At 39.3% G+C, this 288,358-nt stretch overlaps 3 protein-coding genes and 2 long non-coding RNA genes across 12 annotated transcripts; 3 read left to right on the forward strand and 2 right to left on the reverse strand.

Moving 5' to 3' along the window:
- Window positions 1-11,229: 11,229 nt before the first annotated feature.
- On the reverse strand, window positions 11,230-21,393 carry LOC143157797 (uncharacterized). 4 transcript variants are annotated; one of them, XR_012994850.1, is made up of 5 exons: window positions 21,146-21,393; window positions 18,960-19,028; window positions 17,389-17,479; window positions 16,658-16,722; window positions 11,230-14,004 (listed from the first exon to the last, which is right to left on the reverse strand). It is a non-coding gene; the product is annotated as an uncharacterized LOC143157797 (long non-coding RNA). The 4 variants fall into 4 exon arrangements; XR_012994852.1 differs by having other exon boundaries at window positions 17,284-17,479; XR_012994853.1 differs by lacking the exon at window positions 18,960-19,028.
- A 678-nt stretch (window positions 21,394-22,071) lies between these two features.
- MBOAT2 (membrane bound glycerophospholipid O-acyltransferase 2) lies at window positions 22,072-117,868 on the forward strand. Of its 3 annotated transcripts, XM_076332814.1 has the most exons (13): window positions 22,072-22,217; window positions 39,597-39,742; window positions 43,361-43,438; window positions 84,203-84,298; window positions 88,097-88,152; window positions 97,933-97,987; window positions 98,798-98,981; window positions 105,231-105,423; window positions 108,419-108,522; window positions 108,868-108,932; window positions 113,749-113,881; window positions 115,542-115,693; window positions 116,261-117,868. In XM_076332814.1, exons 1-13 carry the CDS (start codon window positions 22,146-22,148, stop codon window positions 116,481-116,483), a joined length of 1,557 nt encoding a protein of 518 aa, XP_076188929.1. In that variant the 5' UTR covers window positions 22,072-22,145; the 3' UTR covers window positions 116,484-117,868. The 3 variants fall into 3 exon arrangements, with proteins under 3 accessions (XP_076188929.1, XP_076188931.1, XP_076188930.1); XM_076332816.1 differs by lacking the exon at window positions 39,597-39,742 and having other exon boundaries at window positions 22,157-22,217; XM_076332815.1 differs by lacking the exons at window positions 22,072-22,217; window positions 39,597-39,742 and adding an exon at window positions 42,205-42,273.
- Window positions 117,869-129,713: 11,845 nt separating this feature from the next.
- Window positions 129,714-216,190, forward strand: KIDINS220 (kinase D interacting substrate 220). Of its 3 annotated transcripts, XM_076332817.1 has the most exons (30): window positions 129,714-129,828; window positions 137,662-137,809; window positions 143,742-143,840; window positions 145,257-145,355; window positions 148,060-148,158; window positions 149,128-149,229; window positions 149,698-149,796; window positions 150,733-150,930; window positions 153,028-153,126; window positions 155,665-155,763; window positions 156,476-156,574; window positions 157,530-157,707; window positions 158,328-158,492; window positions 159,910-160,089; window positions 160,507-160,672; window positions 162,396-162,547; window positions 164,758-165,047; window positions 166,451-166,591; window positions 167,245-167,488; window positions 167,649-167,737; window positions 168,744-168,888; window positions 173,161-173,323; window positions 193,472-193,650; window positions 195,027-195,253; window positions 199,909-200,019; window positions 200,896-200,952; window positions 207,527-207,673; window positions 209,464-209,562; window positions 210,732-210,980; window positions 213,773-216,190. In XM_076332817.1, the coding sequence occupies exons 2-30, from the start codon at window positions 137,702-137,704 to the stop codon at window positions 215,042-215,044; spliced, it is 5,355 nt and encodes a 1,784-aa protein (XP_076188932.1). In that variant the 5' UTR covers window positions 129,714-129,828; window positions 137,662-137,701; the 3' UTR covers window positions 215,045-216,190. The 3 variants fall into 3 exon arrangements, with proteins under 3 accessions (XP_076188932.1, XP_076188933.1, XP_076188934.1); XM_076332818.1 differs by lacking the exon at window positions 200,896-200,952; XM_076332819.1 differs by lacking the exons at window positions 199,909-200,019; window positions 200,896-200,952.
- Window positions 216,191-238,052: 21,862 nt separating this feature from the next.
- ID2 (inhibitor of DNA binding 2) lies at window positions 238,053-240,115 on the reverse strand. The gene is made up of 3 exons (XM_076332821.1): window positions 239,689-240,115; window positions 239,363-239,427; window positions 238,053-238,689 (listed from the first exon to the last, which is right to left on the reverse strand). The coding sequence occupies exons 1-2, from the start codon at window positions 240,034-240,036 to the stop codon at window positions 239,371-239,373; spliced, it is 405 nt and encodes a 134-aa protein (XP_076188936.1). The 5' UTR covers window positions 240,037-240,115; the 3' UTR covers window positions 238,053-238,689; window positions 239,363-239,370.
- Window positions 240,116-242,363: 2,248 nt separating this feature from the next.
- On the forward strand, window positions 242,364-270,028 carry LOC143157802 (uncharacterized). The gene is made up of 4 exons (XR_012994854.1): window positions 242,364-242,669; window positions 245,955-246,096; window positions 269,024-269,241; window positions 269,784-270,028. It is a non-coding gene; the product is annotated as an uncharacterized LOC143157802 (long non-coding RNA).
- Window positions 270,029-288,358: the final 18,330 nt, after the last annotated feature.

Consider the following 288,358-nt stretch of genomic DNA (forward strand, 5'->3'; position numbering starts at 1 on the left):
GGGCCCATGTTTCCACGCAACTTGTTACCAGGGATCTTTATATATCATTCCCACCTGAGTATTGGTTCTGTCTTCCATCACAGCCAATCATGAGCACCCTGCCCTGGATTTCCCAGTTCGGTGACAGGCAAACTGTCCTGCAAACCTCTACTGTACCTCCCTGGCAGTTGATTTACCACGACCGAACTTAAGTGCTAGCAGAAGCAGTCAACAGCGATGGGTGTGAGTGCTTGGGTCATGCTGTCAGTATGCCTTTCCACACAGGGTTGGTCTGTCACTGCATTTCTTTACTTATTTCTGGGATAATGGCTTTTAGCATCTAAACTTCCTGGTTGTCTCTTTACTGCCTCATTCATTGCCTTCGCTCACTGACCACTGCAGGCTGGCTAGCATTAAGGACTGATAATCAACAAGATAAAGATGCTCCAGGTATACTCTTTCCAGAAGCAACTCCTTCGTTACCTTTTTCAGTTCCTTGTAGAAGCTGCAGGGACAAATCGGTTTGTGTGCAGGGGACAAAATAAGGGCTTTTAATCCATAACCAATCACATTAACAAAGGTTAATGACTTTAAAAGCTACTAAGTCAAACAGGTTTCAAAAAGAATATGTACTTTTCTTTGTATGAAAACAGTAGTCATTTCCCAGCACCTGTGTGCCATGCTAGGACGTAAAATCATACAACATTTCTCTATTATTTTTCACTGAAATTTGTTATTTTCTGAAATTAGAAAATGGTAATACGTTTTGACATCATAATGGAGGTTCACACTAGTTCTGCTGAAGAATCTAATTTTTGTGACAATCAAGCTCACAAGCAATACAAAGAAGTAACATTCAAACATAGGATGACTCAGTAGCCATAGTCTTAACTCACAGCTGGAGGCTTCCTCGTTCAGTCCATGGTTTAGTTGTCCTTTTACCTGACATGAAGGGGAACTTATTATGCTGATCAGGAAAAATATCTGCCAGATGCCTGTGGGTATTTTATTAAAGTGGGGAAAGGTGGTGCAGCACTACTTTACCGGCCACGAAGAGCTCAGCTTTCTGGGTCAAACATCAGCACAACTGTTCACCTTGGAGCACTTCCAGAAAATGTCAGAACAGTGGCAAAACTGGCCTGAAATACATGTTTCTTCAGAAAGGCAGAATTTCTTCAGAACCTCAAAACGGAACCTCAGAGCTTCAATTGTCACAGTGGTGCAAGGCTCTACCGATCATGGGAGAAAACACGTTGCCAATATGAGCTTTTTGCAGCTGAGGTTCTCACCTGCCCGGCGGTGCTCCCCGAACCGTAGTTCACCTCTCCCTGACGAAAGGTGATGGTGACAAGGCTGCTGACACGTCACGGTCCAAGGCAGCACTGCAAAGCAAGGATAAGCAATGTTTTGTAAGACATTGAATGGACACTTGGAAGTGGGATGGCTCACAGTACTTATAGTGCACAAAGCAAATGTCATTGAAAATGCAGAAGGCTCTAGACCAGACATGAAAGGAGCACACTGGCAGCTTCTGGAAAGCCTGCTGCCTGTGCTAAAACCAGTCCAAGTTATCAGTGAGTATTTGTCAACTGAAGCTACGACAGTGTCATTCAATGTCTATCTCAATAGGGTTTCTCAGTAGACATTTGATCGCAAAAGACGATGATATCCCAGCAGTATGTAAGTTTAAACCAAATTTATCTACAGAATGACTTTTGACTCAACATGAATGCCACAGGCTGCCAACTTCATGTGCTCATTAAAGCTATTATGTTGGCCCTACTCCACAAACATAACCTTGTTTTCTAATAAGCTCAAGAAAAAAAGTTGTACAGCCTCATCCTCAATATGTTCAAAGATGAGATTCAGCAGCTGGTCAGTTAGGAGAGAATGTGCTGGAAAACAGCAGTCAGTGAAAGAATAAAAACATAAGAACTTGGAGGCGTTAGCTTTTACTCTATAGCAAAGAGCTCTGGAGATTTTGACCTATACTTCACGCAAGAGATTATTAAAGTGCCCTGCAGTGGTGGGCTGAAAATAAAGTGGCCAAACTGGTGGCTAGTGTCTTGCCATTCTGGGGAGAAATGTTGCATATGACAGAGTGTTCTCCACTGCTGTAATAAACCTATAAACAAACTATATTATTTGCTATAACAAACCTCTTTTGCTTGAAATGATTCATTTTTAATTGCACTTAGGAAGAAAATCTTGATAAAACCACAACTGACTTACCGTTCTGCATTTTCAGTATTTTTCAAGTACAAATTCTTGAGTATTTTGGCTAATTCTTTCTAGCAACTTTTCTTATTTTTCCACAACAAAATTTAGTGACTGCAGCTAAAAGCAATTTGTTACTAGATTAATTACTGACCCGCAGTGCATTTTATTCAGAACAATTTGTCATAACTATATCAATAGCCTAAGAAGGGGCCATTTAGCTGCATGGCAAAAACTGTCTACCACACAACATGCATTCCTGTTTAATAAATACTAGAATAAAATCATTCTAGTATTGGAATTATATTGGAAGATGTTAATAGTGGAAGATGTTAAAAAACATTTGAATTGCATGAGGCATGCATTGGAATCTGTTAAGCATAGGACTTGACTTACCTGCCTAGTGGGATGGAGTCGGTCACTGGCTGGTGACAGGTTGTGAGTTATGTCAGGTAGCACTAGAAACTCTTGGCTTGTTTTTCAATCACATTTTATATTTGATTTTTAGCTGTACTTAGAAAGCAAAATTAATAAGCTACTCCAAATGCAAGTGCAACATTTTCTTCTTAAGTATAGCAGAGCTCAGCAGTAGATTCCCCTGGCTGCCTGACGGTGGTTTAAAAATGGCTTAAAATGGATTGAATGGCTGAAATGACTTGAAATGTACAGCATTTATTTAATGCCAGCAAAGGAAGTGTACAGCTTTGTTAATTTGATCTCCATTCCTTCTGCTAAGAATCCATAAACATTGCCAATGGAAAAGAAAAGAATCCCGTAATGCAGGGCAGGACAAGTGAACACTGAATTCTGGGCTGTCGATCCAATCCAGCATGCTGAGTGGCTAATTCAAAATAACGCGGAAATGTATGAATGGAGTAATTGAGGAAAACACACATAGCAAAGTGAGAGCAAATGCAATTCATTGTAGTAAAATTGTTGCACTTAGAGCAAATTACTTATACTGATTACTTTAGGGCACTGGCAATGAGTGAAGAAAACAACACACGGATGACTTAAAATACTGGAAACTGCAACAATGCCAGGTGCTCCATAAGGTCAGCTCCCAGTGCAGGACCATCAGTGGGAATGGGACTTTAAAGTAGATTTCGAGTTAAAGCAGCACATAAAAGGAAGTGTGCTCTTCAAATTAAAGCACACAGTGGGTTTCAAGGTACCCAAGTTGATTTTTACTGACATTAGAACAAACTAGTGAGTTTCTGAAAAAACTTTCCAATGGGAATAATAAGGGCAAACAACGTAACAGTGCTTATAAATTGATTTGATTCATTTATAAAAAGAAATATGTAAGGTGGTTGTCAGATAAAGCCTGAAACTGGCTTTGCTGAGGCGATACTTGCTGCTCCAGTGTTCCTCTTATGCTCTATTCTTCTAATTTCCCATCTCAAAGCAGATGCAGTTCTAATGCACAGAGATCATAGGATCATAGAATAGTTTGGGTTGGAATGTTGAGCCCAACCTGCTCGATGACACATTCAATGTAACTCATCCCTTCTGGAATTTAACAGCCATAAAAAAGAAATAAAGTGAGGAAATAAATATCAATTCAAGCTTGCTGCCTTGTGTTTACAGTGTCCCGCCCTAGCAAACCCTTCCAGGCTATACAGTCCTTGCCCCTTGTCCTACACAGCCACTCCCCAGTTCCTTTAACCGGGTTTTAGTTACACAGTGATTCAACAGGCTGAGTAAATCAGCATAAACCATTACATGCTTTCATTACACACACGTATTACCAGATTTGTTTCATGCTGAGTGCCCAAATTCATGCTTACTTACATTTTCTTGGCACTACAGGACTGACTCCATCACTATTTGTAAAGTGCCATGCACTTGCTGGGTAAGAAGAACTGTACTCATGCAATTAGTAGCAATTACTATTGTTTATCTTTAAACAAAAATCAGCGTTTAAATCTGAACTCTCGAGTAATCGTGTGTTCAATCTAGAAATTTACTTCAGAACACTGAAAAGAAGAGAAAAAGTAAGGACAATGGTTTTATGGTAGTGTCAAAAGTACATAATTAGATCATATGTTAAATTAAGAAATCTCAAGCTTAAAATCTGTGGGAAACAAGGGTGTAGTCACGTACTGAAAACATGTGCTGGATGAATCAAGATGACGTAGGTATTTGATTCCATTCTGCCATGCATTTGCTGAGTTGCCCTCTCAGCCATACCTTGGGAAGGTACCCGGGCTGCTCCACAAACAGCCCACTGAGGATAGTGCCTCTCTTCCTGGGACACTGCAAGAGCTCTACAAATAAAGAAAATGTGTGTTCAGTTTTGTTACGCTCAAAATCTTGCTTATGGGCAAAAAAGCAGCATTCCTTATACATATAAGTAAAGGCAGGAATGCATTGTTAGTATAATGCAAATCTTCACAGTCTAATTGAGGAATCATCATTAGTCTAGATCTAATTATTACAGAAAAACAAAGAATAATAATGCAGGATATTTATATATGGAAAAAGTTACAGTAATAGCAATCTTCCTTCTACTTAGGGTCATATATGTATGTTTGCTAACACACATTTACACCTTTGTCTTTCTTAATTGGTCTGCAGGTCCAGGTAATATCCGTATTTACTATATATGGTCCCATTTACGTATATTAGATACCATTTCTTTGTTTTCTTTGTTAATCCTAAACCAGCTTTGTCAAGCTCCAGGTCTGCAGGTTCTTTTAGCTGACCATTACGGAGCTGTTTATGGCTGTGGGGTCTCCAGTGCCAGCCTGTGCCCCAGCTCTTACCACCCACCCCACCCTGCATGCCTCTACGCCGCATCCCATGTCTCCACTTCTCAACGCCTCTGCCACCGCACCAGCCCTGTATTGCTCTACACGACATCGTCGTGTTAGAGTTGTAAACTTCTCTTCCTACCCAGAATAACTGCTTGTTGCTGCTGCCTGTATAAAACTATTGGCCCACCACACAAAGATAAACTAAAGTAAAACATTAGATACAGACATCTGGTCGATAAAAGAAATTGCTGCCACGGCTAAACCAAGTAAAACAAAGCTGCAGGCAGGTCAAGAAAAGTTCAGGCAGAGCCTGAGGCCTTGCGAACTCAGGACAAAGGTTATGGCCTGTTACTGGCCATGGTGATGCCATCTTGCAGGGCAGCACGGTCACAAATCTGCCTGACGGTGCTCCAGCAGCTCCACAGACGCCCCCGTGGCTGCGCCTCCACGAGCGCACGCTGGTAACTGCGTGCCTGGCTGGGCTTGGGTGTGAGCTCCTGCTCACACTTCTGTCCAGGCCTCCCAAGCAGCAGCCCTCCGCGCTCCTATATTTGCTCTGTGGCGTAAGGGCAGCCTGACTCGGGGAGCTCAGATTTCACTCCTACACCTGCTTCAGCTGCTGTCCCCACTTTATCCTGCTCATTTGCACTGTGGCTCCAGCCGAACCACAAGCTGCTGGGATTTAAGCCAGTCCATCCTTCACTCGCCATCCCCAGATCTCCTGCTCTTCTGCCTTTTGGACAAACTTTCCCATCCCACCGCTTTACTGAGGCAATATTGTACAACTCTCCGTTTGGCCTTCAGCCTCTCATTACCACAGGCTGCTCTGGGCTGCCAGCATTCCTGACATACAGCTGGTTGGTAGGAAGAGTGCAGTCAAATCCTGGTCAGATCCTGGCAGGGACACAACAGGCCTCATGACTTCAGCTGATATATTAGGCAGATTGCGGCAATGCCATTTTGAGGGAGGTTGCACATAGCAATCCGAGGAGAGCATCAGACATACGATGCTAACTTCCTGAAAGGCAACGGGTCTGAACTGTGGCCAGACACGCCCTGGTTTCAAGCCTTTGCTGCGTAGAGCCCAGTAAAGTGCTTATATTGCCTTCAAGCACTTAACTTTCCGCAATCCTATTTTTTTTCACAAGTCCCTTTTTCAGAGGAGAAAAAAGGGAGGAGAGCCGACAGGCATGCCATGAAGTGTTACCACAACACAAACGTGGTCAGGTGTCCCAACACACGATCTGGAGCAACGTCCTTAACCAACGGTTCCTCCAGGCACTAGAATTATTGTAGGACCTGGTGCACCGGGAGACATCCTTCTATGCTCTGAATGAGACAGCCAAAACAGCAAGCACTGATTTGCACCTTTGCTATTGCTTGAGGAAAATTTCTGTACAATTGGGAGGAGATTTCCAGATAGCCAGCTACAGGGAGCCTTGTTGTTAGAAAGGACCCTGTCCTCCTCACAGATTGGCTGGGTTTGATCTATGGAGGAAACCAAGTAACAGGTTTATGCCTACTGCTTGCATCGATGACTGCCAACTAGAGGTATTTTTATATACATAAACTGAGCAATTCTATCACTTTGAATTGCCATAGTGTTTTTTTTTTTAATTATGTAATAAAACACATCTCAGCAATTGCCACACAAAGGTTAAAATATTTTAAAATATGCAATTATGTGCATAAATATTCAAATAGCAAAACAAGGCTGGTTTTGTCTTGGCCACAGCACTTGCAGACAAGTATGGTCAACTCACATGGAAAATAACTTTCAGAAGCAGCTGATGGCTTGTGCTACATTACTTGGTTTGACTGCTGCCTCCAGCCAGACGTGGCATGATGATCCGCAAAGCAAACTATCTAGCCTGATATTTTTCCCCTAAAACAAATTGCCTTGGATACTTGGCCAATTTCTTCACAGTGAGGCATCTTTAATGGATCTGCTGTTTCAGAACCCATGAGAATGGCAGAGCAGCTTCTCCAACACTGTCTCAATGACCCAACCCAAAGTCATGTAACAGCACCAATGCTGCAGAGCTGTTAAGTCAACCATTTTCTTAAACTTCTTTCTCTTGGGTTCATTTACGCTAACGGTATCTGTTTTCATAGAGAGTTGCCCCCCAAGCGAAGGTGATTTGTGGTGTGTGGGAAATGCTGCAACCTGTACATCACTAATCATCATCATTATCGTCATCATTTGCATAAGCATAGTGCTTGTGAATTAGTCTATGGAAAAGTTTTAGCAAAGTTAAGTTGTGATTTAGCTTTTCAATTGTGGGTCTGCTTTAGTGGGTGACATTTGTTAATGTTAAAAGTCACCAGAGGTCCATACTGCTGGTCTGTGGTGGAAGCCGTCCCAGGCAGTGCAGCAGCCAATGCTTTTTAGCAAGGGTTCCTTTGAGCATTCACAATTGTAGAGTTTTATCATGGGAGATCCTGGTGATAAACTGCAAACCACTCATTTCTTCTCCCTCTGCTGTGGCAGGTAAGCTGTCCTTGTGGGAAGGATGGTTGGCAGGTATCATTCAAAAAAGTAGTTACTTCAGATCAGCACTATCCCAGGTCCAGATATTGGCAATATTTAAGGGAGAAAACATTTTAGGCAATGGGTTTGGTCAATTAATAGTGCAATTTGTGTTCAAGCTGAGAATATTTCTCATTTTGTTTATACAGTGTGTGTTCATAAGGGTTTTAAAAAACTTTGCACAGCCTGAAGAGAATGCTCAGGCCATGCTGGCCTTGGAGATTTCCTCTCTTCTCCATTCAGGGATCTCTCAAGATATTAATATCCCCAGTGGGTTGCCCAGGCTGTGAGAAAGTCAAACAGGCCCAAGGCTGAGGCTCTAACTATCTATTTAGCCACATGAATGCTGAGAGGCAAATCACTTTCCCTTGGAAGTCAGTAAGTTTGTAAAAGTGATTTAACAAAGCAACAAATAAAACCCACTCGCAATATGGTCTGTGTTGCCTTAATACATTTCACCAGAAGCCTCTGAGGATGGCCGAGTTCAAAGGTGAAATGGCACAAAATAAAATTAAATCTGCAAACTGTGATCCTGTAATGTAGAAGTAATTAATTCTCACATTGAAAATCTGTCTTGCTGTCTGAGAAAGAATACCGAAGGGACTGTTTTTTCCCATTGTAGACACTGTAAAAACAGAGGAGCAGGAGCACATGGTCACCGTAGTGTCAGGCCAGGAGAAAATGCACCTCTATATCCAAATTAGGAGGCAAAAAATTGCAGAAGTTATTGCAGACATGTGGGAATCGCAAACCCTGGCAGGGTTCTTGAAAGAGAAATCCTCTGGTGGAGGTAGACCAGAAACACTTTGATCACTTCAGTGATGAAGGTCCATACACACTCATGCAGGAACTCATGCTGAGTATGTGCAAGTCCCAGCATTGGCACTTTTGCCAGGGCTCTGAGAAACAGCTCCGACAGACACAAGGGCACATGGTCCTTGTCTCACAAGTTGCCCTCCAAGTTCGGAGGCAGGCATCCCAAAGTCCTCTGAATCTTTGGTCTATTGCTTCCCAAAGAATGAAAAAGGCAAAGACGAGCATTTTATGAGATGCTTGTGTGACCTCATAGTGGTCAGGCAACCTCTTCAGTCCATGCCAAATAAAAAAGAGGTGTCAGGGAAAAGAAGACCCTCAAATGAAAGGGAAGTCACAACTCATGCCCCAGTCCTAGCATTTCAGAAGTTTGAATTTTGGCTTGTTTGCATGCATTCCCACAGTTAAAAAGTACATTTACTTTTCCTTAGCAATCTGACAGGGCTCCTTAAATATTTTCTTGTATGCTTTGTGAATTTAGTACAGTTCTCTGTTTAAACATGTCATATTGTTCCCCACAGTAATTAAATGCTTGCCTAATAAAGTCCAAAAATTAATCTGTGACAAAACACCCCAGGCAGAAGAACAGCCCCAGACACTAGAAGCTTAAGCAAATATAGACCACACGGCCTGCAAGAAATGAGGAAAACATGTTGCAAGGTATTTTGCAACTTAACACTGTACATGGTTGCAGGCAATTACTTTTTAAAGTACCTGTAAAGAGCAGGGAAGTAAACATGTTCAACATTAATTTCACTAGCCTCTCTTGGCGTAGGTCAACATTGCTTATGTGACTGCTTTATGACCGTGGAACTCTGTTACCTTTGAGCAACTAAGAACAACCTGTTCTGCATGTCCCATATTGTGTGAGGTTGCTTTCAGGTCGTGTCGGAAGATGACACGCTCAGTTCCCCCTAAACTGTGACAGAGAGCTACACGTGTGGCAGTAGGTTTCAGCTGTCCGAGGAGGCGAGTGCTCACCTGTTTCAGAACATGTTGAAGTGGAGCCTTCATCCAAATGGGTGTTTATGAATGTTCCCCAACAGTCTCCTAATCCTGCAGGACAAAGTAATACTACTTTTTGAGGTTAACTTGGCTCTTTCAAATGGTGCACTCAAGTGGACATCTGTATCCTATAACTAGGATACTTCTATAGTATTTCAGATGTGTTCCTGATAACATGGTTTATCTATTGAGTCTCATAGTTGACTTGCCAACACCAGTCCAGGGTAGCCAGTCTCTACCATTTTATTGACTGAGACACTGGAGATTTGAGGCAGGTTCCTCAGGCAGAGGTTCTGCGATCATTGGAATTGTTCTGTCTTCTGCAGGGAGAGGTATGAACAATGTAGGCAATGATACTTATCCTGCACTGAAAAGTACACTATGTAGCCATGAGATCCTGCACATCTGTACTGCTTCCTTCCTTCCTGCTTTATCTCCTCCTTAGCGCTGTAATGTCTCTGTACAATGTGTCTGTGTGTTGTTCCCCAAAAAGAATACATGACTTCCAGACGTAAAGAAGATCCATGCTTTTTTTTTTTTCTCCACAGCAGTAGGCATGAAAGTCTGAGTCTAGATCAGTGAAGTGCAGACTTTGGAGGATTAAAATAGCCTCTAGCTTTGGGCTAATAAAGAAACACAAATCACTTTCCCAAAGGGAAAAGGCTGTTTTAGTGGGTCCTGTAGGGAACCTGCAATGCTCCTCCCAGGATAATACAGCCAAAAGTTCCAAGCAGCACAGCATGTACATGGGTATTACAACCTTGCATAAGTTTCAGAAAGCAGCGTGGGATTAAAAAAAAAAAAAAAAAAAAGAGCTTTGCACTTCCCAAATTGCAGGACAAACCCAAGTATATACATGAGCAAGTGGGAGAATGATGCAATTAAGCAGCATAGACCTTGTAATCCCTTCAACACAAGCACATCTGTCAACAGGCTTTTTCATGTCAGGTACAAAACATACATATCCTTCTATTCTATAGTGCTGCAAAATTTAATATACGAGATTTTGGCAGGTTTTTTAGGATCTATGGGTGGAACTGTATACATGAGATAAATAATTATGTATTGCAAAGATTGAATTGATTAATATTTCCTATCTTACGTGATGAAGCTTTATCCCTGTTAAACTTACGTACCTGTGTCAAGCCTCAATGATTTATCTGATTTTCAAGGCATTTCTCTCTTTTCACTGTAAAATTTTACAGCACGAACCATGCCTTTTTATTTGTTTACGTAGGACCATCATGCTGGAGACGCTGCTAGTCCTCTTCCATAACACAATTTAAAGAAAGAGGTCATCAAGGAAGCAGATGGCCGAGAAATACAGGTCCAGCCTTTATCTTCTTCCCCAAACATGCAAGCACCCATCTGTTACTGAAGAGAAAAGGGAAAGCCGTTGCAGTTGCTCTGGACAGACTAACTGCATGTTGGCCAAAAAGAGACTATTGGAGCCTGTCATGAAAGAAAAGGGAAGTTGCTGAATCTCTGGTAAGGCTCGCACAGCTGACGACATGGATCCAAGAGAAATGTCAGAATTGTTGGACAACGGCTGTAGAATCTCTCATCAAAGGGAGAACCTGAAGCTTGAGTGTGGCGTGTCTTCAGGTACATGTCGTGCCATGCCCCACAAGGAGATGGGAGGGGAAATAAAGGACACAAAAAAGAGAAAAAAAGGGAAGAGAACTTAATCCAGAGTAGGTATAACCATGGCTAGGAATAAACTGCAGGAAAAGGAGTGATTTACCCGAGTACTACCCCTAGCACTATTCAAAACATGGCATCAGCCCAGACAATTCCAAAAGCCGGAAAGTGTATGTGAGCTACTAAACAAAGATTCAGTAAAAGGGTGGAGAGAAGCATCTTTATGCTATTTCCCCTTTATTTAGTGACATCGTTGCACATATACATAAAAGCCACAACTTGCAATTTCTTGGAGTTGGAAGTTTAATCGAGTCCTTCAAACACACATTAAAAATACAAGTCTGTGCATGGTTGAATCATAGGGTTTCCCAGCGGGTTCCTTGAATTCACAGATTTCGACAGAAATTGAAAAGGATTTTAAATGACTTTTTCAGTCAAAGGTCTCTCTACAATTGGAAATTCCAATCTGGAGGACATCCATTAGCAACTTAGCATAGAGTGCCAAACGGAACTGTTGAAGCCTGTTCTGCAAGCATATGTCAATTTATATGTATTTCACTCCTGATATGCACAAATCCTGTATTCTTGAATGGAAACTCCTGGCCAACAATGTAACTTGAGGCTGTACCTGGATCCTTATGCTCTTATGCTCCATTTGTAAATGATGGAATTTATCTCAAACCTTTCTGGCTACCCTAATTTGATAGAATCACAGAATAGTAATAGTTGAGACATGAAGGGACCTCATCAGATTGTCTAGTTCAGGCCCCACTGTGCTCAAAGGTAGGTCAACTACAGCAGGTTGCTCAGGACCTTATCCAGTTGGGTTTCGAGGACCTCCAAGGCTGAAGACTCCAGAACCCCTCTGGGAAACCTGTTTCAGTGTTTTACCACCCTCACTGTAAAGAAGTTATTTCTTATATTTAAGTGGAATTTCCTGTCTTTCAATTTGTGCCCATTGCTACTTGTCCTTTCTGGGCAGCAGTGACAAGATGCTGGTTCTGTTGTCTCTTACTACCTCCCTTTTGGTATTTACACATGTTGATAAGATCTCCCGAGCCCTTCCTCCTCCATGCTAAACAATTCCAGCATGCTCAGCCTCTCCTTGTATGACACATGCTCCAATCTCTTAATTATCTTTGTGACTCTTCACTGAACTTGCTCCACTACGTGCATGTCTCTCTTGTGCTGGGGAGCCCAGAACTGGACACAGCACTCGGGGTGTGGTCTCACCAATGCCTCACTAGAGAGGAAGAATCACTTCCCTTGATCTGCTGGCAATGTCCAGGATGTCGTTGGCCTTCTTTGCTGTAAGCACACATTGCTGGCTCATGGTCAACTTTTTGTCCACTGGGAGCCCTGCGTCCTTTTCTGCAAAGCTGCTTTCCAGCCTTCCATGTGTACTAGTGCATGGGGTTAATCCTCACCCGCTGCAGGACTTGGCATTTCCCTTTGTTGAACTTCATGAGTTCATGAACAGGAGTTGGCCCATTTCTCCAGCCTGTCGAGGTCTCTCTGAATGGCAGCACATCCATCTGGTCTATCAACCACTCCTCTCAACTTCATATTGTCTGCAGACTTGCTGAGGGTGCACTCTGTCCCCACCATCCAGGTCCTTAATTAAGAGGTTAAACAGTACTGGCCCCAGTATCAACCCCCATGGTACTGCACTAGTGACTAGGCTCCAGCTGGACTTCGTGCCCAGCCCAACCCTTTGAGTCCAACAGTTCAGCCCGTTTTCAGTCCACCTCGCTGTTCATTTATCTAGCCTGTACTTCATTAGTTTGTCTGTGTGGATGTTGCGGGAGACAATGTTGAAAGTCTTGCTAAAGTCAAGATAAACAACATGCACTGCTCTCGCCTCATCGGCAAAGCCAGTTGTTTCATCACAGAAGGCTATCAGATTGGTCAGGCATGATTTCCCCCGCATATATCTATGCTGACAACTCCTAATCATCTTGTCCATGATATATTTGAAAATAGCTTCCATGAGGATTTGCTGTGTTACCCTCCCAGGGATTGAGGTGAGGCTGACAGGCTTGTAGTTCCCTGGATTCTCCTTCTGGAAGACAGGTGTGATATTTGCTTTCTTACAGTCCCCAGGAATCTCCTCTGATTGCCATGACCTTCCAGATAAAATTGAGAGCAGCCCTGCATGCATGGATGAGTCCCACCAAATCCTCCGGACTTGTGTATGCTCTATTTGTTTAAATGTTTCCTAACTCGATCCTCCTTGACTGAGCTTAAGTCTTCAGAGCTCCAGACTTTTCCACTGATCTCTATGGCCTGGGATCCCCAAAAGCAAATCTTACCAGTAAAAATCACAGCAAATAATTTAGTTCTGCAGTATAAATCATTCAGTTTTATTTAGCTGTAATATTTCTTGTATCTGTATTAGAAGTAGCAAATGAATACAGGCAGTGACTGAGGGTTGCCTCTTGAGCAACCTGCACCTGAACAGTATCTGTCTAAATCTATCTAAAACAGATACTACTACTACTACTGTTCTTACTGGTGATATTAAAAGATGAAAAACTGTTAGAAGTAGCTGAGGACATTTTCCTGCAGAATTATACTGTGATATTGGCAACATAAATCTAGTCTAGGGCAAGAAAGAAGAATGACAAATCTCTCACAAAACTGGAACAATATTTTAACAATCATAAAAAAACCAGACTCCTCCTTGTGAAAAGAATATGAGGAAAGCATTTTTTTCCAAACAAAAAGCATAACTTTTATACCTAAATACTGGAGATAATGCCAGAATGAAAGCAATCTTCTTCATGCCTTCGAGAACTGAATTTTGAAGTTTCTGATCAAATTCCTGTTATTGTATTGTTAAGGAAGTGGCCTTGTTCGCTGAACTGAAGCGATACTGGAAGAGCTTCCTGTTTAAAACAGCAGGGAGTGCAACCCCGAGAACATCAATCATACGGTTCACGATATTAACTCGACTGGAGCGTTGCAGGAACAAGGCTCTGTTCAGCTTCAAGGGTCCCCTGCAACGTTATATACTGCAGGATCCTGAAGTTAGTATTTCTTTACTGTGACACAATAACTCTGTAATAGAAACAGGTATAGTTAGGAAGAGATGGAACAACTTTACAGTGCCATGGAATCAGATCAGTGGTCTAGCATCCTCTCTCTCTCTCTAGCATCTTTCAAAAAAGGTGCAAAAAATCTGAGAAGTCAATTACATAATAACGCACATAAAAGTTTCTTGCACAGAACAGATAACAATTGCTTAGCTTAATAACTAGAAGTCCAAGGCTTAAAGATTTGTATCCCTTGTAATTTTAAACTATGTCTACCATTGCTGGTATTTTTTAAAACACCTTTAAAATGGCTTTTATTTTCTGGTAGTGATTTCTACAGAATAACTACGTATTTTTAGATTTGTTGTCTGTTCTACATTCTTTCATGGAATTTCACTTTAATATGGTACTTTTAGAAGAAAAACCGGAGCAGTTTAGCTGTTCATTGTTCTCTCCATTTTGCAATAATTGTACTTCACATTTAAACAAGACAAGGAAATATAGCCAGTGCTCCTATGAAATCTTTACTACTCACAATTCCTTATTAAAAGTAAATTTAATCATAATTTGTCAATAAAAATGTCAAAACTAAGAGCAGGATGAAACAAAACAAGCAGCAACATGTCAGACAGATTTGCTCTCTACAAGAAAGCTATGTGGACAAAATGTTATGAAATGGACTATTCCAATCTTTGTAACAGAGTATAGCAAGTTGATGTTATGAACAGTTTTTGTTATACGCAGACAAGTATCTTAATCTTCATGGAACTGATGAAGGTGCTACCAACTTAAAGCAAGAGAGGGAACACTACTTATTCATTCAGGCTGTTTAATCTTTCACGGCCCTAAATTTCCCCCCCAATGAAAGTACAGTTTAGAAGCATGTTAAATTTACTATCATCATAAATATCAATTTAAAAAATCATGGAGGACATAATAGCAAACTCTGCTCTTACATACAGGTTAGGGGGTCAAAAGAATGAAGCACTCTGTAAAACACAGCAGGATAAATATATCTAATGTGATGATAACTGAACTGACAAGAAAAAGATTTGAATTTATATATATAGATTAGTATACTCAATTTACTAAAATGCTTCTTCAGTTTCCTAGATAGGTTTTCTGAAAAAGAAATTTATATCCTAGAGTGTTTCGGGTTCACACACTGGAATTTTAGAGAGACTGCTGTTTGACTGAATGGTTGAAAAAACTCATGGCTTTACTTATGCAAATAACACCACTTATATAAATGGAACATATGTCTGAGCTTGTATATGACTTGAAGTAACTCTCAGAAACTTGAATATTAACATGCATCTTTGGCTACTGTTCCCAGAATGTTATTCATTAAAGCTTTGGGTGTGTTGTGGGGAGGACTACATTATTATGACCTGTATCTCACAAATTTGTGTTTGGACAAGGCTCACATGCTTGCAGAGGGACATTTAGCAGATGGGACATCAAGCTAAGATGCAAATAACAAAATTCAATCTCAATGAAGTATTTTTACGCTCAGTGGCTGACCAGTGTGAGGCTCTAGGTCCATTTCCTCTCAGGTCTCTAGATCTCTGAGTTGAGCAAAGCTTCCCCTATCCTGCTGCTCTGAAAAGCAAAGGCTTACCCACCAGAACAGACGGCAACAGTTTCTTGCTTCTTGTACACAGCAAGAGAAAGGCATTGGGGAAGCAGGTGGGTCCTGGAACAATTGCAGAAACACTCAGGCTCTGACTCAGTGACAAGTTCAATTGCACTGGGCTGCTCCAGGCTGTGGCTGACAGGTCTAACACCCCGAGTACCTACTTCCCATTCATTACCTGACACTCACCCCGATTCCGACACATACCACCAGTTTTGGCCACTAAACAGTCTGGCATGACTTACTGGCTGGCAAAGAGGAGGTACCTCAAGCTGTGCTGACTGATGCTGTTGGAGTCGGAAGTAGCAAGGGAGGAGTTTTAAGAGCAGGAGCCTCAAAACTGTGTGTGGACAAGGAGATAGTGGGAATGATGAGAGGGGTGGGAATGAAGTGTCGTACGACCAACCCTATCCTTCCTGGTGTTGATATGTGCAATTTTTATGAAGAACTTAAAATGAATGGCAGACAATAAAGCTGATAAGATGCATAGACACTGAAGACGTCTTATGACAAAAACTTACAAAATGTTCCAAAAATAGGAGGGTAATTTAAGCTCAGATGAATGCACAAGGACTAACCCCAGAAACCCCTCAAGGAAAAATTCCTACTTCTTACTGAATAGAAATACGATCAGGATTGAACATGATAATTCATACGAACAGGGATAACCATCCTAAACTAAGTAGCATTGACCATATGGACTGAGAAAGCTATTTAGGGCAAGCCAGTCCAGGGGACAGAAAAAGAAAATTCCACAGTCCTCCCTTTCTCTCCCTTAAGTTAACTGTGAACCTGAAGCAACTGAAAGGAAAACTTACTTGGTAAGCTTACAATAGCTTACAAAAATTGCATTTTTGTTATTTACTTTGCACCCCCTCCTACACTTCAACCTTTGCTCTTAGAATAAACTCACTTTACTCTGGAAGCTTATCTTGGCATTAAAAGCAACTCTCAAGCAACTCTGGGATGAATAAGGTATTATTATTTCAGAAACAATTAAACCAAATAAAGAAGGGTCTTAGTCCTATCTTGCTGCACTCACCTAGGGGAAGTGGGAGGAACCTTGGGAACTGAGCTCTCTTAAGTGGCAAGGATCACTCTGAGAACCTGTAACATCAGATATTGAGAAAAGCCAGGTCTCCCCTTTCAGCCAAGGAGACACAATACAAAGACAGCCCAGAAACCTGAGAAACTTGCTAAAAGCAGTTATTTCCATGCCCTGCTGTTACAGTATGACAGGAAATTAAACTAAATGATTTATTCACTGTATACTTATTCATATGCATTTAACATGAATGTGCTTTTTTATAGTTAAATCAATAAAATAGGTAGACTTGTCAGTTCTTTACTACTGTTTTATAGTAGTACGTTCCTTGCAAGGTTATCACCAGCCTCTCCCATACACCGTATTTCTCATAGTCTGGTAAATACCTAATTAAGCTCAAAACAACTGTTCTTAAATTCATAACTTAGCTTTGAAGTTCATTGCTTTTACTTCAGTTCTGAAAAAAGGGCTTCTATTCCCCAAACTTTTCAGTCATCAGAATGACAATACCCCAATTGCACGTGGCCCCCGTTATTACACTTTGAAATGCTGTACGCTGTCAGTTTGTACTGTTTCCCCATAAAGAATTTTAGAGTAGAACTTGCTTTGCAAAGGCAACTCACTCATTTATAAGAGTAACAAATTCTTGTTGAAGTCAGTTGGTTTGTCCTTGTCATGAAAGCAGGAAGTTCCTTTAGTGAGGAAACTATAATTTCTAAGATCTGTACCTGAGAGTTGATATTTACAGCTGAACAGGAAAGTGAACTTTCACTCATCCTTCTTCACAAGCTCTGCCCGATTTTGTTAACAGACTTAGTGCTATAATTGAAAAACAAAAAGGTGTGAGCTGAACGTGAGTCTATGTTTTCGAGACACCCCGATGCATTTCCCCATCACAGAATTTACAAAACTTAAGCACTTAGAGGAAAGTTGGTCCAAATCAGTTTTACGATAGAAACTGATTGCTGCCTTAAAAACAGAGAAGCTTGCTCACTCTTAGAGCAGCTCTAAGACCGAAAAAAAAGAACAAGTCAAAAATCTAAAGCCAAAGTGTTCTGCTAAAAGAGCCAAAGGGAGATTTTAGCTATCCTTGTAGCTAGACTGTAGAAAGTCTAGCTTCCTAATAAGTAGAGAGCCAAACAAATGTTATTTGAGCTAGCAATCAACAGTATCGTCATGAAGAATTCCTACTAATATTAACAGGAATCACACTGGGCACTAAATCACTAATATAGCAAACTGGCTAATTAAAGATTGTATTAGTTCAGAAAACAGCTGATGCATGTGAGGCTTATTGTGCTGTACAGAATATTTGAAGGGATGGCAAAAGACTGCTTTGGAGAAAGGGTGAGACAAAGATACAAACAAATGCCAAAATTTCAATAGTAGATTTTTTATGAACAGTAATTCAGTTTGACTGGTATCAGCTTTTGTAGAAATATTCTTCTCTTCAGAATGAAGTCTCAAGTATTTTAGGCTAAGGAAAGCCAGATAGGTAAGGCTAAAATAAGACTTTACTGTGGAAAAGTGATTGCCTCTCTATAGCTAATACTGAAACCCATTTTCCTTTTCATCTATTTTGCTAAAAGGAGTTTCAGTAATTGTTTCTATTTTCTGATTGTGAATGTGTTCCCAGAACGACCTTATCAAACAAATAGAAGAACAAGAACGGTACACAATGGTGCATCTAGTAACTCTGTCCCATTGTCCCTTCCTGTCCTCTGCCACAGCTCTTCTCTTTTTATTCTTTATTGTATAATGTCATATGAGAAGGCCGGTATTGTAAACATCTGAATATCTTAAATTGCCATTCAACTAAAAAAAGCTTACAGGAAACCTCTAGTGTTTGTTACATCAATATCACATCATTCTGACAGATTAAGTAATCTCTGTAGGGCTGAGAGATGCCTTTGTGATTATTTTTATACCTAAGAACTATGAGCACTTATGGGACCATAAAAACTTAATCACAGAACATCAGAAGAAGTTCATGCTATGCCAAGCCACTCTCCAGGGATTATTTAAATCAACACATCCTCCTGCATTTTGACTGACAGCCTCTGGTGGAATTTCCTTGTGGAAGTACCGCTTCTTGTTCACTTATGTGCAAATCTTCAAAACACTAGCAAAGTAAGTAATGTTTATTGAAAACTGGCTGACTTAACGTGAACTTTTACAGATCCACTACTCTGGGTACATTAGCTTCTTTGTATCACTCGCCAGCCTTCTTTTTCATAGCATCATTTAACTTTGAGGACTAATTGCACTGTTACTGTGTCAATGGGATGCCGAACACTACCTGTCACCAGCCAATGCTTCATCTTCCCACACCATGCAACATCGCATTCTCACACAGGCAGGAAGTTCTCTGAAAACATATGTAATGAAATCTTCTTTCAAAAAAAAAAAAAAGGAAAAGCAGATCACCTAGTTTTACTGCAGTGCCCGTGAAAGCCCTTACCATACATTTTACGTTTTCTCTGGCAGAAATTGCTTATTTTCCTGTTACTTTTTTCTCAACCAACATTTGTATGCTTCACTTTTAATCGCAAACATAGATTTTAAGCTCTGTGGGGCAGGACCCCTTTTGTTCTTTCATGTAACCAATCTCCCCTGTCACTACAAAGGGACTATTACTTTGTGACTATTTTCAAGATGTAATTCTCTGATGTTGTCTTCCCCAATGCACACCTTCCTAAATAAGAGCGCAAAAACATCTTCCATTTCTCCAGTGGAAACTTGTGAAAGATGTAATTATGTAACTTAATGCCATAGCTGCAAACTATTTATAATGCTACTGTGATTTATAGTATAGAAAAATGTATCTTTCAAATATGAACTCCTAAGATCCTAGAAGTCATGTGGGGAAACATATTTTTGTATTTTCTGAGCACTGCATGAACATATACATTGAAAAAAGAATAAAAATTACCAGAAAATCAAGGGCTGTGTTTTAAAACCAACTGACATTTATGCTGTGATATCATGAGCTTGTTCACAGGCATTTTGTTAATTGAGAGTAAGGAGTTCATCCAGTAGGTCAATTATTTGCTGCGAATATTTCATGAAAGTCTCAGTAACGCCACCTCCCTGGATTTATATAGATGCACGAGAATCATTTCTTGTGACTAGCCTATGATTCAGAATTAGCTATCAGCCTTTTCTAAAGCAGCTCTTTTGTGGCTTCATTTGAGAATGTTTTGGTTAAGATTTCCAAAGATTTGTGCGTAGGTATATGTCTCCTTACTACAAGAAAATCAGATAAAATGAGCTTAGTCTTTCTATACATACATACATATGTATAGTGTAATGCAGACTGTACTGAGCCTAGTGGCACTGCACTCCTATGAAGTTACTCACATGTACATATAATTTGCAGGTTTAGATTTAAGGGACTGATTCAGAATTAATTGGGAAAAGGGTGCTTTTATTTTTCCCCTTTCTGAAAGCAGTTCTCTTCGCTTTACTGCAAAAACATCATGCTATTGCTTCTGAAGCTGCAGATGCTACCACAATTGTAATTGCCTGTCATGGAGTGAAGAAATCTAATTAAAACCACTTACTTGTACCTATTAACCAGTCTCTTTAAATGCAGACAAAAGACCTTTACCACAAGCTAAAACATAAGTACAGTGTGTGGTCTGCAATTCAGTAAAAGAAACAACGGATTTTCAGATAATTCCACTTACATCAATTTTCCTGCTACTACCAATTAGCATTAACTGTGAACTTAAATGGCTATGTAAATCACTATACCTAGCCGCTACTCCAGACACGGTTCAGACTCTTAGCACGACATTGGACAAGGCATTTCATCTTTCACATACTTGAAATGGTGACATTTTTGTGTCGAGGGTAAATTACTGATCGCAGCACGGTTTAGAGGTATAATGTACAATAATTATAGAAAATGTTTAATACAGTGCAAGGAATAACCTGCAGTCTTCTCTCAAGAGACCCAGGATTCTTGAGCAGTTTTATAGATAAGAGCAGTGTATTCCTTTGGAGGCTCCTTCACCACATCATTTAGAACCATTAGGGTTACAGTTATGTCATAAGAAAAAACTCGACACTAACACAACAGAAAGCTCCAATGTAAAAGAGGCAGGCAGGGCACTAAACCAGAATGATTTAATAAATAGCCTACTGCACAACCTCATCTGGTAGAGTTTGCTGCACTTCCTAACGTGAAGTCTTCACTCAAGACTTCACTCTTTGTTTCACATTGGATAGTGTTGACTGGGCAGGTGGAAGAGCTGTGCTGCGTACCAATTTATTACCATCAGCATCACCATGTCACTTCTTGCTTTCTTTAAGGAAACTGCACTGCTAGGCTGAACCTACTGAAAAAGTACTCACGCTTGTACCATTTCAGGTTTCTGTATGTAAGAAACAGGCCATTAATAAACTAAAAGCTGTGGTTTATAGCCATGATGGACAGACCTCCTTAAGCCAATGGGTGGTTGTAAGAACAGGGTTTTTTACCCATCTTTTGCGACTTCTTCAGGGTGCCAGGCCACCCTCACGCCCTGTGTGTATCCACCTCTCATCCACCGTTGCGTACGCAGCTCCTGAGCACTGAGCTGCCTCTGTGTCCGTTCTGGCGAAGGGGAGATGGTTAGGAGCAGACGGGGGCTGATCTCTTCCGTTACCTCAACACACGCCTGCGCCACATGGTTTTGCGCTACCCTCAGCGACAGATACCTCCACAGCTTGCCACCTGGGCCGACCACCGCCCGACACCGACCCCGCCAGCGCTGCCAGCACCTCGCTTCCTCGGGGAGCTCCCCTGTCAGGCTGTCCCTGCTTCCCCACCCCGCGCAGGAAGATGCCATTCCCCCTCAGGTGCCTCCACCCGTCCCCCCCCCCGCGCCCTCGGCGAGGTCGCGCACACCTCGGCGCAGGTCAGAGCTCCGTACGACGCGGAGAGCCGAGGCACGGCCGGGCCCCTGCCCCGCGCAGTCCCGCAGCGCCGCCGGGCACAGGGTGAGGCCGCGCCGGGCCCTGCGCGGTACCTGCGCGCCGCGCGCAGCTTCTGCCCGCCCTCAGCACGGAGCGGCCGCCGCCGGGCCCCCTCCTTCCTCCTTCCTCCTTTCCCCTTTTGCCCCCGTCCGCCCCCGTCCCGTGATTTACCTCACCGTCCCCCGCCCGCCCGGGCACCATCTTCCCCCTCCCGCCCCCCGCGCCGGGCCGCGGACGCTGGCGGCCGCCTGAGGGGAGCCGCCTCGTCCCGCCTACCCCGCCGAGGGGCGGGGATTGGGCGAGCCCGCCTGTCACTCCGCGGCGGCGCCGCGCGCGGGTTGGCCGCTAGCGCTGTCAGTCAACGGCGGGGCCGCGCCGGCCCCTTGTTGTCACGGCGCCGTGCAGGGCTGAGGCTCTTCGCGCCGCCGCCGTTGTTGCCGCCGCCGCCGCGGGAGCCCGGGAGGGGAGCGGTTCCGCCGGCCTCGTCGCCCGCTCTCCCGGCGCGGGAGGAGGCGCCCTCGCCATGGCCACCAGCACCACGGGCTCCACGCTGCTACAGCCCCTCAGCAACGCCGTGCGGCTGCCCGTCGACCAGGTGAGGATGGGGAGGCGCCTGCCCCGCCGCTGCCTCCCGAAGGCTCGCCGGGGAGGGGTGGCGCCGCGCCGGGCGAGCGCCCCCGCTCCGCTCCGCGCCGTCCCGCCCCATCCCCCCGCGGCCCCTCCATCCTCCCCGCCTCCGCCGGGCGGGGGGCCGAGGGGAGGGCCGGCAGCGCCCGGCGGGGCGGCGGCGGTTCCCCTCACGTACCCGCGGGCGAGGGGAGAGTGGGGCGCGGAGGCGGCCCGCGGGGGCACGCTGGGGCGGGGAGCTCCGGCCGCGCTCCGCGTGCAGGTGCGTTCGCGGCGCCGCCGCCCGCCCCGCGCCCGCCGGTCCGGCGGCGCGGCCGCATCCCGGGCACGGCCCGCCTCGCCCCGCCGGTGCGCGTCTTCGGGCGTGCCGGGGTCGGGCCGCGGGGGCTGCGATCGCGGCCGGGCTGCCGCGTCGCCGGGCTGGCCAACTTGTTGGCATCCCCCTTTGGCCAGATGTGGCTCCGCAGCTGGGAGCGGGGCCGGTATCGGCTCAGCAATGCAAAGGTTGGGTAATAATTGCAGACGCGAAGCGGTGTGCCGTGCCTAGGCGTGTCTGCCAGTGATTTTTAAATGCGGCTTTAAATAATAATGTGTGCTGCGCATAATGCCGTTGGGAATGCATATGTACTTTGTAGGCAGAGCGTTTCTGTGGTGTCTTTTGTCTGAGCGATATAAAAATTCCTCAAGGTTGTTAATCCTGTCGTCTGCACAAAACATCAGAAGATTACAAAATAAGGTTGGGAAACTGAAGTTTGCAGAGTTTAATGACTGAAGTTGTACAGAATGTTTGTTTATTGGGGAAGTGGTCTAGACCTCCTAAATCTACAGAATATTTAAGCTTATGAATACATAAGTAAAGTAACCTTAAGTAACTCCTCCTATAAATTTTGAGCACAAGGAAATTTCATGTGAGCAATTCTTATTAAAAAAAGCAACTACTCCATTAATGTGTGAATGAATTAAACACATCAAGGAAAACAGTCTGTGCTCGTGTAGAGGGAGATTTTGATGGTTTGGTTTTACAAAATACACCTACTAAGTGAGAAAAGTAACTGGAAACGAAATACAGAGGAAGGAGCATGTCTAGTGAGAGAGTTTTGGAAGTAACTGAACTACACGCTCTTTCTCTTTTTTTCTTCCCCCTGCCCCCCAGCCATTTGTTTGAATGGAGGTGAAAGAACCTTAGGGTAAGGATACACATGAAAAAGTATCTTCTATAAAACTGAGAAAAGCGGGTGGGTTTAAATTAAGCTTGCTGTGATGGAATAGATAGTGCGCACAACTTGGAATGATACCTGCATCCGGGATCAATGGCACCACAATGCCTCATACTGTAAGCTGCTCTTGGCAGGTGCCGTGTATTTATTTCCATAAAGTGTGTAGCTTCTACAGGGTACTGTAAAACAAATAAGAGATGACCATCTTTTTATGGCACGGTGCTGGCATAATTATCTATTCATGATAGTAGTTATAAATTTAATTGCTTCATGATGTAGTGCAGCTTCTACCGAATTTATTTTAGATGTTGCGGCTTATGGCATTTTGATGATAATAGTTACTTTTTAGATGACCTTTAAAGGTCCCTTCCAACCCAAACTATTCTATGATTCTATGATCAAAGCCTGGAAAACTTCCCTGTATCGAATGTTTTGCAACAGATGCTCCTGTAAAGCCAAGATGTTTTTGTAAAATACTGTTTGAGCTCTGTTGAAGCTTTTGGGGTTAATCACAATGGAGGGTGGCTAAACACATGGTTTAAAAGATTTGTTATAAGCAGTTGAAAATCATACATACTTTGGTTTTAGATATCAGTGGACCGTATAGAATATAGGTCCAGTTGTGTATGAAGAGCACTGATTGTAATTCTTCAATTCATACTCCAGTCATAAAATTATGCTGCACTGAGGAGAATACATCTATAACTGATTTAAAAAAAAAAAAAGGCAAAGTTAGATTTTTGTAACCTCTCAGCTTAAGAGTCTCTCTTGATAGTAAGTTTGTAATACAGAAAGAATGTGAAATGTGTTCAGTGTAATCAAATCAAAGGTAGTAAAGGAGAGAATGAGGGCAGAGAAGAAAAAGGAAGTGCTGATACTCTTTGGTGTGTGTGCTCAAAGATTATGCCTGACATTCAGTGATACTATACGCATACTAGGTATGAAAATGTAGCAGTGCTTTAAAAAAAAAAAAAAAGGTTTTCTGATTAGTAGGTTGTTTCTACTACTTGATTGAAATCTGTACTGTGACCACAGTCATACCACTACAGCAGGTGCTTGAAATGGGCACTCCAGAATAATACCGGCGCTCGGAACTGATGGAGATGAATGGATTTTGTTTCTCCACTTCTATGTTTCAGTTTTGACCACAAGTAGATACTAATCTTTATATCCAAAATGTTGTGGTTGTGATTTAATGTTTAAGCCATTACTGTCTAATTATCCTGCTATAAAGTTTTAGTGAAGGCAAAGGCATATACCTCTGCGAGGACAAATCCAGGTAGCGTGTGTCAATGTTACTCTACTGTCTGGGTGCTCAAACAAATGGATGGAAGAACCTTGCCTGTTTTGCAATGAATGGAAGTAGAAATTTCAGTTAAAGGTGAAGCTGCTATCTCTAAGATTGAACTAATCAGATCCACATCTGTGTGTGGATTGAGTGCAAGAAGTTGATTATTTTTTGACTTAATGCTTGGTAGAACTAGAGGCAGATTTATTTGAGAATGGTGTTGGTTATGTGCTAGTTGGAGATCAGTGTAAAAGATGGAGGATGACAGCTCCTCCAGAGCCATTTGACATGCATGTAAGAAGAACGCTCTCCTCTATGTGCCCAACTGTGTTACAGGAGAAAAGCTTTGTTGCTTTAACAGATTGCTGTTCCTAGACCTTTCTTCTTCGTACTAGAGTACTAGTTAGCTATAGGAATGGAGAAGAACTTGTTTTCTGCTTCTGTGTATATCCCCCAACAAGGTATTATGTGATAACTTGTCGCTATGTTAACCCTTCCTTTGGCTCTTATTTTGTCTGGCACCAAGTTAACTGAAATGGCTACTTGGAAAAGCTAATGTGTATTTGACAGGCTTCTTGTTCCAATTTTTCTATTGTTATTTTCAGTTGTTTGGTGCAAGGGAAGATGCTTGGTGTGAACAAGAACCTACGATGATCTCTGTAGATTTGGGAAGGCAAACTTGCACACCTTTCTTTTGTATTTTGTTATAGAGGGGGGAAAAAAAAATTCCCTCCTTGGGGGTGAAAAGCCTTATAAGAACTATATCTCTTCACTTCTTGCCGGACTTAAGTTTGCTACTCAGCAAAGGAAGCATCCTGCTGACAACTGTGTCACCTTGCGTCCTTAATGAATGAGTGAATGGATGTTAATGTACCACAGTACTCCTTCTGTCTTGTTAGGGGAGAGAGGGAATAAAAGTAGTTATGTCCTTCCTGCCCCTGACAGCTAAAGAGAAGTATGGGATGGATTATCATAAAAACGGCTGCTAGAGAATCATGTGTGACGTAATGCATCGACGTTGCAACTTGAATGGTTTTATTATAGTTACATCTCTCACCTAGCCTTCTGTTTTTCCTGTCTGTACTCACGTCATATTTGTGTCTCTGCTGCTTGCTTCTTTCTCGGAGGTGAAGCCTGACAAATAGCACGTTGGACCTTGGTTCATTTCTAGTTCTTGCACTATCTTGCTGATTGTCTATTGACAAATGACTTCTCTTGATGACTTGTCAGCTTACCTGTCATTAAATTGGAGATATTTAAATTTGCTGTGAGATGAGAATGGTTCTAGGAGAGCAAAGCTTTCTTCTTGGCTTTAGGTCTCTGTGGGGTATGGTGAGGTCAGAGGATAATCTTTGCTTTCACTGCTTCCACCAGAGGGAGCAAAATTTTTTTATCTGAAAATGCGCAAAAATTATATGGGTTATTACTGCCCTTCATTTGCCATAGAAACAGATAACCATAATAGAGGAATAGCTGAGCAGGGGAGACAGGAGATTGACTACGAGAGTATGGGAGCGTCAACTTTTTGCATGGGTTGTCTAAGAGGTTGATCTTGAGATCCTGAAATATGGTCTGAACAACTGGATCAACTAAGCTGACTTCAGTGATTATCTTCTAAATAAGAAGAGAAAGAGTATGGCTCCAACTGCTAACAGTATAGCTATGTGAAGATGTATGGACTGAATAAAATGTCATGCTTGTGATTATACTTAAAATCCAGGATGTAAAGATAAGCAGTGTTTTTTCAACACAGGTACCAAAAATTCCTTGCTATTTCCACACTTTTCTTGTTTTTTTTCCACAGTCTAATTTTAGCTTTCATTTGGATAAATTTGCTCATTTGTGTAGAATAAATACAATTTTCTGCACGAGTGCCATCAGCCTTCGAAGACTCTAAACCTACCTTTTTTTTTAAATAAGAATAGGCATAAAAATCCAAGTCCTCCTAAATGTGAACTGTATAAACCGTGTGAACTTCCTTAATTTAGTGATCACATTCCAGTCATCTGCACGTACATCTTTGCATAACTTTCAGAATATGCTTCCTTGTGCAGAGGGTTACCTGAGTTGCTTTCAACATGCCCTTAATGCGCTCAGTTCCACATAAAAGCAATGGTCATTGATGTATGTTGAGCCTTTGTGTTTCACCTTGTTGCCTTCAAGGAGAGTGGGCAGGATTTTTTTCCCCTCATATATGTGTATGAAATGTTTATTTCTTACATGCGTGTGATTGGCAAGATGTATCTGCAAATTTTTTTACTTTATTTTGATGCTTTGGAGATGAGCCACAGCTGGAGTTTAGGTAAAAGACCAGGCTTGGAGGTGGCATAGGGAATCATTTTGCTGAGAAGCAGTATGCACCTGATCTGCCTGCAGGGAACATCTGGATGAGTCTACTAGTTAGCTTTCTGTTCTTTCACAAAACTTTGGGCATTACTGATGCCTTTGCCTCCCTTGTTTTCTGCCAAAGCAACCTAACGTAGCCTCTTGAGGACTGAAATGTTTTAGTCTGATAAACTTTTTGTCTAAACATGGGGTGGAAACCAAAAAGTTTGTCCTGTATAGCTGTCCAGAGTTTAGATGGCCTAATACTTGTCTTAACCATTATAAAACTATAAGAAAGAATAAAGTGAAGAGTGTCCCAAGTTTTATTCACCATTGATTCTTAGATTCTTGTGTGCAGCTGTGAAATACAGAGCAGCACATTATTGATTTTTCTGATGTGACCCAGGAAACTTATGAGTAATGGGGTAAAAGTAGCATTCATGGGTGTGTGAAATCCAAACACTGAAGGTAAGGGAGTGGTAGGATAAGAAAATTGTGCCCCTACTTTGCCCTGTACTTTCCTTATCTGCTGCTAGCAGCAGTCAGAAGAACGAAGGGTGGATAGCAAAGCATGATCTCCCGTGACTATAGATGGAGACTGTAGTGGGTGAAAAGAAGGTGGAAAAAAAAGTCCTGCTCTCCATTCTGCATGTGCTGTTCTCAGTGATTGGATGTTCTGAATTGTTTGGATTCGCTAGCAAAGTCCAGGGATAGTGTTTTTACTGGTTTCTTAACTTCCCTTTGAACTAGTGGAAGGGAGGGAATATATCATCAGAAAGGTCTTAGTCTCTTTGCAGTGACACCTTTCCCAGATTTTAGTATTACTGTTTAGGTGTTGACTTAACTCTCCAGGTATTGTTGGTTGAAATTACTCTGTAATGAAAAATGTGTAAAGAAGGGTGAAACTGTTGGGATAAGAGAAAAAATTGGCAAAAGAACACGACTATCTTGAAGGAAGGAGTGGAAGCTGCAACGAACAGAATTGGAAAAGAAAGCAGATACTGGTTACAGTGTTGGAAAAGATGAACCATCTATTAAGTGACAGAAAGATTTAGTGCAAGAAGAATACCTCTATTTAATTCAGGTTCATGAACATTGTTGTGAGGACACAAAATACAGAACTACTTTAATTCTTCAATTTTTAGGGAGGCACCACTGGATTTTCATTCTGATACTCTGACTCACTTTCATACTGGGTATGTTTTCTCCAGGTTTTTGTGAAGCAGTAGAAAAACTCAAATATAATTACAGCCCAAGGTTTCTGCAGTAAACATCTAAAATAAACAGTCTTTACCTGAAGAGCCTATAGTCACCTGCTTTGTTCTGTCAAATTGTTTTTCCCATTCTTAGGCAATTCATTTAGGTGGTAAAAGCGTGAACACTTACTGACCTGTGTTTATCACAGTACAAGCCATTTCTGAATTCAAAATGCAGTTCAGAAATTGCTACAAAAATACTGCAGTCCTGGGATGTTGAAAAGAAATACTGAAGTGCCCAAAGAACAGGCTAATAAAGGAAAAACAGTAAGGCATAAGGAAGATCTCAAGAGTCATGTATTTACTGAGTACATGGTTACCACTGTGTTGCTTTCTGTTTGTTTTTGAAGTGTTACTGTTGTAAATCTGTTGTACCACAGCTATGTAGCTCTTTTCCCTCTGTGGGCTTTCTTGGGTACAGTGCTGACTTAAAACAAGAGTTCTGAAAACCGATAAAACTGAAATAAATGATTCATTTTTATAATTCATTAGTCTTGACATTTGTTGACTTTTAACTCCTGTTTACCTGTTCCTTTGTTGACCTAATGAAGCACTGTGATACATCTTTTGCAGCCTTGATTACGGCATGTCGTCTTCATATTTATTGTTTTGACTAATGCGCACTTTTCAGAGTACCAGTTGCCCATTTTTTTTTCTTGTTTTCCAAGCCTTTGAAGAGGGCTCTAGACTGGGGTTTTATTTGCTCCCAGAAGGTGAGAAAAACGACGCATACCCAGGTGAAAACCTGTTTACTTAATGTGTGCATCTTTACAGTATTTATTTTACAAAGAATGTTGATGGAGTTCTTCAGTATGGATATTTCATTTTCCTTTTCTTTGGAAAGTACTTTAAATTCAACATTAGTTATCATTATTAGTCTTTTAGTACTCGTTCAACTGAACAGAGCTGTTTGGTAATTTCAATTTGTCTGCAAATTTAGATAAATGCTAGTTATGCCTGCATGTTTTAAGTGATGTTTTTGGCAGCTAAGCCATCTTTTGCAAAGGAAAACATCCATAGCTCTGCCTTTTATTCTGGAATAATATACCCAAAGGTGAAGAAGCTATTTTGTTTTGCTGTAATGGTGTAATTTGCTGTAGTTGGGATTTTGGTGTTTCCTTTTACTTCTAGTTAAAGTGGCCTAAGCTGAAAAAGGTACTCCTATTCTGAAACATGGCTTGTGAGCACGCTGGTTGTATAACTACAGTGGTATATTCTAAATTGGTAATGCTGCCTGTACAGATCATTCTTAATCTTTCTGACCTGCCTTCTGGCTGAGCAATGCTCTTGATTCTACTGCTTCATGTCAATCATTCATATACATATATACCTATTAAAAAATACAAAATAATTCAGCAAAGACTAAGCATGTCACTCAAAGTGGACTGACAGTCCAGAGTATAATGAATGGGGTTTTATTCTTCACGGTGGAAAAGCTAGAAAGAAGTTGAGGCCACCATGAATCTGCAGGAATTTATCAGAAGCCCAGTGATGGCGACCAGATCTGTAGAAGGCCTAGCCTTAGAATTTGTTAACAAATGATTGTCTGTAATGGGATTGAATGTTAAGAAGTTAGATATAATATTTTTAATATGGAAGCATAATTCGAAATGTTACTAAAATATTCTAAAAGAAAACAGAATTAATTTGAAAAGCTGTAAGAGCTCAAAGTAGTGTCCATTACTTCTGCAGGTTGCTGGGTACTGCAAATGTTTAGAGGGCTGTTGTGGTGCTTGGAGACTTTGTAAGTGGCTGATTTCACGCAGGTGATTCGTGAATTGGGAAGAGCAGGAGGATGATAGACATGGAGGAGTAGAGACTGTCTGAGTTGAACAGTAGTTCATTCAATGGGGAGCAGGGTGAACTTCTCTTTCTTTTCTTTTTTTTTTTTTTCCCCCATGGAGAGAAGTTGACTGTTTTAAAGATGGGGAACATTCTTTTTACTTGCTAATTAAATTGACTGCTGCCGTTACTGGATTTCTGCAGGCTATATGGACAAGAGAGTGTTACTTTCTATGTTTTGTTGCTTATTTTAAGATGGATTTCAGTTTCTCACATATCAGCAGAATATAATAGTGCTGAGGTAGATCTTAATGGAGAAAGTATCTGTTTCTGGTTGCATTTGAGAAGGATACCTCCATAGATGTTAGTTATTTTGCTTTATTTTTAAATGGCTAGGAAAGTGGGTAACTTGTAAAGGTTTTACAAAATTTCAGGCACTGTAGTGGTTCTCTGTACATTAAAATAAAAACTTGTCACTCAAATATGCCTTTGAATGTCTTGTATACTGCTGATACTCATGTGATGAAGAGTAGAGATTTTGAGGTTAATTACTATGTGCATGTGCACCACCCGTGTGTGATAAAAAGCCACACTTCTGAAAACTCCATAGCTGAGTTAGTCTTTGGAACTGTGTTTTGCCAACATAATGCCAGGCTGTTGTGTTTTGATGTTGTAAACCCTTTTTCCCTGATAGTCTGAGTTCTGCAACCCTTAACCAGCCAAACCAGTTTTTGCTCAACAGAAGCAAGTGTTTTAGATCATTATTGTTTCTGAGGAGAGAAGAAAACAAAACAAAACACACAAACAAAAACCCCAAGCCAGCATTCTTAGTCCAATTTCACCTTTGAACCAAACTTGCTTCCTCGATTTTGGCTATTCCTGTGAATATATAGCTGTTACGTGTGACCGCTCAGTATCTATAATGCTGAATCCTTAAGAGCTGATCAGAGAGAACAACTTTCAGCTGACATCTTCCTATCCTTAATGAATTAGTTTTGGTTGTTTTCACTATAAAATGTGTACATTGATGTTTCATTTTACATCTTCAGTCATACAGTTTTTCTTAGAGTAATTCTGAGTAATGCTTTAGTAAGCCCTGTTTGGAAAAGCTTATTGGATTTGATGCTCATTTCTTGCACAAACCAGATTACTAGGGCCTAAGTCATGTTCTTCATGATGTTCTTCACTCTCTCCAGTATACTTAAGAATTACAAGCTAGAAATTGGAAGTTAATACTGGAAATAGAAATACTATTATAAATGTATGTCATGACTGTCTTCGATGTTTTGGACAGAAATCAGCTTGGAAAGAAAGCATTCAGAATCTGATGAGTAAGTCCTTACAGCTGCCAATAAATTCATATGAAGTACATTCGTGCAACATTAAAAAGCTTTTGCCAGTGTTGTTAAAGTTGACTAACACAAATGGTTAGAGTACGGACTTCAAGGAAGTGGCTGCTATTAGGGGGGCTGTGCTTGGAAGTCTAGTCTGAAAACAAGTGTCCCTTCACATTGGGTACTGTATAAACATGCAGTAACACAGTCTTTGCTACAAAGAACACACTGCCTTAACATAAATATCTCCCATACTGATACTACCTCAAAATACCACTGCTGCTTATCCTCTGTTTCTTCATGTTTCACCCATGAAGTGAGGTTGAGACTTCAGGCCAGGACTGTTAATTAGTTACGTTTTCATCATGGAAGACGCCTTTTATTATTTGAACCAAAAATGCATTTGAAAGCATTGCCACAAGATTTATGATCTTTGACTTGAAAGAGGAATACCTGTTTTTTTCTATCAGTTAGAGAAGAAACGTTCTCTGAATTAATCTCTCAAGTGTCCTTCGACTTTATCAGATACCTGTGTCTATCAGAGACGCTGTGCCAGTGTCTCTGGACTCCTCTTTCTGACATTTCCTAATAAATTGAAGAAAATTACCAAACACTTTGACTTTGATTCTTGTCATGGAATTGCTTTTTTCAGCTTTACTGTGGAAATTGTTTTTTGGTTTTTTTTAATATCAGTGCAGCAATTTTCAGGAAATAGTTGGAAAATTGATCGTTGGTTTCAAATAATAGTTATTCTCACTCTTCAGTTCTTAGTCGTTTGGCAGTAGGCAATTATTGGATAATTGTACACGCTGTTTGTTCCTTTTCTTTTATACTGGATGAAGGTTAGAAATTGGACAGAAGAAGATCCATCTGTACTGCTATCTGGTTGCTGTGGAGAAGCATCAGCTCCCCTGTGTTATAAGTAGCTTTTTGTGAACATCTGTAGATGTTTTTAATTCCTCAACTGACTGTTTTGGTGGAAAAGGGAAATGGTTTTGACCTAACTAGCAGCAAGAACAAGAAAATACTGACATTTGAGAAACAAGGCACAACTGATGCTTCATTAATTGTGATAAGGTTTGGCAATTTTTGACAAGTATGTGTCAACATATACAATGCTTGGAGGGGTTTGTGTTTTTATGGTGTTACTGCTAGTAAAATAGCCGTATAGATTTAGAAAAAAAAAATCAAAGCCCCAGCTTTAAGATCAGTGCTTCTTTTTAAAGAAAACATGCATTTTTCTGTCTTGATCTTCTAGCTCTTGCAAGAGCTCTTTTCAAAGTGTTTTTGCAGTTCATATTCTAAAATGTTTTTTAAAATGTCTTTTCTCTTTAATAACTATGGTTGTTGAAAATAGGGCCATAAGATGGGAGAATAGGAAAGCTGCTCAAAGCACCTTGCTCACTAGCCCTGTCAGACAAAACAGGAAGCGTGTGCGATAACTGAGGGTGGTGGACCAAAAATGGCGATAGACAGGGAGACAAGTAATGCTGGCATCTTGCAGCTCAGAAATAGTGAATTCCATGGAGGAAGCATACCACAGTGTGGCATAATGGGGAAAAACCCCTAAATCTCTGGCTGCAGAATCATTGTCTCCACAGGTTCTTGACTGTTACCTATGAAGCATCTTGCATCTTAAAACTGTTTTTTTAGGCTCTGTGCATCAGGTAGGCTTCAGTGCTTCTGCTTATATTTTGGTGACCTTTTTCCAAAGCCTATTTCATCAGCAATAAGAACTAAAATTCCTTCTTTTTTTTTTTTTAAATGAACAACTTAGAAAAACCAAAATAAAAAAAACCAACAAAAACCCCACACAAAGCCAACCAGACAAGCCAAAACAAAACAAACCCACACTGGCTTTCATTCATCAAGCGCATGTTATCGAGGCCACAAGCGTTCATTGCAGTTAACAGGTTTGAATACTTTTTTTTGTCTTCTGATCAGAGAAGATTTGTTAAAATGAGAAAATAAAGATGCACAAAGAGGAGGTAACTTCGAAAGAGTTTGTGTGGGTCACTGGCAGAAGAGATAGTAAAATGCTGTTTTCCTGAATCTTAAATTGATGCTCCACCTGCCAGATCACTGTTTCTTTTGTAAGGTAATTTATTGTCCCTGTTGTACTTCTAAGTGCCTCTCAGTGCCTTGCTAGAGCTAGTAAGCAAAATTTTATACAATAATATTGTTACTTCTCAGTGGATTGTAGGCTGTGTGGGCCACTGTGATTAATTTTTGCCATCTAGTTAGGAATTATCTATATCAGTAAAATTCCCTCGCTGCTTTGGCTGCTTTTCTGAATGAGGCAAATACCTTCTGTGCTGTGAAGTAGCAGGATTCTGGAGGGCTTGGCTGCAATAATTGGCTTTTGATATTAAGATATAGCTGATATGAAGAGGAAGCTTAGCCTAAAATCTGAATTAGTGGATTAAAATTGCACATCAGTTTATTAAAAATTAATTTCATAGGAGAAATAGTCTTTTCTTCTATATTTCTTTTTAACATGGACTTAAAAATCTTCAATTGTTATTAAAGATGCTGCCTGTGTCAGAAGGTTGGAGATTTCTAGCTGTTCAAATGAAATGTTTTGCCAAAACTTCCTCTTGATGATGAAAATCCTTGTAGCGGTCAGTGACCTTTTTTGCCTTTTCTTTTGCTTTATGTAAAGTCTTGAGCTCTCAAACACTTTTTTCCAAAAAAGCAACTTTGTTTTTACAAATGTATGATATAAATTACATTTAAATTTTTAAGACTAAAATAAATGTATTTTTAAAAGTTTTACTATAAACTTTCCATTGACTTTTACACAGGTCATGCAAATGGGGAATTTGTTATGTAGATAGTTTAATGCAGTTAATGGTATAATGGATTTGCATTTTATGTAGCTACTCCAAACATTGAAACTGTGAATTCATGCTCATGTTTTACTGTTAATTTGGCACAAAGTGTGCCTGTAAACTGCGCTGGCTGTATGACTGGTCTTGCACCAAAATAGTGGATTTAATTTTTTAATTGCTACAATACATGCAGCAGGTTTTGTAATAGCTTAGTATGTCTAAGTGGTATTTAACACACACCTACGTTAATCATTGCTGAATAACCAGTGCTGATAATTTGCATTATTATTGTAAGTTTGTTTTATTCTTATGTGCACATAACTTTCTATTACACGTTGCTCTCTATATCGGACTTTGAGGCGTTACTGTCATTATAAGCTGGGCTGTTGGTATGACCTGTACCTTAGGAGATAAAGAAGTCTGTATTTGTTTTCTTATACATGTGCTAAATTATAACTGTTCAGGGTGAAACTTGCTGTTCCATGTGTCTGCATCAGAACATTTTTTCCCCCTAGGAAGTCTCAGCTTTAAGTGGATCAGGGTTTTTCCATTTCTTCTATAAAACTGGAGCTGCTTATTGGAACAAGTTTTATGACTTCGGGGAGGCAAGTTAGAATTTGGTTTGAGGGATGAATCATGCTGGTTTTGGGAATGTGTTGTCTTTGTTCTTTGTGGGTGTTCTGCTCACATCTGACCAAGTCATGAGGTATTTAAAAGTTGCGTTTTGCCCATACTGACAATGTTATAAGAGCTTGACATAAGTTTTCAAAAGGTATGCAAGTATACCACTCCCAGATGTTGAAGTTACTGTATATAACATTTGCCAACAAAATAACTGCTTGGTTAAGCGCCTGGTTTTTGTGGAAGCTTTCATGATGGTGATGTCCAGCTCTGTCCTTGTTCCTGCCTGCTTGCTATCTGAATGGCTGTTCCGTTTGTCTTCTAGGAAGCTGGATAATTTTTGTGCTCTATTTCAAGGCAAGTTGTTTATCTTCAGTTCTTCATGTATCGCAGTGTGTGGATACAGTGGTCAATGTGGGTAAAGATGGGAGATGTAATTAGGAAAAGGCTGACTCTTAGATTTTGGCTTTGTTTACTTCAGCAAGTAGTACAATACAGGAGGAGTGTTTCTGTGGAACAAAGTGTTGTCAGTCAGGATCCAACATTGATGCTGTACTGATTTTGGGAAATACTGCTTTTGCCTAGGTCAGTCCATGGGCTAAATATCTGCTTTCCTTTGGAGCAGATCTTCTAGTTCAGTTTAGCTTAAAAGAAGTCAGGTATGTGCATTCAGACACCACTGTCCAATGCATGCCAAAGCATCTGAAGTGAGGATGACTGGGAGACTTGCTTCAGAAGCCCTCTCCTGATCCGAACTAAAACGCTGTGTAGATGCACACATTGTCTCGCTGCTGGAATTGGAAGTGAATGGGATGGAATTTGGGAGCCAGACAGTCAGTTTCTCTTTCTACCCCCTGTAGTATTGGCAAGGGATTAATCTTATTTCTGTGTGGAAATGAGTACATATTTCTGGTAGCTGAAGTGGTAGAAGTCTGTGCTGTGGACTGAAGCAGCCACAGGTAATCACAAACGGATAAGCTTTGACTTTGTGGTAGAAATGCTGTGGATTTGGTTTCTTTTTAAAATGTAAGAAATCAGATGCTCAAAATGTTTACCAGGTGAATACATAGCCTGTGATAGCAGACACTCAAAAGTCAGAAAAAGTGTCAGATGAAGATTACCTACGTGACTGTAACACAGCCCAGTAGTGATCACAAACTCTTCCATATGAGCTCCTTCCCTTCTTCGGAATACAAATCACTAGTAAACCACAGTTTTAGTGACCTGGAGAAACAATGTAATGAAAATATGTCGTAGTGACGGTTTTCAATTTTGCTTGCATTTTGAGATACTTTGGGCCTCATTTATAGGCATGTTGGATATTCAAAATAGCAGCTGGTTATATTTTTCAAAGCACAGCTCCAGTTAAAGTTCTGTTAAAAGTACTGACTGAAAAACTAGGCACTGAGTGTCTGAAATTGGGCGACCAAAGTTACTGGGCGTTTATTTTATCCTTCGGACTTTCATCATTGCGTGCCAGTCACCCACCTTTAGAACAGGAATAGGAATACTAATCTCACAAAGTTATTGCAAAGTTTACATTTATTTTATGTAGTCTTCCCATGTTATGGACAGATCTGCATAAACATGTCTATGGGGAAATGTAAGGTTTTTTTGTATTCAGTGTAGGATGCAGATGGTAAGCATTTAATGGGTCATACGATGAGGGTGAAAACGGGGCAATTGTCCGTTTGCTGAATGAAGCAGAAATCCTGCTGGGGAAAGTGGAATAAAGCAGCAGAAAGAATATTGTCAGAAGTAGTATGTATAAAGGCTAAGCTGAAGTTGGCTTTCAAATCTTAACTGCTGCCTAGCTTGATCTTACAAATATGTTTTTAAAGCTTTGGGAGGATTTGATGTAATACAAGTCTGCAAAACTGTTGGTGCTTTGTAATGTGCATTTCGGTGCACTGCGAGGCAAGTGTCAGGATTGGATTGGTAAGAGTAGAGAAGGAATGCAGGGTGGTGTGTGAACACCGTGGTGATGTCTTTTATGTATCCAAGTATGCATACGTTTGTACTTTTTGGGAAGAGCAGTTTAAAAATACCCGTTGGTAGTTTTGGAGTCACTTGTGAGGAAGGCTTTCGGGACAAGATTGTGTTGCTTGAGTCATTTAGTTGTGTGTTCAAAACACCAACATCATGAATTGGCACCCCTGGAAGTTTTGCTTGTGGGGTTGGTCTAAAGGTATGATATCCTGCATTTTATTGCTGTTCTCAAAATATTCTTATTGGGGAAGGTGTTTTGGTTTTTTGGTGGTTGGTTTTTTGGTTTTGTTTTTGTTTCATGGGATACTGTTTTTGAGATATGGATTTGGTCATTTGAGTAAATAGATGAAGCAAGAGCAAGTGCCCAGGAAAGGAGTCAGCAGGTAGGGAGTGAAGAGGGGGCACCTTTCTCAGATTCTCTTTGCATGTTTTGTATGAGGATTTTCCACATTGCTAAACCTGCACACTCACCCTGAATTGTGAAATTCAAGGTTTGTTGTTTTGCTTGTCTGCTCCTATAGAGATGATGATACAGGTCAGAGATGCCAAGCACTTCTGACCTTTTCCATGGTAATAGTAGAAGCCAGGTGATGACTTTTCTTCCCTGGGTCTTGCTAGCTTGCTTTGAGGGGTAATCTGAAAAAGAAGAGCATCATGAGACACCAATTGGCAAATCATCTGTAATGCAGCCAAGGCAGTGATGTCTGGACATTCAGTAAAACCAGCAGTGCTAACTTGTCCACTGGGCTATCACTTATGGACAGGTATTCACGACCATTTCTTCCCTCTGTCTCTTCACCTCAGCTGCACTGCATGTTGTCTCAATTTTCTCCCCTGTCTCTTTCCCCCTTCTAGTCTGTCTAGGGTGCAAGTTGCTTGGATCAGAAACATGCTCTGTGGTATACATAGCATGATTTCTGTAATAAATATCTAAACCAAATGCCGATACTGAATTCATAGTTAATTACTTTGGCTTTAATTTTTCTTTCTTGCCCTCTTTTTTAAAACATTGTCAGATTGTTTCCCTTTCAGTGGTTCATTAAACTTGACTGTTTTGTATGAAACTTTTCCACTAAATCCACAGACTCATCCTGAGTTATAAACCTCGCTCTGTTTCATTTGCATCATTGCTTATAAAGGAGAGAAAACAGGTCAAGTTATGCCCTGAAAGAATATCTCCTCATTCATTTAGGATTTTTCAAATACTGTTAAAAGCATAATGTAAATGTGGGAGTAAGAGAATGGATGGCAAAGTGTACGTGACGGTTTAGTTCAGGGAACTGCTCCTGTTAAAAAGAGCAGCCCTGCCTTCTGAGCCTCTTTCCCTGCTAACACTTAACACTTGTGTAACTTGGTATTACAGAAGGTTTTAGAGTGGTTCAGAGAAAGGGGAATTATCCTTGGATTTGCAAACGGGGAATCTATGCAATTGTTACAAAGATGAGAGTTCTGTAGGAGTTGGTGTTATTTAGCATCTACTTTAAATATAACCATGTTTGCACACTCTCACACTCTTACCTGTTATTGCCTGAAGCTTGGCTGAAAAACGATGAAGGAATGGGCTAGATGAATTGTAGTACTAGAGGCGTACACTGTGTTGCTGCAAACATCAATATTAGGTCTGCTGTCATGAACATGAAAATAGTGTTGTCATTGTACCCTGTGGTATTAAGGTTAAGTATATATTTCAGCTAAGTGACATCAAACAGGCTAAAACATCGTTGTACTAAGGACTGGTCAAGCATGTGGTATGTGCAAGTTTTTTGTGTTGAAGTGATTATGGCCTGAAGGAGTGGTCCCCAAGCTGTTGCTTGTGATGACTTGGGATGCTGCTATTAGACACAGACAATTGTTAGGCAGTTTTCTATGGAAGAAAAGAATCCACGGAGTGGGAAATGTTCTTTTCTAAATAAAGGAATTCATCTGGCTTTTTGTAGCTTAAGCCAGTCTTGGTAGCGGTTGCTGTATTTGAGGAAATTATTTCTTTATCTTGCCCTTACTGTTAAATTTATTTCAGGCCACAGTCAGAATGATTCTTTTTACTCACTGGTTTGGTTTTTTTAATTCCACTTTTCCTTTCAGTGCCCTAATGTCTTTAAATATTTAATATACAAGAGATTTTCTATCTTCTAGAATAAATGGCCTGAAGGGAGGAGGAATTTCTGAAACTATCCTACTTGACTGTAGAAGAAGAAAATCCAGTGTGCAACCAAGCTGTTTATCTGATTACACACAACTGAAGTGCACGTCATTGAGCCCTGCTTCTGCACAGGCCACTGAAGTGATCTGCCAGTGATTGTGTAGCTGATATGTATTTCGAAGTCACACTCACTTAAACAAATAAAAACCCAACCCAGATCTTCACATTACTGGGAGAGTAGAAATGATTCCATGGTTGATAGAGTGGTTTGGTATATAGAAAATTTACAGGAAAATATGCCAGCTTTTTTTTCCTTGATTCATGCACAGATTGCCTCTACAGGTTTAATGTATATTTTCTTCTCGGTTGCTCAGGGGAGCACTGGTTTGTGCTTTAGGAGGGGAGGGGTGCTTGGGAGAAGGAAGCTGTTTGAGGCAGACATGCTGTGGTTAAGAGCCATGGCAGAGCCAAAGGTTCTGCAAATTGCTAATAATGTGTGGATATTCATGTTAATTTTTAATACACAAGTGTGTGAGAAGTTTTTTCTTTTCTTTTTTTATGCAGGTCAACTTTGTAGTGTGCCAACTGTTTGCCTTGCTTGCGGCTATTTGGTTTCGAACATACCTTCATTCAAGCAAAACTAGCCCATTTATAAGACATGTTGTTGCAACCCTCTTGGGCCTTTATCTTGCACTTTTTTGTTTTGGATGGTAAGTTGCACTTAAATTCACTTTTCAGGGATTTGTAGATTTTCATTTCTTGTTTGCAGGGAAGCAAAGCTTTGTTATGAGGAACCTTATTACCTAATTCAGTGGTTTCTAGCTGCTGCAAATGTACAGAAATTGGCTTAAATTTTCTGATGCGGTGCACAAATTTTGAAAGATCTTCCATTTGCAAACTGATAACTAACATACTGTCTGCCTGTGGTTTTGGGAGGATGGAGCAGATGCAGTTGGTTTAACTTGTACCAGTTTTTCTGTAAACTTGCTTGAGACGTATTCTCTTGAGGCGCAGCACAGGTGCGATGACTAAGATAATTTCTCATATATTCACTGCATGAGATAACTCACTGTGTCTCTTTCTGAATATTGAATATAATCTGACTTTTTGTAGGAAGAGTGGCCGGAACTGCAGTACTGATGATGCTCTTAGTAGTATAAAACACCTGGAAAGGAGCCAGCCTTGATTTGAGTGTTTTGTGTGGGTTTTTTTTTTCTTCTATGTTTTGGAGGGAGGGTGTGGTTTGTGTGGTTGTGGTTTTTGGTTTGTTTTTTTGTTTGTTTGGTTTTTTTTAAAAAAAACAAATTTTCTGTGACTGCTGTTTTCACATCTTGATCTTTTCACAGTTTAGCAAGCCAGAATGTTAGTAGGGCTAATAAAGGGTATGCATTTAGTTTGGTGAAAATTTTTTTCCTTCAAAATTAGCTTACTAAATGGCTTTCATCTTCCCAAGCTGGCTTAAGATTAATTAAGTGCCAGTTCTGTTTTATTGCACAGTAAACAAAGTGCCTGCTCAGCTTTAAGTGTATAGAAGACTTATTTATAGACTATTGTAGAGTGTTACTGAATTAGGGGGCATTAATCAAGCTGTGTACAGGTGGGAAGATGCACACAGTGTGTGCATGCATGTGTCTGCACACACAGAGTGTGTATAGAATTCTTGGAATTTCACACCACAGATTTGGCCTCTACATTGGCATGTTGCAGAGGCTTCTCAACATCAGTTGGTATGTATTACTTTTAAATTTAGGAAAAGAAAAATCAGTAAGTTTTATTCTTTGGATTTACATGTATAGTTTACTTGTGTATATAATTCCATAACTCCCATGCGTTTCTTAAACTTTTGGCCATGGTATTCTGCTTTGAGAGAATGATCTGATGCCAAAGACTTCCAGTCTTAGCACCAAATGAGGAGGATGATATGGGGCATAGGTGCTACTGTGTGTGGTTTTTGAGAGAGCTGTGTGAGCTTTAGAAGCACATTCTGTATCCATTGCTTTGGAAACAGAAATCATGAATTGTAGTTCGTAATTAAAAAACGTTAACAGTATAGTCATATCTGAAATTTGGGGATGGGAGGCCTTAGAAAGAAACAACCTCCACTCCCAACAGACATAAATAAAGATTTGTGAAGTCTCTCTTTGGCAATATGCCCTGGAAAAAAACTCAGAGAGAAATCTTATGCCATAGTAGAAATCCAGATTATTCTAGTTTGCTTTGGATCATACTTAAAGCAGTTATTTTAGCAATGAATTTTTATTTTATGAAAAGGGTTTTTTTCTTACAATCATGAAACTAAAAGCTTTTTAAAAATGCCGAAAAGAAAGAACATAATTTGAGATGGTAAAAGTACATATTCTTTAAAAAGCTGATACTTCTGTTGCACTTGTGCCAACTCTTTTTCCTATTGCTTAAGTATGTATTATACAAGCATGTTTTCTGAGTGTTTTGTTTGGTTTTCCTCACCCCTCCCCAAGGAATCAAGTATAAATACAGGTTACAATCCTGTCGTACACCTTCAGCGACTCTTCAATTATGTTATGTGTGTACAAGAGGGAAACTCTTCCTGTTTTCTTATATAGTGGTTATATTAAATGTAAATTTGCAGAAAATCTCATGCAAACCTAAATGTGGGAAATAGTTTGGAATCTGTGCCCTTTTAAGAATATTTATTAGTCATTATGTCGTCCTGTTCAATTTCAGGTGTGTTAGTTTTCAGTCACCTTTGTAGTGCTTGTGATGGTGATGTGGGACAGGAAGAGAAGGGATAATTCCCTTGGGATAATAGCAAATTGCATAAAAGACCTAGAATACCCTTTGTATGTAGCTAAAATGTACTACTTCATGTTGTATTTAAATGCTTCCCTTTTAATTTTTGAATTGGAGATCAATCATGTTGCTACTGTTAACAACTCTGAAAGAGAAATATCATCTTGATATGATACTCTATGTCAACCCAAACTTTTTCAGGCTTTCGTATCTTATGTCCCTTTCTCTGTTTAAGAAGCAAATCTCTTAAACTTAAATTTTTGTCATTTCACTGATGCCTGTCTTTACTACACAGTGTTGATAATACGTGGCTGATATGAAAAGAAAAAGTGATTTTTATTTTAATTGGCAATTGCTTATATTAAATGTGCATTTGAATTTTAGGTAGTCATATCTTAGATGAGACTAGCTAGTAGTGAAGCATGGGAGTGTGTGCAGATTGGATCTTCCATAAAAAGTCACGATTTTCAAGGTCAGTTAATATCCAAGTGAATTGTTTTCCCTCAGTTCATCGTGTGTAAACTTTGTAGGATTTTAGCTGGATAGAACTGGGTTTCTTGTTGAAAGTCTTTTGAATATATTTCCTTATGAATAGATGAGGAGTGAAATTAGGAAATTGCTGATGATAAGCTGAAAGAAAACAGTATCAGCAGTATAACAAAACAGTAGCAGCTTTTTATGGGAAAAATTCCGAAACTAGATCAGTGTGTCACTTGAGCGTGTGTAAGTATGCTACTGAGGCACTAAAAGTACCAGAGTGAAAGAGAATCAACTTACTGAAGATCAGGTGCTTTTCCCCAATCACTGGCAATGGTTTGCCACCAGTGCTCTACTAGCTTACTGAAATGTAACTCTTTTAAAAAACAAAACAACCCCTCCAAAACCCAAAACAATGGTGGTGTGGTAGCTATGGTGGTAAGCTGTGGAAAACAAGTAAGGATAAGAGGTTAGAGCTCCTTTGTGAAATAAATCTGTGGGTTGTTGGTGTGTAGGGTTTTTTTGTTTGTGTTTTTGAGACCATCATCACCAATATCCCTTTATCAGTTATTGATGACCCGGGGCAAGGAGACTGGCTGGACAGAGCTATTTCTATTGACTGGGGGAAATCTTCCCGTGTACTGATATTGTGGATACTAAGATATTGTTTGCCTTATCTGAGATACCTATTGTTGCAAACAGGTAAAAAGATGAGTATGAAAATTGAACCACAAAACATTCATGTTATTTACACATGAAATAATGCCAAGTGGAAGTATTATGAGACATATTCTTTGTATTTTAAGGATTATCATCCTTTACTATATTCTTGTTTGAGCTGGAGAATTCTAGCTAGGTCTGTAGTTTTTGTTCATTACTTCTGTCTGTGCTATGCTAAAGGGGGAAGCTCTCAACAGAAGGGAGGGCTGCAGAAAACCTAAACAGAACAAAAGGGTTTTTTGGAAGCAGTGATGGAGTTAAAATTTGACAAATCTCTTTAAATTAATGTTAAATAAATGCATGCAGTTTATTGTCATTAATGAAAATGCCGTGAGTGTTTACTATTTTTTTTTTCCCCCTAGGTATGCCTTACATTTTGTCATACAAAGTGGAATTTCCTACTATATCATGATCATAATAGGAGTGGAAAATATGCACAAGTAAGTTTCCATTCTAAAATATTTTTTTTTGCTTTTACAAGAATGCTACTGTTCAGGGTTTTTTGGTAACTGTGCACATATGCCATACTTCTGGTTGTATCATAGTATTTCAGTATTTGAATTCTGCTAACCATGGTTTTATTTCCAGGAGAGAAAATGGCTTATTTGGGTATTTTTGCCAGCTTTTTTGAATATCTAAAGCTTGTTGCAATTGGTAATATTCCACTGAGACTTCTTTTGTGTTCTCAGCATTCTGATTTTTTTTATTACTTATTTGTGAGACACCTAGCATTATTTATAATTGAGTTAACTATACAAATGTAATTTGGTAACAGCTAGTGCTAGTAGAAGCAAGATGTCTGAAGGGAACAGAATTTGTGTGAGAAAATGTTTTAAGTACTAAGTGTTTGTCATTTCCTTTTTTTTGTTTTGTTTTGTAAGAATAATGCAGTGTGAATGCTGTCTTAGGTTAAGAGTACTATCATAAAGTTACATACATAGGGCATTATTTTAGGTTTGCTTGAACACACGATTAGACTACAGCAGTATCTGAATCCGTATAGAATGGCACTTCTTTCTCTTTTTCAATCATTCTTAAAAGCAGGAAAGACACTTATTTTATTACTGTATGCATATGTTTTACTATTCCACTAGTCTAGAGATCAGAACCAAATTAGGTTCCCACTGTGTTAATTCCTGCATAAATGTTTAGTAAAATAGCAAATCCTTGCTTGAATAGGTTCCTGAAGTATGTGAGGCTGTCAGGAAAGATGCTGGTAAAAGAACCAAAAAGGAAGATTGCTTTACACAGAAAGTGCAAAGCCAGGGTGGTCTTAGTTCATGATCCTGCCTGTTGGAACACTCTGCTTCTCTATAGTCTGCTATTGAATATCATTTTATTGTCTCTGGAAATATGCCATATTAGGCTCTTATTTTTCAGGATTTTCTACAAAGCCTGATACATTCAAACTGCTGCAAATGTGAGAGAACTTCTTTTGGTTGGATGGCTGGTTTATATTCTAATGGTTTATTTGATTAGAAGTTGTTTTAAAGCAACTTGTTCATATCAATTTCTCTTTAGACGTGTAACAGTGTAATTTATAACTTACGTAGCTTAATATTTTAAAAGAAATTATTAATGCGGTTAAGTGCTGCAAAGGGAGGTACCAGGCAGGAATACTTTGGTCTTTATCATAACAAATTACATAGGTTTCTTGTAAAAGGAATCTAGCAGTGGTTTACTTCCCTAATAGTGAGAGGCAAGTAGGCGTGTGTGTATTTAACATTCCTGCATTGGAGCAAGGGAACTCGCTAGTTCCCAATTCTCCCAATTCATACCAGCTGGTTTAACAACTGCATGGCCTGATCTGCTGACATGTTTGCTGTGCTATACACAACTGTGTATGTATGTTCTCTGTCACTCCTAGTTACTGCACAGGTGGGAGGGTAAAACCTAGATTTGACTACCGGGCTTACGTTGCTCTATCGTAGTAGAATTAACATACTGTTGGATAAAACTAGAAAGCTCCTCTTTCAGTGGAGGGAAAAAATGTAACAAGTGGAGTAACTTGTTACTTCAAGTTGTGGACAATGCTTGGATGCTGTATGGGAAGCTCCAGGAGCCACTTCTACTAGGTGATACTGGCAAAACTGTACAAGGTTTGCTCCCTCCGTTGCCACAGTATTCCAGAAGGGGTGATGCCTCTTGGTGTCCCTATATGTCTGTACCTTTCACTGAAGGAATGCACCACATACTCTAAATTTTCTGCTATGAAAATGCCACTTACAGCTTTCTGTTTCACAGTCTGAACAGAAACTAATGTGAATGACTCCCCTCCCCACCTAAATATTTGTCTTCAGGCTACAAACATGTCTCTCAGAGCCCAGGGGAGATTTAAAATTAAGTGCTGTATAGTAGGATGCAGCTGGTACCACCTGGCCTCAGGATTGGAGAAGGACCGGGTCAATGTTTCACTGGTGTGTGTGAGTGTATATATACAGCTAATCAGAGTACTTATACCTGCATAGCCCAAGTTTTGGGATTTACTTTGTATGTTGTAGAGGGACCCATTGGCGGGCAGTCCCAGTTAGAGGTTACCTGCATTGTTTATAAGCTTCTTAAACTTGGAGACTATAGAACATCAAATATCCATACATGATGTAAATATGGATTCAAGTGACTTTTGTATTGGAAAAGCACTTGTGTATTGTACAAAATATTTTTGTCTATTTTCTGAATTCATTCACTGAAGTAAGCTTCCCTCTTCTTTTTCCTGCCCTGCTTGCTCTCCTGCAGATTTCTTGAGTGTATGGACTGGGAAAACCATTATCCCTCTCCTTCCTGCTTCCTCCACCTCCTAACGTAGTTCCTCAGTCTCTCCAGCCTCTCTAAAAGTTGTTTAAACAAATAAGAGACAACTGAAGTTCTTAGACTGCTTATCAGTTCAGCTGCTATGCGCTGGGTATACTGGCTTTCCTTACCATCTGAAGCAAGGAGAGGTTTCTGGTAAACTTCTACATTCTCCAAAGCAGACTTTCAGGTCTGATACTGATACTCTTTTAAACCTCTACTTTCTTAATGTGCTTCCATTGGGTCCTAAAAGTCTCTGCTCTATAAGGTTCCGACCTTTGTGATTTTCCTGAGGTAACTGAACCTTGTGCAGCTATTGCTTCTAGGTTGGTCTTGACAATACATGATATGTTAAAGATGAAAGCCTTACTTGAACAACAGAAAGGGGAAGGGGAAAAAAGAAAGAAAAAGGTAAATGCCCTGAGGGAAAAAAAAAAGAACTAATCATGTTAAAAAATAAGGAAACCTTACTACTTATTTTTTAGCAACTTCTGGAATAAAGTTAATTAGCAGAAAACGAGTTACCTGAGACTTGAATTTAACTAAAATTGATCAATTATTTTTATATTTAAGTCTTATTTAAATGATGGTACTTTAAATGAAAGATGGAGTGGTAACACCGCTCCTGAATGGTTCAAAGCTTTTATTTTTTAATTTGTGACTAAGCTATCTTAATATTTATTTGGTGCTTTCATGGCTCAGTTAATTGTGAAACTGAAAAATGTATTTAAACAAGTTCTCAATTCCAATAAATTTGCATTTGGTAACTGATGTCGTGCTAATATTTATTATATTGTTTCTTTCTCAGAAATTCTTCTGTTTCTTCTATGGTTGTGAAATTGCTACTTGTCTTAAAAGACAAAACCCCAAATGCCACAAGGCTTTTCCTTAAAGCATTTGGCTACTGTTAGCTAAGAGCTATGTAAGCAGTGCTTGCACAGGTGATTTGATGACAAGGTTTTTAATGTTTCTAGGTAACTCTTTCTCTTTTGCCTTGATTGTTCATTTTATGGTTGGTAAATAACATCCCTCAACCTGTGGGGAAAGGAAAGTTAATTATGGGGCTCACAGTTGCTTCACTGAAGTCAGTATTTTCTCAGTTACTTCACTGACAAAATATAGAAGTCCCAGCTCTGTCAGTGTAGAAAATAAATCTGTTTATTTAAAATCATTCCTGTTAAACTGTTCACTTAAACTTCTTAAATGTGCTAATGTAAAATCAAGCGACAGACATGTTATTTGCATCTGATATCTTCTGTGTTATGCTTAAAGTTGCAGGATGATACTTTTCTTGTTCCAGATGTCTAGAGTTGAACTACTAAGGCTTAAGGAGGTTATTTCTGGCTTTAGAAAAGAAAAAAATCATTTAACTTTTCTGGGACATTTAAGTTATGAAAAGTAAATTAATGAAGGACCCAGAGACCTGAGATAACTAATAGCAGTAAATAAATAATGAGCTGGGGGGGGGGTGTGTGTGTGTGGGCCACAAAGATGATGAAGGGACTGGAGCATCTCTCCTATGAGGAGAGGCTGAGGGAGCTGGGACTGTTCAGCCTGGAGATGAGAAGGCTCAGGGGCATCTCATCAATGTGTATAAATACCTGGAAGGAGGGAGCCAGGCTCTCAGTGGTGCCCAGTGACAGGATCAGAGGCAATGCGCACAAACTGAAACACAGAAGGTGCCGTCTGAACAGCAGAAAACACTTTTATACTGTGAGGGAGGTTGTGGAGTCTCCATCCTTGGAGATATTCAGAAGCCCTCTGGACATGGTCCTGGGCAGCTGGCTCTGGGTGGCCCTGCTTGAGCAGGGGGGTTGGGCCAGATGACCTGCGGCGGTCCCTCCCAACCTCAACCATTCTGTGGTTCTATTTTATTTTGATGCACATACAATTCTTTGTACTGTACCTACGCTCATGTATGTGAGCTGTTTGAACATGGTAATGTGAAGAGGTTTGAATTTGAGTAAACAAACTTCGGTCGTAACTGGTCTGGCCCCTGTGGAGGTGCTTCCTAGTCATCCCTTTCCTGCGGGTTTAGGAATGTTAGTCCTCATTAAGTTCTTTTCCCCCTCCTAGCCAGAGCCAGGACAGAGCAATGCCTTGCTCCCCTTTTCCTTCACTCCTTGGTGTGGCTTTGACAAACAGTGGGAGATTTGGCAAAGGAGGGGTGGAGGATACTTGATGGTTTGATCTTAAAAATCTGAGATTAAGAGACAAAGAAGTCTTGTTCATCTGAGTGAATTAATTCACTCAGCATGTTAATTGAGGCACTTTATTAAACACCTGACTGACAAATTATGCTGAATGTCATGACTTGTTGATAGACAAGTTTGAGTGCTAGTTAGCCTACAATTTAGATTGCTGTGAAAATTAAGCTAGGTGTTTTTTAAAAGTTATGGTTTCAGTAAAATACAAAATGGATCAAGCAAACTACTCGCATCCGGTGAGTTATTGGCAAGGTTTTCATAAGCATCTTTGTATCTTCAGAAGTGAGAGCATTCATAAGCTGAAATGATTTTTTAAAATGGGAGTTAGGCTGTTTTTTGAACTTCTGTCTTTTCCAAAAGCCCTTGATCAAGGTAAACGTAAGTTTGTTGGTTTGTTTTTTTATTGCTGTCTGCTTTTGATTTGATCACAGGTGTCTTAGTCTATGAAGAACATACATGATGTCCATAAAGTTTTTTTATCTGCAAAAGAGGATCTGAAGCAACATCTAAAATTAGTCATCACCAAATCAACAGACTGAAATAACAATATCTAACAATTGTTAAGGATTTGACTAAGAAATGTTATCAATTTCTAATAATGATTTTTAGCAAATCTAGGATTGGAAGCCTGCCAATATGATTACAGTTCCTTGAAGGCGCAAGGGCATCCAGACAACTGTAAGCTATCTGGCATAACTTCTCGGTTACAAATTTGTAATTTATTTATGTAACTTGAATAAAAAAGTCTGGTACATAGGTAGCTGCCAAAGGACAGTGGGCACAGCACTGAGAATACCTGGATTCAGAACTTGGAAGTATTAGGAGCTGTAAACTGTTCTGCCTATGCAAACACAATTTTCTGCATTTCTGCTTCTACAGTTAGTGCAAATAAGATAAACTTATTTGAAGTTAAGAAACTAATTGAGAGCTGAAAAATATTAAGTATGTTGTTATCATTCAGCTAAGGATAAATGCAAGATGGAGGAAGATGAGATTTACTGGTTCTGTAGCCTTAAATAACGCAAAGTCTGAAAAAACAAATACTGTCCTGTCACTGCAAGCAATTTTTGGTGTCTTATCACATCTGTTAAATGCAAAAAAAAAAAACCTGTTAAAATTTTATAATTATAAAATTTGTATTTGACTAAAAAGTAATTAAAAAGTATTTTTGTATAGATAAGAATCAAATACATATTAAACAGTATAATTTCTACAGTATGCATAGAAATATTATCCTCCCCTATTAGAAATAAACACCAAGGCTAATGAATGGCTGTATTTAGGAGCATATTTCAATAGTTATCAGCTAAAGAGAATGAGTTTTCCATTTTGAAGTGGTATGTCTTTTCCCAAAGAAAAGGGATTGCACTTGTTTATTTCCCTCTAAGAAAGGGTAGATGGTGATTATGTGTATCTGTCTCAGCATGAGCAGTGTTGTAGCTAAAATAGCTAATGCAAATCTTCACTGTATAAAAAGATCATCAGGGTTTTTTTATTTCCAAAAGCAGCAGTGAGATTGCAGAATTTTGTCCCATTCTAGTAGCCAGGATTAAGGAATGATTTGGAAATACTGAATCTCATGTGAAGTGTCATAGCAATGATTTGGGGAACTGAAAAGTAGTATTTGATAAGAACCTGATAAGGTTCTTATCAAGGAACTACAAGACAGTAAAGTATTTATACTAGAGATAAAAATGCAGAGAACTTCTATTTTAGCAGACAAAGCATTACTAAAAGTTGAGTTAAGGGTTTTGAAAGCAAGATTGCTGGTTTTCTTTAGATGGAAACTTCTGCTCTCAGAAATACTATTATGGCTCTGTGCAGAAGGATGCTTCACCTCTCTGCTTGAATTGGTTAGTACTTTTTTTTTTTGAAGAGGAGAGTATATGGTCTGGCTGCTAGATGGTTTTCCTAGTTAGATAAAATCTTTGAGGTTTTGCTTGTGTAATGGCAAAGACTTTTTGTGTGTGTTTGCAGAGGTGAACGCTAATTCTTTTTTCTTCAAGAATGTAGTTTATCATGTACATATATATTAAAAAGGTAAAACCAGAGTTAAAATAGAACTATCACAGGTAACCGAAGCTTGTGATCTGAAATAGGCTTCATGTTTTCATTAAAATTTCTCATGGCTGTTAATTTTGTTCCTTAACTGCTGAGTTTCTTCTTTATATGGTTAAATCAGATGATCTACTTGAGAATGTCTTGACTTGAGTTAGCTGTGCAGATGAGAGCTCTGCACAACTCAAATTCTTGTATCCTGCTGCTGCTACCTTGGTAATGTGTGGGGATAGGATTTGCATGGGGCATATCCTATAGGTCTTTGAAGTTTAATAGCTGCCTCCCACATGCGCTTTGCATCACTTCTGCAACAAATTGCTCATCAAAACCACTTACTGTTTAAAATTGACCTACCAAATTTAAAAAATGAAACCATAACAACAAACCCCCCTATATCCCTGTTTACTTTTGTGGAGCTTGGAAATTGAGATTAATAGTGCTAGAGGTTTTGTTTTTTCTTGAGTGTGCTTTATTGACTTACTTACCTTCGTAATTTGTTATATGTTTGATTTTTCTGATGCTTACCTAGAGATCAGACTTTTGTATTCTGAAGAGTGTCAGTGGAAACACTGACTAGCACCAGGCAGTGATTCTCTGTATGCTGAAGATTTGGCCATTACAAAAATAGCAGTGTAAATGGATGGCTGTCTTCAATGACTTGAAAAGTGAGCACTTGAAGTCAACAGCTGTGAAGGAATTTCCTAGTAATCCTTATGAATTTCTTTTGAAAGTATTTGTTTTAAATAGCTATTAAAAGTTCATCCACTTTGATAACTTCCTGTAACTTTCCTGGCTGTATTTGCATAAAAGTCAATGTGTTACTTAAAACAATAAGTTGAAAAAGAACTTATCTTACCCTTCTTAAAATTGGAATGTTTGAATGGAAAGGCCTTTATTGGTCACATTTTTTGTAATTACAGAACTGGAGTGAAAATAGAACTGGAATTATCTTTAGTGCCTGTCACTTTTGCTTTATTTTAAAATAAAGATTAAATGCATTTATTTAATCTTTGTGTCGTTCTCCTCCCCCACGTATATATAGGGAGAAAGGAAGGACAGGAATCATGTAGTGTCTGCAGCTTTGTGAAGGTTGACGCTGAAGTAGAGAGGCTGATAAAGACAATAAACAACAATGCAAAATAAGGCATTTTTTAAGTGTTGTAGCCACTTCAGTTGTTTTGGTACAAAAGGGGCATATGCTGTCTTAATGCAACTAGAAAAAATTCTGATTGTATACTTTGTATTTCCAGGGAGAAGAGTCTACCTTAGTCTGTTTTTCAATTTCCTCCCTCCTTTTTTTTTTTTTTTAATTTTATTTGTGACTTGGTTGCTGATGTTATTCAAAGAACGGAGTTTTCAGAGGAACAGGCATTTTAACAATGTTGTTGGCATATAAAACCTCTATCATCACACTTGAGAACTCAGGTGAAAAAAATTTCTGGACTTCTGTTTTATGAAGTAGCTATATAATATTGAGTATTGATGTTTACCTGAAAGAGGGTTTTCTTACTTCCCTAAACTTTAAATTGATAGGTAGGTTTTTTCCACACTGTGTACTTGGTTTCTATAAGCATATAGAGGACAACCTTTTCTTAGAAAGAAGCAGTAGCGTAAAATGGCTGGGTGTGTTAGAAATCTGTTGGGACTGAGTAGCTATTGCTTTTTGGCTTGCATAGATCTCAATTTTTTTTAATCTTTGTGCTCAAAATGAAGCTGAGCACAATCAATCAAGCAAAAGAAAATTGATAGCGAGTGTGAAGTCATGTTTTCTGGGCTCTGTATTTGTTTGGTAATCTCTGGAAGCTGTAGCATCTATATAGATACTTCTTCAACACACATTAGTCTGCCTGTCATGCTGCCAAGCAACTTCAATGCTAGCAAATGAGCTCTGAGTCATGGTATCATTGCTGCATGGTTTATTACCTCAACTAACTATTGATGTCAAATAAATCAGGCTCCCTACAAAATGAAGTGGCAGAATAAATTGTACCTAGAACAGTTCAGTGAAAGCTGTGTTCTTCAGCTCCTGGCAAAGACTGCTGCTAATAAGAGTTGATTAAAAATTCTGGTTGCATGGCATTTACTGAATTGAACCAGTGGTGTTTGTGAGAGAGATTAGATGCAAGGATTCTGTATATTATAGTCAACTTTCTTCTCTAAGTGCATGCTTCTGCGTAGTTTTTTTTTATTCTTTGGTGAAATATCTTATATTTGAGACAAATTTCACTTGAGTAATTATGACAAGCTCAGCAAACAATCATTGCATTGTCCTTAATGGAACTGTTGGCTGTAAATTATGCAAGTCAGTTTTGCCTGCAGAACTGCAGGTGGTGGTGTACAAAATGTCTGGGTTGGAGCTAAAAGATGTTTGAAGAAGTGAAAGATGATGACCCTTTTTGTTACAGATGCACAACAAAACACAAAAAAATCTGTTTGTGTTTTGTTTCCTTTAAGGGAAGGTGGGTGTAAATAAGAAGCATTGATATTTAAAAAATACAAACTTCTTCATTTTAAAATCCAGTGTCTCAATTAAACATGTTAATAAATTTCATATAGCTTTTAAAGGTGATCAGTTCTGCAGGTCAAATGCCTCTACTGGAAGTCAAAGATGAGATCATAGAGTAGCTGAGGAGGGAAGCGTTTCTGAGTCCAACCCCCCTTGTTCAAAGGAGGATCAGCTAGAGCAGGTTGCTCTGAAACCCAAGTCTTCGTTAACACGAACATGATCCTGGATAACTCCAGTTGTCATAAGCATGCTAGCCATTTCCTTTTGGTGTCTTGCTTCAATGTCTATTACAGTTTAAAATTTATTTGAGGTGACTTCATGCAGCTTAGTTACCTGATCTGGACTTGCTACAAAAGCTTTTTTATTCTTTAATTTCCCCCCACCCAAAAATTGCACAGTATTGTCAAATTTCAAGGAAATTGCACAGGTATAGCATTGTTAACCTAAATCTATTAGGCTCGCTTCAATTGAAAGTGAAATAAAACAACTGCAATTGAGACAATTATTTTGGTAGGAGATGACCACGTTAGGCAACAAGTAGTAGTAGTCTGTCTTCCTATCCTTTTTTTATAAGTATCAATAATAAAAAGGGGGGGGTAGGGGCGAAACACACAACACAGACACTATGCCAAGAGAAAGTACATAACTCTTGTGTCTTAAAGTCAGTAGAAACAGGTGGATGCCAGGCTGATTAAGAAAGAAATATCAGAGGGAGTATTTGAAACTTCAAGTTTGCTTTTACTTTCAATTCACTTTTCAGTTGTGTTTGAAGACAAATGTGTTTCCAGTATTCAAACAAGAAATCCATTCTTTTCTTCTACTCCATGAGAAGATAGGCAAGGGATTTACTTATACTCTTTTCAGTATGGATGAATTGCCTGGAAGTTTTAAGAGGGCTATGTGCAAAAAGTCCTATTTCCTTGTATATCAGTTGGCATAGTTTTTAGCTGGGAAGCTTACTGTTTTATGACAGTAAATTTCAAACTCTGCTGTTTAAAAGTTGCACTTGATTATGTTGAAAGAGAAGTGGGTAAATAAAAAGATATTGTAAATGACTGATTCCCATCTTACGTCTGACTTAAGTGGTAGTGGAGCTTTTGGTGTTCTGTTTTCCGGGAAATTTTGGCTATGTTGTACTGAAGCATGTTTGCTGTGTGTCTACATCTGGTAAGAAGATGCAAGTACCTTGGACAATGTAGCATGGTGTTAATCTTCAAAACTGTGGATGAAATAAAAAATACTCAGCACTTGGCTATACTAAGCAGTTTGCACAGTCATTACTAATCACAGGCACAACAGGAACTGTGAAGTCAGTAGGCTTGCAAAAGGAGGCTCTGGGTATTTCAGTGTATGATTACTTAGAGAGTGAATAATCTGTTTTATTAATAGATCATATCACATGGAAATGCATGATGCATACAAGTAATGCAAATAATTTTAAACAACAGTCATGTAACTGGCTTCCTTTTTCTTGGTATTCTGCCCTTTCTAGGAGTGTCTGTGATGTTTTAAATCCCATATCCTGGAAACTCCCTAGGAAGTCTCAGGCTTTTTGGTTCATCAGGTGTTCCTCTTCTCCTTCCCTCCACTATGGTATCCATTTGTGATACCACGTTTAATGTATGCTGTGGCATCATCCATGTGTCTAATCACTGTCTTCTGGCTTTGATGTCAAGTGCTGATTTTTTGTGATTGGTATTACTGCTTCTGTAGAAAGCTTTTCGTCTTCAAAGCAGCTCACAATCTATTTGAATGCTTTAAGGACATCTTGTGAGGTATGAATAAGGTGGTATGCATATAGTGAGAACTAATAAGATTCTGTCATTTCCCTATGTAAGGTATACAGGTGCCAGCTGAAACTTGGTACATGTATTTCAGTAAGTCAAAAGAAAAACTTGTAAAGCCATCTCCCCCCCCAAGATGGAGGTAGGTCTCATTGATCAGCAGTATTCACTTTTTGTCTCCAAGTCCGGGTTCCTCTGGCTTGCTTTCTCTACGTGACCCTGGTGCTCTGTAAGGCTGACCAGTACATGCTGTAGGCACATTCTTCTGCAGGCAGAGGACATTCATGTAAAACTGTGGTCTTGAGGGCATTGTTTTTCAGTTGTCTTGACTGCAGTAGTTTCACTGGAAGTTTGCTTCAGAAATTCATGTAAGCAGTGTGATTGCGATTTCTTAAGAATTGTCCCCATGCTAACTTCTTACCACTTTATATGGTAACAAAATTAGAATCTGTCTATGTGAATGTGATGTGGTATGTTACATTACTGGGCCTGAGGGAGCTTTCCAGAAGAATGGGGGGGCCTTGCTATCGAGCTGCCATCAGAGCTGCAGTCAGAAGCCAGTGGCTTCTTTATTGTTCGTAGCTGCTGGAGAGCAGAATAGCAGATTTTGCTGTGTTTTATATAAATGTCTGAAGTAACAACATCCATATCCAGGCAGGATAGCTTCAAACTGAAATAGCTAAGGCTTTCTAAACCTTTCAAAAGGGTGTGAAAGCAAAAGTGGTTCATAGGTGGCTTCTGAAAAGTGGGTTGCAATAAAGCTTTATTCTGATGTTGGTTTGATATGTGGCTTTGGAAGCTGGTTAGTTTCTCTGGCATTTTTCCACACTTCATGTTTGAGTAATTAGTGTATGTGACACAATCTGTATAAACAGTAGAAGGGTCTAAATAAAGGAGCCTGAGGCACCTATAAGCACACTGACTTTAGTCTGTTGTGCCAGCTATGCTTTGCTATTCATATAACTACTTAGTCCCTTTTTCAAAGATCCTGCAAAGGTATTCCCTTTGCAGTGTAGAAGTGCAAGTACCTCAAGACTGAAATGATTTCTGCTCCTCAATGCTATCCTCTTATGAATGAGGATTGAGATACAAAGTACAACATCAATCATCTAAAACACACACAAAAATCAGAACTTCTGAAGGGCTGGAAGGAACGTCCTATGAGGAGCGGCTCAGGACCCTGCGTTTGTCTAGTTTGGAGAAAAGGAGGCTGAGGGGCAACTTCATTTCTCTCTACAGCTTCCTGAGGAGGGGAAGTGGAGGGGGAGGTGCTGATCTCTTCTCCCTGGTATCCAGTGATAGGACACGTGGGAATGGTTCAAAGCTGTGCCAGGGGAGGTTTAGACTGGACGTTAGGAAGCATTTCTTTACTGAGAGGGTGGTCAAACACTGGAACAGGCTTCCTAGAGAGGTGGTCGATGCCCCAGGCCTGTCAGTGTTTAAGAGGCATTTGGACAAGGCCCTTAATAATATGCTTTAACTTTTGGTCAACCCTGAATTGGTCAGGCAGTTGGACTAGATGATTGTTGTTACAACTGAAATATTGTATTCTAGAAGAGAATTCTAGATGCAGTCCATGTCCAGTTCTTATGGTAGAAGAGATCCTTTTGCTGGAAGTATTAAACCCCATATATTTTAGCAGTTAATAATAATGCATTTGGTTATGAGGAAAGTGTTGCTTTCTAAAGTTGGTGAAATGGGCAATGGTAAAAGTAATGCCAGTGTTGGCTAATACATCCATTCCTCACAAGCATCACCTTCTTGTGTTTATGAGCAGAATCAATGAAGAAGTAAAATCATTCTTAATTTTTGGATTCTTCTGCTATAGTTGTTAACTAGATGTAGGAACATCTGTTACTCAAGATATTTCTTGGAAACTTATTCTTCAGATCAGCACTGGGAGCCAGTTCTTTAAAGTATCTTTTATCAGAACTACCTGCTCTGTACTTGTGTTCACTGTGAAATGAAACTATTATCTGATTATCCATAGTGTATTTCTCCAGTGTTGCATAATCACATATTTTATTTTCTTCCCTTATTTTATCATAGTAAGAGTGAAAATATGTGAGCAATCAGCAGGTAGTTTCTGTGTCTTAATTGTGCTTTTTCTCCTTCACCATCTGCAAACACACAGAAACATTGTGGCAGACTGAGTGGTGCGGCCGAGGTGCCTGAGGGACGGGATGCCATCCAGAGGGACTTGGACAAGCTGGAGAAGTGGGCCTGTGTGAAACTCATGAGGTGCAAGAAGGCCAAGTGCAAGGTCCTGCACCTGGGTCGGGGCAACCCCCGGTATCAATACAGGCTGGGGGATGAAGGGATTGAGAGCAGCCCTGCCGAGAAGGACTTGGGGGTACTGGTGGATGAAAAGCTGGACATGAGCCAGCAATGTGCGCTCGCAGCCCAGAAGGCCAATCGTATCCTGGGCTGCATCCAAAGAAGCGTGGCCAGCAGGTCGAGGGAGGTGATTCTGCCCCTCTGCTCTGCCCTGGTGAGACCCCACCTGGAGTCCTGCGTCCAGCTCTGGAGCCCTCAGCATAAGAAAGACACAGACCTGTTGGAGTGGGTCCAGAAGAGGGCCACGAAAATGATCATGGGGGTGGAACACCTCTGCTATGAAGAAAGGCTGAGAGAGTTGGGGTTTTTCAGCCTAGAGAAGAGAAGGCTTTGGGGAGACCTTATTGCAGCCTTTCAGTACTTAAAGGGGGCTTATAAGAAAGATGGGAACAAACTTTTTAGCAGGGCCTGTTGCGACAGGACAAGGGTGAACGGCTTTAAACTAAAGGGGGGTAGATTTAGACTAGATATAAGGAAGAAATTTTTTACGCTGAGGGTGGTGAAGCACTGGCACAGGTTGCCCCGAGAGGTGGTGGCTGCCCCATCCCTGGAAACATTCCAGGTCAGTTTGGACGGGGCTCTGAGCAACTTGATCTAGTGGAAGATGTCCCTGCTTGTTGCAGGGGGGTTGGACTAGATGACCTTTAGAGGTCCCTTCCAACCCAAACTATCCTATGATTCTATTCTATGATTCTCTGGTTTGTTCTGGATACACTGCCTCAGTTTCCAAGTCACAGGACATTGAGTGATGACATATGTTTGAAATGGCATTTGATCAAGTCACTGAGCAGATACCCGACCAACCTGTATAGGTCTGTTTCCGTTGTTCTTCTTGACAGTGAGAATTCTTGCAGTGTTCCTGTCCCTGTGTGCAGGTATGCTTAAGAATTGTAGTAGGTAGTGGTTAACAGGTAACTCTTGCAACTTGTTGTTCATTTGGCAATTGAATGAAGATGGGATGGGAAAGAGGAGACCAAACAACCCAAACAGAATAATTAGTACTTGAATTATGGACTTTGTGTATTTATTGTTGTCCTGACCTGTTGGTCTCTTATCTTTGAGTAATCAGGCTTTGTCATTGGGTAACTTCAGCAGGCAATCCTTGAACTATCAATGTGGTCAGTTAAGGATTCTCCGTCAAAGGGAATCTTTTGCAAATCGAAATATTGATTAGTGTTGCCAGAGAAGTTCAGAATACCCATCTCTTAAAGGGAGCCTGAAGGATTCCAGAATGGGACTCCTGCTAGATGGATGCTGTTTGCTGGATGCTTTAGATGCCAAGAGGTCTGAGGAAGCAGAGGGAGAAGATGGATGGTAGCCTCAACATAAGCCAGGCAGTTCTCGTTAAAGGCTCAACAGTGAATCTTCCCCTGCAGCAACTGGTTGCTTTGACTGTTCTGTCAGCATCTTATTTTCTAACGGCAAAATTCTGGTCATGGTGTTCCAAGATTGACTCATACAGGAGCAAGTCCTAGTTTTCTGACACTTACCTGAAATAATCTGTTTTATTGATTGTAATAGGCTGAAAAGTCTTTGCAGAATCAGAGAATGGTTGAGGTTGGAAGGAACCTCCAGAGGTCACCCCCCTGCTTAAGCAGGGCCACCTAGAGCCGGTTGTCCAGGACCATGTCCAGACGGCTTTTGAGTATCTCTAAGGAGGAAGACTCCACAACCTCTCTGGACAACCTGTGCCAGGGCTTGGTGACCCTCATGGTAACGAAGTGTTTCCTGCTGTTCAGACAGCACCTCCTGAGTTTCAGTTTGTGCCCATTGCCTCCAGTCCTGTCACTGGGCACCACTGCAAAGAGCCTGGCTCTGTTCTCTTTGCACCCTCCCTTCAGGTATTTACATACATTGATGAGATCCCCCTGAGCCTTCTCTAGGCTGAACAGTCCCAACACTCTCAGCCTTTCCTCATAAGAAGGATGCTCCAGTCCCTTATCTTAGCAGCCATTTGTTGGACTCTATCCAGTATGTCCATATCTCCCTTGTACTGGAAAACCCAGGACTGGTCCCAGCACTCCAGGTGTGGCCTCACTAGTGCTGAGTAGAGGGGACAGGTCGCCTCCCTTGACCTGTTGGCAGTACTTTGCCTAATGCAGCCCAGGATGCCAGTAGCCTTCTTTGTGTTAAGGGCACACTACTGGCTTATGTCTGAAGGAGGCTGTTATCTAAGCAGAAAGAACTTTTCTTTTGGAAAACAAACACTTGAGTGTTTTCCCTTAAGAATACCTATGAAGATATTTAAGTCTACCAGCTTTGAAACCATCCCAATTTGCTTTTGTACAAATCTTTATAGCCATGCTATTTATTTGCCTATTTGCTATATCCGAAGCCATACTGGTTTATTTTATGGCATGTTAAATTTTGCTTTTTAATGTTTTGGTTCTAAAGCGATACCTTAAGACACTTGCAGACTTCCAAAGATCAGGTCCTCATTTTAGTATTAATGGGGTTAATTGTTCCTCCACAGTTCAATCTGTTTCTGGTCCCCTTTTGTAAAAATGGAAGTGCGTGATGGGCTTTGTGTGATTGGTTTCTTTTTTTTTTCCCTTCAGTTTCTTAGTGAAAGGAAGCTAATGCTACGCTTGTGCATTTGAAATTGGCCAACTGGTTCAATCAGCTTGCGCATAAATTTGACGTTCTTCAAGATAATTTCCTTTGCATGTTGTGAAAATTGGGTGCTGAGTGGAGAAGAGAGTACTGACCGTCCTAGGTCCATGACGCTTTCAAAACCTTCACCCATCTCTTGTGGACTTGCTTTGTCCTGCAGGTTGGACTTAGCCATCCTCTCGTACAGACGCGTTCCCCTTCACTAGCTTGACCTTCTGTTTCCATTCTGAGAATCTGCTAATGGTTGTGTTCCTGTGAACCTATGCAACTCCTTGCTGTTTTCCTTCCTCCTGCCTGCCTCTCCTGTCTTTCTGTAGAACACTGTGTGGTGCCTCAACCTTTTTGTCTGTTGAACTACTGTGCCTTTCCATGCTCTCCAGTTCATGAGTGGCAAGTTTGTTTTTCTTGAATTTGAACTGGTGATATTTATCTGACTGTTATATACTTAGTGCTCTCGTGTTTTCCTGTATCCATTTTCTGCAGGTCAATCTCTGACCTAAATTTGGGCAGAGGAAGAGCCTTTTGGCTTCAGGCAGGAAAGAAGTTGTTGCAAGTCTTTTCCAGGCTTTTGTGGTAATAAGTGTAGGATGGTATTAGTTAGAGAGCCAACTAGTTCCAAATTACTTTAATGATCCGGTTCTTCTTTTTGAAGGGATTAACTACTCCCAAATACATGGTGCTATCAGAGCATGTACCAGAATCTCATTTACTTTAGGGTTCTTTTAAAAGATCATTTTGAGATCATCTTCCTTGCTAGGGTGTCTTAGCTGTAAAAAACCCAGGCAAACAAAAAAACCCCAACCCCCCAAAAACCAAACCAAAAAATCCCAACAAAAAAAAAAAAACCACTACCCAAAACCAAACCAAAAACCTCCTGAAACAAACAACAACAAAATAAAACCCCACAAATCCTTGGGCGTTTGTCATTTTATAGTCTGCCATGTTTCAGTATAGCAAAAGCTAAGAAGGGGGAAGTACAACATGAAAGGCGAGAGAGTTGGGAGAAGGTCCTCTGGCTTAGTTAGTTCATGTATGGACTTCAGTAGCTGTTACTTTTTTCTACAAATATAGCTTGTGGTTTTTTTAAAAAAAATAATTTCTGCACCATGCTTTCTAGCTAAACCTTGGGGAGGGGGTGACTTAACTTCTAAAAAGAGACAAGTAGCTTTACCCTTTAAATGTCATAGGCTATTTTGGAGATTATTTGGCTGCAGTAATGAAAGATATTATATCATTCATGAATCTTCAGATCTCCCTGCTACTTGAACTAGATAAATACAATGAAAAGTGATTTCCAGAGATTGCATAAATAGAGCTCCAAATCCATAGGAAACATTTCTAGATAGTAAGAAAGCATTTCTGGACTTCCTTGATGAACTAGAAATTATTTCAGACATCTGGCTGTCCTATTCCCACGTATTTCACTGGGACACAAAGCTGTCTAAAATACAGCGTGCAGAAAGTCTACTGACCAACTACTAATGTGGAGGTCACCATTTAAATGAAGCAAGTATAAACCTTCCTTCTAGATGAGCTTAGACTTCTAGAAAGAGACTGATTCTTGATGATTTGTCATTATTAAAATGTTAATTGGAAATGGAAGGCTTTTTCTGAGCTGAAGAATATTACAAATACTTTCAATTTAGTTTTTGGTTTTTTTCTTAAAAGCAAAGAAAGCCTCTGTATTTAAGTGTATTACTTTGGTTTTGATTTTTATTCCCTTTGGCAGACTAGGTAGACTATGAAGAGAACAACAGGAATAGGCCGGAGCAGACCAAAAACCAATATTCCATCTTCCTATGCTGTCTTCTCCCAGTTGCTGAAAAGGAGAAAACAGTAAGACTTATGTCAACAAATTAACACTCCTGGAAGTGCCTTTTTGAAGAAAGAAGCCTTCATCTTTCTTCATGCTTCTCCACCTGCTTCTTTCTTACCGTGCTGATCAGGGCATGTCTTGAGAATCAGTGTGGGTGCAGTTCTGCTGCAGAGTCCAAGATCACTGCTCAAGGAGGACGAGCAAAACTTTTCATGTACTGTAACTTTCAGGTTTTTAATCCGCAGCTTCTTTACATCTGTTCCTGAGGTAAATATATGCATACTTGGTTTTTTTATGAAAGTTTTAGGAATAACTTGCCTCATGGAGGACTGCTGTCAATGTTGCTTTGGCCACAAGCTTTATATCCTCATTTATGATGGTGCTGACTTGAATGCCATAGTTCTTGCATCTTGCTCAATATTTTCTCCTCTGTTTACGGAAATTAAGGAATCCAGTATTCTAAGCACAGAATTTGGATTTCTGAATTTTGTCAGAGAATCTGCCCTCTTTCTTGAAGTCCCTGCTTTCCCAAAGGTATTAATAAGAAATGTTTCATCTGGCTTTTCCAGGAGAAAAGCATGTAGAGTACATGAGAGATACATGTAGAAGGAGAAAAGTGTGTGTGAGAACTTCAGCTCAGTTCAATTTTCTACATTGCTTGCATCTTATTTTTGCATTTTATGATCTGTTCTGTGGCTTATTGCAAAGAAATTTGATACACAAAATATTTGAACAATCTGTAAATTAGAAGATAGAAAAAAGGTTGTGGGTTACCTCCCTCTTACCAAACAAATGTTTCTGAAATTATCGGTGCTAAAGCCTCATTCTGACTCGAAAATAGTTGTTTGCATTGATCAGGAGGTAAGAGAGGTGTAGACTGCTTGCCCTCACAGCATAGCTGAACTCCTTAATCAATGTTTAGCATATGGAATACGTGTTCAAAAAAAGGTATGTAACTGTATAATGCAAAATGTGAACTCTTTGCAGCAAACATAATCTTGCTTTGACAATGTTGGAAACATTTAAAAGAAATCTGAGTAGTACTAAAATGTTACAATACAAAAACAACTCCCGTGTCTCTCTCTCACTCCTATTCTTATGTTGGTCTTTCCAAATCATCAGCATCTTGACTGGCTCCCACAGCTGTTTTTCCTCTTTATTGCATCTGAGCTCTTAACAGACTCTAAATTATAAATACGTATTTTCATCTACATACTGGATCATTTTTTAGGCAGACTCCTTTTCTCTCATTTCTAAAAATGTTTATTTGGGAAAAAAAGCTTGATAATAGAATTCTGGAAAAGGAGGCCAGAAGGGTTCTGAGAGTTTATCTGGACCTCTAATTAAAGGCAGTTTGAGATCTTTTAAAATAATAATAAAAAAAAAAACCACAAAGAGTTTCCAGTCTTGTTAGGCAATCTGTATAGGTGCTTAACTATGCTTGCAATTAGGTTCTCCTAGAAATTAGCCTAAGTTTAGCCTAAATCTTCTGTAGTTTGAGCCTCTTCAACTGTGTAGGGAAGTGTATTTCCTTGTTTTTTGCAGCAGTCTTCTATTTATATTGTCTCCTTTCGGTCCAGTAAAGCCTGAACAAATCTCTCCCCAGGTTGTATTTTAAAGGCCTCTTTCCATTTTTTGTATAGCTGCTTTTGGACTTCTTTCAGTTGTTCTATGTCATTTGGAGATGTGCTTTTCAAAACAGGTTGAGGTATTTGTAATGCTAAGCAGAGTAAAAAGCTTATTCTGTCTGTTTTGCAATGCTGTGACTTTCCACAGATCCTTTTCTGCTCTAATGCTACCTAATAGTTGGTTTCCATTACAGATTGGTGTGGTTGATTATTTACAGCCAAAATTGTGCTTTGCACACAATTTAATTCAATTCCACCTGATGCTTTTAAGCCTTTCTTCTTTTTTTTTTTTTTTCCCCCAAGGTAACTTGGTTTTCTGATCAACGAAGTGTTTGCAGTTTTTATAATTTGATGTCCACCTGCAGATTTAATTAGTGTACTGTTACCAAAATACTTAATAAATGTTTCTTGTTGTTTGATATGTTTGAGTTAGTAGTACTATATCTGATACATCCTTGATTTGATGGTGTTTCATCAGTACCTTTTTTCTTTTTCTTTTTCTTTTTTTTTTTTTAATGATTTGGATATTGGCAGGTAGTCTCCAGCAGCTCAAACATTAGGATTAAGACAGGGTAACGGGCTGTATGCATACCTGTACCTCATACTGGCTGTGCTAATAGGGTAGGTTTGATCATGGCAGTCATTAGGCTTTGGGTGTGCGGGGTGTGGCTCAGATGGCAGACCATGTCTGTTAGTTGCAGTCATCTAACCAAGTCATTAGAAATAGGCTATTTTGATAGTACTTGTTCTGGACAAGCCTTTGACTCAGTTGTCTTGCACAGTTTACCTTCTAGGTTTTTATAAATATATACTGGGTATAAAAAAAAAAAAAAAACAACCAAACAAAAAAAACCCAAAAACCAAAGAAACCCAAACAAAAACCTTTATAGTGTTTGGTATCAAGTTTACAGGTCTATGATTTTCTGAGTTCCCCCTCCTACTTTTAAAGATAAAGTTCTAAAGAACCTTAACCCTTTTTTTCCAGTTTCGAGGAAATCTTACCCATGCTAAATTTTTCTCAGTGGATAATTATTAAATATGACTAAGCTGCTTTTAACTTAATATCTTTTAGACTTTACTTGCATTTTGATTTGTCAACTCTTATCTCTCCACATTGTCTCTGAACCTTATCTTTGAATTTGTTTTCTGAAATTGGCAATGCCTTTATGATTTACAGGCTATTTGAATTGCATGTTTTCGAATATGTTGTAACTGTTAGAAGGAAAGATGGATCAAAAGCAGCTTCTTGTGCGTTGCTCTTAAGCATTAAGCGTTTGTTAGAGGAAAAGGGCTGCTGTCTATTAGTATCATCTACTAATAGGAAGCCAGTAGAAATAGACTTTTTCTGGGTAAAAGTTCAGCAACCCCACAACTCGGAATTAGATGTATTAATGATCTGAAAAAGACATTAAGAATCACAGAATGGTTGCGGTTGGAAGGGACCTCTGGAGGTAATCTGGTCCAACACCCCTGCTCAAGGAGGGCCACCCGGAGCATGTTGCCCAGGCCCATGTCCAGATGGCTTTTGAGTATCTCAAAAGAGGGATATTCCACAGCCTCTCTGGGCAACCTGTGCCAGTGCTCAGTTCCTGTCAAAGTAACAGTGTTTCATGGTGTTCAGAGGGAAGGAACCTCCTGTGTTTCAGTTCGTGCCTGTTGCCTCTGGTCCTGTCACTGGGCACCACTGAAAAGAGCCTGGCTCCATCTTGTTTGTACCTTCCCTTCAGGTATTTACATACATTGATGAGATCCCCCTGAACCTGCTCTTCTCCAGGCTGAACAGTTCCAGCTCTCTCAGCCTTTCCTCATATGAGAAATGCTCCAGTCCCTTCATCATCCTTGTGGCCCTTCATTGGACTCTCTCCAGTATGTCCATGTCTCCCTTGTGCTGAGGAGCCCAGAACTAGATGCAGTACTCCAGGTGTGGCCTCACCAGTGCTGAGCAGAGGAGAAGGATCACCTCCTTCAACCTGCTAGCAACACTACCTAATTCAGCAAACAATTGCAGGTAATAGTGTTTTCTTCAGACAGAGGAAGACTTTGAGGAACTTCAGCACTAATAGAAGACAATAAATGGACAAAAAAATCACAGGCTTAGTTCAACACTGCAAAAGCAAACAATACTTATTTGAGTTGAGGCTGTTCAACTTTGCATACAACACAGTTGTCTTAAATTAGGAATGGGATCTGTATATCATGGAGGACCTCCAAGATAAGCTTCATAAAACAAGCTATGTGAAATGGAAAATAATAGGGAAGACATACTGTTCTTACATGGATAGGGGATGTGGTGTCATACAGAGCCCAGTGTCGAGGACTTTATTTCATGTGGAGTACTGCATAATTACTGAGGATTTGGAGAAGGTTAGCAAAAAAACCAAGAGGCGTGGAAAACTCGGATGAGAAATTGAGGACATTGGAGTTGGTTATCCTGAAAAGGAAGTTAATTAGAAGGGATGTAGGATCAGAACCTGCCCAAAGCTGTTTGTCTGCATAGGACTTAAGATAAAGCCTTCATGAGGATAAGGTAAACTTTTAAAGGGAGATTAAGTTCATCTTACCTGGCTTCTTATATAGCACAGACATAGTATTTCCCATGGTTATTACAACCAATAACTTGTTTAATTAAATGTATTTCACAATCAAGATTGGATGCTTTTGTGGAAGATTCCGAGAGTCAGAAAATGTTTTCCATTAGAAGTTGATTCCCGTAATCATTTTTATTGATTCTAATCTGAATGTTTTTGAGCTATATTCCTGGCATTATTCCTTGTTATGCCTGCCTGTTTTTCACCTTTTTAATAGGTCTCCTAATGGACCTCCCATTCTTTCACTATGAAAGGAACATTTGTCTTCTAACCAGGTATTTTCTAGTCTGAGCTACTCTGCCATCTGGTTCTTGCAGCTGCTTCTGATTTATCTGCTCCTGACAAGGAGACTGAGTTAAGTGAGCCATTGGTTTGATCCATTATGTAAAATAAAAATTGCCTAAGAAGTACCAAGATAAGTTGCAGTGAAAAAAGTGCATCGTGACTCGTTTCTTCCTTTTAAGACAAGGATAGGTGGATCTCTTGTATGGAGGGGGAAATTGCTTCTTCCTTTGAGAACTTGCTTAGGGATTAAGGGACTGAGAAATTCCTGAAATGTGGCAAAAGGAGAATCGCAGAGGGAGCTGCTGATGCCCATGGCTCATCTAGAGGCTGTGAGGCTTCAGTGAGGGGCCAGGAGCAGGCAGCCAGGCCTTGGAGGGGACAGGGAGAGTTTCCGAGGGACTGGGGGTAATTGAGCAGAATCTGCCACTGTTGAGAAAATAGTAGAATTGGCTGGAAGTACAGGCCTGTCTGCCAAGGACACAATGAACAGAGGGAGGGATGTGCTTTTTGTTCTGTTTGCCCTACTTGCTTTCAGATTTTTCTGTTTAAAATTTAAGCTTCTAGTTCTTGTTCTGGTAATGCTTGTGTGTGTGTGTGTGTGCTTGTTTTGTTTTGTTGTGTGTTGTGTTCCCCCCACCCCAAATAAAAAGCCTTTATAACACTTCTGGAAAGCTTTTTTAAAGGGGAGGGATCCAGACGTAATTCTAGAACTGTGGCTAACTCTGGGTGCTTTGCATAACTACTGTCCTTCTCTAAGTGGTTTGGGGCATGCACATGTGGAGATTTTTTTTAATGATGGTTTCCCACAGCAAATCGTAGTGACTGGTGGAGCATATGGTTGTTGAGTAAAAAAGATGATTTACTTTCTTTCCTCTCAGATGCTCCCCTGTCATTTTCCCAGTTATTTCTTTCGAAGTATCTGTACAAATTTTTGGCATCTTTAATAAAAATGTGGATTTTTCTACAGCTCTGCCACCTATACTAAAAGTTGAGATGACACATTTGCTCTCATAGTTACAGGCTTCTGCAACTTAAAAATGGGTATTTGGGAGTAAATAGTTTTGTAGCTAGAGCAGTAAGAGAAATCTGAGATTTAGCTGTGATGCTTACAGTGCAATAGAATCTTCTATTTAAATTTACGTTTTAGTAATTTCCAAGTTTGTATAGGAGGTACATGTTTCTACTATTACATAAATTAAAGTACTGGGATTTTAAAGCTTGGTCCTTTAATACAGCTAATCTATTCCATAGATATAGCAAAATTTTGTAACTTACTATATGGTGATGTATACATACTATACAGATAAAACTATGTGCAAAAGTATCATTGTTGCATTTGTCCCACGTGGCAACATCTCAGTTGTGCTCCGGCATTGATCACTGCAGTGTAACTTCTTTCAGTAAGGTCTTGCTTCACCCTGCATCCTGTGGTACTCTTCTCGTGCAACTCTCATCTTTCAAAAGTGCTAGGAAGGATTTTGATTATTTGAGGAAAATTAACTTGTCTTGGGACAAAAAGCTGTTAGACACTGCTATTTTATGTTTGGAACGCAGCTATGTTGTTATTTGATGGCAAACTTCAGTAGAAAAAAGCTGCTTATTTTCTTTACCACATTTTATCTTAGAAAATTAACAGTTAAATAAACTGAATAAATTCATAGAATGAGAGGTTTCAGGTGGAAGGTACCTCAAGAGGTCTCCGATCCAGCTTCTTGCTCAAAGCAGGGTCAGTGATGGGGTCAGACAAGGTTACTCAGGACTTCATTCTGTTGGGTCTGGATAACCATCACCATCCTATGTTGTTCTCCTTCAAGCTGATAATCAGCTAGGAGTAGATCTATAAAAGATCAAAGTGGACCTTGAGAACGAAAACCTGCCTTACGCTTCATTGTCCACATTGAATTAAAATTGACCGCAGTTAATGTATTTTATTACCACTTCATAAAACATACCTTAGGCTAACAAAACAAAGTGCAAAGCTGTGGGCTTCTTAACAGCAGTTCTGATAGTCTGAGGTTTCCCTCTCTTCTTGCAAGTCTGGTCTCATGTTTTTTGCAGTGGTCCAGTATGGTTTGGGCAGTGATGAATAACTACTCCTCTGGATTAAAATCTTTGTCCCTTTACTCTTGCAGTCATAGACTTCATAAGAGACTTATCTTTGTACTTCATTCTATGTCATTACATTCACAGGCGTTATTGCTTCACTGTTGAAATAATTTGAGAAATAAATGGAGTCATTGCAGAGGTGTAGCACATCTGTACCTAGAGGCAATAATGAGTTCAGGCCTGAGGTGTGCTAATATGTTCATGATCTCCTAAAAGTGCCTTCTCTGGCAAAGGTACAAATAACTTAAGGGAACACTGACTTTTTGGCTGTGTCACTGATTTTAATTTACTAGTAGCTGAAGGCTAACCTATGTGCTGCTTTCAGTTATAATAAAAATATCTGATCCACATGGTAGAGCCTTCATATAGAGTGTTCACGAAGGCATGGTAGAACCTTCATATAGACTGAAAATACTTCAATAAACCAACAACTGAAAAGTTTAAGACTATTGTCTCTAGCTGTTAAGTAATTAATTCACTATGAATTGTGACATGGCTGAAGCTTCCTCTTGTAAGTGTTGTTTACAGTTTGATGCTGCTTGAAGTAGAATGCTTTTTCTCATGACTACTTCTGTTGATTCTTTTTTCCCCATCCTTTTTCACTCTTCACTGTTCTTGTTATCTTTGCATCTCCAGAGACGAAGTATGACAAGGTTCTGGCATTCGGCTGAACTCACCAAAGCAAAATATGAATCTTACAATCTGTTTGCTTGTTTTTAATTCTGTGCTCTTCTCACAAGACTGCCACCAACTTTTTTCTTCTTGCCTCTTTCTAGTTTGAATGTGTGTGCTGGCGTAAAACTCTATGTGAAGTGGTGTTACAGCAAACAGTATTTGTCCCTAACACCTAGCAGAAGTTCAAAAGCATTCCATTTTGACATTTTTTTCAAACTAATGCCATTTAAATTTTCTCTTCTAAGTAATGTTTTCAGACTAGTACTGTCTTTACAGAATGCTTTCTCAACTATTCCAACAACTAAAGGTGGGAGGAGAGTGATTATAGTAGACGAAGAGCATTACAAACGGTTGCAAAGCTAGGACTCTGAGTATTGAATAGGAATTTAAATTTAGCCCTTGCTGCAGGGATACCTGGTGGTCTTAAGATCAAGCAGAGAGATTTATTCACATTTTGAAACATAACTGATAATCAAATAACTAAGACAAAAAATAGGAATATAAACACAATGTGTTTTGTTTCAGATGAATAGAATATAGATGATTCAAACCCCTCATGGGGGAGTTCTCATTACTTGGGTCTGTGACTATATAAATACCTATGGATTTCAGTGGCCAAAACAGTACAAAATTCTGTTTGCTTAAAAGATACAGTCCACTTCCCCTCACATTCTTGAGTCACTAATAAGTGTCATAAACCTCAAACATGTTAAACTGTTTTTTAAGGCATGTAGAACAGGGCATGCACATTTAGCTGAAACTTTTCTTTAAATGTGGTTTATAATGAAAACACAGAAGGAAGCTTAACTGCAGTGACATTGCCAGGCTTCACAGTAATGAGTAATCAGAGAGTGCGCACTATGTGCTTGTGTTACAGATTAGTTTGTCTTGACTGTTATATGTGATTTTTCAAAGTCTTGACATTCCTGGCAAGTGCAGCGTAGGAGCTTCTGGATGCATGCTAAATTTCTGGCTGACTGGCAGTCACACTATTTTTAGGCTTGAAGGGTTACAGTGTGGATAACATGCTTAGAATGAAATTGAAAGTTCTCTTCTATCTGAAAATTAGTAATTTTAATTAACTTGAACACAATTTATACATATGTGGGATGCTTTCTAACAAAACTTGTTTTGGAGAGTAGACAAGTTCAGTGTTTAGGTGTTCCTATAATAGTGACGATAAAGCAGTTCAGTGAATCGTAATCTGTAACACACTTACTCATAGAATGCTCTTGTGAACTAGGTAAGTGTTTCTATTTGTGTTTTATAGATGGGGCAGTCAGAGGGATTGAAATAGCTCTGTAAATATAGCTCCTAAATATCAAGGTTCTGTTTTACACAAGGGGAATTTGAATGCCTAAAGAACAACTATATAAATAGGAACACTTGCATTTGTGGATCTTGGTTTAAGTCACCTGTTTGTAATCATATGATGAGTCTGTGGTGGGTCTCCCAGGCTGCTGGAGTTCAGTTCTCTTCCTTGATTGTTCTGCCTGTCTGTGTAGCTGTTGAGCGATGTTATGGTCAACTATCTAAAGTGCAGTGGGACCTTTGCCACTGTAATAACAGAAATCTGCTTCTCTATGTATGCAACGTGTATTTCTTGCTGTGAATAAATAGGTATAAACTATTTCATGTAAATTATTTTTTTGACTGTTGCTCTAAGTCTAACAAACTTGATTCTAAGTGAGAATATTTGGCTTTTAATAGTCTAAATGCAGAGTTTTTTTCACTGCATACTGTCTAGAATTATGATTAAAAAGAAATTTGAGCATATTTCTTAATTCAGACTAATACCAGTCATGAAAAATACAAATCAAGACAAACTCTTCTCAGTCTCTTTTTTGTAGTTCAGGTTTAAAATTCATAAATGTCTCTTTAGAATTCTCTCGTGACTTTTGTGTTACCTGTAGATAAAGGAGTTTAATGAAATTTTCACAAAGGAAGCTTTGAGCTGGCAAAATGATTGCAGATACCTTCCTTGTGCCTAACTTGCAGCATCCAGGCAGTCCTGCTAGCAGCAAAAGATTTTGTTTATCAGTAAGTCAGCGTTACAAAAGATTTGGGAGCGAGTTCATTTACTTGGACACCCTGTTCATGACGCAAAAAATAACTGGTCTTAGCTTGCATAAAGAATGGCTCATTGTGTTTGGTCATATCCACACTTGTACAAAACAGAGTAAACCAGTAGTAAGAGGAAATTTCCAGATATTCAGTGAGTATGAAAAGTGTTTGAATGCTGGGAGAAAGAAATTGATGAAGTAAGATTGATTATTATTTATTTCCTTGAGAGAATTTTAAGTTACTTTTCTCAACTATATAAATTCACTGAACTGAAATCTGAGGTCTGTAGTGAGTTTCAGGAAATATGAGAGAGAGAATAATTCAGGAAGGTAATCATAGAATCATTAAGGTTGGAAGAGACCTCTAAGATCATCGAGTCCAACCGTCAACCCAACACCACCAGGCCCACTAAACCATGTCCCTAAGCACCTCATCTACACGTCTTTTAAATACTTCCAAGGATGGTGACTCAACCACTTCCCTGGGCAGCCTGTTCCAATGTTTAACCACTCTTTCAGTAAAGAAATTTTTCCTCACGTCCAATCTAAACCTCCCCTGGTGCAACTTGAGGCCATTTCCTCTCATCCTATCGCTAGTTACTTGGGAGAAGAGACCGACACCTTGATGAGGAGTGATAGGCAAATGGCACTAATATGGGTGTACATATAGGTGAATAATTCATGATTTTTGATTCATATCTCAAAGGATAATTGTTGAACAACCTGACATTCTTTATCCTTCTTAGCATTGACATGAAAACTGCATTTATACAGAAACGTAGCCTCTTCCACTAGCTTATATTGTGATTAAATCTACCCAAAAGTTTCTGCTGGTTGACTTTATACAATATGTTGTTTGGGACAGGTCATATGATTCTTTTGGCTGGAATAAATGATTTTTTTTTAATTATTATTTTTATTTTTAGTTAATTGTGAGATAATTTGATTGCTCTAGGCATTTAGAGGGAAAATTTTGAAGGGCATTAGAAGATCACAAACACAAGTGGTTTTGCATGTCTTTACTGAAGAGCAGGGAGATTACAAAGCAGAGTGCAAGCAGTTCAGCGGCTAGTGTAGGCTGAAAGTGCAGCTAAGTTCAAATGTGTATGGTGGTAGGATCAAGACAGTATTCAAGTAAATTGAAACTAAAAAAAGATATAGTTTATATAATTATAATATGTGTAATATAGAAATATATACTCTGAGAATACAGTTACTTCTGAACTTAGAGATCATAAATGTGGCTTTGAATAATTATTGTTTGCCTGGGGTTAACATATGACACTTCCATGAGTGATTGTGCATGACTAAGACTGTCATTGAGTAGTTAATTTTCTTTTTTTTGGTTTCCCATTGTTAACTAGAAGAAGGAAAAATGTTCCAAAAAATAAATATAAGGCTTTTTTCATATTGGGTTCCTTGTGTACTTGCACACAACGATCTACAAGTACTGGTACTTCAGCTTGATGGTTGGGAGGAATCTCCTTGTGAGTGTACAGTAGGACTACTGTATGCCACAAATAACCATTATGCATAGAGCTCACTTTTGCTGAGGATTGGTTTCTTGCCATGCCATTTCTATTGCATATCACTTTTTGTGGAGTATCTCAAATTCACCCCTGGAAATAGTCAATAGTGTTTCTGTCATGTGTGAGGAAAGAAATCTGCATGAAAATAGAAGTTGCCATCCTGTATTCAGGAGTAACCTGTGTCAGGCTTCACCATGGAGCAAAGAAAACGGAGCTACCAGCAGGTTTTCTCCAGGCTGGGAGCAGGAGACAGCTGACTTGGATCTCTACATGTGATTCTGCAGGAGGATATGACAAATACTGTGACAGTGGTGAAGTTGATGCGTCGTGTGAATGTTATATACATTGCCATGCATTGATTAAAGGATTTAGAACATACTAAACTGTTGTGTGATTGTGGTGCTTTAACTTAGCTTGGGTGGGGGGGGTGGGAGAGAAAATTGGACAGAAATGAAACAAGTCATCTGAAGGGATAGTCTTTCCAGGTTAAAGGAATGTTTAAGCATCAAAGTAAAGCAGGCATTTCATTTAAGCTGTATTTTAAGTAAATCAGATTTTTCAGAAAAGCTTTTATTCCAAATGTTGTGCTGCTTGAGATGCGTGTCTGATTGCAAGATGATGTAAATAGTTTGGGAAGGAATAGGGCTGCAGGTTTGGTGCAGGTCAGACCAGCTGTGGGGCTTACAGTTGACTCGGTGGCCAGTTGAAAGCAAAGAACTGTTTGATTCCTTCCTGAAGGCAAAGCAAGAAATAGGGGTGGAAAATAGAGTACCGTCATCCCTTCTAGTAAGTACCTCTGTAAAAGAGGGCATTTTGTTTTGAGAAATAGTTTAAAAGGAAATGCACCTGTCTTCCGGATGTGTTAGGCTGTTAACACAAACTCCTGGCTTTCCTTTGATATTGGAATCATTCAAATATTCCACTCCTGTAACTACATTTGATTCCTGTGGCCTTTCACTTTGCATACCCCACCTTGCAGGGATTTGGGTTGTTTATTAATCTCCTAGCTGCCCTGTGTACTGATTCTGGCTGCACAACCACCTTCTCAGCAAATCGCATCCCATATGTTTCCCAGCTGCTGCCATCCTTAACACATGCAGAAAATGTCTCCTGGCTGGCTGAACACAAATTCCAGCTGGCATCACCTCATGACTGAGCAAAACTGCCCCCACTCTCCTGGCGGTGTTACAGTTGTGCTGTTTCTCTGTCTCAGGTGTTGTGTGTCCAGGCAAGGATGGGGGGTTGCAGCAGAGCTTGGGGGGCTGAGACAGCTGGGAATCTGTTCTGCTCTGCAGCCAGGAAGAAGCAACAGCTGTGGCACATGGGGATGTGCATGGGGTACGATGGGGGTGTGTAGCTAGTGCAGGATAGTGAGTGGGTGAATGAAAATAACAGCTCACTCTTATCTTTATCCAAGATGATACTTGTCTAGTACCGAGTTTACGTCAGTAACGGGTTTAATGATTGACCTCACCATGGTTTTGCCAGCAGAGAACTTGTTCTGTTTTACTGGCTGTGAGTTCTTGTATGAGGCTTTATGGTTCACTGAAACAAAAATATTTAGTCTTGCACAGTATTTTGTATTTAGCAGTTCTAGTTTATAGTTGCTAAACCATTATGGCTAGTAGGGCTGTACTTCAAAGTAGTACTTTTAATAGTCCTATTATTGTCAATATTCTGTAATAACATCTCTGTTTCCTTAAAAATACTCTACAGAAGTTGTTTTGCTGCCTAGCTCCTAAAAGGAGACTGTTTTCTGGCTATGTGCTCTATGGGTTTCTGCTGGTTTGCAAAAGTGAAGGTACTGGGCATGGTTCTGATGTTTGAAAGAAGGTTACTTATGTATCACATGGGAGAAAGAGGAAGGATAAGATCACTTGCATGCTGTGATGCTGAAACATCATATAACTGGGCAAATATTATACAGAAAAATGCATAGAAAAATGGGTGAACAGATGAAAATTCACAGCGCCAACATAGAAGTGTTTGTGGAACTTAGCAGCTATTTTATTTCTGAATTATGAGTCCTCATCTTTGTCAGAAGGTATGTCAAGAATCTCCTTGCTTCATGTGAACTTTATAAGGCGGATTCCAGCATCAGGGAGTTCTGCCTTTACGTATTTCGTGTTGTGAAGCTGTTAGACTTTCTTCTTTGTGTGTGTTTTTAAGTGCTATGTACTTTTGTCAACTTGTTAAAATATAAAGGTCAGATCTGGTTCTCTTATCTACATTGTTTACTGTTACACTTTCAAGCAATTGCAGAAATAGGGGTTGATATGACATGCTGTGGTTTTTCAGGTGAGAGAGAACTTAAGAGACCTCTCATGTCTCATCTCAGTTTAACATTAAGATTTTGGACAGGGTCAACTTCAGCTCTCAGCTCTGAGTCTAAGGGATAAAATCAGTTTTTCTATTCCCACCCTTCCTGGTTCCATGTTCCTTTGGAGACTTAAGGGAAGAACGAAGCGCACAACATGTTTCTTCCATCCCAGGGAAGAAATGAAAGCACCCTCCCCCCTGCATCCCCTTTAGTTGTAGATGATGTTTCTCCCTTGTACAAGAGCCTGAAGCTGATCTCCTTGTCCTTGAGATGTTCCAGATTTGGAGGGAGCAAGGTGAGAGGTCAGAGAGAGAAAGTAAACTTAGGGAGCATGTGGAAAATACCAAGTTTTTAGTATGCATTTTGACAAGAATATCTGTGTTGTATTTGGAATATGGCCTGTAGCTATAAATGGAATGATCATTTAACTTAGCTTGGTTCAAGATTTAGTTTACTAAGCCATTGTGTTGCCATTATGTAGCAAAAAGTCAAAATACCTTAGACTGTGATAATGTCTACAGTGAATCTGTAGTAAACAAAACTAGCAAAACCATCGCAAATGGTTCTGGGTGCCGTTGTGCTAACAAAGCCTTGTGTCCCATGGCTTTGTGTGTCTAGTTGTATGCAGGAAACCGATGGGCCTGGATAGCTTTTTCTCTACTGGCTGAGCAAACCCCAGCACAGACACTAGCCGGTCCGGAGGTGTGGGCCAGACGCGTGGCCAGCACCTGCTGACCAGCTCAGCAAGCCACTGCGCCCTAGTGGCAGGCAGGCCAAGCAAGTGGCATGGGAGGCCGCGTGCAGCCATTGTGCCATGTGTTGTATAGGACTGTTGTTGCATCTAAATGTTGGAGAACTCTGTCCACTTGTTAAATTTGCTTTAAAATGGCTAAAAAATCTTCAGCTGAGGGTTGAAGAGGGATGGGATAGCTGAATTGCTTGCTACCAAAGCATGGTGGTTTGAACGCTTCTTTCTCTCAGTCTGGTTTTGTCTTCTCTCCCCCCCCCCCCCCCCCCCCCCCCCCCCCCCATGCATTTTGGATCTCTGCTTGAAGTAATCAGAAGGGACAGACTAGTGTGTGGATCAGGAGGCTTCCAACTGGCTCAAAAGGATTAACACTGCTCACATTTTAGGGAGTGGTGTCTTGAAATAGAGAGGATTGGGACTTGGTTAAGGCCACGTGCTCTGAGTCTGTTACTGATTAACGTCATAACTGATCCATGGTCTAAGTAATACCGATGATGTGTGTCAATAGTGCATCCATAGTTTGAACAGGAATTGTGTAAATAGGAATCTCTTCTTGGTGTAACAACAGCAGGTTGTGGCAGGCTAGCTTACCTTGTGACTGTTAGACAGTCAAAACTAAGCTAATTCTAATCAGTATTTTTATTGGCTTGTACTTGATGATTACAGAATTAGATGTTTAGCTTTGGCTCTTTGGACCTTTTTGCTTGACACATTTTTCCCCCTGAAGCTTTGCGAACAAATATTGTATGTTCTAACTGCATAGAGTTGAATTTCTCCATGTGAACAATGAAAACTAATTATGCTCGTTTAGAATTAAAACAATTAATATAGCTGCATTTTGATAAAAATTCAGTTCTGACCCTCGAGACAGGAATTTTTTTTTTTAGGTTTTTTATGTTGGCACAAGCAGTAGGAAAAACAAACAAACCAACCCAGGTGGCAGCAGCTTTCAGCGCAGGGCATGGGAGAACTTGGAGGCTATTCTGTCACCTTTTCTAAAAATCAAGGCAGTATAATGTTACATGGTGGTCAGGTTTGCCTTTTGAAACTGAATAATTACACGTGTAAAAAAAAAAAAAAAAAAAAAAAACCAAAACTGTCTTATTTCCCAACATAATGGAAGGAGTGGATCTTGACTGGACATGAAACCTTTATTTCAAGACTAAATCCATAGTATGTGCCGACTAGCTGGTGAAAAAGTGCCCTGCGTTGATTGGTTTATTTAACTTTCTTCCAGCAAAATAGCATACTGTGCTGTTGTCCTTCCACTGCATGGGAAGAGCCTAAAATAACAAGCTGTTACGACATCTCCCAAAGCGTGCCTTTGTCAAGGTCTCAGTTCTATTTTTGCTGCATTTTGTGCAAACAGAGATAGGTACGGTAGGTACTTGACCAAATATTCTATAACTAAGATGCTGAGTCTCCCAGAAGTGTAAAATCAAACAAAAATGCAACTCTCACCCCTGGTTATGCAAATACAATCAGCTAATGTGTGTTACGGTTAGCCTGGGCCTCTGTGCAGCCTGGCTTGCCTGTCAGCGGATACAAAGCTCTGCAATTAACCTATGGATGTTCTTGCTCTTTCTTAGCCAGCAACCCAAAATTTCTGAGGGACACAGATAAAAGCTGAGGGTTCTGCTGTTAAACCACAGAATATTAAAGCTATGGAAGCTTTATATAAGCAGGTTCTCCTGGCTCATTCTGTGCTATCAAATTTGTACATAGTTATGATGAAAATGTAGAAATTAACAGATCTTTCTCAAGTGTATTTGGAGCAACAGAGGGTGGTAAAGATGGGGGTGTGCTTTGGAGCAAAAAGTTGATAGAGGAGTAGCATGCTGAGGGTTATTAAATGCATGGATGCCATGTTTGAATCCAGGTCTTCAAGGTGCTGATGGTTTGAGTCTGGGAGAGAGTTGGGAAGTAGTTTCAGTGCTCGTTTCGCTCATCTGCTTTCCTGGGCATTTGTGTTTTACCTGCTGTTCTGGGGAGGACACAGTCCTGGATCCCGGGCTATAGATGGAGACTTTGCCTGACCTAGTGCTGCCACTCGTGTGGGGTCTTTATGTCCTTGTCTGTTATAGGTGATGTGGTGGGCAGGATAGTAGGTGTATCACGTGGAATTAATTTATAAGGCAACACTGGATAAAAAGGCTTTGCCTGTAGGAAAAAAATCAGCTGCTTGAACAAAATCAGACCACTTGGCACTGAAGTAGATGAGCAGCACTGGTATGAATGTTCTGTTGGCTCCGCTAAGCTTGTGAGGACAATAAAAAGAGCGGTGTACAGGGATGAGATTGAGGTTTTCTGTATTAGCAGAAATGGTCCTTCAGAAGTCTGTTCAATGTAGCTACTCCAGTTTAACAGTAGAAAGTGTAATAGAAAATGTGTATCGAATTACATCGATATGTTTGGAAACTAAAAGAAGGTTCATGTAATGTGAAAGAACTGAAGCCTGTATGTCTGTCTGTGTGTATGTATACATACAGATATAAGGAAGCTTTTTGGATTTCTATATATGCAGGTAAAAAACCCTAACATTTATGTTGATTAATGTTACTTGAAAAAAAATGACTAGACAAGAAATAATGATATAGGGCAATGTATTTTGTTTGCTAATAAGAGATTCTTTTCCTTTTTTTTTAAAAATAGAATTAAACAGAAGTTCTCTTGATGAGCACCTTCTGTAGAATACTACTTGGAGAGGCCGCTTCCTTACTATTTTCTATATATTGTAATATATATGTGTATAGTATGTTATATTTTATGCATAATATGTTAGGATATACTTTTTAAAAGTTCTTTGATTAGTTTACTTGATACATTTCTTTTTAAAGGAATGATAGAATTTTATGGATAGAACATATTAAATATTAAATATTATTTTTAGTGCTCTGGGAAGTTCAGAATAGTAAGGAATTAAAACATAATATGGCAGAGTTGTACAAGAAAAGCCCTCCTGTATAATGGGTTATCCAGTATTGTTTGCTTAAAATCTATTTTAAAAAAAAAAAACACCTTTAAACTAGAAGTTAGACATACCAAACAATCTGTTATGCTTTCTGCTACTTTGTTACTGCAGTGTCTCGCAGACCTGTTTGACTTTGTATCTGTTGATAGATAAAGTAAGGTTATTTTGATAAAGATCTGTGAATGAGTCTCAAACATATTCTAAATTAATGTCTTTGTGTCTTTTTTGTTATATGTAGTACAATATTCATTATGGGTCAGTTTGTCTTAAAGTTATTTGTAATAATAACAATACCGTGACTTGCTTCTAGTTGTTCATGTCCAGTGTGAATTACTTCTGTCATTCTGCTTACAAGAACGTTATTCACCGAGAAGCAGGTATAGAGTAACATTGACTTTTAAGACCAATTGCTTTTCTGCTGGAGGAGAAAATTTAGCCTTGGGTAAAACAGTTGCATTCATGTACAGCCTGTAATTAATTTTGTTGTAGTTGGAAAAAACTTCATGTGGTTGAGCTCTGCAAAACTTTACTCAATTTTCTGATCTAAGGGGTGTTTTTGGTGAATGAGCCTTTGAAGAGGGTAGGAAACATGCAGTAAGAGTACTTTAGGAAGTTTTCAAAGCATTTTCAGATCTGTTTCAAATTTAAGTAAAGCTGGATTTGTACAAGAGTTAAGATGATCAGCAAGTTGCACCACAAATATGCAGGAGAAACAACAGGAATGACACAAGCTGTCATAAACCTTTTAGATCTCCTTTGGGAAGAACATGTTGCTGTACTTTCCCTGGTTAAATGACATTTCTCATCAACAAGGGATGTGATGTGGCATGGCTAATGTGCAGAGATGCACTTTGAAGGTGAAAAGCATTGTATGGGTTGCAAGTTCCTGTGTTTTCCACATCAGTTAAAAGTTTGAAGTCTTCCAAGTCTTCTGTGTGTAACTTGGAGCTGGTGGCTGACATAGTTGGAAGATAGTTAAAATTCATAGTTGTGTTTGAACGCAACATAGTAGCAAGTTTCACTGCTTTGTGGGAGGACAGCTTTTGTTTTAGATTGTAAAATGGAATCTGGAATCTTAGAAGTTTTAAGTTTTGGTTGTTCGTCCTCCCCTTCCCTCCCCTTCCCTTTCTGCAGTATAACTTCAGTGTGGATATTAACCACCATGTTGGTCATGATGGCTAACATCTGTTTCAAAGGATATCTGGAAGTACCCAGGTGGCTGACATTTTGGTCAGCAGATACCAAAACCAGAGAAATGCTGTATAAACATGAAGGCAAGAAAGGATGCACTCATTTGATTGCTGTTCTTTCTAACCGGACTTTTCATAGTAAAGTTAGGTTTTGGTTTGGAAGAGGATATTGGGAAGGATAGCAGATGCTGGATTTGATAGATATTTCTTGCTTTCCTCAAGGGAAGGTGCCAGTTGGGGTCCTGCTCAAGTGTCACAGCAAATGACATTTTCTGCTTTAAAGGTTTTGGGAAAGCTCTGTCCCTCCCCCTTGCCTTCTTTACTGCAAGGGCACATTGCTGGCTCATGTTCAACTAGGTGTCCACCAGGACCCCCAGGTCCTTTTCTAGCAAGCTGCTTTCCAGCTGGGTGGCCACCAGCATATATTGGTGCCTGGGATTGTTCTTTCCCAAGAGCAGGACTTTGCACTTCCCCTTGTTGACTGTCGTGAGGTTCCTGTCACTCCATTTCTCCAACCTCTCAAGGTTCCTCTGGACGGTAGCAAGATCTTCTGGTGTATCAGCCTGTATCTTCCCAGTTTAGGGTCATCAGCAAAGCTGATGAGGCTACACTCTGCCCCATCATCCAGATCATTAATGATGATGTTAAAGAGGATCGGACCCAGTATTGACCCCTGGGGTACACAGCTAGTTATTGGCCTCCAACTCAACTTTGTGCCACTGATCACCACCTTCTGGGCCTGGCTGTTCAGCCTGTTTTCATAGGATAGAATCATAGAATAGTTTGGGTTGGAAGGGACCTCTAAAGGTCATCTAGTCCAACCCCCCTACCGTGGGCAGGGACATCTTCAACTAGATCAGGTTGCTCAGAGCCCCGTCCAAACTGACCTGGAAGGTTTCCAGGGATGGGGTATCCACCACCTCTCTGGGCAACCTGTGCCAGTGCTTCATCACCCTCAGCGTAAAAAATTTCTTCCTTATATGTAGTCTCAATCTACCCTCTTTCAGTTTAAAGCCATTCCCCCTGGTCCTGTCGCAGCAGACCCTGCTAAAAAGTTTGCTGCCATCTTTCTTATAAGCCCCCTTTAAGTACTGAAAGGCTGCAATAAGGTCTCCCCAAAGCCTTCTCTTCTCTAGGCTGAACAACCCCAACTCTCTCAGCCTTTCTTCATAGCAGAGGTGTTCCACCCCCCTGATCATTTTCGTGGCCCTCTTCTGGACCCGCTCCAACAGGTTCATGTCTGTCTTATGCTGAGGGCTCCAGAGCTGGACGCAGGACTCCAGGTGGGGTCTCACCAGAGCAGAGCAGAGGGGCAGAATCGCCTCCCTCGACCTGCTGGCCACGCTGCTTTGGATGCAGCCCAGGATATGGTTGGCCTTCTGGGCTGCGAGCGCACATTGCTGGCTCGTGTCCAGCTTTTCATCCACCAGTACCCCCAAGTCCTTCTCGGCAGGGCTGCTCTCAATCCCTTCATCCCCCAGCCTGGATTGATACCGGAGGTTGCCCCGACCCAGGTGCAGGACCTTGCACTTGGCCTTCTTGCACCTCATGAGTTTCACACAGGCCCACTTCTCCAGCTTGTCCAAGTCCCTCTGGATGGCATCCCATCCCTCTGGTGTGTCAACAGCACCACTCAGTTTGGTGTTGTCTGCAAACTTGCTGAGGGTGCACTCGATCCCACTGTCTGTGTCATTGATGAAGATATTAAACAGTACTGGTCCCAATACAGACCCCTGAGGGACACCCCTCGTCACCAGTCTCCATCTGGACATTGAGCCGTTGACCACTACCCTCTGGATGTGACCATCTAACTAATTCCTCACCCACAAGACAGTCCACCCATCAAATCCATACCTCTCCACTTTAGAGAGAAAGATGTTGTAGGAGACCGTGTCAAAGGCCTTACAGAATATCCAGATAGACAACATCTGTAGCTCTTCCCTTGTCCACTGATGTAGTCACTCCATTTCAGTCCACTTCGCTGTCTGCTCATCCAGCCCATACATCATGAGCTTGTCTATGAGGATCTTATGGGAGACAGTGTCAAAAGCTTTTCTGAAGTCCAGGTAGACAATATCCACTGCTCTCCCCTCATCTACCAGGCCAGTCATTTCATTGTAGAAAGTTAACTTGCTGTAGGAGTTGGAAGGCATTTAAGCCACAGGAACCTGCAAGTGAAGAAGTAACCTTTAAACTGCCCTACACATTTCACTGTTCCATAATTGGGTAACATTGCTGCCTCAGTTTGTGTTCCTAAGTGCAGGACACTACAATGTGTTTTAAACTGCTTGTGTTGGCTACAAATATAAACTTTCACGGAACACCTGTGGTTAGATTTGTAGAAGTACAGAGCACTTGTGTGTGCGTGTGCGACTGAAATGTACTGCTGGCATCCTTTCTGCCATCCTTTAAAAAAAGATAAGTTCACCCAAGAATTGACCTTGCATCTCCCCAGTTTTGTGTTCAGACCCATGTATCACTAAAATTCATCTTAAAGAGGAATGCAGTTTTTATGAAACACTTGAATACATGGAGAATAACTGAGGAAGTGCTCATGGGGAAATCCCAAACTCCTTGAGTTCAGCATGTGGAAAGTATGCAATAAGTAAAATCACTGGATGTGTCTTGAACTTGAATGCAAAGCCTTTGAAAAATATCCAGGATAATGACCTGTTTCTGCAATGAGACAGGAATTTGCAGTTGCATGTTCACATAATGCTGCAAGATAGTATCATAATGACTACATAGAAAAGAACCTAAGGTTTCCTGACTTCTCAGTGCTTTTCTTCTTTTAGGATATTTGTTAGTTTATCTTCAGTTGTACTTAGCCTAGTTTTTCTGCTTGCAAAAGGGAGTCTTCATAATGTCTTGTTTAAAAACAGCATAAATATTTTATGACAAACTGTATGATGTAGAAACTGGTGTCTGTTTTCTTCTATCTGAGAGTGTGTACCTAATCCACTAAACCCAATCCACTAATTTTTTAAGTGAGTTTCTTGTCCCAACAAAGTATGTATTGCTGCTATGGATAGCATGTTAAGTTATGAAAGCTGTAGTTTAGCATCACTTTTGTAATTCTGTTTATGCTGGACCTATTGCAATATACTGTGAATAGGCTGTTAATAAATACATGATCTTGCCAGTGAGGACGAAATAAGAGTCTTGTAAAGAAAACTACAGCATTTTAATTTTTCTTTGCTTTTTAGTGTGGTATCTATGGGTCGGTATGTAGGTATCTCTACACATAACAAGTTACTTGTAATCTAGGATTGTTTAGTATGTAAATCAAGAGGCTGGTAAAGCTGAAAATCATACTGACTTTTTAGTGAATGGAAGAGCTGGGACTGATCTCAGCGTGGGCAAACTAAACCCACATACTCCTCATTCATGTGAAACCTGGGTGACTTTTTTTTTGGGGGGGGTAGTTTTTCTTAAAATATCTCAGGAAAATTTTAATTCCAAACTTTTTAAAAAGGGTTTTACCTTATATCATACTCCTGATAGCTGCAGTCCACTACATACTACTTAATTGTGTTAAATTGTTTTTCTTGCTGAAATAATTTGGTATAATTTTGAGCCAAATATTGTGTAATTTTGTTGGATTCTTATTATAAACACTTCTGTACCAATTAGCCACTCAATATAATACTGTTTCTGGATTATTAATGTTCATGAAAACAGAAAATAAACTATTGCTAAAACAGGCACCCTAAACTTTTTTTTTTAAAGTAACAAGTGTGGTTTAATGTAGCTACTGAGATATAAGGTAATCTGTAATTTGAAAGTTGGATGTTTTAAAATATTAAATGGCTTATATCTAACACAATTCTTAATTAAATGTTAAACTGCAAGTGTTCTGTGTGGCAAAAACAGGTATCACTTTCAGATTGAAGAATAATTTCTAAGACTGTAGAATTTATTATGTTAACACTTTTTTTGCAAAAACAGTTATTTGGAAAAGAAAGGAAAAGCATGTTCCAAGCTCTTCCTGTAGTGTCCCTCACTGTTTCACCTAAATCCAGCTCTAGTTATGATTTCCCATTTGGTGTATGAATATTTTCCTTCTAACTGGATTTTGAATGTATAATATGGTCTGCTGTAGGGATTGCACATTAGTCTTGTGAACATTACACAAGTGTTTGATTTCATTACCATGAATGTTTCCTAAGTTATATGGAAAAGTTCAAGACTGTGAAGTTCATACATAAAGTCTTAGAGGATTAATTAAGTTCCTGCTGCCATTCACCATCCTTTTTGACTGTAAAGAATATCTGGCAGATTTTGAGGTGTATTGGCAAATCAGTTCTCATTAGTATACTGTTGTACATCTTACAAAGGGGGGGTAAAAAAAAAGTCCCAACCCTGACCTGAAAAAAATATGTGAAATTAAAGTTAATACTTATATAAGGTGGTTCTTATCTGTGTTTTTCTTACATTTGCTGAGGATCAGCTTTAACAGGAGGCATCCTGTTCCTTTTTCACTCAGATATGTTTTAATGTGTGTATTTGAAAATTAATTGCCTTTTCCAGTTCCTTTGAAAACAGCAGCAGTGGGATTTGTGGTGCTGAATTTTGAATGTATAGAAATACATTCAATGGAAATGATGTTTGATGTATAATTTGCCAAATTTCTATGCTTATGTAGACAAAAATTAACTTTGAACTAAAAGCTTCACAGATTCATTTTCTTTTTATAGGACTTAGTTTTTTACAGTGGTGCTTGAAATTATAAATCCTATGCTTTCTTTATGTGAATAAATAATTTGGCTAGTGACAGTAGTATTTCTAAAATAAAAGTCTTAGTCTGTGCCTGCATAGAACAAATATTACCAAAAAACCAGTCAGAATGAAGGTGTAATTACATAGTCCAATTATGTAATATTCACTAGAAATAGTTGGAGACTAAACTCTACTTAAAAGGTAGCTTAGTCAATGGAGAAATGTTTATGGTTTTTAATTGAAAAGCTTTTTTTTTCCATTTTCCTTCCAGGTATTGCTTTGTTTTTGCTTTGGGATACCTCACTGTGTGCCAAATTACTAGAGTCTATATCTTTGATTATGGACAGTATTCTGCTGATTTTTCTGGGTAAGGAGAAAAATAATCTTTCCATCTTGTTCTCCTAAGTGATACTGTATCTGTTACTGGGTTTTTTCCAAGTTAAGTGTGTCAACCTTTTAAACTTTGGGAGAAAGCTGGGCATGTGTGTGCATATTGGCACACATACAAATATATATGTACCTATGCTTTAATCATGCAAACTGAGAATTTTGGGAACAGTTGTGTCTGTTAGAACCGTGAATGCGTTTATCTGCTGCCTCCTGTTCCTGTCTGAAGGGCATAAAGGATTTGGTGGCTGTGGGATTCTTTTGCTTTTGCTTTTTCCCCTAAAATCTCTGTTACCACCCATGATGAAGCTTGAATTGTATCTGATGTACTTGCATGCCTGGCACAGTCTGATACCACTTTGTGAGGAAAATCTGAATGTTTTATGGAATTTAGCTTTTAGCTGCTTTGTTTTTTGGTTTTGTTAGATGTTCCAGAAGGAAAAGCTAAGGAGAGAGGCACCTATATGGTGGAGTAGTCACACAGCCCTTGGAAATGGAAAGTTTTGTCTATATGTGTTCTCATTTTATATAATGAACTCAAACCTATATTTGACTTGAGCTGTATAGGAGCAAAACAGAATTAAATAGGCAAAGTAAAAATAAACCATATTGGTGATTCTTCTTTGTACCTCAGGCGCAGAGAAGTGAAGCACAGCATTTCCTATAAATAAGTTTGCTACTGTGATGGTGCTTTTGTTGATTTAAAGGAGAGTATGTATTTTGGAAAAAAGAGAAGGGGAGTGTTTGCTAGTCATCTTAAAAAAAAAAAAAACAAAAACAAAAACAAAAAAAAACCCAAACAAACCAAAAAAACCCCAAAACATTAAATACTTTTCAGGAATACTATGAATGGCAGTGGTCTTTGTAGTTCAGTATTACCTGTGTTGTGTAGTAGAGTTGTGCTTGTTAGCCTTGTTGCTTCTCAGTCTTCCTTGGTAACAGGCATGTAGTCCAGAAGCTTAACTTCTGGGCTGAAGCCAAAAGCTTTTATGGTTAAGTTAATCTTTTCTGTCATTTTTAGCTGGGTCTTACCTTCTTGAAACATCTTTCTGCATTTATGCCTACATCAAAGTGCCTGCCTTCAAGCCAGATATCCGATTGTAGTCAGTGGAGATCTGATCAATGTAGACAGAGCCTGGAGAGCATTTCAGCTGACCCACTGCTAAGTATCTACCTTAACGTGAACTGGGTCACTTATCAGATGTCCCTGACTCTATTGACTAGATCTCCGCTGGCTATAATGGGAGCTTGCAACATAGACGTGTGCCTAAAGACACTTTAAAACTAGGTTTACAGATGTTGAATTAAATTTCACCATTACAAGTGGAACTATAATCCAAATGCTATCTATTCCAGTTCACTGTAGGGCCAAAGCCTACAATCCTGGCAGTGACCAAAGCTCTGAGCTGACTCTGGAAGCAGTGTAACTGCACTTGTTTGTTGCTGCTCTCAAACCGTTAATAGAGCTTGAGTACACCATTGCTCAAATGAGACTGTACCGCTTTCAGATAGCGGCTGTCTTTGTGGCTCTGTTAGTTTGGTGTTAGCTCAGAGATTTCTGCTAGGTCTTAAACACATCCAAAGGTTTGAGATCTGTGCTCTGGATAGAATTGTTCTGAAGCCTAGATCCAACTCTGATTGTATGTTTGAGCTGCCTGATTTAAACCATCCTTTCATGTGCCAGTTGGGGAGCTTGATTTATGCATATCATGTTAAATCTCTGGCATATACTGCATCTGCTCCCTTGAGGCCTGAGACAGAGGTTACTTACCAAAACAGGAGGAAAAAGAAAATGAACCGAAGGGGGCTATTTTCTGTCAATTTTCTCTAGTTCCAGGGGAAGAGTTAAGCTCAAGAAAATAACAGAAGTTGCCTAACCAGCTGTTGAACACCAGCACCAGCAAGTTCTTACAAAGATATTGGTGTGGATTCATATAGTGGTTAGCCCCAAAAGAGCTTTGAATGTCTGTTTACCTAGACATTTCTCCTAGCATGCCATGCCCATCTGAGGTGTCCAAGCCCAGAGAATCTGCAAAAAGTTTGAAGGAAAGTATCAATGCATTGACAGTGGAGAAAGCTGAGGAGACCTCATGCTGGAGGTGCAATTCCTTGTGCAGAGCTGTGTGGTCCTGGCTTCAGTGCTAACAGATCCCAGCTGCCAGTGAGCATTCCCCTGCCTCCTTTGCCTTTCTGCCAGCACTTAAAAGGGATTTTGTTAAAATCCTGGTTCACAGCCTCACTGTTCCAGGAAGGACTCTTCCTCTTTTAGTCTCTAGATTGTTGCTCCTTAGCCAAATCTCTGAAGATACTGGAATAGCCACTTGAGAAGAAAAAAAAAATGCCGGGGTCTGCGATGATAACAATGACGGATGTATCAGCTAGAATTAATGTAAGGTCTGACTGAGCTCCTCCTGGGCTCCATCCTTCCATCAGGCAGGATCCATGCTGTCACATGCCCACTTACAGAAGGAAAACCCATTATGTTCAGAATCAACTGGGGATTTCTGCCAGCACCAGACAGGTCTACAGCTTAAATGCTAGAAAGAGATATGAGGGATTTCCCAGACTGTCTGTTCTTGTTCAGTTTTCTTCCTTGCTGACCCTTGCCTGTCACTCTAGTCTTGATATCAGGATTTTGGGGCGCTGATAATACAGTAGAAAAAACTTTCTCCCTGATTGCATTTTGAGGACTGGAAATCTTGTGTGCTTTGAAATAACCATAACCTAAAAAAAAAATTGGTTTGACAGACTGAGCCATCTGGCAAAATACTGGCATAGCCCTGTCAATGAAGGAAGACTTGATGGCTCTTGGATTTGTTTTTCTGTGCCAACTTAAATGTAAAAAGGCCAAGTGCAGTCAAAACACTTGAACAAAACTATGTGCCCATCCTACAGTATGATTATTTTGTTGTGGGGTGTTTTTTTTTGTCTCCAGCTCAGATACTACTGGGTAAATACAGTCCCTGATATATTTCTGAGATCTGATTTCAAAGTTAAATTTCTAAATTCTGGTAGCCTACTTTATGCTTTCCCCTATCCCCTCCTTCCCACCAGATAGGGGGTTAGCAATGCTGGGATTTACATCAGTCAAAAACTCTTAGATACTACAAAGATGGTACAATTTCTCAGTGTAAAGCTGACTTGCTTAGCCAGGGAAGAATATCTCTTTGACAGTTTAAGATCCACTCAAGGGTACCAAATTCAAAACTAACTAAACTCTGTTAGTTGGAGCCAGCATAATTATGTTGGGTTTTTGTTTTGCCAGATATATTTACTTGAAGCATATAATAATTGTAGATGGAAAAATTAAGCATAGGACCAGGTGTTAGTAGAAACAGTGGAAGTGGTCTGCATATCTAAATAAATTATAGTACTGTTCAACTTTGGTATATTTTTATTGTCCTTTGCTTACTGCTGCTGTAATTAACAATGCATATAATTGCTCTTACTGCCCTTTTTTCTTTACTCTTCCCACTGTAAAAAAAATAAACTCTGTTAGTAGAAAATGAATGTGAAACACTTTGGTTGTCTTTGTGGAGCCTAATGCAGCAATAAAAGGCATGGGTTATCAAATACTGTATCTAAGGATTAAATTCTTTTCATTACGTTGAATGAATGGTTTGAGCTCCAAAAACTAATCACTTTGTCCTTGCATTGAAAATCTTCCAGCTGAGAGTAATTAACCTGGACTATTAGTATAAACTTTCCCTGGTATTTACATGTGAAAGAAAATGCTGAACTTTTTTCTAAATTATTCTTTCTTCCTTTTTTGTAACAGTCCAATGATGATAATTACACAGAAGATCACTAGTTTGGCATTTGAGATTCATGATGGTAAGATTTCTTTAAACTGTGTTTAATTTTCCATACAAAGTAAATTTAAGGAAAGCTAGTCATGAGTCAATGAGTTACTTTAGTAGTCCAGTTTGTGTTTTAGGACAAAATACATTTTTGTGTCTCAATTGATTCTTTTGATGCTTACTAATGGAAGTACCAAGAAATGTTGCTCAGACACTACAAAAGCTCTGAAAATGCTTCCATTGTGCAGAATATACTACTTATCGGAAAACCAATGACACTTCTGGGGCCAGTGACCACTGACGTTTTTCTGGGCTGGGGTATTGATTGTGAGAGTTAGCTAAATTTCCAAATTCACAGATCACTATTGCTGACAGATTGGTAGAACTAGTACATGTAATTTCAGTCATTGATTGCCTCTTGTTTTAAAATGCTCGCTGTTAATCTCCCCCTAATTTGTACCGTGTATACTGATTTTTATAAAACCTTTGTATACATTTCATTTTATTATCATAATTGCACTCGCTGCTAACATATCGGTGTGAACAGGGAGATGATCTAATTATTATGTTTCTGTCTTTTTTCCTGTCAGATTTATCCATCAGTTAAGTGGGCCCTAGTTGTGACAAAAATGAATCCTAATGTTGGCTTTCGTGTGTAGGGTATCTAGATTTTTAGTTACCTTTAAATTCAAAGGAGTAATTTTCATTTTAAAGTTTGAAAATATCATCCAATAAACCTAGCCAATTAGCTTGACTCAGTTGGAGCTACAGCTGACAGTTGAAGATTTGGGAGTGTAGCCGCAGACACCTGGATCAAGCCACCTGTTTTTCTGAAATTTCTTTAGTAACATTATGTGCGGAGTTTAGTATGGTTTTGTCTCATATGTGTCCTAGCTTTAGTGCTGTTGGTGTTTCATTTTTTTCCATTCTTGTTAGAGGTACACTGTCTAGAGAAGCCTGTAGGCAGCAACACTCATGAATATGAAAAGTCAGGAAAACACCTTTTTGTAAGAATTCTTGTATGAATAAAAATAAATAAATAATGCTGGGCATATCTAGTCGGTCAAAGAAGTTGATGTCTAACTTCCAGAGAAAATATATTCAGAAGTATTATCTTGCAAGCTATAATCAATTAGAGTACAGAATAGAGAAGTTAGAGGAAACAGCTTATAAGGAAGTAATAATTCCAGTATCAAAGATAAATGCTTCCTCTTACTATTATTTTGCTAGGGGAAGGAGCTATTTTCGATTTGCTGACATCATGCACAAATAGTGGAGTTGTGGTATGGGACAAGCATGTGAGTGTTCCTGGTAATCTTGAAACAAATGTTCCATTTAGTCAGCTCTATTCTTAACTTTCATCACAAACTAAATTAGATTTTTTTCTACTTAAATTAATTTAGATAATTTGTATTTTCCTCATAAGCCCAGCTTATTTTCTGTCAGAATTTCTTGTAGATATCATTGAATTCTGAGTATTAACCTTGAAATTTTGTTCCTTGTTGACCTCATATCAGAGATCCTCTAGAGTCTTTGTCAGCTGGTGGGGAATAGCTGATAATATATTGGAAGACTTTCCCTCTGGCTGCATTTGCAGTTTAGCAGAGTCCTTGACTTGAGTTGGATGATCACCGTTGCTGGGAGCCCAGTGTGAACATGATTTTCAAAAGTTGATGTGACCAATGTGAATTCAGGAGCATCTGCTAGTCCAGTGTCAGGAGGTGCCAAGAAAAGATGTACAGGGGAAACAGAGATTGTATTAAAGCAATGATTTTTAACCACAGACAACTTAAAAGGGGTCCATCACGAGAAAATAATGAAAACAAGCCTGCTGTCAATGGGCTTTTGTTCAGTGTACAAAGGTCCATGCTGCCACTGGGAAATACTTTAAGAGATATACTGACGGGGGAGGAGATAATGTTGGAAATCATTACACTGATTAATGGCACTCTGAGCCTCTAGTCACATCAGCTTGGCTGTATTAATCACCAATTACTTTATTTTCCCCCCTCATTTTTTACCAGTACGTCCAAGGAGAGGTAATGAAATTAAACAGCTGAAAGAAAGGTGTTGGTGTGTTGGAAGATCTTCGTAAGCTTCAAGACACTAGTTGTAGTTAGGTTGCTTTGGTGGTGAAGGCAAGTCTTCTGGACTTGATCTTTCCCTAGCAGCCTGTTCGTTGTGTTCAGCTGGTTTCAGTGTTACATTTGAAGGTCCTGGAGAGAACTGGATGTAATCATGAAGGCCGCTCACTCATGCTGCATATTAAAGAGTCTGTCTAGCTAAGTGGATATGCTTGATTCAAAGTTGAACACTAGTATGGAATCCCATAAATAAATAACAACTACCCCTGTAACTGTTACAACCCTGTGCACTTACTGTGGGCTTTTTTTAAAGCAGGAAAATTCTATGCAAGTTGCATAGGATTAATTTAAAGTTGCTGTATAATTCTGACTTTTCAGAAGGTTGCATGGATCACAAATTTACACCTGAGTAAATTTGGAGTATGCCTTTGGCGTACTCTGATTTACGTTTTTGAACTTAAGCCCTTAGTAGTTCTTGCCTTATTAGTTTCTTGTTACTTAAATAAGCACTACCAAAAATGAGTAGTCAGTATATTAAGATTTACTTTTGTATTTCTTGCGGATTATCTTTGGCGACACATATGTATACTCTAAAGGCAGAAATGTTTTTTACATTATTTTGAGACTACTTGTGCTCATATTCATTCTTTATGGCAAGAATTAGATTTAGTTGTGCAACACTTCAGGCTAATGACAGAGTTAAGGGAGAAAAGGAATTTTTTGTACTTCAGATCCTATATTTTTCATCAAATTTAAAACCAGCAGATTTTGGAGAAGGAAAGGTGCATTGCAGTTATTCTAGACGCAGGGGGCTTGTCTACAGGTGCAGTTTAGAAGGGCTATAAAATGGAGGATTGTACTTGCACGAGAAATTTCTAGCTAAGAGATGGTGGCAAGTAGAGAAGCTTTTGCAAGTATAGTTATAGGGTACTAAAAGTTAAGCAGGGGAGAGGAGGGAGATACTGTCACTGCTTAACTCTGTATCTTGCAATGAGTTCATACGGCACTCTCCCCTTTTTTGCTTATAACCCACTCATCCCCACCGAGCCTCACTCATTTTACTGCAATTCTGTATGAGATTAGGGATCTTTAAAGGAAAGACCCACATCCAAATCTAACCTCACTGATCTGTATGCGCTTTGGCAGCTTGTTTTTAATTCTAGTGCTTAATGAATCTTAAACAGAGAGTCTCTTCAAATGTTTATGTTCATAACCCATTGAAGTTCTGGAGCTCACAGTGTATTGATTTTTAAATCTCCAAGAGATTCAGCCAGCAAAACTAGGGAATGTTAGACTAGATATTTGGTATTTTAAAAGGAAAAAAAATTCTCACAGCTTCTTACAACCTTGTTCTTATTTCTTTAATTTAAACTAAATAATGCATAAAACTTTACAGAAAAAAAAGTCATTTTTTAAATGTAATATCCATCTACTAAACATGAAAACTAATTCTTCCAAATTATTTCTTCATATTACTATGTTGCACTTGTCCATAAAAATGCGTGGCTAGATACATGTAAGAAACCAGAACCATAACACTCTTCTGTCAGCTGCTTCTTGGTTCCTAGGGGCTTATCTCGCATGCTTTCTGACCACAAAAAAATATAAACTCTTTGTTCCTGTGTGTACCCTTCTCCAATCCCTTATGCCTTGGTGTCCTGGTTTCGGCAGGGATAGAGTTAATTTCCTTCCTAGTAGCTGGTACAGTGCTGTGGTTTGGATTTAGGATGAGAACAAAGTTGATAACACACTGATGGTTTAGTTGTTGCTAAGCAGTGCTTACACTAGCCAAGGACTTTTCAGCTTCCCATGCTCTACTGACTGAGAAGGCTGGAGGTGCCCAAGAAGCTGGGAGGGGGCACAGCCAAACTGGCCAAAGGGACATTCCATACCATGGGACGTCATGCTCAGTACATAAACTGGGGAAAGCTGGCCGGGGGGGCCGCTGCTCGGGGACTGGCTGGGCATCGGTCGGCGGGTGGTGAGCAATTGTACTGTGCATCACTTGTTTTGTGTATTATTATTATTATTATTATTATTATTATTATTATTATTATTATTATTATTATATCATTTTATTTCAATTATTAAACTGTTTTTATCTCAACCCACAGGTTTTTCTCACTTGTGCTCTTCCAATTCTCTCCCCCATCCCACCGGGTGGGGGGGAGTGAGCGAGTGGCTGTGTGGTGCTCAGTTGCCAACTGAGGTTAAACCATGACACTTGGGTTTCAACTCTGTAGTTGCTAATTTTTAAATGAGCTTTTCCTGGAATGCTGCTTGCTTTTTTTTCTAATTAATTATTTCTTCCTATGTACCTGGCACTCTCCATTTTTAAAAGCAATAGAGTAGACATTGATGCTGATCTGGTAAGGCACTGCATTTACTGTGAGAACTAAAAGGAGATACAGAGTACAGTGAATATGCAACTCGATGGATTTTTTTTTTTTTTTTTTTTTACCTCTGCCTTTTAGTTTGAATGATATATTGGTGAAATATAGTTAAAGGCTAGTCTTACACCAGTATTTTAGGTCTCATTTACTTTGCTCCAACAGCAGGCTATTAGGAGAATGGGTGGACTATTTTATGCTGTTTTTTCCTCATGTTGCTATTGTACTATTAGAAAGTTGTAAGATTTCTAAATAGGCTATTAGAGCCTATTTTCCCCCTGCAAAAGAATGAAAGTATAGTTTCTGTCCAGTATGGCCCCTGAGAGGAGAGATATTTCAATGGATAGATGAAACACATGGAAAATGGGAAGGAGATGAGGAAAACGAAGAAAAGGTGATGGAGAAACTTATACGCAAATGCTGTATTAGTTGCCATGGTCTTAATTATCTATTGCTACCTGCCTCATCAGGTTGTGGTACTACACCATACACTTGGGAGGTTTTTCACACAATGCTTTTTTCTTTTTTCTTTTTTTTTTCTTAATTAGAAAGTAAATTTCTTGTTGGTTTGCAGCTAATGAGCAGTCCCATCCAAACTGCAGTACTTGCTATTATGTTAGTAGTAATGGTTTTGTTAGCTGTTCTTGAACAATGTAATAGTGTCAGAAGTATCAAAGAATGTTTCTTGATTTAGTTGATATAAACATTTCTTTTTTATTTTCAATTAACTAGATTCTTTGCCTTTTGCTTTTCTCAAAGGCAAGTAATTACCGTATTCAGCAGAAAGACACTACATCTTTCTAAAGGCTTGCAGACAACTTTAGTATTGGTCTGCTCTGGCTTAAAGGGTGGAAATGTGGATGTACTGAAGCGTTGAACAGCTTATGTATTTCTGTACGTTAGATGTGATATTTCAAATTTATTTAAAATAAATACCTACAAAACCAGAACAGGATTACTAGGCTGAATTGCTGATTGTCACAATGTGACCCCATGGTAAAAGGGAACATACTGTGTTTTGGCCAACTTACTTTTGCAATTAAGTGGGTTTTTTTTGTTTTAGTGAGAGGTGGTCAGTTAAGAATGTTATGTTTATGAAAGTAAAGGTCTCATAAACTATCAATGTGCTTTTCTGATTTCAAATAGGTCTTATTATTGTTGTTATGTCTTTTAAAAAGTGTATTTGGATGGTTGCTGTTGTGAAAGTATAAGCAAGAGAAAATTGAACAACTCTCGAGACAGAGAAATGTGTGCTTATGTATGTAGAACTAAATACTCCTAAGGATTTTTGATAGGTCATCATGACCCAGTTCCACTTTACAAATGCTGGTACTACAGCAAAAAAGTTGCAGCTGTTTAACCAAGAATGTTGTTTTCTAATTCATCTGTTAATTATGTCAGTGAAACTGCCATGGTGTGGTGGTGTGTGGGTGTGTATTTATTTTTCTGGTAACTTGATGCTTTCTTCTTATGTCTAGAAGTTTCTCTTAATGCTCTCTCTCCAATTGTCTCTTGATCTATATTTATTTTTTTTTTAAGTGCTCCCTCTTGCGTTAGTGACAGCATGGTCATTATTGTTTCAGCATCAGTTACCAAATCACTTTGATTACAGTACATGTCATTTAGTGTTTAAAGGAATTGTCATTTAGTGTTTAAAGGAATTATATCGTATTTCTCCCCTCCTAAGTCTTCAAGTGTTGTTCTGGGCTTATGTTTGCTTGCACAGCTCTCTGGATATCAAGACTTCTGATTTTTCCTGCTTTTTGTAGTTTCTTTGCAATTTTACTCAGCTGGCATCTGTGTCTGTTTGCTTTTGTTGCTGCCAATGTGCTAGTAACAGCTAAAACTGTTATTGTCTGTCTGTCTTCTTCAGGTCTTAAAATATTTTAATAACAGCATGCATTTGGGCTCAGCTGGTAATCCATTTCAGAACCTCAAATTAAAATTTACTGTAATTACAACAGAGCCTGCGATATGATCTCCATGTTTAAGTATTATTAATGTAATATAATCTTATGTCTAAGTATTATTAATGAGTTACTGATTAGACAGATTTCATGCAAATACAGAGGTGGTTATGTTCAAGCAGATTAACCACAAAGCTGGGGTGGTGCTATGATATGATTGTAAACATTGTATTATCGTAGTGAGAGCATGGTAGTAGTCATAATATGCCTTAATAAAGCCTATATGGCAGGATATTGGTGTGTATCTAAAGATGTTGATTTTGCTACCATTAGGATGTAGTCTGAGGAGGAGTGAAAAGCTGCAACTTCCTCATGATCTAGACCGCTGGGGATAAATTGTTACTGATAATTTACAAAATTCTTTTACCAAGGAAGGAACATAGGAGTATTTCCTACTTTACAGATGAGAAAACTGAGTTACAGTTGCTGAGTGACCAAATGATTTAATTTCACATCTCTAACAGATGTTCGAAAAAACCCATTTTCTCTAATCCCCACTGTGTGATTTGGTAGCAACTAAAAGCTGCAGCCATTGCAGTAGTCTCCCGCTGTAGGACAGGAGAAAACAATTCTCATAACCCCCAGAGAAAGGTTACAAAACTGCATGAGTTCCCTAGCAGTGGTGTGCTGCTGAAGTGGGGTTTCTTCACCTCCAATGTGTAGTAGGTAGGGAACAGCTATGATTTATGAGGCTTTTGTTCCCATGGGCAGATATACTGCCTGGTAAATATTGAATGTATATATATTAATTCATCTCATATTAGATAAGCATCAATGTGAGAACACCTTTTCCATATGTATTTTTTGTGAATTAAAAAATGTTAACGGTAGCTTCCTGAAAGCTTTCAAGAGTATGGCAGAGGCAGAGATCAATGGTTTCCTTGTTCTTGCATGCTATGCAAAGATGATAAATGGGCCTTTGAGGCACTGAGAAGACATTTAAAAAATACAGGGACAGCCACTGAACTGACCTCAAAGAAGCTGCTGGCTATCTCTTAGTGAGATAGGGAAATGAAAAATTAATGGAGGCTTACTTGTATACAGTATGTTTAAGACAGCAAGTGTATTGCTCACCAGGTTATTTAGGCCTTAAGTGACTTCTCATGTATATATGTACATAACTTGAACCTGTTTTAAATATGCCAATTCTTTCTTCCTCACCCCTCCAAAAGTATAGGTCATATATCAGTGGTTAGATTCTTCTATTTCAGGTTTGAGGGTTTTTTCCTCTTTTTTTTCATACCACATAAATGATGTGAAATCTTTCGTTTGACTAATTACCTTTATTTAGTGGTTAGTCTGGCTTTATGCAAGTTCATTCGGACACACTTGGTGACTGCTTCCTCTTTCTGACTTAAGGGTAAAATACTCATATGGAATATAACAGTGAAGGAGGCTCCTGTTCCAGTCACTTTGCATTGTGCACACTGTGAGAGACTGAAGACTCTGTATGGGCTACTTCCCTGCACTAGTCATGTCATGTGATCTACGTCTATCTATAGGAGTCTTTGTGTTAAAATTCTGTTTAAGTTTGTGTTAAATTCAAAGATTCACTACCTGAGAACTGTAATCTTATGGCCTTAAAGGTTAAAGGACCTTTCAAAATGCTTCTCCCGCATTTTTTATTCGGTACAGTTATCAGCGTAGAAATCTTTGGTGTAGCACCAAGGACAATATGTGAGAATGTAATCATGGGGAAGAGAAAGTGCCTGCATGAAGTTTGGGGGTGATGCTTTGTCTTTCAGTTTCTTGCCTTGAGTGGGTATGAATGGGAGTGACTTTCCACTGTGAAGGATCAGGACCAAGGAAGGTATTTTTCCAGGTCATATTGGAAGAGAGGAGATGGCAAGTTACTAACCCCTCTGTATTCTCAGCTCTGTTAAAGACTAAAAGTGCAGTTTTGAAGTCATAAGTGTGTATAGGTCACGGTTCCTGGGGTTGCACGAAGACAACAGAGTTATCTTCTCTTTAGATAACAAGTATTTCCATGAGTCATAGAATTAAATGAGGTTTGACTTCCCCCCCGCCCCCCAATCTTTTTTTGTCTTAAGCCTGACTGATTTTGATATCTATAAAAAAAAAATTGGCTCTAGTTAAAACTTTCCTTATGCTTGGATCAAATATAAGGGCTCCCCTCTGTGGATTTACTGGCATCAAGGGGTAGTGTTGAAGGCAACCTTTCTGTGAGTGGAGGAGGATCTTCTGTGGAATAACCTATTTTCATAAAGCACATTGGGATTTTGTATCTATGTTACCTCTACTCTTTCATCAAACTTGGTTAGAAATTGGCTGTTGGGTTTAGGCACTGCTAGGGAGGAAGATAATTAAAGTGCAATTCTATAAACTTCCTTTCCTTTAGGAAGCTATGCTCATAAAAATAAATTTTTTAGTGCTTGCGATGGCAAAGAAAACTTGCAAATGTGAATAGCAGGGAATGGATGTGTGCGCTAATGTCTGAACAAGTGGAGAGGCTGCAGAAGGAGCTGAAGCAGTCATTTTGGCAAGCAGTGCTGGCTGGTATAAACCAGGGCTGTCTGAAGGAAGGAGCTCTGCTTCTTCTGTGCCCCTGAATTAGTGTATTTCATAATAATTTAAAGTGTTGAAGGTCATATTTTTACTTTTCTCTTTTATGCGAGTACAAATTTTGAAGCCTATTTTTCAGGGGTAGGCCACCAGCATTTCAGAAAGTGCCATGTATGGCAAGAAGGTAAATTCAGTCTTGCTGCTGAATTTAGACTTGGCCTGCCCCCTTCTGCTAGCAGGGATTAGGGCTTCTCCTTAGTGCTCATGAAAAAGACTTGAGCACCCTTTACTGTTGTGCCTGCTTCCCTGGACCTTGTTTACAATCTTTACTTGCAGCATGAAGGTGCTTTTGGGGTCTGCCTTAAGTTTTGAATTGCTTAAATCTGTCTTGGACTGTGTTCATACTATACATCAAAAGTGCAATGACTAGTGTAATGTCCCTGGGTTACTGCAATGTTGAAAGGGGTTTGGGGCTTGTCCAATTTCCAGGACCGGGAATAAAGGGTTTTAAAACCTGCAGACTTTGAAATCTTAATCAGTGTAGGGGAATTGTATTTGTCAACACTTATTACAACCCTTCTTAATGCTTTTCTGAAATCCATGTGATTTCAGGTTTAGGCACTGTTGGATATAACTGAGGATATGAGAGTTTGTAATTTTGTCAACAGTAAGAATTGTTTGATCCAACTCCAGCAAAAATGTTTTGTGACATAATGCCTCTGAAATTACTTGAGGACTTCAGAAATTATATTGCAGCATGAGGCTTGCTCTACTGAGTAAAGAAACTGCTAATTAATGTGGGGTGGTTTAGCTTTTCTTTATTTTTCCTTTTTCCTGTCCTCTTCCCTAGGAATGTTTCGGAAAAATGAAGATTTGACTCCATCACAGAGGTGCTTGGCTGTAAGGTAGGCTTTCAGACATCTCTGAGAGTCTAGTTTTGGGGGTGGGGAGAAGCTAGTGTTTTATGTGCTTTATTAATGCTCTGTGGAATTGCTACAATTCACATCCAAGGTAAAGTTTACAAACTCATGTAAAACAGACCCATGCGTTTTATATTGTAGCTTTATTCATACATCTGTTCTCCTGGAAAATATACTTATTTAGGAAAAACATTCTAAGTTCTATGCAGTCTATGCAAATTAATGCCATATCAGACAGGAGACTAGTTAACATTTAGTATACATATAAAGTAGCTGGTGAAGAAACACGCTTGTTTAATTTTGGTTTTCAGTATTTAACTTGCCTTTTTGCCTTTCTTTATTCAGGAGACTTGAAAATAGTATGTTGTCCTGGGCAAAACAGTCTTGACTTGAGGCGTTTTCCTTATTTGAAATTATTGCCAGTTAACACAAACCTTTGTTTACTGGTTCAGTTATTGAGGAGAAAAAGAAAACATAAACAGTTGAACAAACACTTAGGGAAACACCCTTCCTTCTCCTTCCCCAGGCTCAGCTTCAGTCAAACACCTCTACTGGGCAAGGAGGGAGTCACCAGAGTTCAGGAGATCTTGTCTGAAAATGCTCAGTATGGATTGGAAAGAAATACTATGTGTAGAATGTTTTAAGCTGTGATTACAAAAGACACAAACTGCTTTTCTACATGTGGTTTTTACTGCAGTTAGAGTAAGCAATAACATGGAATATGACTTTTCCTACTGTGGAAATTCTGTAGAACTACACATTCCATCTCACGAGTTGCTTGTCTTTGAATTACAGACGCATGCCAAGTCTACTGGAGTATTTAAGTTACAACTGTAATTTCATGGGTATCCTGGCAGGCCCGTTATGCTCTTACAAAGACTATATTACTTTCATTGAAGGCAGATCATACCAACTGCAACAGTCTGAAGCAAATGGGAAGGAAGATACAAAATATGAACAAACGGATCCTTCTCCAAATGTAAGATGTATGACTCTTGCAGTGCTGATGCTTACGTAATCATTGCATGAAAAGCTTGGTTTGCACTGTTCATTTACAGGCATAACTTCTGAGCTGTATCTGGAGTTCATTCATCGACAGTATAGTTCCCTGTTCAAAAAGTTAAATACTTATTTTTTTAAGGCAGGTTTTCTCCATGGTTTCCAGTCTGGATCTTGTGGGTAAAAGCGGATTAAATTGGAGCTTCCCAACTAGCCTATATGGTAAAAAGCCGTCTTTAAATTAAAACAGTTCATGCATGTTTCCTTCAAAGCATATACTGTGCATTAAAAAAAAAAAAAAGTCCTGGCAAGGACAAAGTGCACATTTTGTCATTTGAAAGCTGATGAGACTTAAAAGTTCCAGCAAGGTTTCATGAACGTTCTCAAAGTCTACTGGTTTTTTTAAATGTCGTCTTGCAGCAAGTAGAAAACATTCATATGTAACAAGTTGAAAAACGCTCACAGAAATAGTTTCATTTTTCTTGCTTTCATTCATGTAGAGAGGTATTAAAGATGGACTTTGATCTGAAGGTGTAGTAAAAGATGTACTAGCCATAACTCTATGGCTAGTAATCCATACAGCATATTTCTTTTTCCTCTTTGTTCCATTATTGGAAAAGAGACCAAATACATACAGAAGAAAGTCCAGCTGAATCATACCTTACAAGAGATATTGTATGGCCTAAATTAAAATCAAAAGCTCCCGAAGCTTGTTACTTTTTAAATTTAATCCTTAATTTTTTAAGTTTAATGCTCAGGGTACTGAATGTTATCTTTTCACTCTTTTCATATTCTCTTAAATAGGAGTGTATCAGACTTCTAAATTTGTGTGTGCCTAAGATAATTATTACCACACATAAAAAGCAGAATTATCATGGACTGGAACACTTCAGATGAATGGCTTTTGCTAATTCCAGTGCTAATCACCTGTTTTCCGCTTATCTTGCGGACCAACTGTTGCTGGAGCAGATGAAGTCATTCCCACGTGTAGCTGCTTGTCTTGTCCTACCATCCCCACAGCTGGGCTAACAGGGAGTACTTCCCAGTCAGTTGTGTCATCTCCAACCACTTCCATCCTTTGAACGTGGATGAGGACTCTTTGCATGTTCTGTTCTACCCATCTTGTGTGGTTGTAGTAACTTGCACCACAGGAATGTAAACTAGTGCCCGGTGGATGGTAACACTTTAAACTGCTCCACATGTTGACAAAGGATGTAAGCTCACAGAAGTGTGCTGTGGAGCAAGTAGTTAGGAAGGGCAAAAGACACAGGAGAATTCCTTGCATAGATTGGCACCTCATAGTCTGTAGTCTGCATTGATGTGTTCTATTGGCAAAGTTGCAGACACTTCTTTTTGTTTTTAAACATTGTTTGGGCGTAGTAAAGGCGTCACATCTTAGTACTAAAATCCTATTTCTGCAGAAGAATATTATGTAGTAAAATTATTGCAAATAAATGGAACTAACCAAATCTGCCAGCATCGGTACTTCTGGACATGCATCTACTGATTGCCTGGTAGGACTTCCTAGCTTTTTACCACATAATCTTGCTAGTAATCTGAACAAAGTCAATAGAAATAAATATAAACCTATGATGGATTCTTCTTTCAGGTAAGTGGTTTTCCTTAAAATGAGTTGCTTTTAAGATGCTTGAAACTTTTTGCGATTTATGCTACTTTTGACATAAAAATAAAGAGAAGCTGTCTATGCTGTTGATACTTCATCTCCCAACTGGTGTTAGAGAAATCTGGCTACATTTTATAACACCAGTGAGTATTGTGTGCTTTTGGAGAAATATGGATGATATAATTTTACTGCATTTGCTGCATCAATTAAAATATTCATTGTCTTGTTTTAGAAGAATGTTTAAATACCATTAACATTATATTAATACTTTAAATTTGTTCCATGATTCTCATGTTATTATTTCAAGAAGAATAAATTGTTAGGTAACTCAAAAAAATGAAATGTGATGGGGATCAGCAAATGTTAATGTAGTAAAGGGGGGGGGGGGAAATCCTTCAGCTGAGTTACAGTAAGTTTCATTTCTTGTTAAATATAATTACATAACCGAAGTACTTCATGCCAGCCTCCTCCTCTATACTGTGTGTTGACTGCATGATGTTAACTTGGTTTAGTATTTTTGCTGTGTTCATTGCATGTTAAATGAATCAACATATTAAAACTTATTTCTTATATCCCTCCTATTGTGCCTTTTTGCAAGCTATCAATTGTTGGTGCTCAAAGTGGTGTCAACTCTCAGAAATTAATATCTGTCTTTGTAAGTTTCTTTTTATTATGGCTACCCTTAAAATACAAGCTTCCTATCAGCAGATATCTGCTTTCTTGCTTATTATGCAGACTTTTCCTACAGGTTATAAAGTTCTTGCTTAATTACCTATAATTTTTACCTGAGGTGCTAGCCTCCCCAAAATAATATGCTTTAATATAGTTCAGTATTATGTTGAGCTCCTTATTGATTATCAACCAAGAACAAGTTCATTCAAATAAAAGTTTCAAAGATACTTTTCTACTTTTTTGTATATATTTTTATATATTATCCATGTTTATACAGTAATATATTTATAAAATTCCTGAGCTCAGTGTTTTACCTTTGTTGCTTCAATTAGAAAGCTGTTCCTGAACTCCTTTCTCTGATTAGGTAGCTTTCAACCTAATTATATTCCCATCTAATTTATGCACGTTTGGTTTTGTCCTGGCACTGTCTCTTAGCTTTAGTACCTTTTTCCCTTCCCAGTGTTGACCACATTTGATATTTTTATACAGGTATGCCCAGTTTTTGTTCATCAAAACTAATTGAGACAGGCCTTTCTACCTTTTTGTTGTAAAATAATTGTATAGCCTACTTCATATGAGGTCAAAGTTATCCTGCAGCTTATGGTCTTTTAATTCCTTAACAGAACAGTTATTTGGATATGTTGAAAAGTTAGAGTGAATGAAATTAAACTTCAAACTTCTAAATTAGTTACTTCATCCTTGTAAAAACTGACCAACCCCCCTGTGAATGTGCAGTCCGGTCATTACCCATTTATGCCTTGGCAAAGAAGCTTATATCAATAACCTAGTTAATTAAGCAATAGGAAGTGAATTCATGTTTTACCAAATGCATTTCTATAGGTAATTGAACTATGGATTATTTTGGTGTCATGTGAGGACTTTTATTTCTGTGTAAATGTGTTCAAAACTTGAGTGCTATAAACAAGCCTCAGGCTGTAGTTTAATAATCTATTTAGGCCAATCGAAGTATAAACTCTTGCTGAATACGGTAGGGTCCTGGCTGTGGGTTCTGGGTCCTTTGCTTATCCTAGCAGTGCTAACATGCATTGCGCTGCGTTGTGGTCTGATTCAGATCATTTGATCCAGCCTAAAACTAACTTGTCATTTTAAAAAAAAAAACCAAAAAACAAACCCACAACCAAAAAAAAACCACAAAAAAAAGCCCAAACAACACACCTGCCCCCCCCCCCCCCCCCCAAACCAAAAAAAGTCTAGTTTTTCACCTGATTTGTTTCTCTAATCTGACGCAGTAGAAGGAAAAAGAGCAAAAACTTGCAGCCAAGGCGAGGAGGCAGGGCAGGACTGCTTCTTTGCATTGCAGCCTGTGTTTGGATTGTCCTTCAGAAACTCTGCTTAAACCAGTCCTGAAACTGCAGCTCCCAGTCTTTGTAGAGGCAGGAGATTACTTCATCACTGTTTGCTTACGACACTAATATTCCTGATACTGATCCCTGTAAGTGGTATCAGCATGCTTGACTGGGATTTTGGGATTTATAATTGAGTGAAGTAGTGTAATTTAAAAAAAAAAAGTCATGCTGTTTCTGGATGTAGTTATGCTTGTCCCTACACCTAAATGTTGCTGCTAAAAAAAAGTTGTAGAAATACATCATTTAAGTACTTACTAAATAACTTAAACCACCTTCATCCTACAGTATTTTTTCTACAACTACAAATTGAAAACTGCAGAGTTTACTTTTTAAAGGTACAATTTATGGCAGAGCCCTGTATGAGTTCATTAATTTTTCTTAACATAAATTTTGTTGAAACTCTGCTTTTCCTTAAAAGAAGGGTTTTCACCTCCACAATTTAGTTAAAAACCTTCAAAGAGGTACTAAGCATATTTTGGGTTGAATAGGCAGATTAATGATTTGTATTTACCAATAGAAAAACTGGTTAATGGTGGCAGTGGCAAAAAGCAGGCCTTTAAACAGAGAACATTACTTATAAATTGCCAAAACATATTTTGAGACTTTGTAGAGATCTTCAGATGGAAAACACCTATTTTACATGTTTATGCTTATATTTTAAGTTGCATGTTAATGTTACCAGCCTATAAATACTGTTTCTCATGCTAAATCGAACATGACTCTTAATTTTGGCTTAGACTCTGAAGTTAAATCCTTGCAACTGTCTTCAGAACTTTGGGGTGATGCCTTTTGGTATTTACAAATATCTAACTTTTGCATGTATCAGATATTGCATACCAAAATTAAAGATTCATTAGCTTTAATAATAACTGATTTTATGAACGTTAATTTCTATTTAAATTCAGGAAGAAGTTAAGCCAACTGAACATTCCCTCTGCTGTGGCAAAGAGAGAGATGGATTAATAGTTGCTAGAAAAACAAAGGAACACTTTTGGAAAGTTAATGCCCTTTACTTTGAACTCTTGTAATAGAGTAAAATATTAAAATGAAGTTTATTAGAAAGCAAGTAGGAACAAATAATTAAACACTAGCCTTAGCTGTTAATAGGTAGTTGCCTCGTGAATTATCCAGCTGGTTTGTTTAATTAGCTGTGTTTTCTGATCCTCTCTGAAATATCTTCTGAGGTCAGCCACATGAAATATATGCAATATCCAAAGTTACCCTCGTGGTTTTACAGCTTTTCCAAGTCTATTTTTTTTTTATCAGGTTGTACCACCTCTTACATCTGTGTGACTGGGTGAATCTTTGATACTGTGTGTCTTGCAGAAATCTGTGTTTTCAGTTGGGCACTTAATGCTCCATTCTGTATTATGGAACAGAATTACTCTTTGTTTTGGAACTAGATATGTGAAATTGCACTCTAATTGAAGCAGGACGCTATCTTTAAAAGTTCGGGCAGATATACTGGAAGCAGGATAGACAGAAAAAGGATTCTGGTTATCTTTTTGTTCTGATGCTTCAAAGAAAAATAGCTAGATTGACTGTTTACTTGCTAAGTTTACTGTTTGTAGAATGGTAATGTAAATTAAAATTGTAATGTTTAAATTTAAATATCGAGATTACTTACAATCAAAACTTGAAAATTACATTTACATGAACTAGCTCTCAAACGTCTCTTTTGTAGGTGTTTGGTTAGTGTGTTACTTTAGGAACTTGCACAGAACGTGGTATCTGCCCTTGGCATGTGGATCAGACTAGCTCAGCTACTTAAAGCAGCCAATGTCATGCATTATTGCTCTGTGCGTTTTATAATAGAACCTTAGAAATATTTTCCTAAAAATACATACTCTTCAGTGTGGTGGTTATAGCAAAACTGAATTTTGAGAAAATCTGAGTCTAGGTCCTACCTGAACAACGTATTTTTACATGTCTGTGAGTATATCATTTGACCCCTTGTAGCTTGATCACTCTAGTTGGGAAAACAGGTCTATATAGAACTGAGGTATTTGGGCTGTAAACTCATAAATTATTACAGTATTTTAGTTGGTTTAGAATTTAGATATAGTAATAATCTAACAGATGATTGATGTATTGAGTTGGGCAGCAATTGAACACCTGCATTATGCCAAAGATTACCAAAAATGAACTGAAGCTTTGCCATTGGTTTTGGAATCTCTGCAATAATTGTACTCATCTTGTCCTAGATTACATGCTTTGTGTTATGATGTCTTAACAACTTAATTGCTTCAGTAATTTGACAAGGAAAGAAGAAAAAACTGGAGTTGCAAAAGATGTTCCCATTATTGAAAGGGTTTTTAGAGGCTCCCTGTAGTCAGATTGGATTTGCTGTGTTTGCCAGAAGTGGTGCTCACAACTTAATCAAGATAACGATGTTCCTTGAGCCTCTATAAAATGTTACCAACTATTTTAAAGTTGGTAGTATATATTACTGAAAACTTGACATATATACACATCTGTTTAGGGAAGGAAGATTATAACTTGCATTTGTTTCCAGAAGATTAACAAAAAATGAAGCTTACAAAGTCTCCCATCTTAAACTTTTCAGATAGCCGTGGCACAGAAACTCTTAATCTGTGGACTGTCCTTACTCTTCCACATGACTATTACAAAAACTTTGCCTGTGGAATACAACATTGATGATAACTTCAGAGCTACAGCATCCTGGCCTGTAAGGTTTTTCTACCTATACGTGTCTCTTATGGCTGCCAGACCCAAGTATTATTTTGCATGGACTTTAGGTAAGTACATCTATTAAAAAAAAAAAAAAAAAAAAAAAAGAAAGTGTATGTATTGAGTTTCATTTGAGATGCTGCACACTTAGCATGTGTTAAAAAGTGACAGTGCCCTCTTGAGGCCTTAGGAAAACATTATTACATTTAAGTATTATGAGTTATTGTGAAAGTGTATTGAATGGTGTCTCTTTGAGAAACAAAACTTACCGTAAAACTAAGCACAGTGTTGTGACAGTGCTGCAAACAAGATCGTGGTCTCCTGAACAAATCTGAGTCAAACATAAGGTTTTTTGGAGAGTGATAGTGTTTTAATGAGCAATGACTTTTTTGGTTTTAAAAATTGTAGTAAATCTAGTCTGATGTACAATCCCTGGTTTAGGGGGGTTTTTTTGATACCTTGATTTTGGCATATCTGAAAAGTTCTTCCAAGCCTCTTTCTGTGGTTAGTTGTCAGTAATTTGCCTGCTGTTATTCAAGCATGAAGGAAAAATGAATATATTGAAATTCAGATATATCATAGTGTTGTTAATAGTAGATGGCATTCGCAGTAGTATTTTCAGAATTTGATGGGTGATACTTCCATTTTAGTCTTTGTTTACTAAAAGTTCTAATTAACCAATGGGATTACACCCATAGTCGCTGATTTAAGACACTGAATAGATGATATAGTTTAAAGAAAGTTTTGCTTTTCGCTTCACATATTTGAAAACAACAACACATACAACAGCAAAATCCTGTATTTATGTCAGCTGACATCTTGGAAGTGGCTCACAAAACAGATTTCATCAGCTTCCTCCTCCTCTCCAGTTTTACATATTTGTTTCATAATTCTTTTGAGAGAGAATCTGTGGGAAACAATGCAATAAAGAAAGCCTTAGTGTAGCAGAGCAGCATGACTCATTTACAGCTGCTGGTTTCATTCCTGATCAATGAATAAAGTGCTTTCAGCTTGTCTGGATATAGTAATTCTGGGGCTTGTTGTAGAATGAAATAATTTTGAATATTGTGCTCTTATGCACCAGTATCGTCGGCTGTAAAGAGTAGGAGCCATCTGAAAAATGAGTAATCTCTGGGATTTTTCCGCTGTAATACTTCAGATGGATTTCTCCTTACGCGCTTGCTAGCAGTGTAGAGCTAGCATTCCTTTGGTGAAATACTAAAGAAAATAAGCTATATCAACTCTGTACTTTTAGTTTGTTAAATAACTTTTTTTTTTTACCTTCTTCCTTCCATTTTACCTCATCTAAACTTCTAATGGTATGAGAGAGGGGGCCTTAACAGTTTTACTGAATGTTATGCTTTTGAGTTGTACGTTGCTATTCTTTGCACTTAAGAGAAAAAAAAAAATCTGTTAATAAAAGGAATACCTACTAAAATGCTAGTTAATAAAATGAGTACTTACTCTAGCTGTAGTCTTTGTACTCTAGCTAGCAAGAGATTATGGAGTTCATGTCTTCAGCTGTTTCTAATTGAGCATAAAATCATTGTCTAATGTTTGAAGTTGACATCAGTGATATCAGATGTATAGCAGCAAATTTTGATGCTTTCAAAGATGTTTTTTAAAATTGTTATTGATGAGGAAATAAAAATATTATTAAATATTATAAATTACCCTATATTAAATCAAATGTCACAAAGCCCTCTTCCAGACTGGTAGATAACTGGAGAAACTGAACTTCAGGAAAGGAACTGTTTGAGTCAATTGTTTCTTTTACTTTCCAAGTACACTGGAAAATACCTTGAAAAAGTTGTTAAGAAGACAGGAAAATGCAAAAGATATGAATTTCTCTTACATGTCACTATTGTATAAAGTAAATTCTTTTTAATATGGTAGTACAAACTGAGCAATTTCTCTTGCCTTGCTAGTTGTAATTTAAAAGGTGACAATTTAATTACAGTGCTTTAGATGAATTCTGAACTAACAGAGAGGGCTCATGTCCTGTAACTAGAGGACTAGATCTGTATTGCTTCTGTAGAGCCTTTTGCCTACCTTGCTTCCAGTTCCTCAGGTCTCCTCTGAACTGGGAGAGGAGCTGACGTTCTTCTCCTCGTGGTCGCTTATTTATCCACATAAGTGGATACATGGCTGGCTTCATGCCTCATGGATGTGTGTCCATGTTTGGGTGCATGCAACCAAGCACCTGGCTCAACAGAGGCAATACTTGGGGAAAAAAAACTCGTTTCCTTGTAAGTGGCCATCCTAATTTGAGAAGCACAGCTGGGGAAATTTTAGTGTCTGAGCTAACAAACCTGAGGCAAAGGTGATGACTGAAGGTGACAGGCGGTATTCAGACTTAGATCCCTTGTATTTTCCTACATAGTCCAGGTGACGGTAGCAGCTTTTTCTCCTAGGGAAAAATATTGTTTGCTTTGAACTATTTGACCTTTGACATGCATGTAAATACTTCGCATTCAGAAGCCTTGTTAACAGTGGCCTTGTGCCATTAGTGGAAATCTGACAAACTCTGCATTGCTTAGTAAATTACTGTTTTCTTCTGAGGTTTGCAGTGCTCTGTGTGGTGCTGTAAATGTGCACCTGCTTGAAGTGAGTTGTGCAATTTTATCTTTATGCTTTAAACATCACTGTTACTGCATAATGACGATCAGACACGCATCTGAGTGTTGAGCTGCTATCTCAAATCATTACGACCAGCCACTGTTTCATAGTCTTGATGCATCTCACTGACTTTGTTTTCTGTCAAATTGCTCAAGCAAGTCTAAGTAGGTGGTATGAGAGAGGTGGGACATCTGTACTGTGAAGTCGATAGTGCTACCTTTCGTTCTTTTGCTTTTGTACAAGTTTTTTAATTGAAAGCCAGTGTGTTGCTTGGATTATTTTCTGTTTGTTCAAGTGTCTAATACAGTGATCCTCAGTATTTTAAAAAAATAAATATGTAGCCTTTAAAATGTGATAAATACTTTGAACAAACTATGTTGTGTGATGCATAATGTGTAATACAGGTAGTTTATAATTCACTTGTTTCTTTTTGTTTCATTGCAGCAGATGCAATTAATAATGCAGCAGGTTTTGGTTTTAGAGGCTATGATAAAAATGGAGTTACACGTTGGGATCTAATATCAAATCTGAGAATCCAACAAATAGAGGTTTGTTCATGGCTCTTTCAAATAAAATACATGCTCATGTAGGTAGCTGCTTGTAATTTCAGTAACTTTTCCTACGCATTTTGTTCCTCAAGATAGTGAATATGTTCTAAGTCAGAAATGACATGTTCACACCCTTAGGAAAGGATGGAAAATAGAGTCTGTTTTGAATATGTTCTACTTGTCAGTTGACTTCCAAAATATTTTGTGGTTATAAGTAGTTGAGTAAATACCTTATTCAACTCGTCACAAAGTAGGGGGGGGGTTTATAATTTATATGTCAGAATTCTTAAGTATTTCGTAATATTTTACAATTACGGAAATAATTAATCTGTTTTTACTTTACAGTTTTCCACAAGTTTCAAGATGTTTCTTGATAACTGGAATATCCAAACAGCTCTTTGGCTTAAAAGGTATTTATTTCTTAAAGGAAAGCTTTTCTTCAATGAAGTTTCTTAGATAAATATGTCTTTGAAGATAATTTAACATTTAAAGCTAAACCTCACAAAGGAGTATGGTTATTTAGCAACTGCACGGGACATTCTTCTTGTAATACTTGAATTAAAGCCTCTGAATTTAGCACTTCTCTTTTAGTGTAAACTATCAGGTAATGATAGAAACTGTTTTTCTTCACTGGTCATAGGGAACCTAAAAGTACTGATCTATGGAGGTGTCTCTTTTTTTCCCTCTTGGCATTCAAAGCAGTGCATGTTCCTGAGAGCAGTAGGCAAAATGCACATCTTTGGCTGCTAGCCAGCGGAAACTCTGCTTTTTTTTTTTTTTTTTTTTAATTAGACACACAGTGATACAGGAACTTCCATACATTCTGTGAGAGAATTTTTGGCACTCCTTCCATAATGAATGCATGGCAAATATCAAACCCTACAATGTGCTAGCAAAAAAAATTGCAAATGATATCCCTCAGATGTGCTTTTTTCCTTGTCTGGGAAATGGGTATAGTGCCCAGTGAACTAAATCACTCTGCTTTTACTACTACTTTGTGGTAACTAGAAAGTAAAAAAGTGTTCTTGAGTAGTACACGGATGTTGTTTCCCTTCTCCTAGTATCTGTATAGATGACCTTTTATGAATAGGTGTGAGTTTAACTGAGACACCCATCTTGGGATCGCTCAGAGGACTTTCTCTCTTACTGTAAGACAGTTGGCAATAGGATGTTGCTTCCATCAAATTTCTTTATAGTGTATTCTCTTTCTTCCCTAAATATTTTTCTGAGCCAATTAAAAACAGAAACTGAAATTTATGTGATTATTCTGGTTGGCTCAATAGGCAATAGAATCTATTGCTAGGACAGTCAGTAAGCAAGAATTGCATGCTTGCAGGTATTGATATGTATCATTTAATAAAGCAAATAAGCTATTTTGAAATGCATTTTAATTTAATTAGAGAACAGAAGTTTATCAGTATTAAAACTTAATAGGAAAAGGTTGTGTTCCAACAAACTTTCAAAGCTCCTAAATTGAATGATATTGAACTAAAACTCCTTTTAGTGGAGATGAGTACCATTTCTGTTAAGAATTGAAAGAAAAAAATGCAAATCAATTGTTCAGGGTGACATTAAAAGAAGAGGCGAAAAAAAATTAAAGCATCTCCTTTAATAAATATTTTTAAGAACAATTAAGTTAACTTAAGAACAATTAATTGCTCTTAAATTTTTAAGAACAATTGTAGAAGAATCTTTGAGGGTAGTCTAAATGCATATTGATTCTGCCACAGTGAAAGGGAGAAGGGTGGATGTTTTCTTAAAGATTTGTTGCAAGCAAGAGACTGTTTTAATGATTATATATGAGGCAAAAATATTGGTCCAGAGTATGTATTATATTACCAATAATTCGGTTAGTTGCAATGTTTTGAATAGAGGACAAACTCATGTATTACTTTAAACATCCACTTTTAATACCTCACCTGTTTACCATTTATGGAAGTATCTAAAAATCTTAGGCATTTATCTCAGGTGAAATGCAGAAATATCAGACGTCAGCATTCATTCTGTTCTTTTCTGATGCTCTTGAAAGAGGAACTGAACTTAAACTCTGCTTGTGTGTAAAAACAAACCCTTTGTAAAAACACAGCTAACTGTCTACAGATCATAAAGTTTAATAAACATTTAATGTAGATCACTAAATACAGCAATTCTAAGGTATTATTGTTACAAGCATGCAAGTTAGAATAGATATTTACATAGCAGCATATATCAACAGTATATATCATGATAATGTTTCCTGACTGGGGAAGCTGTTATGTTCCCCCTCAGCCTGTTCATTGTTTTTTCCAAAGAAAACATCTAATTCCTTTTGTCTTTGGTCACGTTTGCAAAACCTCTGTGGTTCTTGTTGCTCTCTTCTGGCTTCTTTCCACTCTTCCTGTCATCTTGCAGAGGACGTAGTACTTCTGCTAAGACTGCCAGGGTCTTTCCCTGGCTTGTTACAGGCACAGTTGAACGCTTTTGAGTGGATTAATTACCTTTCTTTTCTTTAGATAACTCTTGCTAATACATCATAGTATTACATCTGTCTCTTTTTGCAGCAGCAATCTAGCGTTGATTTATGCTCAGCTGATACTCAGTGTTTCATACTGTTGATTCATATTCATGCTCAGCTACACTTCTTCAGTAATGTTAAATGGACAGGTACTGTTTTGTATCTCCCACTTTTCTTTTTAGATGTTCTAGACTTTGGACTTCATCTTGTTGATTTCAGAACATCATTCAAGTCTGTCAAGATTAATTTTGGATTCTAGTGCTCTGTCTGTTCAATGCTAGTCTCCTTCATTCCCCCCATCCCTTCCACACACAACCCCAAAAAAAAGGAAGGGAAGGCAGGGTGGAAAAATATACTTCTCAGTCAGTCTACCACCCAAGCCAGTAATGAAAGTATAGAACCAGACTAAGGGGAGTACCTTGCTGAACAGCTGATGCATCTTCCCACTTAAAGAGCAAATCATAGATAACCTGAACCACACATATTTGAATAGACTTTCTCAGCCTGTTGTGATGACCATATTTCCTTGGTTTGCTCTTAGGAATGTCACGTGAAGCATTTCAACGCAATTTATTATTGACAAATCCATGGAGAAGTTTTTAAGCTTACTTTTAACTCCTTGAAATTGAAGCCTGATTTTTTTTTTTTTTTTTTTTCCTAGTATATATCTTATCTGACTTGCATTGATATAGCTGAAATTTGATTAGTTAATTGAGGTAGTTTTGTTAGCTCCTGAATGCTTTGCAGGGGAAAATCTCCTTAAAGTAGTTTAAACCAAATAAAGACTGAGGCTATTTATCAATTTATTAACAAGACATAATTAACCACCAGTCAGTGAAATATACATTTAGAATTAATATCAGTACTGGAACAGATAATGTTTTGTAAGTGCTTAGTGGTGTGGCTTAATAAACAAATTTGTAAACACTCTTCTGTAACTAATCCCAAAGAGTTTAACAGTGTACATGCACACGCATGGTTACATGCAAACCGCGCCTCTACTCCCAAGGACGTGTGGGTTACAAAAGCACACCTCCTTCTGGCAGCGTGGGCCCCCTGCTCGTATGCACTGCCTGTGGGAGATGTGGGTGCTCCTGCCTAATGTGAACCCACTGATTCATATGCCAATTGGAAAAGCATGCCACGAGTTCACGTGCATGCAGCTGATAGGGATGATATTTTGCTCCCTGCATACTGCACTGACAGTCCCCTAGCTGGATGCAGGCTACTCGGTGTCTACCAGGGAGGATGCTCTGTCTTGGCTGAGACAGAGGTCATGATGCTGGTGGGGCAACTTCTGGCAGTGTCAAACCAGGTTTTGATGACTAGTATTTTGCTCCAAGGCATCTCCCTCACTTGTTACAAATTTTCCTAGTGCTTTTCTACTTTCTAGGCTGACACCTTCTTTGTTTCAAAAGTCTCTTTGAAATTCCCTGGTTACTGTTTAGTCTGGCCAATGTTGCTTTCCTCTTTAAGGTGATCTATTGTAGGCAAATGTCCTCGGATAGTTTTGCATATTACGCATGCACGCACCTGCGCCCTACTCAGGCCCGTGTTGTCATCTTAATGGGCATTGGTTAGCGAAGCCTTTTGGTAAGAGGAAGGGGCTCTGCTGGTACCCTGCACTGAAGACCTCCTAAGATAAAACTTACCCCATCTATTTGACTGGAATAAACTAAATTAGCAAAATACATTTTTGATTTTTCCCCATTCAGGTCCTGCCTTCTTACCGTCTGCTCTTTAACACTGACTGTATCGTTTGGTCTCAGCAATCTTTTGTATATATGGAAGTTGTAGTCAAGTAGTTATATTAGTAGTGAATGTTTCGGCTCTCTGTATCATTAGCTTGTCTTCCTCTTTGAATAATAGACGTGCATTCTCTTCTCTGTTGCTTGCTATGTGTTTATAAAACCTTTTTACATATTGGTGTCTATGGCCTTTTTTAGTTAAAACTCGTTTTTGTATGTTAGCCTTAGATTTGTGTTCATGCATGCTTGTGCTGTTTATTTTTGCTTTATGTTAGTGTGCATCTCTTTCCATATTTCCTATTGCTTTTTGGTTTTCAGATCACTAAAGACATTAAAGAACTCTTGATGAAGCCATATCAGGACCTTACCATGTTTCCTATCATTCTTCCACATCATGATGGTTTGTCATTGTGTCATTTAATGTTGTCTTCTAGAAACTACTTTTCTTGGATTCCTATTTCCCTTCTTCCTTCTAGAATTCCTTACCGTAGGACCTTGCCTAATAATTCGGAGTCTCAATTTTTAAATAGCAGAGTTCAGCTACTCTCCTTATGATATTCTCACATCCCTAGAGTCATTAATTATAATTTCATCATCATGCTCACACAAGAGTTTGTGGGATAGTCAGTGCCTTCCAGTGTAGCTTTTCAGACACATTCTTGGATGGCTTAAGATCCCTTATTAACACCAACACCCGTCTTTGGACGCTTCTGTATCACTTCACTATAAGTACCATATGCGATGGCACTGAGCATAGGTTAGCACTGAGGGGTTAAATCAGGAGCTGTGAATAGCTTCAGGTATTTATTTATTAGGTCATAACATAGTGGCAACGTTATTAAATAATAGCAAACTGCAGTTGCATTGCAAACGATGTGTTGGAGATGAAACTGCTAAAAGTATAAATGTGTAAGTGATAACTGGGAAGATGGTTGGTGATCTGTGTCTCATGTTATTTATCTTGAATTGTCTTTGACTTCCTAGAGTGTGCTATGAGCGAGCCACCTTCAGCCCAACGATCCAAACCTTCATCCTCTCTGCCATTTGGCATGGGGTTTACCCAGGATATTACTTAACATTTTTAACAGGAGTACTAATGACACTAGCAGCACGAGCTGTAAGTATCAGCCAAGTATCTTCTTAAATAATAAGTAGTTCTGTAAAAGAAAATTGATCATGTTCTGTAGTCCAAAGATGTGATTTACAGTTGACAAACAGTCTGTCCGATAGTTTTGTTTACTTTTTTTAGTTATGAAAGCAGTGGGAATGATTATTGATAAGGAGGGGTTGGTCAGTAGAAACAAGCAAGACTGTATACAGCCTATAACATCTTTGTAGCATATCTTTTGTGGAAGCCCTTCCTCTGTATTAACTGATCATGTGTTATTATGCCATGCTAAAAAAGAGGATGTTATCTAAGATCATTCTGGAAAAAACTTTATCACTGATTATCAGTAGCTTAAAATTTGGGGGGTCAAGTGCTATATATTTATGGAGTTTGTCCCCCTCCCTAATTTCTGTCCAGTACTATTGTAAGGATGGTGACTAAAGAATGCTCCCCCTCAACCAGCAGATAAACATCTCTATTACTACTCAAAATTGGCCAGCCAGCAGTGCAGTCACACTAACAAGCTTTTACAGCTGCTATTCAGAACCATACGGAACCAGCAAATCTGCCAAGAAATCTCTCAGTCCTGCTTGAGAAAGCTGAGTAAGAACAGAGGCAGGTTTATCAGTTACTCAAGGGGAAAGAGGAACAAAAAAAACCTAGCTGTCAGCTCAGAGCAGAATAACAGACCACTTTTCTGTCAAAAGAACCAGGAGAATGAGAAATGAAGCAGACTGCTCTTTGTTGCTATAATAGCTAGGGGAAGGTGGTTCTTCAGATTTAGATTGTTACTAACAGTAATAAAACACGTGCTCCTCCTCTTTCTTCACAAAGATGTGGGTATAGTCCCTGTTTGACAGAATCGACTCCTTTCTTTGCAATAGGTATAGCTCCCTTCTTTCTAGGTTCTATTGCAGTGAGCTTTTAACGTTTATCAGCCAGGGGCTGGTGCAAAAGCCAAGGTTCAGGGGCAGTTCACAGGTAAAAGTTGTTGTGTTCTCACAGTCAGGTGAGTCAGTAAATCAGAGTGCTCACTGCACTTCGTCCTGGGCTTTGCTAGTAAGCTGCATTGTATTCACGTCATATGTATCAACCAATAGTCTATTAAATAAAAATATTGTTAGTTTCTGTATAAACAGTTACTTAATATTAACTGATAAGATATGTTAGAGGTACTTTAGCATGTTTATTATTTAACTCTACTAGCCTTTATTAAGACTGCAAAGCTTGGCAGCTCTGACCCACGCTTTCTTCTCCTGTCATGCTTAAGCATGTATTCAACTAGCTTTACTCCCTTTAATCATTACGTGTTTCATAATCAGGTGTTTACTAGGGGCAATTATAGATTTATCTTAAAAGTTGTCCTTCAAGTCTTAAAATACTAGATTTCTCTACAAGAAATTCTGGGAAACTTCATCCAAGTTCATTTACTTAAATTCTGCTTAAATTCATAAATACTTAAATTCCTGTGCTGGATGAAGCGCACTAGCCTAAAAGGCAGGGAATTTGAACTGACTCCTATTGAAGTCGATGGGCGTTTTGAATAGTTGACCAAACTGTAGCATTTAAATTCATCCTATGAATTTTGTGGAAGTGCAACAAACTCTGCACAGTAAGATAGCTCTCAAAGTTTATTCCTAAGCTAACTTACTATTATCTGCTTTTTCAGATAAGAAACAATATCAGACACTATTTTGTTGACTCTCCTGCTGTTAAACTATGTTATGATATTATAACATGGATGACAACTCAAGTAGCAATAAGTTACACAGTCGTGCCATTTGTACTGCTCTCTGTAAAACCCTCTTTCACCTTTTACAGGTAAGCATGTTCTACCTGTTTCCTTTTTTCTTTCACTTGGAATAGAAGTAGTTTCTGTGGCATAAGATTTCTGAAGCTATTTTAGTGATAAGACTTATTTGTTAGCTGAGCAAACTAATTGAACTGTATTTCTGTTCTAGTGCCCGAACATAGTTTGTGTTGTGTATGAGAGACCATAAAGTGATCTCATTTTCGTATCATGATAGACTTATTTTTCCTGGGGCAGGGGGAAAAAACAACCAAAACCAGGGGGTACCTTTGAGATTACTATATGCACTTGAACTATTTTATAGCAAGACTAGATGACGACTTCCCAAAAGTAACTTTTGTGAAAAACAGCAGACTTCACTTTACATCTCTGTTACAGCACTAAGTACTGTGGGGGAAGACTTCATTTCTGATTTCCCCCTTACTACTTTTCTTAAAAAGGAAATATTAATGTCTTCCTGACTTAAATGTCTTACGTGCAAAGTACTGTATGCAAGTAGGTTTTGACAGTTTATTCCTTAAGCATCCTGTAAGAGTGGTCAGAGTTTTATTGGATTATTATTTTTGTTTGTTTTTTAGCTCCTGCTATTTCTGTCTTCATATTGCCAGCATCCTGGTGTTGTTGGTATTTCCATTGAAAAGAACTCAAAAAGGAAGTAAAAAGCATGAAAGCATCCAGCCCGTGTGGTCCAAAAAACTAGAAGAAGAAAATCTTTTGCAAAAGAACAGTTATTCCACAACAAATAATAGTTTCGGTCAGAAACAAGAAATAACCTGCAGATATCAAGCATTAAAACAGTGATTGAGGAAATACTATGATGAATATATTTTGTATGTTTTCAGAAACCCATTTTTAGCACCTTTTAAAGGGGTTTGTATTTGTTTGCAAAGATGTTTAGTAAGAAAAGAATGCATTACCTAGGAAAATCACATACAATAGCAAGACTGGAAACAAAACAAATTAACCCCTCCCATGCCATGTCCCTGTGGGTCACGCCTTATATGAAGATATTACCATTATTTCAATGGGCACTCAGGACTTGCAACGTATGTCCATAGGGTCATATGTGTGCCCTTTGCTGAATGTACGTTGTGTATCCCAAGGCACTGATGGGGTGGAATAAAATTGTGTCAATCTAGGATTAACAAATGGAAATTAGTTTTTCCAAATGAATGACTTGCCTTAAACCCTCTATTTACTGAAATATTTTTGAAGTATTTTCAAGTTTGATTTTGTGTGGAAAGCATATTTCAAATATGTAATACCGTATGCTATAAAGAAGATAAAAATAGGAAATGCAAAGTCATTAGAAGGCTTTTGAATCTTTAAAAGGGAATTGCAATAAGCATCTCAGTATTTGGAGGGTTTTCTTAAAGTATCTCAAACTATTACAGTACATTATGGAACTGTAAACATTACTGATGCCAAATTGTAGTTAGGTTTCTTTGATAAAGAGTATAATTACACATAGCCCTTCTGAATGGATTAAAAAAAAAAAACGAAGGTTCACCTTTTCCCGGGCTTGATAGCTCTAATCTAGGTTTCTTTTACTTCAAAGTAAAACCTAAAAACAATAAAAAAACACTGCCAAGTGGGCTTTGCAACCAGAGAAGGAAAGGCAGCCATAGGACACAAAGACAATGTGCAAGCACCAGGATTTCAATGAAAGTGCGTTTTTAACCTTAAATACCAGAAATACTTGTTCTAGAATAGAACTGTTTTACAAAAAATGATTTTTAATACTTAAAGTTGCTTTGAATTTTCAGGCATACGGTAGTTAGTTGATGATGCTTTCAGTATAAAATAGCAAAATTACCTTCAGCTCTAGCACACAGGTAGTCAAACAAGAAATTACTATCGTAACCAATTTCTGTACGCTTGATAATTGATGGCCCTTTATCCAAAGACGTATATGAATTTGAGGAAAAGCTTTTTCTTTAAATTAGAATTTTAAATGCAAATTTCACATCGTATTTCTGGGTAACATAATGAAAGAAAGAAATCCTTCTGACTGACTGAATTATGGACGTGTGTCAAGGGAATAATGCAGTGATTATATCTATTCCAGACCATGTATTGTGACGACGGTCCCTGCTAGAGTACTACTGTTAAAGGGCTACATTTTAATTGCTTATCTTCTGTATTTTCTTATAATTTTTTTTAAGTAAACACAAACTGTTTATCCACATGGGTTTTTTTAGCTTTAAAACTGACACAAAATACTACTGGAGAAAAATAATGCAGCTTGTTGATTAATAACCTACAAATGAATGAGAAAAACTTTGTCATAATATTTTGAACCTTAAATTTTTGATCAAATATCTGGCGCTAGTGGGGTGAATATTCTTAGTACCAGAAGTGCAATGATAGTCCTCAGCTTTGGGGATGCTACCGTGCAAAAATAGTCACAATACTTCTGGCTTACTCTCTAAAGAACCAGATCCAAAGTCAGGTCAGAGTTGTTTTCTTGCTGTGATAGTTCTGTGTCTGGCCTTTGGCTCCTTGCCTAAAACTCCAGGAGGATAATGTACCTTTTCCATATACGTAGGTTAGCGCTAATTAACCTACGCAGTTAGAAAGGGGGAACTAAATATGAAATAAGAGTGAATGAGTGTTTAGGTGAGTAGGGATGTTTGTTGTTTCAGTGACGGCTGTATTATCTTTAAAAAAAAATAATCTGACTTTTAAATCCTTACTTTGATTACCCAAGCAGACCTCCCCTTACATGGGGTTGTGGTTGTCATATGCCTCTTTGAAATGGCATTATGGTTTCCTCTGTTGTTTATAAGTAAGGGCACACTAGTTTCTTTGTTTGATTATCCTTATTAGATACAGAATCAGGAAAGACGTTTTCCTACTTTCTGTTCTTGAAGGGACATTTACATAAAGTAACAAATAGAATTGCACATTTCTGGGTGGGTGAGTAGAGTTAGGGTTGATTCTTTCAGCATTTGTTGATGTTGAACTTGACTGCACCAACAAGATGAATTTTATATATCTACCCAAACAAGCACTTTTGGATGCCAGTGCAACATCTAACGTGCCATTTTTACCATTAATGTTCTGGTACTCTTGTTTTCTTGTTTTGGCATGCGTGCCCATATGTGTGGTGAAGGCTTACTAATTCTTCATTATGAAATATGACAACAGGTGTAAGCACTGCCAGAAAATAAGCAGGTTTAGGATAGCAGAGGCTGGTACTTCAGTGTGAGTGAATTCACAGGTACAGTTTTGTTCAGAACTTTTGTATATGGGGAAGTTAAAACAGCTAAGAAAATATGTACATGCTTTAGTTGGGCACAAGTGGCAAGATATGGGTTTCAAAATTGGACGTGACTGGTGTCTGCGTGCAATACAATTATTTTCTTCTTCATGATCTGAACCCCTTAAATAATTGCAACACAAGAAAATTATGACAATTAGTTCTGCACGGAATTTATTAAGTGTAGTGTCCTACAATTTGCCCTTTAAATGTCATTGCTGAATATAAAAGTACTTTGAACCAAAATCTGCTCTTCATGCAAATGAATGATCTTGGGGACCATGGAAAGAGGGGTTTTGTTTTAATGGCAGCACTCTGATTTTAGTCAAACTGGGGGTTTGCTGTTGTTGCTTTCCTTTGCTTTACTAGTTTTCTGCCTTGCTATCGCACTGAATCCTCTTCATCCATTCAGTCAGAAAGTCAAGAGCAGCCAGCCCTGATGCTTTAGACAATTTTTAGGTTTTACACACATCATTTTATAATACTGAATTTGAAAGGATGGTGGTGGTTTACTATTGCTCTTGCTGAGAAAAACAGTAGAAAATAAATATCCTAGAAATGTTTTGGGCATGAAGGAAACATGGTTTTAAGTATTCTTCCACTTATTAACTAATGTATGTCCAAAAGGTAAAAGTGTTTTCTGTATTGCAGATCAGCACACTATGAAAAGTAAATACAACATATCATTCATAATTTTATGGTGCTTTGCAGATATTTGCCTATTGTGAACAATTCATTCAGGCACTTAATGAGTTAATGTTAGTTAGTAAATGTAGTCACCCTGATAGTAACTATTTGCTTGCTTAACCTTTTTTTAACCTTTATGATTCTGTATTAATGAGAGACATATATTACATATTTAAGTAATACTTTCAGTGGTGCCTACTACTGTTGTAATCGGGAAGGCTTTGTTAGCTTTACAGTTACATATATGCCCTTCTTATTCAGGAAACTTATTCTTCCCTGGCCATTCCTTAAGTTGACATGTAGACAAGATTTCAGTAATAGGTGACGTGACATTTTAAAATACATTACCATGTAAAAATACTGGTATGCGTTTCAATATGCTCTTGATAACAAATCGTACTTTAGTGAGAAGACTTTACGAAGACATCTTTGTATATTCCCTGCTCTACGCTGACTTGTGGTAGGAGTTTTACCAGTATAGTATGTTATTTATTAGAAGAATTTTACGCTTAAATAACTTGTTCTGTTTCCCCTGTGGGAATAAGTAACATGAATATAAATGCTACACTTGTGTGACAGGATGCACACTAGGTAGTTGTGCCTCTATTGATGGCATTGATTTGGTTAGTGGTAAAACGGCCTCTGGTGCAGAGGAGACATTTATGAGATCCTCACCTCCTGTCAAATTCATATCAAAAGTAATTTTAACAGAATCTGGATTTTTCTCTCAGAAGCTTTGCAAACTAATTGTTGACAATTTGTTGAAATACACGGTCAAATGTGTCCTCAGGTTTGCCTGCAAATCTGTCACTGTTGCTTACATGTAAACTTTCACATGCTCAACTTTGTAAGTTGGCCTTGAATGATAAAGAAATTTAAAAGCACAAGTTACAATAATCTAGGCTTTCATTTCCCTTATCCTTAAGTCTTTCACTTTGTATTTCTCATTGAATTCTGAAATCAGGTTTGAGATTTTTTCATTTTCAATGAAAATTTGGAAATATTGCCATTTATGTTGAAAAGTCAGTGTTAAAAAAACAGATGGAAATAAATTTAAGGATTTTAATATGATGCAGACTCTACATATAAAAAACATACATTGGTTCTGTGCTGATTCATTGCAGTATTTCAAGATTAGCCTTTCTGTATTTATTTAGGTCCCGTAATACTCAGAAGAGCACTTGGAATTATTTTTAAATTTCCTGTTAAAAAAATCAGTTGGCTATAAGTACTTAAAGTATTTAAATGCTATGCTGAATAAGTGTCTAAGCAGATACTCTAGTGAATTGAGCCTACTCTCATTAGATTACCAGATCTGTCTGGATCTAAACTAGCTGGCACTGTTGGTCTTGATCCTCTTCGCAGTCATGGTGGAAAAGCTGGCTGTGAAGAAGTCTCTGGCAAGAACATGTCCCTGTCAGTGGCCGGGAGGGTTTGCCAGAGTTCCTGGGGGGAGCTAACCCTACATGCAGAGCTTGACAGAGGATCTACTTGCCTGTGACCCAGGCTGCAGCTGCTCTATGCTACATCTACCTGGATTTTTGATGTGTTTGCTGTCTCGAGCTAGACATTTTGCAAACACCATGAAATCCAGGCATCCACAAAGTCACCCTGCAAGGTTACAACTGCAAATATTGCAACAGTTGCTTATTATGGTCAAAACTAAATGGAAGAAAAAAATTTCTTAAAAACTTGTTTTGAGATGAGCCTTTTGTATGTTTTATACAAAACCTAATCATAGAATCATAGAATCATAGAATCATTGAGGTTGGAAAAGACCTCTAAGATCATCGAGTCCAACCGTCAACCCAACACCACCAGGCCCACTAAACCATGTCCCTAAGCGCCTCATCTACACGTCTTTTAAAAACCTCCAGGGATGGGGACTCAACCACTTCCCTGGGCAGCCTCTTCCAATGTTTAACCACTCTTTCAGTAAAGAAATTTTTCCTTACATCCAATCTAAACCTCCCCTGCCGCAACTTGAGGCCATTTCCTCTCGTCCTATCGCTTGTTACTTCGGAGAAAAGACCAACACCCACCTCGCTACAACTTCCTTTCAGGTAGTTGTAGAGAGCGATGAGGTCTCCCCTCAGCCTCCTTTTCTCCAGGCTGAATAGTCCCAGTTCCCGCAGCCGCTCCTCATAAGACTTGTTCTCCAGACCCCTCACCAGCCTCGTTGCCCTTCTCTGGACACGCTCCAGCACCTCAATGTCCTTCTTGTAGTGAGGGGCCCAAAACTGAACACAGTATTCGAGGTGCGGCCTCACCAGTGCTGAGTACAGGGGCAATCAATTGTATCAATTTTCATCCCATTAAATATTTAAAACATAATTTTGCTCACTTTAGGTATACAAATGTGCAAAAGCAAATTTTGCCACTTCATCACCTTCTGTGCATTAGCTGTGTGTCCAGTGACTTAGGCCTGGTTTTGGTTTTAGATGTTTATAGATTGTCTAAATCCATGTGCATATCCATATAAACATTGTGTAAACTTTATGAATTGACAAACTGTAGTTACATATAGTGTGCGTAAATATACTTAAAATAGGTCATATCAGTATTTACGTGAGGCTAACGTTGAGCCCTCCAGTTGTACACTACATCTGCTGAAGGCTGTTGGGCTCCGTTCTCAGAGTACTAAGCTTTCTGCTTCCTAAAGTGAAAATAGGATCTATTGCTTACACTTTAAATGGAGAGTAAAGGGCTGCTTTCACTCTGTTGCAAAACCAACCCTTACAGGATATTCTGCTGCAGGCTATGAATACAAAATTTGACTTCAGATATATGACTGAAATCTGAGTTAGGGCCACTTTCGGAGGGAACTCTTTGTATTAATGGTGACTTAGTCCAGCACCTTATTCCAAACAAACCTCTTGGCAAGAGAGACCTCTGCACAATCTTCTTCCTTCCTTTTGTTCTCTGAGGGAGGAATACCCCAAGCTGGATTTTCATTTAGGTTTCACTACAACGTGTCATATGGACAGATAGCTGTGGTCCTTGCTCTAGTCGGATTAAGCTTCTGAACTGTGACGATGTAATCTGAAACAAAAAATAGAGAAACAGGGTGCCTAGAGGCCGGTAATCAGAATAGTGCAACACTACACGTTAAAGGTGTGCAACAATCTTTTATCACAATAAGTTAAGGCATATTTGCCTATGCATATTTTGCCTTTCTATGTGTTTCAGTTCTCTTTACATCTTTTCTTTGTACCTTCTTTTGTCCAGTGGTGTTGACTATTTCTATGAAGAATCTTCTGATGTGTCTTACTGTGACAAAGGTGTCAAAATGATACAATAGTAATTAGGTAGTTATTCTTAAATCCCAGACCTCAGATGTGTTCTAGATCAGTTAGAAGAGAACATTCAAAATGTATTGAATGAAAAAAAAGTGTAAGATGGGTAAATATAGCGTTATTCAAAGATGTTGTAATAAGTTATTCAATTTAAGAATTTAAAATATGGAACTTTGTTCTTTCCTGCCTTGGTTACACATTCAAGGGAATAGTTTTACCTCAATGCAGAAGTAGTTACGCCTCCAACTACCCATATGTTAAGGTGAGAAAACACCCCTAAAAGTGGATAGCTACAGTATTCCTAAATTTGCCTTTCCTGGTTCAGATTATAATGCATTGTTGGTGAATTTCATTTTTATTATTCCAAAATATATATTTTTTAAAAAGTGTTATTTTTCAACAGATCCATAAACTACGTGTTGGTGTATGGTAAAATTTAAAATACCACTGTTAGTTACACTGTGATTGTGATATTTTAATAATTACTTATTTCTAATTTGTCTCAGCAGTGCTGCAGAAGCAGCATGCTGTTATGTTTTAAAGGTGTTTTTAACTTGCCTATAAATGTTTTTTTCTAATTTGTGTCTTTAAATCTGATTAAACTGTAGTTTAAAAAAAGTGAACTTGTTTTCCTAAATTCTTTGGTGTCTGTCTGTCTTTAAAATAATTTTGTTCTTTAGCACTCATTAATGCAGTTTCTCCTTTTAGATTACTAAGCATTACAATGCATGCATTTACACTTATTTGGAGTGTTCTGCTTCAAATTTGCTTTTATTTCATTTTCTAGAGCTTAGATACAAATATATGTATATAATTATTTTCTAATAGAGCTGGTAAATAGAATTTCAAGTCTAGCCTCTTGTTACTTGAGAAAGGTACTTACGCAACTTTAAACCCTCCATCGTGCCCTACTTCTGAATATGACCACTCAGGTATTTTTAGCTTGAGAAATGGAAACTTCATAACTAACAAATCAAAATCAATGTTTTGAACAAGCTGCTGCTTTAATTGATGATTCCAAAGCAGCAGGACTGAATGCGTACCATACAGGTGCATTTTTTTTTGCTTTTTGAAACTTGCCTACTAGGACTCCACTATGGTAGTTTCTGTTGGCTGCTGACAGTGTGTGAAAGCAGGCTGGGAGAGACTCCTTGACCTACAGGTTCTTTACCATGTGCGTTTAGATTGTTATAGAAAAGAAGGGATATTGTATGTCGCTACTAAACAAGGGCTGTTTCCATCACTTCCTGTCTCATGCTGAATCATTTTCTCTCTTCCCTTCATCTGGTATTAATTCTGCTTCAGTACAAACCTTGTAAAGCCAATGTAACTGTGAAGACATCTTCACAAAGATCTGTTTCTGCAAGTGGTCCCACCCTGGGGGAATACTGGAATGTGTGCGTTGGTCTCTTGAAAGGCCCGACTGTAGTAATGATACTTCTAAGCCTTGTGTGTTTAGAATTCTCTTTTAGCAAGCTGTATCGTGGGAGATAAAAATACTTGCCATTTCAACAAAAAGGACTGCTGATGTAATTTTAGAAGCTCTGGTGATTTTTGTCATTTCAACCAGAAGTTAGAGATTGCAATAGAAATTGCCTTCTCAAATACGCATTCACAATGGAGTTGGTCAGAAGTATGAAAAGTGTCTTCATGAGCTAAACATTTATTACTGCATTTGGTGAAAAACTCATTTGAACAGATTAAGATAAAGCACAGCTTTCTGCTCCTACTTCAGGTTGCTAAGACTTGTTGGTGAATCTGATTGTTCTTATGATGGAAGTTTTTAACTCTGCTCTTTTAAGGTACTGAACAGAAAGAGTCCTGATTAAGAACATCCCGGAGCCAGCAGATATTTTCCTGTGCCTGTAATTAACTTAATTCCATCTGAGTAACTTCCTGATAACATGCAGGATGTTTCGGTATAGAATACAGAAGGAGTTCTAGGGGAAGATGTCTTCAACCCACTTACTAGATTAGAGTTGGAGACCTGTACCCTCAGCAAGGTTTGCCAGTACATCTTACAGATCTTCCTAGGATGGTCATATAGAGTAGCAAAAGAGTTATTTCTCGTTATCTTTCCAAACTAAATAAACTATGACAGTAAAAGGACTCTCCATGCTTTTATTCTAATTATTCTGCTGTCATAAGAAAAACATTTAAATACAAACCAAGCAAGAGATAAAAACCAAAACACTCTGGTATTACACATTGTCATGGTTTAACCTCAGCTGGCAACTAAGCACCATGCAGCGGCTCGCTCACTCCCCCACGGTGGGATGGGGGAGAGAATCAGAAGAGTAAAAGTGAGAAGACTCATGGGTTGAGATAAAGACAGTTTAACAGGTAAAGCAAAAGCTGTGCATGCAAGTAAAGCAAAACAAGGAATTCATTTGCTACTTCGCATTGCAGGCAGGTGTTCAGCCATCTGAACAGGCTGCCCAGGGAAGTGGTTGAGTCACCATCCCTGGAAGTATTTAGAAGATGTGTAGACGAGGCGCTTAGGGACATGGTTTAGTGGGCCTGGTGGTGTTGGGTTGATGGTTGGACTCGATCTTAGAGGTCTTTTCCAACCTTAATGATTCTATGATCTCCAGGAAAGCAGGGCTCCATCACGCGTAACGGTTACTTGGGAAGACAAACGCCATCACTCCAAACGTCCCCCCTTCCTTCTTCTTCCCCCAGCTTTATATGCTGAGCATGACATCATATGGTATGGAATATCCCTGTGGTCAGCTGTCCCGGCTGTGTCCCCTCCCAACTCCTTGTGCACCCCCAGCCTGCTCGCTGGTGGGGTGGTGTGGGAAGCAGAAAAGGCCTTGACTCTGTGTAAGCCCTGCTCAGCAGTAACGAAAACATCCCTGTGCTATCAACACTGTTTTCAGCACAAATCCAAAACATAGCCCCATGCTAGCTACTGTGAAGAAAAATTAACTCTACCCCAGCCAAAACCAGCACACACATGCTTAAAGCAATGTTTTCCCAGTGATTTCCTGATGGGATATCTAAATTACTTGTTTGATAATTAATAACTTATTTCATGGGGGAGAATTCCATGCCAGCTTTCCTTTTGTTTGAAATATGTTGGTCTTCATGTCAAATCGTCCTGTTTATCCTCCATTGCCTACTTGACCATTTGGGTTGTTACGCAGTGCATAACATGGCTGCCCGTGCACTCTACCCTGTAATAGCCTCTTCCCATATTAATGCTTTTGTCAGGTGGCAAAAACATGCATGTTACATAGTCATGATTTTGATCAATTTAAGTTGAGGAAATGGGAGGAAGGAAAGAAAACAGTTTTAAGTATTATAGTAATTATAATCAGAATAATAAGCTTCTTAATTAAAGCACAGCAATATTTTTTAATTTATATTTGTATTGGGTAGATGTTGAAAACTGAAATAGTGGGGCAATTTTGTGCCTGAGACAAGCTTGGTTACTGTGACAGTTAAACTTTTCAGCTGTTTAAAAATTAAAAGATTAAAAATCATACATCTGTTATGAGGGAGGCTAAACAAAAAGGTTAAGAATTACTTGAAAAATGCACTTATGTTTTTGGGTTGGTTTTTTTTTTTGAGAGAGAGAGTCTTGCTAAATTTTACTCATGATTTTGGAGTACTGAATATCAGCTAACCCCGGAAACAATTTCCAGGCACTTGAAGGACAAGAAGGTGATTGGAAATAGTCAGCATGGATTCACCAAGGGGAAGTCATACTTGACCAACTTGATAAACTTCTATGATGAAACGACTGTCTTGGTAGATGAGGGGAGAGCAGTGAATATTGTCTGCCTGGCCTTCAGTAAGGCTTTTGACACTGCCACCTCTAAGATCCTCATAGAGAACCTGTTGATGTATGGGCTGGATGTGCAGACAGCAAGCTGGATTGAAAATGGGCTGGATGGCTGGGACCAGAGGCTGGTGATCAGTGGCATGAAGTCGAGTTGGAGGCTAGTAACTAGCAGTGTACCTCAGGGGTTGATACTGGGTCCGATCCTCTTTAACATCTTTGTTAATGATCTGGATGATGGGGCAGCGTGTACCCTCAGCAAGTTTGCTGATGACACTAAGCTGGGAGGAGTGGCTGATACGCCAGAGGGTCATGAGGCTACCCAGAGGGACCTCAATGGGCTGGAGAAATAGGCTGACACGAACCTCATGAAGTTCAACAAGGAGAAGTGCAAAGTCCTGCACCTGGGGAGGGCTAACCCCACTCATCAGTAGGTGCTAGTGGCCACCCAGCTGGAAAGCAGCTTTGCAGAGGATGTGGGGGTCTTGGTGGTCACCAAGTTGAATGTGAGCCAGCAATGTGCCCTTGCTGCAAAGAAGGACCTCCAGAGGTCCCTTCCAACCTTAACCACTCTGTGATTCTGTAAAATCCTGTAGGAAATGGAAAATCTGGAATGAGAAAATAAAATTGCTTGGAAGAAGTTTTTTATTTTGTAGGATTATATGCTGCAGCAGTTTACAAACATCAGCATTTATTACCTTTTTAAAAAGCATCATAAAAATCAGGTGTTTCTACACTTTACAGACTCTGGAAAATTTCTACTCTGAGTTAAGTGTCACTTAAACTATATTAATGATATGACAAAAGTTTTTTGAGACAACTTAAGAGATTATTTATATGCCTTACCAACAAAAAAAAAAAAGTGGAATGCTTTGTGTGAAATCCTAACTCTACTAGATTCCAGTTTCGACTGTTCAGTGGGACCATGTTTCACTGTCTATGTGAATTAATCACTGGTGGGAAAATGTTGTTCCTAATGTAAGAGTAGGGTACAAGCAGAAGAGCACAAGACAGTGTCTTGCCTTTCCCTAACTGAGATCAGATGGCACAAGGATGTCAGGAGTTGGATAGATCTGTAGCAAAAGGGGAAGAAAGTGAAGAACCATACAGAAAGCTGTGCCTTCTCTGCCTCCGTATTCCCAGTGTGTGTACAGTTCCCTCGTACACAGGTGGGAAGGAGCTACTGTCTCTGCCTGATAAATTTGTAGCTGTGGGGTGAGAACACAGCTATCACCTGATGGGTGGAAAGTTATGATACTGGAATAAGGATTTGGGTGATGAGGAGATCATGAGGTGAGAGATTAATATACATTTTGGTATAAACTCTGAAAAACAGTAATATTTTGAAAACATTTGAAAATCCCTAAATCTTAGGAGGCTAACATAAGCAATGTCTCATCAGACTACAGTTTCTCTTATGTACGTAAGATTATATGGATGCTGGAAACATCGGGACCACTCATCCTTGAGTAGTGGCCTGTATGCGTACATTCAGGTAGCATGGAGTGAGCACTTTTCAGCTCAGCAGTAACTGCAGGGATTCATTCATCCTCGTCTGTTCACATTGCACTTCTATTGTGTAAATAAGAATGTGCTTTATACCCTTTATTTCTCCCAGTGTTGCAGCTGAATCACTGTTTTGGTGCAAGATCTGAGTGGGTTTAGCTTTTGATAGCTTGCTCTTTTGCCTCGTATTAACAATTTTTGTGCGTTTAAGGAAGTTTATTTTATCTGGGTGTGAAGAATTTCTTAAGGTAATAGGAGAAATCATGCTTAAAAAAGTGAGCAAAAGCACTTGCAGCACACTTTCTGGTTGTAAGTATCTGGGATATACAGGAAGCACTATCAGATATTTCTTTAAGAAATGATGGCTCTTCAAAGAGATGGAAGAGCTCAGTGTTGTAAAGATTTTAAATCAATGCTTTGACCCTTGGGACTCAGTAACCTTAGAAATAAGCAGGAGCATGGGGGTCATATTCCTTTCCTTTGCTGGTTTGTTGCCATCCTTTGTTGCCATCCCAGGTTTAAGCTAGGTTCCATGATCTCTCAGGAAGATGTTATTACTGCAGTCATTAGAGATCATCTCTCATCCAGTTGTCCAAATGGATTAAGTAAAGCAGCATCCGTTATCACGGATTGGGACTGTGCTGAAGATGGAAGTGACCTTTTACAGTCCCTGGAGGCATTTATCATCACAGAAAGTACAGACTGCAGAATTGTCATTAGGGTGGTCGTAAACGCTTTGGAAATAGCCTCGGAAGCCCACAGCCACGCATGCCCCAGCCTGACAGCCCGTCCAGGTCCGTGAGGTGAACTTTCAAAATACCCGGGAAGCTGCTCGGGCGCCTGTGTCACAGGAGAGGTCGGGGAGAAGCTGGTGAACACCGAGGTTTGTGGTGAGGGGAGGTGAGATTATTTTTTTTTTTCATGTTTACCAGTGGCAGTCCTCACTGTCATGTTGAAAACCACACTTTCGTTGGCTTATCTATCAGACGGCAATTGTTAACAAAACCTTCCCCCCCTTTTTTTTTTTTTTCAGAAAGCAGCCCGGGGGTGAATGCTGAGGCGGTCACTGTGCTCCAGGTACCCTCCACGGCGGTGCCATCTCTCGGGGATGCCCACCCTGAGGGGCGCAGAGCTGGGCTCCGGCTCAGCCTCGCCCCTGCCTCAGCCCCGTCAGTCAGCGCCTCCTCCCGCCGTTACCGCTGGGGTGGGGGGGGCCGCCGCGGAGCGCAGTGACTCACTGCCGCCAGGGCTCCCGGGCAGGGCTTTCTTGGGTCCCCGTTATTAGCCGCTTATACACGGTTATTAGCGCGCCAGCCCTGCGGGCTGTTCAAGGAGAGGCTCCCGATGCCGGCGCGCCGCCCTCCCCCGGACTGCCCCCAGGGCACGGCGGTGAGAGGGGGCGGGCAGCAGCCGCCCTCCCTTAGGGCGGCGGGCGGTGCCGCCCCCCAGCCCACGTGACCAGCCCGGTGGGGGGAGGAGGGCGGAGGGAGGAAAGATGGCCGCCGCTGCCAGGGGGAAGTGAGGAGCGCTCGGGGCCGCTGCCTCCCTGTCAGTCTCCGGCTGGGCCCGGGGAGCCGCCCGCAGGGGCCGAGTCCCTCCGGCTGTGGGGTGAGTGGCGAGAGGGAGGTGGAGAGCGGGGACAGCGCAGGCCGGGCGCGGAAGGACAGGGGAAGGGCACGGGGGAGGGGGCGCTCCCGGCTGCCAAACAAAGGGCGCCGCGGGGCCCCTCCTCGCTGCCGCGCCCGGCGCCCTCTCGCAGCGGCGGGGCCGCCGGGGACTCGCCGGGGAGGGGGATTAACGGTCGCGGTGGGCGCGTGGGCCTGGCCCCTTTCCCGCCCCGGACTGGGCTGGAGGGCCGCGGAGCCGGGAGCAGCGGCGGCGCCTGGGCCGCTCTGCCCTGGCCAGCCCCTGGGGCTCCGGCAGCGCTGTGTGCGACGGGCGGACAGGGCCCTCTTTTGTGGGTGGTGGGCACATCTTACCGGAGATAAAACGGCCCGTGGGGTGCCGCAGGCACGGCCGGGTATCGCTGTCAGCTCCGCCTCCGGGGGTGGGGGAGCCTTTTGTACCCTTGTTTCTCTCCTTTTGTTAACTCAGAAAGGTAGATATGAGCTCGACCTGTCAGCACAGTCTGGCATCTGATTTCCAAGGTAAAGAACCACAGAATGGTTGAGGTTGGGAGGGACCTCTGCGGGTCATCTGGCCCGAACCCCCTGCTCAAGCAGGGCCACCCAGAGCTGGTTGCCCAGGACCGTGTCCAGAGGGCTTCTGAATATCTCTAAGGAGGAGGACATTGGACCAGGCTGCCCAGGGAAGTGGTTGAGTCCCCATCCCTGGAAGTATTTAAAAGACGTGTAGATGCGGCACTTAGGGACATGGTTTAGTGGGCCTGGTGGTGTTGGGTCGATGGTTGGACTCGATGATCTTAGAGGTCTTTTCCAACCTTAATGATTCTATGACTCCACAACCTCCCTGGGCAACCTGTGGAGTGCTCGGTGACACTCATGGTAACGAAGTGTTTTCTGCTGTTTAGATGGCACCTCCTGTGATTCAGTTTGTGCCCATTGCCTCTGGTCCTGTCACTGGGCACCACTGAAGAAGTTGAGTAGCAAAATCTCTTAAGGGTAGGGCTTTGTCACTTCTCATATATGCTTAAAAACTGGTTGCAAAAAGTGATTTCCCATCCATAACTTTTGACAAAGGATTGATGGGCGGAATAATATAGTAATATGTCTTTTGCTGGAAAAGGCTTTGAATCATGGGATTAATTACCTGACACCCCCCCCCCCCCCGTCAAATAGTAAAGAAATGGAAAGATAAAAAGGAGTTTTTTTATCAGATCAGAATGTGCAAGAAAACTCACCTATTTGTCTATTGGATAGGTATTTATTCTTTGTTCTGCAGTGGTGGCTATTTAAAATAACTTGGTTATTAAGAAATTCAAATCTACTTGAAATCCTGTGTGACTACAGCTATGAAATGTGGCCATATTCGTTTAAAACTCTTTTTAACAGAAAGATCTCTGTCACACAGCTGACTTTTTCCTTAGGTGAAAATACTCTAAACGTTAGATTTTTTTCATAGAACTTGTGTCTGTGACTAACAAACCCTTGATTTTATCATACAGAGAAATGTGTTGGCTTTATGAGACCGTGTAAGATGATGTTGTAGACTTTCTTGCTGTGCTTGTGTGTGTTTTATATGGGTTTTGACAGAATTGATTTATATTGGTTGGTATAATTTTTTGAAAAATTTAATATTGGTACCTGTTTCTGTTTACTTTCTTTTACTTGAAGTATTTAAAACCTGAAATAGTGTTTTGTAGGATTAGCCATTTTGTATTTTGTACAGGAATTGTATTTTCTCTTAGAATTCAGATTATCTTGGCAATACCTTATTGTTCATTGACGATATTTAAATTCTGTCTTAAAGGTAGACTAGTTTCTCTGATGAGGTTTAAATCCCATTATCAGATACTTCACAAACCCTTTCTTTTAACTGATCTTTTTAACCAGGATAGAACATAGACATATCTGATAGTTGCTATTAGATGACAGTGGTGACTTCTTGTTTAAATATGTATTTGCATCTTTCCAGTCTTTTGGCTGTAATCCGCAGTCTCGATTGTTTCATTTAAAAAGCAAAAAAAAATCTATCACTACAATATTTGGAAATGGCTGTTGCCTTGAGTGCCTAAGGTGGAAAGGAATGATTTGCGTATCTCCAGTTTCCAGTATTTCTTACTGTGTACTGTAATAATGCTTAAAACCATAGGGACCTCCTTTTGTGCAAACTTTTTTTAGTTCCATTGGTTACGGTTTTCAAAATAAGAATGTCTGTGTCTCTATCTTTAGTCATCTTTTTGTGTCTTTTAATATTTTCTAATTGCACTATTTGTTCTTTGATATAAAGTAACAAAAAATAAGGTAATCTATTAAAATGTTTCTTGTCTGGATAACAGGAGTGTGGCTAAGAGAAGTAGATTAAATGTTCCCAGATAAATAAGGAAAAGCTGAAAATCAGCATAAGGTTATTAGTCATACTGGAACTTCAGGCACTGGAGAAGAGGTGTGGGTGTAGTCTGCTTCTGGAAACTTAGACTTGTTATTTCTTTCCGCCTCTGAATACCAGCAATTAATATTTTAGAGACTCATTTCAACTGTTTTGAAAATTTGTTCTTTAAACAGAATCCTGGTTGACTCAGTCCCTATGGAAAGAATAGTTAAAAATATTTACAGCTTCATGTGATGCCTGACTTGTGATCTCTTAATGTTTATGGAGTATGTCCATTTAGCAAGTGATTACAATAAGGTGTCATAAAGGATGGGTAATGCTTGTATTAGTGAGATTCTCTGCAGCATGAGTAAAGGTGATGTTCCAACGTGTTTTTAATTTTTTATGCCATCATAAAGTATAAAAATATGTGAGACTATGAAACCGATTTATGTTAGTCTTTATTATAAATTTTATATGTACAATTATTCTGTATTCTACATTTCTTCAAATTCTAATTTGGAAAGATGGCATTTCCAGTTCTTAGGGAAACACGCAGTATTTCGCCCTTATCTGATTTGTACGTGCCCAGATTTCAGCAGCTGTAATTATTTCCTTTTACAGTTAACTGAAAGATCTGCCACAGTATTGCATGTTGGGAAGGTAGCTTTTGCATCTGGAAATAGAAGGAAACGTTAAAAACAAGGCGACAATTTTTTTCATCGTATGATGAAAAATATGAATTTTATGTAAGTCACTACGATCTTTACCTATTGAAAATAAAACAAGAAGATAAAGTCTTCTCAATAACACTAGTGTTTGTTGACCAATTTTGATATTTATTCATAAATGATCACAGCTCACACAATAAAAAAATACAGGGGAGAGCTATGAAAAAGATGGTGATACTTGGAAGGTTTAGTGTATAATAATATTTTTTTTATGTGGTTAGAAACTGATACAGGATTCTGAGAGTACATTAAATATCTGCAGATTTGAGTTATCAGGACCTCTGCAGTCAGTATTGATGCAGTTGAGAGAAACTAAATTTTTGTAAACCAGCCATTTTTTGCAGTCTTTCCAAAACAGTGATAACATCTGCTTCAGCTCAGGATGCAAGAGCCTTACAAAAACAGGTTAATCTTTGTGCAAACATTACCTTTACCTGAGCATTTGTGCTCTTAATACATCTTTTCATAGGTCTTGGTGCGTTGTTAGTCTTATAAAATACCAGGATTTGCTGCCCGAGGGCGTTGTGAGATTTCCAAGTGTGGAAGTTTGGATTGTGAATGAAGAGCTGGTTCGTGGGCTCTTATTTGGGCCTCAATTGGCTTGCTTTGGTGGGAGAAAAAAAATAACAGCAGTAATCCTTATTGGAAAGGGGATCAATTTCCAAATGGGGTCCTGGTTTTAATTGAAGGTTTTGTTATAGATTGTGAAAATACTTCTGCTGTGTCAAAGAACAAAGTAAATACTGTTAACTGAGCAATTAAGGACCGTATATGTATTGGATGCTCTCGAATGGTACTGGTTTTGCACTAGATTTATGAAATTTGGCAGGGATTAAGTTCTCATCCTTTATTTTGGTAAAGGATAAGCTGTTGGGGTTTCTTTTACTCTAGGGTTGTTTTTGAAAAGTGTATGAATATATATTTCAGGAGCTTTTTCCATTGGAGGGGCCAGAATAGAGTTACTTATCTAGCTAGAGACTGTACCTCAGAGTCTTGGTTCAAAGCATTTATGGTAATTTAAAAGAAATCTTAAGCATTGGAAGAAATCACACCTTAGTGTCCAGCACCCATACGGACTTTGAGTACAGTGCTTAATTTTCATAACATAGTAACATAGATCTTATTTAATAAAAAGGTGGACTGTGGCTGTCCTCAATTTATATTGACTTGCTGTCATGAGTGAAAATATCATGAACGAACTTCAGCCTAATTTCAGCCATGTTTGTTGTTCCTACGAAAAAAAAATAAAGTTTCCAAAACTATAACACCAACCTTTTTTACATGTATTTGGTGGCGGGGTGGTGGGTTTTTTTTTGTTTTGGTTTGGTTTTTTGTTTGTTTGGGGATTTTTTTACTTTTTTTTTTTTTTTTTGCTTTATTTTGCTGTGTTTATTTAAGGATGAGAAGAATACTAATGCATAGATTAACTTGGTGAATTCAGGTTGCATTTTAAATGGAAATTTCTGTTACTGTATCCCTAAACAGTGCTTTCCTAAAGCCCTCCAGTGATGTTAATCTTTTGGATGCACTAAAAAGCTTGCCTGAAAAGTGGCAAATAAAAGCATGAGGATATAAAATTCATAATTACAATATTTGATTTTGTTGTTCTTGTTTTTATAAAATAGACTGTTATCAATTCTAAGGGGATTTTATGTGACAGTGAAACCTAGGTGACAAAGAATTTTAATATACTTGGAGATGGTTCACCCCTACAGAGCTTTTATCATTTTAGAAAAGTAATATTAACATGGAGTTTGTAAATGCGGCTCTAGATGTGTTCTTTAGCATCAGGTATTTTGCTTTTAGTCAAAGGTTTAAGTTGCCTCTAAGGATTCAGATCTGCATTAAGGCAGAAGCTGCACTGTCTTGATAACTGGGAGTTCAAGTAATGATTTCCGAAGCAGGATACTTATCTACAGTGCAGCAGGGCTGCCTTTGCCTTTTTGAAATATGACAGTAGGAAACATCAAGGGAAGAATCTTACTTTGAGGAGGAAGCGATGCTGAATACTTTTTTCCTTTTCACACTAGCTAAGAATTGGCAAAATTTTGATAGCAACTGCAGAGTATAATTCATTTGGTGAGACATTGTAGTCATGTTTTGTGGATGATTTTTAATACATTTTTCAGTTTTGTATTTGGTATGGAAAATGGCATGGGGATTTAAGGTACAGCTACAGGAAAGAAGCTGGGATGCTGCACAGGGAAATCAGAAAATGTTTGTGGTAGCAGTGGAGCTAGTGGTGAGGCATGTTTCATGAATTTCTGTTGAAATATGTAAAAAACGATGGGAGGAATTCAGGTGCCTGCATGTGAATACCTAACATCATTTTCGGTGCCCGAGAATATTGAGACATCTGCATAGGGATGTAAGATACTGGCGCAGGCCGTAAGGGAGGCTGACTGTTCTGGACTGGCAGCTGGATGCCAGGCAAGATGCTGACTTTTCTGGTATTTTTGTATCAGAAATGGCAGTAGCAGCCTGTGTGCGGACACTGAGTCACTACAATCACTGTTTCTTTTCAACCTTTTCATTTTTGCTGTGGTTTAGGGTTTTTTTAGGTTTGCAACCTCTCAATTAGCTCTTCCTCCTACTGAAAAAAATAAAGACAATTATATGACACCACTGTTGTACTTCTCACCCCCCTTTGCATGATGGCACTTTAACTGTACGGTAAATGTGACAGACCTTTTGTGTTCTTAGTTTATTTATAACTTTCTTGTGGGAGAGCCTGGCTGTGCAGTGCCTAGTAAAACTGTTGCTGGGCTTTCTATGTCAAATCTAGATTTTTTTTGAACTGATTTTAGGTTTGAGTTTTAAGTGTCTGAATGATACAATTTGATTTGTGTATTTTTACATGGTATGTGGACATTTGGAGTGTGGAGAGTTCAGATGCCTAAATCTTCTTTGGAATTTGTCCCTTAAACTGCAACCTGGGTTTTAAGCCCAAATTTAACAGCGGGAGTCACAGTCCCTCCTTTTCCTCTCTTCTCCCTCTTGTTTTCTTCTGCTTGCATACCTAAAATGTACATCGTTTATAGTTTCTTTTGTCACTAGACGTTTGTGTGTGCCTAAAGTTCTTCTACATGTACTCAGAGCTGCTGTCATCTTAACTGAACTGGGCATGTTGGCTTCTTTGCCGGCATTTTTATGAATAAAGCATTTCTATATGTGGGTCATTTGATGGCTGTGGTGCTACAGGTGAGCTCAGGTTGTGTCTAACGTATCCTGAGAACAGTGTGTTTGTCTATATATACTTACTTGCTAAAGGAGAAAGGATGGTGCGATACTTTTACAGTCTATGTAAGCAATTTAAAGCGGAGCTAGATTGTTTGATTTAAAACTCCAAATCTAAACTAACTTCTCTGAGCTAAGTGTAGTGAAGTTCCTGCTGGTTTCCTCTCATCTCTTTTTGGCTAATGTTCCACTTCAGGTGGGAGTGCAGAAAAATTCACTGGCTGCTTTTATGTGAGAATAAAAGTTAGAGCATTTGCCTGGGAAAGCCACTGGTTTTCGGCTTCTGCCTGGTAGAGAATAGCCTAACCAGTAGGCTTTAGCTAACACTGAACTGGAGTTTTTCCTCTGCTGTTACACTGCTATCAAGCAAGAAAAAGCCAGAGAGAGAGCAATCATGTCATCCGCTGGTGAGGAGAAAGGTGGTGTGGGGGGTGGAGTCTTGTGTTTAGCCCCATGACTTGTTCTGCATCCAGTGAAACTTAAGTGCAATGAATAATTCAGCTTCTGGAGCCCTATGCGTATGAATTTGGTGCAGTAATACTGCTAGTTCTGTGAACTTACTAGCCCACAGCTTTTTAGCAAGTCTTAAATGGTTCTTAATGGTCTGCCTTAACCAAGAAAAACTTTTCAAGTCTTGCATATTAGATGTTAAAAACATATAATCAGTCAACAGAAGCTATGTTAAGTTTGACTAGCAAGTTAACAACATGCCATCACATGCAGGCATGTGTGGATAAAGTTGGTGATAACTGATTTAATAAATGGTGTTTCTCAGAGTTCCATATGGCTGCAATTTAGATATTATTGCTGTATTTCATAATGCTGAATAGTCTCAATGTTCTGCTTATGTACATAAAGGATAAGGGTTATATTGTAAATAACTAGCATATATAAAGTATGTAACACATGCAGGTATTCCCAGAATGTTATATATGCAGAAAAATTTATGCAAATGAAAGACTACTATGCATTTCATTCAAAATACATATTTAGACAATACCTAAAAATTAGAATAATTTCATAGAATCATGGAATAGTTTGGGTTGGAAGGGACCTTTAAAGGTCATCTAGTCCAACCTCCCTGCAATGAGCAGGGACGTCTTCAGCTAGATCAGGTTGCTCAGAGCCCGGTCCAACCTGACCTGGAATGTTTCCAGGGATGGGGCATCCACCACCTCTCAGGGCAACCTGTGCCAGTGTTTCACCACCCTCAGCGTAAAAAATTTCTTCCTTAGATCTAGCCTCAATCTACCCCCCTTTCTGTAATTTTCTAAGAACTAGAAAGATTAAGCAATTGACTTTTCATTGAAATGTAGTGCATTTCAAGGCACATGTCTCCACAGCATTTTGTTGATGAGAATGGCAAGTATTCATACTCAACCAATAACTTACTGGCATGTATAATTCATGCTTTCTAATATCAAAGTTAACTCTCATAGCCTTTACTTACGCTTTGCTTTTTTTTTCCTTTCCTGAAATACAGATAAGCTTTGTTATAGAAGCATTTTAAATACTGTGCGAAGATGGCAAGTCTGATGAGTCAGAGTCTGTTGACCTACGTAGAAGAAGGAAATGTTCCTGCTCTGAAAGCGCTTCTTGAGAAATGCAGGGATGTAGATGAGAGAAATGAGGTAAGATGATTTTTTGAAAGTCGGTTTCATATTGCAGGTTATTAGTTACAGTATGAATAATTAGTGAGATCACACTAGTTATTTAATATACAAATTTCAGTTTTATTTTCAAGTGATTGCTTACTTTTGCAAAGACTGAACACACAGTATTCAGTCTCTGTCAGCACCTCAGCATCTTTCATTGTGTTTGTTTTCTGAGTGTTCTTCTGAGCTGGAAAATGAGGCACCATCCTTACTTTGTGACTGGAGATTATACCTGTATTTCTGTGGCTAGGAATTGTTTCTTAGTTCACAGATCCAGCTGCATGTGCATTCTTGCCCTGTCCATTTTGGGGTGAAACCTGGGATGATAACAACTCTTCCCCCTCATCCTGGTTTCCAGGCAAAAGAAACTTTGTTATATGATCCAAATAGGAGCATATATTGCAATTTACTCCGAGCAGATGCTCGTCTGGATGAAAAGATATTTATCTAAAAAGTAAGTCTAGATGTAACCAGGAGGATTAAATGACTTTACCAGGATTACACAGGAAGTCTTGATATACAGTAGGGAGTTTAAATGTGGATTATTTGGAATCCCAGGATAGTGTGGTAATTGTTAGCTTCTGCTTTGTCATCTGATTTAGTCTGATTTGAGCATATCACCACCAGCAATTTAAGCGAATGTGCTGCGGTTTCATTATACTGCACTAACGATTCGTGAGAGTTTCTTGGGAGGTTTGATTCATGCAAATGTCTGTTGCTAGTGACTGTTTACATTGTTTTGCACGATGTTTAAAATTCACGTTATCTTGATCCACTATTAAGTCTTCTTTGTATTTTAAAAATAAGTTTAGATGATTTGACTAATTTATTTCATCTTCTGTAGTAGATTTTCTGGTTTGTAAGCATCTGGACTTTTCTTTCATCTGGATGCACAGCTTGTATCATCAGTTTTTAGTTTCCTAAATAGTGTTGTAGAACTGGAACCTTGTTGACTTACGTAGCACATTCAGAGGATTGGATTCATAGAAAAATTCAGGATAGAAGGGACCTCTGGAGGTCATTGGATTCAATCTCCTCCTAACTGCAGGACTAACTTCATTGTTACATCAGGCTGCTCAGGGACTTAAGCAAAATTTGAAAGTCCTCAAAAGGATGGAGAACCCGCAGCCTCTCTGGGCAATGCTCCAGTGCTTAACCACTCTGTTTAAAATAATTTTCCTTTTGTTTTATTGGAATATCCTTTGCTGCATCTTGTGGCTGTTGCTTCTTGTCTTGTTGTGTGTCTGAGAAGAATCTACCTTTGTCTTCTGAGATTCCCCTTCTGTCTAGGTAGTGAGACTGATGTTGATGCCCCCTTATTCTTCTGTTTTCCAGACTGAACAAATCCAGCTCTCAGTTTCTGCTTGCATGTCTTATGCTCCAGTCTCATAACTGTCTGAGTGACCCCATTGCTGGACTCTGCAGCTTGCCTATCTCTCTGTTACTGGGAGTCTCGCTGTTGGGAGCCCAAAATGGGGCATTGTGTTCTGGATTCAGCCTCACCAGTGTTGAGTAGAGGGCTAGCTGTGCTCTTGTTAATGCAGCCCAGTATTTGATTTGTCTTCATTGCTGCAGGGGCGCACTGCTGACTCATGGTCCTCTTGTCCATCAGGACCCCATGCCCATTTCTGCAGCGTGGCTCCCCAGGCAGGCAGTCCCTAGCCAGTACTGTTGCATGGGATCAGTCTGTTCCAGTCTCTGTGTTTGCTTTTGTTGAATTGCAGGGAGGTTGTCAGCCCATTTCTCCAGCCTGTTGAATTTCCTCTCAACGGCATCCCCGCCCTCTGGCATATCAGCTGATCTCAATAGCTTGGGGCAGTCAGTAAACTTGCTGGGAGATCTTTCTGTTTCATGGTTCTGGGTGGTGATGAAGATGTTACAATGTTAGTCCCAGATCAAACCCTCCCAACTGGGCACCAGTTACTGTGAACAGTTGACCATTACCCATTGAGTGTGACAGTCCAGGCAGTTTTTTTACTCACCTTGTAGTGTATGGAAGACTGGCTTTCCAATTCATACCTTTTTTCTTTTTTTTTTTTTTTAAGTAAGTCTTGGAAAATGCATGTTCTATTGCATTTTTTTTTTTTAAATCTGCATAAGATGGAAAGAATATTTTTGGAAAGAAGTCGAATAGCATATATTACTCAAAACCAAAAAGCATCATGCAAATTTGAAAACAATGTACAGAATTTAGCCTTACTGTAATTATTAGATCTGGTTTCAATTAAGACAGTTTTCTTTCATTGTCGGCACATTCATTTCATGCTGTGTATGTGCATATGCTGAGGTATTTGAGATGGGAGAATTTTTAAGTTTCAGAGCATACACATGAACCTCACCACCTGGCATGCTGTGTATCTGAGAAGAGGAACAGACTGTTCCCTCTGCTGGTAATTCCTCTCCACAACGTGGCCAAAATCAGATGGATAGTCTGTGTTGACTTTATCAAGTGTCACTGCCTTCACCTTCTTTTCTAAATTTTTCTTCTCTTCTTGATGGGACTAAGTGCACTCCTGGGTTTCAGTAACTGCCTTTTTTGCAGAGATAGTTTCCCTCATACCTATTTTTTCCAGTCTTCTGCTATCTTGCATTGGAGAAGGTAATTTCTGGAGACATGAATGGTTTGCATCAGTTTTAAACCCATGAGGGTGGAGGGGCGCTGTTCGTACGTATCAATGATAGTAGTTTTGTTTAAGTGCTAGCTCTTCATTGGAATTCAGTGGCATTGAGTGCAATTCTGTTTCCAGTTTTGGACCTGCCAAGATGTCTTTTCTTCTTGGGTAAAAACAAAATACCAAAACGGGAGTGCCAGCGGAGTAGGTCTAAAAAGATTGCTGGCAAGCCAAGGTTTTCTAGTGCTAGGACTTCCCAGGCTGCAGTGATTTGCCTAATGGTAGGATCACCCACATTGTTACCAACCCTTTATATCTTGACTGTGATCAGTTGGCAGAAAAACTGGGATGTTCTGGTCAGTTTGTGTATGGATGGTTTTGTTGGATTAACACCAGCAGTTTCAGTTAAGTGGAACAAGTCTCAGTCTCTCTGCCTTATTCCCTGCGTGTCCTTTTCCTCTTCTCTCTCATACCAGATACACTGATTACTTAATAGCTAATGATAGATGCTTGCCTTGTGTGATACACTTTGATCCTAACAGCCTCCAGTTTCCTTTGATGTGCCTTTCTTTCTGCTCTTCTGCTCTTGATACTGAAGTACCTTCTGCACCTTCAATTCTGAATCTTCTGTTCTCTCACGGACTGCGAGAGCGCGCTAATCTGTAAGGTAACACCACTGAATGATTTCCCTAAAAAGATACAGGTGTGCTCCTTTATAATTTGGATATTCCAATACTTAGACTTAGCTGTGATGTACAGATATACAGTACTTGATGTGCTTGTGAGAAATACAAGCATTTAGTTGCTGTGGAGTGTCTAGACCGTTGGGCAACTTTTGAGAATTAACCTGGATGTCACAGGCGTAGTAATTATCTTTTGTTTCTGTGTTGGTGAAATCTTCATGATTTGCTACAACGTTGAACCCGTATTTGAGAATCTCCTGGCAAAAAGGGAAGGATGTTTTCAGTACCCCTATAGAAAAGTTTTACATCTGTCTAAGAATACCAGAGCCAGTCTACAACTGTATGACACTTCTTACAGGAGGGGATCATTTTCCCATCCACGACTTCCTCTTGCCCAGAGATATTTTTGTTTGGTTTGTGTTATCCTTTTGTGTTACCCACCTGAGGAAGACGATCACAGTGACAACAATGGTAACTGTTCAGAAGGAGGTAAGAAGAATGCTCATGCTAAAATAGGAATTTTTGCATGTATTGCTAAAGCACTGCTTGGAAGGGACCTCTGGAGATTATCTAGTACCGTGTCCTGAGGTGAGTTGGTTGGAGCGAGCTGGAATTGGCTGTGTCTGGCAGAGGACAGTCCCAGCCTCTCTTCACAGAGACCCCATGCAGCTCCCCCGATACCAAAACCTGGACACCTACACTTAGTACAATGAGGTTCCTGTCTGGCCATTTCTCCAGCCTGTCAAGGTGTCCCTCTGGATGGCACCACAAGCATCTGGTGCATCAGCCACTCCTCCCAACTTTGTGTCTGCTGCCAGGGTGCTGAGGGTGCACTCTGTCCCATTGCCCAGGTCCTTAATGAAGGTGTTAAACAGGACCCCAGTATTGACCCCTGTGGTACTGCACTAGTGACTGGCCTCCAGCTGGACATTGTGCAGCTGATCACAACCCTCTGAGCCCAGCAGTTCAGCCAGTTTCGGTCCACCTCACTGTCCATTTATCTAGTCCATACTTCATTAGTTTGTTGATGTGAATGTTGTGGGAGACAGTGTCTAAATCCCTGCTAGAGATGGGATAAACAGTGTCTCGGCTTTTCTTCCACCGAGCCAATGATGTCATCCCAGAAGGCAGTCAGATTGGTCAGGCATGATTTCCCAAATCACTTGGCATGTGTATTCCCAAAATATTAACTTGCATATAAAGAACTCATCTTAAAGAGCAAAAGTTACGACTGTTCTCTCCTCTGAAGAGAGCTGTTCTCTTCTAGAAAGTAGTATTTTCCTTCCTCTTGATTTTTTTGAGCATTTTAAGTTTTTTTAATGCCCAGACCTAAATACTACTGCTTGTTGATACAAAATGTACTTTAGGATCTAAAAGCAAAGGTATCATTTTGAATGTATAAAATATATAGTTATAACAACATAAACTTACATGAGAGCATAATTTCTCCCTGTAAAAAATTGCACTGTTAGATATTACATTATATCCTGTAATGAGTAATACTGTTGGTTATCCACAACGTCATGGGGAAGATTCTGTGAAGACTAGTTAGGGAATAGCTGATGGACCAGAAAGCTTTTTTGAAAGAATCAGTGCATTTCTGTGATTTATTTTTTTTTTTTTTAATGTAAAGAGCAGAAAGAACTCATCAAATATCTTTATTTATCTTACTGTTAACTGTTTTACTGATGAAGATTAGTGATCTTACTGTATTCTGATTCTGCATTGATTTTTATTCTTTTCAGGGAAATCGCTGGTATATAACTCCTAACATGTAGCTTTTGCATTATTTAGAGACTAGATAATTTGAGTTTTCTATGTGGTACAGAGAAAAGACAGAAGAGAGATCAGGAAAAATTCTCTTTGTTTATTAAGCTTGTTGAAATTAACAAATTTACTGTCAAATTTAGTAAGTTTTTCTTTTCATCGTGCAGAGCAGTTGTATCTCAGAAGTTTGCTGACACAGAAATAGGCTGATGGAAGGGCGACGGATTGTAACTGACTTAAAACATCCTTGAAGGCAAATAAACTAGCTTTTCTATCTTTCATCTTCCCCAAGATGAGGCTGTCTGTTAAGAACCTGTGTTGCACAGGGCAGGAATGATGTCTGTATTTGGTATACTGTCAGATGGAAGTGTGGTATATAACTTGACTTCGGCAAGAAATCTTACTCTTACTCTGAATCAGTGAGCATGTTTTAATGGCCATTGTGGTTCCTAGGCTAGATTTATTTATTTATTCATTTCTAAACAATGTGACTGAGTTACTTCAAGGTGTAAAGATGTAACAGGCTGTATTAGAGATGTCTTCAGTGGCAAATCATTCAGAAAGAAAGGTATTTAACAAAGTAACTTTTTTTTTGGTAGCCATTTTTAATATCTGAAATGTTTGGGTTTGTTTGGTTTGGTTTTTTTATCTCTTATGGGACAGGGTTTAATATCACGTTCTCCATTTTTATTGCAAGTTTACTGTGTGGTTTGAAAACCAGTCCTCACTGCTTCTCACTGGCAATTAAAACATGGAAACAACTTAACATTCCTCCGCAGTTTTTGGTGTTTTATTGTTCGTGTATGTGCATCATTTGCATCACTTTTCCTATCATTTTGATTTCAGAATGGCCAGACTCCACTCATGTTGGCTGCTGAGCAAGGCAATTTAGAAATTGTCCAGGAGCTTCTCAAGAAGGGAGCTAATTGCAACTTGGAAGATGCAGTAAGTATTAGTGCTTTATGTAATGGTACCTAACAGTAGAGGAAGAAGAAATTGCAGGCAAAGAAAAGGAATTTAGGTTAGTGTTGAGGGGAGGGGAAAAAAAAAGAAGGTGGAAAATGATGACATATAAGAGAAATTTTATCCAAAATTGCTTGGCTCTCTATTCCTCTGATTCAGTTCATCATAAAGAATAGGGATATTTAAGATGTTTTAAATGTCTGAGGGTCTCTGCTGAATGCTGCTGCTGTTTCTTCTGGGAAATTAGTACTAGGAAGCTATGATAATAGGATTGACAGTAGCTGGCATAAAAAGACAGGGGGAATAGAGAAATACAGCATCAAAGATGAGGTCAAAGTGATTTTGCTCATCTTGGTGATGTTGCGGTATGTTGGGATTTTTTTTTTTTTTGCTTGGTTTTGGTGTTTTTCAATAAATACTGAGGGAGAATTTAGGTTGAAGGATTATTTCAGGTGAAAGCCAGAACAGTGGCAGAGAAGGGTTTCCAATTTATGAATTGTCTTCCTGCTTTTGCGGAAGAGGTTGACTCTAGGTGAAAGATGCCCAGAAAAGGTGAATAGGACAGAGGTGGTGTTAAAAAGTTTTGAAAGGTCTGTATATTCCAATGAGGAGTGATAAACAGGAAAAGGATGTTGCTTGTGGTTTTTTTTCTTGTGCACTTAGTTTAATTGTAGCAATGTAGACATCCAGGAAAGCTCTGTTATGAAACCTATCATTTTAAAAAAAAAAAGTCTATGTTTTTGGAGGCATTTGATTACATTTGCTGTAATGTTACAGTTCCTACACTTATAGAAAGAACAGTTACCATATAAACTGTTGCTATATTTATGTGTGTATAGCTCATAAAACAGTAGTCCACACCTGGACATGGTTTGAGCAGTGAATGGAAGGTAAGTGTGATGCAAGAGGAAATGTATCTCCTGAAGTGATCATAAATCTAAGAAGCTGTGGTCCAAATTCCCCTGCGTGTTAGCCCCTCAGGTGCTGTCACCCACTTTATGTGGAGACAGACCACCACCATTTTCTGTGGTCTTGGCTGCCATCTCGTCCCCACCCAGCGGTTCTCAATGTCTTGACCTCATTCTCTAATCCTTTGTAGGTGTTGCTTCCTCCATAAAATCTTTAAGAATTTAACCTGCAGTGGACTGAGGAGTGGAGAGTGATGGATATTGGGTAGGAGAGGAGATAATTGGAGGGGAGATTTGGAGTAGTTGTTGGTCTGTATTTTCATGTGTATAACTGGCAGGTAGTCTATGAGTTTATTACTTTTTTTTTTTTTTAAAGGACAGCTTTTTTTAAGGTGTTGTGGATTTCCTATTGCGGGTTAAACGCTTGAAGAACAAGGTAATTGTATTGAAATATTGAATATAACTTAAAAATGTTTTTTCCTTTTTCTAGGATAACTGGACAGCTCTTATTTCAGCAGCTAAAGAAGGACATGCAGCTATTGTAGCAGAGCTACTCAATCGTAATGTCAGTTTGGAGCATCGGGATTTGGTATGTGTTGTCCTAGTGTAAAAATAAAATAGTTTTTAGTAAGAAGAACAATTTTGGGAGTTGGAGATTTTCAGTTCTGTAAAACAAATCAAAGATCTTTTATTCTTAAATTATATACTCAGTGCTGTTAAAATGGAAAAGAATATATATTTAAATACTGTTTTTACAGCTGTAAAATTGATGCTTTAGAGTTAATAAAGGCAACTTGTTTTCTAGAGCTGCTTTTTTCTTCTTAATTTGCTATGGAAAAAAGCTAGACTGAAGAACAGTTTGATTTTTGGGTGTGTTTTGTGTGGGTGGTTTTTTTGGGGGGGGAGGTGGTTTGGTTTTTTTGGGTTTTTTTGGTTTTTTTTTTTTTTTTTTGATGGTGGTGGCTTTTTATAAAGTATTCTGGTAAAATAAATGTTATTTTTTCCCAGAAGATACCTGTCCATATTTACTTTTTCTCTGGACAACCTTGATTATTCATATAGCAGTCCTTGTTCTCAATATCCTGGAATTTGTTTTCTTTCATCTTTCCAAATGTTTTGTATGGGAAAGTGGGCGCTATAGTCCAGTCCACCTAAAGAATTACAGGAGTTGCTTACATGATTAGATGGTTAGATGCCTCTGAAGAGCTATAGACTTGTCTCCATTGACTGAAGAGGGAATTAGGTACCTGCAAGGACTAATTTTGTTCTGCTTAAGTTAGAGTATGGAAAACCACTAGAGGAGAGTTCAAGTGCTTCCTTTAATTGAAGTTCCACTCTGTCTGAAGGCTGAGGCATCTTACCACGTCCTACTAATCTAGCTTTTTCATAAGTGTAATGTTAAGCCATTAACACCACTGGCCACTACATGGCCAGCGGTTGATTTCTAGGCCTGTGTCAGTCTGAGAGGGATGTTTTACCTCCCCGAAAGTGTATTATAAAGAAATAAATAAAAATTGGGCTTACAGTTATCAGAGGCATACTGTTATTTTTAAAATGAATTTTGTTTACCTGACCTGTCAAATGCCTTAGATAGTGAAACCTCATTGTCTCCTAGTTTACAAACTTAAATGAACACATCAATGCAGTCTGAAATTAATTGCTCTTATTACTCCCTTAAGAAGAGACATAGAATCATAGAATCATTGAGGTTGGAAAAGACCTCTAAGATCATCGAGTCCAGCCGTCAACCCAACACCACCACCCACTAAACCATGTCCCCAAGTGCCTCATCTACTCGTCTTTTAAATACTTCCAGGGATGGGGACTCAACCACTTCCCTGGGCAGCCTGTTCCGATGTTTCACCACTCTTTCAGTAAAGAAATCTTTCCTCACGTCCAATCTAAACCTCCCCTGGCGCAACTTGAGGCCATTTCCTCTTGTCCTATCGCTTGTTACTTGGGAGAAGAGACCGACCCCCACCTCGCTACAACCTCCTTTCAGGGAGTTGTAGAGAGCAATGAGGTCTCCCCTCAGCCTCCTTTTCTCCAGGCTAAACAGTCCCAGTTCCCACAGCCGCTCCTCAGAAGACTTGTTCTACAGACCCTTCACCAGCCTTGTTGCCCTTCTCTGGACACGCTCCAGCACCTCGACGTCCTTCTTGTAGTGAGGGGCCCAAAACTGAACACAGTATTTGAGGTGCGGCCTCACCAGGGCCGAGTACAGGGGCACGATCACTTCCCTACTCCTGCTGGCCACACTATTTCTGATACAAGCCTGGATGCCATTAGCTTTCTTGGCCTCCTGGGCACACTGCTGGCTCATGTTCAGCCGGCTGTCGACCAGCACCCCCAGGTCCTTTTCCACCAGGCAGCTTTCCAGCCACTCTTCCCCAAGCCTGTAGCGCTGCATGGGGTTGTTGTGGCCGAAGTGCAGGACCCGGCACTTGGCCTTGTTGAATCTCATACAATTGGCCTGGGCCCATCGATCCAGCCTGTCCAGGTCCCTCTGCAGAGCCTTCCTACCCTCGAGCAGATCAACACTCCCGCCCAACTTGGTGTCGTCTGCAAACTTACTGAGGGTGTGCTCAATCCCCTCATCCAGATCATTGATAAAGATATTAAACAAGACCAGCCCCAGTACTGAGCCCTGGGGAACACCGCTCGTGACCGGCCGCCAACTGGATGTAACTCCATTCACCACAACTCTCTGGGCCCATTTGCTTCTTTTCATGAAGAAGCAAATCATTACATAGTTACTTTATGAAGGCCAGCTGTCTGTTACACAAATCAAAAGTAAACCCTCCATGTTAATTGATTTGGATTCTAGTCTTTTGTTTTAAGATAATCATAGAATCATAGAATCATTGAGGTTGGAAAAGACCTCTAAGATCATCGAGTCCAACCGTCAACCCAACACCACCATGCCCACTAAACCATGTCCCTAAGCACCTCATCTACACATCTTTTAAATAATGCTTTCTTTTTGGTTTGTTTATCCAGTGATGGGATTCGTATGCACTTGAAGTCTGAATTGAGTGTTTACAGCAAATTCAGGAACATTTAGGACACGATATTCTCCCAAGTTTTGCATACAGCAGGAAGTTAGTACTTTTGTATGTGTGCTTATTATTTATCCTACATAAGTAGGATTACAAGGTTGTGTAGTCAATCCTTACTATGTTTTGGACTTGCAAAACAGTCTTAGGACAAATACAAAATGAAATAGAAGTCACTAATTAGGTTTCTAAAGAATATTTTTCAGTTTTTACATTTCTTTGAATTGTGCTTGCCAGGGAGGATGGACTGCCCTGATGTGGGCATCGTATAAAGGCCGTACTGAAGTAGCTAAACTGCTGCTTGAGAAGGGAGCAAATCCAAACATCACAGGAATGGTAAGTTTTAGTCTTAAACGCCCCCTCCTCCCAAATGTTTAAAGTCCTGAATTATACACTCATGTTATTATCTTTATTAAACATTTTGCATTTTTTTGCAATATAACATTAATCACTATACTTTATTTATAAAGGGATTGCTTTAATAATCTGATGACAGCCACTGGTTTTTTTTATTAATTTTACATTTTTTTAATTAAAGCAAATGAGTGTATAGCTCTTAATAAGATTCAAGTAGGAGAGGAAATAATAGAAAAGATAAGTAGTGTATCTAATGCTACTTGTATAACAACTGTTATTTTTTTGCATCTGTGGAATTTAGTGGAGTAACTAATGTGCAATTTAGAAACAATAATTTGTTTTAATTGTTTAATAATAGTTACCAAATGGGCTAGATTATATAAATATGTACCATACATGTGAGAGAGAATTAAAAAACTAAGATTTGAGATTTATTTCATTTTATAAGCATTTTCTATAAAAGTATAGGCATGTTGAAACTTGAATGAACGATTTGTTTATACTGTCAGCTCTCTGGTGTTTGAGGCAACAGTGAACAATCAAGGAAGAACACTAGTGACTTACCTTTCTGATTGTTGATTTCATCTGGTTTGCATATGCAGCTTCTGCATGCATGACATGACTGATCTGCAGTCCTGATTACTTAGGGATACTGCGTAGCTGTCTGTGGCTTCTCTCTTACATTAAAAATGTTTACATTAAGGTGAGGATGGATGTGATTTTTTAAACCTTGTTTAAGGAGTTATAAAACAAAATCGATTCAAAACAGTAGACATCTTCCTAGATATCATCTAGACAATGTACTAGGCAACAGTTATTGATATGTAGTTAGATTTATTTCTGTGTATTCCTTCTTCTCTGGGTTTATTGTCTCTTGGAGCATTGTGATCGATATTGTTCATGAAAAATAATTAAGACTATGATTTTATTTCTTTTTTTAATTCTAAGCAATACAGTGTTTATCCAATTATTTGGGCAGCAGGACGGGGCCACTCAGATATAGTACATCTCTTACTGCAACATGGAGCTAAAGTGAACTGCTCTGACAAAGTAAGTTATATTTATATAGTATTTAATTTCTTTAATGCTTGAAACATTTATTGTAATAGTAAGTTTTATTAAAAAAATAAAAATCTATGTGTTTTTGATTGGAGAAACACCCCCTGTTGTATTTTGCCCATGAGATTAGAATTAGTGTGCTAGAGTAAGTCGTTATACTTGCAAGAGGTTTTTCCATAGTATGCTGAAGATGGTTGTGAACATTTATTTCATTGGAGCATATTTCTGTTTTCTAAGCTTTTGGAAACCTTGCTATCCTAGGTTGCATAGAAAAATAATTCTTACAGCCGTCATGTACAAAGAAAAAGTTAAAATGGCTTTTCAAATGCTTGTGTTAATTCACAAGACCAAATTATATCTTTATAAAACCTAAAGCAATAAAGTATAGGATGAATACTAGATTGTAAGGGATACTAAATACAGAGAGCAATAGATAAAATGGTATAAATGTTTTTGCAGTATGGAACCACCCCACTGGTTTGGGCAGCGAGGAAAGGTCATTTGGAGTGTGTGAAATACTTGCTGCAAATGGGAGCTGACGTTGATCAAGAAGGAGCTGTAAGTAACTGTTCATTTTCTGGTGATAGGGTGTGGGTACATATATCTGTGTGTCCTGTTTCATTTTATAATACAAATACCAAGAAATAAATGAAACGACGAAATGTTGATGTTGGAGTGTATTACTTTCCAGCTATTTGCAAACTACATGTGAGGATTATTTAAACTTCTTTGTGCCTTTTAATAAAAATATTACCTAACTAGGGAGTCGTATTGACAGTTGACACACTGTTATGTAAAGTGTAAATTTTAATGAACATAAATGAATTTAGGTTATTGTTCTCTGAAGGTTAACACTATTAAAATTCATTCTGTACCCAAGCCTGATATGTCAAACAACTTATTCCTCAGTGCTATTTGAAAAGTAAATCACACACAAAGCATCTTTTGAAAATAATAATGGCTGTTGTGCCTTTTCAGAAGTTGGAAATTTTTTAGAAGTTTTCAGCTGCATATTGTTTTTAAATAAAACAGATTTTAATTTTTTCTTGTATAAGACATTTAAAATGCTTGTCAAAATGAAAAAAAAACCCAGTAAAAATTAAGTGGAAAGTTAGGACAACTTTTGGTATTCCTATGATTATTTCTGAAGTTCTTCAAAAAACCTCTTTGTGAGCGCTATTGGCAGACCTCGGTGCTCTGGTAATACTACGTTCCCATATGACAAGAAAATTATTTTACCGTGTGTGTGACATTCAGGAGTTAGAATAAACTAATCTGAGCTTTACTGTTTGCATTTGAAGTGTTCTCTACTATAGTACTTAGTTTATTTCTTTTTCAAAAAAAGCATAGCAAGTACACTTTAAAACATAATACTGAAGTAACATTTGGATGATTAAGAAAGTAATGTCAGTGAGTGTTCTTTTGTTATTTAAACTGCTGATACAATGATTTCTATATCCACTGTACAATAAAATCTGTTGTTTTTGTTTAAAGAATTCTATGACTGCACTTATTGTAGCAGTGAAGGGTGGCTATACTGACTCAGTAAAAGAAATACTGAAAAGGAACCCAAATGTAAACTTAACAGATAAAGATGGAAATACAGCTTTGATGATTGCATCAAAGGAGGGACATACTGAAATTGTGCAGGATCTTCTTGATGCCGGAACTTACGTGAACATTCCTGATAGAGTGAGTAAATTTTCATCATAATTGTGGTTTTATATATATGTAATAGTAATAAATATTTAAGTACCAGTGTATGCAAATTTGTGGGTACATGATTTTTCTGGCTTTCTGATTTTTCTGCCACCTAGGGGTATTTTTCTGTATTGCTATTTTACAAGTATGTTAAGTGGCAAATGTTGCTGTATGAAGGTAAAGGATAAACTACAAACTACTCTTTATCTTTGAGATTCTTGCATTGTGAGTTTCCATAGAGCATGGAAATGATTTATGGTTTTATATTTGTCATATCTGTAACATAAGACTACTACTGAACTAACTTGCAGGTTTGGGGTGGGGTTTTTGTATATTAATACATGTGGTAGTGCTGTTAAAATTGTAAACCAATGGATATTATAAAAAAGAACATATTCCATTCAGCGTCTACCTTTATCTTTTACAATGAAACTTTTTACTAGGAAACTTGCATATATTAGAGGAAGACTTCAGCTCTGGGTTAATAAGACATGTAAATGTAGCTGTTGAAAGTTACGCTGTGTATCTGAGCTGCAATTGCATTGTTTAGTAGAGGCATGCAGTATGGGCAGCGACCAGAGCGTGAATCTGCTTGCTAGCCACTCAGGGATTTATTTGGTTGCTTATATATGTGCCTTGGACTGTCTGCGCTGTCCTCTTGATAGTCAGGTTTTTCTGAAGTGTCAGAGGCAGGCCGAGCACTGCACCCTTGGGGCTATAGATGGTTAGATACCTAAACTTAGGTGCCACTGTCAAGATCTGTGTTTTAGTTCAGAGCAGTAATATGGTTTTGAGGCTGAATTCCCAATCCCTAAATTGAATTGCTTGGGGTTGCAGAGAAGAGAGGAAAATTTCCTAATATTTGCCTCATAATTTTAAAAGGATTTTTGGATGCATTTTCCTGTATTTCACGTGTCAGCTTAGTGTATTTCTCAGATGGTTACGTACTGAGCTGCAGTGTTGCATGTGACAAAAATTTGATGTCCGACACATACCAAAGCAAAACTTGTAATATTTAAGAAAATACATTGCAATCTCCCTTCCCACCTCTTCTGTTACAAAATTCTACAACTGTCTGCATTCCTGCACTTTTAGGAAGGATAAATTACAGCTTTCAGTACAGCTGACTGTATTCCAAAAATACATCAAACAATGAGTATTCTTAGTTTCAGATGTTAGAGTAGGTTTTGATAAGGAAAATTTCTTGGTTTGCAGCCAGGTATGTAATGACTGTGATTGACAGTGGATCTACTACTACTGAGCTTTCTAACTGAATTCCACATCTGTGATTTAGCTATACTTTTATTTATTTTTCCTGTTTCATCATAAAAGAAGTATTAGGTAATTTCAGGATTTCATTTTCTGAAATTCTGACGTATCCTTAAGTGTGTTAAAATCAGCAGCCTTAAGCAGAATTGTAACTTTTTTTTACGTATATACAGTTCCATTTACCACAGCAAAATATTTTTTCTTTTGATCAGTTTGAGATAAAATCAGCCTTTTGCTTCTTTTCTTTATAACAGCATAGTGTATGTAAACAGGATAGCAGTCAAATCTGCACAAAAAAAAAGGGATAAAATTCTTTAAAATTCTTGAAGATCTTTTGTCAGCTGTGAAACATCTAAAGGAGACAGCCAACATTCTTGTCTGATTGTAAAGAGGTTATTACTGTGAGTAATCACTTGTCTGATTGTAAAGAGGTTATTACTGTGAGTGGTTGGTCTTCCTATGAACATAGAGAACAGCTGGATTTTTTTCATATTCGTTACTAATTTGTGCTGTTATTTTTTAGGATAGTGGTTTAAGCTGGACCTATTTTTGGGGTGTTTGCTTTGCCATAAATACATAATATTTCATCTCTTTGCAAAAAAAATATAAAAAATGGAGTCCAGAGTTTTTTCTTCTATGTACCTGTTTTTTGCAGAGATAGAACTATTTTCTGTATCTTTCTTTAAAATGAGTGCAATTTCTTAATGTAAATAGGCATAATGTATATTCTGAGGCTATAATTTATTCTGTGTTGCATTTCTTTTTGCTAAATAGTTTTCCTTCATTTTCATCTTCAATATTCTTTCACAATTTTTCTAGAGTGGAGATACAGTGCTGATTGGGGCTGTTAGAGGAGGTCACGTTGAAATTGTGAGGGCCCTGCTCCATAAATACGCTGATATAGATATCAGAGGTCAGGTAAGTACAACAATGTAAATGTTAGAGTAGTTCTTAAATAGGATGTGAATTTGAATATGTGTTTCTAAAAACAGGGCTTTAAAAACTTGCTCAGTCTACTGTGTAGGAAACTCAGATTCCCATCAAACATTAAAAATACATCATGTTGCTGTGCAGTTTTTAAGATATTAAGACATATGTAATTGTAATGACTTGTTAAGCAGCATTTTTTCAGTTAATTTGTATAATCGTTGAAAAGCAAAAGATGTAAATTGAACTTACTTCATCTGCACTACTGAACAGATTTAAAATAATGAAATACTTTAAAAATCCCTTAATATTATTATTTTAATACTTAATATTTTAAATTTTATATCAATATATTAAAATACGATACACCTTAGATTGTATCTGTTGTCAGTGCAGTTCTGTCACTGTGTTTGGTTGGTTCTTGTCTCCTTCACTAACTTCCTTTCTCACGTTAAGCAGTGTTGTCAGTGATTTCCATGTTTTCTACCTACCCCTTCTTTTTTTGTCCTTTGACTAAGGTATTGTTTTTATTCTTCTACCTAAAGCTCTCTGACTCAGCATGGTACTTGTTTTCATTGTTACATTCAACTTGCTTTCTTTTGCTTGAAGCTATTCAAATCACTCCGCTCGCAGGCACACATGGTCTGCCAAGTTTGAACACAAAACTACCAAGTCACCAAGAGCTGCAAAGATCGAGTGCCTGCTATTGATGCAGAGACTCTTTGAGAAGCCAAGAAGCTTTTAGTTTGGAGAAAAAGTAGTGTTCGAATCTCTTCCTCTAACCTGCCAGTGGAAACCTAGAATTGTGTGTCTCAGCTTCTTGCTGACATAGGTCTGAAAATCTGGAGCTTTTCAACATTTTGATATGACCAAGGCAATACAGAAACAGCAAGAGGACCCAACCTGCTCGGGGGTGGGGAAGCTTGTGACTTCTGGCAGCGTGAGGGTGTCTGTATAGCCATTTGCAGCGGTTAATCTAGAGAATACCTTTGTGGCCTTGTTGACACAGCAGGAGTGAGTGCCATCAGAGGAGGACTCTGGCTGTGTGCTTCAGATCTTCAGATTAGGACCAGCAGTATCAAAATTGGTGATGAGCACTAGTGTTTAGCAACTCCCCTGCTGTTCGGCACTGCAGCACCTGTCTGCTAGCCAGACCTGTTCTGGGGAGATTTGCTGCCTGCCCAAATCTGTGATGTTCCAGAAGGATTGCTGAGTCTTGTCCAGCCTTCCAGCAACTGTGTTCCATGCTGCTCATTCATTCATATGGGCCCTAGTCAGGGGAGACCTTAAGCAGATAAAACGTGACTACAGGGCTCTGGGAGCTAGTGTTGGGGCAGTGGGGGGACTCAGCTGGTGTTCTCCTCAGCCCTTCTGGTAAGGGGGAAGGGCCCAGCTGGGAACATCAGGCAGAGCAGTGCCTGGCTGTGCAGCTGATGTTGCTAGCGAGGAGTCAGCTTCCTCAGGCTGGTGTTTTGTTGGAAGCCACCTGACTGAAGGGCGGAGGACATGAAACCCAGGTGACCAGAGGGGAAAGAAATCTTAGTGACCAGGCTTGTTAAACTGTCGAGAAGGGGTTTAAACTCAGTTTGCCGTGGAGCCCACGAGTGGGAGAGGAAGAGCTGCAAATGAAAGAAGCGAGCAAGGGAGAAGGCTGCAAGGGGGACTTTGACATTCCTGCTTAGAAGCAGGTGCGTGTTCAGAGGCTTTTGTTAAAATGTCTCTACACAAGTGTGCATCTAACAGAAAGAGCTGTGGTGCAGTCACTAGGCTACAAAAAGATTGTAGGCCTAGAGACTTCCTGGGACAGTACACGTCGCTGGGGAAAAAAAAAAAGATGACACAAGCAGATTTGTAACTATCAGCCATTCCCCCTGGTTCAGTTATACAATGTATGGCTGATCTGCATTCTGGTACTTTGTGTTGACCTTCCTGTCCATCTACTTTTACAGCTTTCCAGCTTGCATAGCCTGTTTTTAGGCTAGCCAACCAGTTCAACAGTCTTATTAGGCTATACTGTAAAATTGAGAACAAAATGGAAGTTTTTTTTAAAGGCCTGGAAATGGTTAGCACTTCCATGTTCTAATAGGGGAGAAATCTTTTTTTTTTAAAAAAAACCCAAACCCCGCAGAGAAACATGACTTACATAATAGGGGTAAAAAAAGACAACACTGGAAAAAGTTGTTTTATTTCATTAGAAAACTTGTATATTTGAGTTACAACTGAGTACTCATGTAGTTTTGGAATCTGTTTCAAGACAGGTTGAATCTACTCGGGTTGTTAAAGCTCTTAATATATTTTGCGCAGGTTTTTAAAATTGATTTGTGTTCTCTAGCCAGATTTCCATTCCCCCCCAGAGTTCTACTGGTGTGCCAATTAGATTTGGTGGTGTTTCCCTTTGCCCTGAGCTGTGCTAAAATTTGCTGTATTATGTGCTGTTTTCAATATAGGGGTTGTACTTTATGTACTGTTTTTGAAATTAATCTAACTGAATGAAAGTACCGTTAACATTTAATACTCTCTTCTTTTCAGGATAATAAAACTGCTTTGTATTGGGCAGTTGAGAAAGGAAATGCTACAATGGTGAGGGATATCTTGCAATGCAACCCTGATACTGAAACATGTACAAAGGTAACGATTAGAATTTTAATTGAATTGCTTTGTTTAACATCTGTTCTTTTCTCAACTCCTGTGTGATGTTAAGATCATAATACCAAATTTAGTTTTTGTGAAGTGTTGGTACCTTGCACACTGTAAAAAAAACCAAAACAACCCAAAAAACTTTTGAAATACGGAATTTATTTTCAGCAATGGTAATGTCCCCTTTGTTGATAAACATCACCTACTACTAAAACTCATTAGCGGGGAAAGTGAGGATACTTTACCTCAGCATCATTGACATGACGAGCAATAAGGATAAGAGAGCAGGTGCTACTGGAAACTCAGGAAGGAGGTTTCTGACACTACTAAGCATGAAAGTTCAGACCGCCGTTTATTGCATGTGCAGGAATAAAAAGAATAGAGGTAGTAGTATGTACAGCAGTGAATTACCTCTTCCATGAGTCTCTTTTCAAATATCTTGTATTATATCTGAATCTTGTCTTTCTCTGTTTGACACCGTTATTAACAGAAATGTATTTTGTTCTGTGATTCTAATCAATATAGAATACAGGGTCTGTGATACTTTTTCAATAACACGTGCGCTGAAGTGTTGTTACTTGCACGGTAACATAATTAATTCTCTTAAAAGTTTGGGATTTAATTTGTTACACTATCACTGGTTTTTGCTTGTTTTTGAGTATACAGAGAAGATCTTTTTATTAGGCCTACTTTTCCCTTTTAGGATGGAGAAACACCGCTTATAAAGGCAACCAAGATGAGAAATATTGAGATAGTAGAGCTTCTTCTGGATAAAGGAGCTAAGGTCTCTGCTGTAGACAAGGTAAAGAATATTTGTTTGTTTACTTTAGTATATTTAATCATTTTAGTTTTGCAGCAGAATTTTGTAGTGAGCTATCAAGACTAATACAGAAAGTTTCCCATACGCTTAATAATTAAATAGACCATAATACTTAAATGCTTAATCTCCCAGATGCTTAATAATTGAATAGATCGAATACTTAAATATAAATTAATTCCCACCATTAATACATTGATTTTTTGTTTGTATTAAGGTGCTTTTAGTAATATGAAAAGAAAAAATTCCATGTCAGAAATAAAAATTTCACAGATAAGAATACTAATTGTTAATACACTTGAAAAAGAGCATAGAGAATGGTTGTTATTTGTCACTGATGTTTGTTTTTGATTAATAGACATTAAACTAAGCAATGCCAAGGACAAATACAACAGTTTGTTGCTGTTCTCTTATGCATTACCTACTTTGACTGTAAACCTTTTAAATACAGGAACATTTATTTGATAGTTTTTTAACCTCTTAGTATTACATTTAGGGCAAATAAGTAATAATGTTGATTTGATGTAATAAGGAAACTTTTACTGGAAAGCTTTTTGGAGAAGTCTGAGCAGACATTGAAATAATTCTAACAAGCAGTATCTCTTGTTCCAAACAAGTGTCTGAATTTGCTAGTAGACACTTGTTTCTAAATAGAGACTACAGTTTTCATGAACCTTAAGATATTATTATAAACATTTAAGAAAGAAGATAGTGCCATAGATTTAGCATTATAAGAACTGCCTTTTCACATGTCTTTTCTGAAACTTTTGTAATGCTTTTTCGAGGGGAAAAAATGCTTGCTGTAAGGTGTTAATGCTGTTGAGAATACCTTAAGATGTATTTCAAGTAAATAAGGCATCTGAAAAGATGTGGAACATATGGTCTGTTCATAATCTTAGGAATTCATGTTAGATATTACTAGTTTTTCACTTAATTGCAGAAAGGAGATACTCCACTTCATATTGCCATTCGTGGAAGAAGCCGTAAACTTGCTGAATTACTCTTAAGAAATCCAAAAGATGGTAGATTGCTTTATAGACCCAACAAAACAGGAGAAACACCTTACAATATTGACTGTAGCCACCAGAAGAGTATTTTAACACAGATATTTGGAGCCAGTATGTATAAGTATTTAATTTTTTTTTTTTTTTAATCACTTGTATATTGAGAGTTGAGTTCATTCAATTCTGTATTGAAAAGTGGTAACCGTTTAGGTTTTTTAATGTTGCAACTAATGGGAGAGCTTTAAAAAAAATCAGTTGGCAAAAAATTAATTATTCTAAAAGCCTAACAAATGTCAAATGTACCGTTTAGTTTTGACTTTTGACATTGGATACTGTGCGACTTCTGTTGATCGTTTTGTTTTTACTTAGATCTTGCTTGTGTAGGAATTATTTTCTTGCTGTGACTTGCTGTGATTGGGGTTTTTGTTTGAATCTTTTGTTGTAAGCTCTAATGGTTTTGATAATTATATAACATTTGTGTGGATGATTTTTGTTTTGTTATTTTTATTAAATTACTGATGATATTTTATAATTAATTTTATTAATAATAATAATAATTACTACTTGGATTCCTTTGAACAAGAATGTATAATGTATACCAATAATAACAGCTATTATATGGGAGGAGTATATATACAAATATAGGCGAACCTGTCATGATTTTATGTATGAAAATTGTCATATTGAAGAGATTTCTTAAAGCAAAGTTCTGTAACATAGTATTCGTATTACAGGACACTTGTCTCCCACGGAATCTGACGGTGACATGCTGGGTTACGATCTGTACAGCAGTGCTTTGGCTGATATTCTGAGTGAACCAACCATGCAGCCACCTATCTGTGTAGGCTTATATGCACAATGGGGAAGTGGAAAATCTTTCCTGCTCAAGAAACTGGAAGGTGAAAGTTGATTTAGCCTTTTCTGTAGGTTCAAATCTATCTATGAAAAGCATCGCGTGGGAGTTACTAGTTTTTGCGACAGCCGTTGGTCCATGTAATGTTGTATCCAGTCTCTGTTTCTGTGATGAAAGGATTTAAATTTTAGTGTGGTCAGTTCATCCATATGTTGCTTTGTTCATTTATACAACGTCAAGACAGTCTTTAAGTGTTGCTGTCTATCGTCCTGTGGGTTTCCTGCAGCAGTGAATCTATCCTTTAGGTACTGCTGAAAGTATGGCTGCTGAAATATGCCTTGCTGGGAGTATTTGTGTGTCAAATCAGGTTCAGACCTCTTGCTGCAGTATTTATTTATTGTGCCTCCTATGTGTCATCATATAATTTTTTTGAAGTTTAAGAACAAATTCCAGGCTATTAATATTTTTTTCTCTGTAGCGTATTTTCTCTGCGTCTAGTTTTCTTCCCCTTTCCCCTTATTTACTTTGAACTTCTTGAACTTTCTGAAATGACAGAGGAAGGCAAATGCAGTATATGAAGAGAGTCAATATTTTTCACAGTGGAAATAGGCATCTTATTTACAGTTTTAGCTTTTCCTAACAAAGGATATTTTTCTGAGATGTCTCAGTATAATTCAAAATACTTTTACCAGTCTTGATGTTTCTTACTTTCTGTGACTTCTATGTTTTTAAAATCTTCTATATTAGTCAAAATGGGGTCTCTGCATTCATTTGTTCACCTCATGCCCCATGTCATAAACGAAAAGTGGTGTGTGTTTTTGACTGTGATGTTTATTGTGGATGAGCTCTTACGTTTTTAAAACACTTTTTCAGTATTTTCTTCCTGTTCCTCGTTCATCTTTTTATGCTGGATTGTGTATTTAATGTTCCTTACTCAATATATCCTAAATAAGTTTTTTCAGGAATTCCTGTTTTAATAAATATGAATCAACAAACAGAAATAAATACTGAAGCCTTTACATTGTACTGTTATATCTGGCTATTTGAGGAACGTGGTCCAGATTTCAATGGTGGAGGTTTTGGGGGTTGGGTTTTTTTTGACAGATACGGTGGATTTCTTTTTCTTGGTGTCATAAAATATGTTTTAAACTTTTGAAGGAGGATAGGAAATGGCATGGCTTTTAATATGCCTTTAAAAGTACAAAATCTGCAGCAAACAGTGCAAGTATTATGTATTTAAATGGTTTCATTCATTGCATGGATGAAAACTTAGGGTTTTGCCCTAATGTTTGAAGAAGAATTCAAGCATCATTGTCTTTTCCCTATTACTGATCCAAAATAAGAAAAGTTACATAGCCTAGTGAAAAAGTGTTTCTTTTCAAAGATGGTCATTGTAATACCATTTTTGATTTCTGTTCTAGAATGATTTAACATGTTAACTGGTCTTTGTCTCTTTGTTTTAGATGAAATGAAGACTTTCGCAGGACAGCAGATTGAACCTCTGTTTCAGTTCTCCTGGCTTATAGTATTCCTCACACTTTTGCTGTGCGGAGGTTTGGGTTTATTGCTTGCTTTCACAGTGGATGCAAAGCTTGGAATAGCAGTGTCACTCAGCTTATTAGCAGTTCTCTACATTTTTTTTGGTAAGTCTTATTTTATATGAAGTTTGTGAAGGTTTTTATCTATTTTTGGAATTCATTATTGTTCGTAGACAATTCAGAACAATATTGTTCAGAATATTCAGAACAACGAATCACAATTCGTTGTGATTCAGAAAAAATACTAAATGTTTTTGTAGAAAATAGGACCCCTTCAGACCCTTTCCTTGTGTTTTGCATGTAATTTGTGAGAGGGCATTCTTGAAAACAAAGAAGAATTTTGTATATTAACTTCATTATGTTACTCTTTCCATTCTCATTTTTATCCGTAACCGTTTAAAAAATCATTCAACTCATTTTACGCATCTCCATGCCTTATCTGTTCAGACTTCATGGTTCTTTCAGTTGTGAACGTTGACTAAAATACAGCCATAACATCTTTTTTAATTTTTAATGTTTTAGCTGTAATTTACTTTGGTGGCCGAAGAGAAGGTGAGAGCTGGAACTGGGCCTGGGTGTTAAGTGCAAGGTTGGCAAGACATATTGGATATTTAGAGTTGCTTCTCAAACTCATGTTTGTGAACCCACCGGAATTACCAGAGCAAACCACTAAAGCTTTACCTGTCAGGTTAGTTATTTCATTTATTTACTCTTGAATGAATAATTCAGGTTCACTCTGATACTTTTCAAACTTGTGTGTATTAATGTGTATGTTTATCTTCCTATGAAAGGCTGTTGAGATTCCTGTTTGAAAAACAGTGGCCCTAGAAGATCATAGAATAGTTTGGGTGGGAAGGGACCTTTAAAGGTCATCTAGTCCAACCCCCCTGCAATGAGCAGGGACGTCTTCAACTAAATCAGGTTGCTCAGAGCGCCATCCAACCTGACCTTGGATATTTCCAGGGATGGGGCATCTACCACCCCTCAGGGCAACCTGTGCCAGTGCTTCACTACCCTCAGCATAAAAAATTTCTTCCTTATATCCAGTCTGAATCTACCCCTTTTAGTTTAAAACCATTACTCCTTGTCCTGTCGCAACAGGCCCTGCTAAAAAGTTTGCCGCCATCTTTCTTATAAGCCCCCTTTAAGTACTGATAGGCTGCAATAAGGTCTCCCCGAAGCCTTCTCTTCTCTAGGCTGAACAACCCCAACTCTCTCAGCCTTTCTTCATAGGAGAGGTGTTCCATCCCCCTGATCATTTTCATGGCCCTCTTCTGGACCCGCTCCAACAGGTCCATGTCTTTCTTATGCTGAGGGCTCCAGAGCTGGACGCAGGACTCCAGGTGGGGTCTCACCAGAGCAGAGCAGAGGGGCAGAATCACCTCCCTCGACCTGCTGGCCACGCTGCTTTGGATGCAGCCCAGGATACGCTTGGCCTTCTGGGCTGCGAGCGCACATTGCTGGCTCATGTCCAGCTTTTCATCCACCAGTACCCCCAAATCCTTCTCGGCAGGGCTGCTCTCAATCCCTTCATCCCCCAGCCTGTATTGGTACTGGGGGTTGCCCCAACCCAGGTGCAGGACCCTGGGTAGGTAGTTAATCATGTAGTTAAATTTTTCAGTGTGAAGAAGATAGTTGTGTTTTCAAGAAAAACTCTGTGCTAAAGTTGGTGAAAGTTACTGCTTTTTAGTATTAGGGGTTTTGACTATCATACTAATAAAAATTTGTAACAGGCAAAATAAGAATTTAGTTTTCTGGTATAGCTTACTGTGTATTATGTTTAATGCTTGTTTCACTGATTACTTCTGTTAAGGTCTTTTTCCTCCCCTCTCTACTCCCCTCCCCTCCCCTCCTCCTCTTTCCTGTAAGTAGAGCATCAGACTGCTCAAAGCTTCTAGTTTACCTGAAAGCAAGAAAATTTATGCCATGTGTTTTATAGTTTTGTTTATTCCTATTGTTTAGAGACTTGTATTTTAGCCTCATAGTGCTTTTATGTGATCTTGTTCTTCTGTATTTTTTTTTTAATCCTCCATAAATATTTGAAAATAGCTCAGAATGCAATTTTAAAAATACTTGTCAATATTATGTTTTGGCATCGCAAAGATATTTTTGTGTTTTTACTGCTGTCTGAGGTGCCATTAGTGATGTGATCATTTTTATCTTTTTAAGAAATCATGTTTTAGAATAGGAAGTGGGGCAAAGAAGAGGTTGATAACAGGAGAAGAAATAAAGAAATAAATACTTAAATTCCATGTAGAGTTTAAAAAAAAATTAAGTATTGCAGTATTTTACATTTTGTGCCACTTGAAAAAACTTTTAGCTGCAGAGATGCAGGAAGATTTTTGTTTTGGTTGCCAGAAAATACTTAAAGCTTTCTAAAGTGTACAAAATACATGTTTTTTCTCTTTCAGATTTTTGTTTACGGACTACAATAGACTGTCCAGTGTAGGTGGAGAAACTTCATTGGCTGAGATGATTGCTACCCTCTCTGATGCATGTGAAAGGGAATTTGGTTTCTTAGCAACAAGGCTATTTCGAGTTTTCAAGACAGAAGATACACAAGGTTTTTATTACCTGAATGACATTTCTGATTATTCCATTTCAGTGCGCTGTTTTCAGGATTTCTGTTTTTCACATTAGAAGCTCTTTTTAGAAACTGTTACAGTTTACAGAAATTTGTACGGAAGAGGAAACTCTTCATATTGTTTTGGAGAGAAAAATGCCCTGTTTTCTTTGCTCATCTTGATTTTATTAAAATCATAAAGGAATATCTTCTGTGAAATATAGTTTTCAGAAGTGTCAATGGAAGTGTGTATTACATCCTTTTAGATGCAGCATGGTATTTTTCCATAGCAATTAAGTCATTGTGTCCGAGTCAGATAAAGGGAAAAGTATACTTTTGTGTATAAGTATTTATATTGCTAAGAGAAGTTTCTGTTTAGTTTATTAGATTTTAATTCAGAGCTTTTATGAATGACCACTACTTATTCTTGGAAATAAGAAATGTATAGAACATGTTGGTCCAAAGCCATAAATTGCTGTGATCAGTGCTGGTAGGATGGGATGAAATACTCCTACTTGATCCAAATGGAACAAACTTTTTTCTCCTGCCCCATCTGTAGATTTCTGAAAAAAATATGCAGAACAGAGTATGATGTTTTGAAGAAAGAGAGTTCTTATTCCTCATTGTTCTTTCTCAGATTCACTGAATGTTCTTTATGAAAGTGATATGTGGAGTTTTTCACCCTTGTTTCCATATTAGACATTCTGCAGTTCTCCTTAACCTCACTGAAACAGCTTTTATGGTGCTGTAATTTCTCCCAAAATTGACTTGAGAATGGCAGCGTAGTGCTGGCTTCTTGTGATTATTTGCAATAATCATCATTTCCCTTTCATTTGTAATCCTACATTTCTCTTGTATTCCTTGGCTCGGTTGCCTTCCTGGGCTCTTCCTAATTACCTAATTGATTATTATTTTTTTAATTTTATCTATTTGATGATCTTGCACATCTTCTCCTTGTCTCCAGATGTTTGTAGGTCTAGGGTCATAGGTTTCTTGTCTCTAGATGTTCATAGAAATTCCATATAGGTTTCTTTTTAATTTCCTGTATTTCTAATTGGTTTTATGTCTGTAAACTCACAGACAAGCCCATTCAATTGCCATTTCATTGTTGATGATTCCTAAGTCTCTCTCTAATCCAGTTCTATCTCTTTCTAGCTAGAGGAAGCTTACATCCTACTTCAAAATGTCTAGAACTGAATGTAATTATAACTGAGCTGTTATTCTTCTCTTCTTGCTTCTCACTCCTGTCATTATGCATTTCTGTTGCTTTGTCCTGTATCACAATCCGATCTGTCACATACGTCCGTAATGTGAAAGACCTTTCCAGGTCATACCCCGGTCTAGAATATAAAGCACGGGCTGTGTATAAACCTTGGATATTCTTTCCATGTAGCATATTTAAAATTCGATTTTTCCGTTCCGGTTCAAATACTGATTTTTAGCTGTCATCATTTTGCATCAGATTATTGCTATGTTCTGTTCTTTGTTATCAACAAACGCGTACAGAAGATATGAATCTTCTAGATGTGTACACCACTAGATGTGTACAGATCCTAAAGGCAGAGGCTGCTACTTTGGAAAAAAGCTATGTCTTTGATCGCTGCTTTAGCTGTGCTAACCTTCAACTGCAATATTTCTTTGTCTTTTCCTTATCAATCCAATTGAAGCCAGGAGATCTATATTCTCTTCTGAGGCCCTTGTGATCTGTCCAAACCTTACATACTACAGTCCTCCCTTGTTTGTGTATGTTTTAGCATGCAAGAAAGGATAGTCTCATGTTGTAGCTTGCAATTTTGATTTAGTTCTCCAATCGCACCATTACTATTAGATTATGTAAGTATCATGTTTCTGTTTAAAACTGAGTAGTTACCGTACTGTTTTCCTAGGATTTACTTGCATAAATACACTTTACTGAGAGATGTCATAAAAGGGATGATACCACTGATATGAAATCTATTTAATAAAGATCATTTCCATCCAGTGCGGATTTCTTGAAACAATGGAAATAAACTGAAGATTAAAGGAATATCTCGGCTTCATAATTACCAAGAATTTTGGCAAATTTTTTTCACGTTTGCGACTGGATGGTAACACTGCAGTAACCTTTTGTGCAAGTTAGTGTTTTATGAGAAGTGTGCAAGTTAATAGATTTTGTACTCACTTGTAATTACATTTTACATTCATTTTAACAGCAAATACTTGTTTCCTAGGTAAAAAGAAATGGAAGAAAACTTGCTGTCTCCCATCCTTTGTGATTTTCCTGTTCATATTGTCTTGTGTTGTTTCTGCAATTGCCCTGCTGGCAATTTTTAATGTAGAACCAGCCAACATGACAGTGAATGTTATTCTTATATCAGTTACCTGTGTTGTTGGTTTGGCCTTTATCTTAAATTGTCGCACGTGGTGGCAAGTGATGGATTCAGTTTTGAATTCTCAAAGAAAACGTCTTCACAATGCTGCCTCCAAGCTTCACAAGTTGAAAAGTGAGGGGTTCATGAAGGTAAGCATTTATATGAATTGGCTGTTAAAAGAATTGAAACAAAACCCCAAACGTATAGCCTTCTTAAGGTGGGGCACCATTTATTTAATCAGGCCAAGCCTTGCAACATTAGAATGAGCATGGTGAGTTTTTACTGAAGGGAACACTTCTGTTCCACTGGTAATTATGCTTAGTGTACGAGATCTGTCTGTTAATTTGGATTAAGTTTTCAGTTTCTAATTTTATTTTTGCTAGGAGCAAGGTACTAGGAAAACAATTGTTCTAAATGATCAGTATTTAGTAAAAGGTTACTTCAGATCATAAGATTAGAAAGAATAACTTTTAAGATATTCTAAAGGTGAAAAACCAAGCCTAACTGTCTGCAAGACCTCTTTACTAAGAGAGGAATGAGAGCACTGAAAGAACATTCCAAAACAGTTCACATATTTCATGAAAAATGATAGAAAATACTGTTGTTTTGCTGGGTTGTATCTAAACTAATAAAAAATGTACCCATCAGGCTGTCATCGAATATCCTGTATGCTCCTATTTGAAAATAAACATTAGCATCATGATGGTTACCTCTGTAGATTACAGCTAGTACGTTGTATAACAATATATTGTGCAAATATTTTTGTAGCACAGAACACCTTCTCTTTGTCTTGCTACTGTGTTTCTTGACAGTTGTTTTTTGAGTGGTATTTATCTGGCATAACTTCAGCCATTTAGGAGTTAGGTTCACCCTTTTCAATCAAAGGAGAGAAGTGGGTATTTCTGGAGAGTTATTCATATGACTTATGTGATCTTAATGTGCACATTCAAGATGAATCTAGTGGTGAATAGATCAGATTTTAATGTCTGTTAGTTGCTGAAATTAGGGCAGGTGAATTCCACCTGTGTTTCTATATTATGGGTGGTTGTTAAATGTGTAACTTAATGTTGAAAAACTTAAAAAATCTTCAGATTGCATATCCTGAACAGGAATGAGTGAGCATTGGAGTAATAGCATAATTTGCTTGGCTGAAAGGCAGGTAGAAAATTTTAGTGTACATTTTATGCAAAGCAATTTTTGAGGATTAGCTGAAGCTACAAATACTCTTTTGTTTACTCTTGAAATACTGATTTACAGTGCATAAATATTACTTTATTTTTAAATAACATTGTAATGGAATTTAAATAAGGATAGTTTGTTACATTAAAGTGGAATATGCGGTTCTGTTGTACATTTTTGTGCAAATAGGAAATTAAAATTTTGGAAGTGACATTTTAGGACTTTCGCTTTGGGTATTTAGAAGTGTTTATTTTTTAATCTTACTGAAGTATTTTTGGGACAAGTAGCAATCTACAAAATGAATTATATGCATTTTTGTGAGTTTTAAGTGATACAGAGATGTCTTTTCCTTCCTTGCTTTACATTTTTATAGGTTTTGAAATGTGAAGTGGAACTGATGGCCAAAATGGCAAAAACCATTGACAGCTTCACTCAGAACCAGACAAGGCTTGTTGTAATTATTGATGGATTGGATGCTTGTGAACAGGACAAAGTTTTACAGATGCTTGACACTGTGAGTTGGATCATTTTATAAAGTTGATCTCTGTATCATCTGGATGATCTCTTCCATAGATGAGCTCAGATACATACAGTTACTGTGTGTTTTCTGTAGAAAGAAGGCGTGTGTACAGAGTCTGTGTGTTGTAGTCTTTTAACGTTTGTGTACGTTGGCATAACTGTAATACTAAAAGCAATGGGTTTTAAAAGTTGAAAATTAAATCCCAGTAGGACCGTACATGTTAATACTTGTGAAAAGTTTTGAAATAATCAGATGTAAATTATTGAAAATTAATATCCTGTTGAAACAAACTTACAATGTTTGGAGAGTTTTTCATACTTACTTTTGAAGTACTTTAGATGAAAAATACTTAAATGCTAAATATTTGGGGGGGCTAGGACATTACTGCATGATACTTTCTTGGTGATGACTTCCACTATAACTACTCCTGCTAATTTGTCAAGTATGCTTATTTCTAATTGTGGATAAGTTCCTAACATTAGATATCTCATATTGAAGAAACTGATATCTCTATACTTCTCTTGTCCTTTCAAGTTTATAACTCGAACAGAATGAATATAAAGTGTTGAGTCAGACGTTCAAATGATCCATAGTTACTATTGATTATTAATTATTATTAACAAGGTGTACTGTCTACTTTTTTACAGGTGCGAGTCTTGTTTTCGAAAGGCCCATTTATTGCTATTTTTGCAAGTGACCCACACATTATTATAAAGGCTATTAACCAGAATCTCAACAGTGTTCTACGTGATTCAAACATAAATGGACATGATTACATGCGAAACATAGTCCATTTGCCTGTTTTTCTGAATAGCCGAGGGCTTAGCAATGCAAAAAAACTGATGGTAGCTTCAACAACCAATGGGGATATTCCTTATGCAGATAATGCAGGTGAGGTTATGCAGGAGGATGATATGAAAGTTACAAAACCAATGTTACAAAAATCTGGTTTTTGGAACAAACTATTTAAATAATTGGCAGATCATTAGTGTTATTTATAGATCAGTCAAATGTATATGAATGGAGAAAATGTTTGTTTTCCTTTCCATAGGATTGCATGAAGAAGTTGACAGGAGAGTGTCTCAGAACAGTCTTGGAGACATGACCAAGCTTGGTAGCAAAACTGCTCTCAATAGGCGGGTGAGAAAGATTTTTAGACTAAATGGAGATACTGGTAATACCTTTTTTCTTTTCTATTCTTTTCTTTTTTCTTTCACATTTTTAATGATGTCAACTTGGAAGACTTACCAAACCATTCTTATGAAATTAATATAAATGATTCATGTAGGAAAAGTACATTCTTAAATCAGTAGGCTGATGCTCTATCGAAGAGGAAAAAGTTTGCTTGCTCACCAAAGCGTTCTTTTCCACAAATACTTAAATTCAGCTCTCTGTGAATGCTGAGATGATACAGCATACTGGTAGTAGCTGTGACCTATGTATGTATATTTTGGATTTTTGTGTATAAGCCCGGTATCACTTGATCACAGGATGTTGCAACAAGGGGCAGTAATTGAGCAAAACAAGGAATTTAGAATATTCTAGTACTAGACTTTACTGCAACATGTCCACCGCACTTTCTTTATTGCTTTCTGTTCTGTTTTCCCATCTTTATGTAAAATCAGAAAGTGTTGAATAAAAGATACCTAGGAAGCAGTGAAAAGCAACGCAGAGTCTGAGGATTCTAAGGTTTTTGAGCAGCCATAGGTAGAGACTTGGGGAGCTTTCTAGCAGAGGAAACTGATGTTCACTTTAATTTTAAAATGTAATTAGTAAATGGATGGCATTAACTTTTTGTAGAGACAGTAGGAAATGATGATGGCAGTGGTGGAATTAGTAACCTTTTTACAAAATATCTCACTGTGTCACTTGATTTTGCCCTCTCTATTTTGCCCTCTCAGAATTGGCATGGAAGTAAAATGTGTAACTCTTACCAGTTCTTGGCTTATATGGAAATCACGTTCAGCTGTTACACAGCTAAATCAGAATTAAATTCTGGTAAATATTTTTATGGTATTTCATGTCGACCTCACAGACACGTATTCACAAAGGTTCTAACTTTGTAATCAAGTAAAACTGAAGTATTTTAAATACATAAAAGTTTTTGATACTAATCAGTATTCCTTGCTTTTTGTATCATTATCAGGATACTTACCGAAGACGCCAGATGCAACGTACCATTACCCGCCAGATGTCTTTTGATTTGACCAAGCTGTTGGTTACAGAGGATTGGTTCAGTGATATCAGTCCTCAGACCATGAGAAGATTGCTAAATATTGTTTCAGTGACAGGTAAGTGTGGCATGTTTGTGTATGATAAACAGTATTGTGTTTTGGTTGCTTGTAGTTACACTCAGACTTTTTAGTGTGTAAACTAAATTTAACAAGTCAGTCCATGTGTTGATTTTGAAAATCCTTCTGAAGCAAGCTCTTTTAGAGTGCAAGCAAAGATTATAGTCTGTTCTATGTAGAATTAAAAAAAAAAAAAAATATGTTTGTTGTTTCATTGACTTCAGTTGGGAGGCAAATTATTCCAGTCTACGTTTTTAGGAAGTTTTATATTTTTTAGTTTTGAAGTGGGATAATAAAATACATTTTTCAATTTCGTAATACTCTAATGTGAACAAAGCTCGTAGTGCTGGTGTCTTAAAAGGTAAGCTGCGAGGCAAAACCAGGTATGTATCCTTTACATTTTTGCTGTACGTATTTGGAGTCCTTTTTCCCTAAATGGTTGTCTGGGCCTGATGAAAGCATTTTATGACCTGTTTTCCTTCAACAAAATACAAGCAAGACATTGGTATCTTTGAGGTTTGAAAACTGGAAACAACTGGAAAAGGACTTATGGAACTCTAATAAAATCATGTTTCATGTAGTAAGTGAATGGGGAATGATTATTTACTGTCTTTTCTATTACAGACACTAAAAGGCACTTAATAGCCTTACAGCTAACTGGTTCAGAACAAACAAATTGAGTTACTTTTCACACTGTATATAGTTAAGTGCATAACTCTGCAACAGTATCATATGAATGCGGGAAGCTTACATGGATTCGGAAGCAATTAAATACCTGAAGAGTAAAATTCATCAAGTGCTAATAGAAAGCAAGCAATGAACTACAAATCACCAGGGGCTGGAATAACAAAAGAGAATATTATTTTTCCCCAGGTTCCGAAGCTTTTACATAAGCATTTGCTATTGTACAGTATGAGGCTTCTGGGCAACTTGGACCTTTACTCAGAATTGGCTTGATCTTTAACCAGAAAAAAATATCCTGGCAAAAGCTTGGGCTTAATTTCAGTATCCTTAACTCGTTTTTGCGTTGATGTGAAAGCAAATACCTGCTTTTTCAAAAGGATCAAATTTCATGTTTTCTCTGTTCCAGGCTTTGTGTTCTGAACATCTATGATTAGGATGTGGACGCTTGTAGAAAACTGCCATTATTGTACAGTATGAGGCTTCTGGGCAACTTGGACCTTTACTCAGAATTGGCTTGATCTTTAACCAGAAAAAAATATCCTGGCAAAAGCTTGGGCTTAATTTCAGTATCCTTAACTCGTTTTTGCGTTGATGTGAAAGCAAATACCTGCTTTTTCAAAAGGATCAAATTTCATGTTTTCTCTGTTCCAGGCTTTGTGTTCTGAACATCTATGATTAGGATGTGGACGCTTGTAGAAAACTGCCATTATTCACCAGGTGCTAGCGAAACACTTTTTTACTATGATGGTGACTGAGCACTAACAGGTTTCCCAGGGAGGTTGTGGAGTCTCCATCCTTGGAGATATTCAGAAGCCCTCTGGACACGGTCCTGGGCAGCTGGCTCTGGGTGGCCCTGCCTGAGCAGGGGGGTTGGGCCAGATGACCTGCAGCGGTCCCTCCCAACCTCAACCATTCTGTGGTTCTGTGAAACAAATAATATTAACGGTTTCTAGGACTAACTGGAAAATGTAAGGGATTCACAGATACGTCAAATGTATTGTCTTTAATACTTGAAAATATTTTAGTACTATTTAGCATGCATATTTAGTATATTAAGTTAGGTTCATTAGATAAGATAGGAGGCAAACAGAAAGGTTAATTCAGAAGAACTTCTTGCCACTGGTAAGCAAGGTTATTGGCTCATAAAATAATGAGTAGTGTAATGATTGAAGAGACAGTAAACAGTTGTTCCTCTACCTACGGCTGAGTTTAAGACAGGACAAATAGTGCTTTTAAAATTTGAAATAGCTAGTTGAAAAAATGTTGCATTTACTATAAAGATATTTCTGCTTTTGTTTTGTTTCTTTTCTTTCTATCTAGTCTTGCATGCAATTGTAGCTTTCCCGTTGACCCATTAGATATCAGTGGTGTCTTTAAGAAGAAGTGGTGCACCTTTGAGCTCTTCCCTAACAAATTGATCGTAGTTACAGCTTCCTATGTTACACTTTAAGGAGGGTCTTGGAAGATGACATTAATCCTATTCTCTATAGCTCCTGTGCTGTAGAACTCTTCCCCTCAATAAAATGGGTTACTTGTTTTTATACCACTTCAACTCTTTTAATCTGAGTTCCTGGTTTTATGATAAAAGATCTCACTGAATGACAAGTAGTGCTACACTGTACAAATGGAGAACAAAGTGAATATTACTGTGTTTTGAAGGAAAAGAGTTCTGCTCTTGTTTTTTAGTTATTTCAACATTAATCAAATTATCACAAGCTTTGGGTTATGTTAATGAAAATAGAATCTCTAAAACTTCTGATTTCAGTAAGCCTAATAAAATTTGATTGCTAGGAAGACTAGTATGATTCTACTAATAATACTAGCAATAAAAGATTATGTTAAATGACCTTTGTCATTTCTAGAAATATGACCTATGTCTTTCTACGAAAACATTTAATGCTTAAGTAAAAAATCTTCTTAAATTTCTAATGAGAGCCAGATCATTTGAGAGAGAGAATTTTAGGAAGAAAACTTTCACAGATGCAGAAATATCACAGTTGCCTGCAGGCTTATCAAGGATGGGTTCAACAGATTTGGCATGAAGTTCTGTGTCGGGTGATTGTAGCCATATTGCCTACACTGGGTGCAGTTCAGAAATCAGCCTGTCTCTATTGCACAGCACATAGATGGAGCTAAGAAACCTGCTGCAACCATCTCAGGTCTTGCTTAGGGTGTTTGCTTTACCAATAGATGCACAGAGTAATAATACAGGCCAAAACTGAACTGATTCCTGCTGATCCATTTGTTTGCAGAAATCTGCTGCAGCAATATCAATGCTGCATCCACTGCCCAACTTAATTTGGGAGTACTTGTTTCCAGCATGTCACAAGTAGGTGGAACTGGTTCAGGTCTGATACAGTGCCAAGGTGATCATCTCAGTAGGAAGTATGATACAAGGACACAGTTGTATGTCTCTGAGCTGAGGTTCAGCTGTCAAACCAACCTGGGTAAAACAGAAGGGTTGGTTGTCTTTGAAGTTCCATTCCCAGTGCTTGCATAGTTTGGATTATCCTAGTTTACCTTCACTCCGGTTATGAAGAATTAAATGTAAATGCTGTTCTAAATTAAGTAAAATAACCCATGGCTTGTTTTCTGTTCCATTAACTTAATGCTAGTATAATTAATAGAAGAATGTTAATATGTCATTTTCCCCATTTTTCCCCTGCTTTTTCCCTTTTTTAGTGATCATTCATATGTGACAACAGACCTAAAATTCTGAGCTAATCTTTCAAATAAACGTGCAGTCTCTTAGCGTTGTCATTACAATTTGTAGCATGAAATGTCTGGTTTTGGCAAATTATAGTGCAGATGTGAAAGTATAACAAAATCATAAACTACTAGTTGTAAAAACAAACAAACAAACAAACCCCTGCAAGAACGCTTTTAGTGTGCTATAATCTGTGGTTATATATGATGATTTCATGAACAGCTTCATGAGCAGAGACTTCAGGCTGTAAGTTATACGTTGTCACCAATATTAATAATGCAATTCTAGAAAACTTGCTAAAACTTGAAATGCATAAACTGTAGCATTAATTTTTTCTGTTTTTTAAAATTAACTTCATTTGTAATTCATACCTTGCCTTATTAACTTAAAACAGTCTTGTTTATAGCTTTGAATTTTACTTTATTGGCTATCGAAGATGGCAGTTGTATGCTTAACTTGTTTTGACCATATTTCACATGCCAATGCACAGAATGCACAGAAGATCTTTCACAGTATTAGCATGATTTTTGTGTTTAGATTGAGAAATCAATGCTGTGTCAAATTTTATTAAAGTAACTTAAGATTCACCTGTAACAGGATGATAGTAATAAGTGTTTAACCTGGAGCTGAAGTTGACAGTTTTGGAGAGTCTCGTGTTCTGACCAGTATTTGCAGGAATTTTTATTAGGTTGTCAAGTGATATTTTGAGATGTGACTTGAGATGATTTTGAAGTTACTGAGCTAAAAAATATAATACCAGAAAGTTCACAGATCAGGTTAATGGACTTACATAGCTGTTACTTTGAGGGGAAAAAAAAAAGATATCTTTCAAAAGGGAAAAAAATCCCCTGTGTTTCTTCCCTCCTTCCCTGTTATATTAGGTCGTTTATTGAGAGCTAATCAGATCACATTCAATTGGGATAGACTGGCTAGTTGGATCAATCTCACAGAGCAGTGGCCGTATAGAACATCGTGGCTCATACTGCATCTTGAAGAGACTGAAGGTGTTCCAGATCAGCTGACTTTAAAAACCATTTATGAGAGGTAGGTGTTACTCTGGTAATGGTATGCACTTTCAATGATTAAAATAGTGATCATTATTAATGATTATTAGAATAACATGGCTTTCAAACAGCTACCAAGTTGTAATCTAAAATTCCCACAATCTTTCTTCTGTTAACTTTTGGAAACTTTTAAATGACTTTCATTGCTATTTAATGCACCACGTACGAATGTGTGCTTTGTATTAGAAACAAGGAGAATTACACTGGAATTCTTTCACAGATAGCTAGCCGTGCTTCTGTCTCTTGATACAATTTTCATCTCTACCTTGGCCAAGCTAGAAGTTGTTGGGTTTTTTCCCTAGTTAGAAATCTGAACTAAGCTCTGCAAAAACTGCCTTTACTGGTAAAGATCTCTGAAGATTTGGTGCTTAGCAAGTGTGCTTGAGGCTATGGCAGTGCCGTATGCTGCAGTTAAAGAATACGAAAGTGAAGCATGACTTTCTCCATTGCTGGTACAAGTTGCTGTCCAACTGAGTTGTCTAGGTATTGCAACTGAGAGGAAATGGTTCCTGTGTTGCCAGTGAACATGGCTGCTCCAGAACCTGGCTGCTTGTAAGAAAGGACTTGTGGATTGTGACAAGTGACCTGATGACAGTGGGAGGAGTGGAAGAGAAAGAATGTGACTGGGAGTTGGGCTTATAGGAAAAAAGCAGAATCTGAGAGCGAAAGTCAGTGAGAGGAGAGAAGGGTTTGACTTGTGTAAGAAAAAACTGAGATCAGGTGAAAAGAACAGCTGAGGTAAAGAGGGAAGACTGGGGTTGATTGAAGAAGTTGCCAGAAACTCTAGAGACTTTTCAGGGTCCGGGGAAAGAATGGACAGGAGAATGAACTTGGACAGAAAATTTTGGGAAGGTGCCCTGCACTAAGAGTCAAGGAATAGAAGAAGATGAATTGGATGAGGGTCTGGGATGGGCTGGAAATGGTTGAAGTGTTGAGAATGGAATTAGGATTGATTGGGAAAGATGACTGGAGTGGGTTGTATTAGGAAAGGAAAGTCGAAGTGGGGTTAAGATCTGAACACAGAGAACCCAGAAGGTAGAGGGAAAGGGTGGACTGGGCATGACGAGGCTGAGGATTGAAGACAGACAAAGAGGGCAAGTAGTAGACTGGAGTGACTTCAAGTTGGGGGCTTGTTGCTGAAATATCAAACTTCAGAGGTAAATAAGTGCATGATTGGAAAACACTGTCCTCTAGAGAATGGATCTGGTTTCTGGGTTTTGGATTTCCTCTGTGAGTGTAAGATACCTGTGAAATCGTAGATAAAGTAATAGGAACCCAACTCTCCATTGTGGGTTCACGTGGCTAGTGTCACAAATGTTTGTGTGATCAGGTAAGTAAAATAATTCAGAATCATCAGGGATTCTCCCTCCTGTCATGCTTTCCAGTACTCTTGTTGTAGATATTTCTAAGTTACCTTTATTTAGATTTGCTGTATGGCATGTTCATAATTTTATATTTTCAGTATTTATCCAACAAACTCATTACAGTCTTTTTGTCATTGATTATTAGCATCAACAGTAATAAACCTCTTTGGAGTGATCAAAGTCCAAAGCTATCTTTAAGCCATAACAGTGTTTATGTTTTCTGATAAACCAAAGGAGGTATTAGAGACCTGAATTGTTCTCATAAATGGGTACTAGTAATTCCAGTATGAACTGTAGTTCTGTAGTAAACCAACATGAGGAGAAGGAAAGGACAGTCACAATTGAATGTGAATGACTTATTTGGGTTCTGGATTATTTGTTGTTAGTACGGACACTTGAACTGTTGATACTCAGTGCCAACTGGAGTGTGTCAGGGTTTATTGGTCCAGGTGTGGAGGAGATTCATGACTCCTGCTATGCTGTTTTGCCTCTTGCTATGCAGGTTGCATTTGGAAGTAATGTAGCCACTTGACTAGAGTGCCAATTCATAATTGACAGTTATAAATGTATAAATAAATTTACAGTGTATAAAACTAGGATCTGTAATGTGAAGAAAGAGTGAAGAACCCTGTACCATATATTGGAAAAAGGAAGGTGATGATCTTCTTTTAAGTAAAGCTGTTTGTATTTTACCTGCAATACCAGGAAAACAAGGAAAAGGAAAAGAGGACCAACATTCAGGATTCTCTCTTTAGCAAAAAATACCAACAGGATTATTTGATATGAAAATGATAAGGCTACAAGACTGAGTTTCTTTGACTACTTAACCATAAAAAAAAAAGGTTCATAATAATAACATTGCCACATGCTCAGGAAGAGAGTTGATGTCTCTCTCAGCCACTTCTGTTGAACCTCTGTAAGGAATTAAATATATAACTCTACTGATGTAGTGACAAAGCTGAGATCTCATCTGTCTGATGATTTGGGTGATCATCTTTGCTGTATGCTGAATAGGAAAAGGTCAGTGAACTCCCCTCTGGGATTATCTAATGCTCTAAGAATTCTGTTTTATCCAAAATAATCCTTTCTGTGTCATTGTTATTCTTTTTATCTACAACTGTTTGAAGTCACTTGGCTTGAATATCTGTTTCTGTATCAGTTCAAAGTAGAGTATTTACTTTAATTCCTCTTTTAAAACTTCAGTTTCTGTTTTCGAAGGTTTTCTAGTTTATAAAGCAGCTTTCCCATTTGGAGTCTCATGAATAGATACCAGATTTTGATACTTTTATAGCTTCTGTTCCTGTACTGAGCTTGTGTTACTTCTTCCCTGCTACTTCTTCCCTGCCTTTTATTCTGCAAGGATTTTTTTTTTTTAAATATTTTGGTACTTTAGAACAGGAGCAAGAATATAATTTTCCTAGTACTGAATAGTTTGTGTCAAACTGCTTTTTATTGTGACAGTGCAAATTCTTCTTTGGTTTTGCTGCATTTCTGAACTCTAAGTGTGTGGGGAGAGGGGTCTGCTTGGACACCTCCCTTGGATGAAAGGAATCTTGTAGGTTCTGTGTTAAATGTAGGAGTTCCACACTCGATCACTTGATCTCCATATAAGGAGAATGCTTTGATATCATAGTTACTTTTCCAACTTCTAAAATACCATGTGTTATAAAGCTTATGAATCACCAGGATTCCATTGCAGTGAGAACTCTCCATTGCCTTCCTCTTCGCTGCTGACTGTGCAGGGCAGAGGGTTAACACAGCGCATTGATCTGTTACAGGTGCCTTCAGCTGAAGAGTTACAGTAGATAATTTGTATGTGCACCGAGGGTATGACAAGTGGTAATAAAACCCATGTTGTTTTACTGCTGTGTCTTTGGAGGCAGATTATAACCAGGTCTTTACTATCAATACAGCTGATGCTGTAGGAAGTGTGATTCAATGCCAGTTAAACGTGGTACCTGTGTGTATTGTGGTGCTGTGCCGGCAGGTGGCACTAGCAGAATGACTGTCTGTCCGGCGTAGCTCTGACAGCTTCTGTTCACTTGTTTGTCTCAACATATTCTGTATTCATAGTTAACGTTAGTGATCTTTTTCACTAGATGTTTTGTTTTTATTTCAAAGAATAAGCAATACTTTCACAACATACAAAAAGTATAGTAAAATGAAAAGAATCAAGTTAGCCAAGCATCAAGAAATGAAAGAAAAAAATAGTCTGCATTTAATTCCCCTCTATGTATGCATTATGATAGATGGTTTATATGATCATATGCTATTTTGCCCCCATAAGATTCCTGTCTTGTAACATCCAGAATTTAATTTTGCAAACTGTATAGACAGGCTGTGTAGTAAAGGGGAGGGTCATTTTCTGTCACATCTCAGTGCTATCTGTTGTAGTTGAAAAGAATGCAATAGGAAAACTAAACTAAGACAACTGAAAGCTGCTCTAGAACTATTCATCAGAGTTTGTGTGATGCTGGACTAGTCACCTCTATCATACCTTTCACTTGGATAGTATTTGTGCCTCTGTTGGGAGGTGGTATACAGCTTATGGTTCTTTAGGCTGATATTAGTAAGTGCTCAGTGTTCAGAGCTGTATCTGAAGCTAGAGGGAGCTCTGCTTTCAGTAGGTGGAGTACTTGAAAAAAACTGGCTATCTCAATTTGGTTGCTAAATAAATGTACCTAGATCTCTGTGCTTCAATTTGTTATTAAAAACAACAAAAAAAGCTAACTAATATATTCTTATTGTGAAGGATTGTTGGGGAAAGTAAATTTGCAAGTGCTTTTCTATAGATACCATGATGACTATGGAAGATTATATTGTTGAGTATGAAACCAGTTCTGTCAGTAGTGTATCTTTACCATATTATGCTATGCAGAGATGGGAAAACCTATTGAATGTTATATTGGCAACATTTTCCCAGGGACTTAAAAAAAACCCAAAACAAAACAAAATTAGGTTTCAATTTGTGGCACAGGCACACCTCTGAACAGTCTTTATGGATTGGAGTCACTTAGACTTCTCTCTTAGTAACAGGTAGAGATGCAATGTTGTAATTCTTTCGTAGAGGGGAACAAGCCCATGCTTTGTAATTGTGTCAAATTTTGAAAATAAAAAAATGCTGAGTCTGCATTGTTGGCTTTCAGTCCAGATTCTGGAGAAAAATGTGTTTACCCTTTTTACTTCCTTGAACTGATTTGCTGTATCATCTCACTTCTATCCTCTCACTTCCAGCCTTTCTCTTTGCTGGTCTGGATCTTTGCTTGGTTTAGCTTTCCAGTTGGTATACTTATTAGTACCAGTATTTACTCCTTTGGGTTTATGTGTTGCCTTTTCAAGTAATCTCTCATCATCAGGATTTTCATGTAGTCTCTCTCCTTGCCAGGTTAAGCTCCTGATTCTGATTTCTTGTCTATTGTGTTCTCCTTCCCCTTTTATGTTTAGGTTGTTCTGTGGTCAAGACCGCTATTTTCATTACCCACCTCTCCATCCTGGTCTACTTTAATTATTTTTACCATTTTATTTATAATAGTGACATACAGTTAATATTCCTCTACGTTTATGTTGTGCTGCGTTCTCCTCCGTGTTGCTGTAAAGAGTCTTCCTAATGTCAGTTTTGTGTAATGCCAAAATGGTTTGCAGAAGTTGCAAAAAGCAAATTTTTAGAGCCCTGAAGTGGAACAAAATACGTGGGCTTTCTGTAAATGAAGCTGTAAGAGAATTAAGTTGTCAGATTAAAGCAAGTTTCTGTTGAATGTTTGTGACTGATAATTCTCAGACTTGTAAATTAGCCAGCTATGGGAATGTGCTCTCTTGTGAAGACTAAATGAAACATCCATGACACCAGAATGGATGTCAGTGCCAGATCTAAATAAATGATATGCTGGGAAAAGTCACTGTGGCTTTTGTAGAAAGAAGATAATGTTTCAAGAAGCTGAATTCTCAACAGAGTCAATGAACACGTGAAGAAGGCAATGTAATATTTTGAAATTTAAGAAATCTTAAGCAAGATCTTGATCTAGGAACATTTAAATGTATTAAAATTTAAGGTAATAACAGGCAAGATTGCCTCGGGAAAACAAAAGGAGGAAGTGAAAGATACGAATAAGAGACTCGTGAGAAACTTGCAGATAAAGTTTCCAAAGGTAATACTTGTGCTCTTTGACATACCTGTAAATGGTCTGGCAGAGGGAGAAGATGCAATGTGGGGATATAACCAGGACAGCTGTTTCACAGAGGGTTGTGGAAGTAGCTATATGAGTAAATTGCAGATCAAAGTCATTGTGGATATGGGTATCATAACATACTGGGGAAAATAATCTCATCTCTAATCCTGCTAACATAGTAATGGGCTGTAAATCTGCATTGAGGAAGGAAATTGACAAATCATTGCTGATTTCTCTGAAAAAAAAATGTTCAGTGCTCAGCAACAGTCAATGAAACCGTGTCTTTAGGAGTTACTGGCAAAGCAATGGAAAGAAGGAGGGTCTTGTATTATACAAATCTGTGATGTATCTAAATTCTAAACACTATGAGATTCTAGTCATCACATTTCAAAAAGGTTGTACCAAAGTAGAAAAGATATTAAAGAGGATGAGGAGAGCCCTAGTCTCACTTCAAATTTTGCTGTGAATGTCATCACTGTCCAATTCCCCATGCAGTGAGGAGTCCCAGTTTTTCTTGAATACTTTCTCCTCTCTTTTTTGGATTCTCAAGTCTTCCTCAGTCTAAGACATTTGAGTCATTTATTTCTTTTCCTTCAAGGCCTTAGTTTTTCATTTCAGTTTGAGGCTCTGAGTTTTAGTCATCTTAGTTTGTTTCTTGGTATTTTCTACTGCTTAAGGCTGTAGATGGCAGTGATTTGATATTGCCACCTCGTTGATTAAAAATCATGCTATTAAAGCTGATTGTATGGGAAGGAATGTCTTCTCAGTCCCTTTCCTCATTAAGTTTACTCACTAAATGAGATAATCTGCTGAACACTTTTCATCTGTTTATATCCTTCTTATCACGGCAGAAACCAAAGTCTGCAGTACTTTGTCTGTTGGAAGATGTTCCTAGAAGTCACTAAAGTAATTTTGTAACCCTCTTGCCTATAGGCCTTTGTCCTTCTGAAATCTGAAGGCGTTAGGGAGAGTTTCTGCATCTATGAGCTAAGCAGTTCTCTTGTAGATATGGCAGATTTACCATCCTGTCACTTCTTGAAGCTGTTAGTAACTGGACTGTCTTTGCTGATAAAGTCTGTTCCATGTGTTAAGGTTTATACAATTGAAAGTGAAACTTCAGGCATGTATCTGCCCCTTGAGTTCAAGAATGCAATTCAGAAAATTACTTGACTAAACTTGTAAACACTTGAAAAACTATGGATGTCTGAATTTTTACCCCTGAAGTTCCTTCAACTTCTACAGTTCTGCTAGTGTGAATGCCCAGAATTGCTAATGCGAGGCTTAAGTTGAGTCTTGCGGTGCTTACCTTGCATCTGGAGCCTATTCAGGATCCTTGAGAGTCAGTAGCTGAAGCCCTTAAAAAGCCTGGACAAATAAATGTGGTTTGAACATGTTTGCAGCAGGAAGAAAAGATTAGGTTTAGCACAAAACATAGCAGCAAAGGCTACTTTAATTTGAAAACAGATGTGTTTAAATTAGTTATACTAAGTGCTGGGGCAGGCTGTATGACAAGTTGCAGGAACCTTCTGGTCCTGGTGAGCATGATGAGTTGTCCAGGCAGTCATGGGCACTGCAGTAAAGTTCCAGTTGGCCTTTGAAATAAAGATGGCAGGGAACACACTGCAGGCTACCAGAACAATTTAATGACTTCCCTGTTATGGAGGGCCTCTTGGAAAAAAAAGTCAGTATAAAGTTGATAATAATTCATGAGAATTTCCTCGTGGTCATGTCTGGATACCATCGGGGTAGAACACTCATCCAGGAATGTGGTAGATCCATGGTAAGTATTGTCCTCTCTCTCGTGGGGTTAGGATCCAGATTCCATATCTTTCTGAATATAATTCTAGCCATTAGAATTACCTGGTGAAACCTTGAGAAACATAAGGCTGGTGTATCTAGGGAGATAGTCCTAAGAGAGACCATGACTCACTGTCTCAGTGCTTAAAGATACTCACTGGTGAGAGGAGAGTGCTTGTCACCAGAATGGAATTTACAATTTGTTTAATGATACAGAATTCAGGTATTCACACAACCTTCTATTCAAGTGCTTCCTACTGGCTGGTTTTGATCTTACTCTGCTTGTCATGCTTGATGTCATGAGGGACAGTCCTACCTGTCATTCTTTGCCCAGGCTTTGCTCAAACTGGGGTATTAAGACAGGGCTTATCAATTCTTTGTGAGGATATCAGCAAATAGTTGCTGGTCCCTGAATTTCTGTGACATGACTATTCTTAAACATTCATTCAAAATATTAGAATATGAGAGCTTGGCTCAGGATAGAAGGAACTCTCATGAGCCATCTGTTCAGATTAGGATCTCAACTCTTACTTAATCTCCTTTTAAACATGCTTTTTGGAAAGCTGAAGGAAACTATGGAAATCAAGAATCTTAAATCTTTGATTTTGAAAAAAGATATATGTCTTCCAGGATGAGAAAATGATTGTGCTTTCCTCAGAGTTGTAAGTACCCATTATTTAAAATTTAGCAACATATAATTCATCCGTCACTTAGGCATAATTTAACCTCTGCAGTTAAGTATTTGTGCACGTATGTATGCGTGCCTACCTATGATGGATGTCAAATTGGATGGCAAAACGATGTGCCAAAGCAGAACACAACAAATTTAGAAGAATAACATAATAGCTTTGTTTTATTCAGGATTCTTTGTGTGGGGGGGACTAAAGGATCTAAGCCAGCCATATGTTATTTATTACTTTTTTAAATGCTTTTGCAACTCTTACACCATTCTAAGGAGTAATTTGTGGCAGGCATCTGCTCTGTCTGATTTATCAATAATGGAAAGTGTCAGTGTTCCTTCATTTCTTCAGTTCTAGATATTGTCTTTCAGGTTTCAGCACTGGTACATGATTTTGCTTGCTTTTTTCCCAGTCTTTTTACTGATGTTACCCCTTTTTGGAAGCAACCACAGAAATAGTTATCTCTAGTAATGGTAACCAGAGAAATACTTAATTTCAGGTTACTAGGCAACTCATCCTCTGTTTCTCTTTTTTTCCTTTTTTCTTCAGATTGGTAAACTGGTAAAAACTAGTTTAGTTATAAGTGGAACAGCAGTTGATTACTGTAGGTTTGGAGTTCTATAGCGTGGTTTCATTGGTGCTATGTTTTACTGATAAGTTCAGATCTTTTGTGTGATATGCCCATGTGACTCAAATTAGGAAATCACTTAGGTTAAAACATTTTTCTGTTTCACATACAGTTGAATATTCCTACTTCATCGTTTACTACTTCAGTTTAACAAAGTGTATTTACAGCATACTAAAAATACCACCAAGATATAAATGATATGAAATTATTTTATTAAAGAATTTGATTTCATAAAAAATCAGAAAATAGTATTCTGTAGCACTAGTAGTAAAATTTATTTTTCCCCATATAAAGGCTCATTTATTTTTATAGCAGTTTGATGACACATCTGCTTGCTTTATTCAGCTGAAAAGAAAATGTTGGTTCTTGGTGTTTTGTGAAATTGCTTTGTTAAATTATTTTCAAAATCGTTCAACTTTTAACAAATGACATTTGATACTAACATTGGAAAGCAATTTCAGCTAATTAAGTAGATACTTCTATAAACCATTGGAACATTAAGATGACAAACTGTTCATTCAGGATTATTTTAATTGGTACAATTATTGTAATTTTGTTGCAATTACGTGTTGAGCTAAAAGCTTTTGTCTAAATCATTTGAGGGTTTTTTGTTAATATACATAAGTAAGAAGAAAAGAAGTAAAATAAAAACTGAAGATAAGCATTATCTGTCTACTTTTTCATTACAGTGCTTTAGACAAGTATCTATTAAATTATTCTTTTAAAAAAGTATGTTGCATGTTTTCAGCAAATCTCTAACAATGTTAAAATTGAGCAAGATCATTTGAAATGTAACTTCTGGAAGGTTATTATGTTAATTCCAGTTTTGACACTGTTTAAATACTTTTTAATAAAAAGGGTGAAATTCACTTTTGAGGGATTTGTGAGTTGTATAAAAACTATTGATGTATTAATTTAAGTAGTGTAGCTTTTTAGTGATTATAGAAATTAAAAATGAAAAAGCTATGGAAGGTGCCACTTTCATCGCTCTGGTTATAATGTTCTCTGCAATCATCTTTTGCCCAGGCCAGGTTTAAATAAATCACTTCCTTTAAGTAGACAATTTAATATTCTTGTAGATCTCACAGTGAGGCATTACTTCTAAATATTTAACCTGCTTTTTGTTTTTCAGGGTTTTTTTTATCACCTCCTACTTAAAACGCAGGGCACGTAAAGTTATTATTTTTCTTACTGTGCTAATAATGTGGTCTCAATGTTAAAAGGCAACATACCGGTTGAGTAGTAGGTGGTTGTTGCCCAAACTGTCTACTAAATAGACCTACAGCAGGCAAGGCATAAAAGAGAAGTAAAGAGAGTACCAGAGGATATGACAAGTAAGAAGGAAGTTCAGATGAAAAAGTAATAGAGAGAGAAAAAGGATTGGAGCAAAAGCTAATCAGAACAAGACAGAGGAGTATTTTTAGCTTTTTTTTTAGTTACTTTTGTAATATGGAGTAATAAGTCATATTTCTAAAATACTTTCCAGATAATTTTAAATGCTTACAGTATAGTTAATGCTCATTAATGACATCTCTCAAAAATGCTCCTGTGTATATTTCAAATCCCTCCAAGCACCACTGATTGATACTAGTTTAAGATAGAGCACAGAAGCCTTAGTTTTAGCAATACTATAAACAATTTCAGGAAAGAAAACTTTTATTTTTAACCTGTGTAAGTCAATTCATGAGACTTCTGTACGTTTTGGGGAATTGATAAAGTTGGGAAATAAAATTGGAGATGATGGCTTTTGTATCTGCTGAACGTTTTTGTCAAAAGTAGAATGTTTATTCAAAACCTGAGAACATGGGAAAACATTGTGAGGTAAGATGATAAGCTGGAAATGCATCTCTTAGTGACATACTGCTAGTGGCCCATATCCTGGCTTTTACCCCACAATAAATGTGATGTAATCTATCTCTCAGGAAAAAAGAGGAGATAAAATACTTGCTTCATATTCAGAAGAGACTTGTGTCTCATATTGCTGTAAAAGCCTACCGCTGAGCAGTAGCATGGAATATCAAGTTCTTTGGAAGCTGATGCTCTAGTGTTCCTTGCAATAACTTGCTCATATGCCCATACAATAAATTTGCCTCATTAGATCAACTCTGTCATAAGAAGCTGCTTCAGAAGGCCAAGATAAGGAACAGATCAGGTAATCCAAATGCTGTATAAAGGAAATAATATGTCCTTGGTCCCGGTTGACTTGAATTTTGGTTATTAACCTATTAATATAGTATAGCAGTTGTACCTTTTTGCCTTCCATTTCTGGGTAGCATTTGCGACAGATGGATGGATTAGTGTTTGACTTATTCTGAGAAGTGGAACTCATGCTTCTGTGAGTGAAATGTTTGCCATGGACTTTTGGAGGAGAGTGTCCTTTTGCCTGGTCATGAGATTTAACTGTATGCCATAACGTAGCCCCAGAAAAGAATCTTGTGCTGGAGACTAGGATGAACCATGGCCATTTCTAATGCTAGAGGACCTGCAAATATTTGCTGGATTTCTGAAGTCCTACAGGTGGAGGTATTGAATAAAAGAATCCCTGCATAAAGCCGTAAAGTAGCTTTGTTACTGACGTTCAGTAATGAAAATACCAAAACCAGATTAATACAGTATTCTTGTATTTCACTTGTGTGAGTGAACTTGTTGGACTTGTCAGTTAGTGAGACATAATTACTTTTTTTGTTTACAGAGCAGCTTTGAGCAGTCTTAGATTCTTCTGTGCTACTCTGTTTCACTGCTCTTCCATCTGTATAATAAATATATTGATTTTTTGAAAAATTCTTTTACCTTCTGTAATTCAGATTGCACTGCAAAGCTGTGAATGAATCCAGGCATTTGGAACTGTATTAACACTTTTTTTAATTATAAAGAATGCCAGTGTAGGGTGTATTCTGGAAAGCTGTATTAAAAATAGACCTTTTTTATATGGCTCAGTGACAGTGCGTGATACTGGGTGTGGGAGATTAGTTTAATAAATATCAGTCTTTAAAGGATCAAAATGGTTTTTCTTTCTGAAATGATCAAAAGCAGGAACACTCTGAAGAGGTGCTTTATCTACTGTTACTTGAATTGGGTAGTTAGAGTCGGTTTTGCAAAGCAAGCTTTCCTGAATACCTACGGTAATAGGAGTTTTTAAATAGCTATTGCATCTGTTCAGTGAAGTCTCTGTACTGCTTAATATGCACTGAGGGGTTTATAATTTTTGTCTAGATAGATATATCAAACTATAGCTTTCTTTTTTTTGGTCTTTATTAAGAGAAAACATTGATTCCCTTATGTTTTACTATTGAGTGTGTGATGACTTTTTATTCCTACCTTTATACAAGTGTGTATATGAGCAAATGTTTTTCAGCGTCCAAATAACCTGTTGCAAATTTGTTTGAAACAATATTTGCAGCACTATTCCTGTTAAGTTGGTAGTACTGCAAATTTTCTGGAGCGTTTTGTGTGAGAGCTTTTAATGGAAGGCATTTGAAAGGGCCGGTCGAATCTGGCCTCATTAGATCAACTCTGTCATAATCAACTCTGTCAAATCTGGCAAGTCAACAAATGGTTACAGGACTGCTGCCACAGCCAGGGGTTCAGCTGCTTAGACCATGGGACTCGCTTTGAGAAACCTGGTCTACTCAGGGCTGACGGGATCCATCTGTCAGAGAAGGGGAAGAGCATCTTCGGTCATAGGCTTGCCAAGCTGGTGAAGAGGGCTTTAAACTAGAGATGCCGGGGGAGGGGAACCTCAATCCATCCCACTCCTACCGGTTTGATGCCAGGGCCAGCAATAGATGCCCAGAGCCTGGAGAAGGAACACAGGTCAGCAGGAGGGCGCCTGAAGAGCAGCACAAAGGAACTCCAGCCAGTCAGACAGCTCCATCGGGGGACCAACTTAAATGCCTCTATGCAAACGCACACAGCCTGGGGAATAAACAAGAGGAGTTAGAGACGTGCGCACGCCTGCAGGGCTATGACCTTATTGGCATCACGGAGACGTGGTGGGATGGCTCCTATGATTGGAGTGTTGGGATGGAGGGATACAGGCTCTTTAGGAAGGACAGGCAGGGGAGACGAGGAGGGGGTGTCGCCCTCTATGTCAATGACCAGCTGGAGTGCATGGAGCTCTGCCTGGGGATGGATGAGGAGCCGACCGAGAGCTTATGGGTCAGGATTAAAGGGAAGGCAGGGACAGGTGACATTACAGTGGGGGTCTGCCACAGGTCACCTGACCAGGAAGACCGAGCGGATGGGGCCCTCTATAGACAGACCGGAGCGGCCTCACGCTCACAAGCCCTGGTCCTCATGGGGGACTTCAGCCACCCTGACATCTGTTGGAGGGACAACACAGCAGGGCATAAGCAATCCAGGAGGTTCCTGGAATGCGTCGATGATAACTTCCTTCTCCAAGTGGTAGAGGAGCCAACGAGGAGAGGTGCTATGCTGGATCTTTTTCTCACCAACAAGGAGGGGCTGGTGGGGAATGTGAAGCTCAAGGGCAGCCTGGGCTGCAGCGACCACAGAATGGTGGAGTTCAAGATCCTTAGGGCACTGAGGAGGGTGCACAGCAAGCTCGCTACCCTGGCCTTCAGGAGAGCAGACTTTGGCCTCTTCAGGGATCTGCTTGGCAGAGTGCCATGGGCCAAAGCCCTGGAGGGAAGAGGGGCCCAAGAAAGCTGGGTAATATTCAAGGATCACCTCCTCCAAGCTCAGGTGCGATGCATCCCAACAAAGAGGAAGTCAGGCAAAAATGCCAGGAGGCCTGCATGGATGAACAAGGAGCTCCTGGACAAACTCCAACACAAAAAGGAAGCCTACAGAGGGTGGAAGCAAGGACAGGTAGCCTGGGAGGAATACAGAGAAGTTGTCCGAGCAGCCAGGGATCAGGTTAGGAAAGCTAAAGCCCTGATAGAATTAAACCTGGCCAGGGACGTCAAGGGCAACAAGAAAAGATTCTATAGGTACGTTGGGGATAAAAGGAAGACGAGGGAAAACGTGGGCCCTCTCCAGAAGGAAACGGGAGACCTGGTTACTCGGGACATGGAGAAGGCGGAGGTACTCAAATGACTTTTTTGCCTCTGTCTTCACTGGCAAGTGCTCGAGCCTCACCGCCCAAGCTGCAGAAGGCAAAGGCAGGGACTGGGAGAATGAAGAACCACCCACTGTGGGAGAAGATCAGGTTCAAGACCATCTAAGGCACCTGAAGGTGCACAAGTCCATGGGACCCAATGAGAGCCATCTGCGGGTCCTGAAGGAACTGGCGGATGAAGTTGCTAAGCCACTATCCATCGTATTTGAGAAGTCGTAGCAGACCGGTGAAGTTCCCACTGACTGGAAAAGGGGAAACATAACCCCATTTTTAAGAAGGGAAAAAAGGAAGACCCGGGGAACTACCGACCTGTCAGCCTCACTTCTGTGCCTTGGAAGGTCATGGAACAGATCCTCCTGGAAGCTATGCTGAGGCCCATGGAGGACAGGGAGGTGATTGGTGACAGCCAGCATGGCTTCACTAAGGGCAAGTCCTGCCTGACTAACCTAGTGGCCTTCTATGATGGAGTGACTGCATCGGCGGACGAGGGAAGGGCTACAGATGTCATCTATCTGGACCTCTGTAAGGCCTTTGACACGGTCCCCCACAACATCCTTCTCCCTAAAGTGGAGAGGTATGGATTTGATGGGTGGACTGTCTGGTGGGTGAGGAACTGGCTAGATGGTCACATCCAGAGGGTAGTGGCCAACGGCTCAATGTCCAGATGGAGACTGGTGACAAGTGGTGTCCCGCAGGGGCCCGTACTGGGACCAGTACTGTTTAATATCTTCATCAATGACACAGACAGTGGGATCGAGTGCACCCTCAGCAAGTTTGCAGATGACACCAAGCTGAGTGGTGCGGTTGACATGCCAGAGGGACGGGATGCCATCCAGAGGGACCTGGACAAGCTGGAGAAGTCGGCCTGTGTGAACCTCATGAGGTTTAACAAGGCCAAGTGCAAGGTCCTGCACCTGGGTCGGGGCAACCCCCGGTATCAATACAGGCTGGGGGACGAAGGGATTGAGAGCAGCCCTGCCGAGAAGGACTTGGGGGTACTGGTGGATGAAAAGCTGGACATGAGCCAGCAATGTGTGCTCGCAGCCCGAAAGGCCAAGCGTATCCTTGGGCTGCATCCAAAGCAGCGTGGCCAGCAGGTCGAGGGAGGTGATTCTGCCCCTCTGCTCTGCTCTGGTGAGACCCCACCTGGAGTCCTGCGTCCAGCTCTGGAGCCCTCAGCACAAGACAGACATGGACCTGTTGGAGCGGGTCCAGAGGAGGGCCACGAAAATGATCAGGGGGGTGGAACACCTCTCCTATGAAGAAAGGCTGAGAGATTTGGGGTTGTTCAGCCTAGAGAAGAGAAGGCTTTGGGGAGACCTTATTGCAGCCTTTCAGTACTTAAAGGGGACTTATAAGAAAGATGGCGGCGAACTTTTTAGCAGGGCCTGTTGTGACAGGACAAGGGTGAACGGCTTTAAACTAAAGGGGGGTAGATTTAGACTAGATATAAGGAAGCAATTTTTTATGCTGAGGGTGGTGAAGCACTGGCACAGGTTGCCCCGAGAGGTGGTGGATGCCCCATCCCTGGAAACATTCCAGGTCAGGTTGGACGGGGCTCTGAGCAACCTGATCTAGTGGAAGATGTCCCTGCTTGTTGCAGGGGGGTTGGACTAGATGACCTTTAGAGTTCCCTTCCAACCCAAACTATTCTGTGATTCTATAATCCAGAAAAAATGCACCCTTAGGCATAAAGATACACTGCCACTCTACTGACCAGACGTGGGAAGAATAGGATAAATAACTTCAGAGCAAAGCATTATATTGCTAGTATTTGATTATTAGGTATTAGAGATCAGATGTGTAATTAGCAGACTGTTAAGCATCAGAATTTCATATTGCATTCTGAAGTGGTCCAGATTTTCTGGTTTTCTGTTTCTCCATATGAAACCTTTATAAAAAATATTTTTGTGTAATTTTTAATGAGGAGTTATTTCATTATTTTAAGCAACATTTTTGTCTTAAACTATTGAGAGAAAAATTTAAAGGGCGCATGATAGATAAAACATGACATGCCTTCATGCTCACGCCTTCTGTTGCTCTATTTATTATTTAGTAACAATTAATTAGGTCTGTTACTTTTTATGGACTGCAAAAGTTAAGTGACTCTTGTCCACGTAGTTACTTGGTCCTTTAAAACACATGAGGAGAAAAATAATCAGGTGTGCAAAGAGTAACTTGTAAACTTTGTTTTCACCTTGAAGGAGAGAGGTTTGGAAAGAGCAGGGACAGTGGTCCTTCAGGGTATGAGGCCTTGCAGAGAAGTCAACCTTCCACCTGTCTGGGAGGAGCAGGGCAAGCTGCTCCATGAGAGAAGGCAAGCTGGGAGCTGAGGAGGACAGCAAGACAGGCAGGGCGTTGTCCTCATGAGTAAGGGGTGCAGTCCCACAGAAGCCAAACAGGAGGATCAGAGCAGGTTCAGTGGCAGTAACCAGGGACCACGAAAAGCCCAGTGGTCTATAGCCACGAGGCACGTTTTATGTCAAGCCAGGAAGTCAAGTCAGTGAGTCAAGGTAAAGACCAGTAAGGTATATAGATGTAGCTCAGGCAAGAACCAAGGGCAAAGGCCTGAGCTTGAAGGCAGTTCTTGAATCACGCAAGAGAGGCCTCCAGTGAGGCTTTTCAGAGCTCTTACCACAGCAGTCCGATCCCAGGTTACTCAGCTGCACTGTATCAGAGCTGGCCTTGAGCACAGGCAGCAAAACCCCTGGCTGGGGCTGGGGGGAAGAGGTGGTGGAGCCTGTTGGCGTACTCCAGGGCCTGACATAACGAAACAGGGAATGTGGGCACAGCACAGCCTTCAGTGTGGATGAAAGTAGTTGATGCTGCTGCCATTCTACCACCACCTGGTTGGGTGGTGAAAGACCACATCCTGTGGTGGTGACCATCTCCTGCAGTAGGTGGTGAATAGGTAGGTTGTGTCATGTATAGCCCAACAGCCTAGCATCTAAGCTATGCTGGCAACATTCAGTGCTGGACCCACTGTTGGACCATGGTGGTTGTTTACTAAGTCAGTCGTGGAAGTGCAAGGTGAACATAAACTAGAAAAAATTTGGAGTAAATTCATAGTCTCTTGAATGGAAGATAAGATGACGTACCTATATATACTTGTAATAAATTATTTTTATTTGAGGAAAAAGCCAGAAATAATCCATCATTGTTGGAATATAACTTAATCCACACTGAAAACAGTTTTTAATTTTAGCTGTGCACGGAAAGGACATGTGCGGAATGGTGGAATGAATTTTTAAGGTTCTCTTCTGTCAATGTAGTGTTCTGGTTTGGGCTCATTCCTTTTAAATTCAAGTAGTTTCTCGTAGAAACAGACACTCTGTAACACTGACAGTTTTTGATGTTTCTGATTTAAAGAATAATTCTTCTGCCTCAGGAAAATCTAGTCCCAAAATGAGAATTGGGTGTTCATGGTGCTTTATTTTTAGATCTGTGTGCTTATATTTTAGAAAAAGTAACTCCTAAAATGCTTTAGATGCTAACCTTTTATTTTTTATCTGGGAAGTACGGGCACATGCGATTTTTGTGGCTCTTTGCCAAAAGATTATCATTTACATAAATATTTCTTTCAGAGGCGTAGTTTAAGACATTGAGCTCAGGAGGTTAGAATAGAGACTTCAATCTGCACACCAGCAGTGGGCTATTGGCTTCTGAACAGTAGCTTTGTTCATCGTATTCAGAACACTGTTCGCATTCAGACTTAAGTAGAGCTGGCATTAAAATTCAGCTAATTTGTTTCATGTGATTCATCAGCTGTGTGTTTTATTTAAATCTATGTCACATTCTCTTTTGGCTTTTTATTTTGTAGATTTACGTGTTGAAGTAGGCCACTCTTTAACTCTTCAGTCCCTGACTTAAAAAGTGACTTAATTTTCATTTTGCCGGTGTTGATCTCTTGTCTAGAATACTCACAGTAAATATACATAACTAAAGAGCGCATTAGTGGTTTTGGTTTTTTTACATTTCTGATGTCTGAATAAAAACATAACATATTTACAGTCAGTTTAGTCATAGTTTTATGTAAGGCAAAATAGAATAACCTAAGATAGTAGCTAAATATTAATGTAAAATAAACACTTCTCAATTCTGTTGAGTATACAAGTTTTACTTTGATACTGCCAATGTTCTTACTACGTTTTTTTCTTTTGACCATTCACTCCTTGAGGTGAGGACCACTTCTAGCTCCTATTAGATTTCTTTAAGCACTGTTGGAGAACGAACTGTTTCCATCCTTTGAAACTGTAACCTACGTCTGGGTGTCAAGTTTCTCTTCTTACAGAAGCAGCGCGTTTCATTCTCTTAAGGCTGGAGCCTGTGAAGCCTCACATGCATTGAACTTCCCTAACGTGGATAATCCCACTGCCATCCGGACAACTGCTCGTAATGATTTACAGGATCAGAACCTTTGTTAGAATAGCCTGCACTTGCTTTTATGCTTTATATTTGTTAAGTTTTCCTATGCTCTAGAAGTAACATCTCACTGTGAATGAAGTTACTTGTAGATACTGCTTATGACAGCATGGTATGGCAGTATCCTCCATTTGTTAGGTACATGGTCCATTCAGATGTTTTCTGGTAACATTTATAGGAATTTGTTAATTCTACTTTTAGTATAAGGCAAGACTGTCCTAAAAGATCAGATTGAAAGATTAACACACAGTTAAAATACATTTTTAATGTAAAAGAGTTGCACTTACTTCAAGCATCTAGCACTGATCCTCAATTCTTTTATTTCTCTTAACATTAAATGCTAAATATTCTGTGTAAATCTGCCACTGTTCTCTCTGGAATAATCCCATGGTACATAAAATTCTACTTTTTATGGAGCATCTAAAAATAAAGATAAAAGATCGTTGCTTTTAAAAAGCTAACAAATTGTGGACTAAGGTAAGATCGTTCAGCTAATGATAGATTTAGTTCATTAGCTGTATTAAAAATACAATTCAATTACAACCAGTTTTTTTTTTTTTAAAGTGTTAGTTCTTTTGTCTTCATAGACACATGAGTGTGTATTTATTTAATGTAAGAGATTCTTAGTTGCACTTTGATAGGTTACTGAGTGTACATGAGGGCTCCTTCCTCCCTTTCCATCCATGCGTCAGTGCACTCCTTTCCCCCACGACAGCACTGGCAGTTGTCTTAGCTGCTTTAATTGTCCAGTAATCAGAGAAAACTCTTACGCTTTCTTTGTGCTATAGTAACTTCTTTTTAGCAAGTTACAGCAGCTCACAGAGCAGTCAATATATCTGTGCTGTCATCCCTTTTCATAGAACTGCGATCATAATATGTCTTTGGGAAAAGCCATTAACTAGTGAGGTGCATCATTCGTTTTATATTTATATAAAGTTTTTTATTGTTATATATATTTTTTTCTCATAACTTTTTTCTATTTTTATTTTAAATACAGTGTGGTTACTTCACTGCTATCCATATAGAGTGCTGTCACAGTCGCTCTATAGTCATCACTATAACCATGTCGACCATTCTCAGTGCATTCTTTCACTGTTTCCATTTTTATTATATTGGGTGTGAGAAACATCTTTTCATTTTAGTAATCTTTAATTTAGATTATCATTTCTCCTTTGGTATCAGATGAGATACCAGTCGTGATACTATGAGATGAGATGTCAAATAAGATAGGTCCATCTGACCCATCGTGTCAGCCTCCATCACTTGCTTGCATTTGGTGGGAGCTTTTCATAAACTTCCATGAGGCTAACATTTAATCCTTCTTCTTGTTCCTTCCTAAAACTGTCCTTTATACTAGTGCTTACAAAAAAACCCCACCATTGCTTGATAATAGTCATAATGCATCAACAGTCCCTTATATTGATCATGTCTCATTGTTTTGTTGTTCTCTTCTGTTTGTGGTTTCTTATCTTAGAAGGTGAATTACTTGAAAGCAGGCAGTTGTTTTTCCACTTTTTACCATGAAATCATGCACAGTTGGGTTTTGATCAATGTTTAAGATGCCTGAGTGTTACTGTTACAAGAAATGGTAGTTTAAAAATGGGATTTTTAACCATGGAATTTCTGATTGGGGTATCAGAATTTGAATAGATGTTTGAGGTTAATGTTGAACAGTCCCCTTGCTTTGGATTTGATGTTACTGATCTATAAATTCCTGATCTGGTTTTAGCCTTCTGTATGGCTTCTTTGAGATTTCTCTGAAGCACACAATTAGATCAGATAACTTAGCAGTTTGAGATTTTTTGCATATTAGAGAACGTTAAATTGTTCTTTCTGCAGACAGTGCAGCTCTTTATGGGTTCTCTTCATTTTCCGGAGAACAGGGAGAATGGATGCAAGTGTACTAGTATTTCACCCTAGAATATCACTATGCAACTGGAAGTCATACTGTAATAAACACGGTTTATGATTTATCTCATTTTTTCCCCCAGAATTTCAAAGAATATTCCTACAACTAAGGATGTTGAACCTTTACTTGAAATTGATGGAGATATACGGAACTTTGAAGTATTTTTATCTTCACGAACACCTGTTCTTGTTGCACGTGATGTAAGAACCTTTTTGCCATGTACTGTAAACTTAGATCCCAAGCTACGAGAAATCATTGCAGGTGAGTATTCTTTCAAATAAATGGAAGATGACAATTGTATTATTTCTTTTTATTTTAGGTAGAGCTACTTTGCATGTTACGCAGAATCCTGATTTGTTCATCACATCAGACCTTCAGGTTGTCTGATTTGACTTCAGTAACAGGCCATTCAGTTTCACTTAGTAGCTTTGCTGTAAGGGCTAGATCATACTAGACTAAAGCATCTCTTTTGGAGGGGGAAATCCACTGTTCTTGATTTGAAGACTGCTTTAGCAGATGGAGGAAACCAATGCACACGATATTTTAGTAGTAGAGATGCAAGTTGACTTCTAGATCTTTGTTAACAATTTTGAATAGCGTCAGTAAGATCCTGTAGAACTGAAGCCAGTGAAACAAAGTGGAATGTCTCCATTCGATGTATACCCCACTAGATACCTGTGCAGTTGGTACCCATGAGTTACTTTTTAGTCTGCTATAGTATGATATTTAAATTCATCCTAGTGCAAGTGTTGTTTATTGTGCAGTGGTTGTTAAGCAGTTATCTTTACTTGCTTGTAGTCTCAAAAAATGCAGTCAGGTTCAGGTATGTTCTGTTCTGCAAACACATTCTGCTCAGCATTACATGTTCTGACTGCTCACTGCTGCTGTGGATTAATGTGACGCATGGTATGGCACTTCTTGCCCAGTCTTAGGGATTGCTATTGGCTCTGGAGTAAGGCTAAGGCACCCTAACATTTCCACCTGTTAAGAGATGCTAAAACTTTGAAGAAAACCAGAACTTTAAATTTAAAATAGGATCCTTACAAGTCTTTGGTATGACAGTCAGTATTCTAGGTGGGAACTGAATTCAGGTATTAATAGTTCTCTTTGCCTGTCTTTTCTGTTGTGACATTTTTCTGCAGTCCTCAACTGGAATCCTTTTTGTTCTTACTTTTTTCCAATTTCCTTCTCTGCACTTGATAGCTGCAACGGGATGGCCTAACTTTGTTCACAAGCTCTGTCTCATTAATCTCTTCAGAAACAGTACGGGTCTGACTATCACATCAGACATACTTACCATCAGAGGTGAACTTGGCATGATGTATTCCTGCATTTCTTCCCATTTGAGTTGGGATTTGTAACTTGTTCTCTCTGAGAGAGAATGTGTAGAGGCATTTAATATGCTACGTAAACTTATGCAATAAATTGTCCTAACTCTCCAAAAGACTCCTGTGTATATGTGATCCTCAAGAGAAATCAGCCGAATGCATCTGAAAGTGACATTTGACGTTCTGCTTGATGAGTTCTGATTTGAGTTAAGTACACAAAAATGTACTGTAATGAATTGGCAAACAAATCAAAACTTTTTCAAATATTTCAAGCAAAATCTCATTCTTTTTTACCTTTTTATTTTTCAGATGTTCGTGCTGCGAGAGATCAAATGAATATTGGAGGACTTCCTTATCCCACATTGCCTTTACATGAGGCACCTGCTAGAGCAACATCTCTGTTCAGTCAGCCTTCATCAGCTTGCTCTTCTACAACCTCTTTCAATGGACCTTTCAATAGCGGAGTTTTATCACCGCAACCTCATAGCAGTTACTATAGTGGTATGACAGGACCTCAGCATCCATTTTACAATCGGGTAAATTATCGAGAACCAATTAACATTCTTCTGGTTTAATCTGGTAATATTGCAGATGTCATCTATAAAATATTAAAAGACCCATGCAAGTTTTATTTAGGAATGGAGAAAAGTCCAAAAGTTGGTAAATTTCACAGTAATGTTCAGTCGCTGTAGTCTGGGGGAGAAATGTGGTAAAGCGCATCAGAAAAACTAATTACACAAGGGGAAAAAAGGTCAAATCATTTTGAGACACTGCTCATTTGTAGGATATTGCAGGGGTTTTTTTTATGTTTGTGGGGTAAAATGTGCTCGATCATTCACATACTTGCTCACAGATATTGGAAGGGATCCCGGCTTTTTCTTGGTGACTTTGGTTAAAGCGTACAGAAACTCAAGTGGGGAGCTATATCACAAGAATGTACGTCTGTCTTCCCTTTTGTCTCTTTAAAGTTATTCTGGGATCTTTTCCCTAAACCGGTGTTGCTCTAGTTTAAAGGAATTAACATAAATTGCATAAAACATACATTTTTGAGCTATTTGTGGGCCTCAGAAAACATAGTCCTGGGCATGGCTCACTTGAAAATTGAATTAAGTACTTTACTGTATAGTTGGATCGAGTCTAAACTTTCTATTTTTGTGGAATATATTCAGTATTTTTAAACTTTATTTTTACTTTTTTTTTCTGCAGTACTACCAGGAAAAAAAAGTAGAAAGCTGATAGAAGTCATAGCTTACTTCTGTATACAGGAAATAGCTTCAACTTTAAGTAGATTTGACCATAGGTAAATGTTTAAGCTAATAAGCTGGAAAGAAAATTGAGTTATTCCTAAATCAGTGTTTGTTAACCAAGGCACAAAAGAGCACATGCAGCACAGAACTTTTTAAGTTACCTGTTCTAAAATTATTCTTACATACCCTCAATACAGTGACAATATACTGTTTTGTTGAAAATAACTTAAAATGACATATACTTTGCAGTAGTCCAACACTGATAAATGCTTGTCACGTGAATTTTTGTGCTGATAGTAGTTCAGCTTTGTTAAAGTAGGTGTTTAATTGGAAGCCCTGTTTTTGCGTCTGTGTTACTGTACATGACAAGGTTTAAAGTATGGGGTGATACACAGTTGAAATTTGTATGTTTTTTTGGCTCTAATAAGCATTACAAAAGCAATTACTGGTGAGTCATAAGCTATTCTTACAATAAGTTTATTTGTTCATTTGTATTAAGTGCATACACAGGCTTATAGGCATGCTTACTTTTTTGCCTGCTAAAAGACTAAATACTTCTGTTTTGGCCTTTGTTTCTGGAATTTTATACTGCCCTTCTAAGGTATAGTTGTTTTTAGTGTTTCACACTTTCGAATATTGACAAAGAGCTGTATTCATTACTTTGGAGTCATAACGGTACTGTCATGAACACTACATACTGAGATAAGTGATGAGAACCTTATAACAGTAGAAAATTTAGACTGAAAGGCTGGTTCCTTCAGCATTGTCAGTCATATTTCACTTCTCAGGTTTTTGTAAGAATGGTGTTTAAAAAAAGAACAGCAACTGAAGAATAGGCTCTCCCCAGTAGAAGTTTCTGAGAGAGGTCTTGGATACCTATATGACACAACACAATGGATTCAAATGCTTCTGTGGAAAAGCCTGAATTTTATGCAAAAATGCCCTAAGTTCTGGGGATAGATGTCTTATTCTGACCAATAAATTGTTCCTGTCCTGTTGTCTTTAAGCGTTCATTTGTGCTTAAGAAAAAAGCCTTTGAGCTGTTGGGGGAAAAAACTGTTTATTTTTAGGAAATACAATTTTTTTATTATGTATGTTTCTGCTTGCTTCTTTAGATGCTCCTAGGTTATGGATCTTGAACTTCCAGTGACAAAATATATTCATTTTTAGTTTAAAACCCCATTCTCCCTCTGTATAGCTGTAAAGGAAAGATTATAGTCCCATTCTCCCTCTGTATAGCTGTAAAGGAAAGATTATAGTCCCATTTAGCAGCTCTTCAACTTGGCGCTTTGGCTCTCAGTGTAGGACTATGCTGGACGTGTACATTTTATCACTGTCTAACGGCCTGGCTACAAGCTGGATTCAAGTTCAGCTTCTCAAAATCGCTGCTGTCATGGATCATTGTGGAGATGATGTTTCTTATGGGGAAGGTCAGAGCAGTAGGCAACTCTAATTGGGATTTCCTGGGTGGGAACTAGAAATAATGGTATGTGAAGACTTTTTTTTGCAGAAGAGGAGCAAATTCTTTGATATCTTGGAAAAATAATAAACACCACACTTACGCTTTATAGGCTATCTGCAAACTTGGAGAACAGCTCTGCTCTGGTTTATGGCCAACATGTATTTATATTGATCTCCTGTTTTCACGATATCTGTATTACCATACTTCAAATGAAGATTGAGTCTGTAGAGTTCGAGCTTATAATGGAGAATTAATCCCACGGTTGGGAAGCAGTGGAGTAGCTAAAGTGGGCTCAAGGCATAATTAGAAATTATGAAAGAATTGTGGGCTAATTGCCTTATTGGGCAAATTTTTTTCATTGCTTTGTAGTTTGATGACTCGCAACCAACAAACAGGTGCTCACTCGTGTTTCAGAGGATAGTCTTTGCAGTGAGAGCTAGGCACTTGAATGCGCTATGATCATTAAGCATTTCATGCTTGGGGGTTTTCCACGTGGTTTAAGCTGTTAATGGAAAACTGACGCATTTAATTATTTCTAGAAATAACATGAACTTTTTTTGACGAGAGTTTCATTTCCAGAAAATACCATAGAATCTGTGCCTTATGACAGTGAAATAGTTTTAAATCAGTGAATTTTCTGAGTGATCCTATACTAAGCAATAAATGTAAGGCAAAGGCTAGGTATTGGTTCTCCTACCTATTTAAAACAAAACGAAACAAACTTCCACATTTAGATTAATGGTTACAGTGCGTATCATGTCACTTCATATGTTGGAAGAGCATATGAACTTTTTGTGGTGATCGTGTGAAAGAGTGTGCAAAGACTACCTCTAGCAGCTAAGAATATGGAACCATTTGTATTTTCCAGAAATGACTCAAAGTTGTAGCATATGCCATCTAGGTAGTTCATGTATGCAGGAATTAAACTTTAATTTGTCAGCTCATTTACAGCTGCTTCTGAATGCAGAGTTTTTTCAGTCCTTAGAGACAAATCCAAAGTGGAATACTTCAAGAAATTTTACTCCTCCCTCATATATTGGCCATCAAGTCATAAAATTATTTACTCTGTGCTGAATTTGGTGCAGTAGACTACTCAGAACCTTGTCATGTGCAGAAACACAAACCAAATAGTATGTTCTGTTTTGTTAAATAGCTGGGTAATACAATTTTTTAAATGCTATGTATAGAAACATCAGAAATCTGTAAGACAGCCATTATTTTGAGATTTCTGGGTATTTTTTTTAAGAACTGGGTAATGAATTAAAAGCAATGAGCACTGTAATTCTGCTTTCCTAAAGTCTAAAGGCTGTATTGCTTTCCATTACATTGCCTTAAAAGAGAACTGTTAAGGAGATGAAAATCTATTTCAAAACCTAACTCAAATTCACAGATAGGTCAAAATAAAATTTCACAATATTGGAAAAGCAGTTTGTACTTCCTAACTGCATTTCCAGTTGTAAGGTTCATAATTCTTAAATGCACGCTCGTGCATGCACACACAGAGAAGGTTTTGTTGCATGCCAGTGGGTAGCATGTGAATTTCGGGGAATGTGTTTTTGCAGTTGATTTTAAAACTTGAAAGAGTGAAGCATATGGAGTCCTGTGTTGGAAGTATATTTGTAATGTTGAGATCTCTATATCTTCTAGAAGTGACTTTATTAATAAAGTCTGAGTTCTCATTTGGACTCTTTACACTGATGTGCTGATAAGACTTTTGGAAACTTGGATAGTGTTTATTTTCTTGAAATTTGTTAGTAAAAAGGGATAAAAAGGAACCTGGTTATAAAAATTGTGATTAGTTAACTGATGTTTGTGGAGGGAAAAAAAGTATTTCTATTTTTAAAAAATGTTTTTGATATTTGTTTTATGATAATTAACATTGTCCTTTAAAATGGTATTTGTATTGAACAACATGCATTGATGTATTTCCAACAAAACAAAGCTCAAATGTTGTCTGATATAAAAATCTATTTATAGATTTATAAAATCTAGTATTTGTGGAAGCCTTCAGATTGGTTACCACAAATATGGGAAGTTCTAGTGATGCTATTATGCATCACATTTTTTTCTTTTGGTACAGTTGTCTTAAGTATTATGAAACACTAAGTTTTACTGAGCATCTAATTTTGGGTTTAGCCAGTCTGAGAGGGTGTAATTATCAGAATTATCCTTAAATGATCCTTTTCCCATACTCAGAACAGATGTTAGAGTGTAGCTACCAAAACCACTCCAACTCTGTTCCTCCAGAATACCATGCCAGAGCACCCATTGGGGCTGAGGGATTTTGAAGAACTCGCTCCACAGTTTTTGATTGAATTCTGTTCAATGCAAAAAGTAAAGAAAGCTATTAGTAATTGCTATTTTTCACTTTATTAAACTCAACTAGAGGATGTGTTTTGTTGAAATAAGTTTTATTTTATTATTACATTTTGATTTGTGTAATTGTTTGTCCCTTTTTTGTTACGTTTTTTTTTTTCCATAGCCATTCTTTGCCCCATATCTTTACATGCCAAGGTATTACCCTGGCAGTTCTCATCTCATCTCACGTCCACCACTAAAAACGAGTTTGTCCAGAGATCAGAACAATGGCCTAGTAAGTATTTTGAAGGATAATTCAAATACTAACCTAGACAATAAATATAGTGAGTAATGAAAATGAAGGTTATTAATGATGATTCACTATTCGACAAGTACAAGCTCTGTATTACAAATAGTTTAAGCAAAGGTGTTATTAACATGTAATGTAAAATGTATTTTGTTTTAACTTTAGAAATTACTTAGAGAGGAAAACCAATTCTAACATCCAGGTATCAAGATTAGAGGAGTATGACCTGTAATATTGGCAGGAAAATATTTTAATGAAAATGCCAGCTGTACTACAGTAAAGAAATGAATATAGTGTAGTATTGTAAGAAAAAGAGTGCTACTTGTAAATTTATGTTCAAATTTTATAAGATAAAGTTACATCCTTTAATGTTGTAGAGAATACTAGAGATTGGAAGGCCAAAGTAAAAAGTTAAAAGTAATGTTTTAAATATTTAAGTAAAACAAAATACATTTTATCTTAAGTATGCATCAGTTGTAGCTTGGTTTTGTAGGTATATATAATTCAACTTTGTTTACCCATTGAAAAGGAAAAACGAGCTGACTTTTCTAGCTTCCTATAGAATAATAAAATTCCTGTTTAACAGTATTTATTTTACTGACAGATGGCTGTTCAGACAGAATTAAGAACTAAGGAAAGCTAAAAAAGTAAAAGCCTCACTTGTCAATCAGTTTATTTCTAGGATATTGATACAATGAGCAAAGCTATTAAAAGGTGGTAAAATCTTTAATCACTTAAGGAAAAGAAGTGTGTTTCTGTTGAATTATGTATTATTACGAGATCATTCTCATTCACTGTTTACTTCATATTTTTTGTTGAGCCCTTGATCATTTTACCCAAACCGTAATATTTTGTTGTTGTTAGGATGTTATCAAGGAGGATGCTGATGAGGGGCTTCCTTCACCCACAGACCCCTCAATGGTAAATGAGTAGTCATGTGGTGTGGAAATCTTAGCATCTCATTGCTTTTTCAGCAGTAATGAGTCTGCATTAATCATAACTGCAGTTCACTAACACTGCATCAGTGGCTTTGGTGGGCAAATAGAGTAGCTGAAAACTAATGTAGTTCGTGAGTGAATTTAAGAGCTAATATTTCACTTATAAGATGTATTATATTTTCCCTTGTAGTTTTCCCCTTGCCTTTCTCAGTAGCTATGGTGAGCTTTCAGTAAAAAGAGTGTTGTGGTAGCTAAAGAGAGTGAAGAATGACAGCTGGTCATTCGGTGCTTAGATTTTAGAATTAAGTAACTGTGTTTTTTCCGCTTTAGTCAACTCTCTCACCTGATCCATACTTCTTGGTGACATAAAGCTATTGCAGTTAACACAGTATAAAGCAACTTTCAATAGAAATTAAAAAAAAAAAAATTGCTGGTCATAAGCTTATTCTTGAGTCAGAATGCTAACATCTACCTTTTCCATGACTTGTTGTTTTATCCTAAGTATTCACACAAAGATATCTTCTTTATGGGTATCTGTTTTAACTCTTAACTGTGGGAATCGATGAAAAATCATGGTTTATTACCAAAACAAAGAGGTTAATATGTTTGTCATCATTCTCTTAATACTTGCTGCCAATAGTGTTGGCAACAGTTATAGTTTGATCTCAGTTAGTTTTTCTTCTAGTAAATAATTGCAAAAATGTCTTTCCATTGTTGTGCAATGAAAAAATTCCAGAACTGTATTTAACTGCACATAACCTTCACTGAGCACCATGTATGGGTGATGCCATGGAAAACGTACCCTAAAGTTCTCTCTCCCAGGTCATTAGCTATCTCGTGTGTGAAGGGATGACTTTGGAGTAAGTTTTTCTGGTAGTATATTTTTGGAGATGCTGATGCCTTCCCTGTGTTTGATTCCTTATCTCAGTATCCCATTCTCTTCCCAGTCCTTTCCAGTTTGTCAGTGCAAGGAGAAAAAGTAAGGACTATTGAGAAAGTAGTAGAGTGATGGCTGAAGTATGTGTGTATCTGTGAGTGTGGGAAGGGCCACAGGACTGGAAAAGTCTCAGGGCAAAGAGGTGAATGAGCTCCAGCAGCAGACCTGGGCCCGATTGCTCTTCTGCTTGCTGCTCTGAGTGTGTATCTTAAGCACACAGAGGCTGCAGTTTCAAGCAGCAATTTAAAAGACTCATGTAAGATATGTAGTCTATTGGCTGTAGGTAAGAAAATACAGGAGTTAGAACATTAAAAGGAAACTTTGTCTGAAATAACGATAATGGAGGATTTTATTAGATCTATTTTTGAGTTTAATTTATGCTACTGTGAATCTGTGTAGTACAGCACATCAGATCATACACTTTTCTAAGACTTAGCAATATTTAACCTACAGTGTAAATATAAAATTTTGAATTTTTTAAAATCTCTTGGGTAGTTTGCAAGAATGTTGTGAGTCAGGGTATGGTATTAGAATAGACCACTATTTCAGTTGGAACGGACCTACAACAATCATCTGGTCCAACTGCCTGACCACTTCAGGGCTGACCAAAAGTTGAAGCATGTTATTAAGGGCCTTGTCCAAATGCTTCTTAAACACTGACAGGCCTGGGGCATCGACCACCTCCCTGGGAAGCCTGTTCCAGTGTTTGACCACCCTCTCGGTAAAGAAGATTGTGTGCCTGACAGGATACCTCATCAGGGTTTCATCTATTCTAAAAACACTTCTTTTGTAGACTTTATTGAAATTTCGTTGAAAGGAAACAGTATTATACCTGTTTTAGGTACTGCAATTATCCAGAGGTGATGGGTACAATAATTTCATCCAGCTATTTAGGTAGCTCTTAGTTGATGGGTCATTGCCACTATATAAATGATACAGCTTTTACTTATTAAATGGATTGGTGTATGCAAAGTAATGAAATAGACTAAAAAATTGTACACAGTAGTTAATGAACACCAAGATGTGTAACTGGTTTGATGATTGAAAACAAGAGGAGCGTGTAGAATCAAAATTGTCTTTCATGCAAATCTGGCAAGGAGCCAGAAATGTTGCAATTTTACATCTGTGTAAAGTAGAGAATAATAAATTTTTTGAATGTTCTAAGTCTTACAGGGCAAAAACCAGTTTCTTCAGGAGTATCAATTTTTTTTACACAGATCATCATTGCTACTCAATTGCATGAGTTGGCAGAGCTGTGTTGAGGATGTTACGTGATATAGTTAAGGCTCTGTCGGTGTTGTCAGTCTGACACTGGAGTTGACTGAGTTCTGAAATTTCAGATCCTAATCATTAGTCTTGTAAAATCAGTGTAAGTCTAGGTTAGCTTAGTGGCAATCAGAAATCTTTTGAGAGCAGTCATCTTGTATCAATAATTAGACTTCTGTGACCTTCTATATTTGGATTCTGTTGCTGATGATAAAACTTGTCTATCTTAGACTGTAGTTTACTGTTCTTTACTGAATGGATCAAAACATAGATGTCAAACCGGTAAGTTTACCAATACCATCTATGTAGTTGTGCTAACATGAAAGTGCATTGCAAATTTTAGGGTATCAGCTTAAATCACTAATGCAAATAGGCTTGACTTAAGACGTCAACTTTTGCACATCTGTGATGGAGGCAAACATGCATTTCTGCTGACTTTACTATACAAATGGTTATTTCTGACAGGAACTGCAAAAACTTCTAGAGTGTTCTTCTGAGGAGTTTATCATCGGATCGTAGTGTAACCAATATCTGTTCATAGTATCCCCTATTATGTTAGAAAGCAAACTAGTATTAGCAGTGGTTATCTGTCATAAACTTAATCGTGTGCTTTAGTTTGCGTTGTTAATTATGACTTGTTAGGATGCAGCTTGTTGCGATATAATTACTTTGTTTAAATACATTTTTCATACTGCATTGAATATATAATATCTTAAGATGTAGTATGTGTGCTTTGAATGAGAACTAACAGTCCAGAGCATGTAGTGTAGATAAACATACAATATTCATTAAGAAACTGGAAGTGCTTCTCAAAAGTTTGAGCATGAATGAAAGTGTGTGGCATGGGATTTTATTATATGGATTTTCTAGGTGCTTTTATGTAGTATTTTTGTGCTTTGAATATTTGTTCTTAAATGAAGTACCTTTTCAGTTCTGTAGGTGGTGGTGGTTTGCTTTTTTGCGGGAGTGGGATGGTGGTGGTGTGTGTGTGCTCTAGATAGGAGGTGTCAAAGTTATTTGAGATACATTGTTGGTATAACGTGATCTTGAAATGGCAGGAGAATGTTTGGTTAAAAGCAGGATTTTCCATCAGAAACATAATGTAGAATTTTTATGCAAACAAAATACAGCAAGTGTTGCTTTTTTAAAAGTGCAAAATGGAGTAGTCTGCTCATAGGAAAATAGTATTTGTATAGCATATACTAAATGTGTATTCTGAAGGTCTACCTTAAAAGTTTCATCACATTATGAAAATATCCCGTTTCTATCCTAGCACTGATTTCCTCTGTTTACTTCAAAGCATGTCATCTGTATGTTCAACCTTTCTGATGTCACTTTAAGCTGTTGTTTCTTTCCATTCTGTTTTGTCCTTTTCTCAAAGCCGTGTAAGCCTGGGTTAAACAAAAACAGACAGGTACAGCCACTTTCTGTGAATTATCATTCACTTATTTCAGAGTAATTTCAGAAGCTGTCATACTGGTGCTTCATGCTGGGCTGTCTGTAAACTAATGCTCATTACTAGCCTTGAGGTTTGTTTTGACAAGCTGCTTTTAGCTTTTGCATGGCAAATACTTTTCAGACTAATGTTCTGTAAGCATCTTTAACAAAACCACTAAGGCTGAAAAATGTGTCAGTTTAAGTACAGTTTTAATTCACTTACATGATGACAGTATCCCTAAAGCTATTACATTACTTATTCTTCAGAGAGTGCTTTTTATAAAGAAAGATTTAGATTAATGTGCATCTATTTCAAACAGTTCACACTTTAACAAAAATAGTCTAAATATTTTAGTGCTTTTCCATATTTTTTTATACACAGAAGAGTTTCTAAACTAACTCTTAATGCATGCAGAAAGAATGACTTGTTCTTGATTGTTAAAAAAATATTTTGATCTGAAGGAGAACTGTTAAATTAGAAGTGTTTAAAACTTTTCTTCGTTTATTTGTAGATGTGTGATAGATAATATATTTAATAGATTCAGAGAATGAAGGCAATTGCTTGTGCACATTGCTTAGGGATCATTTCTTTTAGTAGTGCCACAATGTAATTTTTGGCTGTAACGGTTTCTTTTATTTTAATTGATAAGCTTTCTTTCAAGAAATAATTAAGATTTGAATTAACTTAATACCTTTTCTTTTTTGGTATATTATCTAACTCATACCAATAGTAAATAGTGTGTTTATGGGGAAATAATAGACAAAACTGGTATTGCGAAGAAAATCTCAAAGTGATTTTTTAAAGAGGAAAAATAGAGATGTACATAAAAGAAGTATATGATAAATAGTTTATGGATGAAGCTTCTTCCTGTCATCTTCATCAGTTTGATGGTTGGCTTGTATCCTTAACATGATAAAGATTTTAGCTGTGCTAAAAATCAGACTAGATTAAGACCTAAATTTCATCCTTTAGATGCCTAATATGATAACTTATTAGGTATTGTAGGCACCTAATTAGGGAGACATTGCAGAATCTGAAAAGTAACTGTCTTGTCCTCAGAAGGAATACCAAGCCCCTAAGTTAGGTGCCCAGACTGTAGTGGAATTATAATGCTTAATTTTTATGCAATAATTTCGGTAGACTACGTACCCAGAAAATGGGGTATATCTTTTGTTTGTTTAGTGTCCAGTTGACATCACATAAAAAAAATATAAATGGTCAAAGGAACAAAGATTAGTGCCCCAGCTCTGTTTTCAGGCAAGTGTGCGAACTGCTAGACTTAGATTCCCCACAGCCTCCTGTAGTGTTCTTGAGTGAAGGTGATAGTTTGCCAGTTTTAAGTCCATTTCAAGCACATCTGGCAGAGAGCTTTGGGGGAATGACATGAAATAGCATCTAAACTTTGAAACTCAGAGTAGCTTAGGTGGGGAGCGTGCCTACCTCCCCAGATCAGGATATCTCCGATACAGTAAGTTAGAAATAACTCTGAGGTTAAATGGTAGTAGATAATGGGTTTTTGGATTGCTGCCTTGGAATTAATAGTTGAATAAATTCTTCTTAAATATCCTGGTTTAGATAATTCAGATATGGTTAATGCCATTCTGTGTGATAATCCTTGGTTTTTATAAGCAATATATTTGGATCTATTAATTTATATTAATTCTGAAAGATTAAATAACTTTGAAGTAATTAAATAAAAATGAAAAAAATATTGCGACTATAAAAACAGTCTTCATTGGTGATTTGAGGAATATAGTCAAACTTCGTTAACTGAACTCTGGATAGTCAAAATGCACTTTTACATCCCAGGGTTTACGCATGTGATGATGAGCTCTGAGGCTGTGGAAGCTCTTTTGCATCCTCCCAAAACAAGCTTTGTTTGGTGCATGGTCTACAAGAGCTGAAACCAAAACTTCACGTTCAGAAAAAGGGGAGGGTGCAACCTCCCTCCCAGGAGGAGGGCGCACAAGTATTTCATAGCTGATAGAACTGGTTCTGATTTTGCTTTTAAGAATTTGGAATCACTAGCATAACTGTTTAGAGCTTTGCACTTTGCTCCTACTTAATGCACAGGTCCCCATCCAGGGAGAATGTGGGTTTTTTTGACAACACACTGTCTTAGTATACTGACTACCTGCAGATGCATTTGTTTTGTTTTTTCCATGCTTTCTTTGAAATTCCCAGAAGCTGGCAACATTAACAGGACAGCTTCTGTGTTACAGATCTGAGTTGTGAATAATTTCTACCTAATCTTGCAAAAGTTCAATATATATGAAGCATCCTCATAGTATCTTGGAGGGCAGTGGTGGTGCTGCTCTGTTTCTGTACTGTGGTACACAGCCCCTTGGCTGATCTTGCATAAATGGAGCTGAAGGAACCTCTGGAAAATGGACAGATGTTGCTAAAATTACCCAATGAATCCAAGTAATTGGGGAGTTATGTTTTAGGTCATCTTTGTCTGATACTAAACCAGGAGTTTTTAAGACAGGAAAATCTAAGTTGTGTCTGCATTATTTAAAAAAAAAATCAAACCAAAAACCAAACCCCAAACCAAACTAACTACTAAAATCAGGGGGAAACTCTGAGTAAAGGTGCATTTGAAATTGATTAACCCGTACTTAATATTTCTGATTTTTATATTGCTTTTCTTAAATAACATTATTTAAGAGAGTTATTTTCTCACGTAGGCAGGACTCAAGATGCTGTGGTTTTTCTCATATAAATACCTATAATAAATGTTTCCCAATATATAGATATTCTAATAGTAATTAAAAATGCCTGTGCATTCTTATTCTTACCTCTTAATTTTAAAATGTAGTTGAACACAACTTGATTTGTGTTAGTGTATATTGTGAAATTCTGGGTGTACTGAGTATTTGAACAAATCTTATGTGCACATTTTCTCACTTCTTACAGGGAGCAGGAGCAGGCACAGGATCAGCCACAGGAGTATCACATGTGTCTCTGAGTACAATGAGTGTGGAAGCTGTGTGTGAGAAGCTAAAGCAGATAGATGGTCTGGATCAGAGCATGCTACCTCAGTACTCTGCAACTATAAGAAAGGTATCAGCTGAATTTCATTAACGTATTTAGTACCTAAACATGGAGATACACAAGGAAAAGGAAATACTTAGTTGCCTTTTTTCGTGAAAATGTTTATTGAAACACATCAAATGTCAAAACAACATCCTAACGTCTATGCGTACTAAGTTTGGAGGACATTTTAATACAAGCATCTATTTTTCAGAGAAAATGCTCTCTCTCAGAAAGGAAAAACAGACTCAGAAATATAAATGCTGATGAGACTGGTTATTTTGAGAAAAGAAGCAAGAAAAACATTTTCAAAATTGCCACGTGTAGATAAATAGGGTTGCAAATGTGTTCTATGTCCAGGTAGCAACATCTCTTTTTTTTCCCCCCTGAGAAGTTGGCACATCTGTTGTAAATGAGTGGTGAAGATGGTTCCATTTCTGTCTTATCACATTCCACATCTATTTGCTTCAGAAAAAGGCCACTGTACATTTTTCTGTTCCTGCTCTTTTCTCTGAGACATTAGCACAGAATAATTTTTTTCTTCATTACTTTTTTCCACCATTCTGTGTGCTCCTTTTACAAAGAAAGAAGGGGAAAATATGAAGGTTGTCATCAGTGAATGTTTTTGCTGAGCTCACTTTGTCCCGGTACCTATCATATCTTAAAAAATACAGGGAGGATATTGATTCAAGGATTAAGAGACAGGTTTATCATAGGAAGCTACAGCGATGTTGCTTAAAGCAAGAAGTAGGATGTTGGATTGCAGCTCATTAAGTGTAGCTGCAAAAAATTCCAGTTGCTTCAGTGGCTCTAGAGTGCTAAAAGAATGTGCTCATCAGTTATCTCTAATGAGATTCCTCTTATTTATATTCTTGCATTTCTTACTACAAGTGATATCATGTAAAAAGGAAGAATGAAAATGGCTCAGCCTGGTCTTTTTCCTAGTTTGATTAAGACTGTCTGCTGGGATATGGGAACAAAACCACCGAGATCCCTCAGACTGAGCAGAGTTCTCAACTTGGGTCTTCCATTTTGTGGCTGCTCTCCTAAGACATGGTTCCTCTTTTACGTTCTGTCCATCCACTGATACATGGTATAAAGAGAAATACTTCTCATTGTTATGTAAGGAAAATCGTTCTGTATCGAGTTTGGTGCTGTTGGAAGTTAAGCACTGTATAAACACGCCTAACATAAGGAATCAGCTTCCTGGAATATAGATGGTGTTCAGGCACTTCTGTCTTGATCTCTGAAGGATGATGAAAATCAGAAAGAAGTCTAGTCTTCTATCCCTGGGTATTTCCGATGATGGGAGGAATGTAAGCCTGTATTTATGCAGCGAGGGAACTTGATGGAGGTAGTACCTGATCTTAGATGCCTCAAGCCAGGGGTCAGATGATGCCTGGGACTTAACTGATTATCTTCAGATATTCGGGCCTCTGCAGTCCGTTTGTGTTCCGAGTCTGAGAAGTCTAGGCAGATGAATGTGGTTTATCATCCGTGAAATTTTTTACTGCTGTGTTGTTTCCTTATGTCTGTTTATAGAACATAATCATATTGCCTTTCCTATACACATTTTTGATGGGTTTAATATTTTCATTCTTTTCATGACACGTAGGTTCTTCTTGTCCATCAGCAATCGTCAATAAATATTCTTTTATAAAAACGTGTTTATTACATAGGATTGGATTTAAGAGTGATGTTGGGGAGTTTCACTAGTAGTCACCATCAATATATCCAATTTTAATTAAGTTTTCAGTCTGATACTGCCACACCATAAGTCTTGTATTGGTAATTTACATGACTTAGTTTTATTGTTTTAGGCAAATATAAATGGCCGTGTCTTGGCTCAGTGCAACATTGATGAACTGAAAAAAGAAATGAATATGAATTTTGGTGACTGGCACCTGTTCAGGAGCATGGTAAGACTTTCTCTTCAGTATTCAGGTCATCATAAATTTGTCTTTTTCATTACGAACCTTATCTTTTTTTCTTTCCTATTGCTTTCTTGTTATCATCATCTTTAAGATTATAAGTATCGTCTTAAAACATGCATGCATTTATTATTTTGTTACTTTGTCTTTTTGTCTTGAGCACTTTAATGAAGAACTGGTTGCCTATGGCTTTGCATCTTAATTGTTTGTGAACTCTGAAGTTTTGCCTCCTCTTTGTAAGATCTGTTTTTCCTGTGTGGGTTCCCTTTTCCCTTTTTAAATTTGCCTATTTTAATGAAATTGTCAGAACTTAATTCTCTTTGAAGCCTCTGTCCTTCTGTTAAAAGTTAGTCAGGGAGTTCACAGTATATTAGTGCGAGGAAGTGGACAGCCAGGCTCTTAGAGATGCATGGCACACAATTTCATAAGCATGATTTTAAAAGAAACTTAATCTAAAAATCAAGCCAATGAGATAAATGTACAATATTCAATTGACACATACTTGTATAACACGAGAATGCTGCATTGCATACTATTATTGAAGCATATATATAGATATCTAATTTTCCGTATTTCCCTCCTCCCAATTTGTGAGTAAATGACAGTTTTACAGTGAGGGTTATGCATCAGAGAGAACTGTGTTTTCTCTTAAGTATTTTTAGTATATTGCCAGTTTTCTTTCTGAAAATAACAGTATGTCTCTCAACTGCTAAATCAGTCTTGAAAACACTGAGAATTACAAGATGCGATTTATTGTTAGATTCAGGTTGATTAAACTATGAAATGGAAGTGTTTGGTTTTGCTTTTAAATTGTAATTTATCACTTATCTAGTTTTACAAGAATTTAAGTGTTTTGTGGCATATGAGTTCTTTTAAGGGTCTGAGCATAATAATATTTTGTAAAGAATAATAATAATTTGTAAACACAAAAAAATTCTTAAATATTAAAATGTGATTTGCAGTAAAGACAATGAATGCACTAGATCTGTGAACAGACTTTTCTTCGTACTTTTCCATGTTCACCACCACCTGTGCAAGTACACTTTTACAGTTGTGAATTCCTTGTTCCTATTTTTAATAGAATTCTTCTTTAACAATTTTGAGAACTTCTTCTATTTATGTAATTACATTTATAATGTCTCTTTTTGTGTGTTAAGATACTTGAAATGAGAAATTCAGAAAATCAGGCTGTTCAGGAAGATCCTCGTGGAACAACTGAGCATGTTACCACTGCGATTCCTCATAGTGAACTTACTCGTCGTCCTGGGCAGAACACTGAGTTGCCACACACTGAGCTTACAGGTCTTTCTGGTCAAGCTCCCTACACACTTAACTTCAGCTTTGAAGAACTCAACACAATTGGTCTTGATGAAGCTCCTCCACGCCATAGTAACTTAAGTTGGCAGGTATTTAATAGAGAAATGTATTCTGCTTGCTTACCTGTATGGTAAAGGTTTTTTTCCATTCTTGGATACAGACAGGTCAAGAAGTAAGTCTGCTGTGACAGTTCAGGTACTTTCAGTTCTCAGTCTTGGCAAAGACCAGTTTTGCAGAGTTGTAAAATCTAACCACACTCTCTGAGTCAAAGTCTTTAGTCTTTGCCATCTGAAAACTATTCATCTGTTCCAGTAATCACTCTTCAAGAGAAAAAAATCAAAGCTATCGTGCTTTTCTCATCTAGCTTAGGGCAGCGTCCTGCAAGATTTCTGTTTATCGTAGTATTCAGAATTTGTGTGTGAAATATTTTAGCTATGTGCTAGCCAGATGTTATACTATTCAAAGGATTACAGATACATTTATTAGGCTTTTTTTAAACAGACAACTACAGTGCTCTGTGACATCAGAGCCTTGTCCTGACAATGCATAATCTATTCGTAGACTCCAGAGCTGACATCTTTCTCTAACTACAGCTTCTGTCATACGTTATGGTCATTTTTCTTCTGTATCTTACGAAATCACCTGAAGTGTGTGATTTTCTTTTGTCCTTTTTAAGAAATAAGACAAATCAGTTGGTATCTAAATAGTGATTAGAATTAAAAAACAAAACAAAACAAACCCCAAACCCAAACATTTAGCAGCTTTTTAATCTCTGAAAGTCTAAATTAGAAAATCTTGAGGGTGCATCAAAATAGGAAGACACCCCAAATTACTAGCTATAGGTGATATTTTTAATATTCAGAATTGTCACTGAAAAGAGGTTTGGGATATATATCCCAGAGAGAGATTTCTGTCTCAAATACCTCTGTGTGTGTGCATGCGCACACACTTGTGTGTGTCTGTAGGATCCTGATTACCCTTACTGCCTGTTTCCAGCAACGGAGTATCAGTGTATGTTTTTCCAAACCAAAGTGGCATGACTCACATTTGTTACTTTGTTTTTGTATCAAAAGCGAAGAAGTACAAGAAAATCTTTTTTAAAACACTCTGAAATGCAAGTTTAAATAAATAGTGCTTCTGATGCCATACAGTTACCTGAAGTTCTATCAAAAGAATGATAAAGGTAGTTTGTCCTTAAGAGAACATTAGAATTCGCCTATTGGAATTTTTGAAGTCAATACTGATTAAAAATAATATTGCTGCTTCTCTGTAAAAAGAAGGAGTACTACTGGAAATGCACAACAAAATAAAATATTTCTCTTTTTGGTGAGGAACCATAGCTGCTGTGAGTATGGATAAACAGTAGTGAATATGCATAAATAATCCAGTGTTAATATTTCTGAGATTCTTGCATTTTGCTTTGGGCATTGAATTGCTTAGCAGTTATGGCAGATAGAAGTCATTTAAACACCATTTTCCTTTAGTTAATCATGTTTAGCTGTTCCCCAGTGTTCTGGTGTATATACAACATTATTGATCTTATGAAAAGCTGTCAGTAATACTTGTTTAGTAATATAGAGGGAATAATGGAATGGTAACCTGCAGAGCTCGTGTATATTGCTTGCTGGGGGGATTATGAGCATCTTCTGAGAAGGAAAGAAACATGTTGGTTTGCATTGCATTCCAGTGCAGAACAAGAAAAAGGAAAAGATGATGAACAGAAACAAGAAAGATAGGAGCGATGCATGTAAGAGCAGGAGAAAGGTGGGGGGAAGGAGGAAAGAAAAACAGAGGGTGAGAAAGAGAAGGATGGACCAAGAGGGTGTATCTATCTGATTAAGCAATTCTGTTCTAAATCTTAAATTCATTCACAGTGTTTGAATCCACACATTCATTTTCCTGTTTACATTTAGCTTGTTAAAATTACCCAAGCCCTTTTAGGTTTTTTCTTAATAGTGTTTTCTAGTAGAAGTTAGGTTTTTGAAACTTGGTTCATTTTCAGTGTTGCCCCAAATAAGACATAATACCTCAACAGTCTTTCAAAATCTCATCTCTTGGGCACTGCGAAGTTGAGTAGGTTTCCTGAAGTACTTACTGCTTAAGGCAATGCCTCGGCTCCAATGCACTGGGCACTGTACATCTTTTACTTGGTGGTAGTGAGCAGCCCGCTATATGCATGACACGAAGCTGTACGTTCAGCCACAATCCATTCCTTTACTTTGTTCAGCTCTGTGCTAGACCTTGGTTCTAGCATTTAATAGATGGCCTAGCGTCCTGTGCCTATGGAGTTCTCTGTGTGCACACTAAAAGAGAGCAGAGGTGGGGGCAAAGAGGAATATGTTTGTCCGAGACCCGATTTTTCTGAAATCAGCTATATGCAATGGGATTTTGCCAGGATATATTGAAGTAGGTAAGATGGGGGTCTTTTAAAAACGTTTTTGGGAGATGTTCAGCATTTAGATGAACTCTTGCTGTTTTTCTAATATAAAATGCTAAATTTGTAAGTGTACAAAAATGTATTAGAAAAGCTCATCTTGACATACAAATTCAGTTGTTATAATTATATACTCAAAAGAGTTAGCCTCAAATGCACTGGATAAAATGCTTGTTTTGTGGAAGTCTTCCGTTATGGGGACCAACAATAAGAATACTTTGTAAGTTTAGTGAATGTGTGTGTGATTACATATGTATGATTATAGTAAGCATATTTTAATTATAGCATTGACAATTTCACTTGCATAATCTATTCACAGCAACAAAAAAAATCATTTAAGCACATACTTGATACTTTGAGTTATTTTATTTAAAAAGATCAATAAAAGTAAAAATAAATAGTTCATTTAACTGTTATCTCTCTCTTTTCTTTCTTTTTGTTTTCCAGTCACAAACTCGTAGAACTCCAAGTCTTTCAAGTCTTAACTCTCAAGATTCTAGTATTGAAATATCAAAGCTTACTGACAAGGTGCAGGCAGAATACCGAGATGCATATAGAGAGTATATTGCTCAAATGTCACAGTTAGAAGGAGGTGCCAACTCTACTACAGTAAGTGGTAGGTCCTCCCCTCATAGCTCAAGTGCTTTCTATATGGGGCAGAGTACATCAGGGGGTTCCTTGCATTCCAGTGCAGAACAGGAAAAAGGAAAAGATGGTGAACAGAAACAAGATGATGGAAGAAAGTCCTTCTTGCTGAAGAGGAATGATGTTGTTGATTACAGTACTTCAGGTGTTTCTACTAATGATGCATCTCCTTTGGATCCTATTACTGAAGAAGATGAAAAATCTGATCAGTCCGGTTCCAAGCTTCTCCCAGGAAAGAAGTCTTCGGAAAGAACAAGTATTTTCCAGGCTGCAGATTTAAAGCTTAAGGGAGTTACTCTCCGGTATCAGAAACTTCCAAGTGATGAAGATGAGTCAGGAACTGAGGAATCGGATAATACTCCACTTCTTAAGGAAGGTAAAGATAAGAAAACAGATGGCAAAATAGAGAAGCAGCCCAAATCTCCAGAACATGGATCTGAACCTATTAGAACCTTCATCAAAGCAAAGGAGTATTTGACAGATGCCCTTTTGGACAAAAAAGATTCCTCTGACTCTGGTGTAAGATCCAATGAAAGTTCTCCAAATCATTCCCTCCATAATGAAGGAGCAGATGATTCACAGCTTGAAAAGGCAAATCTCATTGAACTTGAAGATGACAGTCACAGTGGAAAGAGAGGAATTCCACACAGCCTTAGTGGCCTTCAAGATCCAGCTGTGGTTCGCATGTCTATTTGCTCAGAAGATAAAAAAAGCCCTTCTGAAAGCAGCTTGATAGCAAGTAGCCCAGAAGAGAACTGGCCAGCTTGCCAGAAAGTCTATAATTTAAATAGAACCCCTAGTACAGTAACCTTAAATAATAACAGTGCTCCAAACAATCGAGCTAATCAAAATTTTGAAGAAATACAAGGTATCAGAGATTCACCTCAAATTATCCTGCACCCTGGCTCAGGTTCCAATTCAACTGCGGTTCAGAACGAGAACCTGAAGAGCGTTGCTCACAAGCGGAGCCAGCGTTCAAGTTATACCAGGCTTTCAAAAGATTCATCAGAGCTCCACACTGTTACGGCCTCAGAAGGGGCTGGTTTTGGAGAAGAAAGAGAGAGTATCCTGTAAAAAGCAGCCAGGTTAAAACAGAGCATGCCCCTGAATTGTAGCTTCCTTGGAATTCCTTGTCAGTGTGTGGTTACATTAAGCTCTGTAGTTTAAGCTTTCAATATCGTAATAGAAGGTCTAGATTGTTTTCAGTCATTTTCTGGAGAGAAGAAGTAATTTTTACAAGAAGCAAATTACTTCAGACCTTCCCCACATATAAAAAGCATTACTTGTCAGCATGGAAAACCAATTCTTTGTTAAGACACTGTGCAAAGGTTTGGTCAGGGGCAGATGTTACAGAAGTAAGTATGGTTTAATTATTAAAATTATGTTGTGATTTTACTTTTCTGTTGGGATATGTATTACTTATCCCTTCTAAACAGTCCAGTTAAGTCTGCATACTTGCAAGTAAAGTTAAGACTGTGCATCTTTGCCATTTGATGTAAGAGATGCCAGAAGATTAAATACCACAACCTGTGATACCCTTATCAAGCTTTGCATTAATTAGTGGATTAATGTGTGCAACATATATTACATATGTTGAAATTTGATGTTAAGATACCTGTTTGGCTATACGTACGCTTTTACTCTCTGTATGTTCAGTAATTGCTGTCGGCTTTGTGAACTTTGGGTAGAGTGGTGATAAGGTTTGTAAGGAACATTATCTTGATGTGTCATTGGAATTGGCAGTTATTTATAAGGTAATACCTTATCATTGCTTTAGTGGATCCATTATTTATTATAGGTACATAATTTTGCAGTCACTGCTCTAAATAGATGCAACCACCTGAACTATGTTAAAATATTGTAAGGATAAAGTATGAATGTGATGTCTGAACTTACGGAGTATCTGTTGCTGTGTGTGATCTTTCCTTGGTACAGTGTTTATCATTTGGTTATGGAAAGAAAAATTAGCAGTGTTTGCCATTTTAAAAATAATGCATACTTTTTGGAATCTCGTCAGAGCTGTACACCAGCTTCTTTGTTTCTGAAGTACAGTGTTTGAAAATTTTTATGTCATCTAAGTAATGTACCTGAATGTTACTGTAGCAAATACTTGTACTGTCCAGTGAAATCTGCATGTTTTTGAGGAAGAATTGTTCGAACTAGACTCTGGTAGTACAAAGAGAATAAAAAATAAATTGGCATGTTGGGTTTGTGTCCAAATTTCTGTTTATTGCAGTATTTTGTTTCTTCACTTGATAAAAATGTTACATCCATGTTGTTTTGGTTAAAGTACTTCATGGATTTAATTAAAAAGAATGCATTAAAACAATATTGTTATTAATACAATACTAAATAAGCATCAAGTATAAAAATACATTTGATAAATGGAATTGCCAAAGCAGATGTTTCTAAAGAAAGTGCTGTGAGCTGCGGAGATGTGGCCACCTCCTGCTAGTCCGAAGCAGTAATCCTGCTGTTTGTGGCAATTAACATGTGCTGGTAGTTCTGCACAGCTTTATTTCTGTCCTAGTGCGTCTCCAGCCAGATGCCTCCAGTGGGACCATGCGGTCGTGGCCTTTGTTATCCAAATCAAGAGGATGCTTTTCTATGCCAGCGTCAACAGAGAAAAACTGGCTTTATCTAGGCTCTTTATTTTTCCATTCCATGGATGTCTTGTACTTACAGGACTGGAGACGTGATCTGTACGTTTTTGGATTCTGTTAAATTGGAGCATTATTTGATTGAATTAAAATTTACTCATCAGAGTGTTACAGAAGTACTGGAAACTTGTGTGCACGTATCTTTATCTATTAGAAAGATTATTAGTTTAACCAAAAAGCCTCCCAAAACAAAATAAGAAGCCCTCAAAGCCTGTGTAGCTTCATGATATTTTGCTGAATCTTTGGGAACAATTTTTTTGGTTTAGGTTCTTCCTATTAAAAAAAAACCCCAAAAGTACATCACTCTGCTTTCTGAAATCTTTGGGATGTAACAGCTTTTTACAGAAAGATATTTATAAGCATTGTTTTGTAAGAGAGGACAAGAAGTGTAGCCTTCTTCATTTAGATATATTCACAGTATTGATGAAAGATACCAATTATTTCAAATAATTTTGTCTGTTCAAGTCCTCAAATAATCTAAACTGATGAATTTCAAATTTTCATATGCTTTTGAGATCTTTTTCATCCTGCAAGTTTTATTCCTTAAGTCTTCATAAAATACCAAATTTGGGATGAAATAGGTAGTTGAGTGGAAAACTTTTCCGTGTTTCTATTTTGTATTCCTTAATACCAGTGTAATTGCTTGCCATCACTAAGAAACACTAGTTACAAGCAAAGTGTCTGTGTAAGATTGTACAGGGCTTAATGTAGTACTCTCTTTGGGTATGTAGATCCATGCCCCGCATGGGATGTGGGTACCTAAAATCATTTCAGTTCCAAATAGTGGTTCAGTCCTGCTTCCTTTAACTGCTTTACATAATAATGCATGCTGTAGTTCATATATCAGATGTGTTCATGGGCTTGTTATTTAATGCCTTCCTAGCGAAGTTCCTAGAATCAGCAAAATGTGAGTGCTTCATAGCCAATTCAAGGACAGTATGCTACAAAAGCTGTTTGTTAATAGGACAGTAAATATAACCGGCACTTAAAATCTACTTGCATAAAAATAACTAGACAGAATGCATTTTTCTTCTCCATTGAAGCATCTTTTTAATTTTTTTTTATACAGGTGTTCATAAGCAAACAGAAGAAAGTGTAGTACTCTGATAAAGGGAGAGAGGAAAAGAGAGAGGAGAGAGAAACGGAGTACTTAATACAGCACAGTAGTAAGAAGTGTCTTTTGGTACATGATAAATATATACGTTAGTTACTGTACATGTTTAATGAATTTTTCACATGTAGGATATGAAAGAGTAGCATTTGCAAGAATTAAAAATACACTGCAGTTTCATAGCTGAAACTTGTTTTTTCTCTACCACGGTTGCTATGGTTACTAGCTTGCTTAGTTTGTTGCACAATTCTTGGAGTTAAGAAACCATAAACAATTTCCAGTGTTGAAATATGAAAAGTTAGCTCTGTGACTTGTGGGAATCATGGAACCCCAGAGTTCCATGGAGAACGGAAATGAATGAAGAGTATAAAACAGTAAGACAACTGCAAACTCATTTCTGGTACTCGCCGCTTTCCAGAACTCTTGTAATGATAGTTTATGTGTCCATGCTAATTTTGGATGACTGAACACTACGGGTACTTGAAACCATGACTACTTTGCCTAACTGAATCTGAAGAGCACAGTTTGGCCTGTCCTCATGTTCTGATGCCTGGATATGTTTGCACACTAGGGTGAAAATAAATCATTTTTGAAAGGAAAAATTGGATGCAAGTAACATGGCAGGATTTATGTGAGACACTTGTGGCTATTTGCCAGCTTTTTCCAGGGTTGCAGTTTATGAGGAAGGGGGAGAGGGAAATTCTTATATCCCATTTGTAAAACTTGCAACAAAATAATGATCTAGTAAAATTCTCAGAGATTCTGGAAAAAGTTTTCCATTTTGTGTCTGTCCTGGTCAGTCTGGGATATCTGATCACCCTGTATGACTTTGCCCATGCAGCAGAATATATATGTGGTATTAGTAAGTTTTCAGTCCTTAGCTTTCTTAAGTTTTCTTTCCAAATACTGTTAATTTTTTTGTTTTTTCTCTTTTTTTTTTTTTTTTTTTTTTCCTAATATAATCTTTGGGAAACTTTCCTGGGACACACTTAGCATGGGTTTATACAGTATGCTGAAAATAGGTGGCTTCTCTTGTGGTCTGGGGTTCAGCTGTTCACATCTATCCACAGAATCTTCGAAGCCTGTTTTTTACCTTTGCAACTCTCATGGGAAGCTTTCTGGACGTCACGGTAAGAATATGGGAAGTTCTTTGTATGGCCACGAGATACTCAGGCAGAGGATCCCCAATAGCATCTGTTATCCATAGTCCAGCATGTTGCACCCCATGGCCTTGATGCTAGATAGCTTTATCATCTGTGACAGGTTTATTTATGTTTCTAAATACATTACTAAGAAATTGCTAAAGAAAATAATATCTGGATATTTGAGGTCTCTTAACTGAAAGCCACAGTTGTGGTAAAACAGAAGTGTTAATACCTAGTAGTGAATTTTCAGATATGTGAGAGAAATACAATGTGCTAATTAGTGTAAGATAAAGCCTGCTGTTAGGATTTTCGTCTTTTCTGTGCCAAATAATAGCTGTAGTGGGGAGAACTTGGAGCAGAATTCAAATTTCAGTTAAGCAGAAAAGACTGGAAAGACTGTGCTAACCTCACGCGCTGTTTTCTGTTAGCCTTGTGCATTTTATTTTCTAGATTTTGGTTACCTTTATTAAGGTCCATTTCATCCATATAGGGGCGGAGTGGGGATAATTTTACTTGGAATCTTTCTCCGTGGAAATACAGAACAGTTTCATGAGTTTGGCATGTTCTCTGAATTTCATCAAAAAGGGAAAAAAAATAGGGAACTGGGTGCTCAAAAATTTTAATAATATAAAGTATAAATAATATCAAACCATGTTTCCAACAGAACTAGAATTTTTTAAACACTAATTGGCAAATGGAGACCTATCAAACAGTGTTAAAAAGATTATTTTAGCTATTTAACGTAGAATAGAATAGAATCATGGAATAGAATAGTTTGGGTTGGAAGGGACCTCTAAAGGTCATCTAGTCCAACCCCCCTGCTGTAGGCAGTGACATCTTCAACTACATCAGGTTGCTCAGAGCCCCGTCCAACCTGACCTGGAATGTTTCCAGGGATGGGGCATCCACCACCTCTCGGGGCAACCTGTGCCAGTGCTTCACCACCCTCACAGTAAAGAATTTCTTCCTTAGATCTAGTCTCAATCTACCCTCTTTTAGGTTAAGGCTGTTACCCCTTGTCCTGTCGCAACAGGCCCTGCTAAAAAGTTTGTCCCCGTCTTTCTTATAAGCCCCCTTTAAGTACTGATAGGCTGCAATAAGGTCTCCCCAAAGCCTTCTCTTCTCTAGGCTGAACAACCCCAACTCTCTCAGCCTTTCTTCATAGCAGAGGTGTTCCATCCCCCTGATCATTTTTGTGACCCTCCTCTGGACCCGCTCCAACAGGTCCGTGTCTTTCTTATGCTGAGGGCTCCAGAGCTGGACGCAGGACTCCAGGTGGGGTCTCACCAGAGCAGAGCAGAGGGGCAGAATCACCTCCCTCGACCTGCTGGCCACGCTGCTTTGGATGCAGCCCAGGATATGGTTGGCCTTCTGGGCTGCGAGCGCACATTGCTGGCTCGTGTCCAGCTTTTCATCCACCAGTACCCCCAAGTCCTTCTCGGCAGGGCTGCTCTCAATCCCTTCATCCCCCAGCCTGTATTGATACCGGAGGTTGCCCCGACCCAGGTGCAGGACCTTGCACTTGGCCTTGTTGAACCTCATGAGGTTCACACGGGCCCACTTCTCGAGCTTGTCCAGGTCCCTCTGGATGGCATCCCGTCCCTCTGGCATGTCGACCGCACCACTCAGCTTGGTGTCATCTGCAAACTTGCTGAGGGTGCACTCGATCCCACTGTCTGTGTCCTTGATGAAGATATTAAACAGTACTGGTCCCAGTACGGACCCCTGCGGGACGCCACTCGTCACCAGTCTCCATCTGGACATTGAGCCGTTGGCCACTACCCTCTGGATGTGACCATCTAACTAATTCCTCACCCACCAGACAGTCCACCCATCAAATCCATACATCAAATCCATATCCAGATAACTTTTTCATTATCATGCGAACTGTGTATGCAGTATGTTCTGCCCTTTGGTTAACAAACGGAAGCAGGTTATAGAAGTCAAAACGCAATTTAAAGCTGATGAAAAGCTGATTTTTTTTTTTGGCTGTAGTGTGTTTCTTGTTTTATTTCATTGATCTTATGCTTAGGTATCTTATGATTGCTTTGTTAAAGTCTTCACATGGAATTCTCTAATAGAGGTGTGTGTGCATTGCAGCTTAGCACAGCTTCTGGCACTGTAATGATTCTTTTGTGGTAAAACATAAGACTAATCATAGAGGAGGTTTTCTTCTTTTATTGAGCTTTGAGTCTAACATCTGTATTTTCATTTGCAGGTCTAAGTCCTGTGATGCACTTAGTATTTTAGTTAAGTTTTGTTCTAGAAATTTATGCCGTCTTCCATAAAGACTCAGAGCTACAGGTTTTTTAGCAATGTTTTCTCAGTCATAAGTGATTGTAGTTCCTTAATAAGAATGATGCTTGCAACACCAAATGTTTTGGCCTTAAAAAGCATTAAAAGGTGTTTTTTTTTTCCCCAAAGCATGTTTTGTTATGATAGTGACACTGGATAAACTTTTAAAACAAATGCTGTTGGCTGATTTCCTTCTCTTAGTTTATCATATCTTAGGGTCACCTTCTTCTGAAGTGGAAGAAAAAAAAACCCTTGGAATATTTTAGAAGAACATGGCTTTTTGGAGGAAAAAAGAATAGGTGAGAGGTTGTGTGAGGTTCTGTGTAACAAAAGGTTGTATTTGAGAGTTAGTGTATATTTCTTTTAAAGACGGGATTCTAGCAACAGAGCATACTTTTTGTTATGTGAATTCTTAGTGTTGCCATTACATAGTACAGTGTACAGGGTTCTTTTGTGTTTCAAGTCTCCTTTCTGAGTACTGATACCACATATCTTCATTGCTTCTTACAGAAGTAACCTGGATTGGAGAATTATCTTTTTAAGTAAACCAGTGTCTGTATATCATTACTTGAGTACATGTTTATTGTTTATGAAAGAAGGGGAGGAGAGGAATAATAGTGTCCATTATAAGATTTTACTTGTGTCCAGGATTTCTCATGATAGAAAACAAAAGAACAAAGTTTGAATGGTTTGTATGTGTCCCTAGAACCTAGAAATAAAAACACAGGCATAAAATATTGACTGTGGGGAACAGTAAAGCGAAAATGGAAATTCTGTGATGCCTTACTGCCTTTCCTCACTAATTAAACTACAGGGAAGCAATCAGCAGAGATTTAACTTTTTTGTTTCTTAATATTTCTCTCTTCTGAAATAATGTGATGGTTTGTGCTTGGCTAAAGGCAATACATATTCTTGAATCTGTTTACACATCCCGGCGCCTTCAGATCTTTCTGAATTTGTCATAGTACTTTTGAGAGGCAGCAAAATTTTACTAGCCTCATTTTGGACACCAGAAAAATCCTTTCCCACCTCATCAATGGTAGAATACAGAGTTATACATATTTTCTAGGAGAGTCAAGAATTAAATCCTGAGCTTTCATCTGCCAGTCAAATTGGACTTTTATTGATGTCAGAGGCCCCCTTTATGTTCATTTAAACCATGCAAAGTCCTGAAATCTAAACTGAATATTACTATTAAGTTAGCTTTCTGTCATCACTCAGCATTTTTTTTTCCATCCTCTTCATGTTTCCTCGTCGACTGTAAACCTTGCAGCCTGTTTGTGGTCCTCTCCCTTTTTGGCAAAAAGTTAAGATTCTAACTTTGAATGTCTTTGGCATGCCAGCCATTTGGGACTAAGTAAATTTGCTTTCCCTTGTTCTTACTGGACATGCTTGTGTCCTGTCTTGCCCCCGCTCACCATGTTCAGTGCATGAATACATCGTGTAGAACACTTGGAACTGTTTCAGTTCTGCCTGACCACCTGACTGGTAGTTGGGGCTTTGGTTGCTGACAGTGTAACTTACCTTCTCTTCAACTTCTTCTTCATAACCTCAGAACTGCTGTACACTGCAGTTTTTCCCACTTCAACAATGGCAGAAAATCCTGTTCTACTGTGGTGGTGGTAGTGTTTTATGCTTGCATGGGTTTTTTTGTTTGTTGTTTTTTTGGGATTTTTTACCCTAGGAAGGTTTTACAACCTAGGTAGGGTCTAGGTTCTACAATCAATTTTTCCTCACTTCTCTCTATCCTCTTCCTCATGTCCTGGGAAATTCACAGGATACACATATCCACAGTCCACAAAACTGGTTTTAAAATACATTTTATCTGATATCTTTGTCGTGGACAGTAATGGACACATCAAAAAAAAGTGCACTAGTTTATATCTACCAATGGAAAGAACCTTCAAACTTTATGAAGTGGGGGAAAAATCTGCTTCTTGATTTCCTTACAACTATTTCTGATAAATAATCAGGCAATGCTTGCTCATAAGATAAGCACAGTTGTCAGCTCATCTGCTTTGTAAGTAGTCTGTTAAGATTCTAGAAGAACTTTAGGGCTGCACTCAGGAAGGGTTAATTTTCCTCATGGGCCTCTGTAAGTTATGCTTGATGCTGCACGTCTGAATGGCACTGCAAATAATGTAATGTACAGGACATTTTAGGTCTTACTTGGAAGTAATCTGAAGAAAGACAAACTTTGAAGACTTACGTTCATGAGTGTTGATCTAGTATGCCAGGATTTATGAGGTTCTGCATTTGTTTAAAGACTCAAGAGTCAACTGTTGGTGTTCAGGTATTTTTACGCTGAAAGATAAAAAAAAATCTTGATTTTTTCATTTTCTATAAAAGACAAATCCTCAAACCATAAGCCTATTTAACTTCAGGACATATTTACACCTTTGGAATATAAAGGAGGGTTTATGCCTTCTGGTCTTAATTTTCAACATCATCTTTTCAGTAGCTCCTTTCAAGGTGTGGCGAGGAACCATGAATAATTTCCTCTGTCTTCACCATCTGTGCTACCTTCTGCCTCTCTTCCATCTGATGACAGACTAGCTCAGCTTCATCAGATCTTTTTATATGCTAATATGAACTGGAGTCTTCAATTTTGTAGTCCATGGCTACAGTGTTCAATAATTATCTTTTTTTTTTTTTTGGTCCCATAGTCTTCACATCAACTTTCAGGGCTCTCTGTACAGTAACTTCTTTAAGCACCTGGTAGGATCTTTGCAATACTGGAACCCGTAGAACTCATTTTTCTGCATTTACAGTACACACTTTACTACCAAGCAGAAAGTACAATGGTGATTCATCCTAGATTTGCAAGAGAAGGCATTTATGCTTAAAATTCAAATTCAGGAAAGTAGTCCCACTTCTGTTATTTTCCAGTATATGAAGGGGACTGTTATTTTATTATTGTACTTGAAAATATTTGGGCTTTCAGAAAAAAATGCAAATTACTTTTATTTGGACTAGTTGTCTTTTAGCAAAGACCTGACAGTGATGATGGCTCATCTGAGATGGACCAGGACTCCTTTGCCTGAATGACTGGCTTCTAAGACCAATTTGCTCTGGTTCTATAAGCTACTTTATGGCTCTTCAATTTTTTTTTTTTATTTTAAGGGCCAGTAGACAAAAAAAATCACCTGTATTTAAATAGCCCCTGGAATTCAAAGGAGGGTGGGGAGAGAAGAAACCTATCAGAGTTTTTTCTCCTCAGGATTCATTTCAGGCTGTGAAAAGTTGGATGAAGTAGTTGGACACTCATCCTCCTACTATGATGAGCTCTGTTCTCATCTGTAATACCTGGAAAAACAACCTTAGGGCTTTTTTGGTTTGTTTGTTTATTTGGGGTTTTTTTTATATCTATCAGCACCTATTTTGAGGTCTAGCTGTGAACGATGTAATCTGATGGCGTACTTTTAGAAGTTGAGAAATACCTGACTATGACAGTGAAACTCAGCCACTTTATGCAAAAAGATGTCTCTTTCTACATATTTTCATTACAAGACCATAATATATCACTTCTTGGAGACATGCTCAGACTGATGAGAAGGAAATTCTGCTCATCAGTGTCTCAAAACTTGTGTCTGAAAGATGTGCTGGGCATTTCTCTTTCACATTCAGAGATGGCATGTTCAAGTGACAACTGACAATACCAAAGTGTATCAACGTGTAGTGTGGTACAAGGTCTACTCCTCACAGTCCAGAAGTCCTTGGTTTTGATATGTTAAGCACCATATTCATCTGCCCATTCCTCTCCTGAGTGCTTTAAATATATGAGGTGGATTACTTGCGTCATGATTGAGAACAGGATCCTAATTTCTCTGTCCTGATTTTGTGTGCTTGTATATATGTATCTCCTGATTTATTTCAATATGTATTTTTTGTCTTTAATGTAAGAAGCAGAGCTTTCTGTTCCTAAGGTGTTCTTAACCTTAATCCCTGTTCAGTATGTTCCCAGGTCTATGATCAGAAATTCAGTATGCACGTTTCTGGGATTTCTCACATCACATTGCCAGAATTTTTTTCTCTGTCAGTAACAAATCTCAAAATAGCATCTCTTTCTGATCTCTGATCTGATAAAAAATTCTTTACCTATCCTAGTCCACTCAACCTTTCTATTTCAGTGTGAATACTGGATGTCTGTCAGTGTTAGAGTACTGATGTTCCTGTGCTATGGGAGAGATCCTTATTAAGAGCAGAAAGGGCTCTATGAGAGAGTTATCTATGAAGCCTTCTGTCTGTTCTCTCTCTTGGATGAAGGTGCAGTCTTTGGACTTTCTGTTGGAGCTAAAGAAGCTCAGCCATCCCATAGTTTGCTCCACATTCACTTGGCAAAGTTATCTTGGTGCACCAACCGCAGTGTTCATTCATTTTTCTCAAAGGTTCCCTAGGTTTAATTAAATTGTTTGCAGTGTGGAAGACCAACGGAAACAAACTGGGTAATGATCGGGACTAGGACTGCAGGACAGAACCTCAGTGGAGTTTACAACATTGCCTTTCGTGATTATGTTTCTTTTCAGGTTATAACTTTGTTCAGGAGAGCAGGTGAAATCCACACTTAGAGCTCTCTGCCGCTTCCACTTTTTTGGATAAAGCGTCTGTGAAGTCCTATAGCTTCCCCTCTTCCCAAGTGATTCTGTTTTAACCTAGGGAATGTAGCCTAGCCTCCCATACCTAAGCCATCCTTCCATGACCAGGATGTTAAGAGGGGTGTTTTTGTCTTCACAGGATCAAGTGAGGATCATGTTAATAGCTGAGCAAAGCTGTCTGAAAAGGCTGCTAAACAGGATAATGATATATGCCGTGTCTACGATGGAACCTGCTCAGTCATAGTGGCACACTGCATTAGAACTCTGGCAACCCTTGAGGAGAGTCTCCACTGTGGATAGTTGTCAAGCTCGTCTCTGCTTAGAGCAGAGCCAACAGACTTTGAGCCAACATTCAGTAAGAGTTATGCCATCACGGCATCTAGGGGTATCTAGGAGTTAACGCTAAGCTTGTAAGATTGATCTATCAGTCTTAGTATGAGGACTTGGATACCCCTTTCCAGGTCACTGAGAGTAATGTGTGGAGATGTTTAAATACACATTTAAAAATGGAGAAAAAAAACTGTTCATAGGTTACCCTGAAGGGTAAGTCTTTCTGGGAACTCTGGAATTCTGTAGTGGAGCTGGGAGTGAGATGACACAGCACCTATATCTCAAGTATGAGCTGAGGATGTGGTGTGAACACATGCCATGGATAGTGCAAAGGTTGAAAATTCTTAACTGCCTGGGAACATGTGCAATTACAATATAAATATGTAAATTAACAACACTTCTAAGAAAGTAAATCACTGCTAAAGAAAAGAGATTTCAGAAAAAAAATTACTGAAGGTAGTCATTAAAATCTTCTAAATTGATGCTATGCACTGAAATTTATTTGATCCAGATATCTTAGGATTATTTGAATTTGAAAATACTCTAAAGAAAACATCATCAAAATACGTTCATATTTAGCTTTTGTAAGGTTTTCTGTTTAATGCTCTCTGAAGAAAACCAGGCAGAAACAGAAAAATACTTCAAGACAAGTTGACTCCACATAAATGTTTGGCTTGTTTAAGGACAGCGCCAGGGGGTTACCTTTGAATATATTTTTCTTCTCTCCAATTATCTTACAAAGCTAAATTATGCAGGGGAATTGTGTAATACTAAGAAATGAATAATTAATAAAAAAAGAAAACTTCTGAGATCAGAAACAGGAGGTTCTGAACACTTAGACCTGTCCAGCATACCAACAGTTTTTTGTCCAGATAGTAATTTAAGCGTATTTGTTTTTCTTTTTCTTTCAATGACTGGCTCAAGTCAGTATGGCCTAGCTCTGCTTCCTGTTGAAGCTAAGGATCCAGTCAAAACAATCTGTAAACCATGATCAGTTTTCTTGGAGAAAAGGAGAGACAGCTGTATCATGGAGATATAGCTATTAGAAGATAGGAGAGGACTACCTGGAACCATATTTAAGGGAAAAAGGGAGGGCCTGGGGAATTATAAGTCATCTTTACTTTGATATCTGCAAGAACTTTATTCATCAAGCTTTTATTATTCATCAGGTGTTTAAACTTCAAGTATGAAGGTCAATATGGAGTTTTCAGGAATGACCCTTATCAAATTGCTCTGATTTCCTCCTTTGGCTGAGTAACTGTCTGCAGAAGATGGATACAGCAAATGTGATATGTTTGACTTAAGTAAGACTTTTATCATCAAAGCTTAAGCAAATCATGCAATGAAGTGAAAGCAGACTGCTTAAACAGGTAGACTTGGAGTGCTTATCAATTTTCTCATGTCAGAGTAGGGTCACATGGGGGTCTGTTTGGTCCATTTTTATTAGCAACCTTATTGGTGGAATTTCAGAGTTTACTCATGTCTGAACCTGCCTCATCCCAAAGGACAGAATTACTTGATACATAGAGGACTGTAAATTAACATGATGTCATTCAGCAAAGGCAAGTATAAAGTATTGCACTTACGAAAGTGAAATCAAATGCACAAATATAAAATGGAGTATAACCCACTGAAATACTGCAGAAGACAATGGGGTTTTAGCATGGCTAATAAACCAGTACTAAGCTAACAAGATAAGTGATACTGTTGAAGGTAGAGGGAAGAAAAGGAAATCCCTGAGGGGTGTATTAATAGGACTGTCATACAATCCAGGAAAGGTATGCCCTGCTGCTGAAGGTGTACTGTGTCCAGACCTGAGCACCTTTAATACGCAAGTGGAGGAGAACGGCAAAAACATTTAGAAAACATGACTTACAGGTATGTAATATTGAAAGAGTTGGATTTGTTGACTTTAAAAGAAGGAAGGCTGAATGGACATAACTCCTTGATATGTAAAATATTGTTACAGAAAGATTATAAGAAGCTCCATCAGTGGAGCACAAAATAATCAGCTTCTAATTTGTGGTGGAAAAAACCAATATTCTGAAAATAGAAGCTTTCTAGTAAAGTAATAATCAGTGTTACCTAGGGAAGCTGTGGAATTTCATTCACAGGGAGCGCTTGAGAGTAATATAAGTGAACGAGAAGAATCATAAGATGACCTCCTGCCACTCTGGTTTGCACTTTTTGGTTTCACATAGCAAAATGCACAGAAATTTGTTTCAAGCAGCAGCTGTCACTGCTTTCACCGCCGATGGGACTCCCAAAGGAAAAACAGCATGTGCCAAACCATTTGTTTTCCTGGGAAATTCACTGATGGAGTAAGCCTGGGTGTAAATACCCATTAATTTACATGCATGAAATTTTTTTTTACATGCAATGAAGAGTTGCAAAATTCCCCCTCAGAAGGGCAGAAATAGACGTTCAAATGCAAAAGGTCACACTTTAAATCTATACTGTGAAATAGAAAGTGCCAGGGGACACGAAGCTGGTTGGAGGCAAAGAGGCAGTGGCAACAATAACAGGGGAAACCCCAGACCATTCCAGTTTTATGGGATACAGTGGTTGCCAGCTCAGACAGAGGAGCAAACCAGTATATTTTGCATATCGGATTAATAGCTTCTTGTTCATGCCCTTGATGGCCAGGCTTCCAGTCACAAGTATCATTCCTGTATTTTGCAGTGACCTTACACCCAGCCTATCTTCATGTTGGGTTTTTGCTTCCGTGTTACAATGTTATTAACACTGATATTTAAATGTATGCATCTTGGAAGAAGCCAAGTAAAACGGTTTGCTGTTTGCTTTTTAACTTCTTAAGGAATTTTGCACTTCAGTGCCCTGTCTCTCCTTTGTCACAGTATCATTCAGGCTCTTGCTTTAATTGTCTCTTTGCTGTTTACATTATATTGTTCAACTCCTCAAGGGTCTGCTAAATTTAAATCATCTTTACGCTATTATAGGATGGTAAGAAAGAAGAGAGAATGTGTATCTAACACATTTATCTGTTTAAACAAAATGCAATCTACATAAAATCATGTACCTGATCTACATTCAGGCCCAAAGAAACGGCTTTTTCCTTACACAGAAATGTGTGGGTACCCAGTGCTTATGCTTTCTCCCGGGCTCTTTTTTACTTAGTAACATAAGCAAAACTAGGCTTGAATCTACATTAACACTTCCAACAGGATAAGGACCATTCTTTGGCCTAATGCGATGGAATCTCTCCTATTGATGCTGATACTCTCTCTTTAAAACGTAATACTAAAAGCAGTGGCTACTGTGGGAGAGCTTCTAGGCCATCTAACACCCAAGTCATGGCTGGCAATTGTTTGTGGCAGGTACAATTTCACATGATAAATGACCGATTTTAATGCCCAAGAATGTTGCTGCCATTGTGTAGTATTACAAAGGTAGCCCAGTATCATACCATTTCGGACATGCTGGTTCCTAAGAATTCCCGAGAGAGAGAACTAAATCTCCTATTTTTACAGATACATAGAAACATGAAGGAGTGAAATAACTTGCAGAGGTCACATACAAATTCTGTGGGAATTTGGGGCTAAGAGCTGTGTCTCATAACTCCCAGTTCAAAGTCTTAACCACGAGATTGTTATTTTCCCCCACATCAGTGAAGCCCTGTTTTGTCACCTTCAACGGCTGATAAATTACTTGTTTGAGCTGCTTAAACACCAGAACTTTGAAGGGAAAGGTAAGAAGTGTTTGTAGCTTTTAAGTGTTTTCATTTCACCTTAAATCATTCACCAACTTTATAGGCATCAAATGAAATGGACTTTCTTTCCTGACTTGTAATTAAGTGCTTAAGAGATGTGTGGAAGCCATCAGTTGATCAAAAAACTAAAAATACATTTCAGCAATAGTTCAGAGACTAAGATAGTACTTTTTAAACTTGAAATTGATTACGTTTATAAAGCTTTTTTTTCTCTCCAGGAAACTGAAGAATGTCTATAAATGCCTGCTCGGTGAAATACTCAGTTAAAGAGGCATCTCTATCTGAAGGTCTCTTTGCAGGTGTTCTTTTCTGAGACCTTTTTCTGTTATGACTTACATCAAATTGCCACACAGTTACCTTACATTTACCTTTAGGTCCTGCATTTCAATGTGACGGTGCCTCAAAGATAAGGACAGATATCCAGTAATTGATTATGTGAAGTAATAGTTCCAAGTATACCTCCACTGAAGCCCTCTGGCATTTGCTTTTGGGTATGTCTGTACTGTAGTCTGATGGTGTTAGGTCAGCGCACGCAGATGAGTATGACTGAACCAGCTCTCTGAAGCATCAAGAGCAGTCAGGTTGCGAAGATTTAGATGTCAGTATAGCCTGTATATTTTCCATGGCTGTCTCCTATATTGAAGTCTGTACTAGACAGTCTTCTCTGGTGTTGGTACCGAACCTAACAGGATGAAAGCTTGCTTAGGCTCATCTTCACAAACTGCAGTCATGCTTCCCGGTTGTAGTACAGATGTATCCTTTTTCAGGTTTGGGAAAATGCTGCATCTTCACATCCACTCCCTCTCTAACCTTTGGGTGCAGTGTGAATAATCAACAAAATGGAAAAAAAAAATCATTTACATTCTGATTGAGGTTCAAGGCCAGCTGGAACGTGCATTTTCTATTTGTAATTACTGTGGAATAGGGTTTTTTTTAGCTCTTCATTAAAACTCTTCAGTGAGGCTGGAGGATAAATTTGTCCATCCCCTTCCTTAGTTCACAGGACAAGTAAGTTTTCCATACCTTTGTTCTAATATCTCTGGTTTTTCCCTTGTAGAATTTGTCACTGTCCTCACTTTCTACGCTTCTTTCTACATTTACTTTCTACAGGAAGTAAAAATACTTTCTTCCGTTCTGCCTCTTTCTTACCTGGACAGTTCTTCTTTGTCTCATTCATTGTGTTTTCCACTTTTTCATTACCTGTGATTTTTTGCATAAAACCTGCTTTTCTTCCCTTCCCCGGCAGAATCGTGGTGATTTTCTTCCAGGGGGTGTGTGTTTTGCTATCACTCATTCTCTCTGTCCCATGTATCCCTCGTCTCATTCTTCCACTTTTAGTCACGTTTCCATTGTTTTGTGACAGTTTGTTGCCACTTCACATTTTCCGGTGGAACTCCAATAAATCTTAAAGTACCTGCTTCATTTTCTCACTCTGATGCCTGGCTTCTGAGTTTCTTTTTCCATTTGAAAAATTTCAGTTATTTTTAGGCTCATAACTCACAAATCTGCTTTCCTCCAGGTCTGTCATAGTCCAGGTATATGTTTCTGTCTTTGGATATCTCTCCATAAGTGCTTCCTTTCCCCTGGCAAGTCCTGTTCATCCACCTTTCTTCTATCTTTTTGGACAATATTGTCAACCTCATAGCCCCCTAAAATAGTAATAAAAATAATAGTAAGTACTCAAAGCTGCCAAAAAATAACATACTATTCAATATTAGTGACAATCTGTTTCAGATTTTTAGATTATGAGAATTTTCGTCATGCTGTCAATAAACTGCTAATTGCATGTTGGATGTGGTGTGTATATAACATACACAGTTTTTATGTATATATTTATTAAAAAGGTCCAAACTTCAACTAAGCTTTTTTTCCTCTAAGCATGGCTTTTTTTCTAAATTAGACTTAGATTGGAAGGATAGAAAGATCCTTAGGCAGGTGCATGAATCAAACGGATTCAGTCCAAAAGTTCAATTTCCAAGGAACTCTTAAGATTTGTGAATGACTGAAGAAGCAGGTTTACAGTGGAATTTAGAAATTTAATTTTATAGGTACTGTGAAGTTTTAATACTTACAGGATGAGGTCCAACCAACACTTCCAGCTTTTTCTGTAAGAGTGGTAAAAGCAACAATGGGATAATCTGAGCAAAATGGGAATCATTAAGGGTTAGTAAACAGCATGTGTCCACATGTGTAAGCACCTTACTTCATATCTGTTGGGTGGAAACATCTATGTGCAGTAAAACAGCTTTTTAACAAGACCTAGACTGAGTTTATAGATTTGGCATGTAATTTACTCAGCGTTCTAACTGTTACGTCTTTTGAAAAGTACTAATGGGAGGTTTACTTAATGTGTTTTACACAAACTTTTTCCTTGAAAAAACCAAACCCCTAGCAGTGACACAGTTTTTTCATGTACTTATGGGCAGAAATACAAAAGCACAAATGAGATACTTTTCCAAAAAGTTGTGAAATGTAGCTTAACCAATTTTTCTGAAATAGCCTTCCCATCACTTTATTCCTATGTATTAACTCACGTTGACACTGAATCTGAACTTAAAAAAATATTTACATGTTTATATTCTTGGTCTTTTTTTGCATACTCTTGCTCTGGGAGCAGATCTCTCCTACCCTCAACAAATGGAAGATAGGTATCTTCTGTCATCTTCCACATCTCTTGTAGTTAACCTCCTGCATAACGATGTCCATGAGTAACATTTTCTCATATTTCCAATGAGGTAAGTCTCTGTGCCTTTCTGGTGCTGTACGAGTTTATGTCTTTTCTAGAGTGCATTAATATGTTACAGCTGGGTATTAAGCTACTGCTCTGAACATGGCAGAAATCTCGGCACCAGTGTCCGTTGTGAGCACAAGCTCTCCTGTGTTCTCTGCTCTCTACATTGGTTTCCAGTAGACTGTAATCACATTCCTTCTCTTCAAGTACTGCACAAATTTCTAAAAGATCACATAGAGCTTGTGGATGAGCGTGAGGTTTACAGAAAATATGGCTGAAGGACACTTCCAGTGGTTGTCTAGGACATTGCATTTCCCTGGGGTGCTTGTATCAGACGTAGCTAAACCAACTCAGTTCTGTGGGGCGTAAGAAACTTTCTGCTTGAGTGAGACGGTCAGTCTGGGCAGGAGGCTGGGCTCTCTAGTCCAGGTGAAAGAAACTTGCATGAGACTGAAAACACAACTCCAACTTCAACCTCATTGCTTTTTTAAGGCAAGATATGCTGCTTTGATCTTGCCCAGTCTAATACGCGGGAGATACTTAGTCTTACATTAAATGTCTGTCGTCCCCTTTTCTTCTGCCCTCTCTCTCCCCCTTCTTAGGATGAGAAAAAAAAAGATGATAGGTATAACTCAGGTAGAATATTCACCTTCTGTATTGACAAACAGTACAACAAAGTAAATCTACATGCCAAAAATATCAGGAAGGCTGTTCTCAGAAAACCCGAGATGCTGAGAGTACATGGAGGAAGTATCACCTAACGCCGGTCTTAACGCTCTTCCCTAGGCATCGGCTACGGCAGCTGTCAGCGAGAGGGCTGCACGAGGTGGGCTTCAGTGAGGCAATACTGCTGGTCCTGTGTCTGGTCAAATGCAAGATGGTAAGTATCAAAATAATTTGTTCTCTTCCAAATGAAAAGAAATTCAGCAGATTTACAGTCCAGTTCTGCTTAAAAAAAAAAAAAAAAAATTAAAAAAGAGCTTTGTGTGAGCTTTTGAAGTTCTGCCATCAGTAGTAAAACTTAAGATCTGGCTCAAGCTCTTAGTTTTAAATAGAAATACCTGATCTGTTCATAAAACTGTTCGCCACAGACTTGGTGTAATTTGTGGGGATATTTGCTGGAAATGATAGCAACACACTCTTTTTGGCAAGTAACATTCTTAGTTTAATTGTTTCAAATCCAGATAGGTCCTGTAACTTCATATAATGTTGTATTATCTATTCATTGATCACATTCTCGTGAGGATAGACAGCAAGTAAAGGGCTGTCTTCTAGGGCAGCTAGCAGCAGTAAGCCCACTGCAGCATTTTCCATACAATTCATTTTTCTCAGTTTGCCCCTATTTACAGTCTTTGCCCCGTGTCCCCTCATTTTTAATGTTTTTTCAAGGCAAGCAACCAACTGAAATATGAATTCCTCTCAGTTACTATGATTGACTCCAAAAGTAGTTGCATTTGGTTTTGTTTCCTCTTTTGTTTCCTCCTTTGATTTACTTTAGCAAGAGGTTCACACAATCGGTGACTTATCACTGTGCAATATAAGCTTTGTTTTATTGAAATAGTGTTTGCATTTGGCTCTTACACTTTAGAATTATGGTAACTTAGATGGCTGTTCTAGAGAGGAAAATGGTAATGTGGATAAAACAAATTGGATTTCAAAGATCAAACACTTTCATTTATCTGCAGAATCAGAAAATACTGATCCTTTTGCAAAACAGTAGTTTTAAAGAGTACATTTCTGAAAACCTTTTTCTGAGCAAAATTCAATACCAGCGTTTATGTAGTTTACACAATCTTTTGTCACGCAACAGTTGCATTCTGTTATCCCTGTACCTTACAGCTTCTAGTAAAAGCTGTGTAAATCATTTCTTGTTGCGTGTAAGTAAGCAAGGACAGTGGTAAACAGGAAGAGATGCTTGCTCACAAATACAATAATTCTCATTAGTAAATTATTTTGTATCTTTTCCACATGGTGTGAATCGATCCAGACTGCAAACTGTTGTATAGGAGAATCCTTAACGCATACAAGATTGTTTAGAGAACGTGTTTTACTTTGCAGAGTCAAATATGAACCAGTGCTAATCAAATGGTGCTTTTCCCATCGCAGTACAAGCGAAGTGTTTATTATTTTAATGCAACTTTTTCTTCAGATTTTTACGAACCACTTTACTTCTTAGGCATGAAATTCCCAGCTAGCAGAGCTGAATATAAAACATCATTTCCCAGACGCGGCTATAAAATGTGATTTTTAAATAATCCATGGAAGACCCGTGCTCTGCTTGTTACTCATAAAACGGGAAGAACCGAGCGGTTTACCCTTTCAGAGGCGCCTCTCCTTTGCGTGCGGCAGCCGAGAGCGGTGCGCCTGAGCGGCGCCTGCCTTCTCCGCCCGGACCAGAGGGTGGCAGTGGCCCTCCACCCACCCGCCCCGCGCTGCCCCGGCCCCGCCGCGGGGGGCCGGCCCGGGGAGGAGGCGGCAGCGCGGGGTGCGTGCCGTCTTAGCTTGCAGTCGGCGTTCTCGGTAATACTTTTGTCGAAATACTGGCGCTGGTTCTTTAAGTGGCTTATGAATATTTTCGGTGCAATAGACACAATGGTGTTTTCCCAGGAGAGAGTAAACAAAACCCAGAGGTCTGCTCTCTGCGTTTCCCTTACCTGGTGATAGACTGGAGGGACTTCTGCCGCCCGTGTGTGAGAGACAGAGGATTTCTGAACTGCTGTAATACATATCACCAGCAGTGCGTTACGTGCTTTGTAATACAAAGATGTGCCCTGAAAATCCAGATGAGACGTTTCGGTGCACGTTCGTGGCTTGGGCTGGTCCTTGTGTTTGTTGAGGGCAACATGCAAGCAAAGCCAGGTTTGGAAACCTCTCTTCTAGAGAAGAGAGTCCTCTTCAATCTCTTGTTGGATCCTTCCCCCACCGCCTGCCCCCGTGGGGAAGTGTCTATAGGTGCATTTGCAACTTTCATGCATGGCCTCCTTAAAAAGATTTTACAGTGTTTAAATACAATTGTTGCCAAAACTATTCTGCTGTCGTGCAGTCGAGTATGGGTCCTCTCGATCTACTGTGTTCAGCTAGTCAGTTAACGGGACTGTTGGCAACAACTGTGTTCAGAGACAGAGTAAATGGGCCAGGGAAAGTGGTGAAAATTTCACAAATTTTTCTAATGTATTCTGGAAAGACAACGATAATGCTATAGAATAAAGAAATCCCACATCTTCAAGGAAACGTCAAGAATTAATGTTAAGGCTTTGGGCATTCAGCTTTGACCTTGCTGTTTACCTTTGAACGGCAGAAATCTTAAGAACAAAACCAAAGAGTAGATCTCTTAAGTAGAGCACCTAGCTTAAGCCCCTAGTTCTGATCATAGGAATGCATTGCTGAGACCATGAATTAGTTAATCCTGAAAGAGGAAAAATTTTTTCCTTTCTTAATTTACATTTTTAAAAACATGTTTGTTTGTTTTCGTGCTCAGCTCCCCACGCCTTGTAAATTGTGAATTTCTCTTTTGGCTATGTATGATAAGGAAATTAGTTTCATTCTGCAAGTGTGTAGCTTAAAAATATCGAAGTGCAAATGCCTTAGTTTCTGAAGGGGTTAATCTTAAAATAATTACAGTGATCTGACTGTTGCAGCTCTTTAATTTCATAAACTGAACTGTGGGTTTAAAGTGATGCTTACTGTGGTCTTGCCCTAAAATGAACAATAGGGTGAAAAATTAGTTTTGAGGGAGAAATTGGGTGGCGGTTACGTTAGATTGTTACTGGTTTGAAAGGACGAAGAGCTCAATACCGTGATTAAAACCCCAAATCTGCTACCGTTCAGAGTTAGGTAAAATACACACGGAGAGGAGTATTTTAGGGACTGAGGCATGCTGATTTGCAGCGATGAACTATTTTATTACTGGGCTGTCAGGGTTAAACGTTCATTGCACAAAGTTGGAACAAACAGTGCACTCTGGGTGTTGGGACAGTAGCGAGGTTTGGCCACAGGAGGAACAGCCAGTGTGTGTGCTGCATGGAGAGATTTCCTTAATCTCTGCTGGGCTGGGGGGGCATGGTGAGAAGCAGTAGATCAGCTCTATCCCGTGTGTGTCCCCCCTCCCCGTCCCAGCTTTTGCTAACCCGTCTTGTCTTCTGATTGCATTGATCCTCTGAGAGGGTGCGCTTCTGCTTGGGCAGGGCAGCTTCTGTATTAAGAGATCAGAGCTGGCTTTCTTCCAGCCTACGTGAATGGATTTGGTGTCAAGGGCAAGGAAAGGCAGCTCCTGCTGCCCCAGAGCACCACCCACCCACCTGTTGGATGGTGAAAGTGTTACTGGCCCCAGGTGAGGCTCCTGTCTTTCACTCTAAGAGTCCCCAGAGCACAGAAACCCTAAACATGCTCCCTCAGGCCCGAAGTGTAGGGCCTACCAGAGAGCTGCACTTGCCCGAAGCATCAAGTGAAGTTTCCTTCATTCCTATTGCAAGTGATTCTCTTCAATTCATATGTAGGACTCAAAACTTAACTTCCCATTTCAGGCAAGTTTATAAGTGAGCTTAAATTAGAATGTCATCTGATAAGGCACAGTTCCCACATCCACTGTCTTATGACAACTAAACAGATCTAACGAACAGTGATCGTTACAGTGGATTCATAGGGTAAGTAAGTGTCCCTTGAGTAAGTAAGGGATAGTGCATAGCTTCTGAGGGCAAAGAGAAAGAAAAAATAAACTGTTACTGGCTTTCAGGAATTTAGACTCCGATTTCAAACTTAATTTAATTCTTATGGAGAAAGAGTCCCTTTAGGAGCAGCCAAAGTTTAATCAGTAACACAACAGCGATTTAGCTCAATTCTCAGTATCTTAGTCATACGGAGAAGCTGCTGCAACTGATTAGAAACCCCATTTCATTGAAATATTGCATGGAAGCATGAAAATTCCAGTGTGGAAAGGCAACAGTCACTTCATCATTCTAGATCCCAATTTAATGCATCACCAACTCTCACATTCAAAGCCTTTTTACATAAATTTAATAGTTGGGGGACTAATAACCACCCACAACCCTTAATTCTGAGTGATTATTCTAAACACAAATTAACAGATCTGGGCCATTACTACTGAGAACTGAATCATCCATAGGGGTGGGAGGAAAAAAATAAAAAGAGAGAAGCAATGCTCCATGGGAATGTCTCAGGATTAACTGCTTTTGTATGTTTCCAAACACTTTGTCAATAGCATCCCCTCTGTAATAAATTCCTTTTCTAGTTCCTTTCACGCTGTTTACAAGTGGATCACTTAGAAGTTTGGAATATACACTCAAATAAGATTTTCCAAGTTACAAGAATTATTATTCACTTCAGGTAATTTTATTCTTTATATTCTCTACATATTTGAATTTTTACTTGGTAAAGTCATAACAATGTATAAGTATTTAAAAAAAACAAAAACCACAAACTAAAGCCAGCAAACAGTTGGTCCCCAAAGAATAAAGCAAGCAATCAGTTCAATAAACACACTTGATTTATTTTGTATAAAAAGGGTTAAGTTTACAACTAAACTTTTATAAAAAGTTTAGCATGATTAAGTACATCATTACACTTTTTGCAGAAATGTAAATTTCTGCCACTATACAAGAAAACTCTAATTAAAGAGTTCACAAGGTTTCACTCATATATATATATTTATATATAAATATATACACAGCATTCAGTCCTAGGTTTGTGTCAAAAAGGTAATTTCTGACCACAGACTTTCCTAAAAAACTGAACACTGGATCCTTCTGGTACTCACGCTCCACCTTTGGAAAAAAAAGGCAAAGTCTGCTTTAAAATGGGCAACTCCTTGTGAGATTTTTGTTTCGCTCCCCACGTTGGGAATAGTATATAAAGGAAGCCTTCCAACTAGGGAAAGGGTATTTAAGAGTCTCTTCATAAATAACTAGGTTCAGTCCAAGTTGAAGAATGGGGTGGGGATAAAGATCAATCTTGATTTTTTTCTTCTTTATTAATTTTAAAACGTCCTTTTAGTTAGATGTGGATTTTCCCCTCCAGATACAGCTGAAAAATAAATTCAGCACCTCAAAAAAAATCCTGTAGACGTTTTCTTGTGCAAAAAAAAAAAAATCTCGTCAGTGGAACACCTGCAAGAGATTGAAAAGAGGCATATTTAGGAGAATGCTAACAGGGCAGAGATCCGGACAGACTGGCGCCAGAGAGGAAGCCACAGTTTGAACATTTAACCAAACACTCAGAGATTGGGCAAACCCTGGCGTCCAGATGCAACACATACACGCTCACACACTCGCTCTCAAGAGCACAAATTGAACATTAAAATAACATACACTCAAGGGAAAGGGTAGAAAGAGGATTCTCAGTCCAATCTCTATTTAGATCTCTGTAAATGCAACGCTCAGAGGCGCCAGTCTGCCTCTTACAGCAATTACTTGATTAAAAGCAGTCACTTATTTAACTGATAGCACAGACAATCCCACATCACAGAATTTAAGGAATTGTGCCAAGATTCTCAACTTAATCAGTCACTTTGGCCCAGGAAGTTAAGACTCCAAGTACAGATAGCGAGAGAATTTGCATTAAGCAACGAGTAGTATCAGAGCAGCCTGTGCTGCTTAATGAACCTCAGCAACAAAATACACTTTGGACTGCAAGACTCTAACTAGTCTAATTTCTTACTGATTATAAAGGCATCTCCTCATGAACTTTTAGGACCGATTTTTAGAAATAACCATCACGCCTCTCACTCCCCAGGGAGGCACTTTTTACCTGAAGTTTAGAAATAAGATGCACTGCACTCACCGTTTGATTCAGCCACAAAGTGCTTTGCTGTCGCTTGACATGAGCTCTGAGGGGAACTCGGACGCCTGCGAGGAGAAAACAACACAAGGGTAAGGGTGAGGTGCCCGAGCACTGGGGGAAGCAGGAGAAAACCGTCCTGGATCAGGAAGCGCTTCGCCCGTGGCACGTCTGGCTACAGCCCCCGCCAGCGGGGAGAGGCGGCCGTATCGTCTAGCACTGGCCCCTCAGCGACCACCGCGCTCCGCCTTAAAGACGCTTCTAACGCCGACTTCAACGCCCCTATCTCGGTCAGCGGAGAGCCGGGGGGCTCGGGGGAGGGCATTTACCTGTAGCGAGAGGATGCTGATGTCTGTGTTTAGGGTGGTCAGAGGAGTTCTGGAGGAAGGGTTTTGCCCGGGTCTCTGGTGGTGGAGGCTGACGATGCTGGGGTGCGAGTCCAAGGCGATCTGCAGGTCCAGGATGTAGTCGATAACGTGCTGCAGGATTTCCATCTTGCTCACTTTCTTGTTCTGCGGGATGCTGGGCACCAGCTCTTTCAGCTTGGAGTAGCAGTCATTCATGTTGTACAGCAGGCTCATGGGGTCATCCACGGGGGTTTTGCTCCGGGAGATGCCCAGGTTGTGCTCCGAGAGGCCGTTTTTCCTGACGGACCGCACCGGGCTGAAGGCTTTCATGCTGGAGGGCGGGCGGAGCGAGCGGTTCCAGCGGACGGACGGGAAGCCTGCGGAGCGTTGCCGCTGCCCTCCCCTGCTGGGCGCTGCCGGAGCTCGCACTGAGGCGCGGGGCTGCGCGGCCTCCTCTTATACCGCCGCCGCCGCCGCCGCCGAGCCCGGCCCGCGCTCGCTGCCATTGGCGGCCGCCGGCACGTCCATCACCCCGGGGCGCCCTCACTGGTGGGGCGGGCAGCGCGGGGGCTGCGCGGGCCTTCCGCCTGGAGAGCCAATCCCGGGAGGGGGCGTGGCCGCGCCGCACAGCTGAGGGAGTAAATAGCGCGCGGCTGGCGCCCGGCCCGCCACAAAGGCCCGGGGCGGGCAGGGCCGTGGGGAGGCCGGAGCGCCATGGCGGCGCTCCCGTCCCCCTCCCTCCCTCCCTCCCTCAGGGGCGGTGGGCGTCCCCTCGCTGTTCCCCTCTCCGTAAGGGCACGGAGCGCGGCGGGTTGAAAGACGGGCGCTGGGGCGAGGGTGAGCGCGCAGCAGCTGTGAGGGCTGACGGTGCCGGAGCGAGGGGCGCAGAGCGTGGGGCAACCTGATAACGCTGTAGCGAGGGGCTGGCGGAGGCTGAGCCTTCCCAAAAGTACCCGTGAATTAGACCATCAAGGGGTTTTTGACACTACCTACCCAGAGTACGGCAGCGTCAGTCAATGGTCGGGCCAGCGGCGGAGCGCCGTCGGCTGCAGATGTAAGCGTCGGGAATAAAGATAAATAAACCTATAAAGCCAGCCGCAACTTTCTGCCCTGGTGAGGACAGGACACCGAGAGCCCCGACAGCCGCCGCTGTCGGCTCGCCGCTTCGTGAGGACAGGGCTGGTTTAGACGCAGCTATTAATTGGCGATCATTAAGCGAATGTGCATATTGGAAGTGCATTTACATGTATTACCCTTGAAAGGCTGCTCATCTGCGCCCTGTCGGTCCTTGTGACACGGTGCTGTCATTAATTATGCATAGATCGTTTCTGGTGACAAGCGCGCATACTTGCTGCACGCTGTACTTCTTGCAGCTTTTGGTTGCAGCCAATGAAACATCTTCCAGAAGCATTCCAGAGGAAAAAGTTGGGGTATTTTGTTTAGCTGGAGATGTGACTCAGATTTTTTTTTTTTTTGAAGTTTAGTTCCATTGTATTTCTCTGTATTTTGCTTATGCTAACGGCTGTGTAACACACCGGCATGCCTTCCGCCCGTCTTGACGCATACTACCTGAGGAAAGTTGAACTCGGAAAAGCGCACATCGGATATACATGGAATTCTACACGAAACGCAGCAATTCTGTGATAACCACCCGAATGCAAACAAATGTAGCATGCGTCTATAAAATCAGTGAGGATTGTGCTGTCAGTCATGACTATTAAAAGCAGACAAATACTGGGTTTATCTGCGCTGTTGTCGCCTAGCTACACCCGAGGGGCTGGGGCTGTCGGGGGGGAACATCACGGACACTTGGAGACAAAGCTGCGGGGGGGTGGATCGATATTTTTCCCAATTAACGTGGCATTCCTGAGCTGGTCGTCGGCTGTTCTCCCGCAGGACATCTTGGTGACTGTCACACCAGGGTGTGCGCCCCGGGGCTTGTCTCTGGGGGTGGACTGTAGGCGGTGCCGAGGCTGACAGGAACACAATTCACTCGTTTCGAAATGCGAAGGGTGAAAGTGAATCTCGACATTCAATCTGATGGGAAGACACATACATTGTTCAAGTGCAGTTAAAGAGAGTAAATAATAATAAAAAACACCCTGTCAATTAACGACTCGTTCAAAATCACCGCTTAGAGCGACTTCAATCCTTCACATCACTAAAATCTCAATTTCAAGCGTATCTGGTACTTGATTTGCAGCCACCGGCTTTAGTCCCTCACCGTGCTTGCGTTTCTGTCTCATGAACGCACCAGTGGAAGAAATTTTGACACTATTTTTGGTATAATAGCAGCCAACGTAAACAAACACGTTCATGCTTCTCCCATCGTTATTTGTCATTCTTGGACAGCGCAGCAGCGTTACAGTATCGCCCGCCCGGGCTTCGCGGAGGACCCCTTCGCGAGCGGTTTCGGTTTTCCATATTAAGGGCTTAGCACGCTTTTTAAAACGCCGAGTTGTTGCGAAGAGAAGCTAACCTGGTTATTTTCTCTGTCATCAAATGATTGTCATGTGCGCTTTCTGCGCGAAAAGTAGAGCCTGCGAGTAGGCAAGCCCCACTTTCCCCCGGCAAGCGGCTGAAGTGTCTTTTCGTAACGTTTCACTCCCTCAATTCTGCTCTTTTAACCCCGAAAGCTTTGGCAGCGGATCGCCGGCTCCGAGAGCTCCCTGCTCTCCAACACGTGTCACACGAACGGCCTCAGCCGCTGCGGCACTCCCGCTGCCCGTGCCCCGGCGGGGAGACGCGCGGGGAGGCGGGTGGGCTCCGGAGGGACTCTCCGAGATCACCGGGGCTGCGAGCTGCTCCTCGGGGGCTCTTCCCCGGGACCTCAAGGCACGTCCCAGGCGGGGACGGGCCCCCCGTGTGGCGGTGGGTGCTTCGGGGAGCTGCCGCCGCCTCTTGTTTTCGGCCGGGATTTTTACAGCCGGTTCCCAACCCCGGAACGCTGCTGCAAACATCTGGTAGGAAACCGCCGCCGCTCGCAAAGCACAAAGCGCCGCTTTCTCCTCCGCGCCCCCCCCCCCCGCCCCAGCCCCGCCGCCGCCGGGAGGCACAAACCCGGGGCTCCGCTCCAGGGGGGTGCGGACCGCCCCGCCGTGGGGGGCCCCCGCCGCCCGGCGCCAGCCCGCGGCGGCGCTGGGGTGCGCGGCAGCGGGTGCGCGGCAACCCCCGGGGGCGCCCTCCTTCTCCCCCCCCCGCCGCGCCCCGGGCGCCGCGCCCCGCCCCGCCGCCCCGCGCCCGGGGCCGGCCCGGACTGCGCGGCGCCAGCCCCGTGACATCAGCCCCTCGCCGCCGCCCCCCCCGCCCGCGCCGCCCGGGCCCGGCGGCGCCGCTCAGGCGGCTGCCATGGCGACCGGGGCTGCGCCCGCGGCGGCGGCAGGCGGCGGCCCGGCCCCGCTTCCCCCTCCCGGGCGCACCTGCAGCGGGGGCCGCAGCCGGACGCCCCGCCATGCCGCGGGGGGGGGGAGGGAGGGGGGGACGCCCGCAGAAAGGGGAGAGGAAAGAGTAAAACGGGCAAAATCGCGCGCGGACGGGGGGGCGCGCGTCCGTGGGAGAGGTCCCGGCGCCGTTCGCCCCCCCGCCGGGCTGCCCCGCGGGGCCGGGCCGCCGCGACCCGGGCGGGAAGGAGCGAGCCGGGCTGCCCCGGCTGCGGTGCGGGTGGCGGGGGACAGAGAGGGGAATTTCTGCCCTGCCCCCCCCCCAAAAAAAAAAGTATTTTCTGTGAGGAAAAATTGCGCTTTTTAGGAAGGTTGCCCGTCCTCTCGCTTTTTACGGTCTTCCGAGCCCAGCCCGTGGGTCACGCAGCAATCCCTCAGGCGGGGGCTCCCGGTGCGTGTGACGGGGCAAAGGGGGCTCCGGGCAGAGCCCACGGGGCTGCGCCCCCCCCACGCCAGCGACCGGCGAGTTCCTACGCGCGCCCTATCCCCTGCCTCGACTGAAATTTATTTATCTAAAACATCTAGTAATAATGTAAATGGTTTTAATTGCCGCGTATTTAAGCCATCAAACCAGACTAAAAAAAAAAAGAAGTCAAAGCTGGCCCGTTTCCAAGTCATTGACACCATCCAACCTGTCCAAGCGGGGCGTCCAAATATGTTTTGATACAGGAGTTTTCAATGTACCGGGTGAAATATCTCGCTAGACCCGGCTGCTTTTAACTACCCGGTCCCTTTTGTTTGCCTCACGTTTCAAATTCATTCAAAGAAAGAAGTTTTAGAAGTTTGGGGGTTGGCGCTTTTTTTTTTCCCTTTTTTTCTTTTGAGCGGGAGGGAGAGAGTAATGCATGCAAAATATTTAGTTACAACTTCTGCGAAAGGCACCGATCTGTAACAGCATTTTCTACTTTCACAAAGGATTTTCCTGTTACTTTTGTTCCGGTCACAAAATTAAAAAAAAAAAAAAAAGGCGAAAGAAAAAAAAAAAACTTGGGGGAGAGATAAGGTCTGGAAAACAATCTGGAATTGCCAGGCTGTTGGTGGGAGCTCTGCGGGGCTGGCGTCAGGAAGTCTGCGCCGCCTTCTATTACTGTTGATCCAGCTTTGTGCAGCTGCACTCAGTACAATTAGCTTGTAGAAACAATCCTGCTGTAGGCAGCCTCTTCCCTTCAAAGTGCTTTTCTATACTGATCCCCTCACATCATGATGCTGGAAATCAAGTCACAAGCCGACCACTGTTTGGCCAACATCATCTGTGGGAATTCATTAACCTCCATCCCAGAGATGCAACAAGAGATTGTTTGTCCAGAACTAAACTTACAGCTTAATATGATGTAGCCCATACAGGAAAAAACCTGTGTCCCCATTTCTTTTTTTTTTTGTCCGTAACAAGAAACACATTGTGCAGCTTTTTCTCTTTTTTTTTTTCCTTTAGGGGGTGGGGAATGTAGCTGAAACCAGGCGTGAGCCGGCTCCTGCTAAAACTTTGCCATCAAACTGTTTTTTGGTTCATCGGGCTGCAGTTTCCATAGAAGCAACTTATCCCCGCGATCATCTTGTTGGGTGCACTTTGCAAGCTCATTTCCCGTCTGAGTTTGCTCTGCTGCTCTCAGATGCTGCAGCTGACACATTTCCTCCCCGTGCACTTTGCACCCACCTCATCCTTGCCCAGATGCTCAGGGCTGATTGTGCCTAAAAGGGGGTTTCATCGCACTCTGCAGCTGCCTTGGGGGAAGGGATTTTTTTTTTAAATTTTATTTCTACTTTCCCCTGCTTCAGTGCTCAGCTCCGTGCCGTGCAAACAGCAGGCCCTCCTTGTTCCCCCTGTCTCCCGTGCTGCAGTGCTGGCTCGCAGGGACGCGGCTGCGGCCGCAAGCCCTCTGCCACGCGCCCGTCGCGTGCTGCTGTGTGTGAACGCTGCCGGTGGCTCACCCGGCCCCGGCCCGGTCCCGGTGGAGCGGAGCTGCCCGTGGGACATTGCTGCTGTGCACCACCGGCTGGGAAGTGGGGCCCTGGGCAGCCCCGGAGCAGCAGCAGGGTGACATCTCCCTGCTCCCGGGGCTGTTTGTGAACAACCGTGCTGCTGGGAGCATGAGTCCTGCTTCCCGGCACCGCTGTGCTGCCCGTGGCAGGCCACTTCACGTCCTGCTGGCAGGACCTCTCTGGGTAGCAGGGCTGGCATCACTGCTCCCCCTCACTTCCAGGTACCTCACTTGACTGCGAGGACACACCGCGCGGTGCTTCCACCCACCCCACCCTGAACCCCTCTGTGTTCTTCAAGAAACGCATGGATGCACCTTCTCCGAGTCCCATTTCCAAACACCGTTCTTTTCTGGGCTGTATTTGCAAATGCTACGTATCTGCCAACTGTAAGATCTCTTTTCCTTTCCCCCCACTATGCTTTTGAATAATGTTGCTTTTGTACAGTATCATTCCCTTCGTCCCCACTTCTAAACATCCCTCATCTGCTGCTGTTGTACTCCCAAGCTGCGTGTTGCTGGAGGCTCGGGAAGTATTGTGACGAAACATACATGTTTTCTCATTTTTCCTAGACATCTGCTTTTTGGCCAAAAGTGTTGGACTATAGGATGGACAAGCCTTTGCTCTGATTCAGTTTTGACATGCTTATCATTTTATGATCACACTCCCAAACTCTGCCCTTCTGCAGGAATGCCTTTTACTCAAACTATATTTTCTAGCACCACCCTGCAAAGAAGGGTGTTTATACATTAATTGTGTGGTTTTGCCAGGACATTTATATCAAGCCCAAATTCAGACACTTCAGTTCTAATGTTTCCTTCTGTTTTGTAGGGTTTCTCATTTCTGTAAGTAGGACCAGTGCCCTGAAGGCATTTCAATGTAAACTGCTGCCTGCAAAGGGCTGTTGCTTACCTGATGCTACTCGAAGAATACCGCCATGAAATCTTTCCGAAAGCAGCATCTCTCTGGCATAGTAAGTGTTACTGGTGTGAGGTGTATTAAATCCATGTATTAACTCTTACCTCTTTATTCGAAAGTAAATACATTTCCTTTTTAAAGTCTTCAACTATTTTACTAATGTAATGTCTAATGTTTTAATTAAGTTACGTAGCACGTCTTCTAGAGGTGCTTATTGTGAACCAGTTAGGTGGCTCTCCAGCTTACGTGGTTGTGCTAAAATCTGGAATCAAACAAGTTCCCTTCTTAGTGCATGGCTTACACAGCAGATGGTTTTCATCTACCGTAGCTTTTCTAGTGATACCTTTAAATTAGTATAGGTCTAAAATGTTGCAAATTTTGCACTCCCCAACAATTCTCTGGAAAATCCATTTAGAATAGAAAAGGGAGAGGGGCCAGGCAGGAGGTTACTGTCAGTACCTCGCATGCCCTAAGGAATAAACCAAGGAATAAAAAATGGGCTTATTCTTTCTTTTGTTAATTATCTGGCTGGCTGGTCGGTCCAGCTCCCCTCGGCCCCTCACTTTGGCCTAACTTTGATTTTTAGGTACAGGCCTGTGGGAATAAGATCACAAAATGCTTGGCTTAATTTCACTGGAAAAAGGAGGGATTGGGAATTGGATTGGTGGGAGAAGATTTTGAAAATCTGTTCCAGGTATGGTTTTAAACACACATCCCCCCCTTCAAATTGTAAAATTATGATAATTTCAAGTATAGATGTGTTTGTATAGTATGCTCTGTGTGTTTGTTCTTACTCAGTAATTATGTTTCATGAACATAGAGAAGAAATGGAGTCTGTACTGCGACTGTCATCTAATTGTTGGTGAATCTATAATCTCGCCTTCCTGTTCATTTCAGGCAGAATACCTCAGTTACGTGATGGAAAGCCTTGTAGTATTAAGCAGGCAGCACTAGTTTAGTGCTTTACCAAAGCTATCGTTACTGGTTATGTTAGGACAGGACCCACAGCATTCTCAGTCCTTTTTAACTAACGTATAGAGCAAAATGGTCGGGAGAGCCTAATTCCACTCAGGGTTTGGATACTGGAAGTGCAGCTTAGCAAAATGTGTGCACCACATCCCAAATGCAAGTGCACCCTCATGAGTCCTGCTGAACCATGTGAGTTCTAGTGATGTTTCCTAGGCTGTTAAAACTTTGCTTCTTTATAGGCCCAGAATGAGCGTTATCTAGGTTAAGCTGACTTTCTTAGTGACTGTCGCCTGCATAAACCCACCTGGGAATCACAAAATAGGTATGTGTCTAAATCTCTTGAGAGGCCTGGTCCAGGAGGTGTGCTCAGATCATGCTTAAATGCACATTGACAGCATGGAGCTTAGCACAAAGTGCAGCAGCTGTAGCTGCCGGAAAGTTCAAGGGGAGAGAAGGAAAAGAACTGCTGCTTTTTTATAAGCAATTTTTCTCGTGAGAGCACTTGCCCTGGAAGTGAGAGACTCAGATTCAATGTTCTCCTCATCAGAGATGATATAAACTCCCTACTGCTTGCAAAGCACCCCTAACGACCAGAGTAAAGATAAGGCTATGGTGGAGGACACCCACCCATCCTGTTCAAGCTTGCCACAGTAAAGAAACATGCAAATTTCAAAGGGCCAGAGGGATTATAAACAAGAGGGAGCCTGACACCGTAGCTCAGGGGTAAAGGCATCTCCTGGATGGCAAGAAGCCTGAACTCTGGGCCTGGCCTGGCAGACTCACCCATTCTTGAGAGTGAGGTTCATCTCACCTTATCTTAGCTGTTTAGATGTTTGGTGTTTCATCTCTCTATAAGTCAGTGGGAAGAGAGAACACGAGACACCTGCAGCGAGTGATTCATTCTGTGCCTGTTCAACACCTCTCTCCGGATGGAACGAATCTCCTCGCTGGGGACCGTCGCTCCCCATCAATTCTCGGCAGAAGCTAGACAACCAATTTTGACCAGAAGCCTGACTTACAGATGCCAAGTGAGGTGAATTCCACTGTTGATGACTAATTTTTCTCATTCATCATACCTGATTTTAGCCTTTAAAAATTGGGTATGTAATCAAAGTTAGTCATTTGAGTTCTGTCTCTGTACAGTGGTCATTCCTTCCGTTGGGAGGCTGGAGATGGGTAGCTGGGGTGGAATGTCCTGGGATGATGTGTATCTTTCTCTGAGCCTGTAGAGCCTAAAGGTCATGTGTGCCCCTAGTTTGCACTCGTGAATCCTGGCACTGGGTGTCTGAAAGTTAAGTGTGGAACTATTAAATGTCATCATGCAAACTTCTTTTGTGGATGGTCTAAGTGACTAGAGGCACTACATACTATTTTTAAGAGAGGAGCCAGTTGCATAAAAATATGCATTAAAAATGTCTGAAGATATAAAGAGGCTACAACTGGGATTTTGAGAAAACTGAAAGGTTCCTTATTTAAATCAAAGAAAGTTAAGTACTATGGAAAATATCACTAAGTGTATATTGCATTTTATCCACTTGCATACCCAGAAAAATCTGTCTCTCACTTCTAAAACTGGAGGTTGGATGCCTTTAAAAATGTTACCTTTAATTCTACCCCTGAAGAGATGAGGATGTAATTTTCAGTTTTGAAAGCTATGATTTTTCGTTTTTGATAATGTGAAGTAATGCTGAGGTGTACTACAGGATAAATCCCAAATATGTACCTCATTGTTTCATCAGAGATCAGCAAAAGGTCATCCAGCCTTCTTAACAGATTACAGGAGTGCAAGTGTTTTTTTGTGCTAGTCTAAGTTGGGTGCACATACATTCTTTGCAAATGGATGATTGCAGGAAAAGACAAGCTATGTGTTTTTATAATTTAATATTTTTCAAAGGTCATCAAAGGGTTATGTCCAGTCATTTTGCAAAATTTAGATTGTAGAGGCAGTGGTGGACAATAAATGTCCAGTTTGGCGAAATTAAAGTCATATGTTCTCCTGATGGGTTTTTAGCTACAAATACAGTTGGAGATGATTCCACCACATTGTTCATGTCAATTGCTCCATAAGGCTGAATGCCTTCAACTATTACAAAACACATGCTTGAGAAACCCTTCTACTTCTTTTATCAAAATACTGAAACTATATGTGCACCCAAGATGTTTAAATTTGGCAACGTAAAAGTAATTGGGAATGGACTCAAAATTAAATTACTTAAGGCCTCAAGCTATTGTTTCCAGCAGAGACAAGAGGTCTGAAAACATTAAAAGGATGTGCAAACTTCTTAGAATATTTTGGGCTAGAACGAAACAGCTGGTTTATACCTAGCTGAGGATTTCAGTTGTTCTCCGTTGAACAGTCAGAATTTGGACTTTTTGCAGTTTCTTAATTTCCTGCCTTCTCACTCCGCTTTGTTTTCACTTCAGTAGCAATAGTTTTGTGCTCCTTATTCTCTTTCACAGCTCTACGGGTCTCTTGGCTCTGGAGATGGGATTCACCTCCCTTGACTTAAGGCCTGTGTCTGGTTGATGTCTACATCTAAGCCTGTCTTTCAAGACTCCGTTTACAGACAATTGAGAAAATCGTTGCTTCTGTGGTGACTTATTTCTTCCTAATACAGAAGTCTAAAAGACTCTTAACTCTACCCTGATACCCCCTTGACTGCTGAGTCCAGCTGTCATTAGCCTGGCCAGCATATGGTTCAACTAGACACCCTGGTCTTGGTGTGGATGGTCTATGCCAGGGTTGGTTCTCAGACTTTCTCGACAATTCTCCAAATTTTTTTTGTGTGACTTGTCACATTTTAATTAAAACACTTGGCAGCAGCGAGACAATGGGCAGTGACTGATACACTTTCACCAAGAACAAGTTCTTGCTCTGGTCTTGTGGAGTACTGGGGATTTACAGGCCACATTGTGTAACCTCTAGGCTAGGTGCTCATAGTTGTAAGCTTTGCGCATTTCTGCGCCATAGTTTAGCCTGTTGTTAGCTGTGGTAATCTTCGATTGCAGGACTGCTTATTTGTTTGTGGCATAGATGTGACTTACATAGTGAGGGAGGTTGCTTTCTATGGGAGCTCTGCCTCAGTTATTGTAGAAGGTATGCAAAGGGTTGTGAAAGAGGCAAGACACTCCCAAAAAACAGCTGAATTCTGCTGTGGAGGACTTAATTCAATCCATGCCTCTGCCACAAAGTTTTTTGTGAGATGATGGACAAGTCATTTAAAGCAGACTTTTGTCAGGAGACTGTTTACCACATGGGAAGTCAATGGGAGTTGTTCTTAAATATCTAAAGTGTAATGAAAATGCCAAGCACTCTGAAGTAACAGGTCCCATCTATCACAAGCTTGGCAGCCAGAACTAGAGTTATTAACCGGTACATTTTCTGGTCAGCTGCTTCACAAATGACCATTAGTTTAAAGTTAACAGCTTATAATTTTTTTTTTTCTTTGAAAAGAGAATATCCCTTTTGAGGGTAGGACAGAGTATATTCTAGTAAGTGTGGGAAATGATTCTGGGTGGCAGAAGTTCATCGTAATAAGGGACATTTCAGTCTCCTTTCCAGTCAGCTTTTCAGGGCCCATAGATTGCTTTTAGCGCCTGCTCTCCAGCTTGGAACTCGCAAGGTGGTGCAGAGCCGGTAAGGTGACTGTCAGGGACCAGGTGACGCTGACGGAGAGGGGGAGAAGAAAGACAATGCTGGGTTGGTTGGCTTGAGCATGATGGGACTGGAGCACCAGAGAAAGTACCAGTCACAGCTGGATGAGGACTTGGAGCCAGAACAAGGAAGTCTAAGGATTAAAGGGGAACAGGGGAGAGGGAGAATTCAAGTTTCAGATCTCTGTTCATTGCTTAGGTTTCTTTCATTTGAAATGACAAGCCAAAATAAGCAACACTATCCAGAAAGTGAACGCTTCTGAAGAAGTTTCCTGTATTTCTGTCTCCTGTTATAGACAGGACAACTTGTAAAGTAAACTGCAGTGACTTTAGCCCCAGCTAGATAAATTTCCTAGCTTATGGGAGATACAGGCTCAAGACTGATCTGATGAGGTCCTTATAACCCTCACATAAGAGGCACTCCAGAAGTGGTGATTTGGGACATTCACCTGGTGCAATGGAAATTCTGAGTTGCAGTCTGAACTGGGAAGAACGGGATATGAAGCCTTGGTTTTTGACAGGCCTTTTAAACATCAGACCACTTCTCTAAGAATTTCCTGAGAAAATATTCAGGAGAATACTCTTGGTTTTCTTCTGAAGCATGATAGTAAGACTGCTGAAATCCTCAAAAATTTCACAAGATGGGAAAAATAATTCTTCTTGTATCCATTCAGTATCATTTGGGGTACAGGATCTTTCCGTAGGATCCAGCATCACTTTAAAGACATCCGATGTTAAAATTCTGATGAATATTTGGGGGTATTTGACTATGTGTGCAGAAATTATTTAGTACAGAGTGGCCATGGTCTGCTTCAATGGTTTTGTCTTTTTTTTATGTGAGCTTCTGCTTTGTTTTCAATAGTGTTTGTATAGATTCTATCAAGGAAAAACAAATGTCATGGGAAAGTTTTAGGTAATTTTTTTGTTGTCTGGGTGTTTTTTGCTGTACTGCAGATGTTCCTTTTTTGGAAGGCAAAGGCATTGCCATTTGGGGAGATGATACTCTCTGCTCTGTACTGAGAGCAGCAACACACCTTGCACATTGTCTTAGGGAGCAATCTGCAGTATGCCAATTGCTCTCTTTTCTGCTATTTTGGTAGTGTTTTGTGGAGTTAAGCGCATGTGTATAAGCTGCAAATGTACATTCCTGTATAGAATAAGCAGGCTGTCTGCGTGGATCAGCTGTTACGGGGGTGGCTGTGGGTAAGACATGAAACAGGCCGTGGAAACTCCTTTGATGGAGACTCAGTAGTCTTGATGCTTTACACACATGGGGCCTGATGCAAAGCCAGTGAAACCCAGGAAGACTCTCCCTGTCAGCTTCACAGCTTTGGATCCAGCTTCAGGTGTGTTTGAGAATGTATACGAGGGATATAGTTGGTATTTGGCTAGTATAGCAGTTGCCCATGAGAGTGGAGAGGGAATTTGTTTCACTGCTATGGGTTGGCAAGTGAATTTTATCTGCAGCTTTCCACTTGCACGTAGCCAGCCTGTTCAGGTTCTAAACAGATTCTGCCCTCAGACTGTAAAGAACAAGATAATCACTTTATGTTATGTGCTTGAGAGCTAAATTATTTTAAAAGTCTGAAATTAGCAGATGAGGAGGAATTTATTTGCCAAATACATTCAGAAGCAGCTTGGGAAACCTGTCAGAGCCCAGCTTTAACTGCTTAACTAGTGGCTGTTCGACTTAATAGCTCTCAAGCATACTTACAGTATGAGGGAGACCAACACAAAATCCCAGGATGCATGAGATTTTCTTCCAGACAACAAAAAATGCCATCAATTCACAAACCAGATAGTTAAAGAGGAAAACCTACACCTACAGCCACTAACCTCACATTACATCCTCTGTGCTCCAGGTGAAAAAGAACCTTGCTCCTTTTTCAGACTATCCATTCTTTCCAGCTCTGTTAACTTAGTGCATTGCTGAACATGACCTTTGCTCTGCAAGCGATGCCAGCCTTTACCATGCGTTAGTCCTTTTCCCACCCAGATATCTTCATGCTTTCCTGCATCCTATCCTCCATGCATGGAACAAAGGTGTGGAAAATTCTCTCCAGCTGTTCTCCTTCAGATCACTCCTTAAGATGCACTTCGACCCTGATGCCTATGGGGCATTGCTGATAATAGCTAGGCAGAGTGGAAGTTGAATTGTTTTCTAGGCAGCCTATGTGGAAACATGCTCACATGATTTCTACTGTGGCTTTACTATCAACCCCTTTCCTGCTGGGGAGGACAAGGCCATAATGCCATTTTAGTAATCACCAGCTGTCATTGGAAGCTGACATAGATAAGAGCAGCTCTCAGCTCTGCTGGTTGTTACCTTCCCTCTCCTTCAGTCACAACTCTACCAGTTTGCTTTTTAGCCACCATGCTTCTTTCATTCTTCCTGACTCCTGCACACCTGTGAATTTAGCTCTCTTGCTTCCTTGAGGGACTGATGCAGAGTCCACCCTTCCAGAATATGTTAACACATCTTGGCTCCAAGCATCAAAGGTCCGTTTTTTGGGGGGTGGCTTTCTTGCACATGGAGCCACAGATCTTAACCCTTTAGAGTGGCAGAAGGCTTCCTTCCCAGTTGCTATTCCTTGCCTAACTGCATATAGAAGGGGCAGGCATCCTGGCTAACCAGAGCTTCAGACAGGCAATTCTTCAAACTGTTTTAGGGTTTTTAATTAAAACTGTAGGCTCCAGCATCATGTGGCAGAGAGCCAGTATCAGTCATCTGACAATAGCCTTCACCGTCTACCAACAATAAGGGAATTCCTCAGCGTATGCTCCGGAGGCTTCTGAAATGCTGTGAACGGGTGAGATTGCTGTTTGCAAAGTACCCTGCAACGTTCAGCCTTGCAGGTCTGCTGATTTTTAAATTATATAAACAAAACCCTATAAGCCCCACATAGCACAAAGATACTGACTTCTGTTTATACTGTCCAGATCACAGATGCTGAGCATGAATGCATGAACAGTCCTTTTGTACGGTGTTTGACACTTTCTGGGGCTGTCTGCACGGTTTTTTAATATACAGAATCCCTGATTCTCCACTGCCTTGCACCCTGTCTATTCATTCTCACCCCTGTGAAGTGAGGGTAAAACACTATCAAAACAAAATGGTACCATTTTGCATGTTTTCCACTCAGTTTGTACAGGTGTAAATGACTACAGAAAGAACGGGGCAGAGCAGAACCTGACCCACAGTCTGTCTCTCAATGCGTCAGGGGTCTTGAAGTGGGGGGATGACAGAACAAACACAAGCTGTTACCTTGCCATTTTTGCTAATGTTTTAAAATCAGGCAACTTGTGAGGATGACAGATGCAAAAGTCAGGCAGTACTTAGTTCCTGTAGTCCTCATGTGATGTCTTCTCCTAGAGCAATAAAAGTGTTACCCATGGCATGGATAGGTGCTTATGATAGCTGGTATGGGAGCAGAGTTATCAGAGTCATCTTCCTGAGTTGTTTAGCTGTTGCATTTAGTACTGGAGAAAGAAAAATCCTTTGTTCTTTCTGCTGTTTTTTACACTACCTTAGCTTTTATAAACCATTGTAATGGAGAGTGAGCTCTTCAAGCTGCGTTAAGCCTGCTGCGTTGTCTCCGGGGTCCTGGACATGAACACCACTCAATTTTTAAATTTTTTTTTTAAATTTTTGTCATTATAGCAACAGAAGACTGTACTCATCCTAACTCATTTTCAATCATCCTCTAATACTGCCTGACACAGCTCTGCAAGTAAGCACCCAAGCCTTCTTCCAAAAAATGGTAACTCTTTCCCCTTCCCATCTTTCGCTTTGCACAAAGCCCAGCTCTCTGACACCTTCCTTACTTTCCTGAACAGCACATTAGACCATCCTAGCCCAAGTGCCTGTATTTACCAGGACACAGAATTTAAGTTTATTTATGACTTGTTGATAAGATAATTGCTATTACCCCTTTGCTGGATGTCCTTCTTAAATGTATATCCTGTCTACTCTGGGCCCCAGGCTGCCCCAGCTTTCTCTTTGCTCATATGATTTTTTTACTTCCAGAAATCCTGTCCAGTTACTCCTTCCGCTGACACCGCTACCTGCTCTGAATGCTAGTTTCAGGCTGCCTGTGTGCTTGTTTATCACCTTAGTGGTTCCTGCAGGTAGGAGGTAAAGCTTCAAGGGAAGGGCCTTGTCTCTGGAGTGTCTTCTGTAGTCAGTGGGTTAGCACTGCTCTGTGCCCTACTTCTGATAACCTTCAAGATGTTGCACAGTGCTGTTTTTAAGCGTTTTCTTTAGAAGGGAGGATAAGAAAGTCAGCAGATATTTTGGCCACAAAATAGAAAGTGATAGAGATATGATACATTTCACCATTAATGCAAGAAAAAAATGTTGTATTGCACCAAAAAAATCCACCCTCCCTTCAAAAAATAAAAAAATCAGAGCTCTATATAGATAAATACTGGCAAGATCTGTATTGAACGCATGTTACATAGGCTGTTGTGGTAGGTAGGAATATTGGGCAGAAGTTAAAGTCTCTTTTGAAATCAGAACAGTAAATATTTTTGCTTATCTTCAATTGAAATCTCAACCTTACCATTTCATTAACATATCCACTCATTTTTAGAAACTATGTGAATTTTCATGACTCATTTGAGTGCTCTGGAACTATTTGAATGCAAATGTGACTCATTAAACATTCTCACAGTCACACACTTTACCCTCCCATTGGAGTTCGTGCACAAACAGGAGTGGTGGTGTTCCTTCTTCTTACAAACCTTACCTTTACTAAACAAAATTTTGAGCCTTTTTCACATTTATGATAACATTTGAAGAAATACTTGTGCCTATAATTTCAGAGTTGCTTTAAAATGGAAGGACTCAAAATCAGAAATAAAAAAGCACTTCGTATCAAAAAGCATTTTTGTTAAAATGCTGTGTTCTCATGTCTAAATTCGAGAGGTTTGAAAAGGACTACACGTTTTCTTCTAACTTGCAGAAAAAAAGGTAAGTTCTGGCCTGAGAACAAGCATGAGAAAGTACACCTGAAAGGTAATGTATCTATCAATGCATGCAGAGACTTAGAATGAAATTGCCATCTCAACCATAGCTAGAACAAACACAGCTGATGATTGATGAATAAATGTATATTGGCTAGAATAAATACAAAGTGTAATGCCAGATGTGGACAGTGCAGCATGCAGAAAGGCAGTAAACTGAGTAAACATCAAATGAAGGATTAGCCTTAATTATGAGGAATCAATTCCAGTGAGAAACAGAACTTGGGAACTCTTTTGCCCAAAAGCGGTTGAGGTACCTTTCTAGCTAGAAGAGAAGCTGCCTGATCTGTCACTGCTTTCCCATCTGAGGCTCGTCAGCAACAACCTGCTGCATTTAACATACAGTTCAAAGGATGCCTTTACTTCTGAGTATCTCTGGCAGGGTTGTAGGCTTTACAGCCTACCAAACCAAAAATTTGGTTTGCAGCTTTTGTCTGATTTTCCGGAACGCACCTTTCTATTCTCCATAAACATCCGTAAGACCTTCTGCAGCAACATCCCTTGCAATGCAATCACACAGGGTGTCTCTTTGTCAGTGGTAGGAAGTATGTTTTTATATTTCAGTCTCTCACAAAGTCAAAATGACTGTAATGGAGTCTTCCAGAGTTACTTGATCAGGAGCAATGTTTTTGGAGTTCAGATGAGACACTTCACACAGATGTGTTGACTCCCTGTGTTTGTGTGCTTCTCAAAGTGTTTAGGCTTTCCAGATTCTTTTAAAAAGATATTTCCAGTCCTTTTTCTACTAAAGTAACCCTTGAAAATATAAAACAATTATAAAAGTTAATTGTGCATTGGACATTCACCCCCCTCAAACCCACCAAAACTATAGAGACTCTTCTGCTGTCTCTCAGAGGTCTGCTGTGTCCCATTAAACTTTTAGAGAGATGTGCCCTAAAATCTTCTTATATATTTTTGTGCAGCTTTATTGTAAGTAAGTGTGGGATTCACCTCACAGATCAAGACACCAATGTTCAGAGGCTTGATTTAGTTGCCCACATGTAGGAGTCCAGCACTGTTTGAAGTGCTTAAGTCTCCCGTCTGGACACCAGCTGCTGCTCCATATTGGTAAAGAAGTCCCATACGTGGTGTGCCATCCTTGCCAGCCCTGCATGGATTTCTTGGACACCTCAAATGACACCAATTGTAGTCAGTGGACATCTAATCAGTACACTCAGAGGAGTCTCCAGGGCGTGTCTAACCAGCTGTCCAAATGTACATGTCTGCTTTTGAGTCAGTTGAATGGCTCTGTAGCCTTTGACCACTAACTCACAAATTGACACCTACAGATAGACACTAAAATTGTTTCTGTTATTCCAGGAGCTAATTTCCACTCTACATGTCATCTGTTTGCTATACCATGCCTTTCTCGAATGGTCTGCGCACCCAGCACAGGGGGAAAGTGCTGAACTGAACCGAAGATCCGTTATGTTGGCCTACAGACAGGCCAATGCATACCCAACTGTGCACCCGCTCCTGTGCCATGTGATACCCTGCTGCTTCACAAATGTTTTGCTTATTTGGAACTTTTTGTCTGTTTATCTGCTTCTGGTGTTGCTGCCATTAGTAAGCAGCCCTGGCACAGGTACCCGGGCTCTGCTATGGTTGCAGTATCTTCTCGTTGACACACCTCTGGCTGTCAGTTGGGTGATCAGTTGGAGATCAACTAAGGTTTCTAAGGTGACATGAAATTAAGCAAATTGCAAAAGATGTAAACAAACTGTAAAGAAGAGAAAGTAGGGGCTTGGTACCTGATCCAAGTGTGAGTTCCAGACTGATGCATAACCTGCCAACTTGAAGATCACTGCAGGATCAGGTCTTATGAAGGAAGCACTCCCTCTTCTCTTAATGACAGCATCATTAGTAGTGCGGGTATATAGATCTCTTAAACTCATAGTGCAACAGATTGTTCCTGCTGCATTTAACAAGCAGTTCAATATAACAGTCACAAGCTAAAATATTTGCAAGTTTGTGAACTTCAAAGCAAACTTTGCTTCTTTCTAAAGTGTCTTACAATCAACTAAGCATATTTTCTCCCACCTCATCTTTAAAGAAATTACAAAAGAATATATACAGCAGGCCTGAAATTCCCGGCAGTCCTTCATCTCGATTTTCTTGGCATATTGGTAAAGAATCTGGATGCTGAAATTTACTGTTAATGAGTACCTTATTTTACGGATTTGTTCTTGTTCTGTGCACTAATGCTTATCTGAACTGTTTGTGCTCTTATGGAGGGCCAAAAAAGACACCTAGAAGATAAACGCTGAAGTAACCAGTGAAATATTTTACTACTTCGTTTTTTTTTTAGTTTGGAAACTATGGGTGGTCATTAATTGAGCTAAATTTCTTTATTGATTTATGTATCAGTTGATTATAATTCTACAAATTATCTGCAATCTTCATTTCAAGGGCTAGACAACCGCGGGAAAAATAGGTCTCCTGTGGCTTGTGATGGACTAAATGTAGAGGCAGCAAATATTAGGGAGCTGTTGGTCAATGCAAACAAAAGCTGCAGGTAGTAGTTTGGAAGCAGTGGTGTGGATGAAGTGTATCTAAACACAAACGTCAAGTGGAAAGCAAGAATGTAAAGAAGTGGCAAGAACAGCAACTCCAGAATGGAACAGACGAGGGGAAGCTGAAAACACTTGCCTATAAATGAAAAAAGCCAAACCCCACCAGCAGTAGGCAGGAAGGATTAAAAGCAGTGAGATAAAAAATAGAAGTGCTGTACACTTACTGCTGATTTCCAAGAATTGCTAAGTGACTGTTTTTGAAAGCTGGACTAAAAGCAAGGGAGGTTAAAAGTTGTAGGACTCTGAGGGGAGAGTAAAAGAATGTGTCTGCCCTTTGAAAGACAAAGGCAAAGATTTCTGCTTTTTCAGAGCAAAATTGAACCCTCTGTGAGCTATGGAGAAAAAAAATCAATGTTTTTATCTTGTGGTCCTAAATTTACACGTGATTCATATAATGTTTTACATTCTCTAAATCGAGTGTTTATACTTAGGCAAATTTTCAGGACTGAAAACCCTGCAATGTCTTTCCTCGTTCCTTCACTGGTAACAGCACCATAGTCTCCTCCATACTTTGATTTTGCGCTGCAAACCCCAGCTACTTCTAGCTGGGAAGATGTTTTAGCCTCTATGTCTGTTAGCTCGTGTCCTCTTCTGAGGGGCTAGCAAAGCTGTTCTTCATGTTGGAGATTTTTTTTCCAGCTCATCAGTAAAACTGGAATTAACTGATTAACTTGCTGCACCAGATCCCTGAGTAGATGTGAAGTAGACGCCGTTTCACCCATGCACGGGATGGGATGGGATGGGATGCACTGAGCAAGGCTGTAAAGGATTCTGCCTGCCTTTACAAACTCCTGTGAGTGATTCCAATGAAATTTATGTTTTCGTTTGTTTTAATTCATTACAACTCTAATAAGTGTAATAGAGGAACAAAGTGTCTCTTAACTCCTGGGAGAAGGGGAAGGGAATTTTTTTCCTGTCTCGTGTAGTGTCACTAAATCAAACAGCCCTTACCTGGAGTACAGAAGTTCCAGTGAAAGCATTGTTACTTACAGGAATGCAAGAAGGAGCTGGAATACAGGTTTCCACCTGCAAGTATAGGTCTGGTTGGCTGAGGAGACAGATTTACCTCTTCAGTTCCTCCTCACCCTCTCGCGATTAGAGCAGTGCTACATGCGAGCAGGACTGAGCAGCTCTGACCAAGGAATAAACGCTGTGCTGACGAGGTGCCAGCATCCCATTTCAAACCAGCAGTCTTTTCCGTCCCATCAACATTACCTTTGGCATACATCTCCAAGGGCTTATAGCTAGGTGGCAGACAGGGAGGTACTACACCACGATCTCAGAATATTAGGTGTAGTGATTTTGTAAATACTTTGTGTGAGCTGTTCACGGGGGGTGAATGCTTGTATACTGGGTTAAAAGACTTTGAAGCACGATTGTATTGTTCTTCATAGTAGCCTGTAGGAAGAAGCAAGCAGGGGAGATGCATAATACCTAGATAATAGATAAGCAATCCCTTTGCAAATATTGGGGAAGCAATTGCAACACAATGCCATACATCCATGCCCCAGGCTGCATTTAAACAGCTATTCTGCCTGAGTTGGGAATAAAGAGGTCTAAAGTGCATTGAATAGTTAAAAAGCTCTTTCCAAGAAAGGATGAAATCAGTTGTCAGTAGGTGTCCCAGACACAGAGAATGCCAAACTTCTTTAGCAACTGTCTTCAGAGACTTGGAGCAAGTGCATCTTCCTCACCAGCACTGAGGATTTGTATCCCCTCCCCCCTGCCCTCCGCTGCTCTCCAAGGGTTGAGTCAACATCTCAGCTCTTTGCTATGCAGGAGAGCTTGGTTTTAACCAACTTAGAAACTCTGCTGCCTGGAGAGGAGGAGACATACTGCGCCGTGGAGACGGCATGTGTGATTTCTTGAGGATGCTGATCACATTTCCTCTTCATAACTGCCTGGTGCCAAAGGGCACGCAGAAAACCTTGGTAGAAACCATCTATTTGGTGTGCGAGGCTGCCACAGCGGCCTGCTGCAGCAGGACTTACTAACCGGGACTTGAAACTCGCCTGGGCTTTGCTCTCAGTTCCACATTTTTGCAGCAACAGTTGTTGCATCAAGGCCCAGTATCACTTCACAGGATGGGGTCCTGTCTGAATTCAGAGGGACCAGAGAGGCTCGTAGGTAGCGTGGTATTTGTCTTTGCTCTGTATGTCCTGCTCGAACAGTTAACATTGTGTTACGTGGCAGAAACTTTAGTTAACTTGAAAGCTAAAGCGTGGACAAATGGAGTGGCTCATTCTGACTCAGCAGCTATTTTTCATGGATAGGTAAAACAAAGTCATTGCAGGAAGGGTATTCTTTTGCATAATCTACTATAGAAGTTCCATATGTTTTTTTCTTTGCAATGTTTCTTTGCAGATGTTATTTCTTCTTGTATTTCTTTCTATTTCTATACAGATAGAAAGATTTTTTTCCCCCAATTGCTGTAATTATTTTAAGGATGTTGTACATGCTCATCAAATGCTCCTTTAGTCTTCATGGGACTGTTGTCATGCATTCCAGGACAGGTTTGGATGCACCCAGAGTAGTGCTTCTGAATAACTGCTGGTGGAGCTGTCACTGTGCCGTACAGCTGTCTAGCCCTCCAGAATTAAAAATATAGAAGGAATATCATCAGACTTGGACCTTTGTATCCTTAAATATGACAGACTTAAAGATATCAGGATTAAAGACATGTTTGTTTGGCTAGTCCCACTAATAATGGATACTTCTGAGTTAATTCACCCATGAGAAGCACATGTGTCCTACCAGTATTTTTTGTTGCTCCTTTTCCAAATGAGTAACAAATACATCTCGAGAATCATGATGGTGCACCTTACTGCACTAAGCACAGACAAGAACACTTTTTCCCAGGAACTAATCCAGCGCAGATGCTGTCACCTAGTTATACTGCAGCATTAGTTGAAGTATCAGTGACTATATGTGGCCCCCACATCTCCCAGGGGTTTGTCTCATTACCCAGTTGGAGCACCCCCATAAGACAACCATAAATTGTTGCTCACTAGTACAGTGTGTCTTCTATTACTGGAGACACTATGAAAGATTTGTGTTGGATGAGAATAAGAAATCTCACAGTTTCTGCTTCAAAGATGTTTCTGATTCTCTGTGACATGGTCTTATGCTCCATCTACCTTTAGACAGCTTTACTTTGAATAGCAGGTCAGTGTTTGATGCCAGTTTTGGCAGAGCAGCCCTGCAGTCATTGTTTAAGCAGAAGGAACAGTGAGCTCTAGGATCTGAGTGATGGCTGAGTGACATTCACAGGATGTAAAAAAGAACTTGGGAATAGCACTATCTGTGTCAGACTAATGTCCAGTTGCTCAGATGTTCGTCTCCAAAAGCAGAAACGGGAGATGTTATTTAGGAAGGCCACATTAGCCTGGCCACTTTCTGCGGTCCATTCCCCTTGACTTCCCTAACGCCCAGAACAGTTTTATGAGGGATGTTAAAGTGTAGCCCTGCTTAGCCCTTTCAGTATCTGCTTATGGACTCTTGGTCCAAGTTATCTCTTTTTTTTTTATGATCCTACAGATGCAGTCTCCCTCCACAGCCTTCTGCATCAGCAAGTTCCAGAAGTTCACTAGGTGCTGTGTGAAGAAGTACTTTACCTCTCTTAAATCAATCTCCTACTGGTTTCATCAAGTGACCCCTAGTTCTAGTATTGCAAAAGTTGTTGAAGAGTTCTGCTTTCAGCTTTTCTACCATGTTTGTGATTCTATAAACCTTACTTATATTCCCTCTCTCAGCTACCTCCTCTCCAAATTGGAGCCCTAATCTTTTTTAGTCTCTCGTTCCTTCTTAGAGCAACTGGTCTATCCCTTGGATTGTTTCAGTTGCCATTCTCTGGACATGCAATAACTGTACTACATTCATCTTGAGATGCAGGGACCAGAGCTGTGAAGAGTACTCAAGATTTGAGAGGGATACCACAGACAGTTTCTCTAAGAAGACTCATTAGTCACTTGCCCCATAAATCCACTGTAACTCTGATCCTGAGGCGTTGTCCGTTTATAAGCCATACTGCTTCCCTCCAAGTTACGAAGTTGGACGGATGTTATTCTAGGGTGCAGGAGGGGGATCGTGTGTGCCATATCTTTCTGCTTTCCAATCCAAAATGCTAGAGTCTACCAGCACACAGTGTTGACTCATACAAAGAAAAGTATTGGGATACGTGCAGACCAGCAGTGGAATACATATTGACAAACCATCTCAAAAACCTACACTAACTGTAAGTAACTAACTATTCTCTTCTCTTTAGTCAGTGTACGGCTAACCTTGGACATACGCATCTCTAATGGTACCTGTTTTTATAGATCATATTTGCTCAAGTACATTATTATTACAAGAAAGACATAGTTTTCCGATAAAGCTACCTCGTGTTGTCTTATCAAGGCAGTATCTACATATTAATTACAGACAATGGCGTATTACAGAAATAAACTTTCTCATATTTATTCTTTAACAAATATTGATCCATTGCCATTAAAGCAAAGTTCAGATCCATACATCTGATGAACTGAAGGAAACTGTTACAACACAGTTGCCATTAACACAGTCTCTCTTTAGCAAATTTTTGTATTGATGGATTTACCATTTTGTGATTAAACAATTTTTCATCCTGGAATATTTCTAAAACCACTTTCTGATAGAAATCAGAAAAATTGAAGTTCATCTTGTACATCACTACTTTGGACAGCTCTATCTGGAGAAAAATAAATATAGCAGATATAAATTAAAAGAAAAGGAGATGAAACAATCTGAGCTGGAAAGAGAAGAGTGCAAGTTTATTTTATTTTATTTCCTTGGTTGTGTAGGAGTCTTGTTAACCAGTATGTAATGCATAGTCATGTAATAAAACATGCTAGACATTAAAAGGCAAAAACCCAGTTCACAGATGTTGTAACGTTATGAGATAATTTTAGGGAGTGAATGGGGTGAAAAGGCTGGATTTGTTAGAGAGGAAAATACCTATGGAGGCCTTTTCTGTGAGCAATACCATGACTTCATTACCATGTCAATTCTGGGAAAAGGCTCTGATTTAACACAGCAGTTGGCTGGATCCATATGGAGCTGATGAACCTCTGAATGAATAGTGAATGGAAAAACTGCTGGAATCTGCCTTCAGCTTTGTTCCCAGGATGACCAATGTAAAAGGCCTAAGAGCAATACTGCACAGATGGTGTAAAGAGGTAAGAAATCTGCAGGGTTTAGTTTACTTTTTCTTATCCTGCACTGTTTGGGGTTTTATTTTTTTAACCATATTTCAGTTTTTCCAACTCTATTTGCTTAAATGTCTTTACTCACAAAAAAATGTAAAAAAAGAAAAGCTTTCGGGAAATGAAATTAATTCAAAAAACATATGTAGCAGTAAACATTTACATAAAAATACAATTTTAAATGTTGAATTTTGTATGGTATAGAAGTAATTGAAAGCATAATTATGAAATCTGGAAAAAAAAGCTAGTTAAAAGTTTAACAAAGAACTTTGGAATTACTTCTTCAATTCACCCTATGTTGTGGGAATATGCAGATGTTCACATTTACACAGTCATGTATGTCCACTAGGGTTACATGCTTTTATAGTCTGAAGCATCATCACAAGTGCCAATACAGTAAATCAAAAGACTCTCTGGCATTATCTAGTTTCCTTTCTGGCTTTAAAAGTTAGAACAGATGTCACAAGAGAGGACAAAATGGATTTTACCCACCGAGAGGAGCTTTTCTTGCCATCATTAATAGGAGGCTCCTTGAAATGCTAATGTACACAGTTTGTGTTGCCGGGTTTGCATAGAGATGGTGGGAAACAGCTCTGATCCCAACAAAACCTTTTGTTATTAATCAAGAAAATCTGCTCTTCTGAAACAGCAAAGCACTGAAATGGTGTGGCTACTTGCAATGCAGAGATCTCTATAGCAATCTCCAATGAACAAAAATGTAATAAAAACTGTTCAGCAGTTCTACAAGATACGGCACATGTAGCAATTTATTTGCAATGATTTTGCACACACCTTCTTCTTTCCTTTGTCATTTCAGCATGGATATTTACAGTGGAAAGATTACACTGGTTCTGTATTTTTTCTGAATCTCCACTCTTTAAAATCTTGTTTCATTTCATAGCAAATCTAAAACGCAAGCTTGGGGCAGAAAGAACTTTGAAAAGCAAGCTTTTCTTCTTGAAAAAATCTATCACGGAGCATGAGTTTCTGTTTGATTTGTTGTTAATACCATGTAAGATATTTTTGCTTCGTTAGAATATAGGATTATGAGATCTTGTGAGCCCTTTGTCAGTACAAACATACTCTGCAATATTAGGACTAGTATGCTCCTCCTGTTGTAAATGGGACTGTGATAATTTTTAGTAGTCTTTAAGAGAAGAGGTTCAGACCCTGACATTGCTTGGTGACATATGACCTCTTATTTTTAAGAAATACCAATGCAATTAAATCACAAAGTACTAACTGCTGTCAGACATTCATTGCCTTGTATAGGATGCCTCAGCAGAAGCCTTCTTTCCCAAAAGTATTTGGAGTATGAATTAAAGCCAAAAATTCAAGGAAAGCCTGAATTAAAATGTAAATTCTTCGCCTGGTATTACTCATCACTGAAATCTCTGGGCCAGTCTCTGATCAGAGTTACATTAAATTCCCTATCAATTTATTGTACACCAGTTCCACAACACATTAATGTGTCCCTTCACAGATTCATTGTGCTGAGGCTTCAATATATGGGCACAAGAGAATGAATTAGGGATGAAGCATTAGCTCAGAGTTTAAGCCTCTTTTAATTTCCTTGCCTCTGTGGATCTAAAGCAGATACTTACATTTTGCATTGCCATAGATTATTGCACTTTAATTTCTATTGTGGTTTTTTTCAATGATGGTAAAAAGCAGATAGTAACAATAAATAAAAATAACTTGTTATAATTCATGCAAGATGCTTGAGATGACCATCGTATAGTTACAGGATAATACAGTATACGTAGTAAATTTTAAAAGGGGAATGTTTATTTGTCTTACACAAATTTGGTAAAGCCAACAGGAAAGAAAGGAATGGGATAAGAGGGGATGGGGAGCTTATGTGAAAAAAAACTGAGTGAAACATCACTGATTCCATCACTGAGGAGCTGTTTCAGTAGTAGGAAATACTGTAACAGGCAAGCAGGGAAAAACAAAGCTATAAGAACAACTTTGAAGTCAGAAGTGCCTTTGGCATTGTAAGAGGTCTATAGATGAAATGACCAAAGCTATCTCTAGATACTTCCAACAAAAGGATTATCTGTTCTCTAAGTTTCGATGTGTAGAATTTTTCCCAGTCTCCATTTTCCTTTCAACTTTACAGTTAAACTTCTGATTTCATGAAAGCTGCATTTCAAAGGGGTCCAAAGTGCCTGTGCCCCTGTACCAAAGGGTCTCCACCACCGCTGCTGCTGAACACAAGACCTTGCTGCTTCTCTGAGTGTGGCCAATTTAACTCGTATGAGGTTGCACTGAAAATCTCAGTTTGCAAGGAGGGGGTACTGTTCATCCAAAATAACAGGCAACAACAACAACAAAAAATCCTACCGAGCGTGCTTAGTGGGACCTGCTAAGGCTTTTGTCAGGGACTAATGACTTTGACCTCACTGTCCGATCCCTCTTCATACAGGTAAGGATGAAGACTGTTCTTGGGAAAAATCTTGATTAAGAGGGCTGAACTGTCCTCTGTCAACAAAGTACCCTACAAACCCCTTGTCTCAATAGCAGTGACAAAATAAAGCCATTGAGCACAACCATATTTAAGGCATATTGTCCTATGTAAGACTTGTCTTGCTTCAAAACTTTGCAGAAGCTCAAATGTATAGATTTCAACCAGGCTGGAAATCTACAGTTTAGCTTGTGTAGCTAAATTATAAGCTAAACTGATATATCAGTAGTTTGAAATACATCCATGAAGGGGTTTTCAGATAAACTGTTTTTTAAACCAGTGTAAATTCTTTGTACGGACACTAGACCTGAGGATTTTCACCAACGATTAAATGTTAACGGACTACTTCCCTGTACAGTCCTTGCCAAATTTTGTTCTCACTTCCTCTGGTCCTGAGTAACTTCACTGCATTTGAAGTGGTTATTCTAAATTTGTCCCAGTGTAACAGACCACGATTTAGCTTTACGAGTCTCTTGGAGGAGCATTGTCTTCTGTTGGTGTGTTTATAGATTTTTGGCTGAGAATCTGGAATAGGTGAGCAGTCCGATTCAGGTGTGAACCCTTTCCCTACACTGCCTTGTAGGGAAATCTCCTTGTCTCGGTTTTTATATAGCTGAAAAATGGGTGTGAATTGATATCAAATCAGATCTCTTCACTTGTTCCTTTGGTAACATTTTATGGCCAGCTTAAATAGGCAAGGTGCAAGCAATCAAGTCCCATTTCCCACATGGGAATCGCTGTTCCTGGCAGTAAGTGTTTATAAGATCAAATTCTTTTTTGTGGAGTAAAAATAATACTTTTAAAAGTCAGGCTGTATATGTAAATTCTTTAGGGATAGATCTTCGGTGGGCTTTCTAAACGAAGCGAGCATTTGATATGAGGGCCTTCAAGCTTCAGAGAACCGTGTATGGGCAAACGGCAAAAAAGGTCAATCTTTTTGTATATTTAAATCAGTCTCCAAATTACTTTGTCTCTTGTATCATTTCTGCTTTCTCTGTGTCTTTTTCTTTAAACTTCCATAGTCAGGTAGCACCCTGCAAGCTGCGTTGAATCCGACACCTAAGATAGCCTTTATAAACCCTGCGGACATTAAACTACTGGAAAACAGATTGGGTTGGTAAAAATAAGTGTGCATGTTCTCACAGAACCTGAGAAAATCACACCTTCACTTTGTTAAAAAAAATCTGTTTGTGCCACTCCAGTAATCACTTCATAACTGGTGGGAGAGCAGAACATATGTCTCAGAAGTGGTGGAATATAAAAGCCTCTACCTCTAATCCTATTTTCTTTAAGAGAAAAAAAAAAAGCAACAAAAAACCCCAACCTTTTCAGTATGTCATCTGTAAAATTGGTGCCAAGGGTTTTCTGCTTAAAAATCACAAATGAAATGTAAATTGCTCATGAAAGCAAAATGAAACAGAGTTGTTTTTTTTTAATGAGGTGTGTAATGTAGTAGGATCATGCACTAAACTTCCTGTAGAAGCAGGAACAGAGGATATAAAGAGGAGCCCAATCCTGGCCTCCTCACTCAGGCAAACTCTACATGTGTAGATGACTTTTACAAAATGCTTTAGCATTACCGCAACGATGTGCTGAATAACCCCTAGTCTGAAAAGGGGGAACCCTCTGACAGTTGGGGACTGAGGCTCATCTCTGGCACTTGCAGTTTACAGGACGCACCCACCTATTGCAAAGGTTCTTCTCTGTTCAGTTCTAGCGAGGTACCCTGGTTAGAACCATTGCCCCTGCATCTGCCTTCTTTTGGAAGAAATGTAGTTTAAAAACATTACCATGGAAGGATAAACACAAACTATATTTTAGTAGAGCTGTTTTTGCTCTGCTACTTGAACGTAGAAGGCTGCAGCAGCTGTCACAATATCAAAACTGGTATTCCAGAAGCATTTCAGTACCTTACCTACCAATTGGTAGCTATGCCATCCTGCTCCCTGCTTAGAAGGGCAAGGTAGCATCAGGAATTTGTGACCTGGGAGGGATGATTTATTTTGCTTATGTGGATATTGATTTCCATTATTCCTTTGTAATTTTTCTATGGAAGTTTTGAGTTCAATTCCTTGTTATCAAGTTGGTTGTTGCTGTGAATTTGTTCTGCCTTCTGCCTCCTTCCTCTGTTATAGGAAGAAACTTTGTGTGCTCCAAATAACTTGTGATTTGAATAGGAATTTGACTGCGTCAGGGCAGCAGGAGTAGAGTTATAAAAGCTAAGGCATTTTGTGGTGATTTCTGTGAAACTCCTTGGTTAATCCTTTTGCAGTTTTATTAGCAAGCAGAGTCCCGAAGAAGTAAGGCAGTGTCAACAAGGGTGTTGTGAATGGCTTTTGTAGCCCTGCTATAGCTAACGAATCCTACGTGCCTGCTGTTCCCGAAGCATTTCTTGGTTAGTTGTTTGTGAGGGCTGAAATAACCTCTTTTCAAATTTACCTTTCGGACTCTGCACCAGTGTGGTAAATATTAGGTAACGGGATATTTACAGAGGGGTCATTTCAATAGGGAATGGATGGGACCTGAACATTGATCTGCTAGGGAGGGGAGGGAAAAAGAAAAAGGCTTCTTTTCTTCCAGGGGGTCGGGTGGTTAAATGGTCAGTAGCTTGAATGCTTTAATGTGTGGCTGCTTGAAATAAATCCTGAAGAAGAAATCGCAGTCTAATGCTACAAGCATAAAGGGGAGATGATGGCAATTTAAAATGTAATCAACAGAACAAATGTATCCCACTTTAACACTGTTGAAACCAGTGTGGTGACAGGTTGTGCCTGGGAGACTTTGGTCCGGCAGTGTCCAAATTAAATATGAAAATAAAAAGTAACTGCTGACATAACCCTCACAAGGGTCTCGGAAAGGTTGTTTTTGTCAGGATTCAGTTGCTCTTTCATCTTCCTTACAAACCCCTTCCATCTCCTCCCTTCTCCCATCTTGCTAATCAGTGAGGTCAGACAATTGGAGATCCTGCCAAGCCTGTGCTAAGCCCTGGGGCTGTTCAGTGATCGGTGGGTTCCCCGAATTGCTGCCTTTCGTTTCCAGCCGTGACTTCATCCCTCTGCTTGTTTCATGTAGGTTAACGCCGGGCTGTACATCTCCTCCGAAAGGCAGCACCTCCAGCGGTATCTTGTCCTTGGCACTCTGCGGCTTCAGGCGTGACTCAGATGGATAGATGCCACTGAAGGAGAGACTTGCACTGTAAACCACACCACCCACTTTTTACCTGGGATTCTCTCCAGCTCCAGACCTTGCTCCTCTGGTACAGGCCAACAAGCAGTCCAAGGATTCAAAAAGTACTTACCTATAAAACCATGGTTTGCTAAATAAATCTCTTTCAATTGATACAGGGCGCATAGCTCTTTGATAACTTACATTGCACAGTGGGTGTTAATGGATGTATATTATGTGGAAATGAAAGCATGCACATTACTGTGTGTATTCATCATTGCTAGGGAGTTGTTTATTCAGGTAAATAAGATTTTGCTGAGCAGTACTCAGCTATGCTTAACCTTTATTAATAAAAGTAATACTTGGTGTGATACGATTGCTTAGAATCAAGCCAAAATAGCAGCAAAAAGAGTACGTAGAATAGATGTTGTCACGGGGATTATAGCATTTACGTTCTGGTGATGATTATATATTCTAGATGCCAAATTGGATTGTATTGTAAAATTCTAAATTAAGAAAATATTGTACCTAGTTCTATGTGCCATTATTTTAAAGCAGATCTGGATGAAAAATACTGGCTTTTTTTGCTTTAGAATAGCTATTATACAGCCTTGCGCTCTGATCTTTTCTGCTTCTTTCACTTCACTTTGCCTTTGTTCTTACTCAGAACACAAGAAATAAGTCACCGATTTCTGCACACCTTGCGTACGAAGAGGATCAATTCCATATTTATCAGAGCCGCTATACAGCCCTTCTTGTTCTACAAGAACAAGGTGTATGTTCTACATACACCTCTCCCTCCTTTTCAGGTAAATTCTACTTAGCAGTTCATTTCTGTTTAACCTCGATGGTTTACAGTACCCTGGAAATCCTCACTAAATGCTAGTGAATAACTTAAAAAAAAAAAGTAAAGCAGAGCTGTTTGTCTTTCTGTGTCTTTAAATTTGACCTTCATTGTTTAAGTTGCATTAAAAAAAAAGTGTCAAGTTGTTGAAAGATGAGTGCACTCCATTATGCTGTGCTGAAGGCACTGAGAAAATCCCATTGAGGCAGTAACACCAGCCAGTGTTCACAATGCTATGTTTTAAATGCATATTGGAAAAACAATGATAACAACATGAATTTCCTGCATTTAACATCGATATAGTTAAGAAAGCATAATTACACCAAATGCCAGGATTTCTTTTCAACAGCAACCTAGTTAGCCAGTGGTTGCGATGAATCACGTTGTGGCTTGAGAATGGAAATTCGCTCGGGCTGTGCGCTGGTGCTCCCGGGTCCCTCCAGGCACACGGGTCCAAGCGCGGACGTGGGTGGAAGAGGGGCTTTGGAGGAACGCGGCTACCTACTCTGTCTCACCTCTTCTGTGCTTCCTCTGACTCATGCTGTTGTTTTGAGGTGGATTTCCTCTCTGCTCCCCACATAGCATTTATTCGGAAGTTCAAACGTATATATGCTCTTTTTTCTTTGCTTCAGGCTTCTTGGCGAAGGGAGAGATTGTTTAAAGCCCAGTACCGCAGTTGCATACTGGGCTTGCAGTCAAAGCAAGTCAGGCCTGCAACAGTGGCGGTGGTACTGGAAAAAGAGGTTATTTTGCTAGGGTAAAGGGAAAAATAGAAACAAGAGGATCTCAAATAATGAAAGAAAGCTTAGTGTGCATGAAAACCTGGCACTTTTCTAAAAGACATACTGAGTCAACTGGAAATGAAGTTACTATAGTCTAGAGCTATTTGAATGACATTTGTGAATAAGTTTTTTCCATTAATTGTTGAATAAATGACTCAGAAACACGTTTGCCCCTCTTTGACCAGCTTTATGTATGGTTGAATACTCTTCTCCAAATAAATTATTCATAAATTTTGAGCAATCAGTGAATAATTTATTCAAAAATTTTTTTTTCATTATTCAGTGCTCCATCCCATGGACTGTGGGTGAAACTCTGACTATGTTGAAGTTAGTGAAAACATTCTGAATGACTTGACCGATGCCAGGACTTGACCCAATTAAAAGTCTTCTGAGAACTAAGTGTTGCTTTTACTTGTGGAACTTCTGTTTAAATATTAGTGGTAAACTTGCCTGTGAATTTGTTGATGTGTAGAAAAAAATGAGCAGGAATTACTTCAGCTTTTATTACTATCATTCATTTAAGTTATAATTTGAATCTGGATATGTGAATGCAGAGTTAAATTGGGTTCTTTTTAGATTTCCACAACACGATATTTCCTGCTATCTGAAGTCCCAGTTTATGATGAGTAAAATCCTACGACAGTTGTTGAAGAGGGCTCAGGTCCCGGCTAGTTTCCAGTTTTGAGTATTATTAAAGCTGTTCAGGAGTACACCAGTTTTTGCATTTTTATTTTAAGTTGCAGCAAACTTTGAAAGTGTTCAGAGTTTGGGGTGTGTTTAACCTGGTCTTCATTGACCAGGTAAAAATGGTCTGGATGTTTCCAAAATTCTGCCAAAAAGTGTCATTTTTTAATTGAGAATTTATTTGCATTTTACAACCAGTTCTGGTAATTATAATACGACAGCCTTAATTCTGGAAATATGACGTGAGTCTTCACTTCCTGTCTTAAATTTGCATTGTGTTGACTCCATGCAATTAAGGCATGGCTGGCGTTATGCCATTGTTCGTGGGTGAAATGATTCCTATGTAAATACTTCATTTTGTACCGTTAATTGGCAAATGGTATAGAGTGCTTTGGGATCCATCTGGAGAAAAGTTACTGCATATGCATATGGTCATTATTACTGCGTTATCTCGTTCCTATAAGATACACAACTGCTTTATTATTTGCTGAGCTCCAGGAGAGTACTTGGTATTATACAGATATACAAGAAGAAAATGCTACTGCCCCATGGAGCCTACAGTAGTCTTGGCTCAGTGAGACAATGAGTATTGAGCTGTGTGAAATACACGGGTTGAATATTCACATTTCTTATTAATGGAGATTTAAAAATCTCCTATAGCATTATGATTAAGATGCTTTGTGGGAGAAATGCACCGCAAGTGAATGACAAATGAGGAGAAAAGTAACTTGGTGAATAACAAAAGAGAGCAAAGCCTAAGAGAGGGGGGCAGAAAGATGAGAATGGGAGGAGTAGTGTTCATGTGGGGCATTTTAGAGATAGCTTGTAAGGAGGGAGGAGAGGTTGGGAAACTTGTGCTGTTCAACAGATATGATAGAGGGAGGGAAGGGAGTTGTAAAGGAAGATAGCGGGTACAGAACAAAGCAAAGCAGTGATTTTAGCATTGTGATTTGTATTGGGAAATGTCCAGAGATTAGTGGGTTGCATAACTGGGGAAAATGATGACTACTGACATCTGGGGATGGAGAAAAGATGGAGAGGTGAAGACGAGTTGGTGAAGAATAAAACTGCCTAAGGTGTAGTTTCAAGAGTCTGTGTAATTCAGAAGATTGGATATAATTTTTGAGAAAAGAGAACTGTTTGAGATAAAGGAAATTCAGATGTTGATGTTGTGATATTGTAGGAACAGGTGATGTGAAATTTCACTGAAAGGGGAAGAAGAACTGAGATGAAAGGCTGGGTTTGGATGTGGGTAACTGAAAATGTGGCAACCATTTCAGGAGCTGCCAATTCATTAACTAACTGATTTATTAGTTGGCTTTAAACTCAGTCAGACCTTTCTCTGAAGCTGGAAGATCCAGCCAGGCCTTTTCCTCAGAAGTAAAGTAGGAAAAATCTCCTACAGAAATTTTTTTATTTAAAATTCTTGATGGAAAATATTTTTTTCCTCTGTTGCTCAAAGATGTTGCTAAAATTGAAGCCCCAGATCAACAAGACATTGAGGATCTTGCATCTTTGCAAGCACATGTGCTAAGAACACATCTTAAAACTAAGATACCAGACCAGAGCTCGACAGAACTGAGAACCATTCCTGCTCTTCCTTAGGTGTCTGTTGGGTTTTTGGACAACTCACCATTTCTGTGTCTCATTTCTTCATACTCAACGGACATAATAGTTTATTTCTGATTTCATTCATCGTTTAATGTGTTCAGGATATGAGCCCTGGGAGATTTTTGTCTTGGATTTGGCTTACCTCATCAAGAGATTGGCAGCTCCAGACTTGATTTATGTCTGAAGCAATTGGAGTGATGCTCTTGAGGTGTCTTTCCATCCTTATTGGCAAGACAGGGATCAAAGGGTGACTGTGTTCCAGCTGGATACCTCACAGAGATGCCTACGTCTTTGTCGTGGTTTAACCTCAGTCGGCAACTGAGCACCACACAGCCGCTCGCTCACTCCCCCGCTCCCGGTGGGATGGGGGACAGAATTGGAAGAGTAAAAGTGAGAAAACTCGTGCGTTGAGATAAAAACAGTTTAATAATTGAAATAAAATAAAATACTACTGCTAATAATAATAGTAATAATAATAAGAATATACAAAGCAAGTGATGCACAATGCAATTGCTCACCACCTGCCGACCAATGCCCAGCCAGTCCCCGAGCAGCAGCCCCACCCCTCCAGCTTTCCCCCAGTTTATGTACTGAGCATGACGTCACATGGTATGGAATGTCCCTTTGGCCAGTTTGGGTCAGCTGTCCTGGCTGTGCCCCCTCCCAGCTTCTTGTGCACCTCCAGCCTTCCCAGTCGGTAGAGCATGGGAAGCTGAAAAATCCTTGACTAGTGTAAGCAGTACTTAGCAACAACTAAAACATCGGTGTGTTATCAACATTGTTCTCATCCTAAATCCAAAACACAGCACTGTACCAGATACTAGGAAGAAAATTAACTCTATCCCAGCCAAAACCAGGACAGTCTTATAAGGTCAGTTCAGATCTTAATGTGTCTGTGCAATGCAAAGCATAAATACAAATACAGTCTTAGAGTGTTTAAGTTCCACAACCCTAATTTAACTTCTCTTCATTGCCTGCATATGGAGTCAGGTCTGAAAGCTCTGAATTATGGGTGATCTGAAGGGGATGCTATTGTCTTGAACCTGGACACTACACTGGTTGTGATATCTAAGTTAGCCATATACAGGTTGAATATGATCCCACATCAAAACAAAAATGGTACTGATATAGTATGGTAATCTGAAGATTCAAAATTAAAAAGGCAGGCTATTGAAATTGTTATCAGATGTTGTGTCTGAAATACCTCCACTTTTCTCTAGAGAGAAGAAGGGTTGGCCGTGGCAGTTGCATGGTATCAGTTGTCAAACAACCTTCTAGCAGAAACCGCTGTATAAAGCCTTTTTCTGATGTGAGTGCCCACACATGAGACTTTTTCTAAATATAGAAAACAACATTAATCTTAGCAGTAAACTGTATGTTGTGTAAGTAGGCTGTGTAGATTGATGTGGAAGGCTTAAACAAATGGGAACTGTTTAAAGTATGCAGTTAAATTCACTTAATATTACCTTGATTAATGGTAGGTTTTTTCATGTATCGGATCATTTTGTGCTAATTCAGTACAACCGTGTCTGCCTAATAACAATCAATAGTAAATGATTTCCTGCTTAAATATCAATTGAAAATCAGTGATTTCCTGCTTCCAACTGCACTTAGTGTCAATCATTGCACATGGCGCCGCTCAACACAAGTGATTTGTCTATTAACCACTTAACATATATATATATATATATATATATATATATTTAAGCCTGGTTTCACCAGGCTAGACTCTGAGACATTACTTACGTTGAATTGTACATGACTAGTCTCAGTGCAATAGTCTCAGTCCAAATGAAGATCCCATTCTACCAGAGTGCGCATCTCTGGACCTGGCCCGTCACTTATTGGATCAATGATTAGAACAAACCTGAAAGGTTTTTTTGCTCCTTAGTAGATGAATTAAGTGTATGAAACTCAAATCTACTTTAACGATTTCATTCTGTGCTTGAGGAGTATCAAGCCTCTTATTGGAAAAGCTGACTGTGTCACAAATGTGGCAAAGAAATGCTGGTGAAAGGAAGGATTGAAAGTATTTTTCATGACTGCTTTTTCTTGTGACGCTGTGTCATTTTGCTTCCAGTCCATTTCTTTTTGTGAAAGATGAACCAAAATGGCTGACATCATAGGCACAAGGCATACATGAGGTGGCATTCTGGGCTGGAAAACCATCTTGCAGTGCTGCACAGTACATCATCCTTCTTTCCATATGTCTTTGCTTACTAGTGAGGATGAGTAGGTGTTGAAGTAGGAGGCACTACCTGAATCATCTGAGGGAGAAATAAATTGCTTGGGTAGGCAATCGCCCATCATCCTATCTGCAGGTAGACAGGTACCCTACTTTTGAAGTGCTCAGGTGGCTGCGTGTTGAGAAATGTATTTCTTTTGTCTGGCTTTGTTTTCAATTTCAGAACTCCCTCTCCTAGATGATTACACTCCTTCGAGGAGATCTCTTTGTTAGTCTCAAGCAAGGCAGATGCTTTGGCTGGAGCTGGTAATAGTGCTGTTTGGGCGCTGACAAGCTGGGTGAATTTGCAGTGTGGTTGTATACATCCTTTTCAGCCACCAGTGCTGTGTGTTTAACTTCTCAATATGTTCCATCTGTGGTAGCTAACGTGGGTATGGAATTTATGACTGCAAAGACTGTAACATACCACAATACAGGAGTGCCTCTTGAGCTGAAATGATGTTTTTAATCAGTACATTAAATGTTGTAGTTGATTGACAGATGGCTTTTTCTATTTTCTGGAATGAATGTACTCTAACTTAATTGTAACAAGGATATCACATCTTGTATAACACCTTTCATGCTAACGCGTATTACAGAATTTTAAAATCCATGTGCAAGGAACACTTCATGCACCATGGAAATGCAACCACCTTGGGTAAAATGCAGAGAATTTAGGTAGAGAGAATGTAATTACCCGTGCTGGAATTTGGCCAGCACACTGAGATTAAAACCCCTAATCTTACAAAGAGTACCATGGGATCTCTAATGACCACAAATGGTCAGATCACAATTTTATGTCTCTGCCTATAATGCTTTGCTGCAACAAGGGTATTTTCAATTGTATAATGCATTCATTATAATTCTGCAGCTAATTTTATTCTCATTGTAATTTCCAATAATAAAGTTACAAAAGTGCCCCTGAAATGTACGAACAAAACAGTATGACACGATATTATGTTAAATACATTTTTGGGGCATATTCTCTCACTTATATTCGTATCTTTCTTTGAAGCCAATGGAATTCCTCCACATTTGCGCTGGAATAACTGACAACAGAAGTTGTCTTTCCAAGAGAACATTTTTATGCACATATATTGTAGATATGTTTGAAAAGTTAAATATTTATATTCTGTCCAAATATAGGAGAGTCTTTCTTCTTTTATTTTTAAAACCATAAAATTGTTAACAGACCCATGAAAAAAGAATATTACGGCTCCATGTCTGTTGGTTAACCTTCACCACAAAAATTGATCTGTGGGAATTTCTCACAGTGTAACATACTGTATCCAATTCCATAGTTATTACTGTAAACCTATTAGTGCCACCTGGGTTTGCATATCCGCAATGCTGTCCAAGTGAAGACAGATTAGCTCTATCACATGTTATGCCAGAGGGACAGCCTCACGAGGAGTCTGCCCTCAGGGAGAGAAAAAAGGGCTCAGACCTTTAATGAGAATACGGTGCTTTATAATAGCATTTGGTGGCCTAGAGATTTTCTGTCAAGTCATTTCAAATTAAATTGGCAGCCTTGCGATGTTCAGCCCATATGAGTTTTTGTGCGGCGTATATTGTTAATGTTAAACCAATTCTCACATAAGATCAACAGAACATACAGAGGCAATGTTTGCATTGGTTCCTCTTTTTAAAGTCTGGGCCTTTATAAGCGACTGAAAAATGCTTTTTCCAGAGCAAAATTTAACTTTGGGCTGAATTATTCATGTGTAAATTCAGACAATTTATTTGTGAAATTATTTGTAAATAATTACACTTTTCTATATAGTGTAATAATGAAATTAGTACCAGTCTAGGAGTGAACTGAATGACTTTGTTACCAATTAGTGTGACGCCACTCCCACTCCCTCAGGCTGACTCCCACTGAAAGGGTGCAGAATTTGCCCCTGTGAACTCAATTTATTTTTGATACTTCCAGGACTTTCCTTTTTTAAAATGTAACATTTATGTGATATTTTAGTCCTTCTAGTGTCTGAAAATTTAAAAAGCAGATGATACTTGAAAATAAATTGCTATCATCACACAGGAATTTTTTTCCTTAAGATTTTCCCACGCTTTTCATTCAGGGCTCAGCCTGAAAAAACACACATTGGTATTCTCTTTCCGTGAGTATTGATGGATTATTTTGGGGGAGCCTGGGGCCCGCTTCCTCAAAAGTAGGCAAGTACCATGTTCAATGGAATTCAAGAAGAACTGGGCAGCTGGATAGCTATAAGGATCCCAGATTGCATTTCCAATTATGCAAAGTCCTAAGAATACCTGCAGGATTTTGAAAGTTCATAAGCTCTGTTACATTTAATGATAAAGGAAGTAGTTTTGCAATTTCCAAGTGCAGAGCATTACCTGTAACTAGCGCAAGATAATATGAGATGAAGGTTTGCTTTCTAGCGGAGCAATAGGTTTTGTAGAGAGGAAAGTCTAGTGCACTGAAATGAGCGAAGAAAGGGGCTATTTTTGTGTTTTAGAGCTACAGGTTATCTTAGTCCATTCTTGTACCGATATTAGATGAATAAGATTAGTCATGTAATAATAAAAGCAGTTTTTGCTTTTATTAGGGAGCATGTATTTTCCATATTTTTCCTGAAAGGCTACTAAGATCTTCCATCCCATATTTGGTATGTGCACATTAGTAAATCAGGCATGAGTGATTACTTTTGTTAGACTTATCTAAGTAAAACTGAAGCACCACAGTCATGAAACAAGTTTGTATTTTCCTTTTTGTTTAATATAATCCTTGTTTTGGGATACAGTCCAATACTGTGATTTCATAACATCACCTACCGTCTGTATTCTGTTTTGTAATTGAAGGAAAAGTGATGACAGAAAATCTTCCTAATGTGATCACATTCTTATATGTAACTGTAAAAAGAAAAGTCCAAATCTCGCTTCTCCAAATTAAAAGAGTAGGTCCACTGCATTTGGTAAGAGATTTACACTGCCAGAGCAAGCACGACTTGATCCTGTGTGGTGTAAGCTTATTTTTTTCCTCTCTGCTAAATGTGTAGTCTTACTTCAGCGCATGTACCTTGGTCAGAGTTTAGCTCAATTTTCTTAATTTGCAACACTGGACCAAATTCATCTGTGCTGCAATTCCACTGACCTCTTCGGAGTCACTAAATAATTGGATTTGACCTAATACACTTTTCACTGAGTGCTATCTTGCTTTTCAGGGAGGTTAGCACAATAACCATTTTCTATTTCTGCACTTAAACATGAGCATCCTTTCTTTTTTTCTTTTAATTCCTGCTAGAGAAAGGAGAGAAGACAGTGTCTTGCTGTAAATAGTGCTAAATAACTAAAGGGTATCCACAATTGCCTAGAAACCTCACTTCATTAGTTTATGTTGAAATCAATAGTAAAATTCCTAGTGACATTAGGATGGCAGGAATTTTGCCGCTGTTGCATCTGGTTATTTTCACAGTCCATAAAAGTGGGGTTCAGCTCGCATAAAGGTGATACCCTGAAGGGTCCTGTTTCTTTCCATTGACAGTGAGGAATCTTAGGTGATTAACTCCAAAATAGCTACAATTAGAGAAAAAAAAAAGCCTAAGTTAAACGTTAAAGAACCTTGCCACTGTCTCTAGTGGTGCCTTTGAAGTTCAAAAGCCAGGAGTCAAATTCTTCAGCGTGCCTTGAACAAGCTGCGTCTGATATGGGAGGTGGATAAAGCCGGGCGTCTCTCTGAGGTTACGTGAACTGGCATAAGCCGAATATTTTGGCCTGAACTCATCTATCACCGTTTCATATGGTGAATCTTGGTAACAGAACAAGAGGATGCATGACCCTTTCTCTGTGAAGTTCTTGATCTTGATTCTGTGTCTTGATCTCAAAATGATGATGTGTGCATTGAGGTTTACTATGTGTAGGCAATACTGGGGTGACATAAAATGCTCAGGTGAGAAGAGTTTTTTGTTTGTGTGTAAGTATTTGCAGCTTTGGGGCTTTAAGAAACAAATTAACACTGGCAGCATCAGTAAACTTAAGTCTGTGTTTTCTGAGAAATAATTGGCCTAGGAAGACATTATATTGAATAGGATTCTGAGAGCCTAATTTGAAATTTATTTTTATATGCCAGACCCAGATATGTATTTAATAGATCATACGAGTTAAAGTCAATTGATTTGATCAGTTATTATTAAGATTGAAGATACTGGGCCTAATTCTGTACTTTCCTAAAACTTGTGTGTAAAAAACTTGTGTAAAACTAAAAAGTTCCTACCTCTCTGGCCTTGTTGTAGAAGTGTATCAGCATGAGCAGATTAGCAGTGATGATATGGAATGCAGCTGTGTGATCTGAATGTCCTTACTGAGTAGGCTTTGATTAGCCTGTCAGCATAGTAGTGTATTTTAAATAATTTTTTTCTCCTTGTGAGGTGTATTGGTATGCCTTGGTTCACTGAACACATTCCCGAACACATCACCCTTGAATATCACAAATACACATACACTGCATGGATTGCAGTGAGGCTTCTGGTACTTATATAGATGCAAACCAGGAAGAACCACAAGGTGGAAAATAAATTTGAAACTATCTCACTGAGGAGTGGTACTGCAACTAAAAAAAAATCCAGTAGAGAACTAGATCCAAACACGTTGCTGATTATTCCTCTGCAATTCTCCTTTAAAACTTCTGATGGTCTTTAAACTGTTGTACTGATGTTTCAAAAGAAATGTAATTTTACAGAGTGACTTGTCTGGGAATAGCATGAGATGGAACATCTGTCCTTCTGAACTGTTGGATTGCTTGGCTGAAGCAAATGCAAGATGAAAAAAATGGAGATAGAAAGACAGTTGAAAAAAAATATAGGACTTGTTAATCTTTTCTCTAAAACGCATACTAAACTTTTCAAGTTAAATTTACCCATACTATTTCCTGCTATTTTATACTACTACATCTTCCCACATAACAACTGAGTTAAAAAAGGAAAAAAGTAAAACTGGTTTCATTACTGAGATAACAGCACATGCTAGGACGATTGAAAGAGTCTGATGCATTTTCTGATCACAAAATACAGTTTTATTTTTTAAAATGATGGGAAGGAAAACATTTAATGATCTAGACTCTTGTATCATATTGTCAGCATCTCAGCTAATTGTTATGATGATCCTTATTTTGTTCTAAGCTGGTGTTCTAGAAAACATACCAGAATAAACAACCGTTAAGCCTTCCATGCCAGAAAGCACTTCAAGACTAGTAAAAGGTAACATTGTCTTTTTTAAATGTTTTCAGCAGCCAATAATCTATTTTCATGGTGTTCTGTAAACCCTATTATCAGGGTTGCAAATTCTTACACATGACCAGTCTTCAGTAGTGAACAAAAATGGCATCTAAATCCCAAGTGACACTCTTAAGTACTTGGCAGCAGAAGGGCTCTTCTGAGGAAGATTAAGTTAATGGAAGCGTTTGGGTAACATCTGCATGACTCTTCGTCCTGGTACGGCCAACTCACACTGCTGCAACACGTGACGGAGGATTTCTTTGATTATCGCTTAAGAACAAAAACTGGCTGAAGTTCCTTTCCAGGCATTCGTCAGACTGTAATGTACGTGTGAGAGTATATGGGCGGTGTAAACAGGCACAGTTATAAAGGGTGGCCCATACGGACTTCGAAGAGGACTTAATAAAAATCAGATTACTCGTTTAATGAAAAGTAAAAGAAATTGGGGGAAGATTTGTTGTTGTAGCTGCTGTTTATTTGTCTTATTTACAGCAAGACGTACTGTCTTTTCCAATCGAGTGCTGCCGCAGGCACAGACAGCCTCGTTAATACAGGCGATTAATGCACTTGCCCTTCACCTCAGTTGACCTGGGTTTAAATCTGTTATTTTGTTACAAGTTAGAGGAGTTTATTGGCCTTTCTTTAGCCCCTAGCTGGTGCCTTTCCACCTCGTAAAACCACTTCACAATTTGGCGTAAGTGCTGTTTTCTGGTGTGAAAAGACCCGGGGTTGCAGCAGCAGGGAAGAGGCAGGTCACGGCTGAGGGACGTCTGCGCAGGGGAGTGGGGAACCTCATCCGGGGACTGACTGTGTTGGACTGGTCTTGCTTGGTTTTGCAGACTCCCATTTGCAATCAGGGAGATCCTTGCTTGTCTGCATAACGCAGCGTTGGTTTCCATGCCTAGGTTGAACAGAAGTTACCCGGTTTCATTTTCTGTAGGACTAATATTAAAAGAAGAAGGATGAGGGGAACATGAAGCAATTATACTAGTATTGAACGGCACAATTTATATTTGTGTTGAGATTTGCTGACAGTAAGGACCTGGCAGAGTGGAATAGAAGTCTTAAATTCTTTGGAAAGGTTTTTATTCTCTACTGGTTATTCCTACTCTTTCAAGCCTCCTTTCCTGCAAAGTCCAACACTGCCATCATCAAGAGGTGATTTTCATCAAGAGCTACAGGGGGAACCTACAGACCAATTCAAGCTCCATGGAAGTGCCTCCTCCTCTTTATTTCAAGATCTAGCTAATTGGAAAATCATCTTGACTAACTGTTCCAAGATTTGGAATAAAAGGTGACAAATTACTGCAAGTTTGAAATGAGATCCATCCTGAGAAAAGAGAAGAAGCTCAGAATTTTTTTTTTCCCATTGAAAAGGACTGTTTTAGAGGAAATTGGCATTTTCCAGAAGCAAGCCTTGGAAACTGAATTTGAAATTTGTGTAGATGAACAGAACACTCAGCATTTTGGGCAGTTATACAGAAAAATAAAATTTGAAGAACATAAACCAGCCTGAAATTAAAAAAGAAAAAACACTTTCCGAGTTTCACAGGAAAGAAACAAAAATTGAGGCAAAAACCTTGCTGTGGCCAAACTCTGCTATCAAGTTTTACCATTCAGGTCTGAGCGCTAGAGTCGTGTCATTCAGATCTACCTGCTGAAATTTACTGTCTTTTTCCTTAGCTTCAAATTCTAACATTACCATAAGAGAAGTTGACTAGTTGTTAATAATTTCCAGAACCTTGTTTCCAGAAAGTATTCATTTTCTCCAAGGTATGTATTCCTAGAATTTCCCCAGATTTTGTTTAGGTAAAGGAGGAGTAGTTTTTCACTGCAATTACTTTTTCTTTAATCTCTTTCAAAGGAAAGGCATTGGCAGGCAAAGATTGGTTTTGCCTGCAGATTTCACCTTTGAATGATGCTTTGTGTTTTAGGATGTGGTAGACATCCACTGTAGAAGAGCACACTGGTTTCAGATGTTCTTTCCTTTTTATTGCTGGTTACCAACATCTTTTTTTTTTTTTTTTTTTCTTTTTAAATAATGCTGTTGCCCCGGCAGAGCCGTTTGGAAAGAGACAGTGAGAATCTGCTTCAGGGCAATGTCAGCCAGCTTAAAGTAAAGAGCTTTCATTGGGTTAAATTAACCCGCTAGCCTTTGTAATAGGAATGAAGAGGAGCTCTGCGGTGGGGGCAGCTACCTCTTTCAGAGGGATGGTAGCAACCAGCTGAAGGGGGGACCCTCTAACAGCAGTTTCTTCAACGAGCAATTGACCACCGCTTGTAAAGATTTTCAGTGTTTATACCTAGAAGTTGCTCCCACTAATGACACTGTTTAATGTGTCATCAAATTGCGGTGCTTCTCTGGGTGGTAGGGCTCTGGAAACATCACAAGGCCATGGGTTTTCCAATTAAATGTGCAGTGAATTAAGGAGTTTACATTCCTTGAGAATGAACAGATGAGTAGATGAGTCTTCTTATGAACCAGTTCAGTAAAAAAAAAAAACACCCAGACTGTATTAATAGCAGATTTTATTTTGTAAACTTTACTAAACTTCTGATCCTGCTGACCTACCCACTTCAGCGACTGGACAGAAAGATAAGAAAACTCTGTTGTTAAACCAGAGCCTGTTCATCACATTCACAGCAGTGTCAGCATAGAAGCAAAGCGTCTATCTGGGAAAGTTAGGTGAGGAGGGAGGCGTGAGAATCGGTGGGGCTTGTTGTGAAGCCAGGCCCTTTCTCCGTCACAGCCACAGTCTCAGCCCCAGCTCATAATCTGCACTTCTGTGGGGTGAAGTTTAAAATCTCAACCGAGTTTCTAGGCCTTTAGTTTGGTGAATGAAATGTAATAATTTATAAGCCCTGAACACCAGTGTCTGGCAATACTGTGTGTTGGCATTGGCCTGAACACCTTGCAGATGAGCTTAAATGGTTGTTGTTATATAAAAATGATGATGACCTGTCATGAACTAAAGGATGTTCATTTAAAAAACAATGCCAACCTTGTTAATCTGTCAAAAGCTACCTTAAAACTGGTGCTTTTCAGTTTCTGATGGAATATGTCCCTTGGGCTAGATCCTCAGATGCTGTGGACAGTTGTGCTGAAGTCAAGCAAACGATGGTAGTTTGCAACAGCTGAAGCTTTGGGTGCCTGGAGGTGCATACGTGTGTTGTATGTGGCCTGGATATTTATTGTAGGACTGGATTGTATGCAGGGGATCTGATGGTGGTGTGCCAAAAGGAGAAAGAAAATTCTCTTTCCATGGAGTGCTGTCAAAATCCTGCTTTTGTACTTTGAATCATCGGGGCTCTAGCTTTTAGGCTTGCAATTGCTTAAAGATGTCATAAATATTTCTGATATTCTGTTAAATGCAGTCTGCTTTGATTACCAAACCTTGCTTGAGTATTGCACTCAGGGGGGTAATGATAATATTGATTTACCTACGTATAGTGTGTAGTATATCAGTGTTATCGGGCATGACTTTATTTTAGTAGAAACTTTACAATACAAATCTAATCTGATAGTTTTATATGATCTCTGGCTCTGGATGTTGGAAATAGTTTGCAGCTTGTGTTGTAATGGTTTTGTTTAACACAGCACATGGCTTTTCAAAAGCATTTGAGGGCTAACCTTTACTCAGGGTTTTGTTCTTACCCATGAATGGCCGTTTTAATGATGACTCGCAAGAAACTGAAACGTTTCAGAAACCTGTTGCCCTAACTTTGATAGTCTTGTTTGAAGGTCACCCTTTTAGAGGCAGTGAGCTGTGTCGTACTGTCTGAAGGATTCTGGAAACTTGCTGCTGAACAGGATTCAGAGTGGCTTAGGAGCAGAAAATATCTTCTCTTACCTGCTGCCTGTTGAGAAGCAACCCTGCAGTAACTCCTTTCTTACTGCTACTCCTAATATACCCACAAGGGAGAGGAAACCTTTGCTACAAGCCCTTCAGCAGAGGGCGGATCCATGGGGGACTTGGTTACATGGTGCAGTCTGGGGCCCAGTTTAACTTTGCTTCATCTTTCCAGCAATCCCAGAACTCTTCAAAAATGTGGGTGGAGATCCATTACACATGCTTACTATGGTTACTCGCCATGAAAAACAGTATGAACGGCCAACACAGACTCCAGGTGGTGGATCAGCGTTAATCATAATAGACCCAGGGACAGAGGACTGGCAAGATACCACGAGAAATGGTTGTACATCCATCCCCTTGAACTCCATTTCCTCCCATGGGGGACAGGGATATAGAGGTAAGTGGCAGTGCCTCCATCTTCTGTTTCCAGCTATCATAAACCATGGTCTGCTGTATGCCCATGTCCTTTTTTCTACAGGAAAAGGGTGCACGACATAACCCTCTGGTAGAGTAGAGTTCAAAATTTTGTTTTTTTGGAAGTTTTCATGAAAAAATAATAAGGATAGAAGCCTGTCCTTCAAATTCAGTTGGGTTTAATAGGAACAGCTTTTAGAGGGATTGCATGTTTGTCAGCACACTTGCCTAAAAGACCGTGTAGGTGATGAGCCAGAAAGATGCATCTTTTCTCCTCTTTCCTCTCTTCCTCACTCATCTGTTGCATATATTTCTGCTCATCTGAACCAGAAAGGGAAATAGAGTGGATGTGGAAGAGAAGCAGGAGTGTTCAACGTGTTCGCAGCATGCTCACCACAGGCCTGTTGTGTGAGATACCAGTGGTGAACCAACTAGCAAGAGAAGAAGTTTGGGCTTGTGGTTGGCCTTGTGGCCGAGCTCTCTAGCTGGCGGAGCAGCTGCAGAGGCAGCCGGGGCCGAACTGGCTGTGAGGAGATGGGGAAGTAGATGGGCTCTGGCCAGTGCCCATCCCTCCCCCTTCCCTCAACGCAGAGTTGTGCAGGGAGCTCTTTTGCTCAGAGGATGTTAGGACACAAGTGGTGCCTCCACTGAACCACAGAGAGGAACAGCTACCAGGGTTGCTGAAATAGGGACTGTTAGATGCTGTGAGAGCTTGCTGCACTTCTGGAGGATTTTCTATGCCCCATCCTCTTTCGCTGGAGGTCCGTCTCTCTCCTGTCTGCATCTTCCCACTCCCTGCAGTCTTTTCACTTCATTTTTGCTCCTTGTCTGCTCTGTTTTATCTTCAGCTCTCCTGGCCTATTTCTCCTTACATCTTTCCTCATCAGTCCCTTGTTTCTTTTAGTTCCACACACCCCACTTTATCTAAACCCTGTTAAGAAAAAACCACGAATGGACCTCCTCTGAAGTTGTTTCTATCACACAATTTGTTGATTGTGTTACTGCCCTTCCTCCAGCCTTTCCTCCATCATTCTTTGTTTTGTCTGTGAGGGCTCCAGGCAGGGCCTGGCTGCAACTCTGTGTGTACAGAGCCTAGCAAGACCGAAGGCACTTCATTCTCAGTAGTCCTTAGGCACTGATGTTGTAAGCAGAATTAATAGTAATTTGAGTGGATGCAACTGCCAATGTGGCCACAGACTGACAATGCAACTGTGGGAAAGTAAGTCTCCTGGTGTCTCTGATCACTATCTGTAAAATAATACTTTCCTTCTAGCCCTTAAATAAGAATACGTGGTTAAAACTAAATTGGATTTTTAAATCGCTTTCACCATGAGTAATCTTCTGTGTGATTAGCAAGACAAGTTAGGTATGCAGTTGTTTTTAAATGGTAAATTTTAGGCTTACCTGTCTGCTTCTCAGATGTTACGTGAGTCTGCAGTGTGATGTACTGATTTGCAGCTCATGCATCCACATGTGTACACAAACACACTCACATTTCAGCAACATATTTCCCTTTCTGCTCCTCCTTGGGAAGATCCCACTGGAAAATTGCAAGAATTAGCCATCTGGGAAAAGACTGTTGCAAGTTTTATATCTTCCCACCAACTTGTATCTTTTGTACCTGCACAGGTAGGGAAAGAATAACAGTGGAGACACATGTATATATGCATGTTCACACAACTAGCACATTTGTAAACAAGAAACAAGGCAATGGTCGGAGCCTGTTGCTACTGCATGAGCCCACTTAACAGTGTTACAGAGTGCAGCGTATGCTATAATCATGCTTACATATCTCAAGGAAATATAGTATGTCTTATTAATTATGGATCACAAATGTATTTTGAGATCCTTTGATTAAAGGCAGTATTGAAATATAAAGCATTGCAACAGAACCATGCTAATTTGCACGGTTCACTGGGAGACCCTTTGTGGCTGAATTAATTTTGTAATTTAGTAAGTTAACATACCCAGCACAGCAAAGCTCATGCATCACAAATTGCAATTATTCAGTGTATTTTGACAACAATATCTCTATTTTAGCTATTTACAATGCTTAATGACTTCCTAGTAGTTGTTCATAGCATCTCTTTTATGAAAATCAATGAAATCTTATTCATACAGGCTGAAAGGGGTCAGGCGTATGGGGATGCTGGGCAGAGGCGGAGGTAGGGGTCCCTTTCTTCTCTCACCTGCACGCTTGCTGCTCGCCACTGCTGTCTAACTCAGCCTACTGTCTCTTCTCAGAAGTGCCTGAAAAGCCCCTGAAACCAGCACTGTGACTTGATTAGGGACTAGTTAAAACAGAGATATTTTTGTATGTATTGCATGGTGTGCAGACGAGTGTGACTCGTACTATGCTATTGTTGATAACTGCTTGATAGTGGGCAAATAATAGATGTTTTCTCTGTAAAGCAGGGTTTACAAGTTTGGAAATAAAGTCAACATAAAGTAAAAGTAAAGATCTTTGGTGTTTGACAGGAGGTAAATTTGCTCAAATGAGACAGATAAGGTTTCAGATGACACAGCTTTCAAATATCAAATTGTTTGTCATACAGGTGTTAGTATTGCAAACGCTTGCTGCTAAGTACAAAAAACACCTTACAACCTAGCAACCCAGTGAACAAGAGAGTCTCCTAAACGCGGTGATATGACTCTTTCTCATGTAGTTCCCCTTTCTTGGCCTGATGGATCTGAAATTCTCACTCTCAAGATTATCAGGAAACCATCTGGATTTCCTTTGAGCTCAGCACATGGGATTATATCCTTTTTTCTGCCCAGCAGTGCAGCATCTCCCCAGTCCCACTCACCAACACTTCTGGTAGTCCCGCATTTTGTATCTCTTGCTATTCCAGGCATCCCAGGCATATATGCTTTGCACATGTGCCAAAGCCAATAGTTTTTGCTGTTTCCAGCGTGCTGATGGCTGAGACTATTTTCTCACTGGTGGCTGAGACTATTTTCTCGCTGCTTAAGACTTCACTAGCATTTGACACTGAGGGCTTTGCCGTACGGCATGCATCTCCTAATACAGAGCAGGTAGCACGAGCTGTTTAACATGTCCTTGCTCAAGCTGGACGGACGTCTCTTTTTTGGAAGGGAATTCCCACCCCCTTCTGCTTTGACCAAGGGCCTGTGCTGATACGTTTCTCCTCCTTCCACCCACAGGGAAGTCGGTGCTTCCCTCACCATCGGGCTCAGCCTGGTGGTTGCCTCATGGCCATCACCTTGTCCTGAAGTCTGGTTATCTTGACTTAAAATCAAAGCTTGTCCACAACCAACATAAGTGTAAAATAGAAAATAAAGCATGCCTACGCTAATAATTTCAAACTGCAGGCTTAGCTAGGCCCTAAATCAAGTTAGGTCCAGTACTAATTAAGTTGTTGGGAGACCGTACCTACTGATACGATCCATCCGTGTTGCTGTCTGTGTGGGTGCACCTCTTCCTCCACCAAGGGGCCATCCAACAGGCTGTCTCGGATGGTCTGTGGCCACTGAGCTGCCCCTGTAAAGACGAGAAGACTTGAGAGAGATCCGTAAGGCTAGGAGCAACTCAAAAAAAAGGTATTCGAGTACCAAGATGCTTGTGCCTGCTGCA

Source organism: Aptenodytes patagonicus, chromosome 3 (genome assembly GCF_965638725.1).
Source record: "Aptenodytes patagonicus chromosome 3, bAptPat1.pri.cur, whole genome shotgun sequence".
Lineage (NCBI taxonomy): Eukaryota > Metazoa > Chordata > Aves > Sphenisciformes > Spheniscidae > Aptenodytes > Aptenodytes patagonicus.

Bases quoted from the DNA above. Each gene is read 5' to 3' on its own strand.
- KIDINS220 (XM_076332817.1), top strand. From the start codon at position 137,702: ATGGCAAGTCTGATGAGTCAGAGTCTGTTGACCTACGTAGAAGAAGGA. The intron at 149,797-150,732 runs GTAAGTAACTGT...TTTTGTTTAAAG, and splicing joins ACGTTGATCAAGAAGGAGCT to AATTCTATGACTGCACTTAT. The intron at 193,651-195,026 runs GTGAGTATTCTT...TTTATTTTTCAG, and splicing joins GCTACGAGAAATCATTGCAG to ATGTTCGTGCTGCGAGAGAT.
- MBOAT2 (XM_076332814.1), top strand. From the start codon at position 22,146: ATGGCCACCAGCACCACGGGCTCCACGCTGCTACAGCCCCTCAGCAAC. The intron at 39,743-43,360 runs GTAAGTTGCACT...TTTTCCCCCTAG, and splicing joins GCACTTTTTTGTTTTGGATG to GTATGCCTTACATTTTGTCA. The intron at 105,424-108,418 runs GTAAGTACATCT...GTTTCATTGCAG, and splicing joins TTATTTTGCATGGACTTTAG to CAGATGCAATTAATAATGCA.
- ID2 (XM_076332821.1), bottom strand. From the start codon at position 240,036: ATGAAAGCCTTCAGCCCGGTGCGGTCCGTCAGGAAAAACGGCCTCTCG. The intron at 239,428-239,688 runs GTAAATGCCCTC...TTCTCCTCGCAG, and splicing joins TCAGCATCCTCTCGCTACAG to GCGTCCGAGTTCCCCTCAGA.